Below are 288,358 nucleotides of genomic sequence, written 5' to 3' on the forward strand. Positions count from 1 at the left end.
ATTATTTACCCATTATAGAAAGTGAACTGCACCACTGACAGCTTTTGCACCTTTTTTTCCTGAGAATTATATTTTGATGTTTCTTATTGGGCATTTTTATCAAGTAACATCCCCAATGTTAAATTTTCAGAAGAAATGAAAGTGAAAGTGATTGTTGTTGTTTTTTATCTCAGGACAGCATCTTATCTTATCTTGTGATGAATCTGTGACATCACATCTCTTCTGTTTTCTCATCAGGTTTAAACTCTTCAGTCTTCTGCTGCTCACGTGCCTTTACAGTGGTCAGTATTCAGTCATTTCTGTGAATACATTTGAACCATTTTTGATTGATCATTCCCTGTCAGAAATTCACTAAATCTGCACTGGCACATCTTATAAAGCTTTACTGTCATCATCATTTGAAGTGTTAAAATGTGGCACAGTTACTATTGGTGGCTAATTAATACATTCATTTCAATGCGTTCTCATCCCAAAGCGTCATATACGACGCTTTTGCCAAAGCGTACATCCTACGCACATGGCACCCTTTAGCGTCAATATAACACGCACAGAGAATGGGTAGGTTTAGGTCTGGGGTAGGGTTAGGGTTAGACCACTAGGAGGCGCCTTCTGCCCCATATATATCTGCGTCTCATATTTACGCTAAAGGGTGCCATGTGCGTAGGATATTTACGCTTTGGCAAAAGCGTCGTATATGTAGCCTTTATATATACAGTGTATACAGTAGTCAATTTGAAGTGGATCAAAACCTTTCATTAAAGTTATGCATATATTTTTTTTTAATTCACTCAAAATGTTACTATATAAATATATATTAGTATTGATACTTTATTGAATAAATATTACTGTCTGTATTTGCAGAAACCTCCACTATTCTTGTGTCAGGAATAAAGGGAGGCAACATCACCCTGTCATGTGGATCTGAGGACAGAGAGATTGTTTCTATTGATTTAAGCAGGTTAAAAAGCATCCTTTCTTGTCAGAATGAAGAATGTAAGAGTGAAAACAGCAGAGTGTTTAAAGAAGGATCATGTGACGTCATCATCAAGGATCTGAGATTCAGTGACGCTGGGAAATACACTCTGAGAGTCTATTATCATAATGAAGGTCGGACAGAGCTGGAGCCACAAACCCTGGAGTATCAACTCTGCATTCAAGGTAAAGTCAAAACTGATTTGGTTTCCCTTTAATAATTGTGTTAGTATTGCACGCAGGCCTGTAACAAGACACACTGAATGGGACACTAATATATCCCCAATCCTAAATATAGCCTTGACTGATTGACAACATTATAATAATCATTAATGTTTCTGTTTCTCCTCAGATGAGATCTCTGTCAAGAAAGGTGCGGAGCTGAAGTTGGATGTTCTGTTGATCGATGCTGATAAAGTGGTCCACTGGGGCAGAAGAAGCACTGGGCTGAAGGAGGATTGGAGCAGAAGCCATGGAGTCAGGAGAGATCGACTGACCATCAGAGATAGAAACCTGATCATTCATAATTTTACAGCCACTGACGCTGGAACATACGAGATTCTGGACTCTGAAGGAGAAATCTTGATCATGGTGACAGTCACAGGTGAGAGGAGATCAGTGGAGGAGCAGAAATATTATATTTAAAGCATTTAAATAGGTGAAGTTACATGATTTGAACATCATATTGATGCTAAACTGAATGAGTGTCCTCTACAGAATCTAGAACAGAATCAAAGGATGAATTGAACTATAAATGATGACAAAACAACAACATAGTAAGTAAAATAAGAGGCATTGAGAGCTTTACAAAATCGTTAAACATTGAGTTTTAAAATAAATAAATAAATGTGCTCTCTTCCCAGCTTCCCCCCTTCCACCTGAAGCATATGGGATTTTCCCAGTTGAACTGTCTGTGCCCCTGTTGCTAACAGTGAAGTACACAATTTCAAAGTACCAAGAGAGTGATTCAGAAGCGTACAGCACTGTCTTCTCTCTAATCGCTGTCGTGGTAATTTGATCTCATACACCGATCAATCTGAGCAGCGCCGCATGAAGACGACAGCAGGTTTTTATAGGCTCCTGTCACTTTAAGAACTAATTTATGGATCCAATATACTGTTACAGATTTGTTTTCTCATTCACTTAGAACATAACCAATAGTGTTTACGTGAATACTCACCAAGATGAGTATTTTGAGATTTACAGGTGTGAGTTCGGTAATAAAGTGCGGTTGGCACTGCTGTAAACTCCCATTTACAACAATAATGATTTTAAAGGAGTCCTGTTATGCTCTTTTATGAAGTCTTGATTTTGTTTTCAATATGAACTAGAATGAATATGTTTTCATGCTTAATTGTTCAAAAAAAGTATTATTATTCACATAAATTATTGCAGCTCCTTCTCGATGAAGCCCCTCCTTCCGAAATATGAAATGTGTTGTGATTGGTCAGCTGGCCCAGTGTGTTGTGATTGGTCAGCTGGCCCAGTGTGTTGTGATTGGTCAGCTGGCCCAGTGTGTTGTGATTGGTCAGCTGGCCCAGTGTGTTGTGATTGGCAGCGCTTCGCACGTGTTTGGGAAATGTTACGCCCCTTTATAACCATGAGATCGATTTGGATGTAAATATTACAGATGGCGGTGATTTTAAACCAATTTAAGCCTGATTCAGACCCTGACAATGTTAAAGAACAAGAGGATTGTGCTGAACCAACACATTCTCATCCTTTGGCGTCATATAGGTGACGCCATGACATTTCGTCGAAATCTTACGCACATGGCATCCTTTAGCGTCAATATAACACGCACTGTTATGGGTAGGTTTAGGTCTGGGGTAGGGTACGGTTATGACGCCTTGGGATCTGCGTCTCATATTGACGCTAAAGGATGCCATGTGCGTAAGATTTCGACGAAATGTCCAAAGCGTCACATGTATGACGCCTTGGGATGAGAACGGGCTGGCTGAACAGATTTCACAGGACGTTTCAGAGTGATATGTTTTTTTTATTTAATTTTCTTATAGATGTGATGCTATCCACCATTTAATCATAGTTGTCGGAAAACTATGGTAATACAAACAGTAATCAATCCCAAAATCATGGATCATTTTCCTAAGGGGCGATGAACAGTCTTACATAAGCTCCAGTTAACACTACATCAATACTGTAATGCTAGTTAGCAGGCTAGCAGAGGCAAAGCTTTACATCATAGCTATCATAGCAACTAGGCCTACATCAAATTTATAATTGGAACTCTTAATAAAAAACACAACTACAAATAATAAGACATACTTACAAGTTGTGATCCATAAACAGATTGTGCCGACAAAATGAGAATGTCTTCGTCTTTCAGGAGAAGCTTTTGTGCGAATAGCCTGCATTGTACTCTCTTATGCTCAAACAGCAGCATTACACACTAACTAAAGTTGAAAAAGCGTGATAGGACCCTTTGAAAATATTATTTTGAGCAGCTAGTATACCCCCTGGGCTTCAGCCCGTGGACGTCCGTGCATTAATGCTCTCCTAGACAGAAGATGGGGCGAAAAGGAAAATAACATTTTACCCTCTGAGCCAACATATTGTTTAGCATTGTTGCCTTGTCCATCCCCATCACAATTAAAATACAATCTTGAGCTCGTTTTAAAAAGCATAAAAACTTATTTTCTTAACAATAAGCTTTTGAATATTTATAATGTTTTAATAAAATAATTTTTTTAAAGAATGATTTTGGCACAACGGCTCCGCACAGAAGAGGGCGCCATTGTGCCGCTGCATATCCTGCAAACACCATTTTTGTGTATTGAGAAAAAAACACTATACATTTTTCTAAAGAAACTAGCTACTTTATAAATCTCATAACCACTTTTGGATATATTAATATATTTTTTAATGATGTATTTTAAAATGGAATTTGGTAATATTGTAGTTTTGTTACTTTTTTTGTGTTATTTATCTTAAAAATTTAGAAGCAGCACAATGTGTGGTGGACTTTACAGTCGCATTGTTTATGATATACCAAATAAATTATTATGTTAAGGATAAGTCTTTTTTATTACCTCACACTGACTGTGAAGTTGCTGATTATAAGATATGTGTGAACATTTATGTCTTATGAGGGCAGATATTGTAATTTTTGCACTGTTTGTGACTTGAAGGAATATTGCAAATTAAGCCATATGCACTGTACAATATATTTAATATTTAAAGTATGCAGTTGTTCCATTCTATTGTCTGTATATTTAAATGTGTAACTTATATTAATAAATACATTTTCCTGCTTTAAAAGTTTTGAAAATCTTTCCTTTCATCACAGATGTTGTCAAAAGCAACCCGATAAGTTACGGTAAATCAAACCATTGGAGTAAACTGATTGCCTTAAACCATTTAAGTTTTTCAAACCATGAATGGAAGTCGTGGGATTTCATGTGTTGCGTGATATCTCTGCGCCCAAGTAGCAGTGCTTCGCCTAAGCAGCAGTGCTTCGCCTGTGCTTCCCCCTAATATAGTCCCAAGTCAATATCTGCCTAGGAAATTGCCTAGTGTTAATCTACATCGCTATTTGTACTCGTTGTGAATACGCAGGCCACAAGAAGTAATTACGTGTGTTTTTTTTTAATCACTTTTACTCAGGACATGCTAACTGGCAACAAAGGATTCCATTCATTGCGCTAAGCTAAGCTAGCGCCGACCCTGTCAAACTAAAACAATGCATGCACTGAGACAAAAATGCATTGGCACACCTATCTAGATGTAGGAAAGAATGTGAATAAGCCCTATTTCAAAAAACGGTGGAGTGTTCCTTTAATCAAACTCAAAGCAATAAAGTTACATAAAACTAAGCAAAACCTAACATTGGTACACAATAATGACAGAACAGGAGAGTATTCTTGTGATATAAACATGTAAACGGAACGTAAAACGTTTTTTTATTGTAAAACACTTGTAAAATATTGATGTAATCGTCTTTATGTATAAACGTTCATGCTCTGTCATGCTCATTTTGCGATCAGTATCATTTTTGATTTTCAGTTCTGGGTAGAGTTGTTCTAGTTGATTGTTTCTCTAGTGTGTCTAGGGTTGCCAACCGTTCCGTATAATACGGAATCGTTCCGTATTTGACACATAAAAGGCTTGTTCCGTATTGAACTGATACGGAACGCACTTTGCTCCGTATTTTTGAGAATCAATTCAGTGCAAATCCATGACAGACGCATTACGCATAGCTTCTAATATATATGTCAGACAGACTATGATGAATGAACGAAGACCCGCTGCTATAATAGCAAATTCGGGGACTTGGCGCCACCTTGACGGGCTCTGACGTGTAATGATGTAGAGTTGGCTCATTGGTCGCACGTCAGAGGCGCCCGCGCCATTGGATGTGCAGTTGCCGCAGCGCAGCCTGAGCGAGCCAGACGCTCAATGTGCAAGCTGTGCAGCTGCAAATGCATTTTACAGGCTTCAGTAAATCGAGTAAAATGTGTTTCCGAAGACATTTGTAGGCTATGATAAGAAAAACTACTAAAAAAAATTTTTTTTTACATTTTTGCACCGGAAAGAACATTCTAGAAGTCTAATTCTATTGAATAAGTTCGCACAAGGCTACAGAAAACTGTTGTGTTTCTTTTTCTTCAAATGCAGTCTAAGCCGATGAGTTTCGAATGTTATATGTTGTATTTGTTTAAGTTAAAAATAAAACGTATTATAATCTAAACAAATACATGGTTCATTTTTGGCAAAATGATCATGATAGCCTTTATATATCTGTGTGGTTAAAGGGCATATTGCAGGTTAGAGGACCCAACGAGTCAATGTATAGAAAAATAATGTAGGAACTAGATTTTCTTTAAAATATACTTATAAATACGCTACAGAAGCTTCTGGAGTCGTTTTTGTGAGAAAATTTTACTTCCGCGTCTAAAAATGGGCGTGGCGGGCGTGACGTAATGGGCGGGAGAGCGGTCGATGCAAACAACAGGAAAACAATGGATCGCAATGACATTTCGGACGCTGAGGAAGTACTTACTCGTATGACGGACCACAGCCATACAATTATGAGCCTGTTATGCTGCCAAGAGAGCAGGACAGGATTAATGTTAGACAGAACGGTCAGAGACACATTGAGTTGTGGTGTGATGAGAACCAGTGGAGAACAGGACAGGTGTCTTGGTGAGAGACGTGCTTATAGATATACACGTTCGCTAACGATATACACTGTGCTCACAATATTGTACAGATTATTACCATCGTATATCAGGCCAGCAGACATGAGTATTTTTAGGGTAGATTTATACTATTAAATGTATAAAAACTATACTTGAGTACATTTCTATTGTACTAAAAACATACCCAAGTACATTTTTAATACATATTTTTCACCTGGGTTATAACATAAATAGAAAATTAAAGATTTGAATATTTAAACAACCTGAGTAATTTTGTTTTTCAATTACAAGTTGCCTCTATTTAGGGCATGACTACCTATATCACACTATTTCATGCCATTGGTACAGTATTAGACGATCAATATTCTTGCTTCGGCATCCCATGTTGAACTCATCATATCGCCGGGATGATAATCCTCCGATCTGAAGTGAAAGCTACACACGACCGCGGTTCTCGAAGCCGATGCGGAAGAGAAATCCCGTCTCTTCACCTGCACAAACCGCACCAGGCACGAAAGATATACAGATACACCGTCCCTTTTCTTGTTATGGAAACCTGTGGACTCGATGTCCTGACAGGCCGGAGTTTTTGCAACCTCCACAAACACAATAATTTACCATGACGATGATTGATTGAAATACAAAAACTACCGAAAGCACACTGACTCACGGCCGCTCTCACTGAACACCAGCCTGCTCTGCACTGAGGCGAGGCTGAGGCTCCCTGACGTGACGTAAAATGACGCGATTTTGAAAAAAAAAGCCGTTTTTACGAGCAGTCCAAGAAACGCTCACTTTATCTACTAAATTAGTGCCCTTATGTCGTTTTAAAACATTTTAAATCCTGCATTAACTTTTCATATGGTATTTTCATACAAGGTTATATATTAATTTAGAATTTTTTTTTTTACCTGCAATATGCTCTTTAAGTCTTGTATATTGATTAAGCCTTCCTTGTCTATTCTATAAATATATAGGCCTAATAAGTTACATTATAATATGATATAAAATGTATGAATTTCAGGGGGCATGTCACTACCACATACCACAATTTTGTTTGACAATACTTTAAACGTCAACAAGAAGTGACGTCACCCGACATCGCTTAGAGAACCTTTAAAACGTGGCACACTGCACTGTTTGTAGATCCTGCAGGCTAAAAAAAATACACTGGGAAATCAGGAGGTTTTTCATACATCTTTACACACTGTGGTTTGACGCAGTGGGTTCAACACTTAGATACTATTATACTTAAAGAGACTTTTGTTCAGTGTTTTGCTGTGGAAAGACTGTGTGGTTTAGTGTCTCTGCATTGTTGTGGTCTAATGATAAAATGAATTCGTCGACATGTTGTAAACTATGAGCACAGAGTAAAGGAAATGGCTTCTTTTTTCTTTTCTTTTTTTGCTGGGTTTTGATCAGTCACGTGACCCGTGCACCTCTGAAGAGTGTGTGACGAGATACTATCAGATACCATTTTTCATTCACTTCTCTTTCATTGTCATCGCTCGCTAAACTTGCAAGTGTATGACATTTTGGCGTCTGATAAAAAAAGACTCAAGCAAAACCTTTATCATGTAAGTTTTCATGTTTTACTATTTAAATCCAGCCTGTGTTTTTGTGTCATATAGGCTATATGTGTTTCTGTTTGAGGAAAACTAAATCTGCTAGTGACGGGAAAATGATCGTCGACGATGAACATTAGGCCTACCGAGATTATGATGATGACCATGATTGTGATTATCGTATTAGTGAGGTTATTATAGATTATCACTGAATTTGTAAAGCCCGTTGTTTATGTTCAAAGTGAATGTTTAGTAATATCTTCCCGCTCAGGAAAGCGTTTTATCCCTGTATGAATGTGTGTTGGCGGGGGTGGTTACAAATCAACTGTGGCGGGAAACTCTGTCATATCACTAACCAATTTAGTGGGTTACTTTATTATCTTTACTCACATTGCTCAGGAAGTTCGTGTAAGTCAAATCTGTGCAGATTTAGAGCACTCAACTCGTGAGTCATAATGATATAGTAAATACAGCGCAGTGTTACGACGATGTGACGTAGTTAATCTGATCATTTTATTTTTTCTTTTCTTTATTTGGCTAGTAGAATTTCTGAATGGCCGGATAACCTGTAAGCCAAATTGTGAAAAACATATTTTTTAAAATCCTGTGTGTCTGTATCTGTGACATAAATCAGCTCTTCTGTTTTCTCATCAGGTTCAGATGGTTGAATCTGCTGCTGCTGTTTTGCTTTATCAAATATGGCGGTCAGTATCATATTTGTTTATAAATTATAACAATGTTTGTACTTCAGTTCCAGGTAGAGTTGTTGTAGTCGATTGTTTCTCTGTTGTGTCAATTGGTGATGGAAATTCATACCACATCCAGACTTAATCCAGTTCATTCTAGTTCATTCCAGTTCATTCGTCTGTTTGCTTGCAAAGGCCAATAAGCAATACTGCTAATAGCTGAACTAGCTAACTGTGAAAAAAGTGAGATGATCGTTTAATTGTTTATTGTAAATGTAAATGATTATATAGAGGAAATGCCTTTAATCAACAACCTTAATCTTTCCTGGGATTTCTGATGCTAAATATTGAAGAAACTCAACCATCATCAGTTCACAGCTGTTGAATCCACTTGGATGTTTACATTTACATTTACATTTATGCATTTGGCAGACACTTTTATCCAAAGCGACTTACATTGCATTTCAAATGACACATTTACATTGTTATCAGTTCAGGATGTGTGAACAAGAGACCAAAATAACTCTACTAAAATATTTCATGATGACCTTTATTAACCTTTAGAATAGACAAAAACTTATGTATTGTTCAGTATTGAATTAATTTATGTTGTCTGTATTTGCAGAAACCACCATAGGAAATATCCTTATACATGTGACGGGACAAAAAGGAGAAAACGTCACCCTGCAATGTGATATTGAGGCCAGAGACATTATTCGTGTTATTTTAACCAGTCTGTCAAAAAACATCCCTGTCTGTGAGGAGAAAAACTGTAGTGGACGAGTATTTAAAAAAGGATCATGTGACATCGTCATCAAGGATTTGAGACTGAGTGATGCTGGGAAATATATTCTGAAAGTCCATTACAATAATGATCAAAGAGAGCAGGAGCGACAAATCAGGGAATACCATCTTCAAATTCATGGTAAAGTCAAAACTGATCAAACCATCAGCTTTCCTTCAGTGATTGTGTTGGTATTCCATGAATTCCTGTAATCATCAGAGACACTGAATGTGACACGTACCGCTTATTCAGATTAGCCGTCTCCAATTTGGGGTTTTCCAATGTCTTGCATTGGAATATTGGAATGTAATACCATAGATTACATTTGTTCCACTTAATCCTAAATATGTGTTTATGGCCTTGCCTGATTGGCACCATCATAACAATGATTGAGGATAAAGTGTCTTTCTGTGTGTCCTCAGATGATATCTCTGTGAAGAAAGGAGAGGATCTGAAGTTAGATGTTCTGTTGTCCAACGCTGATAAAGTGGAGAGAAACTCTAGTGAAGGCTGGACAGAGCTGTGGAGGAGAGGTCACGGGGTCAGCAGTGATCGACTGAATGATAATAGTGGAAATCTGACCATTAATAATTTTACAGACACTGACACTGGAACATACAGAGTTCTGGACTCTGAGGGAGAAATCTTGATCACAGTCATAGTCACAGGTGAGAGGAGATCAGTGGAGGAGCAGAAATATTTTAGCTTATTTTACCACTGAGGTTTATTCATCACGATTTGAACAGTAAATGCTAAACGGTATGACTAACTTTTCAATCTCCTCTACAGAATCTAGAACAGGCTCAGACTCACCAGGAGAACGCAAGGATGACACTGAACATAGTAAGTAGAACAACAGGCATTGAGAGCTTTAGAAAATATTTAAGCAGTGAGTTTAAAAAAAGCATTTTTAAAGGATTAAGCATTTTTAAAACTTCTGTTCTCTTCCCACCTTCCTCCTTCCAGCTGCAGTGTATTGGTTCTGGAGTGTTGGACTGCCTGTGTTTTTGCTGGTTCTTGTGGGTGTGATTGTCTCTGTTTTCATCAAGAAACACCAGCATCGGAATGATCTTTACTCGCAGCCGTCACATCAGAGTACAGAGGAATCAGAGGGCCTGTAATAATCTCTCCTGAGGGCCCCTGTGGAGCTCGATTAAACTGTAAACGTGGCCCAGAACATCCAGCGACTTGTAACTTAAGAGCCAACAGAATTACACAATTACAGAATTGGTTGATTCTTTCGGGATCTTCGGAGGACTGAGGAGATTGGAGCTTTAAATTTAATATCTAAATTTCTATAATTAATTTTAAAAAAGTGCAGGAGCGTGTGCTTGCGATTGATTCTGCGAGAGTGAGGGCGGGGCCTTGATTTCGCGGCTTTACTTCCGGCTCACGACTGTGCAGGTCTGATCCCGAGATCGCTTCTGCGCAGACTCAAGGTCCAAGATGTTAGCGCCATATCGGGACACTGGCGGCTTCACTTCTGACCAATGGAAGAGAGCGAATGTGCGTCGTCCATCTTTTTTTACAGTCTATGCTGTCAACATACTGAATATCTGCAATACATACAGTAATGCGATACATACAGTAATATTATAATTGTTGGTTTAATGATGTGGAATCTGACATTGAGTCATTCCTTTAGCAAAAACAGGCCTTGATAGTGCACACTTTCACTTAGTGTTGCAGAGTAGTAGAATACAGTCAGAATAACCCCGAAATTCAAGATATGAGTCAAAAATGCCTCTGTATGAGTTTAAATCTTATATTTATATCATATAATATAGTTAATGATAATATAGTTATCAGCACAATTGCAAGTGTGATGTTGATTTTATACAACATGTCAACAAACAAGTCTGTTTTTGCTCTGTTTCGCAAATGAAAATAGTTCCAAATAAATCCATGCACAGTAACGTTTCATTGATGAATGAATATTTTGAACGATTTAACAGTATTAAATATTCAGTGTTTATATAATTTATTATATATATTATATAACTGTGAAGGTCAAGAAAATATTTAGTATGCTTGCTTTGTACAAATGTCTTTAAATATGTGTCAACACAAGGACGAGTGTGTCTGTGTTCCTGCCAAGCTGTTTTTTCCAATATTAATCATCTTTAGAGAGTTTTTGTCCTTGCCGCTGTTGCTTTCAACTGACCACTAGGGGATTTTAAGATTTCAAACTATGCTTTTTGAAAAAAATAACCAGGGCCTTTTTACATGTGTCTTTTGATAATATTTTGACAGTAATATTTTGTTGGTTTTTAATGACATATTATTTTTATATGAAATGGAATTTTGAAGATATTCATACTCAGGAAAACGTCTCAGTTACGTATTAAACCCGCGTTCCCTTAAGGTGCGAACGGAGACGTGAGTCGGACTTACCGTACTGATTGGGATAACGCTTAGGGAGCCTGTCATCTTCGAGTATTGATAAAACGAGCCAATGCACATTTGCGTGAGTATAAACATGGAAGGGGATGCACGCAACATTTGTTTTTTTGCTGTGGAGTCGAGTGGAGCCCAGGGTCAGTGGTGGTCCAGCAATAGTGGCGACGGGACTCACGTCTCCATTCCCTCCTTCAGGAAACGAGGGTTACATACGTAACCGAGACGTTCCCTTTCAGTTCGGTCACGTTTGATGTGAGTCGGACGTACCGTATTGATTGGGATCCCAAGTAACACGCCACCTAGTGCTGCCACCTTCCAGTGCCTGGTGAAAGCCTCCAGGCCAGGGAAGTCCACTGCTGTTCCACATGTCCCACTCAGACAGACTCGAATAACACTGGGAAAGCGTGCCCTTTCAGTGGAAAGGGAGAGGCTGCAGAAGCCACATCCTGCCCGTAGGGAGGTATCATGTGGAAGGTACACATATGGACTGGCCGTTTCCGGGCAATACAATATATGGAGTGTCACTGGGGTGGCTTTGGCCTAGCAGGGGGGAGACAACACCGGTCAGAGACGGCAGAGCGGGCTCAGCCAAGGGAAAGACATGGGCTAGCAGTACCGTGGAAGAATAGACATATGGGATCGCCGTAGGGATCACAACATATGGGACCCAGCCTAGCACAGGTTCCACCAATGCATACGAGTGTTAGCCCTGGTGTTGGACGCTCCGCCACGTCCGAGTGCCGAGGGGTGTGGAGAAACTTAACAGGATTCGGGTAACGGGGAACTCAACTGGGGCAAGAATGGAGCTTGTCGTGTCACGATTGAGCAGGCCAGGAATATAAGTGGCACGAAGCGACCTCAGATGCTTCTGACTCCATAGGAGGACATGCGACATGCGAGGTGAGTGTGGACCACCTTGATGGTTGATGTACGCAACGGTCGTAGTGTTGTCCGTACGGACCAGCACATGCTTGCCGAGCAGCTGCGTTTTGAGGCGGCTCAGAGCAAGGTGTACTGCTTGCAACTCGAGGCAGTTGATGTGCCAGTGCAGTTGGGGGCCCATCCAGATCCCCGCTACTGCATGCCTGTTGTACGTGCCCCCCCCCCCCCCCACCTGGTGTTTGAGGCATCTGTGGAGACCACAGCATACCTGAACACCTGTTCTAGAACTGTGGGTGAAGTTCTCCACCGCGTCACCGAAGAGCCCAACCTGGGAAATGGGGGAGTCCAGGAACCGAGACTTGTCGGTTTCCCTCATATCGGCAAGGTTGAGCCAGAGATGGCGCTCCTGAACCACTAAGGTGGACATCGCCAGACTGACCGCGCGAGCCGCAACCTTTGTGCCCCCGAGGGCGAGGTCAGTTGCGGTGCGTAGCTCACTCATGAACTCATGGTCTGGACTACCCTCGTGCATGTCCATGAGTGCCTTGGCATAGTGGACCTGCAGCAATGCCATGGCATGCATGGAGGAAGCGGCTTGCCCACAGGCTTTGTATGTCTTGCCCTTGAGAACAGACGAGAACTTACAGGCCTTTGAGGGGAGACGCGGATCACCCTTCCAGGTAGCGGTCGCTGGACACAACTGCATCACGACAGACCGCTCCGCTGTAGGGATAGCCACTTACCCCTTAGCCATTCAAGGGTAGTGAGGGGGGAGGAGGTACTAAGCCTGTTTCGGTTTCGGGCAGAAAAAGGTGCCGTCCACGACCTCGCAACCTCCTCATGCACTTCGGGAAAGAAGGGCACTGGGGCGGCGCGCTGAGGACCAGCACGACATGCCCCAAGATACCAAACATCTAGTCTCAGCCTCAGACGTCACGCCCACGGAACGTTGGCTAAACGTCTGATGCATATGGTACACTTAACTGGAAACACTTCAGGAATGTCGAAGTCGTCATCTGATTGGTTGAATTGTATCGGATTTCCGGGGGGCGCGAGTGTCGCGTTTATTTTCGGTCTGCCGGGAAACAAAGCGCAGACGTGTGATTGCGGAAGAAAAACTGTTGTGTTTACATGAGTGACAATGAGCATTTATCAAGATCAGCTAAACGTAGGATTCTCAAAAGTATGCGAGGTTCACGGCGTAGACTCTTTAAGAGATGTCCAGGAGTTTTGTTTGAGGCACTTAGTGGAGACAAAAAGAGATATTTTAGCCTGTTTGCCGACGGGATTTGGGAAGAGTATTATTTTCCAAGCCTGGCCGACCCTTTGTCAGCATTTATAAGGATTCCCAGCAGATCCAACTTTACTAGTTGTGTGTCCCCTCCTATCTATTACATAGCTGTCAACCCTCCCGTTTTTTCCGGGTTTCTCACGTATTTTAGCTCTTTTCCCGCTGTCTTCCCGTTTTATTATTTTCCCGTAAAATATCCCGTATATATTTTCGTACATGCTCGGGCAGATTCGGCTTGAAGTCGTTCATCGTCGGATGCGGCGCCGCGCGCGCTGTTACAAAAAACGCCAAGCGAAATGGGGTCTTGCCGGTCTTGCGCACCCAACGCCCATCCAACTCGTGCGGACGCGTCAAGTATAAACAATTATACTCCGTGTCAGCGCGCGCTTTGATCGGTAAAGGAGCACAGACCTCTCCCTAATCATCTCCAGCAGCCCCCGAAGCACCACGTACCGTTTCCCTCGTAAGCTGATATTAGTATTTAAACATTCTCTGATAAAAAATGTTTAAAAAATGACACACTTTCTCTCATACACACACACACTGTCTCTTTCTCTCTCACTCATTTGTAGTTATAAACTCTTTAGACTTTTAATGATTAGTGCTTTATTTTTAAAGTTTGTGGTGGGTAAGAATCTTGTAAAAAAAAAATCCCTTATTTTGGGGATGGATTCCTGGAAATCTCCCTTATATTCAATGTTCAATGTTGACAGCTAGGATCTATTATGGAAGATCAAGTGAAGTACCTAACTGTGAAGGTAGGTAGGCCTATCAGCCGCGTTTGCGGGCAAACATGAAACAACAGACGCTGACATCGCAGCTGGCCGATTCATAATTGTGTTCGGTTTTCTTCTCCTTCTTTGATTTTCTATGCTGACTGACTTGTTGCACGCCGGTCTGTTGTTGTGGGGAAATTTCCACGCCCCGAAACGTGACGCTAAACGAAACGAACTGTAATTGGTTGTTTGACATGTCGGTCAAACGGCCTTATGGGCGGGCCTTGGCCAAAGAAAGCTGCTATGAGTTCCAGACCTTCAGCCGTCAGTCTGAAGGTCTGGCTACGCGAGACTACCAAACATCCAACCGAGACGGTTCGGGACACTAAGGAGGGATCCACTTGAGCCCGACCGTCTCAGCGAGCCGTTTCACCATAGCTCACATTTCTGGAACCGGCTCGGGCAACGCTTCTCTCCCAGACGGAGGTAGCCGAGTTGTCATCTCCAAGTCCAGCTTACCCTCTGATGCAGCGATCAACATCCCTGTCCTAAGGTGGAGCCCAGAACGAAACGACTGGTCGGTCCACTACAGAGGGAGGACGTTCGGTTGGAAGCTCCAGCGGCTGCGGCGTGACAGAGGAGTGAGGGGCTCACGGGGACTGGTTACCGGGTGGGGAAGCCCTTACTGTGATCCTCAGATCACCCATCCCACACGGCGCAGTAGCTCTCTTCTTGGGTTGGCCAGAAGTTAGTTTTCATTCGCTTGTTTGCTTAATATTGCTTTGCTCAGGGTATAAGAGGGAAATTAACTGTTGATATGGTCACTTGATAAAGTATATTGTTCCCTTCTACTGTCTGTGTATTTAAATTGTGTATTTTTTAATTGTGTAACTTAATAAATAACTGCCTGCTTTAAACGTTTTGAGCATCTTTCCTTTCATCACTGTTGTTTCTCACCTTTTCAGAATTGCAGCTTAAGAATTGCTTCCTGTCTTTACCTTAGAAAAAAATGACTTCCTCCTTCCCTACTTCAGAAAACACATAATGCAGTGATGACATGTGAACCGAGAAGAGACATAATTTGTGTTTGTACATTTTTGTAAAGAACATTTTATGTAAAATGATAAAAAATATTAATTAATCTCCCAGAATAGAGCTTAACTTGTATGAAACCTGTAATATTTATGATCATGAACTAACACCTTTATAGCCAAGTTTTGCTCACCAAGTGTCTTTGCAAGCTTAAGTAAACTGCATTGAGAAATCATGAGAATTTTAATGGTCATGAAACACTATAAAACATTTTTAAGATGTTAACAGATGTTGTACATCAATAAAAACAACAATATCATTCATTATGTTTATTATTATGGGAAAAGTGGTTATTTCGTCTATTTTGGAGCCAATTCATTCTTCCGGTTTAAAAAGCAAAGTGGAACCAATGTATCGGAGAGTGTGTTCATTCGGAGTTGCGATTGGCTGCTTGATGTGAGGATGCAACACTATATTGACTATTATTCAATGCTTTATATGTCTCTGACGTAAGTGGAAACACTGTGATTTAAGTGTCTCTGCATTGATCTAAAACCCATCGTTTTATCAACACCTTTACGAACAACAGGCACAATGGAGAAAGTCATTTTCTTCTGTGTATTTTCTTGTTGGATTATGCAAATCACATCCAGTGGTAAATATATTCTATTTCAAGCATTCATGAAATTAACATATCAACCTCAAATACAATAGATATAAACATAGTCTAAAAGGATGTGTTTATCAATGTCTCTCCAGATTTGTCAGTTGGAGGATCTTCTGTTCTGAGAGTTCGGATGGGAGAAAACATCACTCTGAACTGCAGCATGAGGAACAGATATGAAGTCGCCTGGTATCTTCTCAGATCTGAAGAACTCGTTCTGCTGATTTCTGCAGAGAAGGACAAAACCGGGAGAAAACTCCTGAACAACTACAATCCAAACAGCAATCGTGTGAAAATGACAGCAGACAGTTGGGTCACCAGAGTCTCTTTAACTATTACTGGAGTAACAGCATCAGATTCAGGACTTTATTTCTGTGGGATAAAGTCTGACGCTCCAGAGATGCACTTCGACAAACCCATCAGACTGGAGATTGAAGGTACCAGATTTCAGTTTTTCTCCTCATATCTTCAAAAACTAGACAATGTAGGAGGGAGTGGGTAAGATGAGCCACTCAAGACGAGATCTGAACATGATTTTTGTTTTAGTGGTTTGTGATTGAGAGCAGCACATGAGTAGCACATGCGTAGTACATGAGTAGATATATAAACTTAGCACTAGACATTGCTTAACTAACCAACATTTTTCGGTTGAGGCAATTTGAGGAGTGGTCTTAAAAAATGGTCATAAAAAAACTACTTAAAATTACAGAAGCAGGTTTTTGTGTGTGTGTGTCACAATGTCAGTGTGTTTTTATTTCTGTTCTTGTATGTGTTTGGTTTATCTGTTAATTAGTCTTTTTGATTGAATGTTAGTTTAGTTCCAGTGTGTCTTGTTAATTTGCTCTTCAGTTCTGTCTGTTTAAACCCTATTTAAACCCTGCCTCCTCCATTGCTGCAACTAATTGTAACCGTGTTCATATTTATTTATAAACCGATCATATATTCACAGGTCTTTTTTTTACAGAAGAGGCGAACGCAGAATTTGAAATCACAGGTAATGTGTTTCTTGTTTATGTAATTGATTTGTCTATTTGTTGTAACTGCTCTTCTGTGGAGATCCAGCACTAAATATTGTATGAATGTGAGTAACTCTTCCGTCTCTGTAGACGAGGTGACGGTGACGGAGCGTGTGTTGATGTTCGCTGGTGTTGGACTGGCTGTGTTTGTGTTTTTTCTGGCTACAGTCGTCGCAGGAGGAATCATTTACCATCGTGGACAGCAGAAAGGATGGAAAGCAGCGAAACAAGAAGCTCAAGAAGAAGTGTCTGAGACACAAATCAGCTAAATGACACAATCATGTGCTTTATTTGACAATCTGAGCTTTGCACTGCCAGTAAAATAAGCTTTGCTGTAGGGAAACACAAATGGAAACAGACAACTTTGGCTCATATGCTTTTCCTGTTTGTCAGATTTCACTTCAAGAAAACTGAAGCTGAGATGTTGTGGTAAAGGTCGCCTTTATTCAGCACCAGTGAAACTTGAACAGGCTTTAATGGTTGTGGGGATTATTCAGGTGTATATGTGGATCAGTTAAATTTCAAAGTTTTTTCTTTAATGCAGTGTTTGTTAATTCAATATCAATGAACCATATGCATGCTAGAGTTTTTGTAGCGAGCGAGCCAATGTCTTTATTCAAAAAGAACAGCAAACAGTTTTTTCTTAATTCAAACATATGCTTTAATATCATCAGACCAGCAGGACTTTGGATAAAAATGTATGTTTTGTCTGGCTATATCTTTAGACTTCATATATTTTTCTTGGAGCATTGATGTAAGCTGTTTTCAAAAGAAAATATAAATGTTAATCTCTTCTGTGGCACATAAAGCTTGATTTAATAAAAATGGCAACAGATTAATTCAATGATAAATGTGTTGTTGAGAGATCTGATCAAATAAAGAGCAGTAAAACTGAAATTTTATAAGTGCATTTTCTGCCAATGCCAAACCTCTTCATCCCAACAGAAATGTTAGATTTGTTTTCACACTTTCAGAGAAAAGTTTTCACATCATTGTTGTGTAATGCACAATAATGATTTCCTGTCTGACTGCATTAAGATGATGCAACTAAAACCCACAAAATATGAGGTAGAGTAATAACAATATGACTTGCTAACACTAGAAGGGCAAATTAACAAACTACACTTTTATAGACTGTAAAAAGGGTATTCACACACACACACACACACACACACACACACACACACACACACACACACACACACACACACACACACACAAAGGCTAATAGAATGAAAACATTGACTTAAAATAAATAAATAAATGAATCTAATCCATACTGCTGTGATATTCATTTAAATTATTTGACTTTTTCATTGGTATGTGTAGTTGTGCAGCTGTGCTATTAATATGTTTGATTGTAGAATGTTTGCTTAAAAACTTCAGTACACTTCAAAACACCAGTCATCTCTGCTGTTCCACTCCGTGCCTCTGTTCAATAAAACCCTGTTTTTGAATTATTCACCTGTCTGCTTTTCTCAATACCGTGACAGATACATAGTTGAAACGTTTGCCAACTGTGAAATATTTATGCGTATTATATGCTTTATAAGTCTTGGTTGTGGCAAATAAAGTTTAAGTAGGCTACTTGGAGTTCCCACAGTTATTACATTTACATTACATTTATTAATTTAGCAGGCCCTTTAATCCAACGTGACTTACAAATTAGGAAAACAACAGACGCAGTTAAACCAACAATTGGACAACAATATAAGTCAGTGAAGTACAATCAATGTGGCTTGTTTTTTTTTAATAAATAGAAAAAAGGATAGATTGGAAATAGAATAGAAAGCATTAGTTAGGGAGCCAATATTTGTATCTCTGTAACAACCTCAAAATGATTTGTATCTTTTTTAGGATAAGACCGGAAGTGGGCTGTTGTTTTTTGTCTGCTCTATTACATATTACATCCAAATCATGCTCTTCCTGGTTTCCCAGTTCTAAGGTATGCCTATTTGTATTCGTATTTATTTATTTAAGCACTATCTAAACAACAAGACAGGAAATTCTCTAAATGAAATAAGTACATTTTTCTCAAAATGTAAAAAGTTAATTCAACCCAAGAAATTTTGTGATGTGACCTCAAAAAGTTATTATATTAAGCAGAACTCAATCTAAATAAGTTACTAGAAATAATGTTATTTTTAACTCTAATGGATTAAATTACAAAATCGTAGGCTCACTTTTGGCCAATGCTGGTCATGTGTGTGATGCGTGTGACGTACAACACAGAAGCGCTGCGCTGTTACACTACGTGAACTGACTCGTGGCCCACAGAGAAGGAAATGAATAGTTGAATGGTTGTTATTTTTTTTTATTTTTTTTGTCAAAAAGTATTCTCGTCGCTTGATAAACTTAAGATTGAGCCACTGTAGTCACTTGGACTATTTTAACGCTGTCTTTAATAACTTTTCTGGGCCGGCAAGTTTTAATTGTTTGGAATAAAAAGAAAATTGAAGATATTTAATTGTTGATATAAACTATTATAAAAAAATAAGTGAATCAAACTCTTATTAAACATGTTTATAATGTGTAATTCACCATCACAAGGAAAGTAAAGAAGAAACAAAATTAACTTTCAATTAAAATGTGAACAGTTTTAATCATCACTACTCAGTCAAGCGTCTCCAGTTTATAATGTGGATCCTTCTTCGGATCAGAGAGCAGCTTCACATCTGAGTCTCTTAGTTTATTTCCAGTAAGACTCAGTTCTCTCAGGTGCGAGGGGTTTGATCTCAGAGCTGAAGTCAGAGCAGCACAACCTTCATCTGTAACACCACAATAACTCAACCTGTAGGAAACAATGACACTCTTCAGTCTCTCAGTTCAGGAAACACTGATACAAATGATTTTCAGCTATTCTCCAAATGTGTGCTTGGAGAAAAAGGGAGAAGAATGTGAAGAAAAGATCATCTTGCTGACTGTTAAACATGCGGTGGATCTGTGATGCTTCGGGGTTTGTGTCGCTGCCAGTGAAGCATGAAATATTGTAAAGGGAGAGAAGAACGGATTCTACTAAACACACACAAACCCTGGAAGCTGAAATCCCACAGTCAGTGAAGAAACTGAATCTGAAGAGAGTTGAATCTGAGTTGGGGAATTCATACGCCAAACATTGATCTGCCATCAACCTTCTCAAGTATTAAGACTTCACTTATTTGACCAAAAACACAGTAATAATGTGAAATATGATTACAATTTAAAATAACGGTTTTGTATTTTATTATATTTTAAAATATAACTCATTCCTGTGATATCAAAGCTGAATTTTCAGCATTGGTCTTCAGTGTCACATGATCCTTCAGAAATCATTGTAATATGCTGATTTGCTGCTCAAGATTTCTTATTATCAATGTTGAAAACATTTGTGTTGCTTCATATGTTTTTCGGTATTTTTTAATGAATAGAAAGTTCCAAAGATCAGCATTTATTTAAAAATCTAAATCTTTTGTAATATTATAAATGTCTTTCCTGTCAGTTTTAATCAATTTAAAGCATCCTTCCTGAATAGAAGTATTAATTGTTCTAAAAAGACATATTTCTGACCTCAAACCTTTGAATGGTAGTTTTAAAAAGGATCATACACACAATAAAACTGATGCATTATAACAAAAGATTGTAATATTGTAATACAAAATATTCCGGCCTGATTTAGAACATTTTATGAGAATGAAAAGTGGACAAATTTTCATCATAATATATGACATAATTTTACTTCATATCACTACGCATCATTATCTTACCATAATTAAGGTATTTATAGCATTTTAAATATTTAATTTCCTCCTCTGTTATGAAAACAGGAGGAATATAAGAAATATTTTTAGATGTTTTATTATCACGTTTCATCAGATTCTCATAACAGGGATTTGGACTGGGTATATTGTGTAAATGTTTTATTGCTTTCTGCTTGATACTCTGTGAGCAAGACACCTGACGTTCAGAACGATTCTGCTGTGTCAGATTCTGCTGTTGCTGAAACTGAATGTGAGGCTGAATTGAACATGAGAAAGTGACCGTTCCTCCTAGACTCTCGAATGCAGAAACAGTGAAGGGTACAGATGAACATTTATCTTACCTTTGCGATCCTCATCGAAGAGATAATGTGCTGTTGATTAAACGTTTTTTTGTCTCTTTTCTCTGACACACTCTCTAAAACAAATGTTTTGATCCATGATATTGGAGTTATTGGTTCAGCTCCCATCAAACAGTATCCCTATCAGGCCGATCCGAGGAAGAGGAGGGAATGGAGGAGGAGGAAGATTACCTGTTGTGAAAGGGTCTGGCGGTGTCTAGCTCGAGTGTGTGGAGCTCGCCCTGTCTTCTGCTGCCAAACACACACGACACATTTAGGTTTAGCACAGACTATCAGAAACTCAACATTGTCACTAAACCTGACTCTTGTCCTCTGGTCAGGATGGAGGATTGCAGATTGCGTGGGTTTAGCGTCATATGTTACTAAACTGGACTTGCTGAAAGGTTATTGGCAAGTGTCTCTTACGGCTCGTGGCTCTGATCTCTGCATTTGTGATGCCGGGTGACTTTCTGCAATATACGCTCATGGCTTTCAGGATGAGAAACGCTCCAGACACTTTCCAGCGGCTCATGCAGAGGCTCTTATCCGGCGGGACAAACAGAGAGGCATATTTAGATGGTGTGATGGTTTATTCAAATTCATGGAGGAATCACATTAACACCTTACGTGAAGTGTTTACAAGACTTGTAAAAGCCCCATTAATGGTGAACCTGGTCATGGGTGCATTTGGCAAGGCAGTAGTTACGTACCTGGGTAAACAAGAGGGCCATGGTCAGGTACGTCCTGTTAACGCTAAAGTGGAAGCAATTATTGACTTTCCCATTCTTAAAACGAATGACTTAATGACTGGGTACTATAGAGCTTTTTGCAGGAATGTTTCCTCTATAGTTTCCCCTTTAACTGATGTGGAGTACGAAGTTGAACTGAACTCTGAGTGTGAACACGCTTTTGCTGCTGCTAAAGATCTTCTTTGTAATGCGCCTGTTCTCTCTCGCCTGACTTGTTCAAGCTTGACGTGGACGCAAGTGCATTAGGCTGTGGAGCGGTGTTAATACAGGACAGTAAACTTGGCATGTTACTTCTCTAAGAAGTTTTCAAAAGCCCAAAGACAGTATATCACTATTGAAAAGGAAGCTCTAGCATTACTTCTTGCTTTACAACATTTAGAAGTATATGTAAGAGGCAGATCTGAACCTGTCACAGAGTTTACTGATCATAATCCCCTTGGGGTTTTAATGCATATGTGTAATTCGGCAGATTTGATTTGAATCAGTTGAACGTCACAACTGAAAGATTAACTCTTTCCCTGCCAGCGTTTTTGACCATTTTCACTAAATTTTCATGGCCCCCAAAATATTTTATTGTATGAATATCTTAATATGCAGAAGAACAGAGCCTCTGCTTTAATATATATATATATATATATATATAGTATTCAAGCTTAATGCATTGTTTTTCTATTAACACCTGAATTTGGGTAAGTTTCATAAAAAAGCAACGACTGCATCCAGATCAGATTCAAACACAGATGGAGTGGATCGAGTCCATCAAGACCTCAAAGCTTTACAGTCCTGTAGCTCGTCCTGGGTCGACATTTCATTCAGTAACATTAGACAGTTTTGATTTATATGTTGTTTAATGTTTGAAGGTTGCGTTATTTTACATGTGCGTCAGCAATGCCTTTAAAGGCCCATTTTAGGTTTCAGAAGGGTGTTCTCGAGCGCCCCCTTTTGCAGTCGATATATTCGCCCTCAATGCGCAGATCTGAACCTGTCACAGAGTTTACTGATCATAATCCCCTTGGGGTTTTAATGCATATGTGTAATTCGGCAGATTTGATTTGAATCAGTTGAACGTCACAACTGAAAGATTAACTCTTTCCCTGCCAGCGTTTTTGACCATTTTCTACCCGACAAAAACGACAAAGTGGCCTTACCTCACGAAAGTGGAAGGAAGACTGCAAGTGTTTAGGGTGCCATTTGGGACAGGGCGAATCACTCGTTTCTGCTTCTTCTCCTGCGTTATGATCAGGAGATTTAGATTTTTAACAGGTGTTACGATGCATATGATGAATACTCTTTCAGAGGATGTGTAATAGCGCCCCCTACCATATAACAATGTAATTGAGGAACAGTGTGTTAGCAATGCTCATTGTAGGTCGTATATTTTATCAACAGTTAGTTTGTAATTTAAAAATTTAAGTGGCAATGCATCATTCCTTTAAATAAAAAAGAAATAAAATGCAATAGTGTCACGGGCTGGTTGAAGCAGGGAAGGATGCGGGATCTTACGTAATTGCAGCACTGTTTATAATTGCAGCAGTATTCGAGTTTAAACAAACCCGAATACTCACAAACTGGGTCAAAGAAACATGAACAGAACAACCAAACATATCGTAATGACGACAGACAAGGAACAGACTGAAACACAGGGCTTAAATACACAGAACAGATAAGGGAAACGAGACACAGCTGGGACAAATTAACTCATAACGACTAGTTAACAAGACAACAGGTGACAGGGGTTAAATCAATGAAACACATGGGCAAACTGGGTGTCACGGGCAAACATAACAAACACAAACACAAACACTAAACGTGACAAATAGATGATTCACTTGTGAATGTAATCAAGGGCATTTTTTAATATGTTTGGAGGGCTGAATCACTCAAATTAAGTCATTAAATTAATATTATAAATGGAGATGTAAAAAAATATATTAATTTAGTCTATTTAGCTATACATTCGCTCGGGAGAAACCAGTGATGTCATCGTCCAGCTCAGTTCAGTTCAAATATAATGGTGTCAATGCAGGCAGATCAATGATATTGTTGAATATGTGTCTCCAACTAAGCAAGCCAAAGGCGACAGTGGCAGGAACTCAAACTCCATCAGTGACAGAATGGAGAAGAAAACCTTGGCAGAAACCAGACTCAGTCGCTCAGTTCTCCTATGACCAACAAACGAACAGTGTATGTGTCAGGGTCTTGCTCTGGCAGCTTTGTCTGTGTTGTCTTTGTTTCATGTCTCTATGTTTGTGTTGTGCTTAAACGCATGGTTTTGTTTGTGTTGGCCATGTGCTCTGTTCCTGCCTCTTTGTTTCCCTGTACCACACCCTCTTGTCTAGTTGAGTCCTCGTTTGTCTGAGTGTTGTCACCTGTTCCTTGTCCGAGTGTTGTCACCTGTTCCTCATGTTCTCTGCTCCCTTGTTTGAGTCCTCGTTTACCTGAGTGTGGTCATCTGTTCCTTGTCTGAGTGTTCTCACCTGTTCCTCTTGTTCTTAGCTCCCTTTATATGTGTGCTCTTTCCCTCATGTGTTGCCAGTTCGTTAGATGTTGTTCTTCTGTATAGATGTTGTGCTACATTGTTTGTTTGACAGTCTAGTAATTTCTAGTCAGAGCTAACTTAAGTCTCACCTCGTCTAGTCTCGTCGTTTCTTGTGCTTGCTGTGTCTTTTGTCTTCCCTAGTTTGTTCTCCAAGCAGAGCTTCCCTGGCCGCTTATACCATCAGGCAAGCAGCAAGGGTTGGATTACGTGCTCTCTCAGCCTGCCTGTCTTTGTGCCTCATCCCTGCCCACTGTTTGGACTATTCACCTCCTCACCCACCACCATCTCTCGTCTTGTCAACTGTCTTTCAATAAAACCTGTTAACACATTTCTGCACTTGAGTCCTCCCTCGTAGAAACGTAACAGTATGATTATGATTCAGGCATTACAGGTCAGAAGTCAGATTGGATCTGAATGTTCAGAATATTTATCCAGTTTCATCTGGTTGAAGGTTTCCTGCTTTGACTTTTGATGAAGGATTGGATCATTCTGTAAAGTTAAACAAACACATGTGTGTGTGATGATCACTGTGGGTTTGTGTGTCTGTAGTGGCTCTTTATTCACCATCAGCTGATCCAGAGAAGGTCAGACTAACATCTAAAAACTGTAAGTAAAACACAGACAGTCAAATGTGTGCGACATTATTGCATTATCCAGTTTAGAACTAAAAGAAACTACTTAGATGATTAAGTGAGAGATTATAATATAATACTGTGATACATGATTGTTAAAGCCAATTTCAATTAAAATATGAACAGTTTTAATCATTACTACTCACAGAAGCGTCTCCAGTTTATAATGTGGATCCTTCCTCAGATCAGAGAGCAGCTTCACATCTGAGTCTCTTAGTTTATTTCCAGTCAGACTCAGTTCTCTCAGGTGTGAGGGGTTTGATCTCAGAGCTGAAGTCAGAGCAGCACAACCTTCATCTGTAACACCACAATAACTCAACCTGTAGGAAACAATGACACTCTTCAGTCTCTCAGTTCAGGATCTACAGCTCAGATTAGCAGGAACTTCACAATCAGACACTTAATCCACGACACCATTAACAGGTCCAGTCTAAGGTTCAGACCCGCTTCTACAAACTGCTTGAGCAGGTTAGTTTCCATTTGATAAAAATGGCAAGAATATTAATTTTTTAGGCAAGTACCCAAAAATCATCAACATATCTTAACATGAACACAGTTGTCACATCTTTACATCATTCAGTCATGTTTATACTATCATTAATATTGTAAAATGGTGTCAGACACATTGGAAATAATCTAATGAAAATAAAATGTAGAAATTTCACAGTAGTATGGCAATCATTATTTACCAGTAAAATAGAGGACTATGTTGGGACATTTTATACAATCTCACCGCAGTGTTTCCAGTTTGCAGTGAGGATCCTGCAGTAGATCAGAAAGCTGCTTGACTCCAGAATCTCCTACTTTATTCTTTGACAGATCCAGTTCTCTCAGGTGTGAGGGGTTTGATCTCAGAGCTGAAGCCAAATCAGCACAACCTTCATCTGTAACACCACAATCCCACAACCTGTAGAGAACAATGACACTCTTCAGTCTCTCAGTTCAGGATCTACAGCTCAGATAAGCAGGAACTTCACAATCAGACACTTAATCCAAGCCACCATTTATAGGTCCAGTCTAAGGTTCAGACCCGCTTCTACAAACTGCTTGAGCGGGTTAGTTTCCATTTGATAAAAGTTGTAAGAATATTAAAAAACAAATAATTTAAGTGTCTTTGTGTCTTTGTTACATATGTTACATGAACTTACCATAGTAATACCAGTAAATAATGCATAATTACATGCAACTAACCATCAATTAGACTGTAACAATGACACCCTAAAATAAAGTGTAACCGAATATTAATTTTTTTAATGCAAGTACCCAAAAATCATCAACATATATCTATATGAACACGGTTGTAACATCTTTACATCATCCAGTCATGTTTACTATACTATCATTAATATTGTAAAATGATGTCTGACACATTGGAAAGAATCTAATGAAAATAAAAGCAACATTTACATTAGTAATTTCACAGTAGATTTTTTGTATGGCAATCTGTTACAGAAGCAGACTCAAGAGAAGGAGATTGCCGTTAATAGGGAGTTTGAGACAACTGAGCGGATGAACTGAAAGCAGGTAAGTGGTCAGTGCAATGATACTTTGGAGAGTGGGATACTGGCAGTGAATAGTATGTTTCTTCTGACAGGTGTGATGCTTGGTAGATGATGCAGTGAAGGCTGGAACTCTGAACAACACTAGACTTGGAGACACGGAGGAGAATGGAGACGAGACTGGAGAAGGATCGCTGGAGATATCAGGTAGTAGTCGCTAAGGCAGGGTAAGTAGTCCTCTTCATACAAACGAGACCGGACAATGAACTGTGGTTTAGTGTGTGTCTAAATAGTGGCAGTGATGAGGGTGATGATGAGGTGCAGGTGTGTGTTATTAGAACTCAGGTGAGGGAGTGTGTTTTGATTGGCGGGTATGAGAGCCTGGCAGATCTGTAACACAATCATTATTTACCATATGAGACATTTTATACAAACTTACCACAGTATATCCAGTTTACAGTGAGGATCCTGCAGTAGATCAGAAAGCTGCTTGACTCCTAAATCTCCTACTTTATTCCTTGACAGACTCAGTTCTCTCAGGTGCGAGGGGTTTGATCTCAGAGCTGAAGTCAGAGCAGCATCACCTTCATCTGTAACACCACAATCCCACAACCTGTAGAGAACAATGACACTCTTCACTCCCTCAGTTCAGGATCAGATAAACAGGAACTTCACAATCAGACACTTAATCCACGGCACCAGAAGCAGGTCCATTGTAAGGTTCAGACCTGCTTCTACAATCTTCTTGAGCGGTTTATTATCCATTTGATAAAAATTGCAAGAATATTCGATAACACTTTATTTAACAGTGTCCTTGTTACATATGTTACATGAGCTTTCCATAGTAATAACAGTGAATTATGCACAATTACATGCAACTAACCCTTTAACCAAATCCTAATCCTACCCTAACCCTATAGTAAGTATGTGTAGTTGCTTAATATTACTCAGTACTTAAATATATAATTACACTGTAACAATGAAACCTTAAAATAAACTGTACCCGAATATTATTTTTGATGCAAGTACCCAAAAATCATCAACATATATGTATATAACCACGGTTGTCACATCTTTACATCATCCAGACATGTTTATACTACCATTAATATTGTAAAATTAAGTCAGACACATTGGAAATAATCTAATGAAAATAAGAGCAACACTCTCATAAGTAATTTCACAGTATATATTTTGGATGACAATCATTATTTACCATATGAGATATTTTATACAAACTTACCTGAGTATCTCCAGTTTACAGTGAGGATCCTGCAGTAGATCAGAAAGCTGCTCGACTCCAAAATCGCCTACTTTATTCAATGACAGATCCAGTTCTCTCAGGTGTGAGGGGTTTGATCTCAGAGCTGAAGTCAGAGCAGCACAACCTTCATCTGTAACACCACAGTCGCTCAACCTGTAGAGAACAATGACACTCTTCAGTCTCCGTTAGTTCAGGAAACACTGATACAAATGAGTTTCAGCTATTGCAGTATTGATTTGATTAGAAATCACATGCTAAAATCATTGTGATATAGCTCAGAGTTCGTGTGTGGGTGATGGAAGGAGACTCGGGGTCGGCAAGTAGTGGAGCTCGTGCACTTTATTAATGATGCTCTTTCACCGCGCTTCCTTGCGCTCTCAGCATTAACTCAAAACCAAATATTCAATTTCACATGTAAGGCAATACTCTTCCCGCTGACTACAGCTTCTCAGGTTACCGACGAGGCAGCACTCTTTCCACTGTTCAGAGCTTCACAAACTTTTCGTCACGATCGGCAGTGTGCACGAGCTTCCAGTCTCTCTCTTCAACTGTTATCAGCACAGCCCGGTTATATGCGGTCTCCTCATGCCAATTACTGAAATCACAAACAGGTGTTTGTCATTTGAACTTGACCCACTTACTCACCGCTCGGCTCCGCCCTCGCTCTCCCGCTACAGACTTCGCTGAACCACGCCCCCCTCGCCACAATCATAAATATGATAATGTTTTATCAGTGTAATGATTGTTGTCAGAGTGACTTACTGAACTGATCTGGATTCTTTAACCACAGGCAGCAGCTTCTGAAGAACTTCATCTGCTGTATTTTGTGCTCCAATAAACTGTTTCAGATCAAAAACATCCATCGTCTGCTCTGATGTCAGCAACACATAAACCAGAGCTGACCACTGTGAAGAGGAGAGTTTGGTTTCTCCTATTTCTCCAGATTTCACATAATCTTGGATCTCCTGCATCAGAGAATCATCACCCAGTTCATTCAGACAGTGGAACAGATTGATGGATCTCTCTGGAGAGCGATTCTCCATGATCTTCTGTTTGATGTACTGAACTGTTTCCTCTTTGTTGTAGGAGCAGCTTCCAGTCTGTGTCAGTAGTTCTCGTAAGAGAGTCTGATTGGACTCCAATGAGAGACCCAGAAGGAAACGCAGGAAAAGGTCCAGATGTCCATTCTTACTCTGTAAAGCCTCATCCACAGCCCTCTGATGCAGCTCAGATAATGAATGATATTTCTTCTGTTTTAAGATTTTAGAAAAAAAACTTTGTTTGGTTTTGTCAAACACATTTCTGTTCTTACATGTAAAGTAAATGTGTGCATATAGAGCTGCTAGATGTTCCTGGATGCTCAGATGAACAAAGCAGAATACTTTCCCCTGATACAAGCCAAACTCCTCTCTGAAGATCTGAGTGCACAATCCTGAGTACACTGATGCTTCTCTCACATTGATGCCACACTCTCTCAGTTCTTCTTCATAGAAGATCAGATTGCCTTTCACAAGCTGCTGGACAGCCAGTTTCCCCAGTTTGAGAATCAAGTCTTTATCTTTCACTCTCTTCTTATAGTCCTTCTCATGTTTGATGTTGGTCTGAATGATCAGGAAGTGTGTGTACATCTGAGTGAGAGTCTTGGGAATCTCTCTTCTCTCTGCTTCATTCAACATCTTCTCTAGAACAATGGCGGAGATCCAGGAGAACACTGGGATGTGGCACATGATGTGGAGGCTCCTCGAGGACTTCAGGTGTGTGATGATTGCATAGGCCAGACTCTGATCACTGATTCTCTTCCGGAAGTATTCCTCCTTCTGTGGCTCATTGAAGCCTCGTACCTCAGTCACTCGATGGACACACTCAGCGGGGACGAGATCCGCTGCTGCTGGTCTGGAGGTGATCCAGATGAGAGACGAGGGAAGCAGATTCCCCTCAATAAGGTTCATCAGCAGCTCGTCCACTGAGGCTGATTCAGATATATTACACAGTTTCACTTTGCTCTTAAAGTTCAGAGACAGACGACACTCATCCAGACCATCAAAGATGAACAACACTTTATATTCATCACTGGATATTTCCATTTCTTTAGTTTCAGGGAAAAAGACATGAAGAAGATCTGAAAGACAAAGTGTTTTGTCCTTCTTCAAGTTGAGCTCTCTGAAAGGAAGTGGAAATATGAGCTGGATGTCCTGATTCTCTTTCCCTTCAGCCCAGTCCACAATGAACTTCTGCACAGAGACTGTTTTTCCAATGCCAGCGACTCCCTTTGTCATCACAGTTCTGATGGTTTTGTCTTGTCCATGTAAAGGTCTAAAAATGTCATTGCATTTGATCGGTGTGTCCTCTGTTTCTGCTCTCCTGGATTTTGTCTCAATCTGTCTCACCTCATGCTCATTATTGATCTCTCCACTTTCACTCTCTGTGATGTAGAGCTCTGTGTAGATCTCATTCAGGAGTGTTGGGTTTCCCTGCTTTGCTGTTCCTTCATACAGACACTGAAACTTCTTCAGCAGATCTGATTTAAATGTGCTTTGGATCAGTTGAGAATCATGACTGAAAGAATAAATTATTAGATTACAACAAATTAGTAAAAGTGATAGTAAAATATATTTATGTCTAGACAGAAATGTTGTACCTCAGATTAGATGACATGTGTCTTCCCTTAAATGTTCCTCTGGTGTCCACAGACTGTTCACTAATTATGGACAAACATGGAGAGAACAGAGACAATACAACAGAGTTGAGAAAACAGAGACAATAATACATATAGTATTCATATAGAGCCAGATAGAGGGGTTCCAATGAGTGCCTCAACGCACCTGTTAACACTTTAACATAACACTGTATTTTAGCACAAGTATATTTTGGTGCTGAATATCAGTATAAAAAATTAATATTTTTTTAAATGTTATTAGAAAGACGATGATCAAAAACATTTAAGTTGAGTGTTTAGGTTGTAAGGGGGAATTAATAAAATGGTCAGAAATTGCCCTGTCTGTATTTAATGTTTTAATAATTTAAGTGAAGTGTTCGTATGTTATCTGTGTAAAGACACAAGAAAACGTTCTGACACCGATAATGTCATGGTGTGGGTTTGTCTTGTCATGTTTAGTGGTTCCCTGTTTGTCTATTAGTCTTCACAGGTGTTTCTCATTGACCACGCCCCCTTGTTATCCGTTTAGATCGTTTGCCCCCTGTATTTAAGCCCTGTGTTTCAGTCCAGTCTTTGTGAGTTCTTGTCATTGTTATGTTGATGTAGGTTGTTCTGTTCCCGAGTCTTGTTCCCTTGCCTGAGTCTTTGTATAGTTTGAGTGTATTTAAATAAACGTGCTGCATTTGGATCCAGCTTCCTCCTTGCTTCAACCTCACCTTGTAACAGAAGAACTCACTACAATGGATCCAGCAGCAGTCAGCAACCAGGCGCTAAGAAGTTTTCTTGCCTCAATGTTTCAAGATGGCCAGCCGATCGAGAGGTATGTGATGGACTTTTTGAACTGCTGCCATCTGGGATCTTTTGAAGACACTGAGCTCATGGACCTGTTCTGGAGCGGGCTGGATGCGGATATCGCCAGGCTGATGCCGGATGACTATACTGGCAGGACCCTAGAGGGAAATATTGACCTGGCACTTTACTTAGGTGGTTCGGCATTTACTGTGGGCTTGGCTGATGAAGCACCCTGCCAGCTCACAGTACCCCCTGAGTCGGTTTACATCTCGCCCTTCCAGCTAGAGCCTGTCCAGCCAGAGCCCTCGCCGTTGGTCTCATCCAATCCAGAGCCTTCGTCGTTGGTTCCGTCCAGCCCAGCCGAGCCTTGACCACTGGTTCCGTCCAGCCTAGCCGAGCCTGAGTTTCTCTACGTCACTCCCATTATCAAGCCAACCACCAGATCGGTCTATGGCCTTACAAGACCGATATCCACCATGGCTGATCCTCCGTTAATGTCTGCACGTGCTGCCAGGAAGACCGTCACGTCCAGCACAGAGCCTTCACCGCTGGTTCCGGTGGTCCCGAGTCCGGTGGTCACGGAGGTTGTTCCCGCGCAGGCCACTGTCAGCCCTGAGAGCATCTCAGAGCTGCCCACCATCAGTCCTGCCACGGCCCAGAGGGCTGTCTTCCTCCTTTATGCAGTGGCGGTACTGCATGGGTGGAGGAGTCACGTCACGCCTGCCGAGCCAGAGCTTCACGTCACGCCTGCCAAGCCAGAGCTTCACGTCAGCCACGTCCAGCCAGAGACTGTTCACGTCCCGTCTGCCCAGCCAGAGATTGTTCCTGTTCCTGAGCCGGTGTCTGTTCCTGTTCCTGAGCCACGGTCTGTTCCTGTTCCCGAGCCGGCGCCTGCTCCAGCCTATGACCCCGTAGCTACCCCCAAGAAAATTTTGGGGGGGGAGGCAGTAGGTCACCGTCGTGGCTGCCCGAGGGGTCGTCACTGTCGTGGCCGCCCGAGGGGGGGGGGCTATGTCACGTGTGGGTTTGTCTTGTCATGTTTAGTGGTTCCCTGTTTGTCTATTAGTCTTCACAGGTGTTTCTCATTGACCACGCCCCCTTGTTATCCTGTTTAGATCGTTTGCCCCTGTATTTAAGCCCTGTGTTTCAGTCCAGTCTTTGTGAGTTTTGTCGTTGTTACGTCGATGTAGGTTGTTCTGTTCCCGAGTCTTGTTCCCTTGCCTGAGTCTTTGTATAGTTTGAGTGTATTTAAATTAACGTGCTGCATTTGGATCCTGCTTCCTCCTTGCTTCAACCTCACCTTGTAACAGATAACAGCGGCAACAAACACTCAGCATGAGTTAAAAAACACCACATTCCAGCACCAGAATTAAATTAACACAAACTAATTAAATGAATACTCTTGTTAGTCAACTGGACATGTTTCGTTTGTATTAGGTACATCCATGCTGCGAGATATTTAAAAAAGTGGTGGGGACAATATTGAATAGTTAGTTTAACAATGGGACTCTGAAGAAACTGTCATGTGTATTTTTCCAAAGTCTGCATGTCTGTAACTCAAGAAGTTTTAAAGATATCCTTTTAGATTTCAGTTCTTAGCAAAATTTTCTTTTGATATCTTAATTTTTGAGGGCATATGTGGTTTAATTCAATAAATGTATCTTGTTTTCCTCTATTAAAATAAATGAATAGAACAAACCTGTCTGAGAGCCAATAAAATAGTTTTTTTTCCAAAGTTTGCATGCATGTAACTCGAGAAAATATATCCATCCATGAAATGATGTACCTCAGATCAGTTGATGTGTGTTTTCCCTCAAATTTCACTGGCTCTATCATAGACACGTCACTCTTCATGGACACACAGCTGGGCTCCGGTGAGATTGATCTGTCATCCTTAAACTGACTTAAATAGAATAGAGATAATAGAAACAAGAATAAATTTGGCTGATCTATGAAAATAACTCCCACATGAGAAGGTTGTCTATTAAGACAGTATGTTGAAGAGAGATGAGACTGTCCAAGGATAATGTTATATATCATCTAGCTGTCTACTGTATCTGTGAGTCTTGGGACAGTGTTTAAAGACCCTGAGTGGCTCCAACTACTGTATATCCCGCACCAGAATATGATAGAGACAACAGATCACTATACCAACCCTGGCAAACACACACAACACCCTGTTATGTGCAGAAAATGAGTCTTCTATAACATTAAGATCATATGAAGATTGAAGTACCTGCATCCTGGAGAAACATCTCCATGTCTGAATGTGTGTGTGTCGTCCATGATCATTCAGTCTTCATGGAGCTGCTCGAGTAAGAGATCAGAAACACTCATTCAAACACACTCAAATACAATACATTTCATTTGACATTTTCTTCAATGTGTTTATGGAGACAAAACAAATCAGATTTCTGATTTCTAATCAATAATTATCAACATTTAATGTGATTTTCAATCATGTTAATGAATGTTCAGAACTGGTATCATCTGAATCAGCAGATTCTCTTCTTCAGTCAGTTCTGTAACGTTTGCACCAGTATTTCATCTGTGTGTTTACAACAGAAATATCTCGGCTGAACAGACTGGGAAGTTTGTAACACTAGAGTTTAATGTTAAATGTATCCCAACTCGTATGTTTTAAAAGCAACAATGTTCAAATTAAAATCCATATGATTAAATACATTAATATGAAATGGAGTGAGTTTCTTAAAAGTATATATTTCAGTTGATTTGATTAACAAAATAAAGACATGTCCAAATTTTCAATTGATGTCCCTGATTTTCATTAACTATTATTTTGACCCACAGCGTCTGATGTTACTCTCACCTGTGAGTGAAGTTCTTCATGTTTATGTTTTTAAATACTTCAAGAAAGTATTTCCTGGTTTCTGAATTTAATGAGGAAGTACAGGTAAAGCATCTCACCTTACTAATGTTCACTCACCTGGATTAAACTGTTGGGTTACTGGTTCCCGACATGTTCATGGTTTCTCATCAACTGTTTCCCCACAACGTCAATTCCTGTAGAGGCAACTGGAAGTATAACTATTAAACACTTTAACGCTCAGTTTTTCTGAGGTAAAGAATCTTATTATGTCCCGGTGTAAAATGGCACACGGTAAAACTCTGAAAATACTTTGACTTCTGGAGGCAAAAGTTGCCAGACCAGTTTGAAGAGGAGAGAGAGAAAGAGAGAGAGAGAGAGAGAGAGAGAGAGAGAGAGAGAGAGAGAGAGAGAGAGAGAGAGAGAGAGAGAGAGAGAGAGAGAGAGAGAGAGAGAGAGAGAGAGAGAGAGAGAGCTAGTTTAGATCAGTAATCATTTGAGGACTTGATGAGATTTTTTATCTCATGAATATTAATTATGCACAAATAAGACATTTGGATCCAGAGATTATAGTATTTACTAATTTCAAGTAAAATGTTAATAATATGATGTTTATTATTAATATTGTAATGATAATATTACATTAATAAATATACAGAAATAATTTAATTTTAGTAGCAGACTGAGTTTTTTTTTTTTTTTTTACTATAGTTCTTTGTGTCCATTATTTTGTTTGCCACTATAGTATCCATATATACAGATGCACAAAGGAAGAACAAATTTACAGCACTTGGAAGACTGATGGAAAAAACTTTTAACTGTTTATTTTTCAGTTTTTAAACTTCGAATTTAAAGCTGCAGTCCGCAGTTTTTCCTCTTTGTCGCCATCTCTGTTCGAAATCTGCAATTGCAGTCATTCGCGGAATTATCAACTTTACGTGAGTTGAACCTCGACACGGCACAGCGCGGATGAACACAGTGTTTGAGGAGAGTGTGTGTCTGTCAGTCGCCGCCGGTGTGGATACTGGCATTCAGAATCACAGATTATTCTTTTTGGAAGTATGACCAACATAAGAATTTTCACTGGAAAATGTCTGAACAAGTAACATCCACTTTTGTTCTGGTTCTGACATTGCAGTAAATCGCGCTGATTGAATCTAACAATCGCTTATCATATCACATAAAACCGTGCAAATTATACTTTGTTCTCAAATTGTTAATGTTCAACATCTGCATTGCGTGACTACATTTAATGCCCTTCCGATATTTATCCTTCTTTTCGCATGGGCCGGTTGCAAGTCTCTTTTTTTCTGTAGCCACTCCGAAGTCTTTTGCATTTTACATCAGGTAAACCTCCAGTTGTCACTGGTGATTGTCGTTTGAACCTTTCTGGATCCGCCATCAAATTGATAAGTTTAATTATATCAAGTGCTGTGAGAAAAGGCTATAAATCTCCACCTCCAGCATCCCCACATGCAACATAGCCTACTAGCCGAGACTCTTCTTTATGTGTAAGGATGTGTGTGTACAGATGTGTGTGTGCAGATGTGTGTGTACAGATGTGACGTAATGATGCAAAGACAGGCTTGAATATCCTGCGGAATCCACCAGTACCACTGGAATTAAAAACATTATTACGAGCTTACCGCTTTGAATCGAGCTAAGGCAAGCAGAGAGTTTTGAACACTGGCTGGTTATGTATTTGCTCAAAAATGTATTTTGGGCAATATTTAACCCAAAAAAGCTACCGACTGCAGCTTTGATGTTCTTCTGAGGTCCTAAAGCTTTGCGTTTTGTCCACGTATAAACGCAAGGAGCGGACAGGACAGAGAAACGCCAGGGCTGGGTCTGCCTCCTCCGAAGGCAGCGCTTGCAGGTTCACCACCTGGTCCCTGAAGGGAGTGGTGGAAACCTTGGGCACATATCCAGGCCGGGGTCTCAGGATCTCTAAAGAGCTTGAGAGTTGGCCAGCACGAATTCTAGGCACAGTTCGTCGACCGAGAATGCTTGTAGATCCCCTACCCTCTTGATGGACGCCAGAGCAGAGCAGTCAGAATAAGCCGGCGGGACGGGCTGGGGAGCGCTAGGTATGAAACCATACCAATCAGGTCATAGGAACCAGAGTCGTACCCGTAGTGGGGAAGCGAGCTGGAACGCATTGACCCGACTCGGGAGACTCGCTGGAGGGGGTCTGAGTGTGCGGTGTGACCACTGACCTGGATCCACGGATGGACAGAGGGTGCGAGCATGGCTTTCAAATCTGAATCTGATTCAGCATGAGCACACACCATTACAATGGGAAGCTCAGCATCATCTTCATTTCCAAAGCATTGAATGGCATGCATGCACTTTTATGATGGATGGATGCGCTTTGATGGACTTCCAAAAAAATACACCCATTCACTCCCATTATAAAGCTTGGAAGAGCCAGGACAGTTTTTTAATATAACTCCAATTGAATTCGTCTGAAAGAAGAAAGTCATATACACCTAGGATGACTTGAGGGTGAGTAAATCATGGGCTAATTTTAATTTTTGGGTGAACTATCCCTTTAAGAGTTCTTAACATTTCCTGTAACACCATTTAATTTAGTTCCTTGGTCTGTTCTTCTAATAGTTCTCTTTTACCTCTTCTGGCTATGAATCTCCTTATATAATTTATACAGGAATGTGTATCAAGAGAGCTTGCTACTTCAAGATGCACAGCACGTGACACAAGGCAAGTAAAGATTACTCCATATCTCTTTACATGTGCACATCGTGTTTTGACTTCACCAGTGTAGACCGTGTTGACAGTTGCCATGGTTACGGCTATGACGTGATCTCGTCAGGGGGCGGGGGAATGAAAGTTGAACGTTACCAGAGTCTGTGTTGTGTATAAGCTGTGTGTGCTAAGCTACAATAAAGGCTCGTGTTCTCAACACGGAGATTGTTATTTAACACGCGCACATCTACAACCAGGGCCGAAGTAATCAATTCCTGTGTTTGTAAAGGGAGGCAGATAGGGGGTTATACGGTCATGAAGTAAATCTTTTGTTGACCTGCTTTCCCTCCGACACATCTAAGAAAGGTACAGTGGTGAATTAAACTTCTTGCCAGATTGTTTGCGCTGGGTAACCGGTTGTGTTTGTGTAATTTGGTGGCCATTATTCTGGTGAACATGTTTTAAAATTAGTCTGGCGATATGAGAATGTTTAGGCAGAATGGTCGGGTTTTTTAGTTCTATTGGCATTGGTGCAAGAACTTTGCATATATATTATTTGTAGTGAATCCTAGCATATGTAACGTCCTTTTAGTGTCGGTGATAGTCGGTTTGTTATAACCCCTTATTTGTGGTTTGACTTGTGTCACCTTAATGCGGTCAGTCAGGAAATCATTACTCTACATTGCACACCAGTGATGTGAAACCTTTTTTTCTGAAAGTGTGAGAACAGATCTGACTTCACTGAATTTATACAGTTATTATGGTAATGATGAGGGTTTCTGCCAGAAAATGCACATATAATCACATAATTTCTTAATTTTACTGCTGTTTATTTGATCAGAACTCTTAAAAAAACATTTATCGCTGAAGACATCAGTTGACATTTTTAATAAATCAAGCTTTATGTGCCACAGAAGAGATTTACATTTATATTTTCTCTTGAAAACAGCTTATATAATGCTCCTCTGGGAAAATATATAATGTGTAAAGATATAGCCAGACACAATGTTCATTTATATCACGAGTCCTGCTGGTCTGATGATATTAAAGCTTTTATTTGCATTAAGAAGCTGTTTGCTGTTCTTTTTGAATAAGGGCATTGGCTCATTCACTGTAAACATGTAAAAACTGCAGTTGCTCTAACACTAGCATGCATATTGTTAATTGATATTGAATTAATAAACATTGCATTAAAGATGGTGGCAGTAGTTTGATATTTGACTGCATATTGACTAAACTGCATAAACCTGAATGATCACCACTACCATTAAAGACTGTTTAAGTTTCAGTGGTGCTGAATTAATTTGTGTTTCCCGACAGCAATGCTTAATTTACTGGCAGTGCAAAGCTCAGACTGTAAAACAAAGCAGAAATGTGTCATTTAGCTGATTTTTGATTCATCAGAGTGCACGTTTTGCTGCTTTCCATCCTTTCTGCTGTCCACGATGCATGGTAAATGATTCCTCCTGAAACAAATGTAGCCAGAAAAAACACAAACACAGCCAGTCCAACACCAGCGAACATCAACACACGCTCCGTCACGGTCACTCCATCTACAGAGACAGAAGAGTTACTCACATTTATATACAACCAGACAGTATTGCTGTAACTCCAGCAGAGCAGTTAAAACATGAACAATCAAACCAACATGTTACCTGGGACGTCATCTTCTTCTTTTGGCTCTTCTGTTACAAATATACCGGTAAATATATGATCAGTTTATCATACAAAAATAGAAAACATTAAAACAATAAATACAAAAAACAAATAAACAGTTTTAGTTGTTAGCTGTATATGTGAGCGTGCATTAAGATGAGATTCTGTCATTTTTATCCATCATGCGATAGAAATTATGCATTAAAATTAAAAGGAGCCCTAGAAACATGACTTTTAAACAACAACAAAAAAGAGACTCAATTAACCGTAAGATTTGTGTTAGTTATGAGCACAAAAAAAAAATCAGGTTTATTTTATTCCACAATCATCACTTTGGAAACACAGTTAAATTCATATCTCTTAAAACAAAACCTATGTTCAGATCATCTTGAGTGACGCATCTTACCCCCAACACTGATAAGTTTGTTAAGATAATGGAAAAAAATGAAATCTGGTACCTTCAATCTCCAGTCTGATGGGTTTGTCGAAGTGCATCTCTGGAGCGTCAGACTTTATTCCACAGAAATAAAGGCCTGAATCTGATTCTGTTACTCCAGTAATAGTTAAAGAGACTCTGGTGATCGAACTGTCTGCAGTAATGTTCATACGATTGCTGTTTGGATTGTAGTTGTTCAGGAGTTTTCTCCCGGTTTTGTCCATCTCTGCAGAAATCAGCAGACCGAGTTCTTCAGATCTGAGACGATACCAGGCGACTTCATATCTGTTCCTCATGCTGCAGTTCAGAGTGATGTTTTCTCCCGTCCGAACTCTCAGAACAGAAGATCCTCCAACTGACAAATCTGGAGAGACATTGATAAACACACTTTCCTTTTTAACTGTTGATGATAATAGCTACTGTATTTGAGGATGATATGTTAATTTCATGAATGTTTGAGATAGAATATATTTACCACTGGATGTGATTTGCATAATCCCATAAGAAAATACACAGAAGAAGAAAATGACTTTCTCCATTGTGTCTGTTGTCCTTCACGGTGTCGATCAAACTAAGGTTTCAGCTCAATGCAGAGTCACTGAAACCACAAAGTGTGTCCACTTCCTTCCAGAGAAATATAAAGCATTTAATAATAGTCGCTTAACATTGAGTTTCATCTGTTGCGAACCCCGCCTTGAGGTCAACTCAACAGATGAGAATGACCTTTTTCAATAAAACAGTGAGAGACAAGAGTTTGCTGTCAAGTGGTCCTCTGCGTTGTTTGTATTTAACATAGTATTCAACACCATGAAGAAAAAGCAGTATTGAAACAGCACTATGAATATATATACATTTAAATAAATAATCAAATACTGTAGTATATATAAATAAAAATATCCTAATCATGCTCTCAATTGCTTCCGACTCTTACACTCAGGTACATATAACATGTTTTACCTTAAAGAAAGATGAGTTATCTCTACCAACATTTAGTTTCTGTCTGACCGGAGAGAGATTTACCTGCCGTTCACCTCAAAAGCTTGGATGAACCTGAAGGGAAATTTTTACTCTAAAGGTTATAGTGACTGGGAGGGAACACTTAGTTTTGTCTTGGTCACGACATATTAACTTGTGGGAAATATTATTATAGGCCTACATTTCTGATAATGCCAGGTATGGTTGGTCATGTTGTTTATGTTTTTTAACTCATGGCTAGATTACGTTCCCTCAACATGTGAAGTCATGGCCATGAGAAAAATATGTCGTTCTCTCAACATGGGATCACGACTTTACATCACGTGGCCTCTCTCATGATTCTGCCCTTGTGTCCTTGATTTTTCTCTAGTCTTGAGGCAGGATCATGACAGACCCATGTTTTGTGTGCAAGCACATGGCCTTTTGTTTGGGCCATGTGCTTGTGTTGTCTCGTCACTTCACCCCGTCCCCTTGTTCTCCTCGTTAGTCATTATTGCTTCAGTTTCTCCCTATTTAATCCCCTTGTGTTTGCTGTCCTGTGCCGGTTCATTTTCATACCTTGTTTAACCTTGTGAGTATCCTGTCAAGAGTTTTATCTTGTGAAGGTTCTGAATCTATATTTGCTGTTTGTTTATCGTCTAGTTATCGGTCTAGTAATAGTCTAGTTTAGTCACTCTTTGTCCTGTCCATGTTTTGCCCCCTTGTGGGTTTTGTTTCCCCTGGTTGTTGTCCAATAATAAACTGTGTCAAGCATCCTGTCTGCGCTTGGGTTCATCCTCAAAATCATAACAGAATGAACCGGCCAATACAGAACCCAGCAGACAGTGTGTCTTTTCCCGTTATACTACAGCCGACTGACCAGGAACTATGGTGGCAGTCGGCTATCGCCGACAGTTTGAATGGCAAGCTTCCTTTCCCTCCCCAGGGTGAGTTGACCCTGAGGAGATACGCCCAGGTCGTGGACTAGAGGAGGTTTTTCTTGCCGGAGATCCTGGTCAATCGCTACCTCATCGCGGGTCTCAGGGGGACATTGGCTCTCCTCTAGCTGAACGGGAGAGATTGGTCCGCCGCCCGTTCCGCAATATGGTGGACTGTTTGTCTCGGAAGTAGCTGCAGGGTCCCACCCTGTCTTCACCTCCTGCCACACTACCACTGATTCCAGAGGGTCGTATGTTAGCCGTCGCGACGCTTGGGGACCAGGCATGTTCCACCACGACTCCTGAGACACCATCCGTATCCATCAGTCTTCGCGGAAAATGTGGAAGGCGCTTGTCGTGGGAGTCGGAGTCATCCTCCACGGAATCCTCCTTGCCTGCGGTGGGCTCCCCAGTTCCAGCAACGGCCCCCGCAGCGCCCCCCTTACCGGTCACAAGTCTGGCTACGGTCTCTGCTCCGTGACCCAGGAAGAAGAAGAGGAAAAAGGGAGCCTCTTGTCCTCTGTCTTTGTCTCCCCCTGAGTCCGCGAGGGCTCTCCAACCCACCGCTGTAACCGAGAGCGCTGTTCCTGAGCCTGCTGCAGAAAGCGCAGTTCCGGACTTTGCTGCAGGAGACGCTGTTCCTGAACCTGCTGCAGAAAGCGCAGTTCCCCAGTCTGCGTTGGAGAGATTTGTTCCAGAGGCTGCTGCAGAGAAGGCTGTTTCTAAACCTGCAACAAAGAGAGCTGTATCTGAGTCTGCAGTCGTGAGAGCTGAGGAGAGAGCCGCGGCCGATTCTGCTGCTAAAGCAGTATTACAGTCTGTTTCAGCTCGTCAGGAAATGCCTGTCGTCATTGCTGCCAAGACCCTGTCGGATTATTTATCACGTCTTGTCAAGATCCTAGAAGTCCCTGTCAGACTTGTCTTATCCCCAGACCCCGTGCCTAGAGCTGCAGAGAGCGCTGATCTCAAGCCAGCTGCAGAGAGCTCGATTCCCGAGTCAGCTACTTTCAACGCCACTACAGAATCAGAAACGAGGAGTGTCGATTCTGCTTGGGGAAGCGTTGATTCCGGGTCTGCTTCTACACCCCCTGTCTTGTGCCCTGTTCCTTTACCTGCTGTTTCCCTGGTCAGGATTCCTGTTTCGCTGCCTTCTGTATCCTCTGTGTCGGTATCTGTTGCTGCACCCACTTCTGCAGTACCCCTGTGTGTTTCCCCGGTCACCCCTAAGCCCCGGACTGTTTCCCCCAAGACCCCTCCCCGTGTGTCCCCGTCCAAGCCTGCCTGGATTCCTTGTCCCCAGCCCTCATCCCGTGGACCTAAGCCCCCCAGCACTCCAATCCACCCTGGACCACCCCCCATGAACTCTGTGTTTCCTCCGACCCCTCTTCCATGTTTATTATTTTTGATGTGTCATCCCAACCCTGTTATCGTTTTTTTCATGTATGCCTTTGTTGTTGTTCGTCATGTTTTGTTGGTTTGTGTCTATGTCTCAGTCTGTCATGTCCCGTGTTTGATGTCCCCTTGAGGAGCGTCTGGAAGCCGCTCCTTAAGGTGGGGGTTCTGTCATGATTCTGCCCTTGTGTCCTTGATTTTTCTCTAGTCTTGAGGCAGGATCATGACAGACCCATGTTTTGTGTGCAAGCACATGGCCTTTTGTTTGGGCCATGTGCTTGTGTTGTCTCGTCACTTCACCCCGTCCCCTTGTTCTCCTCGTTAGTCATTATTGCTTCCTCTGTGTCACCTGCTGTCATTATCAGTTTCTCCCTATTTAATCCCCTTGTGTTTGCTGTCCTGTGCCGGTTCATTTTCATACCTTGTTTAACCTTGTGAGTATCCTGTCAAGAGTATTGTCTTGTGAAGGTTCTGATTCTATATTTGCTGTTTGTTTATCGTCTGGTAATAGTTTAGTCACTCTTTGTCCTGTCCATGTTTTGCCCCCTCGTGGATTTTGTTTTCCCTGGTTGTTGTCCAATAATAAACTGTGTCAAGCATCCTGTCAGCGCTTGGGTTCATCCTCAAAATCATAACAGCCATGACATAAGGATGACATTACCTCAAAAAAAAATGATTTAGTTGCAACAACTTATTACATTCCCACGAGTTAATATGACGTTCTCACGAATTAATATCTCACAGCCAATGAGAAAACTAAGTGAACCAAACATGTCCCCTCCCGGTTAATGAAACTGCTTCTAACCACAGGTCGAGATCTGTCGTTCCAAACACACAACTTTGCAATACTGTTTGCAAATGTTCGTTGGAACGATGGTTTCGGGAAACACGACTCGTTGAACTGATGATAACAACGGAACTTCCGACCATAGTTGGCTAACAATGCTTCTGGGAAACACAGCCCAGAGAGAGGTCAGTTGCACAGGTTGCACATTTGTAAGTGCTTATCAATATCTAAATGGTACATATTAGAACCTTGTAACAGCCTGCAGTTACATTTGTCTTATTAGCTCTCTGTACCGTGTCATATTTGGTTCTACCACTGGGGGGTACTCTAGTCAAGAGGGTTCCTAGTAGCATAAAAATGGTTGAAGAAGTAGAGTAGGGAAGGAAGGATGTGTTATGTTTATGGAGAAGCTTCCCTACCAGTGTGGTCGTGTTTTTCCCTGATTTGAGGAACCTGTGGTTCTTATGCTCAAATGTAAGTGTTCAGTTTGTACTTTGTTTGTATGTGTAATGTGTTTTCAAATGAGATGTAAATGTGTTAGGGTGGCACTTCGTTTGTTTGATGCAGAGAGTTCATCGTGCAGGCATGAGGCAGCAACTCAACTATAACTAAACCCTCGATCAATATGGAATTAATTGTCTGCGTTTTATCAACAACACCTTTGTCATCTGCTGTTTGTGCCTTGAGCTATAGTTTGTTCCTAATATCAATCGCCGCTTGGACACTTGGATTCAGACCGTTGTGAACTCATCCGCTCTGCACTTAAGTACTGTTTCTTATTACTTGTGGGATTCTGGAGACTGAACTCTTGGCTACCAAAGACATTATTTGGAAGAGCTGAATTATTCTGATGTATTGCCTTGGAAATGAATGCCTCATGTATTGTGTATGGTTACTGACTGTATGGTGATTAGTGTTGGGTACCGAAACTCGGTGCCAATAGGGAACCGGTTCCGACGTAAACGGTAGTAACCAGACCGAATAAGAACGAAAATTTCGGTGCCTGATTTCGGTGCCTAATTTCATTAGGCACACACGCGCGCACACACACACACACACACACACAAGGTCTCTCGCTCGCTCTCTCTCCGCCGTGCGTGTGCTACATGGTGCTACACAGTTTGGAGCACAGTTTCTTCTGTCTCGCATGCGCGCTCTTTCTCACAAGGTTTGGCTGCATTTCACGTGTAAAATTACGTGTCAGAACGCCCTCTGGGTGTGCCGATCTGCCGATAGTCTGAATCCCATATAGAATCAAGCCAATTCATTGGCTGATGGCGCGGGCGCCGCATCGACGCACTTACGTCGTCATACTATGTTGGCGCGCGCGCGCCATCTGCTCCTCAGATTTCTCTGCCGAAAAAGGAAGCTGGTCGGCAGCGCGAGGAGCTTGGCAGCGTCCCGTTCCCTATTGAGGGATATGTTACACCAGTAACCAGAGATGTTCTCTTTCATAGGTTCACTCAGCGCTGCGTAGCTAAGAAGCAGTGAATTTGTAGGCTGCTGTATCACGTGCCGTTTGAACTGACGCACAGCGATCTGTCACATTTCAAAGAGCCAAAAACGTTATTTATTGTGTGAATCTCGTAAAAATATTGACAGAATCTGACAGCTGTGGATTTGTTCCATATCAGAAGTAACCTTCTCTGTCTTGTCTGTCAGTGTCCTCTTTGTCCGCGATTTTTCTGTGTGAAAAGGGTCATTTGCGTGAGTCTCACGGTCAATGCGTGAGAGTTGGCAGCTCTGCCTGTTAGTAATCTCTATTAATCTCCAGTATTATTACATTGTTTGATACAATATTGTTTCATTTGATATTATGTAAATATGAATTTTTATTTTATATTGGTTTTATTATTACCATATGTTACTTGTATTTATATTGTTTAAAGATTTAAGTTAATATTGTGTCCAGTTTGGCCCTGTAAATTAAAGGGTATTATTTTTTGATAAAGTGTGTGCGGTTTCATTTTCTTAAGTACCGATTTAAGAACCGTTTAAGCACCGGAACCGTTTAAAAAATACCGAGTAGGTACTGGAATCGGATAAAACCCAAACGATACCCAACCCTAATGGTGATTTATGGTATAATACACATGGCTCATTGAAATGCGAAGTCTCTGGTCCCTCATTTTATTATGTAGCCTCCAAAGCTTTCTTGAAAGTAGATGTTACAACCTTTTTAAAGGGTACCGTCCCAGTGACGGCTTCTGTACCTTTTTTCTGAAAGTGTGGGCCGGACACATCCATACACTCTAATATAAATGATGGGTTGTTTCAACTGAAATTTAGAATGTAAGGGATGAGAAGAATCCTCTATAATAACCAATCTATAATTTACCCTTTTTTTTTCCCTTTTTTCCTTAATTTGGCAATCGGTTTTATTATTTCAGACAAAGTTAAAGATTATGTGGATGAGACTTATATATATATAATATACAATAAAATGACTCTCTGACGAGTGACGACATGGGGGGTGGGGGGAATGAAGATCTGAAAGAGGAAACACAACATGTGTTAGAAAGAAATGTTTTACATTTCTGCGAAAGTCTTCGTGTCACTAGTAAACAAAACTGAGGTGTTTCCGGGACCAAACCGTTGTTTCAACCCATGTTTGGGTCAAATTTGGACCAACTGTATTTTTTAGAGTGATGTGTGGAGTCCTGCATGGAGTCGGGCCACTCCTCTGTATTTCCAGCTGCCAATGTCATTGGCACAAATCCTTTCTTTAAGCCTTAAAAGGAGACCAAACCGCTCGTACCAAACGAAGGCACTGGTTTTCGCAGGTATACACACACACACACACTACTTTATTTGCCCTTCTAGAGTCAGCATGTGTGACGGATCTCGTCGCTCTCGTGACTGGATCTGGTCTCTCTCTCTTGTATTCTGCGTTGTGATTTGACCAATTCGTTCACACGTTCTTCTTGCACTCAGATGAACAGGAGTCAGTGGGCTCAATTCCTCAATAAATGCAAGGACACATCATTTTTGTTGATTTGTATTTACTGAAAAGTGAAATAAAACATCCTCTCAGTGGTGTTTTGCTGCAGACATTACATATCAACAGCACGCGTTCACCGTAGCAACTGCTGTGTTACGCTACAACAGTATATAACCAATAATAGAACACACGACACATGACCACATTTCGTATGAAACATGATGCAATAATAAAAGCAAAAGCAATAATAAACACAAAAATATACACAAAAACATTCCTGAAAAGTGAAATAAAACATCCTCTCAGTGGTGTTTTGCTGCAGACATTACATATCTAAATAAAATATAAGATAAAATTAGCAACCTCGTGGTCTTGCTAACGAGAGCACTATCAGACGGAAGTTTACAAAAGGCCATAACTAATCAAATATATGTTACTACTCGAATTAGATGGTTTAAACATTGGCTAAACCAAATCACAAACACAAAATATTTAAAATCGCTAGTCATTTTGCGTCATAATCACACAAATATTGCCAAAATGAGACAGAGCATGACCATACGCACCAACAGCACGCGTTCCCCGTAGCAACTGCTGTGTTACGCTATATACCGTCAAACCACGCATTTTTGTCTGCAGCTCCCAAACAAACCACATGAGGGCACTACTTTAACATGAAATGAATAACTGCTGTTGAATTCAGGAGGATTCACAATAAAACTAAATACAATTGTAACTCTGTTACATTCACCCCCACTGAATTCTACTGAATTAAGGCAGCGGTAGTACAAAAATAAAACACCCTTCAATACATTCACATTGGCGTACACACACAAAGATACCTACTGGTATGCCAAACTCTAGGTTATCTGAAAAGATGAAGTGGAAAGAGAGGAGGGCAAAACTCTCAGACCAAGATCTGGCTCGTATACATCTCACAAAACTCTATGTCAAGGTATATAGTAAGCAAATGTAACACACTTATCAAAGTATGTCATGAATAGAAAATAAACATAAAAAAAAAAAATGTTGTACCTTGTGTCTTCTCATTTGTACATCTTAAACCATATTTGTTTAAGACTCACAGATTCGACCTCTGAATCCAAACACCCAGTAACACTTGAACCATCAAACGGTTCGTTTTGTGCACTCACTGACACATTACTCAAAGATACAACTGATCTCAGCAGTAAACATTTATCAGGCAACCCAGAAACCCAGTCAGACGTTCTGGCACAACTGTCAACTGTAGAAAATGAGACATTAGCATCAAGAGAGAAACCATCATCAGGTCTAACAGACTCCGAATCCTCGTGCGTCTTTGCCAACCCACCATCTCTGACACTCTGCCCCGATTTCAAACTGTCAACACCCATTCTTGTCACAGACTCTGAAACATTGTTTTCATCACATGAATCAGGCACAGATGAAGATGAAACTGTGTCGGATACTGCACACTCCGCTTTGTCTAATGGCAAAAAGTTCACAGGTAGCAAAAGGTTGTGATGCACAACCTTTTCCTGACGAGAGCTTGTATCTCTTATCTTGAAAATCTGAGTGTCTACATTTCTATCCACCACGACAAAGACGGCGGACATCCATCTGTCAGCTAGTTTTCACTTGCCTCTCCCAGCCTTGTTCGTTAGAAGAACACGATCACCAACATCAATGCTCTGACCTTTGACTCTCCTGTTGTAGAGCACTGCATGTCTACTCTGTTCCTTCAAAGCATGTGCCTGAGCTAATGACAAAGCTCCCTCCAAATCTTTCAAAAGAGAAGCTACATACTTGTCGTAGCAAGTCACAGTGTGATCCTCCAATACAGAGCGGAAAATTATGTCTACCGGAAGGCGAGGAACTCTACCGAACATGAGATAAAATGGAGCATAGCCCGTCGTCTCATGAACAGTACAGTTGTACAAGAAAGTCAAAGATTGCAGTTGTCTTGGCCAATTACGCTTTACATCAGGAGCCAATGCACGGATCATGCTCCCCAGGGTCCTATTAAATCGCTCCACACTACCATTCCCCATAGGTTGGTAGGGAGTCATATGCGATTTTTGTACCCCAGACACCCGAAGAAGCTCACAAATCACTTGGCCCTCGAAACTTGCCCCCTGATCACTGTGTATGCGTTTAGGAAACCCAAACACACAAAAGTATTTGTCCCACAAGACACGTGCCACTTGTCTAGCAGACTGATCTTTGCATTGAAACGCTTGCGCCAACCTGGTAAAGTGATCGGTGATCACTAAGACATCAACTGACTTGTTGTTTTGATCTTCAGCAGACCAAAAATCAATGCATACCAACTGCAATGGTCTATTTGTCACAATATTCTCTAGGGGTGCCCGACCCTCAGGCTCAGCGGTTTTACTGACAACACACCTCTTGACAGCATCGCACATACTCCCTAACATCTCTGTCAATTCTCAGCCAAAAGAAACGACGTCTCGCCAGTCCCAAACTTCTGGACTGCCCCTGATGACCCGCATGATCGTGAATTCCCCTCAACACCTCCAACTGAAGTGACTTAGGGACAACATACTGGAAACGTTTACCCTTAGACAAACGGTCACGGGAGATCCGGTAGAGAATCCCATTTCTCACAACAAATTTCTCCCAATGCTTAATGTATCTAAGGACCCTAGCAGATTCCTTTGCTCTTTCACGCCTGCTAGGTCTGTGAAGTCTTTCCACATAATGAATTACCCTTGACAGCACACTATCAGAGAACTGCTTCTCACGGAGGTCACGTTCGGAATATGTAGGCTGCATCTCCAAGTCGGAAACCATCTGAGGAAGATGATTCAAAACAGACAAAGCACGAAGTCTTGCACCGCCTTCCCATGCCAATTGTGAGTCAAGCACGGCCATTACATCCTCCTTATCCAAGGAAGTTTGTGCAACAATCACCGAATTACTGTGCAAAGGACCACTGCTAGAAACGCCCTGCTTTCCCTCAGACCCATAAGACCACCGAAAAGCATCCTGAACTGATCCGACAGAAACCTCCTGCACTTCAGATAAAAGTCTGCCATATTTCTTACATAACAGTCTAGAGCCAATGCTAGTTTTCACGAATGGAATCCTACTCAAAGCGTCAGCGACAACATTCTGCGCACCTGGCACATACTTGATGTCAAAATTGTACGCTGCAAGTTTGGCCACCCATCGCTGCTCACAACAATCAAGCTTAGGTTTGGACAAAATATGGGTGAGCGGGTTGTTATCGGTCCATACCGTGAATATGTGACCTTTCAGCCAATGGCTGAACTTTTCACAAACTGCCAATTTTAACGCTAAAAACTCCAAGCGATGTGCCGGGTAATTTCGTTGAGACGAAGAAAGCGACTTACTGGCAAACGCTATAGGTCTAGCTCTAGTGTCACCTGCCTGAACCTGAGACAGCACAGCTCCAATGCCGTCTAAAGAAGCATCGGTCGAAAGGACAAAAGGGCGGCTGAAGTCCGGATGGGCTAGGACAACTGCTTCTACCATGGCTGTCTTAAGATTCTCAAATGCCAGCTGCGTCTCAGGTGTCCAATCAGCTACAGTCAATTTCCTTAATGCACAATTCCTTTTATTTGCACGACCCCTTTTGGCTCTTTTTATCTGACCTTTCAATAAATCGAAAAGAGGTTTGGCTACGGTTGAGTAGTTGGGTACAAAATGCTGATAATAGTTAACCATCCCAAGGAAGGATCTTACGCGCTTCTGAGATGGTGTAACACCATCAGCCTCCATCAGATCCAAGCTGGTCATTTTGGATATACTCTCAACCTTACTTGGATCTGTGGATACACCAGACTCATCAATCACATGTCCAAGAAATTGCACAGATTTCCTAAGGAAATTACATTTCTTGGGGGCCAGTTTCAGATTGTGCGTTCTCAACCGACCGAATACCATCTCAAGACGTCTCAATGCTGCCGTTTCGTCGGGTCCAAAAACAATCTGTATCAGTATCTGTCAGAATCAATCCATCATGCTTGAGTATTGTTGGGATAGTTTTAGGTTTATGGTCCATTTGTTTTCATTCAATGGTTTTCTGTTGCTCGGTATTGCTTTGCTCAGGGTATAAGAGGGACATTAAATGGTGATATGGTCACTTGATAAAGTATATTGTTCCCGTCTGTATATTTAAATGTGTAACTTAATAAATAACTGCCTGCTTAAAAAGCTTTGAGCGTCTTTCCTTTCATCACTGATGTTTCTCACCTTTTCAGAATTGCTGCGAAAGCTTCCTGTCTTACATTACCTCAGAAAAATAGACTTCCTCCTTCAGTCCTTCAGAAAACACATGCACAGTAATGCAGTGATGACATGTGAACCGAGAAGAGACATCATTTGTATTTGTACATTTTTGTAAATAACTTTTTATGTAATATTTCATGTAAAATAATTAATTCATCTCCCAGAATAGAGCTTAACTTGTATGAAACCTGTAATATTTATTACACACATTACATTTTAATTAGACAATACTGTAATTAAAAGGAATAATTTAGTAGTGTGAGTGGCTGAATTGGAAGCATTGGTACAGATGTGTAATTGAATTATTTCCAAATCTGTCGCTGCTTGTTCAACTGTCCATCCACAGCTTTTCCTCTTTCCTCCAGCCGGTCTTACAGTGTTTTCTGTGTTGATCCTGATCCTGATTCTGCTCTTGTACATGAACTCAATATCTCAGCGATCGCTGTGTTCTTCTCAATGCTAGTGCATTTCTCCCAGAGGAAGAGCTTCCAGAGTCTGGAATATAAAGCTGGAGTCTGATGGCTCGTTATTTCCCTCTACTGGTTATTATTTTAATGCAGATTGAGCTTTATTTCCCTCTACCGGTTATTATTTTAATGCAGATTGGGCTTTATTTCCCTCTACTGGTTATTAATACAGATTGAGCTTTATTTCCCTCTACTGGTTATTATTTTAATGCAGATTGAGCTTTATTTCCCTCTACTGGTTATTATTTTAATGCAGATTGAGCTTTATTTCCCTTTACTGGTTATTATTTTAATGCAGATTGAGCTTTATTTCCCTCTACTGGTTATTATTTTAATGCAGATTGAGCTTTATTTCCCTCTACTGGTTATTAATGCAGATTGAGCTTTATTTCCCTCTACTGGTTATTAATGCAGATTGAGCTTTATTTCCCTCTACTGGTTATTATTTTAATGCAGATTGAGCTTTATTTCCCTCTACTGGTTATTATTTTAATACAGATTGGGCTTTATTTCCCTCTACTGGTTATTATTTTAATGCAGATTGAGCTTTATTTCCCTCTACTGGTTATTATTTTAATGCAGATTGAGCTTTATTTCCCTCTACTGGTTATTATTTTAATGCAGATTGAGCTTTTGGAACATGTTGGTCTGGATTGCTTACACACTTGGCTGATAAAACAGTTTCTGAATCCAGAAGCACAGACTGTGTTCAACTCTCACACTTTTACAGTATCTCTCTATGTCAGGAATAGTAGAGTAACATCATGCTAGTGTGCGCTTCTGAATTCACCAAGTGTGCAGAACTGAGCTGGACGATATAGCGGATATATTTATTAATTAACTGAATTAATAACTTTTTTTAAAACAGAAATGAATCATCACTGAACTTACTTAAGCTGGACTGTGACTTTATTTTCTTCTAGAAACAAACTTTGTTGCATTATTTTCCTGTTATCTCTGTAAAGCTGCTTTAAAACTGTATTGTAAAAGCGCTATATAAATAAAGGTATCTTGACTTGGATTTATGAGCCCAAACACAGTCCAATACAGTAAATTAATGAGGACTTATAATAAGACATGAAACGTTGTTCTTCTTCTGGCTGTTTAGTTCCACATTCGGCTCTGCATGATTTTTAGCAAGAAAGTGGTTTAATTTTGTTTTTCACAATACATACTTGCAGATTTACAAAGAACAGTGCAGATGACCTATTAAACAGACAAAACAACATATAAATATATATTTACATAGAAAACTGTACCAAATATACATATGTACAAGCACACACACTTTTTGTGTTGCAGTTTGACACAGATACACACTCACAATCATCAGTTCTCAAATCATTCTCAGTCATCAGTTGACGAATTAAATAGAAAAAATAATTCATAGATCATGTATTACATATTTAAGGCTGCTTTACATAAATACTAAATGCAGATACAGTATCAAACAGATTCCTGAGGTAGCACTGCAGCACAAATGTTCATATGTACTGACAATTACATATATATTGCAGAAATATGTTGACGGATTCCTCTGATGGAAATGGTTTTGTTTTAAAGGAGAAAAAAGCATATATTGCTGGACTCGGACATTTGACAAGAACATTAGAACAAACTAGAACATTTGACAAGACCAATGACCAACACAAGTCTGGACAATATATATATATAAAACTGCAGTGGTGGTTCTAGAACATTTCAACTGGGGGGGCCAAGCTGGGGCCAGTTGTACTGTTAGAGGGGCCAGTTACATTTAGACCTTATTGTTGTCATATCATTTTCTGCACTGCAGGCATAAACAGGCAAAATACCATGTTTATAATCATCCAACAATGTATTTGCATTTCCATTATATTTTTACATTTGCATTACAAATTCAGTATCAGTCACAGTAACTGTATTTGCATTTCCATTATATTTTTTACATTTGCATTACATATTCAGTATCAGTCACATTAACTGTATTCCACGATTTTTGTGGGGGGTTTTTTGCAAAAAGATCAGCAAATTATCCTCTAACCTGGCCTTTTTAGGGGGCTTTCCTCTCAGGGTGAATGAGAGGATGCATAATTGCTTTTTACCTGACATCTTTGACAGATGCAATGATTAATGCATCCATGGCCAGGATATAATTATAAAATATGACACGATTTTAAAAGTGACCTATAACATCGACTATGCAATACTCTTTAATTTAGTGCTAATAAAATTATTAAGCCTATTTGGAGAGAGAGTTTATAATGTGACAATATGTCAGTCATCGTGTGATAACGAAAATATGACTAGGCCTAAACTACTTGTTCTGAGGAAGTGTTGTCTTTGAACAGGCTGTAAAACTGTTGGCCAAGTTACAGACACTCAATGATGAAAAACTGATGCTAATTATCTGGGAAACATTCTCTAATAGCAGTCAAGTTGTCATTGTTTGTGTCCAACAAGTTGTGAATTTGTTGTAACATTAGCAGAATCACGTGAACAATTCCAGGATATGCTTTTTTTTTCATTGGTTGTTGCATTAAATCTTACCCAGATACAATAGTGCTATTTTCTGATTGGCTATTGTGTAGCACCTTTTTTTTTTTTTTGATTGGCTGATAAGTGGCAGGGTCGACTCAGAACTCCAGGGGAGACGTGCTTGATTCCCGCCGGTTCCATAGTGAGAGCAGCGCAGCCAGAGAAATTGCGGCATATTAAATATATTATAAATAGTTTTTCCGCATGAGAAATACAATGTGTGGCGGGAGTGCGTGACAAAAGACCGAAATGAGTGACTGAAAAATTATTTCACACTCCACATTTAGGGGGGGCCACAAGGGGGTCCAAGATCCACAGATCCTCAATTCTGATCCCTGAACTCAGTGCTTTCCCGCTTCAAGTAATCTCTGTGCCGACGTCTGTATCTCACGACAGTAATCAGAAGCACCAGAACCATCAGAACCACAGTCAGTCCAACCAGCAAAATCCAGTAATCTACAGGTGAAGGGAAAAGTGGGAAGAGAGTTTTTATTTTATTTTGAATTCACTGTTTAAGATTTAAGATCTTCTGTAATTCTCTCATGTTTTACTCACTTCGATGTTCAGTGTCGTCAGTTTTGTCTTTATCTGTGTCGATCAGATTTCCCTTCGAGTCTAGAATAGATTCTGTCCAGAATATCGAAAGGTTATTCATGCAGTTTAGTATTAATTTGCTGATTAAATATATTGAATAGTTATAATACTAATAATTATTTATAAGCTCAAATTATTTCTATTATTTATTTAATATATCCACTGATCTTCTCTCACCTGTGACTGTGACCGTGATCAAGATTTCATTATTAGAGTCCAGAGCTCTGTATGTTCCAGTGTCAGTGTCTGTAAACTCATTAATGGTCAGATTTCCGTCTCGATCAGTCAGTCGATCACTGCTGACCCCGTGACCTCTCCTCCACACCTCTGTCCAGCCTTCATTAGAGTTTCTCTCCACTTTATCAGCATTGATCAACAGAACATCCAACTTCAGATCCTCTCCTTTCTTCACAGAGATCTCATCTGAGGACACACACAGACATTCATCCTCAATCATAACTATAAAAGTGTAATTTAATCAAGACCATAAGTATATATATTTAATATATGGGGACCAGATGTAAACATTTTTTTATTTAGATAAAATCAGCAATTGGAAAAACCCAATCGACTCTGAATATTAAGTTTGTCCATTCAGTGTTTCTGCTGTTTCTAGTCCTGCACACAATACCAACACTATTACAGGAAATAAAGAAAACCAATGACGATGTTTGATCAGTTTTGACTTTACCGTGAATATGAAGATTATACTCCAGGATCTGTCGCTTCACTTCTGTCTGATCATTATTGTAATAAACATGTAAAAAGTATTTCCCAGCATCACTGAATCTCAGATCCTTGATGATGACGTCACATGATCCTTCTTTACACACTCGACCGCTGCAGTTTCTCTTCTCACACACAGAGATGTGTTTCGCCAGACTGTATAAACTAATATCCACAATCTCTCTGTCCTCAGATCCACAGGATAGAGTGACGATTCCTCCCTTTATTCCTGACACAGCTTTAGTGGAGGATCCTGCACACACACACAGCAATATTCACTCAATACACACTAGCAATACTGAGAAATAAATGTTCTGGCTATTTTCTGTAATCAATATGATCTTAAATATTCTAGGAGAGTTATTTTAGTCAAGTCAAGTCACCTTTATTTATATAGCACTTTTTACAATACAGATTGTTTCAAAGCAGCTTTACAGAGATAACGGGAAATAATGTTGTAGTAATATTGTTAAATATAAAATGAAACGTCCCCAACTGAGCAAGCTAGAAGCCAATGGTGACAAAGGCAAACTGGATTAACAAATAAATGAATAAATAAATAAATGAAGGCAACAAGTAGCCAAAAATATTAGAAGTGGCACATTACAAATATTTCAAATGTTGATGACAGTATAAACCTAGAGATGAGTCAGTGCAGTTTTACTGAACAATGTTTATTAATAAATCAACCAGAAGATGCAATGTGTTATTTATGTACAACCCGAATTCCGGAAAAGTTGGGACGTTTTTTAAATTTGAATAAAATGAAAACTATACGACTTTCAAATCACATGAGCCAATATTTTATTCACAATAGAACATAGATGACATAACAAATGTTTAAACTGAAAAAAATTACACTTTTATCCAATAAATGAGCCCATTTCAAATTTGATGCCTGCTACAGGTCTCAAAATAGTTGGGACGGGGGCACGTTTACCATGGTGTAACATCTCTTCTTTTCAAAACAGTTTGAAGACGTCTGGGCATCGAGTTTATGAGCGTCTGGAGTTTTGGTGTTGGAATTTGGTCCCATTCTTGCCTTATATAGGTTTCCAGCTGCTGAAGTGTTCGTGGTCGTCTTTGACGTATTCTTCGTTTAATGATGCGCCAAATGTTCTCTATAGGTGAAAGATCTGGACTGCAGGCAGGCCAATTCAACACCCGGACTCTTCTACGATGTAGCCATGCTGTTGTAATAGCTGCAGTATGTGGTTTTGCATTGTCCTGCTGAAATACACAAGGCCTTCCCTGAAATAGACGTCGTCTGGAGGGGAGCATATGTTGCTCTAAAACCTTTACATAGCTTTCAGCATTCATAGTGCCTTCCAAAACATGCAAGCTGCCCATACCGTATGCATGTATGCACCCCCATACCATCAGAGATGCTGGCTTTCGAACTGAACGCTGATAACACGATGGAAGGTCTCCCTCTTCTTTTGCCCAGAGGACACGGCGTCCGTGATTTCCAACAAGAATGTCAAATTTGGACTCGTCGGACCATAGAATACTTGTCCACTTTGAAATAGTCCATTTTAAATGAGCCTTGGCCCACAGGACACGACGGCGCTTCTGGACCATGTTCACATATGGCTTCCTTTTTGCATGATAGAGCTTTAGTTGGCATCTGCAGATGGCACGGCAGATTGTGTTTACCGACAGTGGTTTCTGGAAGTATTCCTGGGCACATTTAGTAATGTCATTCATACAATCATGCCGATGAGTGATGCAGTGTCGTCTGAGGGCCTGAAGATCACGGGCATCCAATGAAGGTCTTCGGCCTTGTCCCTTACGCACAGAGATTTCTCCAGTTTCTCTGAATCTTTTGATGACGTTGTGCTCTGTAGATGATGAGATTTGCAAAGCCTTTGCAATTTGACGTTGAGGAACAATGTTTTTAAAGGGGTCATATAATGGTACATTCACTTTTACAAGTTGATTGTACTGAAATGTGTGTTGGCAGTGCCTGTACACAACCATCATATAATGATAAAAATCCATCCAGTGGTTTTGTTTTAATCTCCTTATATGTTTTCCCCTGCCTCAAATCGAGCCGTTCGAGCCTGTGACGTCACACGGTCGGAAGCCCCTCCCACGATTGTTGAATGACAGCCGCGTTTCAACACAGACCCGCCCTCGCTCATGAGAGCTGTCAATCATAGTCTGCGCGGCGCGGTCATTGTTAATATGCCGGAGCACTGTCTATGAGCAGAATGGCGTCTAAGCGATTGTGGTGTTCTGTTCTTGGGTGCAATAACGAACACAGTCATTTTAATGTTCCTAAATCTGAACCGCTGAAGACGCAGTGGCCGAGTTTGTTTTCGAAGGGAATATTCCCCACGAGCAACGTCAATGCTCTCATGTTTGCGCGAATCATTTCACACACCAGACTGCTTTATAAACGAGGGTCAGTATAAAGCTGGTTTTGCTAAGAAGCTGCTCATGAAAAAAGGATCGGTACCAGATATTCGTGTTCCTGCTGAACCCCTAGAACAACTGAAGTGAGTGAAACGTTTTATTAAACTTTATATTAATATATTAATCTTTGCAAATCGCTAGCTGCACGCTTCACAATGAATGCGTCTAAGGTTTACACTCAGGGTACATTACGGCATGTTTTCTATGTATGACGTTCTCAATATAATTCATAATCCCACGTTTATACTGAACAACGCGTTATGGTTATTGTGTTATTGAGTTACGGTGTACGCACAGAACAGAGAGGCGGAGTCAGCAAAGCTCATTATCGTTTAAAGTCATATACACTGAAACGGCGTGCTGAAAACAGAGCTGTTTTTGACCAGGTAAAATAACTGTTTTCTTACAATACTAATGAGAATTTTTAATTAAAGTATATTACAAACTTTTAATTTAGACCCTAAAGAATCATATTAGCTTGTACAAAAATGGCAATATATGACCCCTTAAAAGTGTTCCACAATCTTTTTACGCACTCTTTCACAGATTGGAGAGCCTCTGCCCGTCTTTACTTCTGAGAGACTCTACCTCTCTAAGACATCCCTTTTATAGCTAATTATGTTACAGACCTGATATCAATGAACTTAATTTGCTAGATGTTCTCCCACCTGAATCCTTTCTAATTTTTTTTTGCTTTTTCAACCATTTGTTGCCCCCGTCCCAACTATTTGAGACCTGTAGCAGGCATCAAATTTGAAATGAGCTCATTTAGTGGATAAAAGTGTAAATTTTCTCAGTTTAAACATTTGTTATGTTATCTATGTTCTATTGTGAATAAAATATTGGCTCATGTGATTTGAAAGTCTTATAGTTTTCATTTTATTCAAATTTAAAAAACGTCCCAACTTTTCCGGAATTCGGGTTGTAATATCATATGGAAAATGTCCACCAATAATCCACAAATACCCACCAAATGACGTTTTCTGAGTGGCACAACAGAAAAAAACATTTGATTAGTATACCTATAGCTTGAAGGAAAAAAAAATGATACTGACCGCTATAACTGATAAAGCACAGCAGAAGAAGAAGAGGAAGAAGAAGAATCATCCTGATGAGAAAAAAGAAGGTGTGTTATGTGACACAGAGACACTACATTACACACTCACTTTCAGTTTATTGAAAGATATTCATCCACATGTGGATCTTACATGATAAAAAAATACTTTTTATCCTTGTTTCTCCCATCATAGAAAGCACAATGGACATGTTTGTATGTGTGTGTGTGTGTGTGTGTGTGAGAGAGAGAAAGTGAGAAAGTGTGACTGCAAAAAAAAGTGCATAATAATACATTTAAAAAGTTACTTTAAGGTAAACAGTTGTAGTTTAGACATAAGCAGCGCGGCGCTGAAACTAGTTACTTTGAAATAATCCATTAAACGTGCTGATGATGTGAACAATTCTCAGTTGCACATGCTCTCGCGCATGTCTGAAACACTTTATAATATTATGTTTGCTCCGCCTTAGGAAACCTAAATCAACAGTGTAAATCACCAACAACAGCCCCGACACATTTCCCGTTTTACAACTTTAACAGTCTTGTTATCGTTAGTTAGTTAGTTAGTTAGTTAGTTAGTTAGTTAGTTAGTTAGTTAGTTAGTTAGTTAGTTAGTTAGTTAGTTAGTTAGTTAGTTAGTTAGTTAGTTAGTTAGTTAGTTAGTTAGTTAGTTAGTTAGTTAGTTGTTCCTGCTGTAAGGAAATCTTCATCTGTTAGTCACGTGACATCACCTCCCTAAAATTATTCCCTGAGGCTCTTCGGTCATTTCTGCCTGGAACATTTTCTGTTTTGAATTTCTAAAAATCACAGCTTCATCGGAATGGTACGAAACTTGGGGACTTTTATAGCATTTGGAATGTGAATGGGAATGATTCGAGCAGGCTCAGCAGTCGTAAAAAAAAAGTGTCACACTTTTGCTCTTCGGTCAAAAATGACAGGCCATATAGGAAATAACTGGGAAATCGACAAAAACACAAATTCTCTACAAATCAGCCACAATGCCAAAAATCAAAAATGCTCAGCAATGAAGGGGTGAAACTTTAAAGCATCAATAGTGAAAAACAGACCCACCCATTCACACACACACACACACACACACACACACACACACACACACACACACACACACACACACACACACACACACACATTTTATATACTTTATTTGATTCCACATTACAAGTTAATTTCATTTGGAATCAATTTTTTTGAATAATCCAACAGATTAAAACAAATCAGCAAATTGTTATGAATTACTAAGGGTTAAGAGTTATAAGGGTACAGGAAACATCATCTTTTCCAAATAAACATGCTTCCTATAGTTGCTGAGATTGAGCAGTACTTTGCCAACTCTTTGGCCCTTGTTTTAGAAATCCCCCCAATGCAAAGTCCACGGACCGCCAGCCTGTGTACATGACCTAGGCTACCAAACACTAGCACTATAAGTCGGCATCTGTACCCAAGGTTCTCAATGGTCGATATCAATGACTGATATTTTAGAATCTTAGAGCAGTAAGACTCCTCCATAAACAAATCAAATGCACATGACACCTCAAATTGTGTAACTTTTTTTGCCATTCTGAGAGATGTTACAAATATCGGGCGTATTAGCCATTCCTAAGAAAGTGTTTGCAGGAGAGTTGAATAGGGCTGGGTATTGATCCAGATGTTCAAATTCGATTCGATTCGCAAGGTCTCAATTCGATTCGATTTCGATTCTCGATTCGATTTTCGATTCTCGATTCGATTCTCGATTCGACTATAATAAATATAGATGTAATACAAATCCTATATTTATAAAAAAAGAACAGTGGACATAAGTTTACAAGTGGTTAATTAATACAAAGAAATTAAGAGCCACAAACCTGTATATAAAACCCTTTTTATTTACACTATACACTAAATGCATGCAATGAATAGACAGGATTTTGATGCAAGATGCCAAATTGATGCTGAAAATTGGACAAGTCAGAACAGTCGCATGCCTTTGATCAAACACGATAGGTTATTTTATGTTTAAGATAGATAGATAAATAAATATCAGTTATCATTTTTTAGACAATTTCTTTTTACATTGATCTCACCTAAATGTTTGTTTTTACAAAACAATTTTTTGGGTCATTTTTTGTTAAGAGTTTATGCAACACATATGATTCAATATTTGAATTAAATTGAAAAAAGTAGCACAAATAAATACAATAGAATAAAGACACAAATAAAGAGACATAAAAAGAAAAGTTTTTTGGGTAGGTTAGAAATACTACAGAAACTGTATAAAGTAATCCAATGTAAAACAACACTGGATAGTCTTTTAGTCCTGACTGAATTAAATACATAGGCTGTTAATTCTGATTCCTTACAATTAATGCTATATTTTGTTGTTTTGACAACAAAATGAATGACAGACACATATGGCTGCGTTCACTTTAAGAATAGTGCACGGATCCATTACTGTTTCATTATACTGTCTGTCACACGCGTTTTATGCTTAAGACATAACCGACTGTCTTTACGAGGTTACTCACCAAGGCCAGAGTTTTGACATAATTTTGCGTGTTTTTTACTGATAAAGCGATATAATCCACGAAAAAGAACTTGTGTTACTGGCGAGCTGTTTGTGAGGCGGATTTAGGCTTTACATCTCTGTGAGCGCGCGAGCACTGAATAGTTTAAAAATGCTTGAATGTTTAAACTGGTAAAACTTAAAAAGACGTGAAAATGATAAACGTTAGTTACGATGCAATGCTGGCCCGATTGTGCAAGTGAATCATGTCCCGACTCCTAAACACGAGTGTGTATCGACGCCTGCAGCGCTTGACGCTTGCCTTGTGCAGAGAGACACAAGACGCAGCACTGCGAGCCCTAAATATGGAAAAAATCGATTCGTGGCCATTGAGAATCGATTTTGAATCGACCACCTTTTTAAAAACGATTAATCGAAAAATCGATTTTTTCCCCCAGCCCTAGAGTTGAACCATTCGGACTGTACAGTAGTGTGTTTAATAATATGCTCCTCAGTCACGCAGGGAATCTGAGCAGCAATGAGGTCCACGAGTCTGTCGTGTCTGGCAATATACAGTCCTTTCAGTGCTGAGCAACTGTTCATGATGTGGGCTACTGACTCCAGGTGTTGAGGAGGGGTATGCAGCATGCAGAGAGGTGAGTGGGTGGAGGGGAACCACAGCGATAGGTTGTATTTTGTAGGAAGAACCTGCAGACGTGCTTTCACACAGAAGATGAGGATCTCCTCACTGATGGTGGCATTGCTGTAGATGGAGTGTGATACGGAGTGGTCCGCGCAGGGCAGTTTTGCCAACTTTCCCTGGAGTTTCAGACTGGTCCAGTACTCCATATTTTGGGCTCTGTGAATAAACAAAAGAGTCAGCCTTGATGTTCTAGGCTGGAGGAGGTGAACAGTGTTGTTATGGTGCAGCCTGGCTTCCACGATGACAGATAGGTCCTCTACGACTGCATCAGAGACCTCTACAGGTCGACCGTGAGAGCTCCACTTCAGTTCAGTACCTGTCTTCCAGCATAGGTCATTTAGGTCTGGCCAGTCTGATGACACACCGAATCCCTGTGCCTGTCCATCTAGCTTTCCATTGGTCTTTCTTTTAAAGCCCAGGAAGCTATCTTCCCCACCGCATGCGTGTAGCACCTTCCGTCTTTTAAAATCCAGCAATAAGGATGCTCTGGCCATTTGCCTGATGTTGACGTCATCACAGTTCAGCATGTTGGTGAGGTGAGCCTGTCTTGTGGCGGTGTACTCCCACATGCAGTGAGGAACTCCAAGCCCCCCGTCCTGTCTTTTCTGAAAAATGAAACATCTTGTGGAATGTGTGTTAAGACAAAGCCATTTCCTAACCACGCTTACGGTTTTGTTGTCCATTTCATGCAATACCTTTTGCGGAACATGGACATTTGCAAAAAGATTTTGAATTTTAGAAAACGCTACGTCTCTTATTGCTTGCACTTTTAAAGTAACAGGAACTGGTGATGCATCAATGAGATCCAGTCTGGTCATAAACTGATGTGCCATGTCAGTCACTTGCAGACTCCATTCTTCGGCGATGTTAAACTTGTGACCCAGATAGTTGTAGGTCTCATGTCTAGTATACACTCTGAGTGGCTGGTCTAAGATGGTAAAATCGGGGGGTTGGTCGGCCTTAGATCTGTACCAACGGTTGCCACCGCTCGTCCTCTCATAGAAGACTGCACATTTACTGTGCTTCACTTGTAGGCCAGACCATATCAGGAATCTGTCAGTGCATGACAGCATGTTTTTGATCACGCCTTCATCTCGGGATGCGACGACCACATCATCTGCATAGCCCTGAACTGGGTTGGGTGACAGGACGTGGGGTGGGGCATGTGCACAGAGCCATTTTAGCCATAGATTTATTGCAATGATAAAGTTTACGGCACTCCATGGACAACCAGTTTTGATTCCTACCTCCAGTGGTTTTAGTCTGTTGAGGTCTTTTCCACAGATCATTTGTAGGTAGGAATCACGATATATATCTTTTATTATGTCCACATAGATCTTAGGGAGCTGTATCTCTTCCAATTCTCCAATCATGACCCTATGAGGCAATGTGCCAAAGGCATCTCTGAAGTCAAGAAACGCAATGTATAGCTTAGCAGATTCGTGCTTAAAATCGTCAATGGCAGTTTTTAAGCAAAAAACATGCTCATTCATGCCCTGTCGCTCAATGTAAGCTTTTTGTTTGTTAGACAAAATTCCAGTATCAACCAGCCAAGGTAATATTCTTGAAAGCAGGCACTTCATAAAGACTTTGTATACAGATGGCAAAAGAGAAATGTCCCTCCATGTTGAGGGATCTTCTGGTACATTGTCTTTCTTCGGTATTCTGTGAATGAGTGCTCCCTTCCATGAACTAGGGACTTTACCATTAATCATACAGGTGTTAAAAATGCTTTTCAATATGTAGCAAGATGTTTGCTGTGTGACTTTAAGATTCTCATAAGTAACACCATCTGAGCCACTGGCTTTGTTATTGGGCAGATTTACAATTACTTTCTCAATCTCTTCTATTGTAAACGCCGATGTAGGTGGCGACAACTCAGTCATTATATTTTCTAAGTCATCATTCCAAGGCGGTAATTCAAGCGTGTTAGTAATTGGACCAGACTGGCATTTTTGCTGATAATATTTATACACTTGCTCAGTGTTACCAGGATCTGACGATGGCATGGGAAACATGCAGCCATTTAGGATAATGTCAATCGCCTTTGATCTACGGTGCTGCCATAGATAGGTTAGTTTGTTTTATAATATATAATCGCTGGTTGTATCACCTCCCGCAGGTACCGCAGTTGTTTTTCAATCCAGTCTGCCGGGTTTGCAACAGGGCCCGATTTAGATTGCGCATTATCATCCAGTGGCAAAGTCCTTAAAATCCGCACTACATACTTGAGTAACGGTAGTCCAAGTTGTCCTCCATCTGTGCGGTTTGTGGAAAATATTCCGGTTTTGAAGAAAGCCCCGTTGAGAATTGTAAACAACTTTGACCACTTCCTGAAATCTCCGGTGAGTACAAAGTTTTGTTTTTCTTCTAATCGCTTAGTATCCAGGCCTTTCCTAAATTGTCTTTCATGATACTGGAAATGTATCCATTCATTTTTTGTCAGCAATCGTTCATAATCCGTGAACTCTGTAGATGGAATATGGCAGGCTGACGATAGATGTTCTGGGGTAACGTTAGAGTCCAGAACTTGCCGGCGGTGTTTGTAAATTTTACCGCTTTGTATCGCCTGCTTAAAGGCTACTTTGATAGATGTTATCAGACACATAACAAGGAGTGCTGTACGTAGAATCATGTCAGAAAATTCTCTACATTTACAACGGCAGTTACGACGGGTGCTGTTGCGTGCTGTTGCTGTCGGTCCCCACACACACACACACACACAAATTAACTGGTAGGGATATTACCATACAGCATAATTGAGTCAGAAGACTGAAGTAAGAGTTTGATATGAGATCAGATCCAGATGGATTAAGCTGTGATAAAGCATTCCTGTTTATTTTTGTAAATTTTTTTTGATTGAATTTTAATGTTAAATGCTTTCTCTGTATTCAGGTTTGACAGCAGTAATAATGCAAAAACGTGTACATTAGGGCTGGGCGATATGGCGATATTATCGTATATTGACGTCCACTATGTCTCGCAAATATCGTGATATCGATAACAGTCAGTGTTACCAGACAATAATGTGTTGCCAAATACATTATAAATAGATTAGTACTAGTAACCATACACTTACCTTTTTGGTGTTTTTGATGCATAGCTACAGCAGCCTATGTGTTAAAGCAAAACATTGAAGGTAATATAACATGGATAAGACGTGGTTGTGTCTGTTTTCATTATACATACGCAGAGAGAAGCACATTACAAATAATTAATGAGACATAGCTTGGCTAAAAGTTTTAAACAGCATCAGCCATTAAAATATTTTAAATAGAATATTATGAATACAAATATTAATCAAACATGGAAACCTGGAAAAAATTTAAAATACTAACGCTAAAAATAAAATGAGAGTGAAACCTTTGGAAATTTTTTTTTTTATTCAGGACACAATGCGAACAATATTCAATCATTTAGACAAATTGCTTTTATCAGTAGCATATTAAAAAAGTTTTATTTTAAAATCAAGCTATGGGTAGTGTTGTAAACTTTTTCTTCTTAAGTGTAGGAAACTCAGAAGCGAAGACCAGGAGACGTTGGGATATCATTTAAGCAGGATTCTTTATTGAGAAGTCGCTGTTGCATCGCTGTAGTCTAACCATCCAAGTCTAACTCAAATAGTATACATTGTAGTTAAATATACATTCCAAGGGGGAGGGATTTACATAAAGGGGGCGTGTAAATGAGTCAGCTCGTTTGTAGAGATTTCCTGACCTCATCAGCATAGCAGTGTCATGTATAGATGGTAATCCAACAGCCTGATTGTATCACCCATACCTTCACATTATCATAGAGACAAAGGCACAGCTGCTATCTTGAGCTTAATGGCCAGGAAGTGCATAAAGACAAAAGCTAATGTCAGACACCTGAATTGCTTGACTTAATCTTCTTTGAATCTCATCATCTATGCCTCAAAATGGAAAACAGTGTGCAGAACTTTCTCAGTTAAAATACTATTGTATTGGAACCTAAATTAAATATTTTAAAGGCACAATATGTAGGCTTTTTTCTCCACAAGAGGGCGCAGTTTCCAACAATAACACAGGCGTAGGTTGATGACGCAGTGATGAGCTGAATGATGGGACTTGCTGTCAAGCTGATGGATCTAATAATGTTTATGGATGAGTGCAAACATTCATGTTTTTTAACATTACAGTGGTATGAAGCAGGTCGCGATTGCTAAAGAGACAGATATCACACGCGAGTCCCACGGATATAAAGGAATAAGGACATTTAATTCTACCGAACTACCCTCAAGAGCTGGATTACTCACACAGGTCAGTTTATTAGACGAATTAAACTTGTGAGGTAACGCAGCGCTGCTTCACTTGCTCTAACGTTACACTATCACACTAAATGACATTTAAATTTGTGTTAAAAGTTATAATGTTATACTACGTGTTAGTTCCTTTGCTATACGAAACTAGCAGTAAGCTAGATCAACATTAGAATAACATACTGACCATATTCTAACATTTCATCATGTTGAGTTAACGTTATATAACATTGATTTATGTACATTTGCTCTCCTGTCTAATAAAGCTGTCAAGTCGTGACTCGTGAAGCTCTGTCGAGTCCAAGTTTGCCGCGGACGCTAGCTCTCGGCATCTCAAAAACGCCACGCTGATATTGATCCTCATTTTAGTTCTCCTTGTTTGTCCCAAAGTCTGCTTGCCATGGTCTATGTTTGAAAGAAACAAGAACTGCGTGCTGCTAAATGTTACGCACTACGCAGTTGTCCACGTCTGTCGCCATGGTTACGTCATGACCACGGCAGTACGAGCGGGAACCGAGGATAATGCGGATATTGCGTCATTGACAGGCGACATTTTTATTCCGGGACGGCCACTTATTTAAAATTGGAATTTCTCTGAAATAAAAAATCTTTGGAGACTTTTGGGATATTGTATACACAACTGCAGGAAATATATCACACTGTGCAAGTGATTTTTGGATATTTTATTACAAAATTCTTACATATTAGTGATGCGCGGGTCCAACATGACATCATGACTTTGCGTAAACATACACGCCACTTTCAAGTCAAGTGGCGTGTTATCTATATGCATTTTGAGCTATCCGCGTGTATGTCCACGCCGAAACGAACCGTCATCTTTTGCGTGTATGTCTACGCCGTTAAACGTCCGAGTGATTCCGCGTGTATGTGTACGCCGTTAAATGTCCGAGCGAAACGAAGCAAAATTCATATCTACATCTGTGAAGCAATATTTTTTTTCCTAGGATGGTAGGGGAAGACTCATAAATAGTATTAACCCCAGTGACGGGTAGGTTTAGGGACGGGGTTGGGGTAGGTCATATATTTATATATATACAGTAATGTAACGTTAAGTCAAAGGCGTTGATAAACACGCTGAAAAGCGATTATGCGTGTTGATAGCACGCCAAAAATGGAAATACGAATTGGCGTGTCATACATACGCCATTTCATGAGATCAGTCTGGCGGGTCGGCTTTTTTTCCAACTCGCGGGTCCCACTTTTATGAAATTATCTGGCCCGCCCCAGCCCGCCCCGCACCCGCGACCGTTAAATAGACTTACTACTAGGCATTGTAATGTAAATGACAACATTCATCGCCCTGTAAACTGGCAACAAGAGACGATTATGAATATGAATCATAAATCAGGTCATATTAAGAAGATACTAATAAACATTTTCAACATTTACAAAGCAGTGTTTGTATTCATCTAATAGGCTAAACCATTTTTTATTTTTTAGACCCCCCACAAATCTGTCTTGACATGCTGGAAGTGCCCGTTTTGTGGCGCTACTGTTTGTATATTTTTCACACGAGTTGCACGTCTTCAGGTAGCCGATCTAGCTACTGTTGTCTCCTGCTGCAACTATTTCTGAGAACAGCTCCCAAACATTAGATTTAGCACCCTAACTTTATTTTTCTTTTCAATTTAATCAGGTAAATTCCCGACCTCAATTTCTCCCGTACCTCGTCTTCCATCTTCACTTTTATTTCTCCGTTGTTGTTGTTGTCGTGGCTGGCGGCGGGAGCTGCGGAGCTGCTTGGCGCGCCGCTTTCGTGACGTGTCACGTGACGCCAAAGGTTTATGGACCTCACGCGAGTTAAGTTGCCACGGCATTCGTATTGTAACCTTATCAAATAACCTAATAAAATACGAAAATAGATATTCCCACATATTTAATAGGCTGGAAATTGCAAGCAACATACATGGATTCAAAATAACAATAATAATGACCCGCCCCGCAAATAAAGTGACAATTTCTTTACCCGCCCCAACCCGACCCACGGGGTCCGCGGGTTACGAGTCGGCCGGCGCATCACTATTACATATTGTACCTTTAATACATTTGTAATACAACATTAGACAAAAATCACCTTAAAATCACCTGTGACATGTCTTAACAGTTGCATATGCAAATCATAAATGCATTTTAAAAATCATCAAATAGGATTTAATTTTTTTTTTATAAAAACATTAGGCTAGTTCTTAAAAATAAAATATAATCCAAACACCATGTTATTTAATTGAACCTATGCATTTATAAAACATTAACTAATGCAACAATCTAACGCAGGTTTCTAGACAGGAAACCGAGCATATTCACCTTCTCCGGGGTTAAAGCATTACGGAATGGGGTGATAATTTGACCTGCTGCACTAAAAACCCTTTCTGAAGGACTGCTTGTTGCAGGCGCACACAAAAATGTTCGCGTTACGAGACATGAGCGGGAATCGGCTTTCGTTATTTTTCCACCACGCAAGTGGGTCCTCTTCTCCGTCAATTACATCCTCCAAAAGATAGGCCGCAAGCTCAGATGCTGCCCGACCCACATTTGGTCTTTCCAAGGAAATCACTCAGTGTGTTTTTTTTCTTCTTCAAAGGCACCTCTTGAGCGCTGGTGTTTGCATGTTGTTCTTCCATGTTCTCATGATTTACCGGGCTTGAGTGACGATGGCATTCTGTAATGGCATCAAGCACTTCTGTCTTGGTTTGCTCCAATTCGTTCAAATTAAATCCACCTCTGTAGCGCGGATCAAGGAGAGTGCTGATTCTGAGAAGTTTTTAGCTTGCGTGGTTGTTATATTTGGCGTCTAATTCCTCCAAGATGCCAGTCTTAATTTTTTTACCCAATTGTGTGTCATCGTCATTTTCCGTTAAGACACGACGTGTGTGTTGTAGCACTGGGGTGACAGACGAAACAGTAACATAAGTTTCTCCTGACAAAACGTCGGTTAAGTCTGCTACAGGCTTCAGTCCTTTGTTCACAGACTCCAGAACTGAAATATCTTGCCACGTTAAGTTTGGTAGTGAACGTCGGCTTTTGTCATCCGCAAAGACCCGTCGTATTGCTGGAGTCTGCTCCAGAATCCTTTCTGTCATCTTCAGCTTCGAGCCCCAGCGCGTTGGACAGTCCTACAATTAGTTAATTTTTATATCAATCTTTTAATTTAACATTTGTTTTTCTTTTAAGAAAGATTACTATTTTTTAAAATAGCTGCGTTTGTGTTCTAATCTACTCTCTAATCAATTCTAATCTGTAGCCTATAGCTTAACATTAAACGGTTGTCATTTTATATAAAAGGTATACCACAGGCCTGTATTTTAAATACTATTATAATAAAGGTGGTGTTAGATTAAAATTATTATAATATAAAAAATGAAAGAAAAAATATATTAAAGTGATGGCAAAAATCATGGGTAGGCTATTTAAAACAGCATAATAAATATATTCTACAATATTCTACAAGTGTGCAACTCTCATTGGATGAATTCACATACTGATTTGTGGATGAGCAAAATTTCTCTGTGACTTCACATGTGTTGATGCAGGTGTGTAAATGCCTTTTGCACCATATTCACTGCAGCAACTGTAGCAAAAATGTGAGCGTAGGAGTTTCTTAATTTGTGATTTGTAGAATAGGATTTGTGCACCTGCAATGAAGACTTTGAGGTGTAACTGTTGTGTTGTGTTTGTGGGAGAGAAAAAAAGTCTACAAGTTTGCAACTCTTAAAGGAATGTAGTTGCAGCATCACTACCTTCACCTGCCACTCGGAGGGCGCGCAACACAGTCGAAAATCAGAAAGAGTAAGTAGATATTTACCCACTATTTTACAGATGTTAGTTCAATTTTGTTTATATAGGCTACTTAGTGATAATATATTTATTTATATTTGGAGGTTGGTTGATAATGTTACATATGTTTTATTTATCAGCATGCTAATGCCTATCAGTTATGCATGTGCTGGAATAGTAGGCCTACTCTGTAAATTATGATAATAAGTTTTCAACTTTTTTTGAAAGGAATGTAGCTTGCTCACTCTCACCATCAACTGGAACTCGCACTAGGAGGGCACGCAACAACACAGATGGAAATCAGAAAGAGTAAGTACATATACCCACTATTTTACAGATGTTAGTTCAATTTTGTTTATATAGGCCTACTTAGTGACGATACAATATGCATATGTGCCTGTGTGGCTTTGCAAAAATTGTGTTGTTGTTATGCATGCTAATATTACAATTAGTGATTGGTAATGTTAATATAAAAGCTTATTTTTTGTTATTTTATCAACATGCTGATTGTCCATCAGTTATGCATGCTGGCATAGTACTTTGTTAAACCTTTATTAATATTATTATTATTATAGGAATGTGGTAGCATCACTCTCACCTTCACCTGCAACTCACACTGGGAGGAGGGCACGCAACCGGTGTCGTTCAGTTTTGAGAACAATTGAAAATGACAAGTAAGTAAGTAATGACAGGCATTAGACACAGAACAGAATGAACAGACACTGCGAGGATAGCGATCTGCCTTTACTTTTGTTATTTTACTCACATTTGATTTGCTTAGAGCCCGCATCAATGGGGCATAAGCATTTACTGTGAGATACCTGTCTTTAGTTTTGTTTATTTTACTCACATTTGATTTGCTTAGAGCCCGCATCAATGGGGCATAAGCATTTACTGTGAGATACCTGTCTTTAGTTTTGTTTATTTTACTCACATTTGATTTGCTTAGAGCCCGCATCAATGGGGCATAAGCATTTACTGTGAGATACCTGTCTTTAGTTTTGTTTATTTTACTCACATTTGATTTGCTTAGAGCCTGCATCAATGGGGTATATGCATTTACTGTGAGATACCTGCCTTTAGTTTTGTTTATTTATCCCTCACAATTGCTTTGTTTATAGCCGACTGATTATTTATTTATTTTACTCACATTTGATTTGCTTAGAGCAAATTTAGAACATTTAGTTTCTCCACCTAGAGGAATTACAATAAAACAGACTGAAAACCTTTGAATCTCCTCTCATTCTTTGTTCAGGCTGCCTCACTTGATGGGCCATTAGCCATTGGGAGAGTGTCTGTCACACCCCTGGTCTGAAGCTCATTAATATTGATAGGCCATTACCACTCCCACGCATAAACCTCTTCTGACCAAAAAACTGTCATACAAAGTATAAATGAATGTTATTGTGTTATGTGAACGATCAGGCAGAATGATTTTCACATCATTTTGAAGCCAGAACTCGAAGCGACAACATCCATTAGTCAAAAGTCTTGTGGACACATATTTAGTATGTGTTTTGTGGTTTTATTTCAGCAACTTTCATTTTTATTTTTTTCAATAACCACGCATAAACATTATTCTCTTAAAAAAACAAATATGTACATACATGTTGCTCACATATTATGGTAGCCCCGTTTGTGATATATAGAGTGAATTTACACCTTTGCCATTAACATGTTTATAAATAACTGAAAAAAGCACAAATGTCAGTGCATGTCAAAACATCCAAAGGGCCCCAAAAACACTCTGGTCCCCAGAGGGTTAAAACATTTCTCTCTGTGACTTCAAATTTACTGATACACATGTGTGACTATTCTCTACAACTACACATTTCACTGTCACAGGCGTTCAGTTGTTTTACACCAAAAATACCTTCATACTGGACTCGCTCACTAATCTTGGACTCAGCCAGTGTGTCTGAGTGCAAGAGAGGGTTGAGAAAAGTTGGCAATAAATTCACAGATTCGAACTTCCTTACTTACAATAACTCGTGAGCTAAACGTTGTTATTACAAAAATAACATCTCTTTTAATTTTCCTCAAAACCATCTTTCCTTCGCAGTGGACAAAATACATTGATCTATACTATGGCAAGCCGTTTTAGCTTAAATTGTCCCAGTGATACTCATTGCATTTTTACTAGTAAGAATTCAGTTAGAGAGCTACAATTTAATTCTTACTAGTAGCAATTACAATTAGAGAGCTCTCTAATCCAATTATTACTAGTAATAATGCAATTGCAGAGCTCTTTAATTCAATTACAGAGCTCTGCAATTATACATATCTTTAATTAGGTTTTTTTACTAGTAAGAATTTAATCAGAGAGCTTAGGGCTGGGCGGTATGACGGTATATATCGTTACCGCGGTAGAAAATGTCAACCGTAACAGATTTTTTTATGCCGTGTATACTGCGACATGCAAATAAGTGGGCGTGGTTAACTCGCGTGCAACGTGCGTGAGACTGAGAAACAGCGAATTGTAAAAAGAAACACGGAGAAAGCAGATCAAGAGGATCCACAAAGGAATTACATTTTCTAAAGGGTTGTTGTTGTTGTTAACGTGATATTTTCGGGGGAAAGGCGCAGCAGTCACTAGAGCAGTGCAGCACCCAGGCGACAGATTAGAGGAGTGCACGCTCGCAACGGGGAAAGCTGGACAACAACAGTTCATATATCAATATCGTAACGTATAGAAATAACCTTAAATAATGTATAGTTATCTGCATATTTCCGTCTCTTAGTTTTTAAACACGCAAACAGCTTGCCGCCGGTGGTAATGAACAACCTGCTTGTTAAAGTGAATGTATAATCCTGTAGCCTATCTAAGGCAAAATGACTAAATATGCATAGCGAGTTATATATTTCTAACTCCAAACAATTGGCCACCGAACCAGCTGATAAAATCTTCCTTTGATTCGATACGTGATTACAACTTGACACTCAAATTAACCGATCGCATTTACAATGCAGAAGACGCGCGCGTGCACACGCACTGAGAGAGTGCGGTGTTCACCGGGCTATGGTCAAATAATGACGCAGTTACAAGGTGTGTATAATTTAAACTAGGCTACTTTGTCAACACTAACAGTAGCTGCTGTTCGGTTTTCAAACGCTGCTCTTCTTCTAGTCACTTCTGAACTTCTCTTGATTAAAGCGCAGGGTGACGGGTTGCCAGATATCAGAAAAAGAGCAAAACAAGCCCCTTAAAAACGCAGTGTAGCCTAAGCAGACATGGCACAAATGTACCGGGGAACACATTTAAACATAACTAGTATTACTATCCTACAAAATTAAAAGGAAATAACTAATTTATCATGAATAGAATAGTTCAATATAAAATATTCAGATATTATAAACTGATTGATGAAGTAAAGCATAACATGAGATTGAAAAATTATTCAGAAACACTTTATTTAAAGTTTAATTGCACCTATGAGTTGTATTTAATATCAATCAGTTGGGGGAAGTTTATCTAAAAGTTGATGAGTGTGTTTTGTTTATATTTAGCTATCTAAATAGTTTACCAAAGAAATAATTGACCAAATAAGAGAAACAGAAAACAATGTGAAGTACTTTTCATTTCTAAAGTATTTGGGTTTATTTATTATACAAAGCCCTTTTTGTCGATTTTTCGAGAATAACTACATATATAAATAACTATATCGTGAAATATATCGTTACCGTGAAATAAAATTAGTCATACCGTGAAATAGAATTTTGGTCATACCGCCCACCCCTAAGAGAGCTCCATAATTAAAAATGAATGGAAGTCAATGGAGACTTTTCGATAAAATTCATTTGTAGAGCCCTCTAATTGAATTCTTACTAGTAAAAATGCAATTACAACGAGTATCACTGGGTACAATTTAAGCTAACCCGGGTTGCCATAGAATGGAAGTCAATGGAGACTAAGGATGAGTCGCGATCTTCGAATAGTCGAACTGCGTTCGAAATTCGATCATAAATTGCTTTTTCGAATATCGTTATATTTTTGCGTAATTCCAATGTGTAGCTATATTTGACATAATTGACGGCGTGCCTACTGTCACAGATGCGCGATCTAGGATACCAGCGAGAGAGGGGTGAGTAAAGGGTTGAGTACATAGTGTACTAAACAAACAACAGAAGAAGAGCATTGTCGCGACTCGTGACCGTTAACTCTGCGCCCAACAGAGGTGGGTAGTAACAAAGTACATTTACTTCGTTACATTTACTTGAGTTTTTTTTTTTTTTGAGAAATTGTACTTTTAAGAGTAGATTTAAATGTGGGTACTTTTACTTTAACTCGAGTACCGGTACATTTCTAATGAAAAAGAGTACTTTTACGTTGGGCGACATTCCTCTCGTTTCTTTATTTTAATGCAATAGCCTACATGTTGTTAAATGCGTAGTTTATTCCAAGCGCACTGTACCTTTTTTTATGAGCGATGCTCAATTTACAAATGAATCACTCTTTTGAGTCGATTCTGTTCAAAGACTTAAAGGTGCTCTAAGCGATGTCACGCGTTTTTTAGGCCAAAACATTTTTTGTCACATACAGCAAACATCTCCTCACTATCCACTGGCTGCCTGTCCCCTGAACACACTGTAAAGAAACGCGATCTCTGTAGACAACCCAGGCTTCACAAACAGCAACAAAAGCAAACTGCGGCGACCCGCTCCCCGAAACATAACAAACTGTTCCAGCCAATGACCGACAAGAAGGGTTTGGGGGCGGGGTTTGGGGGGTTAGTGTGCGGATGAGGAGGAGGGAGGGTCTAGCTAGCCTCCGTTTTGTTTGACAATAGTTCGAACGTCAACAAGAAGTGATGTCACCCAGGATCGCTTAGAGAACCTTTAATCAAACAAGTTGGCAGATCTGTCTAAATCGGTTCGCGAATCAGTCTGAATGATCTGTTCAGTTTCCTCACACACTGAGTCGTCTGAAGCGCTTTCAATTCACACTCAACTCGGAGTCGTAACAGGAAGATTTAATAACATCAAGAGCGTTGGATGAAGTGGCCGTGGACCTACAGTACAGTCTAGTGAAAGCATCTGCAAATGCATCATATTTTTGCCAGCGATGAAGATCTAAAGTTAGTTGAACATCTTCGTATGCTGTCTGTGAATTAATGATTCCACAGGACGATACATTCGATTTCATTTCATTCAGGTAATACATTTTACAACCAAACAGATTATTACGCCACAATAGCACTACTACAAGTATGATGACATTATCCGTTTTTTGGACATATACATTTATTTATAGGCTACATTAAAAAAGCTAACATTGTCCACAGTTTAATGAACATCCGCCATCCCGCGGTAACGTGTGTGTATTGCGCAGTGGAATATCACACGAATAGTTTACATTGATTGAAACTAATTTGTTTAAAAAGTAGGCTATTGCAGTAACAAGGCAGGTTTGCATAAAATCATTATGACATATGACATTATTTATTGATCTAACGAGCATCTGGTTTGGCGATGCAAAAAACGGACTGTCGTGCTTATTGTTTTTTTCTTCTTCCAATTAGCCTACTATGTTAAAAAAACGACGAAAACATGTTACTTGTTCAATAAATAAACAGTTTGTTTAATGACAAATCGCTAAAGATGAAATTGGCCTCCCTTTCTGTCATTGTGAGTGTGCGGGTATTTTTTTTTTTTTTTTTTTTTTTTTACGATAATCGACTTTTGCACCTCGATTGTCGAATGGCATTTTTGCCATAAATTCACATCCCTAATGAAGACATTTGACTAGTAGGCTAAAAAATTTATTTGTAGAGCTCTCTAATTGTAATTGCAACTAGTAAGAATTGAATTGTAGAGCTCAAAATGCAATTACGAAGAGTAGCTGGGAACAATTTAAGCTAAAACGGCTTGCCATATAGTGCAGGCTGAGAGATGGAGCTCTGCCTTTCAGACAGGAAGTGGAATGAAAACAATTTACCCACAGAAGAGTCTACAAGTCTAAGTGCAAAACCCAAACTACTACTACAAAAAACAGTCAATTACTTCAAATGTCACACACAAATTTAGTTAACACATCACTGCTGTCCTGATGGTTATACAAAAAAAAATATATATATATATATATATATATATATATATATATATATATATATTTGTATAACCATCAGGACAGCAGTGATGTGTTAACAAAATTTGGTCTATAAGTATACATATATATATATATATATATTATACATACATTTTCAAACTGAGTGTTGTAGTATAACCATGAGGACAGCAGTGATGTGTGAACTGAATTTGGCAATAACAGTTTCGATTTGTGGAAGCGATGTCGAGCATTCGCGATAGACTGAACTGTTTCTCAGACACTGTTTATCCGAGTTTCCCAAAAACAAACAAAATCATTGGAATAAGAACACAAAAACACACAAGCTTTATATTTAAAAATATGAAAACTTACGTGGTAATAGTTCTGCGTGGGTCTTATGTTCAGGCTTCCTCAAAATCATCACACAGTTCAGAGTTTCCAGAGTTTCACCCAGTGAGTCGACTTTACTGAAGTCACGTGCTCTCTCTCTCTCTCTCAATATCATTGGCTGTATTTTTTTTTAAAGGAGCCGTATATCAAGCGCCTTAACATTTATGTATGGCAAACCGTTTTAACATAAACATAAAACCTACTAGTATCTGTTTTCATGCTACTACTTATTTTTTTATTTACTAACAGTAGCTATTCCATGAGGTTCTATTCATTAGATTGGTCTTATTTTTTAGATGATAGCCTACTTTATTTTGTTTGGGCATTAGATTTATTCGATGGTAGGCTATCGTAATGCGTTATGACTTTCTCAGTTTGTGTAAACCTACTTAGGGTTCAGAGTATTTATTTTTTTCCCACTTTAATTTCCCAATTACGTGGTTTTGTTTAATTTATAGTGTAGCCTATACTTTTTTCTAGATTTAGCCTACCCTGAAAGATTGGAAGTAAAATGTGACAACTTGCCCCATAGGTGGAGTTCATTGTAACATGACCATATGACAGATTCAAATGTTATCTGATCTAATAAAAAAATATTTTTGTGTGTCTCACTATATAATTGAAAGGAATAATAATAGTTAATATTTCTTATTGGCCTATTTATCTGAGCCATGGAACAAAACAAGCTCTGAACATTGATAAAAGAACACACGCTTATATTTAATCTTATTAGATGATAAGTTAATGGCATTTGATATTTTACTTTGCATTTGCTGTGTGTTTGTAAAAGGTGTTTTTCTGCATGTTTGCTCTAAGTTATTTTCTGCTGTAAGCTTTTTTTTCAATGCAGGATGTGGTTGGCTGATGGGCCACATTCAGAATCATGACAGAAGTGTATGAGCAATGTGTCTTTGAGACCGCAGCATGTTGTTGTGTGTGTCAATCTCAAGAGGCAAGCACAGGACACTTTTGCGAGCAAAAGAAGACTTTCAGTGGAGCTCACGTCACTGTCTCGAGTGCAGGCAAGACAGAAGAGTTTGAGGGCGATTTCACTGTTTTATATGATTTGGCTGTAACCACATACATGGATATAATAAAATGAGGCATGGAAAAGAAACTGTCGACAGTCTCAGTGAGTTTAATTCATACATTGTTAAAAAAAATGATACTGTTGGCAAAATTTTACATCCATGAGCAAAAATATTTAAATTCATCCCCAATATTTAAGTTGTTTAAATTAGAATTTGGATTGCTTCATATCTTCTCTGAAATTGTTAAAAAATAAATAAAAAGTCATTAACATGTTTAAAATATTTTGATATTATTTTTGGATCCCCTGCTACAAAATAATGTTTTTTCCTTGTTTTGTAAAATTGTATGCTGGTTACTTGTTCTATCTGCAATAAAAAAAAAAATAATAATAATAATTTTCTTGTCCTTATATATAGTCAACATGATGCAGGGGAAACTGTAAAATGAACTGCAGCAGTGCTAAACTTGCATCATAAAATTACAACACTCGGACCATAAATGTATGAATTAACTTATCATCTAATAAGATTAAATATTAGCGTGTGTTCTTTTATCAATGTTCAGAGCTTGTTTTGTTCCATGGCAAATTAATGTATTCAAGATCTTTTGTTTTCATAATACACAATCAAAGTCAAAGTCAAAGTCAAAGTCAGCTTTATTGTCAATTTCTTCACATGTCAACAAGACATACAAGTTATAGTTACACAATAATATCATTTAAAGTAAAATAGTATTTCATTTTTACTAAATTAAAGATAAATTCTGCCAATTCCTTCCAGAAGTTTTGTATAATCTTGCATTCAAAAAACAAATGCGTCAACACTTCTTTCCCACTTTTACAAAAAGAACATAAATCATCGATATCGGAGTATCTTGCAATTAATGATTTAACAGGGTAAATAGTATATATGCAAAAATTTTAAATGTATTTCTTTGGTTGTATTATTAATGCAATATTTAAAGGGGATTAACCAAGCAGTCTTCCAATTAATATAATCAATAATAGAGTTCCAAAATAATTTTCCTCTAGGTGCTATTTTATTTTGTATTTGAAATATTGTACAAATATGTTTATTATTGCATTTTTTATCAATCAATTCAATGCCATTTAATATCAATTTTGGATTTATCATTAATGTGGGGTTAAATTGAATATGACTTTTGATAAGATGAATCAGAGTAGAGGAAATAGCTTTAATGACAGAATTAAATTCCTTAAAATGCACAGGAAAACTATGGATTCGTATAAATTGTTCGTATGATAAAAGATTTCCGTAATTATCAAACATATTCATAAGATATCCCGGTTAAACCAATTCCTTAAAAATAAGGATTTATTGGCAACCAAAATATTGGCATTATTCCAAATAAAGGAAGTGTGAGGAGAAAAATTGTGTGAGTAGCAAATTTTCCAGGCTAAAAGAACTTGCTGGTGGAATTTGGACAATTTGAGAGGGAGTTTAGAAATATTAAAGTCACAAGTTAACAGAAATACTAGAGCACCTATTTGGTTAAAGATACTATGTGGGATATGGTTCCAGAGGGAGTTACCATTGATCAAACCTCTTTTAAGCCAATTGACTTTAAAAGCTCTATTAACATCTTCAAAGAAAAGTACCTCCAGTTCCCCTTCCGCTTTCTTATCAGTGTCACAGATGGAACATGAGTCAGACAGGTGGTAAGTGAAATAGTGTTTATTTACAGGTTGCAGATCCAGACAGAGATATGGTGAGTATACAAGCAGACGATATTCAGGATGGAACTTAGCTGAAGGATAACCAGAGTCTTTGTTTACAGATGCGGATGGAGAGTCACTGGGAACAGGCTGATGACCGGAGACTGGAGACTGAACTTCCGTGTGAAGGTGGGTGGATGGATGGATGGATGGATGGATGGATGGTGTGATGGCAGTGTGACGCTGAAGCTTCGATACGTGCTTCGAAACCCTGAACTACAAACCTTGAGAACCACTGCTTCAAAGCTTGCTTTGGTGCGAAAAAAAATCATGTGACAAACAGTTTTGAGCGCCTTTTAGTCTTTATAACCACTCTAAACAATGTACAATTTGTAGAGTTGTCGTAGTAGGTGTGTTACTGCTGTCGAGTTGTTGGTGTTGCGTTTGTATTGGATCATTATGGAACCAGCCAGGAAGAGAGGTCGTTCTGACATGTGGGAACAGTTCAAATTGATCGCTCCTGATAAGGTGTGTGTTCTGGCTGTTTAACATGTAAAGTAGGAAAAGTAAAGTTTATACAACAGTGACTGTCAGTACAGTAGCCTTCTATAGCTATGGTCTAAATTAAGGTAGCATAACAGTAAAATGATGTACATGATTAGTGTAGCCAGTAGCTATCAATAGACTCAAATTGCATTTTTATTTGCAAATTGCTTTCTTTACAGGTCCGGTGCTTGGTGTGTTCAACCGAGCTGAAGTATCACGGGAATACTTCCTCCATGATTAGGCACTTCACTGCCAAGCATGGAGCTGCTAAAAACCATGGGAACACAAATCAAGGTAGGCTATATGTATTATATTATTATTACCTAGACACACTTACACAATCTGATATGACTGCCTTGACTCATAGGTCTGCTTCATTTAAATGCAGTTTCACATAAATCCTCAATTTCTTTTATTAAAGTATTTTTAATTTCTTTATGTCTTCATTTATTTGTCTTAGTGGACTGGAAGCGAGAGCTAGATGAGGCTCTCGTGAATATGGTGGTGAAGGACTCGCAGCCCTTTTCCATCGTGGATGACTGTGGCTTCAAGGAGTTTGTGGCATTGCTTGATCCCACATACACTCTTCCATCCAGAAAGGCTCTTAAGAACATGGTGGTTCAGAAATATGAGGAGGAGAAAGCCAAGGCCAAGGCCATCATGCAGAGGGTGGAGGCTGTGAGCCTGACTGCTGATATGTGGACCTCCATTAATATGGATGCATATCTAGCAGTGACGTGCCATTATGTGGATGATTCTGTGAAGCTGGCCACAGTCCTTTTGGGAGTGCTGCCTTTCCCTGAACTTCATACAGCTGTTAACATCTCTGCTGCTATGAGGTCACTCATGGAGGAATGGGGTATTGAAGGCAAAGTGACCTCAATTGTGACAGATGCAGGAGCTAATATGGTTGCGTCTGTCAGAAGTTTAAATCTCAGACACGCACTTTGCTTTGCTCATTCCCTAAATTTAGTGGTGAAGAAGAGTCTTGATGCAACTCCTGGCCTAGAAAACCTACGCACAAGGGCACGAAAAGTAGTGACATTCTTTAAAACTAGCACAACGGCAAATGAAAAGCTCAAAGAAGTACAGGAGCAGATGAATCATCCAGTGAAGAAGCTTATTCAGGAGGTGGACACACGCTGGAACAGCACCTTCCTCATGCTACAACGCCTTTATGAAGAAAGACAGTCAGTGGGGGCAGCTCTTGCAACGCTGAAAACAGATGTAAGACCATTGTCTTCAGAGGACTATGAAACAGCTGCTGCATGCCTGCAATTGCTTGCCCCCTTTTACCAGGCAACAGTAGAACTGTCTGAGGAGAAGAGAGTGTCAGGGTCAAAGGTTATCCCAATGACAAAAATGTTAATGCAGTACCTGTATGAAACAATTGGAAAAACAAGCCACAACACAGCTAAATTACTGGGACAGAACTTGGTGACAGCGATGCAAAACAAGTTTGAGACTATGGAGAACCAAACAGCATTGACCCTTTCGACACTGTTGGATCCTAGATTCAAAACCATAGGATTCTACAATCAAGTACAGGCACAGGCATCAGTAAGACGACTAACAGCACAATGCTCACAACTGATAAGATACACACCATCACATTATTCACCTACAGAAGAACAGCCTCCACATCAGCTCAACCAGCACCTGCAAATGTTGAAAATCCATCATACACAGGTAAAGTTATAAATAGTTAATTGATGAAATTAAAACCTTTCAGTACTGATAATTATCATCATATTTGTCTTTCAGGTGTTAACCTTTGGAAACTCTGGACAGAGATGCTTCTGAAGCAAGGAGGGCAAGGAATGCCACAGCAGATGCTACAGTGGAGGTGCAGAGGTATATGACTGATCCACCAGTAGCAAGATCAGAAGACCCACTGGTGTACTGGCGAAACCATCAAAATGTGTACCCTCATCTGTTTAATCTTGCAAAAAAAAATTTATGTTCGCCAGCATCATCTGTTCCTTGTGAGCGAGTGTTTTCGAAGTCTGGAGAGGTTGTGAGCAAAAAAAGAAACCGACTCAGTCCAAAAACTGTTGAAAAAATAATGTACCTCAATAAAAATCTTTGAGTGTTCCCCATCCCAAAAATCACCCCCTGCCATAGTTACACAAGCACACCCAACCTATGCCATATTTTCCCAGCACTCTCTCCTAAATAACACAAAACATATATTTATAAATTTTTATTTGTAAATAGAACATTATGCTCAGCATTCGCGTGTGCATCAAAGAGTTTTCAAAGGAAATATAGTTAAAAATCCAAGGGTGATCTTAGCAAAGATGCTTCAGAACTAAAGTAGTTTCTCCAATACTGCTCACTGATTAATTTGACTGCAGCCTTGCTTTTCGCCAGGAGAGGTCGCTGCAACTGAAGCTTCGAGTAATGAACCCATTTTCGAACCAATTGGCTCAAGTGGTTCAGTGCTTCACAAAAGCTTCATTTGGCCATCACTAGATGGATGGATGGATGGAACAGATTGTTGGATGGAACGGACAGACGGATGGATGGATGGATGGATGGATGGATGGATGGATGGATGGATGGATGGAACAGATTGTTGGATGGAACGGACGGATGGATGGATGGATGGATGGATGGATGGATGGATGGATGGAACGAACTCAGGTAGGTGGCAGGTAAGTTGCGTGATAATCTGTAGAGGCGAGTCCAAACAATGAGTGTGTGAAGACGAGTTAATTATATAGGGAGGTGAACTGATGAGGTGCAGGTGATGGTGATTAAAACTCAGGGGACTGTGAACGAGTGGGAGGAGTGAGTGAAGCTGGTGGAATCCTGACAATTGGTATAAGAACCCTTTTCTTAAGGCCCCGTTTACACGAGAATGATTCCGGGTGAAAACGTAAAAATATTTTTTCGGATGTGCCTTTCGTTTACACGGCAACGGCGTTTTGTGGGCTTAAAAACGCAAAAAAGTGAAACCACCCTCCAGAGTGGAAATCTTAAAAACGCTCCACCGTTGCGTTCCCGTCTAAACGGTAAAAACGCAAATCTGCTCAAGGTGGCTCTCGTCGCGTACGCGTTTACGTCACAGGCATGCGCCAGTACAGGAAAATAACAACCAACATGTCAGATTATTTCCATACGTCGGACCTTCAATTTGACCTAGCAGCTCTGAAAAACATACAAGAGTCTTTTCAACAGTTGTACAAAATATTCTAAGATATGGTGTTGTTGTGTGGCAGTGCTTCACATTGCCACCTAGCTGCCTGGAGTGCATACTACATCGAATTTCACACACTTTTGCGTCACCATATGCACGCGGATTTCCCAACCATAACGCTCGTCTAAACGCAGAATAAAAAGTGATAACGCAACGCCACTTTTGCGTTTTTTCTTCAGATCGTTTCCGTGTAAACATAGCCTAAGTCTTTGAAATTTGTTTTTCCAAACAAAAGAGTAAAACAAATTATTGATATCTTTACAATAAGAGTCTTTAACATACAAATATAAGGAGGGATAGACAAAACGAGATAACCCTTCTGCTTTAGATAATAGGACAGAAAATTAATTATTTGTCAAATTCGAATGACGTTTATGACGTTAAAGGGACAATGTGTACTTTTTTAAGTATTTTATTATCTAAAATCAATATTTTTTATTCATAAATATGTCCTCAATGGTGTACAAATACCTCTGTTAATTATCTGACTTATCCTCGTAAATGAATAATTTATTATCTTTACATACATGGGACAGGTAGGTCCACGGAGGCTTCCATGTAGTTCCGCCATCTTGAAAAACTATAATAGCAGAGAGGGACAAAAAGTACTGGGCCAACACGTTTCCACAACGCGTTTACATTCAGAGCCAGCGTCACGTGACTGAACACAGCAGAACCGGAGGAGCAGAGCAGTGAGAGGCGCTTCACGGCCCCGGCCCCGGCCCCGGTTTCACAGTCAGTAATTCATCCTGTAACATTCGTTTGTTCGTTGTGTCAAGTTGCAGTTTGTTTGAAATTACAAACCTGTTCACCCGAAGGAACACTCGACGAAGTGCTATTAGAAGCCATCCTGTCATAGATTTTTGGTACATAACGGCTACCGTAGATACAACACGCATTTGAAAAGGCAAGGCGCTGGAGAGCACAATTCGTTTGAATGCAAAATACAATTTGATGGGAGAAATTCCTACACATTGTCCCTTTAGTTTATGACAGTATGAGTGAGTTAAATTGGTTGATTGATCGATCGTTAATCTAGTAGATGTTTTAATCCACTGAACACTGTGGTAATATAAAACACTCTCCCAACAGCATACTGTTTCTTTTGAGCCTAATACGCTCTATGCACGATCACTTCCGTGTTTTGTCTCAGCCCGCCCAGTTGCATCCGGTGCTGCGTCAGAAGCCGGTTTTGCATTAGGTGGAGTTAATGGCAAATTACACTCGCTGTTTACAAGAACTTCCAGCGGTTAACATGAATGATGTTAACAATACTGTGAGGCAGTTAGCTGTCACACTGTCACAGCTCTGTCTTCCTTGTCTGGGTTTCCTCGTGGTTTAGTGACAGAGCTGTGACACTCCCGGGTTGTTGTGTGTTTGTGTCTTGTCTAGTCTGTTGTGAGCACATGGCTGTTATGTTGTTCCTTGTGCCATGTGCTCTTCTGTCTATTGTCAGCCCCTCCCATCTCGTTATCTGTTTAGTGATTAACGTTCTTCATCTGGGTTGTCTCGTTAGTCTCCTGTGTTTGGTTCCTATATAATCTCCTTTGTGTTTGCAGTCCAGTGCTGGTTCGTTGTACATGTTACGTGTCTTCGTGTTCCTCCCGTGATGTCGAAGCCTTGTAGTTTGTACCTACCCTGTTTGTTTTGTTATTAAAACACTCTGCATCTGAATCCACGTCTCTTGTCTACCATTCCGTGACAGAACGAACCAGCCAAACATGTGGATTCAGCGGAGTGAACTTTGTCCTGCGGAGAGGGAGAACGGGATCTCCCTATTTAAATACTTTGCCATGTGCGCGCAGAGGAATGAGGAGATCAGGACAGCGGGTGATCAGTTGGGAAGAGGTGAGACCAGGACTGTGACTGGCAGTCATGTTAAGACCCCTGCTGACTCTCAGCGATTTGAGGGAACTCGGTTGGTCAGGTTTTCGGGAACCCGCGGAGGTCGTAGGGGAGGAGGTGATAGACGGACTTCATCAGTGGTCCCTGTTCCGGTGGTCCCGAGTCCGGTGGTCCGGAGAAGGAGGAGATACGTTCCGTCTTCTCAGCCAGAGACCGCTCAGGTCCCGTCTGCCCAGCCAGAGAGTGTTCACGTCCCGTCTGCCCAATCAGATACTGTTCAGGTCAGGTCTGTCCAGTCAGAGAGTGTTCACGTCACGGCTGCCCAGTCAGATACTGTTCAGGTCACGTCTGCCCAGTCAGAGAGTGTTCACGTCTCGTCTTCCCAGTCAGAGATTGTTCAGGTCACGTCTGCCCAGCTAGAGAGCGTTCACGTCCCGTCTGTCCAGTCAGAGACTGTTCATGTCATGTCTGCTCAGCCTGAGACTGTTCACGCCACGTCTGCCTGGTCAGAGACGGATCAGGAGATGCCCATTCACGTGGCCGCGAGGGAACTGATGGACTATTTGGAGCGTCTGGCTCGGATCCTGGACATGCCTGTGGTTGCAGTTTCAGAGCCGGAGCCAGTGTCTGCTGTTCCAGAGCCGGAGCCAGTGTCTGCAGTTCCAGAGCCGGAGCCAGTGACTGCAGTTCCAGAGCCGGAGCCAGTGTCTGCAGTTCCAGAGCCGGAGCCAGTGTCTGCTGTTCCAGAGCCGGAGCCAGTGACTGCAGTTCCAGAGCCGGAGCCAGTGTCTGCAGTTCCAGAGCCGGAGCCAGTGTCTGCTGTTCCAGAGCCGGAGCCAGTGTCTGCAGTTCCAGAGCCGGAGCCAGTGTCTGCAGTTCCAGAGCCGGAGCCAGTGTCTGCAGTTCCAGAGCCGGAGCCAGTGTCTGCAGTTCCAGAGCCGGAGCCAGTGTCTGCAGTTCCAGAGCCGGAGCCAGTGTCTGCAGTTCCAGAGCCGGAGCCAGTGTCTGCAGTTCCAGAGCCGGAGCCGGAGCCAGTGCCTGCCCCAGAGCCGGAGCCGGAGCCAGTGCCTGCCCCAGAGCCGGAGCCGGAGCCAGTGCCTGCCCCAGAGCCGGAGCCGGAGCCAGTGCCTGCCCCAGAGCCGGAGCCGGAGCCAGTGCCTGCCCCAGAGCCGGAGCCGGAGCCAGTGCCTGCCCCAGAGCCGGAGCCGGAGCCAGTGCCTGCCCCAGAGCCGGAGCCGGAGCCAGTGCCTGCCCCAGAGCCGGAGCCGGAGCCAGTGCCTGCCGTTCGGGAGCCGGAGCCAGTGCCTGCCGTTCGGGAGCCGGAGCCAGTGCCTGCCGTTCGGGAGCCGGAGCCAGTGCCTGCTGTTCGGGAGCCGGAGCCAGTGCCTGCTGTTCGGGAGCCGGAGCCAGTGCCGTCTGTTCCAGAGCCTCTGCTATGGCCGCCCGAGGTGACTTCACCGCCCTGGCCGCCCGAGGGGTCTTCACCGCCCTGGCCGCCCGAGGGGTCTTCACCGCCCTGGCCGCCCGAGGGGTCTTCACCGCCCTGGCCGCCCGAGGGGTCGTCTCCGCCCTGGCCGCCCGAGGGGTCGTCTTCGCCGCCCTGGCCGCCCGAAGGGTCTTCGCCGCCCTGGCCGCCCGAAGGGTCTTCGCCGCCCTGGCCGCCCGAAGGGTCGTCGTCTGCTTCGCCCTGGCCGTCCGATGGACTGTCTTTTCCGCCCTGGCCGCCCGATAGACTGTCTGCTTTGCCCCGGCCACCTACTAATTTGTCGACCCCTGTTCCTGTTTCCCTTCATGGACCCGGCCCCCCATCCCTCCCCCTGATCCTCCTTGTCACTTCACTCCCGGATTTTTGTCTTGTTTGTTTCTTGTGGGGCATGGAGCGTCTGGTAGCCGCTCCATGGAGAGGGGGTAGTGTCACAGCTCTGTCTTCCTTGTCTGGGTTTCCTCGTGGTTTAGTGACAGAGCTGTGACACTCCCGGGTTGTTGTGTGTTTGTGTCTTGTCTAGTCTGTTGTGAGCACATGGCTGTTATGTTGTTCCTTGTGCCATGTGCTCTTCTGTCTATTGTCAGCCCCTCCCATCTCGTTATCTGTTTAGTGATTAACGTTCTTCACCTGGGTTGTCTCGTTAGTCTCCTGTGTTTGGTTCCTATATAATCTCCTTTGTGTTTGCAGTCCAGTGCTGGTTCGTTGTACATGTTACGTGTCTTCGTGTTCCTCCCGTGATGTCGAAGCCTTGTAGTTTGTACCTACCCTGTTTGTTTTGTTATTAAATCACTCTGCATCTGAATCCACGTCTCTTGTCTACCATTCCGTGACACACACATAAGAGTAAGAAAGAGAAGGGCTTTAAATTATATATTTCAACCTACATCGACAACTTTGAGGGTGAGTATTCTTTCATATCGTGTGAAATCCGACTAGCGAATCAGTTTCTAAAATCGTTGTCCCCGTTTCTGAGAAAATTAATTTTATGAAAGTTTTGCCGCGGAGATCCTACCGGAAATACGTCAGCAGCGTTCGTGCATAGAGCATATTCCTTGTCAAATTAAAATGATATAGTTGTATATATCACTTGTGATGGTATTTTGTATAGATATGGCCAAACGTGCAGTCTACCAATAACATTAGAGCGACGGCATTACGAACGCCCACAAGCAACTTCACAGTACAGAGATTAGCGACTTGTAGCGACAAAATCGGCGGTGTGAATGGGGCTAAAGTCGCTGGCGGTGTGAACGGGGCTAAAGTCGCTGGCGGTGTGAACCGGGCTAAAGTCGCTGGCGGTGTGAACCGGGCTAAAGTCGCTGGCGGTGTGAACCGGGCTAAAGTCGCTGGCGGTGTGAACCGGGCTAAAGTCGCTGGCGGTGTGAACGGGGCTAAAGTCGCTGGCGGTGTGAACGGGGCTAAAGTCGCTGGCGGTGTGAACGGGGCTAAAGTCGCTGGCGGTTTGAACGGGGCTAAAGTCGCTGGCGGTGTGAACGGGGCTAAAGTCGCTGGTGGGGTGAACGGGGCTAAAATCGCTGGCGGTGTGAACGGGGCTAAAGTCGCTGGCGGTGTGAACGGGGCTAAAGTCGCTGGCGGTGTGAACGGGGCTAAAGTCGCTGGCGGTGTGAACGGGGCTAAAGTCGCTGGCGGTGTGAACGGGGCTAAAGTCGCTGGCGGTGTGAACGGGGCTAAAGTCGCTGGCGGTGTGAACGGGGCTAAAGTCGCTGGCGGTGTGAACCGGGCTAAAGTCGCTGGCGGTGTGAACGGGGCTAAAATCGCTGGCGGTGCGAACGGGGCTAGTGAACTGGGCTAAAGTCGCTGGCGGTGTGAACCGGGCTAAAGTCGCTGGTGGTGTGAACCGGGCTAAAGTTGCTGGCGGTGTGAACGGGGCTAAAATCACTGGCAGTGTGAATGGGGCTTTATTTTGTATTGATACATAACTTCACTGTATTAATTTATAATGTAACATTATAGCGTCACATTTGTGTCAATAATCGTCAAGCACAGTGAAGTGGGGGGGCCAAATGAAATTCTGCTTAGGGCCCACAAAAGGCTCGGGCTGGCACTGCATGGGTTAGGCACGTAACATCACCTTCACAAAATATATAGCAGAGCCATATGATGTCCAGCTCCACCTCTGTGGACTAATATACCGCCTCTAATGGTGGAGTTTATCTGAGAGTGTGCGGTTATGAGTAAAGGATGTGATTAGATTCTGATCTCTGGGCCAATACACAATGTGTCTTTGCTGTAACAATTATGGTCACCTGCAGTTCAAGTGTGTTGTCAAAATAGTTTAAGATAATTTTTTTTTTTTTTTTTTTTCTTAAAACACTTAACTGTTACATTGTAGGAAACAACAGGTTTTAGAAGTTATTTACCCTGCTACCAACCAATCGGAGTAATCATGCTAAAACATTGTAACAGTTATATTAATAACCGCAATATAAAAACATAATCATAATAATCATTGTCATAATTGTATCCACTGGGCAAATTCAGCATAGACTTTGACTCTCTTTAACAACACTAGCAGGTTTAGTTTCTCACAAACACACAAAACTGTTGTAGAACACAAATACACAAGATGAGTTATATTTAAAAATATGAAAATTTACATGGTAAAAGTTCTGCATGGGTCTATGTTCAGGCTACCACAGACGCCAGGGGAGCGCGAGAGCTTTGGAAAGGACAGCGACATGTGTGAGGCAAATGACAAAAAAGGGAAACCAATCAAGCTCTGAGTTTCACTTCCCTCACAAGTTACAACACATGTAGAAGACACAACTCTATCTGGTATTATGGAAAGCCAAGTTAACATTTAATCCTTAAAACATACTATGTATTTTCATGCTACTAGTAAGATTTCTTATTTATTTTTTTGTAGATATTAGTTTATATTAATTATACTAGTGCTCAGTCTTTAAAAGTATCTTTATAAAGGTACTACAGCTTATTAATTAATTAATTAGATTTTATTATTTAGAAAATAAGTAATTTAGCTATATATTTGGACACAATTATTTCCTCTGTGTGTGACTTTGGATTTCCTCTGTGTGTGTAACTTTTGGAAGCTTGAAAAAAGACCTTGAATGTTGATGCAGCAGAAAATTCTATTCTGAGAAGTCACATGGTACTTTACCCAAAACTATCTATAGGGTGTGTTACCTTCTTTGGAAAAAGAAGTATGGTATATAAATCTGAACCAATAAAAATCTGGAGTGGCTTTCTGCAGAAGGCGCTCGACTTTGTTTTTGAAAAATAAAGTCTATTATTTCTGGCATCAAAGATCTCTGAGAAGTGATTTTCCAAAAAGATTGACATGACAACAGTATTAGTTAGTTCTTATTTTATTTTATTTTTTATATATATTTACACTGGTGCTCATTCCAATAGTGACTAGTATTTAATTATACTTAACCTTTTTTTTACTAGTAACTTTTTAGACTAAGATATATTGAGCTTAATAGGTACTAGCACTTTTACATTTACATTTCTGCTCAATATGCTAATACTCAAATGGCATCCTCTTACATTTTTTTAAATTTTTTTATTCAACAATTGCACAGTTTACAGGAACGTTCATCTCCATTATAAAAATAATACATTGTGCAGTTTCCAACATTGCGGGTGTTTTTGGCATCCTCTTACATGTCATTCCCTAATGAAACATGTTGAGTCCAGGCAGAGAGTTATGGGAAATGTAGTTTCATTAGGGAATGATAATAGTCGGGTTGGAGTGCCCTCTGCTGGTAATGATGGCCACTCTCACTGGTCATCGAGACCGGGTCAAACCACACGTTATCAACACACATAATCCACTGAGGCAGCAACGAGAAATCCAAGACTCATGCTGAGATAATCACAGAAACAAAGAGACTGCTCGGGAATGCAGACACGGTAACATGCAAACAAATACAAACAAGACTTTATACTCAATACAGGGCAAAATCCATTTAAATAAACAGGGAAAAGATATGATTAACAAGACAAACTAATATTGAGCATTGTGTGTGGAGACAGTGAGAGACGAGGCTCTGCTGGAACACAAGGGCACCGCAGCCGACAGATGCAACATTACGTCATTTGGACTGTCATAATTATACATTTTTGAGTCATAATTTCGACTTTTCAAATCATAATTCCAACTTTGTATCGCATATTTATTACTTTTGAAGTCATAATATTTATACATGATTCGTGATTATAATTATGGTTAAAAAAAACAGCAATAGTACTTGCCAAAAATTCACCATGCAAAAATACGATGACAATGTTTTGAGTGTTACTGGATTGCATAATGACGGCTGTATGTTTTACAGCTTACCACCAAATATTTCATTAAAGTGATATTATGCAAATACACCAATCTAGAACTGTACAAGACACCAACATAATACAGGTGGTAAATTAGAGAGTGAGATGGTAAATCTCTGTAAGTGCTGAGTACCACATGTTCAGAGCGACTGAAGCTTGTTTTAAACCAGATCCTGGATCATTTCAGATCACAACAGTTAGCAGCAGATTTCAGCTCATGCTGCTTTATGAATCTGTCGCTGTGTGATACAGCTTCATTTTTATTTTTTAAGTAAATGCAACAGAAGTAAACTCTTGAAACATCCTCTATTTCACCATATTAGAATATATATATAAACACAAAAATGCATATATATATATATATATATATATATATATAAAATGCATCCAACAAAAGTACTTACAAATGTTGTTTAATTTGTATAGTTAAATACAAATACATACAGTTGTCAAAAAACCTCAACACAATGAAATCAATTTAAGGCTGGAATACACTGACCTTTGACCCGATTTACAGTCTGAACGAGTGGACGGTACACTTAAAAAAAAAAATCAACTGCAAAATGTTCTTCTAACAAATGTAAAGTAGCTTGAACAAAGTCAGTTTATTATGTTGCGTGAACTAAATAAGAATACTCTAAACATGTTGCTAACACATGTTTTGTTGACCTAAAAAAAAGTTAAGTTGACCTTAAGTTGACCTTACTTAAGTCTAAATGTTGTCCCAACTTTCCAATGGAGTTATGTGAACAAACAATTTTAAGTTTAACAATTTTGTGCCATTTCCCAGCATGCATTGCGGCATGCAAGAAAATTAATATTGCTTTGCATTTACATGGACATGGAGATGAAAGCACTAGGATTGTAGCTGTTTGCAACTAAATGCTTAACAATCTGTAGTTGCCATGAATTTTTAAGTTCAAAAGATTACCTGTAACTCATTAGATGGACAAAAGTATTTAAGTTGACTTTAATTGGAGCAGATTAGTTGAGTTAACTTCCAAAGTTGAATGTGATAGTTTACTTATTTGTTTTTAAGTTAGGTAAATAAATCAAATTTGACACAATGTAGTAGTTGCTGAAAGTCCGAGCCAGACTGCAGGCTTGAGCTGAGAGATCTCACAGAAAATTTCATAGATTGGCACAGACAGATTTTTTTTAGCTTAATCAGGCAATAATTTTCCAGTTGGAAAATAACTAAATTGTTTTATATTTTGAGCCAATTTTAGAACATATTGTTTTCATTTGTCGTATGTAATGTGAGTGACATGTTTCTGCATGTGTGTGTTGTGCTCTGAACAATGTACAAAGTCTAGTAGTGTGTGATGTCCAATTTTTTTATCCTTTACAAAGGCAGAAAGTGTTTGATTCATAGTGTTTTACAATATGTGAAGATGAACAACGCGCATACACTTTGATTCTCTCATCAACACAGATGCAGCAGTTTTCATTTTTGCAAATCATACATTATTACAAGGAAAAATATTAACACACGAGGGAAATCATTGTTGTGTCCATGAAGATGTGGAAAAAAATAGGCATAAATCTAGCTTACACATTTTCCCAAATTATTATACGCCTGTTTAACCGAAGCTAATTTGGGTGGGTTTCTCCATCCCCACACAATGTCACTTCTCTGTCTTTTACGACCCTGACGAGAACGTCGCTCTCCTCGGCTGTGAACCGCTCCTGGCGCGCGCCTGGCAAATCCGCCATTATAATAACAATCCGCCATGGAAGAAGCGCGCCTGCTCTTTAAGGGAATGTGAGATGACGCTCTGATTGGTTTATTTCACGTTACGCCCAAACCACACCTATGAATAATGAAGCTACTTCAGACCAACCCTTTTTAGATTTGCGTCGTGCTCAAGAGTCATTTATCCCGCCGGTATAGTAGCAACAGCGCCCGGGATACGCCCGCAAAGTTACTTGCGATACTTGCGTTTCAGATCATTAAAATAGGGCCCACAGTGTTGAAGTAGGCATTGATCTTCTTCTGCGGAGGCGGTGTTTGATCCCCTTTGACGTCATAGATCCACACTTTGAAAAACCTGTCGTTCGCTGCATGGCCCTGGTGTCAATAAAAGCTTTTATTAGACTAACAAGGAAGTTTTCAGTTCTGAAACTTATAGAATATTCTTATAGTATGATGACCTCTTATATGTCAAAAGCTCAAGGAACATTTGATTTCTCAGTTCATCACCCCTTTAATGAAGCCATTTTTTTTTTTTATCATATTGCGCACAATATTAATAATGAATGTGTAGCTACATATTGTGAATGCATTTAATAAACTTGGTTAGCTTTCCTGGTAGCCCATATAAATAAACTTGTCTAAGAAAATGACTCATAAAACATAAATATCAGTTGAGACTATGTTTACTTTACACTGACACAGACGAAAATAAAAATACTAGAAGTCAAAGCTCATCTTTAGGAGGGGACGAAATAGGGCAAGATAAGGAGACTGAGAGAAAAGGAAAGAGTGATGGAGATAAGGAGAGAGCATTGGCAAATAACATACTGCCCACTGACATGGTTTAAAAGCTATTTCTTATCAATATTTTTGCCTTCAAAAGTCTTAAATTGCACATATAGGTCGAGAACTCCAAGTGTTCTCTGGGCAGCATGCCCCCGAACGCCCCTTACTCCTCACATTTGTGTCTGTGTGTCGGTAAGGTGGGCTGGTTTGGTTACAGTGCCAGGGCTGTATTGTTGTCCCAGTCTGTCCGTGTCCCATGTGTGTGTTTGTTTCTGGGTGCGGTCGTTTGTTTCCTGTTGACAGAGTCACGATCGCTATCTCACATGTTTGGGAATTCTGTGTTTGTGGATGATTCATGTTCTCACTTAGGAAGTTTAATTTTGTATTTTTGTTTGGAAAGTAAACCGGAGATTGTGATTAATAAACCACATTTATTTGTTGTTACAACCGCATCTCAGTGCGTGCTTTATGGACATATTTTATGTGCATCGGGAGAGACTACCTCAAATGGGTAAAAAATATAAAAAATAAAAATAAATTAAGATCAGCCTTCACAACAATTGAATTTGAATAGCAGTCTATGGTGACATTTAACTTAGCACACAATTACAGATATCAGGAATTATAGTTTTTACCTGTTGAAATACAATGGGCTCCTTGCACATAGCAACCTGACGTCATATCCGCAACGGGTAAATACGGCCCGCTCTCTTCCTGTTTGGCGAAATATGGCGGTGGCGTAAACAGCGGAAAATGAGCCTTAAACAGAGGCAACAAAGAAAATATCATGAACATTGTTGTGTTCCCACATGCACGTCATCATCTAAATTCAACGGCGTTTTAAGTTACCACGGATTTCCCAGCGATGTTGAACTCAGAAAGCGGTGGCTGGTGAATATTCGTCGTGATGAGTTCATTGTCACAGGACACAGCAAAGTCTGTAGTTTGCACTTCACACCGGAGGAGATCAATCAGCTGAAAACACCGGAGGGGAAAAGGCAACTAAAGAAAGGAGCTGTCCCGGTATTGTTCCAGTGGAATGATTACTCCATCCATCCCATCACCAAGACTGAGCGTTTGGGACAGAGTAAGCTAACTTCAGCCTGAGCTGGCATCAGCAGAAGATGGGCAACATATGGACTGCACTCCTGCTGCTGATCATGACTATTCATTTGTCCCAGAACCCGCTTTCATGGACTCGGCAATCGACGAAAACACGAAATTAAAAGAAGAAAATGACTCATTAAAGAAAGAGATACAGGAGCTGAAAATTAGCTGTAAATTTGGATTACAAAGATTCGCCCACTCTGACGACGACATTCGATTCTATACACGGTAAGATGCGAACAAGATACCCCTGGACCATACGTGACCATATTGTAACGTTGTGTACTCTTTCTGTTCCGTTCCCATAGATTTCCCAGTTTTCCCAGTTAAATATAAATATAAATCTCTTCTGTGGCACAAGCTTTATGTGCCACAGAAGAGATTTATATTTATATTTTCGCTTGAAAACAGCTTATAAGCTTTATAAATACGTACATAGTAATGCTCCTCAATTGAATATATAACATCTAAAGATTTAGTCATACACAATGTTCATCTTTAACACGGGTCACCTCAATCATTTAAGACTGTTAAAGTTTCTCTGGTGCAAAAAAGGACAACATTTACCACAACATCTCGGTTTCTCTGAAATAAAAGCATCAGACCAACAGGAAAAGCATCTGAGACACAGTTGTTTATTTTAATTAGTGGTAAACTTACAGCAATGCAAAGCGCTGGGTAATATTGAGTTAGATTGTAAAATAAAGCACACAAATTTAAAAAAATGTGTCATTTAGCTGGTTTGTGGCTCATCATAGATAGACAATTTGCTGGTTTCCATCCGTCCACGATGGTAAATTATTCCTAATGCGCAGTGTTCGGAAGGATACTTTCAAAACATATTTCGTTACAGAATACATGCCCAAAAATGTAATTTGTAACGTATTCCGTTACATTAATTGACATTACTTGACATTACTCAATATTCTGAATACTTGGATTATTTCCAGATTGAATTGCCTTTTATAATTGTAAGAATGCGGCCATCAAATCCTGCTATTCTGGTGGGTGCAGTGATGCGGTGGTGACGCGTTCATGTAACATGTAAGGGTGGCGCTGCCAATAAAGCACCTAAAAGCTGTCACAAAGAACCGGCAAAAGTAATGATTATGAATAGGCCTATGTAAAATATAGCAAGGAGATATTTTAATTGTTTATTAATAAACAAGTGTTTTCTTTGTCAGTGTCGCTGCAAAGATGAAGTTGAGATGCTGACTCACGATCTTCGCAGTAGTGAACGCGCCAGAGAGAAATGCACATTTCACAAATGCAAATTTTGCAAGGGTTCTATGACATTAGTATATTTTCTACTAATGTATATTATAGTATATTTTACCCCCACCGGGGTATTTATTGGGCCGGTGGTCTTCGAAATTTCCCGGTAGATTTTTTGGTCCCACTTTGGGGCGGCGCTGAAAAGGCCAGAATAATACAAAATCTCTAGAAACTCACGCGGCCAAATAGCCTCAGGGCCGTACCCACCATTGAAGTCTCCGAGGTCCGGACCTCGGTCCTCGAGTGTATAATGAACTTTGAGAAATAATTGCCTACTCTAATTTGGTGCTGCAATGATTCGCATATTGCGACGATAACCGACCTCATAATCTGAGCTGCTTCAGAAGTACTCAACACTGCTCGTCGGCAAAATGTTTGAGATGACCGATCAAAGCAAGCGGGATTTGGCCCCAAAATATTTTGCCACCTAAAAGTTAAAGATTGTTTTGTGTCACGCATGTTTATTTCCCTCATATTAAATATAAAACGCATGTGTAGACAGATATTTTTCTAATGTCTGGACTCCTTTATTAAGGGAGTGTGGATATATAAACAGACGTTTCAATATATTGGTATGAAATGCATTTTCTGAGAATTTATATTTTAAGTTTTGACTAAATGTCACGTCCATAACGCTGGAATTGCCCAATTTTAAAGAATTTATTTTCAACTAGTTTTGTGGTGTAGGTCTACGTATTTTATAATGTTAACTTCAAATAATACTAATACCGGTAGTAATTTGAAGATGTGGTAGCATTGAATCTGGACGGGAAGGATAACTCTGGGAGTTGGAAGGGGTGTGTGGCGATTCTGCCTTCTCACACCCTCAGTATATAAGTCTGCAATAGTGCACTGTTCTGTACAACCTTGTAATTCATTGTATTTTTCAAAAATATAATTTTCTATTCAGTGCAATAGCCGTACACAGGGTTTTATAAATACAAAGGTCCCAAAAGTGATCTGGGTTCGGGGGCATATTATTTTTCCACTGTCATTGGCAAAGAACATGTATCTGTGTTAAATAGGAATCCATTGTAATAAAGTTATTCTCATTCTGGGCACAATATGCAATAGGCTATTGCTCTTCCTGCTCTCCTCTCTCATCTCCATCTCCTTCTCTCATTCTTCTTCTCTCAGTCTCTTTATCTTTAGGTTACCTTTGATTGATACAGTCTTTGCAAACTGATTATTTATGTCGGTCGTTTAAAACTTCTATGGTAAAACAGCTGTTTAGTTTAGCCACTTGCATCTTATCTCGTGAAGCGCCGCGTTGGGATTCGCGCGCGGCCGCGGCTCGCGCTTCTGTGAACATAAATCCCGCTCGCTTTGATCGGTCATCTCAAACATTTTGCCATTGCCGACGAGCAGTGTTGAGTACTTCTGAAGCAGCTCAGATTATGAGGTCGGTTATCGTCGCAATATGCGAATCATTGCAGCACCAAATTAGAGTATTAGGCAATTATTTCTCAAAGTTCATTATACACTCGAGGACCGAGGTCCGGACCTCGGAGACTTCAATGGTGGGTACGGCCCTGAGGCTATTTGGCCGCTTGAGTTTCTAGAGATTTTGTATTATTCTGGCCTTTTCAGCGCCGCCTTTGCGCCTATTATCCATGTTTTGTATCTCTTATTTTTTGTTCGCACATCTCTAACAACTAACTTTTTTTGTGGGGCTGCGAGAAAATAACAATAAAAAATAGTGGGGCTGCGCTGTGACTGGAGCATTCAACCCAGTGCCATGACAACACCGGCCCTCCTGGCCAATAAAACAGACCGGCCCACCGGGAATTCTCCCGGTGCTCCCGATTAGGCAATCCGGGCCTGCCGTCACTCCATCTACAGAGACAGAAGAGTTACTCACAATCATACAACCAGACATTATTTACCCATAACCAAATTTAGTAGCGGGTTTCCATTAATTAAACAATCAAGATAACAACCAATGTGTTTCCTGGGATTTCAACTTCTGCATTTCAACCAATGCATTTCTCTCAACTACAAATAGCCAGATCCATATCTCTTAAAGCAAAAAATATGTTTAGATCTCGTCTTGAGTGGCTCATCTTACCCCCTATACTGATAAGTTTGTGAAGATATGATGAGAAAAACTGAAATCTGGTACCTTCAATCTCCAGTCTGATGGGTTTGTCGAAGTGCATCTCTGGAGCGTCAGACTTTATCCCATAGAAATAAAGGCCTGAATCTGATTCTGTTACTCCAGTAATAGTTAAAGAGACTCTGGTGACCCAACTGTCTGCTGTAATGTTCATACGATTGCTGTTTGGATTGTAGTTGTTCAGGAGTTTTCTCCCGGTTTTGTCCTTCTCTGCAGAAATCAGCAGAACGAGCTCTTCAGATCTGAGACGATACCAGGCGACTTCATATCTGTTCCTCATGCTGCAGTTCAGAGTGATGTTTTCTCCCGTCCGAACTCTCAGAACAGAAGATCCTCCTACTGACAAATCTGGAGAGACATTAATAAACACACATCCTTTTAGACTATGTTAATATCTATTGTATTTGAGGTTGATATGTTAAATTTCATGAATGTTTGAGATATAATATATTTACCACTGGATGTGATTTGTATAATCCAAAAAGAAAATACACAGAAGAAAATGACTTTCTCCATTGGTTTCAAAGGTGTTGAACAAACTAAAGGTTTCAGATCAATGCTGAGTCACTTAAACTGAAAGAGTTTCCACTTCTTTTCCAGAGCAAACTAAAGCTTTGAATAATTATCTCTATATCAGATCAAGTGTTACATCCTCACAGGGGCGGAGACGGGATGCCAACTTCAGAGAAGAAAAATGTGGGACAATTGTTGTTCTTTACAGGAAAATAAGGGACACTCAAAATATTTGTACTGTATCACACAGTATGTCATTTCAGGTTTGTATGCATTTACAATTTTCTCAGACATAAACACATTTGTTTTGCTTAACCTATTTATGTACAATTTAATTCTAAGACAAATTAGAATTAAGAATTAATTCTAAGAATTAATTCTAATTAACAGGTTAAGATCACACAAAAAAGTCACATTACACACAAACCATAGTTGAAAATAATAGCATTTATCTGAAATAGAAAGCTTTTGTAACATTATACAATACATTTTAAAGAAATTAAAGAAAGTAATAGCCTACTTTTTTTCAGAAAGGACGCATTAAAGTAATCAAACGTGACAGTAGACATGTATAATAATGTTACAAAAGCTTTTTTTATTTCGGATAAATCTACTTTGAATCTTCTATTCATCAAGGAATCCTGACTTTTTAAAAAGAAAACATTAATAATAATCAGAAATGTTTCTTGGGCAGCAAATCACATCAGCATATTATCCCCTCCGGAATATTTCATGTTTTCTTGCATGATGTGTCAAAATAATGAGTCTCAAGATCCAAATGCAAGTAAGCAGTTTATTGACGACAGACCAGGGATGTAGTGGAGGCTAAACGCACGTAAACGCCGTTTACGCACCTCCCAATATTCGGAAATAGCGTTTACCCACCTCCAAAGTGCGTTTATCCACCTCTAAATAGCTATAAATTAAGCTTATGTCGTTTTAGTTTCATATTGTTAATTATTAGTTTCTTAGGTTGTTAAACCTAACAACCTAAGGTTGTTAAACCTAAGACGAACTCTTTCATATTGCGCTGCATTTCTGTCAGTGTTGTTGACTATAGACGAATCCGACGAGCGTTCTGTGTAGGCTGCCATCTTGTGGCGACGCCATTACTGAGCTGTTACCAGTATGTAAACAAACCTCCGTGATAACGCACCCTCGATGACAGCTACAACCAGGCAGAATGACTTGTTTGGTTGATGATGTTAGACAGTGGCCTCCAGTCACAGATGAAGGTACAAACGATCTTACAGATTATTTATGAAAATAGCTTGGCAAGCTAGCTAGGCTAACGTTAGCTAACGAGGAAACTATAAAAAGATCTGTGCATTTGGCAACAATAAATAAATAAATGACATCTAATAAACGAATTCATGTTTTTCATTTGTGTCCATTATTTATCTCATTTTCACACTGCAAAAGGCAAGGGTAAGGTACAGCTAGAAAGTATACATAATATCGACCAATTAGTGTTTTTAAACCATGGAAAGAGGTCAATATAACAGCAGGAGAACAATTATGTCACATAACGTTACATTTAGCTCAAGAAAGCCATTTAATGACCATAGCATGTTAATTGAATAGAAAAAATAGCTAGAGAGGAGATTTTGCTGAGCACTATATTACATATTTTTTATATTTTTTACTTATGTCATTAAATAATTGTTATTATAACAAAAACTGCATTATATTTAATTTAATTTGTTATTTTAAACCTTTAATAATACCAGCAGATTGGGCCCTCTATGTTTACAGCATTAGGTGAGATTATTTTTTTAAATAAAATTTAAAATAAACATGTATCCAAATTAGTCAATATTGAATCAAAATCTGAATCAAATCACAAGAATGGAATTGAAATCTTGAAATCTTTGTCAAGCAATAATAAAAACTGTATCCTACCAGTCATTGTACAATGTAAACATTGCAACATGTTGTCACTAAACTTCTTAAAATTCTATTTAGTTACCAAATGTTTTGACAATCCCCCCACAAAACTTCTGTCACAGTCAAGCAAATCAAACATTAACAACAGACATAACAGTAATGTTACTAACGTTACTGCCCCAATGCGCCCCTTCTGTTGTTTTAAAGGTATTCAGGAGTATTTTCTCCTTCGCCTGGCATCCGATGATCAACAAAATGCCAACTACAGGTCACTGATAGAGGGTCAAAATTATCTGAGCTCCGGATGGGTTGGTCAAATAATGCACACTCTACCAGATGATAAACACATAGTTCTAAAAGGACCTGTCCGATTTTCACAGACCATTAACAACACTCATACTGTACAAATAACTCTGCAGAGGAAGAATGGGAAAGTTGTAGATGTGCACTGTGATTGCATGGCTAACAGAGGGAAGTGTTGCAGTCATACGGCAGGGCTACTTTACAAGCTAAAAGATGCTGTGTCTCGAGGCTTCACAGGTACAGCCTGCACGGACCAACTGTGTGCCTGGAACCAATCAACTTGGAGGAATGTGGTACCAGACACGATTGAGAACATTCAAGGGCCAGACCATGAGGGTACAAGTATGAAAGCTATCTCCATGGCATTTGAGACTGATGCAGAGGTCATACAACACTTCTCATCCCCTGAGTTGGCCGGCTTAGCCATGATACCTGGGAGCATTTTGCATCAGGTGCTGACTGCACACCCACAGAAAAAAGCAACCAATGGGCTACCCAGAGAGCATGAACAGTGTGCTGAACATAAATGTAACCTATGCAATGTAGTGTTTGAAAAATATGTAAAATGTGGGAAAGATGAGAGAGAGAAAATTGAAACAAAATCAAAGGGCCAGGATTGTCAATTTTGGCTGGACCAAAGAAAAGTTAGGATTACCAGCAGTGAGGCATCAGACGTGCCCAAAAAAACAGACCCAAGCAACTGGGTTGAAAGAAAATTAAATGCTGTGTTTGCTGGATGCACAGCTACGAGATATGGTCAATCAGCTGAGCCTTTAGCTAGAAAATGGTTTGAAGGGATCACAGGGCAGACAGTTGAGACCACAGGTCTTATTGTACACGAGAAGGAAAACTGGCTTGGTGCCAGTCTAGATGGAGTAGTTGACAAATCTGTTGACTGTAAGGGGCTCAACACATCTTCTTTTGGGGGGGGGCTCGACCAGATGGCAGAAGTCCCTGTGGAAGGACAGGAAAACAACAAAAATTTGCTCACATTATTATGTAACATATATACACTGTATTATTGGAAATGGTTAGACACAGAGAGGTAATAAGAAAATAATTTTAATTAGGATCTATTCTGCAAAACATTATCACAGAATAAAAGAAAAACAAGGATACAATGTCAGGAAGCAATAGTTCTTACCAGCATAGCTGGATAACCCCATAGTATTCCCACCCTCTTCCCTGCAAGATACAGTACAGCTACAATACCCCCATCTCACAAATGTCCCTTGCCCTCGGATATGAATATGGTAAAGAAATCAACTTACAGCATGAGTTTCATATCCCATGTGCAATACTGGGTATGGGTGCTCTTTAGTTGGTCTGCCATCAGGGAAGTGTATCCCACAGACCTTGAATAGTAAATAACATAGATAGATAACGTTAGATAGATCGATTCTCTCTCTCTCTCACACACACACACACACACACTCTGACTTCTCTGTCTCACACACTCACTCTGACTTCTCTCTTTCACACACACTCACACACACACACACACACACACTCACTCTGACTTCTCTCTCTCTCACACACACACACACAGCTGCTATATGCCATACACCTTAAACATAAACATGAGTCGACAAATAAAAATAATAAGCAGGCAAGCCTAGTTGGACAGTAACACATATTGAATACAACAGTACACAACAATAGGCTACTATCTAACAGTACTGTCCATATTTTAGACAAATAACAGTGTTTCGTGTCACTGACAAGACAGACTAGCTTTCCAACAACATCTGAGCCAAGTTAAAGTTAGCAGCTAACAGACAGCTACCTAGCAAGCTGACGTTGACCAGCTAGGTAAGTTAACATTAGGTGGGTTAACGTTACCCACATTAACATTGTCACAATTTGAAAGGAAAATGGGATTCAATACAAGCCAAAACTTACCCTGCTGTTGTTATTAGGAACCCATCCCTGCCTGTTTATATTTTTCGCCCACTTCTGGCGAATGTCCGCGTCTTGTACTCGCCCAGGAAATCTGTGTAAACCGTATGGCACCAGACAGGGGCAGTCGACCCGGGGTATTTTATGTAGCTCACAATGTTTTATCTTCCAAATTGAAATTTTACTGCCGCCATTGAAACAATCTAAAACGGAACATGTTTTCCCACTCGACATTATAAAAGTTCAAAGTTGTAACGTTACGTTAGTGACAGTCGTAAATCGCGGGCAAGTTGCAACTAAACCAATAGGAGGCAATGGCGCAACGCTACCCAGCAACAGCTCAGTAATGGCGCCCGCTTACTTCCGGTAGTTTCGCCGGATTCGTCTATAGAGGGAATGCATTAACGTCACTTCCCCGCCGGAACACGCCCCCCTCAGCGGGACTGAGTGGCAGAAGAGCTGCTGCGTGACTGGAGTTAATAGGGGAAACTGCGTTAACGCGAGTAAAACAAACTATTATCAGTTTAAACTAAAAGTTGGACTCGATATAGTGTTCCTTACAACTTATCAAAGATCCAGTGATCCATGGATATTGACAAGCAGCCAGGAATCGTGTTTCCTGACATTTATATGTGCCTGATTTCGACGCTGGGGAAATAAATGAAGACAATTTGCCTGTAAACGTTTTATATAAATACAATATAGATAGGTCTAAATCAGAGTGATCACTTACATTAATGTTATACTGTATATCATCATATCGTCCAGCCCTAAAACTTGTATAGTTTTTTGTCAGTGTTTATTTAAAAACATCCAATTATGCAGAATATAGTCTGTTCTGTAGCTTTTTGCAGTCTGTAAAAATATACAGTACCTCAGATTTCTGGTCAAATCTAGTTGTACAGTCAATCGCAAAGCTCTTTCCCGTTTTAGATGTGTTTTGTGTGATTTTCACGGCGTTCACGCTGAAAACAAATGCTGCCGCTCAGTCTTTTTGCCACTTGTGGGCGTGACCGCATTCACTCCGGCCGACGGGACGTCATGCGCATACCCTCTATTACTGACGGTTGCGCTGTTGACGCTCGTGCCTCTCGAGGAGACATAGACCTACACAAATGAGCGCAGCACACACACTCAGTTAACAACATACTGCCTATAAAAAATCTTAATGTGGAGTTTTTATATTTTTAACATATGTTAAGCAACCTCAATTATTTTTCCTGAATCAGCCGTTTGAACAAATCGTTTGAATCATGAATGAATCAATGACTCACTCATTAAGACGGTCGCCTGCCGCCACCTACTGGCGGTTTCGTGTTATGTTTAAAAGTAGATAATTCTTTCACAACGTTTCTTATTTGTAAATTTAAATCAATTTCATAACATTATTTTATGCAATTGTAATTTTTCAGTGTAAATGATTTAATTTGATCAGCCCTATAGTGTCTTATTATTCGAAATAATTGAATTTATTGATCAAATTTAGGAATTTAAAATGAAAGATGAAGCATACATTTAATAATATTGGGGAGGGGATGCCCTTTAAAGGTGCAAATATTACAATATGCCGATTTAAATATCAAAGCTAATTGAACACTGATGAGAATATTGTTTCAGAAAAAAAAAAAAAAAAAAAAAAAAAAAAACTGACGAGAAACTTTTTTACTCGGACAAGTGAATGACAGATTTACTTGTCCTAAGGTCAGGACAAGCGTATGAAAAGGCTTAATGTCGAGCCCTGCCTAATAGCAATGTCATCATCAGGACATCAGGATACACATACGCAGTGGCCCACCTTACCGGGTGACCACGTCGTGGTCCACCAGAATTTATAGTTTACCCACCTCTTTTTTTACCACTACACCTCTGCGACAGACAGAACAGGTGTATACGTAAAAAGCCACGTTTGCAGGCGGGCGACCTGAAAGCCACAATCCCGAGCTGGAGACAAGTGACAGGGATAAACACCGCGAGGACTCTGACCGAAGGAAGGTGAAAGAACTCCAGACGATCTCCCAAAAGTCTGGATGCACAGAAGACCTGGGCTGCGTTCGGAATCGCATACTCAATGAGTAGGTACTTAATTTCAATGATTAGTCACTTAACGAGCGCTAAAAGAGTAGGTACTTTATAACCAAATCTCGTTGAGTATGAATGCGATCCGGACATCATCCGCCATGTTGACGTTATCATGTCATGTGACCTACGACGCGTTATCACAAGCGCAACTTAAAATATGAAGGACACGTTTAATTCATCTATCTGTAAATATCTTGATATTGATGAAACTTGCTCATTTTGTGGTAGTATTGTTGAAGAAACAGCTGCCCATTTATTTTGTGAATACATTTAGGGTTGATTTAAGTTGTTATATTTTAAACCCTACTAATATGACCCCTTATTCTTAGAACTATATATTATTCTATTAAGAAACCCCAATATCGTCATCTCTTGAATATGTTGTTCATTTATTTATTTTATATCCAAACATTTTCATCCACAAGCGTTTTCCTCTTTTTCTTGTTGAGTTTAACTCTCGTTTCATCCCTCAGGCCTATAAATAACAAAAAATGCATTTTTTTAAATGTATTATAATTAATTATTTAAGAAAATATATATTAATATATTTAACCTTGTATTTTTTTTCCTGTGTATAAAATCTCATATTATGTATGCAAACCCATGATATATATATATATATATATATATATATATATATATATATATATATATATAAACCTCATTACATCAGTAACTCGACAGCCCTATAGAACGGTTTTCCTAATGTCTGCACTAAGGAGATGTTGGGCAGCTGTGTGAAGATTCACCTTTGGAGAAAACTGTTGATTTTATACTCGTATCATTAATATTAAAAATTAATATTACCCCAGAATTAATTGAATTGCTATCCTACCCCAAAACATACAATAATAACAACAATAAATGCTGACCAATAATTAATTATATTACTTTTTACTGAAAATGATATAATTCAATAAAACAAACAAAATGTAATGTATGTCATATGACATAACTATGCATGAATACACTCTAGATGTGTATATAGTGAACATATCTCCATTTTCATTCAAACAATTAAATAACTAATTAAATAATTATTTTTTATTTACTGACAACAATGAGAAAAATTAATAAATTAGTAAAAGAATGAATGAAAGTCATCACACAATAAACAAATGCATATACAAGTCAACACATGAAACAAAGCTTTATTCAAACTACAATCCTGTATGTAGGCTACAGGCGCTGAACCACATCCTACTGCCATCTCAACACAGCGGCTCCCATTCTGCGGCTTTATTTTGATGAATCTGCTGACCGCCAGAGGTGAGCCGTGCCTTCGTGCCGGAGGTTGTTGCGTGATGTGTTGTGCTTCACAATCTGAGGCAATAAGGACAGGTGGAGTGATGGAGGGACTCATAAGGGCAGATGGAGTGATGGAGGGTCTCATAAGGGCAGGTGGAGTGATGGAGGGACTCATAAGGGCAGGTGGAGTGATGGAGGGACTCATAAGGGCAGGTGGAGTGATGGAGGGACTCATAAGGGCAGGAGGAGTGATGGAGGGACTCATAAGGGCAGGTGGAGTGATGGAGGGACTCATAAGGGCAGGTGGAGTGATGGAGGGACTCATAAGGGCAGGTGGAGTGATGGAGGGACTCAAAAGGACAGGTGGAGTGATGGAGGGACTCATAAGGGCAGATGGAGTGATGGAGGGACTCATAAGGGCAGATGGAGTGATGGAGGGACTCATAAGGACAGGTGGAGTGATGGAGGGACTCATAAGGGCAGATGGAGTGATGGAGGGACTCATAAGGGCAGATGGAGTGATGGAGGGACTCATAAGGGCAGGAGGAGTGATGGAGGGACTCATAAGGGCAGATGGAGTGATGGAGGGACTCATAAGGGCAGGTGGAGTGATGGAGGGACTCATAAGGACAGGTGGAGTGATGGAGGGACTCATAAGGGCAGATGGAGTGATGGAGGGACTCATAAGGGCAGGTGGAGTGATGGAGGGACTCATAAGGACAGGTGGAGTGATGGAGGGAGTCATAAGGGCAGATGGAGTGATGGAGGGACTCATAAGGGCAGGTGGAGTGATGGAGGGACTCATAAGGGCAGACGGAGTGATGGCAGGTGGAGTGATGGGGGGAATCATAAGGGCAGGTGGAGTGATGGAGGGACTCATAAGGGCAGGAGGAGTGATGGAGGGTTTCATAAGGGCAGGAGGAGTGATGGAGGGACTCATGAGGGCAGGAGGAGTGATGGAGGGACTCAAAGGCAGATGGAGTGATGGCAGGTGGAGTGATGGGGGGACTCATAAGGGCAGGTGGAGTGATGGAGGGACTCATAAGGGCAGGAGGAGTGATGGAGGGACTCATAAGGGCAGGAGGAGTGATGGAGGGACTCATAAGGGCAGGTGGAGTGATGGAGGGACTCATAAGGGCAGGTGGAGCGATGGAGGGTCTCATAAGGGCAGGTGGAGCGATGGAGGGACTCATAAGGGCAGGAGGAGCGATGGAGGGACTCATAAGGGCAGGTGGAGCGATGGATGGACTCATAAGGGCAGGAGGAGCGATGGAGGGACTCATAAGGGCAGGTGGAGCGATGGAGGGACTCATAAGGGCAGGTGGAGCGATGGAGGGACTCATAAGGGCAGGTGGAGCGATGGAGGGACTCATAAGGGCAGGTGGAGCGATGGAGGGACTCATAAGGGCAGGTGGAGCGATGGAGGGACTCATAAGGGCAGGTGGAGCGATGGAGGGACTCATAAGGGCAGGTGGAGCGATGGAGGGACTCATAAGGGCAGGTGGAGCGATGGAGGGACTCATAAGGGCAGGTGGAGCGATGGAGGGACTCATAAGGGCAGGTGGAGCGATGGAGGGACTCATAAGGGCAGGTGGAGCGATGGAGGGACTCATAAGGCCAGGTGGAGCGATGGAGGGACTCATAAGGGCAGGTGGAGCGATGGAGGGACTTATAAGGGCAGGTGGAGCGATGGAGGGACTCATAAGGGCAGGTGGAGTGAAGGAGGGGCTCATAAGGGCAGGTGGAGTGATGGAGGGGCTCATAAGGGCAGATGGAGTGATGGAGGGACTCATAAGGGCAGGTGGAGTGATGGAGGGGCTCATAAGGGCAGGTGGAGTGATGGAGGGACTCATAAGGGCAGGTGGAGAGATGGAGGGTCTCATTAGGGCAGGTGGAGCGATGGAGGGACTCATAAGGGCAGGAGGAGCGATAGAGGGACTCATAAGGGCAGATGGAGAGATGGAGGGACTCATAAGGGCAGATGGAGAGATGGAGGGTCTCATTAGGGCAGGTGGAGCGATGGAGGGACTCATAAGGGCAGGAGGAGCGATAGAGGGACTCATAAGGGCAGATGGAGTGATGGAGGGACTCATAAGGGCAGGTGGAGTGATGGAGGGACTCATAAGGGCAGGTGGAGTGATGGAGGGTCTCATAAGGGCAGGAGGAGCGATAGAGGGTCTCATAAGGGCAGATGGAGTGATGGAGGGACTCATAAGGGCAGGTGGAGTGATGGAGGGACTCATAAGGGCAGGTGGAGTGATGGAGGGACTCATAAGGGCAGGTGGAGCGATAGAGGGACTCATAAGGGCAGGTGGAGAGATGGAGGGACTCATAAGGGCAGGTGGAGTGATGGAGGGACTCATAAGGGCAGGTGGAGTGATGGAGGGACTCATAAGGGCAGGAGGAGCGATAGAGGGACTCATAAGGGCAGGTGGAGAAATGGAGGGACTCATAAGGGCAGATGGAGAGATGGAGGGTCTCATTAGGGCAGGTGGAGCGATGGAGGGACTCATAAGGGCAGGAGGAGCGATAGAGGGACTCATAAGGGCAGATGGAGTGATGGAGGGACTCATAAGGGCAGGTGGAGTGATGGAGGGACTCATAAGGGCAGGTGGAGTGATGGAGGGACTCATAAGGGCAGGTGGAGAGATGGAGGGTCTCATAAGGGCAGGTGGAGTGATGGAGGGACTCATAAGGGCAGGTGGAGTGATGGAGGGTCTCATAAGGGCAGGAGGAGCGATAGAGGGTCTCATAAGGGCAGGAGGAGCGATAGAGGGTCTCATAAGGGCAGATGGAGCGATGGAGGGTCTCATAAGGGCAGGAGGAGTGATGGAGGGTCTCATAAGGGCAGATGGAGCGATAGAGGGTCTCATAAGGGCAGGAGGAGCGATAGAGGGACTCATAAGGGCAGGTGGAGCGATAGAGGGTCTCATAAGGGCAGGTGGAGCGATGGAGGGACTCATAAGGGCAGATGGAGAGATGGAGGGTCTCATAAGGGCAGGTGGAGTGATGGAGGGACTCATAAGGGCAGGAGGAGTGATGGAGGGACTCATAAGGACAGATGGAGTGATGGAGGGACTCATAAGGGCAGGAGGAGTGATGGAGGGACTCATAAGGGCAGGTGGAGTGATGGAGGGACTCATAAGGGCAGGAGGAGTGATGGAGGGACTCATAAGGACAGATGGAGTGATGGAGGGACTCATAAGGGCAGGAGGAGTGATGGAGGGACTCATAAGGACAGATGGAGTGATGGAGGGACTCATAAGGGCAGGAGGAGTGATGGAGGGACTCATAAGGGCAGGAGGAGTGATGGAGGGACTCATAAGGGCAGGTGGAGTGATGGAGGGACTCATAAGGGCAGGAGGAGTGATGGAGGGACTCATAAGGGCAGATGGAGAGATGGAGGGACTCATAAGGGCTGGTGGAGTGATGGAGGGACTCATAAGGGCAGGTGGAGTGATGGAGGGACTCATAAGGGCAGGTGGAGTGATGGAGGGACTCATAAGGGCAGGTGGAGTGATGGAAGGTCTCATAAGGGCAGGAGGAGTGATGGAGGGACTCATAAGGGCAGGTGGAGTGATGGAGGGACTCATAAGGGCAGGAGGAGTGATGGAGGGACTCATAAGGGCAGGTGGAGTGATGGAGGGAGTCATAAGGGCAGGTGGAGTGATGGAGGGTCTCATAAGGGCAGGAGGAGTGATGGAGGGTCTCATAAGGGCAGGAGGAGTGATGGAGGGAGTCATAAGGGCAGATGGAGTGATGGAGGGTCTCATAAGGGCAGGAGGAGTGATGGAGGGTCTCATAAGGGCAGGAGGAGTGATGGAGGGTCTCATAAGGGCAGGAGGAGTGATGGAGGGTCTCATAAGGACAGATGGAGAGATGGAGGGTCTCATAAGGGCAGGAGGAGTGATGGAGGGTCTCATAAGGGCAGATGGAGAGATGGAGGGTCTCATAAGGGCAGGAGGAGTGATGGAGGGTCTCATAAGGGCAGGAGGAGTGATGGAGGGTCTCATAAGGGCAGGAGGAGTGATGGAGGGTCTCATAAGGACAGATGGAGAGATGGAGGGTCTCATAAGGGCAGGAGGAGTGATGGAGGGACTCATAAGGACAGATGGAGAGATGGAGGGTCTCATCCATGGCACCATTTCCAGGATTCAGCTCTGGGCTCCTCAGTGCTCACACCAGTCTGCTGACATTTCAGATCCTACAAAAATGCACAAACATAACACAAAAGCAGTCATTTTAACAGCACAATGTCATTTGATTTCAGTATTATTTAGAAGACAAAAACGCTTTTTACAAATGCCGCTATCATCTTTCCTTGCAGGTCCTACTCCGCCACAAAAGCTGTGCAGCAAATCCACAGAAATCAAAAATCAGAAAAGTGCTGTAATAGCATTGTTTGAAATTACAATAATTAAAATAAACTAATAAATAGTTGTTGTTCTTCATTTCTGTAGTATACTCACTCAAAGCCTTTAATGGCAGCATCCAGCTTCATGAGCCACTTTCCACCGGACACACACACACACACACACACACACACACACACACACACACACACACACACACACACACACACACACATCTATTCATCTGTCCCTGTTACATCCCGACAAGATTCACATAACCTCTGTGATTTTTGAGCTCAACCCTACTACATGTTGAGGTTGTTTTAACTTTTTATCCAACATAAATGTTCCTCAATTTTTTAACAGTACTAATGGACAAATAAAATAGATAACTAATGTTTAGTTATAGATTTGTTCTACATAATAGCACACATACATCACTCAGATGTCTATTATATGTTGTGATGTGCACTTCTTCAATACTCCTTGAAGATTTTCCTGTCCGATGTAAATAGACATTTAAAATAAGCATCTTTAAGATGTATGGTTTATGTAAATCCACTTTAGAGACGTAACTTACTGGGGGGGGTTGGGGGGTTGGTTTGTTTTCTCGTTTAAACACATTCAAATCATGAACAAGCTTTAAAATGACCCATTGGTCGGTGTACTTTTGCATCCATTTCATTAACCCGTAATTGAAAAATGAACGGTTGAATATTTAAAATATAGCCTATATTCGCGTATTTTTAGATTTTTGTTTATGACTTTTTGCCCCTTTATTAAACATTTAAAATATTCACAAATTAAATGGACAAAATTGTTTTCTAAGGCCAAACACTATATTTCTAAGGCTATAGATGATTTATAGGCTATTATAAATGTTTCTGAAAAAGTAACGAGGCATTTTAATTGTTTATTAATAAACTAGTATTTTATAAATATTGATATTTTTTATCAAACAAGGATCTTTAATCCAATAATCCACAACGGCACACACAGGAGATCACAGGGAGCAACACAACCACGTAAATCAAAAACCCACAAAGAACAATGAATAGACACTAAATTACACAGGTAATCAAAGTAACTATGAACTGAATCAGTAACTACGGAAACTAATTAGGGCATAAGAACACAGGCAGACCAGAACAAAAAACATAGTGGAATGAAACCAAAAGAGAACACGTTACATTAACATTTAAATTAAATGAATGCACCAGATACTGGAAGCTCATATACTGGAATGATTGTCTCATGGTTAATTCTCATATATAAATATACTGATAGGGATTTCTGTGGTTCTGGTCGGCTGTATATAATTTAATACATATTCAATGAGCATAAAGATACAATAGAGCTTGATTTGCAATATTCCTTCACTGCAGCTGCAAACAGTACAAAAACAACAATTGCTGACCTCACAAGAGGTCATACTTGCACATATTTGATGATCAAAACCTTCAGTCAAAACAGTTACACTCAAGTGATAAGGACGGATATTTTTCTATTTGACACAGTAAATAATGAACAATTAGAGCGAAACCAACAACCATTGTGCTGCTCTTAGATATGTAAGCTAAATGACAAATACAAAACTACAAATGATCAAATTCCATATTTAATTAATTAGTTAATTAAAATAATATATATAACACAATATATACAATGTAATCCAAATATTGTATCCAAAATCCAAATATTACTTCATCAAAACATTTATAAAGGAGCAAGTGTTTTTAATGGTATAGTGTTTTCTCAATACATATTTTTAATACAGCTTTACAAAGCTTCACATTTACAATCATGCTGATATTCAGGAAGAACATATCCCATATTTTGAATGCAGGGTCATTCTGACTGTAGTCTACATCCCGCAGTGAACGTGTGCACTATCAAGCCTTGATTTTGTAAAGTGAGTGTCATACTCAGGGTTCGAATTATGATTTCATCTTTGTGGGGGTCTCTTTAAAGAAAGAAAAAAAAGTAACCCATGAGCCGGCGTGGTGTATGTGATAAATAAATAGCTAAATACTGCACTTCATTATTTTGAGTTCAACGTACGTTTCTTAATACAGGTGTAGAGAATATTTGGGAGTTCGTTACCTCTAGGGGGGTCTGGGGCCATGCCGCCCCAGGAAGAAAATTTTGTACATTTTAAAGATAAATTCATTAATCTGGTGCACTTTGAGTCACCCGAATCCGCTGTTAAAAATAATCCAACCGCCCAAACATATGATATTCTTTGATTTAGATCTGCATCTGATCATCATTACAATTTTTCAAATTCTCAATGTTAAGCATGATAATATGGTAAAATATCACACTGAAGTAGGCTGATTTAAAATTAACATTTATTTAAATTAAAAGTTATTCTTTGGCCAAAATTACATTTCCTTAATATCCTTAACAGAGGCTTTACTCCCTTCAAAGTTAAATTGTCAATGTTTCATTACATCACTGTTGGCAAACACTCTTATCAGAATAATTTTTTTACCTTTAAAATAGGGCATTTTTCCCTCTAATTTTATGTAGCCTATGCTCCATCTTTCTTTTAAAATATTCCTTAATTTGATCAATACATTAAATCAGAATAATAAGACAGTAGGCTGTTACCAATCAAATTAAATAATTTACATTGAAAAATTACAACTGTAGTAAATGCCCTGACATGTTTTCCTTGATTGATTTTCTCTAAAGAGAATTACGTTGTTGAAAACGAAAGTAAAAGAGTGACGCTCATTGCGTTTTACCATGATAAGAGTTCCGTGTCTTTATTAAAATCAACACATTATAATGATTTATCTTTCATCCATCCTCGATTAATTTGAATGTAGGCAAAACATTTTTTTTTTATTATTTGTCTCGCCCAACCCGCGCAGAACTATCGGCAAACTATACGGGTTGAGAATGGCCACAGGCCGAGTTTTGTTGAGAGCCGGAGGCGGCTGCCTCGTAATTCCATGCAGGAAAACCCTGAAAGGAGTTTGCTAAAATATTGGTGGGGGCCTACCTAGCGTCCCCCCAAATAATTTTTTTGCTAGTAGCTACTTTTGTGTATTCAAATGTCTGAAACCTAAAATAAACATTATGTGGTTGAAAACACTGAATAGTTGTGATATATTGTGTATATTGAGCGCATCTGTCTCTGGCTCAGCGCCAGCCAACGCGCGAAAGCACTTTTGAATTTAGCAGTTGATCACGTGATGCACTGACTGTTCTAATCACACCGCTGTGAACGTACGTGCGAAAGGGTTAACAAATATGCCTCGATTATTGAAGGAAAACGTGCTTTATTTGTAATTTAAAATGATGGTGCTGATGATTTTTAGAGACCCCCACAGGTGTAGGATTTTACTGCTTTCATGGGAGCTCATACTCTCTCTATGGGAGCTCAGCTCCCACTGGCTCCCACGTAATTCGAACCATGGTCATACTCAATAATTTCAGCTTGCACATCATTAAAACAACAATAACTATTATCTTAGATTATACTATATCACAGACCTCTAGCTGCAAACGTATGTTGACTGAATCCTCTGCAGATCTGTTGACTACAGATTGCAAGTTTCCTTGTCGTCACTAGATGTTCGGGACTACTGTGCGATGTGTTGCATTGGGACATCCTAGTTACCATGATTATTGGAGCTGATATATCTTTGAGACAGCTAATATCATCCCAGCCAGAGCCAGCAGAGCTGCACACACTGACAGTCCAATAGTCAAAGGCTCAACAGCTGGAGGGAGGAAGAGAACACAGTTTAAAAAAAATATTTTTTCTTTTTTAAACTTTTGTAAAGCTCTCAATGCCTACAGTTTTACTTACTATTTTGTTCAGTATCATTCGTTTTGTGATCAACATCTGTCATCTCTGAGTCTGATCCCGTACCAGATTCTGTAGATGATTTGAATTAGTCACACAGTTTAGCATTTGCTGTTTAAATCGTGATGAATAAACCTCAGATGTAAAATCAGCTCAATTATTTCTGCTCCTCCACTGATCTTCTCTCACCTGTGACTGTGACTGTGATCAGGGTTTCATTATTAGAGTCCAGAGCTCTGTATGTTCCAGTGTCAGTGTCTGTAAAATTACTAATGGTCAGATTCCTATCTCTCACAGTCACTCGATCATTCAGCTCCTTATCCCCTGTCCTCCACACATTCCTCCACTCTCCACTGGAGTTTGACTCCACTCGCTCAGCGTTGGTCAACAGAGAATCAAAATGTAGCTCCTCGCCTGTTTTCACAGAGATCTCATCTGAGGAGAAACAGAAAGACATTAATTATTATAATAATGGTGTCAATCAATTAAGACACATTAAGGATTAAGATGGGAAAGAAGCTTAAATCATTTTTTTTTTTCACATTCCTTGTTTAATCAGTTTGGACCTTACCATGAACATGAAGATGGTATTTCAGCTCTTTTGGAGATTTTTTTGTAAGGACCACCCATTGGTCCAAAGACGGAATCCAACGGCCTGGGCGAAGGGATAATGCGTGTATGTCTTTTCAGCGCTCCAGTGAAGTTCACTTAATTTATTAGAATTTAGTTTCAATATTACTTTAGCTCTACGTGTAATCTGACTCCAATTTTGACTTATAATCAAATGTAGATTGTGTTTTAATTTAGAAAATAATCCTAAATATTGATTATGATTTAATTTAGATCTTTGAGTATTCTGAAAATTCCATACTATCAATTATTCATTCATTAAGGGACCCAATGCCGCATAGAGTCATACGCTCCGGGTTTACGTGGATCTCACGGACACAGTCTCGCCAGTCTGATCTTGGTCAGAGGGTGCAGGGTTTGCTAATACCTCTTAAGTCGGTTGCCTACTGCTCACTCATACAAAAAGTGTAGTTTATTTAGCCACTTCCATACAACTTGCCAAGTCAGTGATAGACAGAAATCAAAAGGTCTTCAGATGACGTGCCTACTGCTCCGTTCATATGCGCCTTTAGTTTGACCTATCCTGGACACAGAGCTGCGGTAGCACCAGCCTCCTCATAATCTACTAAAATAATGATTTCAGAATACTTCAGAATAAATCAAGACGTAACATTTATTTGTCAGGTAAAAATGTATCATGCCAATTACACAAGCAATTAACAGCCAATTCAGAAATAATAAATACATGACATAAATTACTCAAAGATGATTCTAAAAGTAAGCAATGCATTCCTGATAGAGACACACAGTAGTGTGTGAGTGCTTTCCACCGGGAAAACACTGACACAGCACTGTTATGGGGGTTTTCCTGGTTACAGGTTCCCCCCGACTGCTCTGTTACCTAGCCTTAAATACCCAGACCCGAACAAAAGGGTTGTACCAATATTTTTCAGAGTTTGTTTTAGGTCAATTCCTGTACCCCAGGCGGTAGCACCTGGTCTCGGGGGGAGAGGGAAGATATCTTGAAAAGACATCACCCATGGAGGAGAACAGGATTCTCCTAAGTTCTAAATCTTTCTCCTATTATCAATGACTGCAATGAAATTAAGACCATTTTACCAATCGCACTGAGACACTCAAAATGATACCAAACATGAAAAGGAAAAACATTAGATTCACAAGATACATCATATGTGATATATAGACATTTTCAGTGAACTTTTAGTGACTTCAGGTCAGGGGGAAAGGAAGGGAGGAGGGAGAGGGGGATGCAGAGATAAGGAAGAAGAAACGTTTGGACAGGACAATGTCCTGTGCTCTTTCTTTGCGATCTTCTGTCCAGGGTGCGTTTTATTGCTTTATTATCTCAGTTTTTGTCTTAGCAGGAAAATCAAGTCTTACAGTACCCGGTGGGGTCTTCTGCTGTTGTAGCCCATCCGCCTCAAGGTTGTGTGTGTTGTGGCTTCACAAATGCTTTGCTGCATACCTCGGTTGTAACGAGTGGTTATTTCAGTCAAAGTTGCTCTTCTATCAGCTTGAATCAGTCGGCCCATTCTCCTCTGACCTCTAGCATCAACAAGGCATTTTCGCCCACAGGACTGCCGCATACTGGATGTTTTTCCCTTTTCACACCATTCTTTGTAAACCCTAGAAATGGTTGTGCGTGAAAATCCCAGTAACTGAGCAGATTGTGAAATACTCAGACCGGCCCGTCTGGCACCAACAATCATGCCACGCTCAAAATTGCTTAAATCACCTTTCTTTCCCATTCTGACATTCAGTTTGGAGTTCAGGAGATTGTCTTGACCAGGACCACACCCCTAAATGCATTGAAGCAACTGCCATGTGATTGGTTGATTAGATAATTGCATTAATGAGAAATTGAACAGGTGTTCCTAATCCTTTAGGTGAGTGTATATCTATATCTATATCTATAGAGGGAATGCATTAACGTCACTTCCCCGCCGGAACACGCCCCCCTCAGCGGGACTGAGTGGCAGAAGAGCTGCTGCGTGACTGGAGTTAATAGGGGAAACTGCGTTAACGCGAGTAAAACAAACTATTATCAGTTTAAACTAAAAGTTGGACTCGATATAGTGTTCCTTACAACTTATCAAAGATCCAGTGTTCCATGGATATTGACATGCAGCCAGGAATCGTGTTTCCTGACATTTATATGTGCCTGATTTCGACGCCGGGGAAATAAATGAAGACAATTTGCCTGTAAACGTTTTATATAAATACAATATAGATAGGTCTAAATCCGAGTGATCACTTACATTAATGTTATACTGTATATCATCATATCGTCCAGCCCTAAAACTTGTATAGTTTTTTGTCAATGTTTATTTAAAAACATCCAATTATGCAGAATATAGTCTGTTCTGTAGCTTTTTGCAGTCTGTAAAAATATACAGTACCTCAGATTTCTGGTCAAATCTAGTTGTACAGTCAATCGCAAAGCTCTTTCCCGTTTTAGATGTGTTTTGTGTGATTTTCACGGCATTCACGCTGAAAACAAATGCTGCCGCTCAGTCTTTTTGCCACTTGTGGGCGTGACCGCATTCACTCCGGCCGACGGTGACGTCATGCGCATACCCTCTATATAGTTCTCATAGTTCTCCTATCAGAGCAGTTGTACTTCCGGTAAGTCCATTTCTTTCTGTTCTTCTGTAACGTGCCTTCCTTGCTAAAGCTGAGGGTATTTCAATAATGACTGACAACTCTCTCTCTTTATACATGGATAAATCTGTATATTCAGACATTGACTGAATGCTATTTGACCTTCTGGAAGCAGTCAAAAAGTCTGTGGTAATAAATTAATTTGAATGTGATATATACATTTTTTTTTCAAATTGAATACTAAAAAAGGGGTAAAAGATGTAATGGCATTTTTCTGTGATAAAAAATTGATAACATTCAAAAAGTAAAAAAAATGTTGTGCAGTTACTGGTTAGATACAATATGGTTTGAAAACATTAAGTTTGAACTGTTATATAAGCTTAAATTCCACCAGGTCCAAATAGAACCAGGAATACAATAAGTGTATACAGTTTTTTAATACATTATGAGAATTAAATTTAAACCCGAAGCTTTAGAGAAAAGTGTAATGTGTTTGATGGCAGTCGGTATCTGTGATACTTATATACAGTATGTGTACATATATATATATATATATATATATATATATATATATATAACTAAAAACTGGCACAGGCACATGAACATAACAAAAAGAAAACTAAAAGTGTAAAACAAGACAAAGGCATGACACAATGCCTTTCATTGCTCTGGAAAGGAAGTGGAAACACTTTGCATGATCTAATTATACATTTTCAAAGTTGACTATAAACACAGAAGAGGAGAACTGACATTTCAGCTGTTTTGTGATTTCACTGCTCTAATGGCTGATCACATTGTTTTTGAGCTGTCATGGAAACAGATATTCTGTCAAAACAAGTCGGGTTAAAGATACAATTCACAAAATTATGTCAGCTAAATACCATGCAATATTATGCTAATCTTCAGCTAAATCAGCTTTGAAAGAATAAAGAGTGAAGACAATAATATCAAATAATTTACACTTTGTTAGTGGGAGGAGCCAAATTACCAGTTTCAGGAAACTCACCTGTGTGCCATTCTTTTAGTTTTGTTTTTACTGAAATGAAAATATGCTTTGGTTGACAACGTGTTGATGCCCAGAACACTGCCGAAGAATCTTCACCATGTAAGTTTTCATATATATATATATATATATATATATATATACATATCCAGCCAATGTGTTTTTGTGTTATTTTGCCAATAGTTTTGTTTCTGTTTCTGGGAAACTTAACCTGCAAGTGATATTAAGGAAATAAATCAGCATTATAATGCAGAATGTATCCATTACTGTAATATGAAAAAATGACAATTATTATGATTGTAGCAACTGTTCGACGAGGTACTGGACTCTTCGCCATCTTTTAGCTGCATAGACATCCTCCTTCTCAAATTTTCCAGGCGGTGGAAGGGCAATCTTGGACTTCATCAGTATGAGATGGTTTGGAGTTAATGGCTCGAGCGAGGTAGGATCATTTACCCCGTTTACGGTTAATGGACGGCTGCTCACAATGGCCATTGCTTCATAAAACAGAGTTCGAAGGGAAGAGTCGTCGAGTCTGCCTGAGTATTGACAGAGTGTGACATTTAGGACATTACGGACAGTCCGAATCTGGCGCTCCCAGACGCCGCCAGCGTGACTTGCTGAGGGAGCATTGAAGATGAACTCACATTGCCTTTCTGCAAGGAAGCTCTCGATAGTTTTGGTGTCACATTGCTTCAGTGCTTCTTTGAATTCATTTTTAGCTCCCACAAAATTAGTTCCATGATCGCAATGGAGTTGACGAACTGCTCCTCTGAGACTGATGAAGCATCTTAAGGCATTGATAAATGCATCTGTGGATAAGTCCTCAAGCATCTCAATGTGAACAGATCGAGAGGCAAGGCAAGTGAAGATTAAGCCATAGCGCAATCGATGCCACAGTATGTGAAGGGAGCAGAGACATCTACCCGCTCCTTAGGAAGCTCTGCCATGCGTTGTTCTTCTACAGGCCGTCTCAGTCTTCTGCATTTCACACATCTGTGTATCAGCTTAGCAACTGACTTACTTCCACAGATGACCCAAAACCCATTGGCTCGAAGTTCTGTTAGAGTTCGATTCCGTCCTTGGTGACAGATCCTCTCGTGGCAGTGAGTCAAGATCAGCTTGGTAATATGTCCTCCTTTGGGTAGAATAAAAGGGTGTTTGACTTCAAGGCTTAAGGATGACTGACCTAGTCTCCCACCGACACGAAATGCTCCGCCTTCTAAGACGGGATCCAAGCGAAACAGAGGGCTGGAATTTTGAAGACCCTTTCCCTTTTGAAGTATCTTCATCTCTTGGGAGAATGCTTCTTGTACAAGCCTCATTACTGATTCGGCAGCTCTCTCGCGCTCTTCCACACTTACAGGTTTGCCAGGACGGGTTTGCTTTGAATTCAGCCTCTTGATTCTTGCAATGACTTTCAGGAGTTTTGACCAGGAGGAGAATCGATTTAGACGGCTAAGAAAGTCAGCCTTGGAAGATTCTACTTTAGTTGTAAACGCCTGCATTGACCTGACCTCAGGATCACCAACAAGCAACTCAGGAGTGAGCTGAGACTCTGGATGTATTTCTTGTTCCCACAGGAATTTGGGTCCTGGTAGCCAGTTTGTTGTGGAGATGTCTACTGCATTGAGACCCCTTGACGCATGGTCAGCAGGGTTTTCTGTTGTGTCTATGTAAGCCAGGACAACTTGCGAGTCAGTCCAGAAAAATTCTGCATTGATTGGCATTTCAAGCTCATTTCTCAGCATGACACTTGATCTTGCAGCGACCACTGCTGCTGAAAGTTCCAATCTTGGAATGCTCTTGAGTTTTGTAGGCGCAACTCTAGCTTTTGCCATCACAAGGCTGCAGTGAACTTCACCAAATTCATTCTTGCTCTTCAGATAGGAACACGAGCCATATCCTATATTGCTGGCATCCGAGAAGTGGTGTAATTCCCTCATGACAGTTTTGCAGAAACCTCGCGGTTGGTAGCATCTTGGTATTGAGACTTCAATTAAGCCTTTGTAGGTCGCTCTTCCATCTCTCCCACCGTGGACTTAAGTCTTCGGGAAGTGGGTCATCCCACCCAATGCCTCGACGGCACAGCTTCTGGAGGATGCACTTTCCGGTTAAGATAAACGGAGCCACGAATCCGACTGGATCGTACAAAGAAGCAATGACAGATAAGATGCCGCGACGGGTGGGGGGCCTGGTCTGTGGATTTACATTGAAGCTGAAGGTGTCATGTTCAAGGGACCACTGGATACCAAGAGCACGTTCTGCTGGAGCTGCATTTAGGTCCAGATCGAGGGGTTCAGATGTGACTGCTCTCTCAGTTGGGTCCACAGAGTCCAGAACTGACCTTTCGTTTGAATTTAACTTATGTAGACACAAACCTCCTCTCTTGCACAGCTCTCTTGCTTCAGCGATCAACTTCTTCGCTTCTACGGAGGGGACGCTGATAAGCCCATCATCGACGTAGAAGTTCTTTTCAATGAAGGCTGATGCTGATGGATACTCTTCCCTGTGTTGGCGTGCCAGGTACTTCAGGCCAAAGTTGGCACATCCGGGTGATGAAGCGGCGCCAAATAGGTGCACAGCCATTTGATACTCTTGAGGCTCTGCTTCGAGGTCTCCATCCTCCCACCAGAGAAACCGTAAGTAGTTCCGTAGTTTGGGAGAAACGTAAACCTGGTGGAACATTTTCGCATGTCGCATATGATGGCTATAGCCTCTTTCCTGAAACGACCAGAGCACTCCAAGGAGAGAGTTGATCAGGTCAGGACCTGTTAGCAGTGTATCATTTAGTGAGACACCACGGAACTTCGCTGAACAATCAAAGACGACCCTTAGCTTGTCTGGCTTCTTGGGGTGGAACACCCCATGGTGTGGTATGTACCACGTAGTCTTCTGTCCTGTTGCAGGAGAGGCTGGCTCTGCGTCACCTTTCTTTATCATATCTTTCATGAAGACCTTGTACTGTTCTTTATATCGCTCGTTATTTTTCAATCTTTTCTTTAGATGCTGCAGTCGAACTGTTGCAAGCTTCTTATTGTCTGGTAGCAGAGGAGGCTCTGTGCTCTTGAAAGGGAGGGGCATTTCATAGTGTCCATCTTTCCTTTGAGTTATGTTGTTACTCAGTAGCTGAATGAAGTGAACGTCGTCTTGTGACACATACTTGTCTTTATCTGCATGCTTCCCTTCATTGAAGTGTGTGATGAGGCACACATGTGCCAAACTTAAAAAAAAACACACTAAACCGTTTTGTAAGATCTTTATTCTATGTTTGTTTTATTCTAGTGGCAGTCACATGAAAGGTGCACATTCCATGGTGACTGTTATCAAAGTGGAACATACAAGCTGAAGTTGAACAAACAATGTTTTAATACTAATATGCATATCCCTTTGTCTTACCGGTTCCTGGAAATGACTAGTAGGAGGGGCCGCGAACAGGAAACCAACTATATGTCATCCTGAAGGGGAGGAGTTGCTCTATTAAGAGTATTTAGACTTAGAACTCATGAATGTTTGGAGTGTGAAGGTTTACTAAATGATAAGGTAACTGGTTATAGATAGACATTATCAATGTAAAATTGGTAAGCTTGTTAATCTTCTGTGAAATCTGAAATGTATAGTTAATAACTGATGAAGAGTTATGATTGGTCAGTTTGAAAATGAAGGTGGAGATTAAAACTATAAAAGAACAGATGAAGTGTTTGGAAGGGAAAAAAAGGGCTGTTTGGTTGGATTACTAGCCAACTGTGTAACTTATTTTTTTCCACGAGTTTGTTTTGATTCTTTTTGGGGTTGTTTTTTGTTGTTGTTTTTGTTTTGTGATGAGTTGTACTCTGAACAAATTATTTTTGTTGGTTTGTTTTCCTGCTGAATTTCTGAGATAAAACTTGGACTTACAAAGGACATTTTTGCTTTGGACTGTGTTGCACTTTTTGGAATTTGTGGCACCCTGATTTAAATGAGAATTTTTCCATGGACATTCCTTGAGTTTTTCCATTTTTTGCTACTTGTTTAGCCAACACACTGACCATCCTCACAACAAAGTGTGATTCCAAGACCTTCAGCAGGTCAGTGGTTGATGGCGCTGGTATTTCCTTCACTGTCACTCGATGGACGAACCTCTGGTTTCCCTGGCGATCCAGATGTGGATTGGATGAGCCTATGATGCTCCAGCCGAGTTCCGTTCTCTGAGCAAATGGATCGTTTTCGCCTCCTATGACGACTTCCGGGGGGGCTAACGCCAAAGGGCAATCACTTCCAATTAACAGTCCTACCTCACAGTCCTTCAACAGCGGGAGTTTGTTTGCTAAATGCTTTAGATGAGGCCACAGCAGCGCTGTTTCGGAAGTTGGGATGTAGGACTTGTCGACCGGAATGAAGCCACGAGTGTAGGCTTGGCGTAGCTGAATCTGTTTTTCAGACTGTAGTCCTCGAACTTGTAGACCGTACACACTTTTACTTGCGATGGGTGTGTCAACAGCTGTCATGGTGCTCAGTTTGAGCTGTACTGGTTTGGTCTCCACGTTCAGTTCTTCTAGTAGGTCTTCCAAGACGAATGTCGAATCACTCTGCGTATCAAGAAGAGCATACGTTATAACTTCTTTCTGTGGTTCATTTGCAGATGACATGAACACAGGGACGATGCTTGATGTGGCAAAGATGCGCTGCGTCACTGCATGGGACATCACCTTGATCTCCTCCTGACTAGTGCCTTTATCTGTGGAAGTGTACTGTTTCTCCTTTGCTTCCACAGATCGGTTCTCTCTCTCTTCATGTAGACAGGTGGGGTGACGTCTGCTGCATATGCCACAAGAGTGTCGCGTTTTGCAATCCTTACTGTTATGTCCCTTTTTCAAACATCCGTAGCACAAATTGTTTTCCCGTATGAAAGTCTTCTTATCTTCCAGAGATTTTGCTGCAAAGGTAGGGCACTTTACGACGCCGTGCATCTCATCTTTGCAGATAGGACAAGGTGGCCTTGACTTGGTGCTGAACACTTTCTCAACCTTTCCCGTGGGATAGCTCCCTTTAATGTTTGTGTGAAGTGCTCTAGCTCTCTTGGGCTGCCTGTCATCTGTGGCCTTGATCAGAAGTGGAGAGGCGACAGGGTTACAGGCTATCCGAGCCTCCTTCTGGATGAACCTTGTGAAACAGGAAAAGCTCGGGTAATCACCGGATTCATCCAGCCTTTCCGAGACGACTCTGCTCCATCTTCGTGTAATCCAGTCTGGTAATTTCTTCAGCAATTTGTGGTTCTCTTCACAGTCGTCCAAGATGGATAATCCTTTCACATGAGGCATCGCTTCAACGCATCCTTGCAGGAAGTCAGCAAACTCTCAAAGTGTAGCAGGATCACTGGGACCAACCTTGGGCCATTTCATGAGCTTGTCTCTAAAAGCCTTCTGCACAATGAAGTGGTTTCCGTACCTTTCTTCCAGGACCCTTAAGGCCCCCTGATATGCTTCTTCTGATTTTATAAAGAAGAATCCTTCTACAGCCTTTCGTGCTTCTCCACTCAGATGGTTTTTTAATTTTTTCATGAGCTGGGAGAGGCTGGTGGTCTATGAGGGCCATGAAGGACATCTTCCAGTCTACATACTTTAGGGCTTCGCCAGAGAACTTTGGTGGCTCAGGAGTAGGGGTGGGACGATACAGGTACCTCACGATTCAATTCTGTGGCGATATGTGGTCCACGATATGATAATATCACGATTCGCGATATCTACGATATTCAATATATTGGAAGAAATTTCATCAACGATATATCACGATATATGTGACTGAAAAGAAAGATTAACAATGCACGTGTACATATTGAGAATTAATATACCGTAAAACTTCCCGGGTTTTTATTTTCCCAAATCGTCGAACTGCACCGGCTTGTATTCGAGACAGGCGTCTATATGAGACAGGCCTTTATAATTTAGTGTTGAGATGTTGTTCATTGAGTTTAGGCGAGTCTCTAATCTCTAAAAATCTCCAAATGCTCCACGTGAAACTGCGGTCTTCCGACATTTTACTATCGTGTCAATTGATTTTGATTAATATGCGCGAGGGAGAGAGAGCAAGACAGCGCTCGTGTTGTTTGAAGACGTGAGAGTGCGCGCGCGCGGCCGTTGCGCTCTCTCTGCTCGTAAAACCCGAAGTGTCTCCACACTTTAGAGTGGAAACTAGCGGGTGGGTCTTTGATTCGTTTTATATTGTTTTCCGCCATTCTTCTCGCTTCTCTCTGTTGTTGTTAGTTAACTTGTGTTCTTCACCGGCCGCTGTTTGCGCCACTTTACCCCTATTTACTCGAACAGCGCCCCCCGCAAACAGAATGGTAGATATTGGGTAGTGACAGTGACACTGACAACGGGTAAATTAATCATTTTGTGTTGTAATAAAATATCGATATTGGGCGTTAGTGTATCGATTATTTATTGCGACAGAGATCACAACAATCTATTGCAATATCGATTTTTTTTCCCACCCCTACTCAGGAGCAGGCAGGCGATTCATACTGAGTGAGTTAATGAGTGCTCGGGTAAGGTCATCTTTCTCAGGAGATGCTAGCACATTAGCGTGTGCTTGAGGAGGCTGGTATGCGATGGCCTTTGGATTAAGCTGGCTTTTGAATCCAACTGTGAGATCTGTCTCTTTTGGCCAGTCTCTGGAGTCATGTTCAAGGCTCTTGTATGCGTTTACTCTAGCCTCTGCTATTCTTACTTCTGACTCTGCTTGAATTTGCTGTAGTCTCTTTTTCTCCTGACGCATGTTTGTCTCTATTCTTTTAAGAGCTACTTGCTTTTCTTCTTCCAACCTTTTAAGAACCAGCTGCTTCTCTTCTTCTAACTTGCTAAGAACTTCTTCTTGAGCTTGTATTTGGTATACTGCTTTAACCTTCTCTTGTTGAGCTGCGAGTTTTGCTCCCGCATCTACATGTTTGCTTGAGCCCTGTGAGTGGATTGAATTTTCTGCGGGAGAGAGTACAGTATCTGTTTTTGTGTGTCCGAAGACGGATCCATACTCATCCTTCTTAAGTGCCATCCTCACTCGTAGTTTCTCAAGTTCTGGATTGAAGACCTCATCTACAGTTTGTAGCCGCATCTCTATTATTTCGCTGATCTCTACAGTGAGTGCTATACAAGCATCCATTTTCGGTACAATGTCCGGGGTGGCATTGTGGTTGCGTTGAATGGGCTCATAACATTCACTTACTGCACTGTGTCGAATTTGGATTTCTTCTCTCATTTTATTTAGTTCATCTTGAGAACAGAATGATTTTAGTGTGGTCCTAACCTTTCCTGCCACCTCTTTCCAGGAGCCATAAGCTCTCATGAATTCTTTTTTGTGTTTAATGGCTTCCTGTTTGTGCATCTCTAATCCCTTTTCTGTAAATGTTCTCTCACGTGAACTAGACCTGACTGGCTGTGGGTTATCTGTTTTCATGGGTAGGTCATGTGTGCTAGCTACTTCTTCTTCATTAAGTGACATCTTGTTATAGTTTAATTACTGAAATATAGCTTAATAACTCAACCAATAATTAATATCAAATATGCACTGGACGATTATCATCAACAAAATATGAAGGCTAACACACGAACAGCTTAGCAATGAATGCTATTATACAGATTTACCCATGAATGAATTAAACTTTTAACAGGTTCAATTAGTTCAATAGTTCTCCTTTTTTTTTATATATATATATATATTTTTTTCTTTTATTAAATTACCCTTCTGTATCTTTAAATTCACCTTTCACATGTTTGGTTAAATCAAAGCATCAAACATTTACAGTATATGGTCTATAAAGGTGACTTCAGTCCATTAAATAAACATCACTGTTCCCAGTCAAAGAGTCCCTGTGATTTTATGCAGCAATCAGCAAACGAAATAGACCGATCTTGCCTGGGTGCCGGTTGACGTGACGGCGTTTGAACAGAAGGTGGCAGTCTTGTCCACAGAATGGCGGGTGGCAGTCCTTCTAACGTCGAGTTGAGTTTCACTCCACATCAAGCGACGAGTTTTCACTGTAGCAACCCTTCAACTTGGAATAAACAGGCTTGGGAGTGTTTCCATACGGGTGTACTTTTATTCAGATGACTGTTATTTTCTTTTTAAGTTTTCACGGTGTTGATGCTATGCACAAAGGCAGTTTAGCTAGATGCAAAATGATCCTTTGACAAATGCACAAATGCTAGAAAGCTAGCATCAGATTGATACCAGCATAGCAGGCAACAGCCATCACAAAATGAATCTCATTTCCCTTCGTGAATTACTTTTACTGCCAAACAAATAAGTACAGATGAATAACACTTAACATTTTAGTTTAAGGTTACAGTAATATTTTCCGACCTCAGACATGCATTGTCTCATATCGTGCCTTCCTGCGTTTACCCCCTTCATGAGTGAGCGGATGAACACAGAGAAAAAATAGTCCCCCCTGCATGTCAAAATAAAAGTCACATAAAATAAAAATATAAAAAACTGGATAATCATAATAAAACACTGCTAGTGGTCAACTACAATGATGATGGCTTTAGTGGGGTTATTAATATAATTGTAAGATTGTTACAGAATTTCTAAAACCTGTTGTTTGTGTATTGGTACTTTTGTTTTGAATGATCGTTTTGAGTATTACACAAAAATAATTTACACTCTCAGGACAAAGGGTACAAAAACTGTCGGTGCAGTGGTTTCATTTCTACCTTATTAACTTTTTAAAGTGTACAGCACCAGTGACAGCTTTTGTACCTTATTTTTTGAGAATTATAGTTTGATATTTCTTATTGGGCATTTTAATCATGTAAGATTCACAAGTTAAATATTCAGAAAAAATGAAAGAGAAAGTTATTTCTTTTAATCTCAGGAAAGCATCTCATCTTATCTTGTGACATCACAGCTCTTCTGTTTTCTCATCAGGTTTAAACTCTTGAATCTTCTGTTGCTGATGTGCCTTTACAATAACAGCGGTCAGTATACAGTCATTTCTGTTAATAAATTGCAACCATGTTTGATTTTTTAATTGTCAGGTAGAGTTATTCTAGTTCTCTGCTGAGTTAATTTATTTGTTCAGGAATTCACTACAACTCCACTGACACATCTGATACTATTGTACTATTGTCATCAACATTTGAAATGTTAAAATGTGGAACAGCTAATATTTTTGGCTCATTAATTCTTTCATTATTATATTTTTTTTAGTGCTGGGCAACGCTTAAAAAATTTAATCGCGATTAATCGCATGATTTCTTGCGATTAATCGCGATTAATCGCATTGTTACGCGCAATATTGAATAATGAATTCTAAAGTAGTGTATTGCGCACTTTTGATTTAAATGTACTGCTACAAAAGTGCAATAACATGTGGTTTGCAAAAACTTTAAACAAATAAGGTGCTTTTATACCAGCAGTATTTCCTTTACACAGTATCAATAAAATATTTCTTGTAAATCTCAACTTAAAGCTGCCGTCGGCAACATTTTTTTGATCATATTCAGTGAAATCGACACTATAATCTGACAGAACAACATAAATAAAGTGGTTTTAGAAAAAACCCCGAGCTTCTAACTCCACCTGGAGCTTGTTATTTGTTTTGCAAAAATCCACAGCTCCCGGTTCATCATGTCCAATCAGCGCAGGGGGGTGTGAGATCTGACTGTCAATCACAGATCGGGCACACGCCACCCCTTGCGCACGTTACAATCACATGCACACGCCTGAAGTTCGCGGAAGTTCGCGCAGTAACGAAGAGTGATGGCGGAAAATCAAGTAAGCTCATTTAGAGTATAAATGACGTCAGCAATTGCAATCTATCGGTACATTAGCCAGGACAGCATACCTCCAAATACTCCATGGTGTTGATGGATGCTGATGAGACGGGCGCGTTCCAGGGCTCTCAAGTTTTGAAGACAGGTAAGAGTGACACCCAGCCGACGGGGGGTTGGATACATTTTTGTCATTGGTTGTTGCGTTAAATCTTACCCAGATACAATAGTGCTATTTTCTGATTGGCTATTGTGTAGCTCGACGAACAACACCAGAGGAGACGCGCTTGATTCATGCCGGTTCCACAGTGAGAGCGGCGCGGCCAGAGTTTTGGGCGCTGCGGCATATTAAATATATTACAAATAGTTTTTCAGCGTGAGAAATACAATGTGTGGCGGGAGAGCGTGACAAAAGACCGAAATGAGTGACTGTCACACTCAATTCGTGACACTTGAGAGCCCTGGCGTTCACTGAAAATCTGGTGAACAGGCACTGACGAGCATGAACTCTGTGGGAGGGTATCCGTTGATAGTGGGGGAGGGGCATGAGAGTTGTAAACATTCAAAATTTTCCTAAATCCACTCAATCTGCCAGACTTGCCGACTGGAGCTTTAAACATTAACGTAATCAAATCAAATATTTAAACAAAGCTATTTGCCACTGCCAGGGCATTACCTTTTATCTAGCTTGTTAAAAAGAGTCCAGTTTTCTTTTCTTTTTTTTTCTGAACAGGTATCTTGTATCAGGGAGCAGCAGAAACAGTCTAGTCAAAGGGTCATGATCACTACTACAGATATAAGTCGACCAACGTTACTTCTCTGATAGCAGCTTAGGTTTGGTCATGGCATGCCATGGTTTACGTAAGATTACATTAAACAGAGGTAAAGCCCAATTTATACTTCTGCTCGAACTCACGCCGTAGCTGTGTAGCGCGCGTACCCTGACGTGCATCTCTCCAAAAATGTAACGTCAATTCTACGCGTACTGCAAGCGCTGTGATTGCTAGAACCGCTCCCCGGGTTTCACACTCTCCCTCTGCATGTGTAATTGCGCGTCAACGCGGACAACGACGCAGATTTATAAATGAAAACCAACGCGTAGTCTATAGCGTAGAGGCTCCGGCTTAGGTCCGACGCAGAAGTATAAATCAGCCTAGAGTGAGGTGAAGTGGTCGAGCACAGGTGCAGCGACAAGCGGGTGCGTTCCTGTGAAACTGTTGCGGTCATGCTCGCCTCACGCACGCGCCCGCGCGTTGCCGAAGTTGAATTGTCTAACTTTTTGTACACGACGCGCAGCACAAATCATTGGAAGAGAGACTGATCCTTGGCTCGCTGTTTGTGACTTTCCAGAATCTAAATAGTTATCAGGACATCAACAGGAGGGAATTCACATGGCAGAGCATCCCCGCTAAACTAAACGCAGGTCTATCAGGTAAAGTTATGTATCATTTTAATTTAAGTTAAAAAGGCTACAGCTGCGTAGCGCACAGAAGCCGTTGCATGGTTACTATCCATAGAGCGCCTGTCATTCACTCGCGGAGCGCTGTCTCCCTTTCTGTTCACCTGAGAGAACCTGCCAAAGCCTCTCCACTGCTTGTTTGGGTGGGTTATTTGCTGGCTGACCAACATCCCACCCCTCCTGTGATCATGGTTTGACTGTAGGCCTATGTGTATTCAGAGCCAGTGAGCAACGGACTTTCAAAATAATAATAATAAAAAAAACTGCGTTAAGGCGCGATAAAAAAATTGTCGGCATTAATTAATAAATGCGTTAACGCGATAATAACGCGTTAACTTGCCCAGCACTAATTTTTTTATATAATAATTATTATTATTTTAACCAGTTGACTAAAATAACTCTACTAGAATATTTTATGATACAGAGAACAGAGAGAAATTACAAATTTATTTTTCAGTATTGATGCTTTGTATTAAATGAATATTATAATATTCTATATTTGCAGGAACCAACACTATATCTGTGAAAGGAGAAAAGGGAGGCAACGTCACCCTGCAGTGTGAATTTGAGGCCAAAGACATTTTTTCTATTGATTTAAGCAGGTTAAAAAGCATCCTTTCTTGTCAGAATGAAAAATGTGAGAGTAAGAGTGAAAATGGCCGAGTATTTAAAACAGGATCATGTGACGTCGTCATCAAGGATCTGGGACTAAGTGACGCTGGGAAATACATTCTGAATGTCAATTACACTAATGCTCAGGCACAAGTGAAGCGTCAAATCAAGACTTACCGACTTCGTTTTCAGGGTAAAATCAAAACTGATCCACCAGCATGTGCTTTTCGGGATTTCCTTTAATAATTGTGCTGGAATTGCATGAGGGCCTAGGACACTAAATGTGACACTAATATTCAGATTAATCGTCTCCAATATTAGCTTTTCAGTGGCTTATTTTCAAAATGATTGCATTTGGTTCTCCAATCCTAAATATATGCTTATAGCCATGACTGATTAACACCACTGTAAGAATGATGTCTTACTGTTTCTCCTTAGATTATATTTCTGTGAAGAAAGGTGAGGAGCTGAAGTTGGATGTTCTGTTGACCAATGCTGATAAAGTGGTCCACTGGGCCAAAAGAAGCACAGGGCAAAAGGAGGATTGGAGCAGAAGCCACGGGGTCAGGAGTGATCGACTGACCATCAGAGATGGAAACCTGATCATTAATAATTTTACAGCCACTGACGCTGGAACATACGAGGTTCTGGACTCTGAAGGAGAAATCTTGATCATGGTGACAGTCACAGGTGAGAGAAGATCAGTGGAGACAGGTAAGAGTGACACCCAGCCGACGGGGGGTTGGATACATTTTTGTCATTGGTTGTTGCGTTAAATCTTACCCAGATACAATAGTGCTATTTTCTGATTGGCTATTGTGTAGCTCAACGAACAACACCAGAGGAGACGCGCTTGATTCATGCCGGTTCCACAGTGAGAGCGGCGCGGCCAGAGTTTTGGGCGCTGCGGCATATTAAATATATTACAAATAGTTTTTCAGCGTGAGAAATACAATGTGTGGCGGGAGAGCGTGACAAAAGACCGAAATGAGTGACTGTCACACTCAATTCGTGACACTTGAGAGCCCTGGCGTTCACTGAAAATCTGGTGAACAGGCACTGACGAGCATGAACTCTGTGGGAGGGTATCCGTTGATAGTGGGGGAGGGGCATGAGAGTTGTAAACATTCAAAATTTTCCTAAATCCACTCAATCTGCCAGACTTGCCGACTGGAGCTTTAAACATTAACGTAATCAAATCAAATATTTAAACAAAGCTATTTGCCACTGCCAGGGCATTACCTTTTATCTAGCTTGTTAAAAAGAGTCCAGTTTTCTTTTCTTTTTTTTTCTGAACAGGTATCTTGTATCAGGGAGCAGCAGAAACAGTCTAGTCAAAGGGTCATCATGATCACTACTACAGATATAAGTCGACCAACGTTACTTCTCTGATAGCAGCTTAGGTTTGGTCATGGCATGCCATGGTTTACGTAAGATTACATTAAACAGAGGTAAAGCCCAATTTATACTTCTGCTCGAACTCACGCCGTAGCTGTGTAGCGCGCGTACCCTGACGTGCATCTCTCCAAAAATGTAACGTCAATTCTACGCGTACTGCAAGCGCTGTGATTGCTAGAACCGCTCCCCGGGTTTCACACTCTCCCTCTGCATGTGTAATTGCGCGTCAACGCGGACAACGACGCAGATTTATAAATGAAAACCAACGCGTAGTCTATAGCGTAGAGGCTCCGGCTTAGGTCCGACGCAGAAGTATAAATCAGCCTAGAGTGAGGTGAAGTGGTCGAGCACAGGTGCAGCGACAAGCGGGTGCGTTCCTGTGAAACTGTTGCGGTCATGCTCGCCTCACGCACGCGCCCGCGCGTTGCCGAAGTTGAATTGTCTAACTTTTTGTACACGACGCGCAGCACAAATCATTGGAAGAGAGACTGATCCTCGGCTCGCTGTTTGTGACTTTCCAGAATCTAAATAGTTATCAGGACATCAACAGGAGGGAATTCACATGGCAGAGCATCCCCGCTAAACTAAACGCAGGCCTATCAGGTAAAGTTATGTATAATTTTAATTTAAGTTAAAAAGGCTACAGCTGCGTAGCGCACAGAAGCCGTTGCATGGTTACTATCCATAGAGCGCCTGTCATTCACTCGCGGAGCGCTGTCTCCCTTTCTGTTCACCTGAGAGAACCTGCCAAAGCCTCTCCACTGCTGGTTTGGGTGGGTTATTTGCTGGCTGACCAACATCCCACCCCTCCTGTGATCATGGTTTGACTGTAGGCCTATGTGTATTCAGAGCCAGTGAGCAACGGACTTTCAAAATAATAATAATAAAAAAAACTGCGTTAAGGCGCGATAAAAAAATTGTCGGCATTAATTAATAAATGCGTTAACGCGATAATAACGCGTTAACTTGCCCAGCACTAATTTTTTTATATAATAATTATTATTATTTTAACCAGTTGACTAAAATAACTCTACTAGAATATTTTATGATACAGAGAACAGAGAGAAATTACAAATTTATTTTTCAGTATTGATGCTTTGTATTAAATGAATATTATAATATTCTATATTTGCAGGAACCAACACTATATCTGTGAAAGGAGAAAAGGGAGGCAACGTCACCCTGCAGTGTGAATTTGAGGCCAAAGACATTTTTTCTATTGATTTAAGCAGGTTAAAAAGCATCCTTTCTTGTCAGAATGAAAAATGTGAGAGTAAGAGTGAAAATGGCCGAGTATTTAAAACAGGATCATGTGACGTCGTCATCAAGGATCTGGGACTAAGTGACGCTGGGAAATACATTCTGAATGTCAATTACACTAATGCTCAGGCACAAGTGAAGCGTCAAATCAAGACTTACCGACTTCATTTTCAGGGTAAAATCAAAACTGATCCATCAGCATGTGCTTTTCGGGATTTCCTTTAATAATTGTGCTGGAATTGCATGAGGGCCTAGGACACTAAATGTGACACTAATATTCAGATTACTCGTCTCCAATATTAGCTTTTCAGTGGCTTATTTTCAAAATGATTGCATTTGGTTCTCCAATCCTAAATATATGCTTATAGCCATGACTGATTAACACCACTGTAAGAATGATGTCTTACTGTTTCTCCTTAGATTATATTTCTGTGAAGAAAGGTGAGGAGCTGAAGTTGGATGTTCTGTTGACCAATGCTGATAAAGTGGTCCACTGGGCCAAAAGAAGCACAGGGCAAAAGGAGGATTGGAGCAGAAGCCACGGGGTCAGGAGTGATCGACTGACCATCAGAGATGGAAACCTGATCATTAATAATTTTACAGCCACTGACGCTGGAACATACGAGGTTCTGGACTCTGAAGGAGAAATCTTGATCATGGTGACAGTCACAGGTGAGAGAAGATCAGTGGACATATTACATCATCATTTGAACATTAGATTGAAGCTAAACTGAACGACTAACCTTTCAATTTCATCTACAGAATCAAAGGACAAAAGGAACTACATAAATGATTACACACAACAGCATAGTAAGTAAAGAAAAAGCAAATTCTTTAAACACTGAGTTGAAAAATTAAATTAAATGAATTAATAAATTAATTAATGTGCTCTCTTCCAAGCTGCCCTGCTTCCATCTGAAGCGTATTGGATTGTCCCAGTTGATCTGCCGTGGATTTTGGGGATTTTGGGGATTCTGGTGATTCTGGTTGCTTTTAAAAGAAAAAAGATACACAGATGTCAAGGGGCAAATCTGTACATTTACTGAGGGTATGAAAGAGGGTATGAAACAGTTTTGGTGCTCCCCAGTAAAATAATAATAATAATTAAAGCAATTATAATATATTAATAATAATAATAATAAATTAATTAGTATTTTTTTCGTTGTTTTGACCCATGTAACATTTTATTCTAATAAATAAGCCACCAAAAATTTTATTTCACCATTCTCAATTCCAATTTTGATACCACAGCAAAAACAGCTATACCCTAAATAAGTTCAAACATTATTAAAGACAAGTAAACAGTCAGTAATAAAATAATATTACAAGCAATAGCACAAATACATACAGTAGAACAAAGATAAAACAAAGACAAAAAAAAATGGGGGGGTTTGGGCGTGCACCTGAGACCCGCAGAAACGGATTAATTGACAGCTGCTGTCAGACTCGGAGAGTGACTGGAGTGACGCAAGTGGCTTTGCAACAGAGCTGTCATTTGAAGTCGAGGACTTTTCTCCCCCACCTTCATCTGAAGTGGAGGAGGGTGAATTGTTTGTGGACACAGGGCCAGAGCCATATCAAATCTCAAACTGCGGTCTTCACTCCCGCATCGCGATCGGCATTCAACGATGCTAGCGAAGCAGCCCCTCAAGGGAAAATGAGGCCAGAGTGGTTAAACATTAGCATAAATTAGGCTAATGCTCATAGCAAATGCAAACGGAACTATCAAAAATGTAAAACCCATGCATTTAGGTTAATTTTGGTATGATGTAGTGTTAATAATTAAGCGAAAAACAGATATTTCAAGTCTCCCTCTACAATTACAAATGATTCTGTCTCAACAGGTGCACCTGTGGGCACTGGAGCTCACTGTCCCTGGTAGAGAATGTCTGTTGTAGGAAGATACCCAAGGTATAGCTATGAAATATGACAAGACCAGAGTGTTAAGTCCAGTTAATTCATTAATTCATCCTGATCGTTTACAATACTCGCAATTCCAATTCCTTACTCGCTCGCTACGGTGGTTTTGACGAAACAAGATGGTTTTTATACTGCCAAAGGGCGTGGTAGCTCGTACCAAGGGCATGGTGAGCTGGAACCTGCTTACGTCACCAACAACCGCTTACGTCACGAACCACAGCAAACATCCAATAGGAAAATTCAACTGCAGTAGCCACCGTTCAACCTGAAGAGGGCAGCACTCAGACGTTTTTACACCATATATTGTAGAATTAAAACACTTTATACCCAAATGTCAAAAAAGTTACTCGAATCAATGAACAGGCCTCTGTGCTCGCGCTGGCCAGTGGAAAAGCGGCTAATGGGTGAAGAAGAAGACTGTACTTTCGTGAGATGGACGTATGCGCATAGGCTACTCTATTTGTTCTGTGTATTCTTTCTAAACAGTTAGGCTATGTTTATGTGGTATTTTTCTTGTTTTCATCACGCAATCATGTTTTTGATGCGGTGGTGACGCGTTCACGTAACATGATGTAAGGAAAGCAACTAAAAGCTGTCACAAAGAACCGGCAAAAGCAATGATTATGAATATGTCAAATATAGCAAGGAGACATTTTAATTGTTTATTAATAAAGATGAAGTTGACGTTGCTGACTTGCGATCTTCGCAGTAGGCTAGTGAATGCGCTAGAGAGAAATGCACATTTCATAGGCTACAGATAAGCAGAGAGCAGTCCGTTTTCTTTCGTTTTGAATTGTTCTGTTCACAAGTAGACATTTCAATATAGATATATTTTTCAGGTCTGTGAAGTAGCCTAGGCTACCTTAGTTTCGGTTAATATATGAGACGCGCTCCAGTTCACGCGCAGGCGACTCCGTGTCGTGATTAGCCTATCTATTGTCTGCTATATTTACTTCTTATTTATTAAATCCAGGCAAATGGTTGATGAAACATTGATTAAAATTAAGATACAATTAGTACAAATCGAAATTCACTTTAAAGAAAGGCTTTGTGTCTTCTGTTTGAGGTAAGTTTTAAAGGGGTCATATAATGCCATTTTTGTACAAGCTAATATGATTCTTTAGGGTTTAAATTAAAAGTTTGTAATATACTTTAATTAAAAATTATCATTAGTATTGTAAGAAAACACTTATTTTACCTGGTCAAAAACAGCTCTGTTTTCAGCACGCCGTTTCAGTGCATATGCCTTTAAATGATCATGAGCTTTGCTGACTCCGCCCCTCTGTTCTGCGCATACACCGTTTGTAACACAATAACACAATAACCATAACGCGTTGTTCATTATAAACGTGGGATTATGAATTATATTGAGACCGTCATACATAGAAAACATGCTGTAATGTACCCTGAGTGTAAACCGACGCATTCATCGTGAAGCGTGCAGCTAGCGATTTGCAAAGATTAATATAAATATTAATATAAAGATTAAAAAAACGTTACACTCACTTTAGTTCTTCTGAAGGTTCAGCAGGAACACGAATAGGTTCCGATCCTTTATTCAGGTGCAGCTTCTTAGCAAAACCAGCTTTATACTGATCCTCGTTTATAAAGCAGTCTGGTGTGTGAAATGATTCAGCAAACATGAAAGCATTGACGTTGCTCGTGGGGAATATTCCCTTCGAAAACAAAACTCAGCCACTGCGTCTTCAGCGGTTCAGATTTAGGAACATTAAAATGACTGTGTTCGTTATTACACCCAAGAACAGAACACCACAATCGCTTAGACGCCATTCTGCTCATAGACAGTGCTCCAGCATATCAACAATGACCGCGCCGGTCCGCGCAGACTAGGATTGGCAGGACGAGCGAGGGCGGGTCTGTGTTGAATCGCTGCTGTCAATCAACAATCGCGGGAGGGGCTTCCGACCGTGTGACGTCACACGCTCGAACGGCTCGATTTGAATTATATATACAGTTTGTGACTGTATTGAAGGAATGTTCCAAATCACGCACTATTTAAATCAAGCACTATGTCATATTACAATGTGATGTGTATTTGTATAAGAGGGGAAATTAATTTAATATTTTACCGTGTAGGCCTACAGTTGTTACATTCTATTGTCTGTATATTTAATATGTAACTTAATAAATAACTTTTCCTGCTTCAAAGGTATTGAGGATTTTTCCCTTTATCACAGATGGTCATGAAAACTAATGTAGACCAGATCCAGTATAAATACACTGAAATCAATAACTGTCTTTCACACTCTTCCATTTATACAGTACAAGCTCACTGTTACTGTGAATACTTTCCTCATTGTCTTTAATAATAGTTGGTGGATTTATTTGAAACAATAATTCTTAGTTCATTAATTATGATTGATAATCTTTTAGTTACCAGTCCACATCTTTATCTAAGTAACTTAAACTAAATGCTGGCACAGTCAACAAATGGCATAAGTTGCAGTCTAAATATAGAGTAAACAACAATATATAGTGCAAATCACAAAGGAACCTCCATCCAGACGTTGCATATTTTTCTTTTACATTTACTGAAGCAGATACACAGCAGAAGTTAACAGCAGTGTGCAAGTGTATTTGTGTTATTCTCATCCTTACCTGAGGATGTTAATACTCTGGTAGTTCTTGGAGACTTTAACTACTAACTGTTTACCGTGGCTACTCACAAATCAGAAAACCAATTTGACCTTATTTACTCCACTGACCATACGCTGGTCACTCCACTGCACACCTCAGATCTCTTCCTCCTCACTCTTAATGGTTGTGGTGATTATTCAGGTTTGTGTGATTCAGTAAATGTTCAGTTAAATGTCATAGTGCTGTCTTTAATGCAATGTTTGTTAATTCAATATCAATGAACAATATGCATGCTAGTGTTAGAGCAACTGCAGTTTTTACATGTATACAGTGAATGAGCTAATGTCTTCATTCAAAAAGAACAGCAAACAGCTTCTTCTTAATGCAAACAAAAGCTTAAATATGAAGGTAAAAGAGTAGCAAAACTCGAGAGCAAGATGTGAATTTGAGAACTTGTACAATAAATATTCGTACTTGTATGTGAACATTTACACTCACAGCTCCGATGTGAAAACCTGTAAAATAAAAATCTGAACTTGAACGCTGAGATTTGCACTGAGTACGCTGAGATCGCGTACAATAGGCGCCAACCAATAAAATGGCTCCTTCGAACACCCCCGCTCCCGCCCCCCTTCCACTCTCACCACTACTGAGTTACAAGTGCACAAATCAGTTTTGCACCTCATATATCGTGAAAAGAGTAGCAAAAGTCAAGGCGCGAAATTTGAACTTGCAGTGACAGATTTGAGAAGTTGCAAATGCCAATTTGAGGTTGTATTACGAATTTGAATGTTAGAAGAAGTGCAAATATATTTTACATGTTTGTGATTGTCATTGTATCTTTGTGAATGGCATTTTACACATTTGTGACTACTTGTCTGCAGCTTCAGATTCAGAATACAGGTTTGTGACTATAGTCTGCGAGTGCAAATCTCAGCGTTCAACTTCAGATTTTTATTTTATAGGTTTTCACAACGGAGCTGTGAGTGTAAATGTTCACATACAAGTACGAATATTTATTGTACAAGTTCTCAAATTCACATCTACGTGCTCTCGACTATTGCTACTCTTTTACCTTCATACTTAAATATCAACTCGTGATAAAAATGGACATTGTGTCTGCCTATACCTTTACACATTATATATTTTTCCAGAGGAGCATTAATATGTACAAATAAGCTGTTTTAAAGCTTAAACAAATGTAAATCTCTTCTGTGGCACATAAAGCTTGATGTAATAAAAATGTCAACTGATGACTTCAATGATAAATGTGTTGTTGAGAGATCTGATCAAATAAACAGCAGAAAAACTGAAATTGTATATGTGCATTTTCTGCCAGTGTGAAACCTCTTCATCCCAACAGAGATGTTAGATCTGTTTTCACACTTTCAGAGAAAAGGTTTCACATTATTGTCATGCAATGCAAAATAATGATTTCCTGTCTGACTGCATTCAAATAATGCAACTAAAACCACAAAATATGAGGTGAGAGTAATAACAATCTGACTTGCTAACACTGGAATCTTGAAGGGAAAATTAGCCTTCCTTTGTGTGTGTGTGCGTGTGTGTGTGTGTGTGTGTGTGTGAATAAAACCCGCTCCGGCCCTGACGGAAACAGGACAGATGGGTGTTTATCTCGTTACATAGTTTCCTTACAAATGAGGAAAACAACAGAAGCAGTTAAACCAACAATACTGTAGTTGCCTCTTCTTGGTTTCCCAGTTCTAAAGTATTTGTGTTCATTTATTTAAGCACTATTTAAACAACAGTCATGTAAGATAGGTGTAACGGTCATCAGCTGGAGTGCCCTTGAGAGCCACCAGAGGGCACTCCACTTCAGACTATTGTCATTCCCTCACAAACTACATCTCCTATAGCTCACTGCCCGGACTCTTCATCCATTATCACATTCATCTGTGTCTCATTATCTTGTTTAGCTCACCCCATAATATAAGCCTGGTTTTCACATTCATTATGTGAAGTCTTGTTTAGTGTGTAAGGACTGGGCTAAAAGGGTGAATCTGAATAACTAAATACATCCTGCTAAAGACCCAAAAAGACTGAATGCAACACACACACACACACTCTCTCTCTCAGGAATGGCCAGAGTCATAAAATGCTCGAAACATTCCATGCCCTCCCCCATCTCTGCAAGAGAGATAACAGAACTCTAACACACACACACACACGAACCAACACACACACAGGATGGACCTTTACATTACACTCATAAAACGAGCCATTACCAATTGTATACGATATATTCCTGTATGTCTGTGTGTTTCCCAGTCCATGGTGGTCTAGATGTGATCTCCTAGCGTATCAGTGAAACTCTTGAGAGTTTATAGTTGTGTATTGAGATGTATCTTCGTATTCCAATTATGTGTAAATGTTGTGTTTGGTACCGTTTTAATTATCTCGTTCCAACTGATTTGGTCAGATACAGAAGATTACAGTAAAATGTATGTTTTCTATGTTTTACCATCTTGTGGAATGATTCTGACAAATTCTGACTGGTCATAAAAGAGGCGGACACGGCCATAGTTTAACTTTGACAAGACAAAGAGAATTTGGCCGCCAAAAGTTTCGTTGAACGTCATTGGCCAGTTCGCACCTCAGAGGTGTGGACTCCAGTTCCTCTAAAGAGGACTGAACCTCCCTCTGGGCTCTCTTCCTCCCTTGTCCTCGTGTCATAATGTGACGTCTCGCCTCCGGGCGAGCTCTTCGCCTTTCTTTTATTTGTTTCTAGTTTAGTTTGTGTTTTTCAGTTGTAGATAAGTCTCTGTGTTTAATTCCAATCGACGATTGAAAAGAAAACCCCGTGACATATCTCTTCAGCAAATCCATCTACAAGGGACCTTTAAACGAGCGCGCGCTCGCTTTGAAGGAGAAACACGCGCACGTGACCGCGTGACGCGCCGGACCGAGCGAAGCACGCGCTTCTTCGCCAGCCATGCAAGGATGTAACGTTAACTCCGCGTGATTTCCCCGTAGAGATCTTTATTTCCCTTTGGAAATGTTACACTAAAGACTTTAAACCTCCGTTCAACACGCGCGCCAAGCAGCCCACGTGACGCTTCCTCACACACAAAGGACTCAGCTCACGCGGCCAGACAGGGCCGTACAGGAATGCCTCGACATACAGAGAGACCATAACATAACTTTTGCAAGTATAATCTCTTTATAGAGCTTCTAAGTTGTTTTAAAGGAGTCATAATGTGCAATTTTCACTTTTCCATGAGAATCAATGTATGTTATGATTGACTAACGATTATACATTTGCCGGGATGCCGATATTCAAAAGTGAAGCGTTTGTTTACCCCAGGGTTCTTAAACTAGCCAACGTGCAAGCGCACTCAAATACGAGATTTCAATTTCTCCCCCGACATGACGTCAAGACGGGGCCGGATATACCATATATGGACACCGCAGAGGAGGCCCGCCCTGCCCCTCTCCCCATCATATTCAGTCAAGAAAGATGCAGAAACGTAGTGCACACGTGAGTTGCTCTGTGGTTGACTGTCATAATCCACATTCTAATGTTTTTTCTTTACCCAAAACTGACCAAACTACAAGGGACAAGAGGATGAAATTTATTTTTAATGACGCTGTTCCAACAACCATCTCAACTTGCTCAAGGTTAGGTGTCTGCGCTAAACATTTCACAAAAGAATCTTTTACAAATTTGGGGCAATATCAGGCGAAGTTGGCATCGAAGCTACGTTTGGAAAAAGGTGCCATTCCAACAATCAGGGACTTGCCTGAATTTGAAACGGTAAGACTGTGTTTTTATTACTATATTTTGTGTAACAAACAGCAGCTAACTACTAATGCGGTTAATGTATGTGATAAGGATAGATACATTTAAAAAACAGTCAAGAATTAATAAACATAAAGAAAAACATAACGTTACATGTCTGCAGATGAAAATGATTAAATATCTAAAAAACCACAACGTCAAAAAAGGCAAAAACAACACATTATAGCAAATGTTAATCTCTATAACCACTGTAAGCTGAAAATAAAGTAGACTACATCTCCGTTAATGTAATCTACATTAAATTAAAGCTAAACTTATGTGGGAGAAAATAGCAAAAAAACGTTTTAGCTCGTTACTGATGTTAATGTATGTCTCAGTCAAAAAAATTGTCTTTACCATTCAGAGACATGTTGATGTAGACGTCCTTCAATTGACTGTTGTTCCTCTTCCGTTTCCAGCTCTGGTTCAGAGTCTGGCTCAAACATATACGGTTGAATCCCGTAGGTCGCGGCCAGGTCGGGTTCATTAACAACTTGCGACATGATCTCTTTTTGGAATGATATGCTGAAGTTACCTGTGGTGTCAAGCCCCCTCCTTCCTACCACCAATCAACGCGCCCCTCATTTGCATTATTAAAATGACCGTCCACGACAGCCAAAACCTCGCATCAGATCTCGCGAGACAATAATGCATTCAGAAATAAGGGTCAAACGAGCTCTGTGTTTATTTTTTTCCAATTTTTCTTTTTTAGAAGGGCATGAAATGACTATAATAGAGCGTGGGTATCAAAGTTAATACTACATTATGACTCCTTTAAGATGATGTTTCATATGACCAGGCCCTGGTCATTTCTAGGCTTGATTACTGCAATGCTCTTCTGGCTGGACTTCCATCATGTGCAACTAAACCTCTACAAATGATCCAGAATGCTGCAGCTCGTCTGGTCTTCAACGAGCCCAAAAGGGCCCACGTCACTCCTCTGTTCATCTCCCTGCACTGGCTACCACTCGCTGCTCGCATCAAGTTCAAGGCTTTGACGCTTGCTTACAGATTGACCACAGGTTCAGCTCCCTCCTACTTCCACTCACTACTACAAGTCTACATCCCTACCAGAAGCCTACGATCGGTCTATGAGCGACGGCTCGTGGTACCATCACAGCGGGGCACAAAATCACTCTCCAGAACATTCTCATTCACGGTTCCATGCTGGTGGAATGATCTCCCCACCCTCATCCGGAATGCAGAATCCCTGACAACATTCAAAAGACAACTGAAAACTCATCTCTTCCGGGAGCACTTAACATAAATAAATAAAAAAAAAAAAAAAAAAAAAAAAAAAAATCCTTTCCTCTAAATCCTCGCTTGCCTGGCTTATGCTACTCCGAGCTATGTCTGAACTTTGTATTTTGAGCACTTCTTGCGTTGCTTTTGCCTCTTCACGATGACTCGCTTGGTTTAGTCCTCAGTTGTAAGTCGCTTTGGATAAAAGCGTCTGCTAAATGACTAAATGTAAATGTAAATGTAAATGTTTCGTGTTGTAATCGGAGAGGTGAATGTCTTCCTGCCAATGAAATTCTCCCAATTTTCTCTGTTCTCTCTCTCCCCATCCCCTTTCCTCTCTCTCTCTTACTCGCTCACGCGTGTAAGTTATCCATTGTCCAAACTTTACGCATTTCTCGTTCATTGATGTCTTATTGTATTGTTCATTGATGTCTATGTGTTTGTAAATACCTATATCCCGTGTAACCGTATTAAATACATAAGTAGTCATGCCTCTATTAAATTAATTATATATTCATTTTGATTGATATGCTGTCTCTTTGCTCAATTTCAAGTCCCTTAAGTGCAAAAGGTCTTATGCTACATGCTTACTAAAATTAAAAATACCTTAAAGAGTATGTGTTGTGTTTATAGGGCGGGAAACCCAATTCTTCTGGCCAGAGAATTGCGTTTCCTGAAATCCTATAAAGTAAGATGATATTGTGGTGGATCCCACAAATATTATCCTGACAATTGAGCTAATTCATTTTACCTGTTTGTGAAACATGGTCCGTGTAATTAACTGCAATCAACTTGTGGTTAATTTCAGGGATTCACATACACGCATGCAGGTAGAATGACAGATCCTCCCTTATCGGGAGATTTATTAACATGTAAGACTGATCTAATCCAAACATGTATGAATAATTATTAATTACCAATTATTAATTATGATATGCAAATTCCCCACGGATTAGATCCGCCCTGAATCCTTACAAATTGGTGGAGAAAATGCTAAGCACACTTTAAACTTGTTTCTGAGCAAAGAATCAGTTTTCAATCTATGTCTATATTGTGATTTAATATTGTACGTGCGCCTCGAGTGAGCGAACGCAATGCGAACTCACCGCTGCAAAATAATGTCTGACATTCCGTTTGCCATTGTTAATAACTAAAAGTAAACTGCAGTTCATAGTATTAAATTTGTCCCACAAAAGACGAAGAAACCTCTTTTGAACGAAGACATTTTTAATGTTAAACTCCCCTGTCCGAACGATGTTCTTCTGTCAGGGTGAAGACAAGATTTAGTGAATCGATGCTCTTTCACTATTCTTAAAAAGGCCTGATATTATAATCGTTAGATTAACGATAAACTCCTGGTTAAACACTGACGTAGCTACTCAATTGTAAAAACCTAAAGCATATTTAATCATAGGTGCTATTTGATATATGTTATGGGAGTCGAAAAACAGATGAATAATTCCTGTTTTCTCTCGCACAACGCAGCGACGAATCCTGCTAGATGTGCTTGTAAAACATAGCACCGAAAAAAAAAAAATCCAACACTGAAAACATTTTTCATCATAAATGCTATTTGATAAATGTTATTTGGATCCGAAAAACAGATGCCTAATTCCTGTTGTCCACAATTTACGTGTAGTGCAGCGAAGAAATCCTGCCACACACTTGTGTGAAATATAGCATCGAAAAATCCAAAACCTAAAAACATTTTAAATCATAAAAGGCTATTTGATAAATGTATTTGGATCCGAACGACAGACGTGTAATTCCTGTTGTCCCTACGTGTGTGTGTAGAGAAAAAAATCCTGCCACGCCGTTGTGTGAAATATAGCATCGAAAAATCCAAAACCTAAAAACATTTTAAATCATAAAATGCTATTTGATAAATGTATTTGTATCCGAACGACAGACGTGTAATTCCTGTTGTCCCTATGTGTGTGTGTAGAGAAAAAAAAAAAATCCTGCCACGCCGTTGTGTGAAATATAGCATCGAAAAATCCAAAACCTAAAACATTTTAAATCATAAAAGGCTATTTGATAAATGTATTTGGACCCGAACGACAGACGTGTAATTCCTGTTGTCCCTATGTGTGTGTGTAGGAAAAATCCTGCCACGCCGTTTTGTGAAATATAGAACCGGAAAGAAATCCGTCGAGATTTAAATTCCGCACTATTTCTGATTGATGCAGCAATTAAGGCGTGTAATTCTTTGCACTTCCTCTGAGACAGTCACATGTGAAAGCAGGCGGGTTGCAATGCTACTGCCAAACGCTAGGGCGCGCCCTTGAGTTTCCCAGTATCAGACTGCCTCCACGTCCTGACTTTACCCTCCATGAGCGAGATGTCGCCATCGTGTGGACAATGGTAACAAGGTCATTTCCTAAATAATTTTCTCTCAGCACCATTTCAGATTGTTCCAGTGAATTCCTGAAATTGTGTTTCTAACTTTCAATGCATGTGCAAGTTCCAGTTTTAATAACATGATTTCACTACTGACTGTGTACATTTATTTTGAATTTAGTTCAAACCACGTTTGAATTTAAAATTCAAAAGTAGGTATTAGCAGTTTCGGATGACTACTTAGGAGGAGGGACTACTAGAAGTTACTTAACATCTATGCATATGCTTGATTTGAATTGTAGTTAAACCAGTTTGAATGCAATTTAAATCAAGGTCTCTGTCAGCCAGATTGACCACTAGGAGGAAGTGGCCCAAACCCTTAGTGGCCCAAACACGCCACTGCAGCTTGCTTCCTCCTGTGCTCTTCCTGCTGCACTTAATCTCTTCTCTGAATGGAGGCTAGGTTGTTCTGATAATTAACATCGTCATAATTTCCTTTTTGTTTGTACCATAATTTTAGTAAAGCCGTTGCCTTCGATTTTGTTTCTACAAAAATAGACACTCAATTTGATTGAGATAAAGAGAGCTTTAATTCACGTTGAGGTTCACTTGTCCTTCATCCTGTTTTGTGTTTGTAGGTAGAAATTTCTCTCGTGCTGTTGTGATTTGACAGTCATCTCTGCTTGGGGTCCAGCAAGCGGGTTCGTCTGACCTGCGTCACCAGCGCTAACTGAGCGCGAGTCTCGGACTTTCCCGTATCTCTCCGTTGGTGCGGCCCGCAACACATTACCAATTTGGCACTGCCGGTTGCGTGAGAGGGCGCACATCGGTACAGATATACGGAAGGGCCCGGGACACTGCTGTCAAGTGTTTGGGGATGACAGGAAGACCAACCACAATGCTGACTCCAACCCGAATGACCTCATTTCACCCCAGGCAAACTAGAAAAAGGTATTAAACCCATCCACTTAGTATTGGCCACAGAATCTATGAATTCCCCCCGGTCATTGAAGCGTTTGGCTCCCTTCTCCTCACCGAGCCACAAACCGCAGGCTTAGGCCTCCTCTTCCCTTGTAACACTTCCTGTGTACTATTGACGCCATTTCATTACAGACCTTTCCATCTTTGATGGTTGCATGTTACTTCAAACTTTGCTATCTTGCCACTGCTCTTTTCTGTTGTGCTCTGTTCCTTTCAGTTCACCTAGAAGACAGAACCTATCTGAGACAACAAGGAACGCTGAATAATAGTTTGACAAACCAAGCCGTTAGCATCAACAGGTGACCCCTAAGCTACCGCCCTGTTAAATTTTATTCAGGCCCATACTGACCTACCTAAATTGTCCCACCGAATGATTTAACTGTCTGCATCAGTTAACCAAAATTTTCATACACGGCATAGCCCGTATTATAGCTCGTTAAACGTAGAACGAAATTGCATTGGTCTCTCTGCGTGTGTTGTGTTCCTCTCGCCCACAGTGAAGCCAGTATGTTCCGGTCCTACAGTCCCACAACCCGCTGGGACAACCTCGACACATGGCCGACGGCCATGACGGCTAACTTCCTGCCCGAGGACGCTAGTGACTCAGAGCCTCGAGCCAAGAGCATCGCAGACGTGGACAAGCTGACGGCGCACAAACCAAGCCAAAGCTCCCACGACAAAGACCGGTCAGACACGTCAACCTCACTTGCCAGCTCATCACACAAGAACGTCTCCACGAAAGGAGCCGCATCGCCCTGGAGCACAAAGTTGCAACGCTAAGGATGCAAGCCGAGGATGACAACGACCCCTAGCTACAAGAAGGAAGTGGAAAGACTTCAAACTGCCCTGTCTGATCTTCGTCGACACACAGACCGAAGAGAGCAGTCAGAGAAAAGAACCAGAGAGGAAATCAACGAGAAACTCCGACAAAGTGACGCCCCTTGCAAAGAGCAGATACTGAACTTAAAGAGACTCGTAAGCCACAGCCTGCGAAAGAAACTCGCAAGAGGCCTGTGCCACAACCCACAAGCTCGTTCAGCAGAGACTGAACTAAAAGAAAGAGACACTAAAGCCAAGGCCTTTAAACACTTACACACGGGCCGAGCTGACATCCATGAACCTGCTCAACAGAGACACGATCTCAAAGACAAACTTGACATTTGTCCACACCGAGTTGAAACACTCTTATAGACTGCAGCATGACCGGAAAAGGGGAAACACACACCACAAGTTTCCCCTGACTGGTCTGCACCCTTTTTAGCCAAGAACCCAGAGCTGTAAAGAGGGGTTGAAAGCCCACTGTTCAAAACATCACCAGCAGCTGCGGCAGGCCTTCATTAAAGAATTCTCTGATCCAGAATCCGAAAAGACTTTGAAAAAAAAAAACACAATCTACTCTGTCTCTGAACACTACTCAGAGCTGCCTCTCGAGGGCGCCCCACCAAACCATCGCCCTGTTTACAGAGAGACAAGACCATTCCAGCCTGGAGCGGTACCCCTCTCAACATGCCACTGGTAAGCACAAGTCTGAGCACACATCAGACAAACACAGTGCCGCCACGTCTCAGACAGCCGAGACACTGGAGTCGCTGAAAAGCTTCTTCACAAAAGACTTTCCAAAAATTCAAGAGGTACGAGCCTTACATCCTACGGCTGAGCGTCATACCTACAGCAGCACACAGCCACCACAGCTGACAGCTGCACAGCCTGAGCGAGACAGCACAGTTTCCCACAGCTGGGTCCGAAACCCCAAAAGACCTGATCAAAAGGGGGGGTGGGCCCGGAAACTCTGCCTACCCATCACTCTAGACAATGAGGTGAGCCTTGAAACCCTGGTAGACACCGGCTCAAACCTCACTCTAATGTCAGCTCAACTCTTTGAAAAAACTCAGTGCTAAAGCTAAGAGCGAAGATCGAACTCTTATACCCCAACTATGTGAGCTGAATGTGCAGTCGTACAGCCAGAACGACCTCCGGCTCGAACAGAGAGCTCCCACTTACCTGACAATTGGTCTGTTGAGGCCTACCCACCCGGTGCACATCTCACAAATGGACATGTACCCCCTTTCCGATGGGCAAAGACCTGCTAGAATGCTCTGAGCTTTGATTAGACTTCAAACACCTGACCGTCTGGGCCCAAGTTCAAGAACCCCGCCCCTCCAGTCACACAGGTCACCAAAGCCAGACTCCAAGGTCACAGAGTTCCCAGGAACTCCAGCAGCCATCCAGGAATACACAGCCTCAGCACCAAGTCAAGGTTCAAGTTCGCGACCCTGCACCTTCCAGCTCGCCAAATACCACGCAATGCCCACTCAACGATGCGTGACCTAATGCAGAAGGCCTCCTCACAAAGACTTCCTAAAACCCCACTGACTTTGAACTGCACAAACACAGTGCAAGACTCTTCTAAAAGGGTCCCTGATCAGCATAAGGACATAGAACTTTTATGAATAGACGAAAATGTGTGCTCAAAGAGACACAAGACTCTGCAATAGGAAAAATTAGACCTTTATTGATTTAAAGAAAATCTCGAATAGACGTGTGAGCCTCACCTGCCAAAAGACTATGCACGACTCTTTTAAAAACAAACATTTGCGACATGCTGGTTGAAATGACACTGCTAAACATTAGTTTCCATGACAATGAAGGGTTACGAGAAACACTAACTCCAAATTGAGCATACGTCCCCTGTAACGCCAGAGTGTAGGAAAACTACCCCAGTTTTAAATTACTGTTAACCTACAGGCGTGCTTTTGGTCGTTGCGATCCAACCAGAACACAACGTGCGATACGCATTTTGATCGCTGGCTTGTCCACATGCAGATAAAACGATAGCTGGAATTGACATCTCTACTTTAAGTAAAAAGCCTTAGATTTCCAACTAACAGTAGCATGTTCAGCAGTAAAGCGTAAGTCTGTTTGACAAAGAAACCTCATCTCAGCAGCTTGTAGACTGTACCGATATCTATTCTGCTTTGCTTAAAAGAAATCCAAATTGTAGTATGACTAAACCTGTGTCTAACAAAGAAAGCTCAGGACAGAGTTATATCTAGGTAGACCTGGGTGACGCTCCCCTGTCTACATCTGTAAAGGCCTTACAAATTATTGTTAGATTGATGTAATTCACCTAAATTTTAGCTGCATCTACAAGCCGAGAGCTACCTAGCGATCAAAACTGTTTACTCGCTGAAAAGTCAGCATTCGTGCACGAGAGGGACGTAACTATATATGCTTAGACAAGCTTTGACTTACAGCAAATCTATTACCTTACTCTGTAAACAAATAGAATAAGTTGCGTAAGATAAAGAGAAGAGTTCCATGAGTAAAATTAGCTAATGCCAAAACACATCTGCATTTTACTTAATGTAACACCGAGTCCTAGAAAGACTTAAAATATAGGTGCATCCTGTTAACCCGTTTAAACATGCATAATTCATGAAAAATGTACATACATTCGTTAGGGACTGTTGAATTGTCTGACATGCTATGGTTCCCATGACACCGACTTGTCACAGGAAGTGCTAACTTGTGATGTCACTTTGTAAACAAACCAGCCTAGGTGGCTACGTTAACCTAGCATCCCTCCAGCTTACGCTAAGCTAAACTAACCTAGCATCCAGCTAGCTCACGCTACGCTAACCTAACATAGCATCCAGCTAGCTCAAGCTAAACTAACCTAACCTGGCGTCCATCCAGCTTATGCTAAGCTAAATAATAACTTCTACAGTTAGCAGTTAGCATCATTTACTTGAACCCTTAATCACCGCTTGTGTTCACACAATGTAACGTATTCTAAAATACTTTCCTTAACATCGGTTAGGGTTTCTAATTATTCACTTTCCGTGTTTGCAATTCCTCTTAGCTAAAGTTTACCTTCCCTAGTTCAGGCATAGTCCTTCCTAACTGTCGGAGGATAACTTCGCAGATGACCTGTTAATTAAACTTAAGTTTAACTACATGTAAACTGTGTAGCTAGAGAAGAATTCATATAGCAATAGGGATTTTCATCGGCAGGTGACTAACCCTTTGATGGGACACACACGATGTGGTCTGGAACACGCGACCGCCGTAACCCTCTATGAAGTGTTGACCCAGGTAAATCCAAAGTTTAGTCACTAAGGCCACTGATTGTTCTCGCCTTAAGATCATTCCCGTAGTTTTGATCACTTTTATTTCTTTTCGCTTTTAATTTTAATTTTTTTTTTGCTCTTCGTTAATTCTTTAATTTCTTTGACTTTGATAATAATAGCACTCAGCTATTCCCTTGGCTATTCGATCATCTATATGATTTACTTTTATTTCCTCTCTTATTCAAATGTGGTTCCAGTCCCCATAGGGCCCAGAAAGGAAACAGAGACACCTTTACTTGTGATTGTGTTTATTTTCAACAAGCGCACTCATTTTTGTGACCCTGAAACACAAGTATTTCAGCACTTTACTAGGGCACAACTATAGTCCAGAGAATTGATAATAAGCATTATTCAAATAGGACAGCTGTTTTTTTGTTTTTTTGTTTTTTTTCTTCCCCCTATCATTCACTTTGTCAAGCCGTAGTGAACCATGACTATGCCCTTTTCAGGACATACTCTCGAAACCACATAAAGTCTTGCCCTCCTAACATCCACAGCTAAAATAGGGATACAAGACACACTTCACTAGCTAGCCACACGTAAAACACCTAGCTTTATGCAACATACCTAGTGAACCCGTTAAACCGTGGTTCTGAACTTTTAGGGTCATGCATTAGTCTCTCCCCACAAGTGTGACAAAAGTCACAGAGCCCCTGCTTCACCTGACCTTAACCTTTCAGCTTACCAAAGACTGACAAAACAATGGACACTATGAGAAACCTCCACTCATTACCCCTCCAACCACCCACGGACGCCGTCTGCACAAACCGACAACCGGTGCTCCAGACAACCTGCGTCAACAAGCACATGCTGCGTGCACTAAACAACATTCAGCGTTCTGCACCTGATGCCATCACCGCGCCACAGCTTGTGATGCCACAGTGCAAAAGGGGGGTAATGCCAATGTATGCCGCTGCACGCCGCAGCACCAGAGACACTTGCAAGACACCGAAGCAAGTTGCATACCGGCGAAATTTTTCCTCCCTTTCTCTCTCCCTTTCACTTTTACCAGGATGCTGCTGTGCCTCCAGCCAACCAGAGGGCAACCGCACTCGGACATCTCTCTCCCTTTCACTTTTACCAGGATGCTGCTGTGCCTCCAGCCAACCAGAGGGCAACCGCACTCGGACATCTCACCAGGTCTGGCACCAGGACTCCTTTTCTGCCGGACCCGCACTCAGAAAGTGAATGTGCCACCTGATCCTTACAACGCCTACAGAACACACTACCCCAGCGTAACAACACAATACAGCTGGGTAGGTGCCGATGGACAAAGGACTCCCGCACTCACGCTGAGACCGTGGTTGAACACATGCTCAAGCAACTTGAGAAAATGACTGTCACGAGCACTAACAACAGAGTGCATCCCTGCAGACCATCGACAAGACACTGAAGGGAACTGTGGTAACTTTCAACACTCACAGCGTTGAACCCCATGCACTCCAACACTCACTCCATGAAACAGCTGTTTACTGTCTTCCAGAATGACTTTGCTCAAACTCAGCTGGTAACAGCCCTGATGACAAACCTGCTGCAGGGGGTGAACTCCTCCATCGACAGCCTCGCCAGGGGTAGAATTCCACCGCACCTGATACCCTTAAGCCTCGTGAAAACCGTGCTGGCGTCCGCCATCACCACGCCAACTGACTCTTTACAAATACACCTTTCCTACTCTCTGGGTAGTGCCATCCCTCTCTGCGTCGACTACAAGCAGAGAAGTTGGGGGGTTTTCTCTTGAACTTGCCCATCATAGAGTCAAGCCGAATCTACCGGCTCAAGAACATTGTCAAGGTCAGATTTTGAAAAGTAACATTCACATCAAGATCCACACGCCGGACGGGGTTGACTGCAACGACGGCAACACAAAGCCATCCTAAGCTCCGAACCCGTACGTGTGCACATTGACCAAAGAAATTCACTATCTCTGCCCTAACAAGCCTCTCCTCAGAGACAACACTGACGGAATCTGCGGGCTGCAGATCAGCGACACCCGCTGCCCTGCCGAAGCCAAGCTACGCACTCAAGGCATCAAGACCCAAGCAGAGAGTGTAAGTGACAGGCGGCTCGCTAACACTCCTGTGCGCACAGCTGCACTCACTTACGACCAGAATGACACTGACACCTGTGTCACCTCGCTCCACTAGAGCCTGTGAATCCAAGCACCGGAAAGTGCCATCCTTCACCTTGACGACCTGGCATGGTACCATCTTCCATGCAAAGAGTACAAATTAAAACTGGAAATCCCATCCTTCTCCAGGTACCACACTTTCACCCTAACTCCAGAACGGGAGTTGTGGTTTGCGAAAGGGGGGTGATCCCAGCTAATTGACATTGCTCCTATCGACACAGCTCTCCAAGCTTTGTCTCGACTACCCATTCTGACTACCTCACCTGTTGTCCAAGCCTGGACCGCAGCCGACACTGCACGGTGTACCTCTATGGTAGTCAGACACACCCTGACACTGGGCTTGACCTTCATCCTATACAGGAGACTCAACGAGATACAAACATCTTCAGCCAAGCTCACGAAAGGTTTCGGACGAAACCCGCAAAAAGGGGGTGCCAAGTCAGAGACCAGGCCAGAGGCAGCTTCGAACCTCATAGAGCTGAATCCTCAGCCCTAATAACCACCTGCTGCATGAGTCATGATTCACCTGCCATCCGTCCATTGTGATGATTGTTGTCCGATTAAGTCCACACAGGGACTTCATCAGACAAAAAGGGGGACTGTAAGGACTGGGCTAAAAGGGTGAATCTGAATAACTAAATACATCCTGCTAAAGACCCAAAAAGACTGAATGCAACACACACACACACACTCTCTCTCTCAGGAATGGCCAGAGTCATAAAATGCTCGAAACATTCCATGCCCTCCCCCATCTCTGCAAGAGAGATAACAGAACTCTAACACACACACACACGAACCAACACACACACAGGATGGACCTTTACATTACACTCATAAAACGAGCCATTACCAATTGTATACGATATATTCCTGTATGTCTGTGTGTTTCCCAGTCCATGGTGGTCTAGATGTGATCTCCTAGCGTATCAGTGAAACTCTTGAGAGTTTATAGTTGTGTATTGAGATGTATCTTCGTGTTCCAATTATGTGTAAATGTTGTGTTTGGTACCGTTTTAATTATCTCGTTCCAACTGATTTGGTCAGATACAGAAGATTACAGTAAAATGTATGTTTTCTGTGTTTTTACCATCTTGTGGAATGATTCTGACAAATTCTGACTGGTCATAAAAGAGGCGGACACGGCCATAGTTTAACTTTGACAAGACAAAGAGAATTTGGCAGCCAAAAGTTTCGTTGAACGTCATTGGCCAGTTCGCACCTCAGAGGTGTGGACTCCAGTTCCTCTAAAGAGGACTGAACCTCCCTCTAGACTCGCTTCCTCCCTTGTCCTCGTGTCATAATGTAACGTCTCGCCTCCGGGCGAGCTCTTCGCCTTTCTTTTATTTGTTTCTAGTTTAGTTTGTGTTTTTCAGTTGTAGATAAGTCTCTGTGTTTAATTCCAATCGACGATGGAAAAGAAAACCCCGTGACATATCTCTTCAGCAAATCCATCTACAAGGGACCTTTAAACGAGCGCGCGCTCGCTTTGAAGGAGAAACACGCGCACGTGACCGCGTGACGCGCCGGACCGAGCGAAGCACGCGCTTCTTCGCCAGCCATGCAAGGATGTAACGTTAACTCCGCGTGATTTCCCCGTAGAGATCTTTATTTCCCTTTGGAAATGTTACACTAAAGACTTTAACCTGTTAACCTTCACCAGTGCGTGGGCGCTCTGAAGCGTTTTTTTTTTAAATAGTTCAAAGTTACTATCATATTTAATGTTATTAAAGGTATTGTAGGTAGGAATTTTTTTTAAAACTTTTTGCCAAATTTGTTTAAACTTTCTATATATATCAATGCATAATTAAAATATAAGTACTCTGGAAAAGAGAGTATAAAAATCGAGTGTCTGTAGTCCTCTCAGGGCTGTAATAAACACTACTTATCTCCATTCACTTCCACCCCCTCCATTCTGAGCTCCTTCCAAAACCATGCCCCCAAAACACATGAACGCGCGCTGCCGACAGCTCACAGCTGGAGGACGCGCTTACCAGCGCCCAGCGGAGAGGAGCAGTGCATGTAGTGACATCATGTCAGACTCACATGTAATAAAATACCTAACTTTATCATTATGAATATAAACAACTAACATGGCTGTTAGTACTCACTATCAAGCAAGCATATCGATACTGGTAAAGTTTAAAATATATTGAGTTTGATTCGTTAACGAGCTAGTAACATAAAGCAAAGCTAAAAACAGGTTGCATTGATACACGTTTTCCCATTACAATCAGTTACACTGTGATGAAGGTGAATTTCGTGTAAGATTCATAACATATACGCCGTGTTTTGCATGTAATTGTGTCTCTTACTAGTCTCTTGCCCTCCTTGAGTCAAACGAGTGCGCGCATGTGGGCAGCACATGTAGCAGCGGGGGTGTTGCCATGGTTGCGAGAGAGTGACAGTCGCCTAAGCCAATCCATTGTTTCGTCCCGGAAGGAAATAATGAGCTGTGTTTAGTGCAGATTAAACGGTCTAGAGTCACTCGATTTTTATACTCTTTTTATCAGAGTACTTACATTTTAATTATGCATTGATATATATAGAAGGTTTAAACAAATTTGGGAAAAAGTTTTTTAGACCAAAAACGACCTACCCTACCTTTAACTTGACAAACTATACATCATTAAAACGATATAAGACTCAAGTTTCAGTATTTGACCACTATTGTATTCTGAGAAACTTATAGTGACAGTTATGTCTTAATTTGTGTCAGGAGTTATGAAATTAAAAAACGAGTCGTTACCTTTAATATGAATTATGAGCGTCAGCTGCTCTCATTCAGAAAAAAACTCCCGTGCGATCGTCATGACAGTGCTTGACAAAACAACGTCCATCAGGGCTTTTAGCTCAAACATGTGCAGATTTGGAGAAATATTGATAGATTCTCATAAGTTTACATCAGATTTCTATAGACAGGAATAATATTTATTGAATTTATACCCAAATGCGTCGATGTAATCATTTTGAGCGCTGGATACTCTGATGTACTGTGTTATCAATTCATACTGAAGTCTGAGGGCGCTGTTTGCACAGTAAAGTCCATATATGGATCACATGAAGAAGAGCCATAATCATGTGACATTCAGGAAGTCCTGACACAACAAAGCTATCAGAGATCGCTGTAAAGTGCAGATAAAGATGTTTTGAAGACAATAAACATGATTGCAATGATATTTGATTTACCTGTGTTCTTCGAGTCATGTCAGGTATTTTCATAATAATAGATTATATGTATAATGTAATGCTAATCGAGATAGACTTTCAAATTGTGCAGAATACAATAAAATAATATATTTTCTATCTGATTTTTTTATCTGAAGCCAAATCAGATTACAGAAAGTTATTAAAAACACTCGACTTGCGCTGTAAAGTAAGTTTGGAGCACAAACATAGTTTTATTCTCATAAATTGTCGTGTATTGATGGTGTGCTAAGCTAACATGCTAGCTAGTACTGAGCACCTGCTACCTAACTTCGGTGTAATTTTTATGATTTTTTTTCTAAATAAGAATGCTTACTAAAATGTTTCGTTTTTCAAAAAGGGCATTTGATACAGTTTCACTGTGAAGTGAGAACTTTTATAAAAGAAATGAGGGATTGAAACAGTGTGAATTGCTAGTCGTTAGTGATTATAATGCAGACAAAAGAAAAGCATATTTAGAGCAATAAACAGGCTGGAGAGGTGTGAATATGTGCAGGGGAGACTGACACTGAATGGGGCTCGTTTTTGCATCACAAAACAATAGAGACAATAGACTGAATAGATGCTTATAAGATGACAATAAACACCAGTCTAATCAAAATAAAGTCATATGACATGATCTTGAAAAACATTGAACTAAATACAGAGTTTTAGACTTATCATCTTCAGATTTTAAATATAACATGGCCAGACATGTGGCTTTAGCTGCAGTGCATTTCTAGATTGCTACAATGCCAACTTCAATTTTATTTTCATGAAGATGTTTCATAAAAATAAATGTATAATAATTTTACAAAACTTTGAAGCTTATTTATAACTATTTTTTTTCATTATGACAATAATTAATTCTACATTTACAATAAACTTCCAGGTGTCAGCTTTCAAATGAGATCTTACTTGTGCTTTTAGTACAAAGGGTTCATGAACTGTATCTGTTTCAGTTTGGGAATGCCATATCTGGGGATTTTTCAAAAATGGGGTTGCAGCTTAACAGGTTAAACCTCCGTTCAACACGCGCGCCAAGCAGCCCACGTGACGCTTCCTCACACACAAAGGACTCAGCTCACGCGGCCAGACAGGGCCGTACAGGAATGCCTCGACATACAGAGAGACCATAACATAACTTTTGCAAGTATAATCTCTTTATAGAGCTTCTAAGAAGTTTTAAGATGATGTTTCGTGTTGTAATCGGAGAGGTGAATGTCTTCCTGCCAATGAAATTCTCCCAATTTTCTCTGTTCTCTCTCTCCCCATCCCCTTTCCTCTCTCTCTCTTACTCGCTCACGCGTGTAAGTTATCCATTGTCCAAACTTTACGCATTTCTCGTTCATTGATGTCTTATTGTATTGTTCATTGATGTCTATGTGTTTGTAAATACCTATATCCCGTGTAACCGTAGTAAATACATAAGTAGTCATGCCTCTATTAAATTAATTATATATTCATTTTGATTGATGTGCTGTCTCTTTGCTCAATTTCAAGTCCCTTAAGTGCAAAAGGTCTTATGCTACATGCTTACTAAAATTAAAAATACCTTAAAGAGAATGTGTTGTGTTTATAGGGCGGGAAACCCAATTCTTCTGGCCAGAGAATTGCGTTTCCTGAAATCCTATAAAGTAAGATGATATTGTGGTAATTGAGACAATTCATTTTACCTGTTTGTGAAACATGGTCCGTGTAATTAACTGCAATCAACTTGTGGTTAATTTCAGGGATTCACATGCACGCATGCAGGTAGAATGACAGATCCTCCCTTATCGGGAGATTTATTAACATGTAAGACTGATCTAATCCAAACATGTATGAATAATTATTAATTACCAATTATTAATTATGATATGCAAATTCCCCACGGATTAGATCCGCCCTGAATCCTTACAAGTGTCACACTACAATTCCAGGCATTTTCCCTGGTTTCATGTCTCTTGGTTTTGGATTTCTTGCCTGTTCCATGGATTACTCTTTTGCCTGTGTTCCCTGCCTTGCTGTGTTTGTTTGGACAGCCTGCCTGTGCTTGACCCTATGCCTGTACATTGCATTAAGTGTTTGGATTACCCTTTTCAATAAATACTGCATTGGATCCTCAACCTTCATGTCTCGGAGCAGCTCGAGACGACAGGAAGCTTGTAAAACCTAACAGTGAAATTCAATAAATGAAATAAATTCATTTTACTTAAAAAATTTTTTTTTAAATTTAACCTGACAAATTTTGTTTCTCTCAAAAAGTCAAAAAGTTTCTATTCAAAAGTGAACTATTTCAAACTTCTCCATTCATATTTAGGGCACCTTTTGAATGTTTTCTGTTTCATTCTCGTATCTCTTTGTCTGAAGATTAACCAGCTCAGTAACGCTAATGTGTGTAACATTAGCTAGCAAACAATCGAGGAGCCAACGCGCCATTATAAAAAAAAGTTATCAACGGCAGGTGTTAAATATGCTGTGTTTTACACCCCAGTTTGTCTGTGGGAAATTAGAAAATATTTTTTGTGCTTTCTCACAGTCGGGCACAGTCTGATAAACGTGACTTTTATGTTTAGACTTTTACTAATTTTACATAGACCCACAGATAGTTGAATAAACTAATAAGGATTTCCTGTGTGGATAATACTTTATTTTAATGAAATTATAATGTAAACAATTTCACAAGAAGTAATCGAGAAGTTAATTTGCTTGCTTGTCTTTGTCTTTGTCGTCTTTGTTTCCGTAGCGAGCTTGAGCTTGTGGCTTGTGTTCGCAAAAAAGTTAACAAATGGTCTGTCCAATAACTTATGATGAACATAAGGCGAACTTCAATGTTTGCAGAGAAGCATTCTGACTTAAAGCAGTATTAATAATGCCGGCAGATCAATAATATTGTTGAATATTAAGTGTCTTCAACTGAGCAAGCCAGAGGAGACAGTGGCAGAAACTCAAACCCCATCAGTGACAGAATGGAGAAGAAAACCTTGGCAGAAACCGTCGCTCAGATTACACAGATTACACAGATTACGTGATTACACTGTAAAAAAAAGAAAAGAATCATGAGTCTTGTAATTTTCATTAAAAGAATTAAAGTGATAATTAAAAATATTATGTACATTTTATTAAGAATATTGTGGTTCAATTTATTGAAAATATTGAGAACATTTCCCTAATAACACCAAGAAATACATTTTCCTAATTTCTTAAAGGAAACACACAATTTTGAGGCTTGAATTAAGGAACTGATAAACCTGATAAAATGAAAGAAAAAGGGCTACCTATTTATTTTAAGATAATTAGAGATCATTCTGTAAAGTTACACAAACACATGTGTGTGTGATGATCACTGTGGGATTGTGTCTGTTGATTCTGTTGAATGTGATTGTGTCTGTAGTGGCTCTGTATTCTTCATCAGCTGATCCAGAGAAGGTCAGACTAACATCTAAAACCTGTAAGTAAAACACAGACAGTCAAATGTGTGCGACATATTGCATTATCCACTTTAGAACAACTAAAATAAACTACTTAAATTATTAAGTGAGAGATTATAATACTATGATTGTTAAAGCTGTTTTTAAACATTCAGATTTAGATTTTGCTTCTAAGTCACCATGAATGATGACCAGTGGTTAAATTGGGCCCCTGGTCGTTTGTGTCCTGATGTGCCTGTTTGCAGTTGCCTACTGGAAATTATGTCACAGACAATTTGATGAAAGTGATGCTTTTGAAAACATATTTCTGACAATAAATGAAAGATTTTTGAAATGGCATGTCTATTTTGTCTCGGCGGAGCTGAGATGAGAACAATCGGAACACGGCCGCATTTTTGTTCAGCTGCTTAATCTCGTTGTCAGTCGACCGTGATCGCGCACCGCTCGCGCATGCATGCGAATACAGTAGGTGACATGGATAAATGTACGCAGCAATAATGAATCTTCTTGGGAGATACGTAGTTGCGCCGGATGTGGAAGCGCGCAAAAGTTCCAGAAATGTACAAAAAGTGCCTTGAATGACAAGGTAAGGAAAATAAGACTAAATCAAAATTAAATAACCAAGACTAGGTTGACCATGTGATTTTTTTTTTTTTAGCATTTTACTTCAGACACCGGATTATCAGCAAACTGCCAAGAGAACTGCTAGCTGGCTACTCAAAATAAACTAGCAATCTATTCAGTCAGCATATTTTTACTTGATCTGTCTGAATTACAGAAATATAAGACTTGCTAGACCTACTTTTAGCTACCAAGCAACCTTTCCACAAGGATAGATTGATTTTATTTTTGTGACTTGCATACCTTGATGTGAAATGACGCAGAGTAGGCTGTGTGTGTGTGTGTGTGTGTGTGTGTGTGTGTGGTAGTAGTAAAGAGAAAGAATGGGAGAAGGACGTTTGTGTGAAGTGGACCTGGTCACCACAGACCCAAATCTTCTCAGCTGTTGCTACTGTCATATGCTGCACTGTCTCTCCATGTGTGGCACATTATGTTTGGCACATTGTATGGGTCACTATATCATAACAAGGTAATACAATGTGTAATGATTGATTAACAGTAATGTAAATGCTAAATGTCCTAATACCTGTTGATACTACAATGCAACAATGCAAAGTAGTTTGTTACAAAAATACTGCAAACCTTGCAGTATTTCACATATCATGTAATACTCAATTTCTCCATTTCTTTGCACAAAACTCTCCAGAAAGTGCCATTTTAATGTTTTTTTTTTTATTCCCAGGGGGCATACCCCCGGACCCCCCTAGGGAGAGCACCCCCACATAATAAATCCCAATTTAACCCCTGATGATGACCCTTATCTATAATCCTGTATGACTGTCCTCTTTCTGTGTCACTGGGGCAGTTTTATGTATGATAAAGAAACTAGTGATTTTGTATTGCAATTGCCATTCTCTCAAAATACATTATTTAGGGATAAAAAGCCATTGACAAAAGCAAAATTGAATTGTTTAAAATAAAAAGAAACTTGAAGATATTTAATTGTTGCTATAAACTATTATAAAAAAATAAATGCACCAAACTCTTATTAAAACATGTTTATAGTGTGTAATTCACCATAACAAGGAAAGTAAACTAAGAAGAAACTAAATTAACTTTCAATTAAAATATGAACAGCTTTAATCATTACTACTCACAGAAGCATCTCCAGTTTATAATGTGGATCCTTCCTCAGATCAGAGAGCAGCTTCACATCTGAGTCTCTTAGATTATTTCCAGTCAGACCCAGTTCTCTCAGGTGTGAGGGGTTTGATCTCAGAGCTGAAGCCAGAGCAGCACAACCTTCATCTGTAATATCACAATCACACAACCTGTAGAGAAACAATGACACTCTTTAGTCTCTCAGTTCAGGATCTACAGCTCAGATAAGCAGGAACTTCACAATCAGACACTTAATCCACGGCACCATTAACAGGTCCAGTCTAAGGTTCAGACCCGCTTCTACAAACTGCTTGAGCGAGTTAGTTTCCATATACTAAAAATGACAAGAATAATCGATAACACTTTATTTAATAGTGTCCTTGTTACATATGTTACATGTACCTACAGATGTGGCCATTAAAGGAGAACTCCGGCGCAAAATGAACCTTTAGTCTAATAAAACATTGGTAACTAGTCAACCGTTCTCTGAGATTTGTTTTCATGATAATCAAATGTAAAGAGTTTTATCTCTAAAAACTGTTTAGCGTATAACGCTAGTAATGGGGGCATATAATAAGTAAAAAGAAATCGCTAGTTTATACCACTAACAAGGCTCAAAATAGCCCCACACTAACACAGTAACATAATGAGGGTCCCTACATGCAAACCGAAGCATTGAGAACTTTGTAAGTGTACAGACCGTTTAATAAGAAGATAAAGATGAAGACAGTCCACTTCGAGTATACAGACAGGAGCCATCTTTGGAAAACAGTCTCGACTAATCAAACAACGAACGACGTGCTAAGTGAGCTGAACTGTATGAATGGCGTTCGTGGTTTGATTAGTCGAGACGGTTCCAAATCGTAGATTAAGATCTTCTAATGCTAATCTTCTGACACATTATAGAGTTACCCATAAACGATCTGGTGGTGCTTCTTTTAGCCATTATGCTCCAAAAATTTGGAATATTCTACCAAATGAAGTGAAAGAGGCTGCTAGTATTCAAACTTTTAAAAGGCTGCTTAAAGGGACACTTCACCCATTTGCATTAAGCTTTCCATTGTTAGAAACCCAGTCATTCTATTGAATGGTCGTGCAACACTCTCATTTTCCCCTGAGACGAGAGAAATCCACTATTTACCTTTTTCACTTCCTCCTACAATGACGCAAACATCGTCATTTTACGTCATTGTAGGAGGAAGTGTAAGAGGAGGGGATTTCTGTAAAGACTACAGCACTAGTTCCCACCCTTTCAAACCCGCCCATAGGGGGTTGGACCTAATGCGCTAACAGAGCTATCACAGATCAGTGGGTGGGACTTCACTTGCAGATACAGAAAGCAATATCAGCCATCTTGTTTATAAGCTAAGCTAATAGTAACAAGCGCTGTGGAGATAGGAAGTTATGACAATGACGGAAGAAACTAAACATGATATGGAAGAAGAGGATTTTGAAATTCTGCTGCTCGAATCCGCTGTTCGTGGCTATCTTTACGAGCCGCAGCAGTATAGTGAAGAGCAGCTGAGGCTGATGGAGGAACAGGAGGCGGACGAGGAGCCCGGGCTGGCTCGAGCTGGGCAGACTGCTGGTGCCTGTGCTCTCGCTGTGCGCTACAGACACAGATAGAGTCCGTCTGCTGCAGAGAGTTTCAACGATGGCAGTTTCTCCTGGACGAAATCTCTGAATCAGACGAGCACACGGACGTTTGTGTTGTGATGTGAACCATCCTAGTGTCGCACCGCATATGTTCTGACTGAACATCCAGGTATCATGCAATAATTCACCATATAGAAAGAAATACAAACGAGGAGTAATTCGCTAATGAGTTTGCCAATGTAACGGGTTCGTTGTTGTGGGAAGGAGGCGGGAACTGGCGAACATTTAAACATTTTAATAGTAAAATAAACAAATACAAAACAAAAGTATAAGCCAGCTGGCCACACACAGAAAAAAATAAAACATAACATAAAATCAGGCCTGTTCCTTTTATGCGTCCGCTCCTCCGTGAGAGATATGAGACCGCTGTCTCACAGGTGTCATTCATTATCACTCGCGCCACCGGCCTCGCGCCGTCCTCTCACGTCCCTCGCCCTCGTCCTGCTCGCCACTGCCAACTAACTAGACATTTTGTGTGAAATGAATTTCAAACTCTTTTGGCAGCTAACGTTAGCCTTGTAGACGGAAGAGTGATTTCTTTTCTCTGATGTTTGCGCTGTTCTGGATTAGTGGGAGTGGCTTGCGGAGCTGTGCAATGTGGTGCATTGTGGGAGTTGTTGTCTTACATACAAATGCGCCCAAAAGTTATTTTCTGTCTTTTCTCGGTCAAGAGGGCACCAAATTCAAAATTTCTTTTACATTTCGACTACATATATGACCCACTTTCAATAAAGATTAATGTTGAAATGGGTGAAGTGACCCTTTAAGACATATCTTTTTAAAGCTGCTTATCAGCATAATAATATTATGTGAATGTTGTGTATGTCTCTTATTTTATCTGTTATTCATTTAATTATTTTATATTGACATTGTGTGAATTTGTTTTTATGCCTGTAAAGCACTTTGCGTTGCATTCCATGTATGAAAAGTGCTATACAAATAAATGTTTATTTATTATTATTATTATTATTATAGCGTACACGGAAGCCAGTAATATGCAACGGATGTGTTAACCTCTCAGGTGCATATTGACAGCAAGAGACAGAGCTCATAAACCTGTGAGAACCACATTTGAGTATATTGTTTATGTACACCTCAAATAGAAATAAAATATTGATTCAGTTATTAATGGTTTTGTATGGCTTGTCATGGCTGTTTGAACATTACGTGTAAAACAATGTTACAATAACTTTTTTTGTGAAACTATATGTACAAATATCCTGTCCCATTTTAGCAACCTTAATTACCACATTTTGGAATTATTCTTATTTAATATTATTATTAACGCATTTCTTTGACATTTAAATTGCTTATAAAATGTGTTTTGCAAGGACATAATGACGAACATGTGACTCATGTAAGTCTAACATAAAACTATATTGCATTTTAATTGTCTTTGCCACAGACATGACCTGTTCAGACATGTTATGCTTTTTATCCTAAATCACTCACTAATTTATTCACCGGTTCACTCCAAGCAGAATCATTGTCTATTTTAACGTTTCTGTTTCTGCGTTCCTTCTTTTATTAACACTCCGAAACCATTTTTGATTAGACAAAATACCGATTAATAACGTTATTTTGTTTTACTTTTTTTAATGTAGTGTAGTTTATAATAATATTAATAATATTTAGGATATAATAATAATAATAATAATAATAATAGCCTCTCTTTTCTTTTTTTTAACATCATGCCAGCTTCTATAAGCTTCAAGGAGAGAAATAGGGTCATTTGTTTAAAATAAAACATCACAGATTATATTACAGACTATTCAAATTGAGCAGTGTAGCGTTTTATATGTTTGGTTGACTATTTTATTTAAATAATGAACAGGCCGTGATATCAAGTAGCAATTCAAGTATATTTTGTGTGTGTGCGGAAGAGACATTTTCCTTCCAAGAGAGTAAACTCTTCCGTAATTATGGTCATACAGATAAAAGCAAGATATAATTGATTAATTTGCAAAAGATATTCAGATTTTGTAAAATAACGATAACAAACGGAATGTCTCTGTGTCCTTTATAGATCTTTGCAGCGCCCCACAATGAACTGAAACCCAGCATTATTTCTTTCGTTTTTTAATCTTTAATAAATAAATTTTTATAAATTTCAGCCTTTTATAGAAGAATCATTCTAATATTAATTTCCCTAGAAAAACATAAAATAAATAGAAATAAAAAGGTTTAAGTTTAATTCAATGAACAAAAACTACAAAATGGTCATGTCAAAGCTTTTATTTTTTTAAAGTGTTAATACATGTAGCCTAGGCCTACACTACTGATTTTTTTTGTCTAATATATTTATGTATTTGTTACAAATACTGAAGCCTAAGTATTCAATCTTTTTAATGATATACTATAGTTTGTCATGGTAATAACATTAAATCTAACAGTAGCCTAACTTTGGACTAATTAAACACAGGCATTCAGTGCATTGGTGTCCTCATGAGGTTAAAGGGATAGTTCACTTTGAAATTATTTTTTGATATGTTTTAGCTTACCTCCAGTGCATCCAAGATGTAGGTGTCTTTGTTTCCACAGTATCTTCAATTTTGATAATTTTAGGTAAAACCGTTGTTGTCTGTCAGTCATACAATGGAGGTGAAGGGGGTCCTCCTCAAAGAGCAGTCAAAATTAAACATTATTTAATGACTCGTAAATGTAAGTACACATTGATGCCCTAAGACACGAAACGAGTGGTTTTTGTGAGAAAACGAACAGTATTTATATTGTTTTTACCTCTTGTAACCACAGCCATGTCCAAGTTATCTGAGGGCGCGGACGCTTCCGTGTGTGACGTGTACGCAGACTGGTGCATAGATATATATATACCCTAGATGTCGCCTTGGCTAAGGTTTCGTTCCAATGAACTACCGTCGCCAAGGCGACATCTAGTTTATCTATGCACCAGTCTGCGTACACGTCACACACGGAAGCGTCCGCGCCCTCAGATAACTTGGACATGGCTGTGGTTACAAGAGGTAAAAACAATATAAATACTGTTCGTTTTCTCACAAAAACCACTCGTTTCGTGTCTTAGGGCATCAATGTGTACTTACATTTACGAGTCATTAAATAATGTTTAATTTTGACTGCTCTTTGAGGAGGACCCCCTTCACCTCCATTGTATGACTGACAGACAACAACGGTTTTACCTAAAATTATCAAAATTGAAGATACTGTGGAAACAAAGACACCTACATCTTGGATGCACTGGAGGTAAGCTAAAACATATCAAAAATTAATTTCAAAGTGAACTATCCCTTTAACAGAACAAGGGGATAGATTTTGTTTGATGTGTGTGAACGTCAACCTTTTCTCACCTTTATTCACAAGGCATTCAGTCTATTTTAAGTTTAACCGGTTTGCCATTTTTCCCAACCCAGAATTTGGGAGGTTGTTACTGTTTAGGCTGTAACCTTTTTACGTGTTACCTTGTGTATTTATTGTTATATTATTCATCAACATATAGGAATAGGCCTACAACGAACACAATGAACAAAGTGTTTAAGATAACGCGGAAGTTTTCCTTGATTGATTTAGTTAGTTAAACTCAGTAAGGTTAACAAACTTATTCAAAAAAGTTATAATCACTTAATTTTATTAGTAAGATCAGCAGTTACATTTTACAGTGAGGACTCTCATAAGCAATATATTATTGCTAATATTTATGGTACTAATTGCAAATCTACAAATCTGATTTACTTCATGAATTAGAAAAACTAATTGCAGACCTATCAACTAAATACACAAATGCAAAATGTATTCTTGGGGGTGATTTTAATGTAGTCCCAGATTGTAAACAAGTCTTTATTATTAAATGAGGAATTTAAGTGAGAAGTCTTAAAAATGCAAGCCATCCTCCAAGAGTTTGGTGCCCTGTGTGATAAAACAGATTTAACAGAGAAAGAAGCTCAAAATCTCATAAAATTGCAAGGGAATTGAAATCAACATTATGAGGAAAAGGCCAAATCTGCTTTCATCCGTTCCAGAAGAAAGTGGCTTGAGCATGGTGAAAAAAACATAAGATATTTTTATTCTTTGCAAAAAAGAAATTTTGAAAGATTATTGATTAATAGATTACGCAAAAATAATACTGTCACAGATGATTTATCTACAATTTAAAAACATATAGCAGAATTTTATAAAACTTTGTATTCTAGCTCTGAAATACAGTACTCCTTAATTATCCTTAATAATCCTGCAATATTAGCCTAAAACGCCTAAAAAAGGCCTACCCAAATTAAATTGCATGCTGTTCATGAACCATTTGGAGTATATGCATGCTTTTGGTCTCTTTTGAAAGGTGACACTCAGACTCCTAAACAGTCAGAAGCACTTACAGAATCACTTGTAAGTCTTACTGGTATTGAGTAATATAATTTTGAACACTGAAAAAGGACCCAAAAAAAAATCTGCCTACATTTTTTTCTTGTAAACAGATGCCTGCAACTACAGCTGGGAGCTATTAGCTGGAAAACACAATGGGATCACAGCATGAAGCCTTACCAAACCCAGTTTAAAATTTGATATCAATACCTTGTAAAATTAGTGTTTTACACATGTTTATCTAAGTTTATGTCTAGGCGCTTCCCAAAAATGGCCACTTGGAGACTCCAAATGACCATAGACAGACACATAAAATGCTGCTATTCTTGAATGCTTTACTCTACAGTCATAATTTGGGGCTCTAATGAAAGGTTACACTTAGAGCTATTATATTCCTTATCCAGATTCACTGTCAATAATTGCTGACATAGTAACTGAAGCATAAACACATTATAGTGTTTTTTTTTTCAATTCTTGTAACCAAACTTTCTACAAATAAAGATACAAAACAAGTGCTATGGTACTAAAACATATATATTACAAAATAAATAAAAAATAAACATATACATATATATATATATATATATATATATATATATATATATATATACACAAACACACACACACACACACACACACACACACGTATGTTATAACAATCCCAGCTTCTTTGCACTGGTCAAGCTATATTTCAAAAGGGGGTAACTTTGTGTAGCAATGCTCAATTGGTCTCAGATGGAAAAGATCTAAAATAAACTCTTCCACAAACAAGTGCAGTGTTTCTTTCTTCATATAGTCAAAGCTTTACTCATTCATTATCCCACAAACCAAAAGTGTCACAAAACATACACCCGTATACAGAGATCAATTCATTATTTTCAGCCATGCACAAGTATATTTATATGGTGTATCGAAATGTCCAACACAGTCCTCTGAGGTTCACAAAGTCCAATAGCTCAGAAAATGAAAGATGACAGTCTTATCTGTAATTTGAACATAGGTGCAAAGGTGGATAGTGATGACGTAGGAGGTTGTCCAATGCTTAGTTGTTTGGTGAGTCGTTATACTACTGAAGCATTTTTCTGATTCGTTTGATGAGAAGACTAAGCATGGTGTTTGGTCAGACCCACTTAGCAGTATCCACAGCTAACGAGCAGCTACATCCCAAACATCAAACACATCAATTACACTAAATAGATTCCCCATCAGTTCACCCAAACATTTCGCACAAACAATTAAACTTACGTTTGAGCAGGAAACAAACAGTTTCTCAAACAGGATTGGAAAATAGTTAGCAAACAACCATGAGGCAGCATCAAACAGACCTTAGCACTTACTCTACGGTTTCCTGTTTTATCCCATACAATGTGCCCTCTTTCATCCCCCTAGTGGCTAGGAAGAAAATCACACCCACAATTGGAATGAAAGAAACCCTGTGACAGGCGGTGACTGTTACATATTCGTCCCCTCATGCTAGCACTGTTCCTATATTGCCAAAATAAGGTTTCAAATTCTGTACATGGAAAGAATCTACCTGCTCTGGCTGTTCAATGAATGATATTGAGTAGTTAACTGGGCCAAGACATTTAACCACTTTAGCAGGACCGCTTAGCCATAAAACCGTCATCAGCACGCGGCAGAGGATGTGTACGAACCCATACTAAGTCTCCCACTTGAAAGTGAGCTTGTCTACTACGAAGATTATAGTACTTGCGTTGTTTGCTCTGGGTCCTCTCAACATTCCTTTGCACAGTCCGAATCAGTTCTTCTGACTTCTCCAGGATAGGGTAGGCTGGACTGTTTGGGTCAGGGGGTCTTAGAATAGCTCTCTCCAGAGGTCCCTTCAATTTGCGACCAAGCATGACTTCGGCTTGGGTGAAGCCAGTACTTTCTTGCCACGCCGTATTGATAGCAAATCGGAATTCGGCTAACCACCTGTCCCAATGGCGATGATGGTCTTGCACATATGAGGCAATCATAGTTTTGAGTGTTCGATTTACTCGTTCAGTCAAATTGGTCTGAGGGTGCGCAGTAGTGGTGAGTTTCTGGATGACATTCCATTGTTTGCAGATTAAACTGATGAGCTGTGAAGTGAATTGAGTTCCTCGGTCAGACACTAAGTACCTGGGAGTGCCCCATCTGGTGAAAATTTCTTCCACCAGAATACGTGAAATTTGCAGAGCTTTAGCCACTCGCAATGGAAACAATTCCACCCATTTTGAGCAGTAGTCCACTACTACGAGGAGATGTTCGTTCTGCTTCTGACTTCTAGGGAACAGCCCCATGAGGTCAATACCCAGCATATGCCCAGGTTCCACTTCCGGGGTCGACTGCATATGGCCAGCTAATTTCGAAACGGTCGGTTTGTACTTTTGACATACCTGGCATTCCTTGCAATGCTTCCATACATCAGACCGTATCGTTGGCCAGTAGCATACATCCACTAGTCTCAGCAACGTCTTGAGTCTGCCGAGATGTCCACTTAATGGATTGTCGTGAGCATATTTCAGAAATTCAGCTCTCAAAGTAGTAGGAATGACAAGTTTAAGTTTTTCTCCTTCTGGTCCTTGAGATAGGCTTCTGAAAAGAAAACCATTCTTCGTAACATAGTGTATACGATTAGGGTCCGTAACAGAGGTTGATTGTACTTCAGCCATAAGCTCTTGAATTTCTGCATCCTCTTGTTGGGCTTTGTCAATATCTGGCCATTCTATGGGAAAAGTTGCGAAGGCATTTGAAGAATCCTTAGGTTTTGACGGAGTGAGTAGATGGAGTGATGAAGATTCAGTGAAACTACGGGAAAGGGTGTCTGCAACAATATTACATTGTCCTTTTCTGTACTTGACAGTGAATTCAAACTCTTGCAGACGAATGCCCCAGCGTATCAATCGAGATGAAGGTTTTGGATGGTTGAAGACCCAGGTAAGAGCAGCATGATCAGTGATCACTTCAAATGGTCGTCCCTCTAGGTAAGGCCTCCATTTTTCTACTGCCCATACCACAGCACAACATTCCTTCTCCGAAACGGAGTATGACTTTTCAGCTCCTCTTAAAAGACGTGAAGCATAGGCCACTACATGTTCCACTCCCTCAATGTCCTGGGTCAGGACAGCTCCGACTCCCAAATCGCTCGCATCGGTCTGGACTTTGAATGGTTTACTCAAGTCAGGGGCGATGAGGATTGGTGCGCTAATCAACTCACCCTTAATCAACTCAAAGGAATTCTGACATTCTTCTGTCCACATCCAAGTAGCTCCTTTCTTTTTCAGTGCATGCAATGGTGCAACCTTCTCTGAGAAATTAGGAACAAATCTGTGGTACCAGCCTGCCATACCCAGAAATCGTTGCACTTCCTTCAGAGACTTTGGTATAGGAAAATGGCTAACAGCATTGACCTTGTCTTGATCGGTTTTTATTCCTTCAACGGAAATCACATGTCCAAGAAATTTCAATGACTTCTGCATCAGGTTGCACTTTTGAAGATTCAAAGTTAACCCCCTGGGGCCGGCTATCGCGCCAGCGCGATTGTCTCGCTTTTTTTCTTATCAGTGCAAAAGAGACTCAAAATACTCGGTTGATTTTGATCTTACATATAAGTGTGATACATCATTAGATCCTGTTAAGTTTCTATTTTTTTTTGTGGATACTCACAATAAAAACAAAGTGCTGTGCTTTTCACCAAATAAAGAAAAACAAACACGATGCGAGTTCTGCGTTCTCTCTGTCAGTGAAGTCCATTCTGAAACGTGTCCTAAGATTAACTGTAACTCCGCGATTACTTGTCACACAGGCACGAGATATTTTTCTTTATGAAGCTTGAATTATCTTCTTTTAAATGGAGTAATTTATATAAAAAACAAATATTCTCAGTTTATGCAATCTCTATGAAAAGAGAGTGCTGTCAGTATTTTTTTCCCCAGCTCATTACACTTCATTACGCGTTAATGTGACACGCCCACGGAGGACGCGCGCTATTCAAACGCAAATGTCGAGGCAAGCCATGACAATGCCCACATCAGCCGTTCCACCGGCGGTAAAATGTGTGGTGTATTTGCTGCCTTTTACCGCTAAGAGGCGCTACAATCATAGACTCTGAAAAGTGTTCGTTTATTCCGGTTTATTCTCTAATGCGTAATCTGCTGCCGCACCGCAGCTGATTCAGAGCGATTGAAAGCTGGTAGCAGATGAATTCAACAAGTGAAACGTAGTTAAAATAATTCATAATCACAATACTGAAATTAGGCTACTGAAATGTAATTGAATAAATAATGAAAACATTTCAACATAAAACATTGCAATAAAAACATTTAGGCTACATCAATAAGGCTTTACAACTTTAACAGCTTAGGCCTACAGACGGTAGCTCAGTGATCAACGCAATAACACGAGCTTTGAGGAGCTTCAATCGACCCGAGATCGAATCTCAATGTAGCATAGGCCTACATGTTGTTAACCGATGTTGTCCTACAGCGTTTATATTTTACCACCTTGATGCTTAAATAGGTAACTGTTTATAACTGTTTACTTATTTAAAGTCAAGAGTTTTGTTTAATTATCATTACAACATAAATTTGCTACATTCCTGTAGAACCGCAGCCGCTGCACAAACGACAAAAACTGATGAAGGAAGATTGTATCAGAAAATTGCATCAGAAAATGAAAATGAAGAAGCTCGTCTTTAGTCTGCTAAATTATTGTGTAATGTAAAAGAACACTAAAATTACTTAAGTTTGAAACCAAGTTCGAACATTTCAAGGTTTAAATAAAGTGTCGGGACAGTTTTTTTTTATTTAAAACATTGCATCGGGTTTAGAGTTTATTTCTTTTGCGATGCAAAATAAGAAACACTAGGCTAATCTTATTCTTGCGACATTTTAAATTTGTATTGCCAAAGAAATTACAGCTAAATTAAACAATTAAAACAGTACAAAACGAAAATTGTCCAAAGAAACATAATTAAATTAAAAACATGCGTTTCTCTTTGCCTCTCTCGCGCTGGATCTCTTTTAAACAAGTTTATTTAGTCTCCCTCGCTGCGCGCACCGGGTCTCTCTCGAAAATAAACATTTCAGGGTAAAAACACATCATAGGCTACAGCTGATAATATATGTCGCTGCGTGTCAGCCATACAAATCACGAAAAAATTATTTAGCCTTTAATTGTTGCTTCAAAGACACAGCATGCCTTGTTGAATTCACCTTACAATAACTTCAATTGAAATTTTGTGTGAAAAAAACTTTAAATAGGCTACAATAAATAAACTACAATATTTATAATTTAATAAGATATGGGGCCTACATTTGGACACAGATTTATCCTTACAATAATTTTGCCTGCTCATCAGGCTGGCTATCCGACACTCTCCATATGAAAGAGGAACATTAACACCTTTGTCCAGCAACTGTCCCTCCAACCCCCCCACAGGCTATCGGAGTCTGAGGCTGACTTAACACAAAGAGAAGTCGCAATTCACACTTAAATCGCTATTCTAGACAGTGTTGATAATGAAGGAATTAAATGATTTAAGTTACATGTAGCCTAGTGATATTTCTGTCATAAAAGTTTATTACTAAATATTTCATTATTTCAATAATTGATGAAATAAAACTGGTTTGGGCCAGCTTTTTCCAAGCAAAACTAAATATAATCTGAAAAAACGCATGTTAATGTGTTGTCATGAACAAAATGTTCAACTCAATATTAAAGTCTACATGCAGGGATCTTTGGATCCTTACAACCAGGCATGCAATTTGTGAATTAAGTTTTTATTTTATTTTGTATTATTCAAATAAATATCGAAACACGGTGCTTCGTGGTAATGCTGCTAAATTAAATAACATTTATAGAATAATTATGAACCTAAATGAAACAATATCGCAACATTTCGACAAATAGCCTACATTATTTGATCTGTTTTTACATTTTAATTCAGGGCGATTTAGCCTACATTTAATTAGAGCGAGATTTTCACCCTTGTCTTGTCATTTTCTCATTGGGAAGCGCTTACATTACATGTTTGAGTAGATCCTCTGTACCTCTCGTTTTCATATGGATTAGCCTACATAATCAGATAACATTTATTAGCCTAAATATTTAGACATTTAAAGGCTTTAGACATAGCCGATTTCTTATCGTGACTGAGCTGAAGTGGCTTTTGGTTCATTTTTGTGACGCGCAGTTCCCGGAGACAGAGACGACAGATAAACTTTTGTCGTTCTAATAATATGAATACAAGTTTACAGTTTTGAACGATGTAAGCTACTCTACTCTTATCTGTATGACCAAAAAATTACGGAGTCGCCTATTAAGTTATTTTAGCTGTAATAATGAGAAAAATAAATTAATCTAAATGAACGCGCCGCCGCGTTTGTCGAACACTAACTCACCATGCCAGAATAAAACCCGACTTTAGAAAAATGCATAGGGCCACTCGGCGTGGTGTGCCAAAACACTTAATTATAAACTTCAATATTTCATTCAAAATAATCTCAACACGCTTTGTGAAATTTTGAAAAGCCGTGCATGCATTAGGGCCACTGGAACTAATGAACAACTGAAACGCTGGTTTTGATTTTATTGTTTGTCGTTTAAACGTGCCTGAGATATGCAACAGGGCCTGTTGCATATCTCTATTATATATTTGATATTGGTGAAGTAGCCTATAGCATTGATTAGCTGTGGAGGGAGGGGTGTGGGGATTAAAATAATTCAGCAGAAGCAGGGATGTTTAGACCAGAAGGAAATCCCAATCCCCCCTGGCAAATCACACTTTACTTAAAACCATGTTTTTAAAAACTCTAGGTTGTAGGGAACAGACCTCTCTGCCATGCGCGCGCATGGTTTGGAGCACAATATCTGTCTCGCATGCACGCTCGCTCTAGATAGATTACGGGATATTTCAACTAATTTGCGGTATAACTAGTCGATCACGAGTGGCTCAACAGGTAGATCTATAGATAAACTATATCTTTTAGGAATTTGACCGACCGGGTTGACACTTCAGCGTGAGAAATCGGGGGTGTGGCGTGAGAGCGTAAGATTTGGGTCAATTGCGTGAGTACTCTCACGCTCAATGCGTGAGAGTTGGCAGCCCTGAAAAAAAATATATATATAGTATATATATATAGGCTATATATAATTTATTTTTTACAGAACTGCTTTTGAAATTACGATTGGTAGCCTATTATTATACAGATGCAAAGTCGTTCTGTTGGATACTATTTTGTTAATAAGTGTAAAATGGAAATGCATGATAATTGTATTTTATAAATAAAGGCAAAAAAAACTGTATGGTGTAACAGAGTTTTAGAGCTAGACAAATCTAAATAAATATAAAACTTACAGCAGACCATGTTTGTGCGGGATTTGAAACCGTGTCATCTTGATGATGAACCGTAAGTTCTACCGCTCGGCTATGAATTTTCTCATTGAGAAATACCCAAACGTCTGTTTCTGACATGAGCGAGAAAACGTTTTGTCTTTAGCCTGTGAGTGTAGGCCTACTTTAGCCTTTTACAGTTTTAAAAGATTATATCTTATCTGTATGACCAACAATTACGGAGTAGGCTATAAATGTTTGTTGTAGGCTTATTTGGAAATTACCATAACTTGTAGTATTTCATCCTTAGGCTACAGACATTAGCCCCACTTACGTTTTGCTAAATGTCCCTTTGCGCCACCTGGCGGTCATTTCGCGAACGACTTTGAAATGCGACTGGTTTATTTTTACCGCGGTGGATGACTAAAAATGTGCTTTTGGCTTTAATTTATATTTTGATTGTTTGTATATATATATATATGTGTGTGTGTGTGTGTGTGCGTATAAATATTTATTTATTTATATATATATTGTCCTTGCATTCTTTCTTGTGTGACACCCCTGAATGAAAGGCTCATTAGTATGCAGTCTGCTCAGGTGAGAACTGCCTAATTATTCATGAGGGGGTTGGGCCGTTCCGCCCATCCGCATATTGCCTTTGCAAACAAAAAAATGTTTTTCACAATTTAAAACAATCTATTGTTTTATGTGAATAATTAGGCAGAATGATTTTCAGATCAATTTGAAGCAAAAACTCTAGGCGACAACATCCACTAGTCAAAAGTCTTGTGGACAGATATTTAGTATGTTATTTGTGGCCTTATATTAGAAACTTTAGTTTTTGTTTTTTTCAATAACCACACATAAACAATATTCTCTCAAAAACACAAACATGTACATACATGTTGCTCACATATTATGGTAGCCCTGTGTGTGCTATATAGAGTGTAATTACACCTTTGCCATTAATATGTTTATAAGCAACTGAAAAAAGCATAAATGTCAGAGCATGCCAAAACATCTCAAGGACCCCGAAAACACCTCATACCCCAGAGGGTTAAACCTGCCTTGTGCAAGCACTGCAACACTTCTCTCGGATGGATAAGATGCTCTTGCTCAGATTGCGAGTACACTACAATATCATCAATGTACACAAAACAGTTTTTTCCTTTCTGCTCCTTCAATAATAACTCCATAAGGCGTTGGAACGAGGATGCCGAGTTTTTAAGGCCAAAAGGTAATCGTAAAAATTCATATAGTCCTGATTGTGTCACAAACGCAGTTTTATGAATGCTTTCAAGGTCCATCTCCACTTGCCAATATCCACTTTTAAGATCGAGGGTACTGAAGCATGCCGCTCCGTGCACTGACTCAAGGATGTCATGGATCTGAGGCATAGGATACCCATCTAGATACGTCTTGGCGTTGAGCCCTCTGAAATCAATACAAAATCTTTGTCCACCATCTTTCTTTGGGACTAATACTACAGGAGCAGCCCAAGGAGAAAATGAAGGACGGATGATCTTCTTATCCACCATCGACTTAATCTCCTGATCAATGAAGGCTTGTTTTTCTTGTGACACACGGTAAGCTCTCTTACGAACAGGTACCTCGTTGGTAGTGATGATGCGATGTTTAACTACCTTGGTGTGTCCTATTTCACTTGTGCAGACAGTCGGCCATTCTTGGAGTATATTATGAAGTTGTGACTGGTATAGGGAATTTGTATCAGCGTTGGTGACCAGCTGTTGAATATAGTGCCTGGTTTCTGTCGTTTCTTCTGGAATAGGTAATGCAATTAACAGTGACAGCAATGTATCGGTAGCAGGAGGAGTCAAGAATGAAAATGTTTCTTCTTGATAATCATTGGTAGCAGGTAAAGTATACATAGCATTACCAATATCCAAGTTAATTTTGGATATTTGGATGTTTGTTTTTTTTGTTTTGTTTTCTTGTTTTGTTTTTGTTTTTGCTAACATCAGGCGTAAATCTTCTTATGAGTACTGAGAGTATTGAACTTAGGGGTAGGCACACATAAGCTTCCTTGCTTCAGCCTACCCCTTTTGAGCTTCCATTATTGTGTATTCTTAAGACTTCTGTAACGAACATGATTGTGAACGGCTCAAATAAATAAATAAATAAAAATTCTAGTGGCTACCAGGAAATCCAAACCTAGCACCATGGGTATTGTGAGATCCTCATCTTTCATTACAAACAGTTCCACTTCATACCTTCTTCCTTGTAGTTCACATTCACAACTCCATACTCCCATTGCAGGCAATACTTGACCATTGGCTTGACTGAAAGTTTGCCCACGGCTTGATTTTAACTGTTCTTGATGTCCCAGCTGTCTCCAACATGACTCCTGTATCAGAGTTAGGGAGCTTCCAGTATCCACCAGAGCTTGAAAGTATCTTCCTCTGACCAACAGGGGTAACGTCAGAGTCTTTAAGTGAGATTCTCTTTTCAAAGGTTGTAGAATGCGGGTTGAAGAAGGATTTGATTTGGGCAGAGAATCTCGTTCAAATGGGGATTTTCTCTTCTGGGTTTCGGCATTAACCTGGCTCCAATACCGTTTCCCTTCTTCAAAATCTCTCTCAATTTGTGTTCCAGTTCGCACCAACTCACTCACTTCCTTCACAGTTCCTCTCAATAAACTGGCAAGTCTGGGGTTACAATTTCTCAAAATGGCCTGAACAATCTCTCTCTCCATCATCTCTTTCTTCCATCTTAGACAAAGGGCTCGGTAGTGATAAGCAAAATCACGAATGGATTCTCCTGAACCTTGTTTCCTTTCTAAAAGACGTTTTGTGGCCTCTGCTTCATAATCATCTGTAAGGAAAGCATGCAAAAATTCTTGCTTAAATTGTTCCCAGGTAATCACATGTCTTTTCTCCGCCAACCACCAGTCCTTAGCCGTACCCTTTAGTACTGAAGTAAGGGAGGCTAGAATTTCGGAATCACTGAGGGGTCTAATGGCAAAATACTCCTCACAGCGTTCTACGAAAGAGACAGGATCATCAGAATCAAATTGTGGAAATTCAGCCTTTACAGGTGGACGATAGAATACATCATTTAAATTGTCTGGTAAGTTGGGAATTTGGAGAGGTCTTCCATGGTAATCTGATCTAGTCGAGGGATGAGAAACTGGAGTAGACATCACATGAGCATAACTTTTAAGTTTGACCTCAATTTGAGCATCTCTTCTCTTCAGACAATCGACTATTGACTTTCCCAAATCTTGAATGCTTAACTCTCCCACATTCCCTTTCAATTTTGTAATTCAATTTTTCCTCCAAGTACTTACACTGGTTGCTAAACTTAGCTTGTGAGCAACATAGACTTAACTTTTGCTGGCAAGTTTTTATATCACCCTCTAGACTTGTAACTCGCTCAGTCAGTCCATGATTAAACTGGTCGGTTAGATATAAATCATGAAGTACATCATCTGGAGGAGGAGGAAGATGAATGTCAGGTTGATCACCGCATTCATTATCATTGTCTGAATCAAGATACAGTTCACTAAAAGTGTTTATAAGATCTTTTAGGGGAGGTGGGTCTCTTCTATTCACAAATGGACCAGCTGTGAAATCGACAGGGGGTTCATACTCATCCTCTGCACCATGAGATGCTATCAACATTTCTATTACCCAATGCAAGCCTCAAACCATACACCAACCTTACATAAACCTTTCACATTAATATACAACACAATAGTCCCCGTACGGGCCACCAATCTATAACAATCCCAGCTTCTTTGCACTGGTCAAGCTATATTTCAAAAGGGGGTAACTTTGTGTGCAATGCTCAAGTGGTCTCAGATGGAAAAGATCTCATCAAACGAATCAGAAAAATGCTTCAGTAGTATAAGCATGGTGTTTGGTCAGACCCACTTAGCAGTATCCACAGCTAACGAGCAATAGCTACATCCCAAACAAATCCTCTACAAGAAAAACATCAAACACATCAATTACACTAAATAGATTCCCCATCAGTTCACCCAAACATTTCGCACAAACAATTAAACTTACGTTTGAGCAGGAAACAAACAGGATTGGAAAATAGTTAGCAAACAACCATGAGGCAGCATCAAACAGACCTTAGCACTTACTCTACGGTTTCCTGTTTTATCCCATACAATGTGCCCTCTTTCATCCCCCTAGTGGCTAGGAAGAAAATCGCACCCACAATTGGAATGAAAGAAACCCTGTGACAGGCGGTGACTGTTACAATGTATATGTATTTCAAACTATTTACAAATTAGATTTTTCAGAATCCAAGAAAATAATAAAGATAAAAAAAATAAAAAGATTTTAAAAAATGTCTTATACCACTTTTGGGTCTTGTGGATGACTTTGTAGTAACTTATTAGGGCATTAGATAGGTCCACTCCACCCATGCACCTGTTTGGACATAAAAACAACATTTTCATATGATGGTCTGTGATATAAAAAAACAAAGAAATAAGTAATTTACAAAACATTGACATTGTTTCTGTATTCACAAGCATATAAACATAAACATAAACAAACATTCCTGCACGAGCGCACATGACAGAAGTTAGCAGGTAGCCTAACTGTTAACGTTACACGTCAAACCAAACATACACTTGACATAACACCAAACACATGGCATAAGCTGACAAGTACACCTCAAAACAAACACATACCTTACTATACACAGTCTTGTATAATATAATAAACTTACTTGTCGAGAGTGACGTCTCCACTCTTCACCATCCAAACACGTATCCTCTGCTACCGAGTCAATGGATGAAAGAGCGCTCTCTTCATCAGAAATGTCATCTTCCAACTCATCACTGTCACGGCGAGTACACTGTTCAATAACTTCTTCAAGTAAGAAGTGAATTTTTTATAGTTCTCTTTGCCATTTTACACGTTACCTTCTTTCACTCGTAAACTCTTTCTTTGCGCATGGGCGCATGAATCACTATGGTACTATGCGCACGAACTTCACGCATGACCAGATGAATCGTCCCACTAAAGCTGCATATCAATCTTTACAGAAATTCATTGGCTATCAGAAAATACAGTCATTTACTCTATTACAACTGAATTGATTTACTGTCAATCATAGAGAGGGAGGTACCATTCTTCATCATTGGCGCACCAGAGCGCACCCAGAGCCGTTCTGGGCGCTCCTTGGCTATTGATACCGGGTGACACCTCTATCATGAATCGATTGGCTCAAATGACCTGTCCATCAAAAGTTCAGGGCTCAGCGGCCATTTTGACATCACTTTTTTTTTAATGTTTACTTTTCAAATGAAGCTAGACCAGGGATTCCCAAAGTGTGGTACGCACACCCCCAGGGGTACGCAAGCTGCCACCAGGGGGTGCGCGAGAGGAAAAATGTAATGGCGGTCTGTTTTTTTAAGGAACACGCCGACTTTTTGGGACTTTAGCTTATTCACCATATCCCCCAGAGTTAGATAAGTCCATACATACCTTTTTCATCTCCGTGCATGCTATAAGTCTGTTTGACGCACCCACCGCTAGCCTAGCTTAGCACAAAGACGGGAAGTAAATGGCTCCAGCTAGCATACTAATCCCAATAAGTGACAAAATAACGCAAACATTTTTCTATTTACATATCGTGATTTGTATAGTCACAGAGTGTACAAATAACAAGGTCATATGAGACACAGCCATCTTTTAACCCTATAAATATTGGGAACTATATTCTCAGAAGGCAAAGCACTGCTACTTGGGCGGAGTGATACCGCAGCACCCGAGACCCGCCGTGGTGAGGAGCAGAGAGTTCGTTCAGAGTTGGAGTAATAGAGTCAGCAATTACTAGTAAAAGCATAGTTAGTAAAAGCATAGTTTACAATCATGGGTGTTCGCTGTATTGTAAAGAGCTGCGACAATAAACAGGGGAAACCAGGTAATACCATGAAGTTTCATAGAATTCCAACCAAAATGCTGACCTGATGAATCAATGGCTAAGTTAGTTGCTGTGGATATAACGTTAGATCCAAACACACCTGAAGAGATCATCAAGGACCATCATGTTTGCTCAGTACATTTCACTGAGGACGACTATTTTGAAAAAATGGAATTTGCCACACGGACCATGAAACGTGTGCTGAAGGATACGGCCATCCCATCGATAGCACAGACAGGACAAAGTGGATCACCTGCGGCTGCGGTAACTTTGTGTAATTAGATTTTTCAATGTCCATATTACCATTTCAAATATTTGGGTCTAATACAATTTTATTTATATTTTATTGTGGTTTTATCACAATCACAACATTACTGTAATGCCTACCCAGCAGATGGAGCTCTCACCAGAGTACTGACTGTGATCCACACCCTCTGCTCCCTCTACACTCATTTCCTGTTTGCCTTCCTTTTAACCAGAGACCATGCTTGCACACATTTGCGAAGTATAGCCAGTTTACCTGCCTTACCAATCGTCTTGACCATTCTCCATTGCCTGTCTACCTGAGTATGATCTTGCCTAATTCTCTGTTTCTCGATCCTTGGATTATCCCTTTGTTTTGGTTGCCTGTTCGGACTGATGTTTCTGCTTGGACCCCTTGCCTGCCTACTCACTTATGCCTTTTGGATTTCCCCACTGAATGTTGACCTATCTGACTGCTACCTTGGTTTTGACCCGGTGCCTGCCTTCTCATATTTGTGTATGGTGACTATCTTTAATAAACTTCCGCACATGGATTCTCACTCTGCTTCTGCATCCTTATTACAATTATATGCAGTTAATTTATCAGACACTGATAATTATGTTAATTCTATTTTAAAAATGTAACGTACTTAAATAATCTATAATCATATTTAACATTCGGACAAAAACTAATAATTCCAAAGTGTTTACGAGCAATTTGTTCTGTCTTGTAGATACAGTATGTTCTTCCATGTGCGATCTGGTGGATATTCTGGGAAGCACAACAGATTTATTTAAATTCTAAAAAATGTGCTGACAGGCTTGATTGGCTTTCCACGGGAAAAACGCACATTCTTAATGTCCACATCTGTACCATAGTAATAACAGTAAATTATGCATAATTACATGCAACTAACCCTCAACCAAATCCTAATCCTACCCTAACCCTATAGTACCATAAAACTTATAGCCCGGGCTTTTATTTTCCCAAATCGTCGAACTGCACCGGCTTGAGACAGGCCTTTATAATTTACTGTTGAGATGTTTTCATTGAGTGTAGGCCTAGGGTCTCTAATCTCTAAAAATCTCCAAATGCTCCACTTGAAACTGCGGTCTTCTGACCTTTTACTTTCGTGTCAATTGATTTTGATTAATATGCGCGAGGGAGAGAGAGCAAGACAGCGCTCGTGTTTTTTGAAGATGTGAGAGTGCGCGCGCGCGGCCGGGGCTCTCTCTCTGCGCCCTGTCAAGCGCAGCAGTCATTCTATTCTACATAACTCACCGATCAAAAAAGGCTATGGCGGCCGCCAAAAAGCGGACGATCTGACGGGTTTTAGAAGATTAAATAACCCCCGAAACTAAAAAACTGACCCGGCCTCTATTTGAGACCGGCCTTTATTTACCCAAACCTGCAGCCACACCAGGCGTGTAAAAGAGACAGGCGTCTATTTGGGACTCGGCTATTATTTGAAGTTTTATGGTAAGTAAATGTAGTTGCTTAATATTACTCAGTACGTAAATATAGTATTACACTGTAACTATGACACCTTAAAATAAAGTGTAACCAAATATTCATTTTTTATGCAAGTACCCAAAAATCATCAACATATCTGTATATGAACATGGTTGTCACATCTTTACATCATCCAGTCATGTTTATACTATCATTAATATTGTAAAATGAAAATAAAAGCAACATTCCCATTAGTAATTTCACAGTAGATGTTTTGTATGACAATCATTATTTACCATATGAGACATTTTATACAAACTTACCAGAGTATCTCCAGTTTACAGCGAGGATCCTGCAGTAGATCAGAAAGCTGCTTGACTCCAGAATCTCCTACTTTATTCCATGACAGATCCAGTTTTCTCAGGTGTGAGGGGTTTGATCTCAGAGCTGAAGTCAGAGAAGCAAAACCTTCATCTGTAACACCGCACTCCCACAACCTGTAGAGAACAATGACACTCTTCAGTCTCTCAGTTCAGGAAACACTGATATAAATGATATGATATACATTAATTTCTCCTTTTACAGTATTGCTAATATGAAAGCACGTGCTAAAATCATAAATGTGATCATGTTTTATCAGTGTAATGATTGTTGTCAGTGTGACTTACTGAACTGATCTGGATTCTTTAACCACAGGCAGTAGAATCTGAAGAACTTCATCTGCTGTATTTTGTGCTCCAATAAACTGTTTCAGATCAAAAACATCCATCGTCTGCTCTGATGTCAGCAAAACATAAACCAGAGCTGACCACTGTGAAGAGGAGAGTTTGGTTTCTCCTATTTCTCCAGATTTCACATAATCTTGGATCTCCTGCATCAGAGAATCATCACCCAGTTCATTCAGACAGTGGAACAGATTGATGGATCTCTCTGGAGAGCGATTCTCCCCGATCTTCTGTTTGATGTACTGAACTGTTTCCTCTTTGTTGTAGGAGCAGCTTCCAGTCTGTGTCAGTAGTTCTCGTAAGAGAGTCTGATTGGACTCCAATGAGAGACCCAGAAGGAAACGCAGGAAAAGATCCAGATGTCCATTCTTACTCTGTAAAGCCTCGTCCACAGCTCTCTGATGCAGCTCAGATAATGAATGATATTTCTTCCGGTTAAAAAATGTAGAGACCGAATTTTGTTTAGAAATTTGGCCAAACACATTTCTGTTCTCATTTGTAAAGTAAATGTGTGCATATAGAGCTGCTAGATGTTCCTGGATGCTCAGATGAACAAAGCAGAAGACTTTCCCCTGATACAAGCCCAACTCCTCTCTGAAGATCTGAGTGCACAATCCTGAGTACACTGATGCTTCTCTCACATTAATGCCACACTCGCTCAGGTCTTCTTCATAGAAGATCAGGTTGCCTTTCACAAGCTGCTGGAAAGCCAGTTTCCCCAGTTTGAGAATCATGTCTTCATCTTTCACTCTCTTCTTATAGTCCTTCTCATGTTTGATGTTGGTCTGAATGATCAGGAAGTGTGTGTACATCTGAGTGAGAGTCTTGGGATTCTCTCCACTCTTTACTTGACTCAACATCTCCTCTAGAACAGTGGCTGAGATCGAGCAGAACACTGGGATGTGGCACATGATGTGGAGGCTCCTCGAGGACTTCAGGTGTGTGATGATTGTATTGGCCAGACTCTGATCACTGATTCTCTTCCGGAAGTATTCCTCCTTCTGTGGCTCATTGAAGCCTCGTACCTCAGTCACTCGATGGACACACTCAGAGGGGACGAGATCCGCTGCTGCTGGTCTGGAGGTGATCCAGATGAGAGACGAGGGAAGCAGATTCCCCTCAATGAGGTTCATCAGCAGCTCGTCCACTGAGGCTGATTCAGATATATTACACAGTTTCACTTTTCTCTTAAAGTTCAGAGACAGACGACACTCATCCAGACCATCAAAGATGAACAACACTTTATATTCATCACTGGATATTTCCATTTCTTTAGTTTCAGGGAAAAAGACATGAAGAAGATCTGAAAGACTGAGTGTTTTGTCCTTCATCAAGTTGAGCTCTCTGAAAGCGAGTGGAAATATGAGCTGGACGTCCTGATTCTCTTTCCCTTCAGCCCAGTCCACAATGAACTTCTGCACAGAGACTGTTTTCCCAATGCCAGCGACTCCCTTTGTCAGCACAGTTCTGATGGGTTTGTCTTGTCCAGGTAAAGGTTTAAAGATGTCATTGCATTTGATCGGTGTGTCCTCTGTTGCTGCTCTCCTGGATTTTGTCTCAATCTGTCTCACCTCATGCTCATTATTGATCTCTCCACTTTCACTCTCTGTGATGAAGAGCTCTGTGTAGATCTCATTCAGGAGTGTTGGGTTTCCCTGCTTTGCTGTTCCTTCATACAGACACTGAAACTTCTTCAGCAGATCTGATTTAAATGTGCTTTGGACCAGTTGAGAATCACAATAAATGGTTAGATTACATTATAAATTAAAGAGGTGGTTGAATATGATTTCACTTTTCTAACTTTAGTTAGTGTGTAATGTTGCTGTTTGAGCATAAACAACATCTGCAAAGTTACAATGCTCAAATTTTGCTTTAAGTAAAAGTGATGGTAAAATATCTTTATGACTGAAATGTTGTACCTCGGATTAGATGACATGTGTCTTCCCCTAAATGTTCCTCGATTGTCCATAGACTGTTCACTAATTATGGGCAAACATGGACAGAACAGAGACAATATAATTGAGTAGAGAAAACCGAGACCAGAATTCATATAGAGTGATTCTATGTCACCTCAACCAGTTATTTTTCTAGTGAAAGAAAATCATAAATTAAGAAGAAAGTAAATATTCATCCATCCATGCCATTTAATATTTTTGCTGAGTAATTTATTATTTTGTAGAGGGAGGTCGAAACAACACATACTGTAGAAAGGTAGATCAACAATTAGTAAAATTTTACTTCAATCCTTGTTGCATTATACGCCAATGGTGACCGGTCGAAAATGGGACTCAGAAGCACCTTTCAAATTTTTTTTTTTCTCAAAGTTTGCATGCCTTATAAAAAACATATGAAAGATATCTCAATATCCTTTTAGATTTGGGTTCCTAACAGACTTTTCTTTTGATATCTTTAAAAACATATATATTTTAAAGACATCTCAATGCAACGTGCAGATTGTTGAATCTAACTAAATTTAATTTCTCAGTGATCAAAACCCAAATGTGGGTCACTTTGCATAGAGCTAATACTAGAATTTGAAGAGGAATGTCTGAAGAACTAGTTATGTTGAAATGTAAAAAGTGACAAATTTACCTTTATTCATCCATATAAATACAATAATTAAAAACTCTCATTTTGACTCCCCTCTAAAAAATCAACATGGCATCATGACTTTGCGTAAACATACACGCCACTTTCAAATCATGTGGCGTGTTGTCTATACGGATTTTGAGCTATCCGCGTGTATGTCCACGCCGAAACGAACCGTCATCTTTTGCGTGTATGTCTACGCCGTTAAATGTCCGAGTGATTCCGCGTGTATGTGCACGCCGTTAAATGTCCGAGCGAAATGAAGCAAAATGTAGATCTACATCTGGGGTGCGATATTTTTTTCCTAGGATGGTAGGGGAAGACTCATAAATGGTATTAACCCCAGTGACGGGTAGGTTTAGGGACGTGGTTGGGGTAGGTCATATATTTATATATACAGTAATGTAACGTTGAAGGTGCTCTATGGAATTTTTAGCGGCCTCTAGTGGTGATGTTTCAGATTGCAACAAGAGCGCTCGTGCTCGTGTGCGTGTGCGATCTCAAGAGCGAGCATTCACTACCGGCCACACGGAGACTTTCAACACACAAAAAGCATCACACAACATGCTGGAAACTCATGTAAACTCCCACTGCAACGTTACAATAAAAGGCTACTTTTATCAGCTTGACGTTGAACTAATGCTGCATGCTCGTACCATGATAACGTTACATTGACTGCATTTAGCCGACATGTGGTGTTATCTAGCATAGCCAACGGCATTTCACTAACTATTCGTGTATCTTTCACAATCAGCAATGATTGTCAACATAGGTGAATGTATAATATGATAACGAAAACGGTTAGTGAACTAGACTGAACAATGTCAGTGTAACAGTAAGACAGTAGGAAGTAACATTACTGTACTAAACGTGTCTGGCAAGGGCGTAGGTTTAGGGGGGGACGCTAGGTACTAGTCCCAATCAATATTTTGAGATGACAAATTTGTCCCCACCAATATTTAGCAAGCTCCTTTGAACAGCTATTTTGATATTTGCGCTGCATTTGGATCTTTGCGCTGCTATTTGGATCGATTCCAACGGCCAGGACGACGACAGTACAAGATACGCCGTAATTTGATTGGCGGCGGGGTATCTGACAGGCAGGCTACACGCGCGGGCCGGGACTACTTTTTGTGCTTGCACTCACTGGCAGCGAGCGGGTGGTGTGTGCGTGTGTGTGTGTGTGTGCGCGTGACGACGCCGACGGTAAGTTACCAGGGCTGTCTCTCTGCCTGCCATATACAAAGGCCAGAGTAAAACATTTTAATATTCCGTTTTTTGCCCCTTTTTGTACTTTGTAGATCAGCTGTGTCACCCAAGAAGAAGAAAGGGGACATACGAAGCTTTTTCATAAAGCAGAGTGTAAGTAGGCAAAAATAACTAGCCACACAAATAACTAGCAGTAGTAGTGACTGACCAGGCTTTCAAATGCAGATTCTACTGTGGAAAATAGTATTAACTGGTGATCCTGGTTACCCAGGATATTGTTACAGTTAAACCTAGCTTCTGCAATCTTTCAAGGTTAGGACCATTAATTAGGGGTGTGCAGCACGGATAGACTCATAGAAGTCGCGCTATCATGATAGAATGCTACGTTAGCAAGTCACTGAATGTTAATTAGCCTACCTTAACTTAGAATCTTGCAGTCATAAACAGTGGATCATCTGAGACATTTTTGTGGGGATGTCCCCACCAAAGCTGAGACAAAACCTACGCCCATGGTGTCTGGAAATGTGTATTATAAACAATATGATAGTAGTCGGATGAGTGACGTTAGACAGTAGATCTAGTAGTACATAAAACAAGTATACATCCTAAAGCACCTTTTCTTATCCTGGAACAGTCTTTTGTATTCATTCCATGTCTCATGTAGTTAACCTTGCTATTTCATTTGAGTTTACTAATAATTCAAAAGCTCTGCCGATGTTGATCCGTGTTTTCGTCCTGAGTCGATCCGAATCACGTTTGGCCTGACGAGCTTCAGCAGATAAAACTTTGTTTTGTTTTTTATATTTATGTGGAGTTTGTGCTGGAGTGTGTGTTGTGCTGGAGGCAGGTCGTGTTTGGTGTTATCAGACTCCATGTCGTCAGCTGAAGTGCTGTCGGTCGCATAGACTGTATATAAGGAGAGAGGCTCGGGAGCGCGCATGCATGTCACATCCGATGGATTTTGCGGTAAATCCGACCCGGAGACTTCACATATAAATATGAATATTGGCCTTCAGAGGTAATAGCAAAACCCGAAAAGTGGATCATTGTAATGTGTGATTACAACCCCTTCACACACAGGCAATAAAAAAAGGATTCATTTTAGAAGAAAAGCTACATAGAACACCTTTAAGTCAACGGCGTTGATAAACACGCTGTGTTGATAGCACGCCAAAAATGGAAATACGAATTGCCGTGTCATACAAACGCCATTTCATGAGATCAGTCTGAAAAAATAGTGGATGCATCAGTAAATAATTGTTCATGGCATATAATAAAGTTTTTTGATGCTCATCACCATGTTTATAATTTTCCTGAAAAAAAAAAGAAAAAAAAGTATCCAGAAACTTCTGAAATTTGGTTGATTTGACAGAGAATGATTAGTTGATTTTAAATGTAAATAAACATCTCATAGAGATCTATCTATCAATCCATCTATGAAATGATGTACCTCAGATCAGTTGATGTGTGTTTTCCATCAAATTTCACTGGCTCTCTCATAGATGCATCACTCTTCATGGACACACAGCTGGGCTCCGGTGAGATTGATCTGTCACCCTGAAACTGACTTAAATAGAATATAGATAATAGAGACAATAATCAATTTGGTTGATTTATGAAAATAAATCCCACATGAGAAGGTTGTCTATTAAGACAGTGTGTTGAAGAGTGATGAGACTGTCCAAGGATAATGTTATATATCATCTGGCGGTCTACTGTAGTGTATCTGTGTGTCTTTGGACAGTGTTTAAAGACCCTGAGTGGCTCCAACTACTGTATATCCCGGCACCAGAATATGATAGAGACAACATGTCACGGTTCATGAATTTGCTGACTCTTTCTTGCCTTGTATTGTTGTGTGCATGTGGGCGTGGTCGCTGATAACTACTGCTGATCAGTAGCGCCAGCTGCATCTGATCAGCGGTGCTGCACTTTTCGTCTTGTGTTTGTCAAATCGTTGTGGATGTTTCCAGGTGTGTTTCTTGTCTCCTGCCTGTCTTCAAGTTCCCCCTTGTTGCACTTTGGACTCTGTGTACCAGTTCCGTTCACTCTGCCTTCTTCCATGGAGGAATTATCTTCTAGTTCCTGAGTCTGTTCGGATATCGTGTTGGACATCCTTCATCCCTTTTCCACCACGGGAGACCGGGTTGTTCATTGGCGTTCCTGCGCTGCCAAGAGCAATTCCCGGACACTTGCACAACCTGACCACTCATTACATTTCAACTGATTAATAAACTGATGTCATTAATAAACAGCTTTTTACTTGCTATTGAATCCACTGTTTTACTTCACGTAACACAACAGATCACTATACCAACCCTGGCAAACACCCACAACACCCTGTTATGTGCAGAAAATTAGTCTTCTATAACATTCTATAAGATCATATGAAGATTGAAGTACCTGCATCCTGGAGAAACATCTCCATGTCTGAATGTGTGTGTGTCGTCCATGATTCATTCAGTCTTCATGGAGCTGCTCGGGTAAGAGATCAGAAACACTCATTCACACACACTCAAATACAATACATTTCATTTCATTTGACATTTTCTTCAGTATGTTTATGGAGACAAAACGAGTCAGATTTCTGATTTCTAATCAATAATTATCAACATTTAATGTGATTTTCAATCATGTTAATGAATGTTCAGAACTGGTATCATCTGAATCAGCAGATTCTCTTCTTCAGTCAGATCTGTAACGTTTCCACCAGTATTTCATCTGTGTGTTTAAAACAGAAATATCTCGGCTGAACAGACTGGGAAGTTTGTAACACTACACTGTAAAAAAAATCTGTAGAAATTACAGTATTACTGGCAGCTGCTTGCCAGTAACTTACTGTAGTTTTAAATTGATGTTATTTACTGGCAACAGTTTGTTCAAAGTTAAATGAACATTAAACATTAACAAGTCTTTATCTTTACAGAATAAAACTAAAATAACAGCCTCATGCAAATCATTCAGGGAACCAAAATCTGAAGGAAAAAAAACAGAAAAAGGTTGATGAAGATTTCTGGTTCCCAGAATGCTTTGCATTAGATTGTTATTTTATAATTTTATTCTGTAAAGACAAAGACTTGTTCATGTTTAATGTTCATTTAACTTTGAACAAACTGTTGCCAGTAAATATCCATCAATTTAAATCTACAGTAAGTTACTGGCAAACAGCTGCATAACTACAGCAATTTTTTTACAGTGTAGAGTTTAATGTTCTTCCACTGAAGCCTCAAATATTGTACAAATGGGACAGTTTACTGTAAGCCAACATTTATAATTGCACTCTTTGTAATTGAAATTCATTCACATGGAAAATAAACATGTATACAAGTTTGAGACACACAGCACACAAAAGAGTTAAAAACAAACGCTACAGATGTTAAAGAGAAAAGTGTTGAAACACTGTGGTTTCTAGAAATTTTAGCTTTTAGTAATGTTCCCATTTTTGTACTGAAAATTAGACCTACATGCAAGTTTAAAAGCGTATTTTAACATATAGGGTCGGTTTCCCGGACAGGGTTTAAAGTAGGCCTGGAGTAAGCCTTAATCTAGAATATTTAATCGTGTCTTAATGACTTTCTGAAACACAGATTAAGTACAGAATAGTTACACCTGGACTATGGAGTCGGTCCTGAACTAAAATTAACCAGATTATTTCAAACCAACTGTGTTAATCTGCATTAGCATTACAGAGGTTGCCTATAAAACATGGAATGAACCAAGAAAATCTTAAAATATGAATGTGTGTGTGTATACATAACCAACCATGTACACCTGGTGTTCATTAACAATGAATGGTTTTCAATTAAAATTAATGATTTAAATAATCCTATGATTAATGCTTCTTGTTTATTTACATAACAAACTAAATGTAACCTTTCTTTACACATGTGGTGTTCAGTGTTGGCAACATTAAAGAAATACTGTTCAACCAGCATACTAGTGGATCATTTATTATTAACACAAGTACAGTAGATATCTTGGTAGCAGGTCCTTAGTCCAAGCAAAGGCTCAACACTTCACCAAATGGTAACCCCCCAAACATACTGTAGATTTATCAATAACTGACACACTGCAGACTAGACTTAACCGAACGTGTTCCTTGTTTTATTTTTCACTTCCATTGCCTTACACTCGTGCAACCCCGCACTCTGGTCCACCCTGACCACACCCACCTTCCCATGTAACACCACCCTTAAAGGGCTATAGCATTTATCAACTATGATATAATGATATAACATATCAACACTACATCCCTTCCCTTAAGCTAACACTCACCAACTGAACATGTGAATAAGCAGTATAACATGTAACACTGTAATAAATGTGACAGGCATATTTAACCAGTTACATAGTCCTGATAACGTGGGTTAGGATGGCTAACTCTCCCTGAACGAGTCACTACAGGTTGGGCAGTTTCAGCGACAACACCAGTGGCAGGTGCTTCGCTCTGAGATGGTAACACTGTAGCTGACAGGAGGTTTGTAAGAGGTGACACTGGTGGAAGTGGCCTGTAATCATCTTCTGAACACTCAGTGGGCGGAGGCTCTTGAACACCGAGGAGCAGACGTCGATTTCTTACGAATTGTTTGCCCTGAGAGGTCACCACATAGCTGTTAGGTTGAGTAGCATGGCCCTGTACAACTGCCAGTTTGTCGAAACCGCGAGCCGTCTGCATCCTTACTGTCTGACCCTGTTGTAGGGGTGGAAGGGTATGGGCATTGCGGTCATAGTATGCTTTGCTTTCCTTTCTCCTCCTGGTAAGAGCTGCCTGGACTTTGCTGCATACAGAGGGCATCAGTCTGTCTTTCAGCTCAGGAAGAAAAGTTCTCGTCCGTCTAGAGAGGAGCAGTTGGGCAGGTGATGGCAGGTCTGCGCGTGAAAGGTTACGCAGGTGGAGTAAAGCAGCCTGAATGTCACTGTGCTCTCTATGGCATTTCTCTAGCCGATGCTTGGTGGATCGCACTGCACGTTCTGCAAGCCCGTTGGATTGTGGGTAATATGGGCTACTCCGAATGTGCTCAAAGTCCCATGCACGTGCAAAACCAGAAAATTCGCTACATACATCTGTCATGAGCGTCTGTCATGAGCGTCTGAGGAATGCCATGGACTGCAAAGTGTCTCTTAAGTTTCGCAATTACAGTGACACTTCTCATGTCGGGTAGATGGTCAAGCTCAAACCAACCAGAGAATGAGTCCACTAGAACCAAATGCATTTTTCCATGCCATTCAAATATGTCTGCCGCAGTGAACATCCAGGGAAGATCAGGAACATTGTGTAGTTGCATCGGTTCATGTGATTGATGGGGTCTAAGGGCGTTGCAAGGAGCACAACGAGAGATTGCTCTCTCGATATCATCATACATCGTGGGCCAGTACATTGTTTCTTTTGCCCTGCGTTTTGTGGCCGCCAGACCCGGATGGCCTTGATGTAGCTGAGTCACGTAGTAACTTTGTAGCGATGGTGGTATCAGGAGTCTCTGTCCTCGAAAAATCAGTCCATCTTCAACAACAAATTCCTCTCTCATGGAAAAGAATGGGCGGAGATCATGTGAGAGCTCTTTGAAGGAGTTTGGCCAGCCATGCATTATCAAGTTAACAAGTCTTTGGCACGTGGGATCAGATTTTACAACAGTTCGGAGTTCCTCTGTCCGCTGTGATGAGAGAAGTTGGTGTCATTACCTCTAGCAGGTCATCCGAAAGGGGAGGGTCAGTGGAGGGGAGATGAGCACGTGATAGGGCATCAGCGACAAAGAGTTCCTTGCCCCGTTTGTAGATCACGTTGAGACTGTAACGTTGGAGCTTGAGCATCATACTTTGAAGACGTGCTGAGGCGGTGTGTAGCGGCTTTTTTAAGATTGTGATGAGAGGCTGGTGATCTGTTTCCACAGTGACGGGTCGGCCATAGATGAAGTCATGAAACTTCTTAGTTGCAAATACTAATGCTAACATTTCTTTCTCGATTTGGGCATACCGAGATTCAGTTGGTGTTAGGGCGCGTGAAACAAATGCAACAGGAGCGCCCTGCTGAAGACACACAGCGCCCAGTCCATGTTGGGATGCATCAGCTGAAAGGATGACAGGTTTGGTGACATCAAAGTATTGCAGAACTGGGGGACTGGATACAGCGTCCTTCAGGTTTTGGAAAGCGGCATCCTGCAGCTCATGCCACGACCATTCCACGTCCTGCTTCAACAGTTCACGTAGAGGGCCTGTAACGTCACTATAGTGTGGAATGAATTTCGATAAGTAGTTGGTCATACCAAGAAACCGTTGTAAGGCCTGTTTGTCCTCAGGTTTTGGCATTTGGCGGATAGCTGTGGTCTTGTCGGGGTCGGGTTTGACGCCATGAGCAGTCAGGAGATGGCCTATATAAGAAACTGAGGTGACACGAAATTTGCACTTATCAGGGTTTAATTTCATGTTACAGCCGCGGATTTTGTGGAGTACCTGTTTCAGTCGCTCATCATGTTCCTGTAGTGTGCAGCCCCAGACTAGTATGTCATCTACCACAATTTGACATGGTTGTGCATCAAAGAGCTGCTCCATGGATCGCTGGAACACTTCACTGCCAGTGGAAATTCCGTAAGGCATGCGCAGGAATCTGTACCTGCCAAAAGGCGTCATGAATGTGGTCAGCTTCGAAGATGCCTCGTCTAAGGGGATTTGCCAAAATCCACATTTTGCGTCGAGGATACTGAAAACCTTGGCACCCGGCATGTCAGCGATGACCTGCTCAATGGTTTTCAGTGGATAGTGGGGCCTTAGGAGTGCCTTGTTGAGATGCACTGGATCTATGCAGATTCTTACAGAGCCATCTTTCTTTTTGGCAGCGACCATTGCAGACACCCATTCAGTGGCTTCGGTTTCAAGGGTGATTACACCCAATGTAGTCATTCTCTCAAGCTCTGCCATGACTTTCCCCTTCATTGCTATGGGCACTTTCTTAGGTGCACAGACAGAGGGCGCTATTGACATGTCTAATCGCATGTGATAAACAACAGGCAGTTTGCCAAGCACTGTGGTGTCGAACAGATCACTGAACTCTTGTACCTCTGGTTCTTGGTTTTGTACTGCATGCACATGTGGTCCTAACTGTATCAGACCCATAGCTATACAGTCTTGCAATCCTAGTAGTGGTCTCACATTGCGATTGACAACATGGAATTTCAGTCGGCCTTGTTCACAATCTAGTATCGTTGTGCCCTCAGTATTGATGGTTTGCCCGCCATTAGCAATGAGATTAACTTTTTCAGTAGTATTTATGTGAGCTGAGGGTGCAATGAGATGTAACTGGTGGGCAGATATAACGTTGCATTTGGCACCTGTGTCCATCTTCAGTTTTATTTTGCTAAGCCCGTGTGTCAGTTGCACTGTTGTGAATATTTCACCTTTCTGCGAAACATCATCCACTATCTCACAATAGAAAGTGTCCTCAGGGGCATCCAGATTTGTGACTAATTCATTCACCCGATTAGGCTCATAGTTTCTAATTCGCTTAGGATGGTAATCACGAGTTTGTGACTGTGGTGCCGTTTTGTATGATGGAGTTGATCTACAGCATTTTGCTGAATGGTTCCATTTTCCACAGTTGTTGCACTGTTTATTAAAAGCAGAGCACTTAAGTTTATCAGGGACGTGATATCTGTTGCAATTGATGCAGCGATCTTGTATTGCACATACTTCAGTCTCGTGTTTCAGTTCTTTTGTGCTCTTTTCAGATTGCTCATATAACAGGCATATATTAACTGCAGAGTCCAACGTCAGATTTTTTTCGCGGAGCAACTGTTTCCGCACGCCGTCACTTTCAATCCCGCAAACTATGCGGTCACGGATTAGCTCGTCATTTAAAGTTCCAAAGTCGCATTTTTTTGCGAGTAGCTTTAAGGTGGAAACATACGACTGAATGGACTGACCGGGTTTTTGATTAGTCGTGTTGAAACTGTCCATTATAATGTTCTTTGTAGGCAAACAGAGTTCTGCAAACTTTTTCAGTAATACGTCGGGATCTTCTCTGTTCTCTCCCTCTGCAAACGTGAAAGCCTCGGATTTCTCCACCGCGTCGGGGCCCGCTAAATTCAGCAGAGTGTACGCCTGCACCTTTTTCGATTTGTCTGATAGACCAGCATTGCAATATATGCGCCATTCTTTTTCGAATTTGCTCCAGTTGTCAGCAATGTGCTCGTCGTAGATTAGCGGATCAATACGGCGGAGACCTTGTGCCATGTTCGACCTCTTCTGACACCATGTAGATTTATCAATAACTGACACACTGCAGACTAGACTTAACCGAACGTGTTCCTTGTTTTATTTTTCACTTCCATTGCATTACTAGAGTTGTGACGTTCGCGAACGAACCGATTCTTTTGAACGGCTCATAAACATGAACGATGGGAGCCGAGTCGCGGCTGGAGGGGAGCCGTTCTTTCTGTCGTTCTTTTTTCATGCGTGTTTCACACAGATGCACACAAATTAGCTCCTCAGTTATAGGGGAAGGGGCGCACCCAGCGCAGGGGTGCTACTGCCTAACAGCATGATGATAGTTGTGCACGCGCGCGCATCCTTTACGTGAGTACTCCAGTGGGAAAAAACCCTACGTGCTGTCATTGGGTAGGAGCAGAGCCAATGACTTATGCCGTCACATGGTTACTCCAGTTAAAAACAAAAAACAAAAAAAACACTAAAGTAACACTAAGTTCCTTTGTAAATAAATACAAAGGAACTGCTTTGTATTTATTTACATTGCATTTTGTGTTCATGTTATTGTATCTACAGTATATATTTACAACTTTAAATAGTTTTTGTTTTTTATCAAAATGTTCTTGTGGTATTGTATGAATAACATAAGTCAACATAGCTTTACACATACACATACTTTGTACTAAAGGTAAATCCAAAATAGTGATATCACTTTCTAAGCAGAGGGATGTTGTGCAACCCTATGGAATATAGTCCACACATGACAAATGAGGTAATAATCAATATTTCAGAATAATTCAAACTCAGATATTGGTGTGTGATATCTGAGTTTTAATTAATTGACTACAAATCTCACCTCATCATTCCTCCCAGTGATTATTTCCAGGATAAACTGAGATGCCCCCAAGCTGGCTTCTTAAAACTGACTAAATATTTAAAAAGAGCCAAAAGAGCCGTTCTTTTGAACGGCTCTTTGAAAGGAACGGATCGCAAAGATCCGGATCTCCTCAAAGAGCCATAAATCCCATCTCTATGCATTACACTCGTGCAACCCCGCACTCTGGTCCACCCTGACCACACCCACCTTCCCATGTAACACCACCCTTAAAGGGCTATAGCATTTATCAACTATGATATAATGATATAACATATCAACACTACACATACTAACATAACAGAAACTTTTATACCAACATAATAGAACATTAACATGTCTCTCCATTCTCTTATCTTGCTAAAAAAAATGCCCAAAATGTCAATTATTTTCAAAATTTACTCTCCCAATTCAGTCCTGTGCAAATCATGATGAGAAGTGAAAGTCCTTTGGGTTAGTAGATTGAAACATATTTCAAAATGAAAACATCAAGTGAAGTCAAAGAGTGACCACTTCAAGTCAGTTTAGAACCAATGCATTTGAACTAGAAACCCAATACAATGGTGTGAAAAACAAACAAAAACATAATGAAATGTTTAATTAAATATATATCCAAGTATAGGCTGCATTTGTCTTCTTTGAAACACAATGTTAATCTGAAGTTAAACCTGCCTCCTGCTTTAAGCCTCAATTTAGTCCTGGAGTATAGTCTTCCTCCAGGAAATCATTTTATTAAACTTTGGAATAAACTAAATCTATTTAAAGCCATGACAGAGAAAGCAGATTTCTGTTAGTTTAAAGGGACATTTTAGTCTAGGACAAAGCTTAATCTCTGTCCAGGAAACCGACCCATAAGGTCTAGGCTATATGTCCAAAGACAAGTAAGAGAATAATTGATAGGTAAAAAAAAAAAAAGCATATTAAGCACTTTGTGTAATTTTCTTTAATATTTCATGGTTACTTACGTTTTGGAGTAAGTCATTTTCATGCGCCACACTTGAACACTTAACTTTAGCCTAAGGTTATTAAACACCTTTCGAGTTCCCTTTCGAGGGAACTTAACACTGCGTCGAGAATCGACTCTTTGGGGACGCTCCCTTAGCGTGCGCCTCTGAAGTATGAATGAAACTATTCCAATCCTGATTGGTGTTGCGTCATGACGTAACATGTGACGGCATAACCGGATGCATAAAAGCTACGCCGGAACAAACACAAACTAGCTTTCGCTCTTCAGCAAGCGCTCTGTGTTGAAACTGTGTGTCTTATTTGGTGTTGTTTGTCACATATATTGTATATTATGGCCAGCGAACAATTCAAAGCTTGTGTGCCTCCCTGCCCTCGTTTTATCACGGGTGGGGACACACATGCTTTGTGTGTGAGTTGTTTGGGAGCGCAGCATGCACGGGCAGCTCTCGAGGGAGCTGCTTGTGTAGACTGTGAAGCACTTCCCATTAGAGTGCTGCGCTCCCGGCTGGCGTGCTTTGATGAGCACGGTCAGGCTCGCGTTCCCCATGGTTCTGGTCCCGCGTCCGTTGAGGCGGCGCGGCGATTGAGATCGTGGGGTTCGCAGCGGGATCTTGTGGATGAGATTGAGACTGCTGAGGCACCTTCTCACTCTTCATCCGAGGATCTCGTAGCCTCTGAGAGTGGTGCAGGAGCCCGCATCGCGGCTTCTCCTGCCCATGATCAGGTCCCGATGCTTGAGCTCTCTGCTTCCGAGGAAGTAGATGTGCTCAGCATCGATGCGGATGACCGTGATCTAGGCGCGCCAGTTCACGGCCAAGGTTATGAGGAGCTGGTGGAGGTTGTGACTCGTGCTGTGGCCAGACTTAACATCAGCTGGCCACATGATGAGCAGGGAACGCAAGTGAGAAGCAAGCTTGATGAGCGTTTCCTGCAGCACAGATCGCAACCTCAGCGCCGGGGTTTGCCGTTTTTCCCCGATCTCCACAAAGAGATTTCGAGATCGTGGGATAAACCGCACTCATCCCGTGTCTCCAATCCCAGTATGGTGGATTACAGCAATGTTATGGGGGCACGGGATATGGGTTATGGGAAGATGCCTAAGGTGGAAGAGGCTTTAGCGGGTTATCTTTCTCCTGAGTCGGCATCTTCCCTAAAAACCCCGGCGTTGCCTAGTAAGCCCTGCAGAGATACATCTGCATTAATAGGCAGGGCTTACATGGCGGCAGGTCGGGCTGGTTCATGTCTGCACTCTATGGCACTCTTGCAGGCATACCAGGCCGACCTCCTGAAAGATTTGGATGAGGGGGAGGGGCCAACTCCTGAAGATATTGCGGAGTTAAGGAGAGCCACAGATCTGTCTCTTCGGGCCACAAAAGAGACGGCCCGCGCTATTGGCCGCTCTATGGCAGCTATGGTGGCCACGGAGAGACATCTGTGGCTGAATTTATCTGGCATGAAAGAGAAGGATAGATCCTTTCTGCTGGATGCGCCGCTTTCGCCTTCTGGCCTGTTCGGCGACGCCGTTACATCGGTCGTCGACAGGTTTCAGGAGGCGAAGAAACAATCTGCGGCGTTCCAGCAGTACCTCCCCCGTAAGGCGAAATCCAAATCGAGTAGGGTGGGGCCAAAAGATCAGCCCCAGCCATCAGCCGGCTCCTCACACCGAGCAGAGCAGAGAGAGAGCGTTTCCTCTAGAGCCCCTCCTCCTGGAGCTTGGCAACAGAGGAAACACTCTCAAAAGTCGAAGTCCTCCAGCCAGAAGGGCGACCTGAGGGACGTCATTCAGGCTAGGAGGGCTTCGGGGAAGAGGTCCTAACCGAAGTGGTAGGACCTCTGAGGGCTGTCCCCTCCGCTGTAGGGCAACCGAGGTTGTTCTCGCAGCGGAGCCCTCTAGGAAACGATGTATGTTGCCCGCCGTCCACGACGCTTCGGGCCGCATCTCTTTCCAGCGAAAATATTTTAATAAAGAAAAAGCATCAATTATGGTCACAAAAGCCGTATCGACTACACCCTGCCGGTATTCCGCTTCAGGGAGTCGAGAAAGATGCTCGAAAAACACCAGAGGCCAGTCTCGAGAGGCTGGTACCCCTAGTAGATTTTGTAGAGGCATGGTATCATCTTCCCAACATATCTGCATGGGTCCTGCATATAATAAAATCAGGGTACAGACTGCAGTTCGCGCGCTGCCCCCCCAGGTTTTCAGGGGTAGTGCAGACTGCGGTGGTTCCAGAGCAGGCTCAGGTGATGGAACAGGAGGTACAGACTCTGCTGCTAAAGGAAGCCATAGAACGTGTTCTTCCTTTGGACAGGGAGTCCGGGTTTTACAGCCGGTACTTTATAGTTCCAAAGAAGGATGGGGGGTTAAGGCCAATTTTAGATCTCAGGGTTTTGAACCGGTCTCTGAGGAGGTTCAGGTTCAAAATGCTAACCATTCCTGCAATCGTGAGTCAGATCAGGTCCGAGGACTGGTTTGTCACGATAGATCTAAAAGACGCTTATTTTCACATCTCCATCCTTCCATGTCACAGGAGATACCTGAGGTTCGCTTTCGGGGGCGAAGCTTACCAATATCGGGTTCTTCCGTTCGGCCTAGCTCTCTCTCCCCGCACATTTACCAAATGTATGGATGTAGCCCTTGCTCCACTGAGACTTCAAGGCATTCGTATATTGAATTATCTCGACGACTGGCTCATTCTGGCTCAGTCTCGGGAGATGGCAGTTCGGCATCGAGATGTCGTCCTTGGCCACATTCAGAAATTGGGGTTGAGACTCAATACAAAGAAAAGTGTGCTAGAACCATCCCAGTGCACGATGTTTTTGGGAGTCGTGTGGAACTCGATTACGATGCAGGCACGAATGTCTCCCGCACGTATCGAGTCAATTCTGGGGATGGTATCCAGGTTGAAGCTAGGCCAAGCCATCACTGTAAAGCAATTTCAAAGAATGCTGGGCCTCATGGCAGCGGCATCCAACATCATTCCTTTGGGCCTTCTACATATGAGGCCCCTTCAGTGGTGGTTAAAAACCAAGGGGTTTTCTCCCAAGGGAAATCCGTTTCGTATGATCAGAGTAACGCGCAGATGCCTTCGTTCTCTACAAATATGGAAGAAACCTTGGTTTCTGTCCCAAGGGCCAGTGTTGGGAGTGTCTTGTCGCCGGAAAACCGTTTCGACAGACGCCTCCCTCACTGGCTGGGGCGCGGTCATGGACGGCCGCTTTGCCAGGGGTCTGTGGCAGGACCATCATCATTCTTGGCATATAAATTGCCTGGAGATGATGGCTGTGTTCAGGGCTCTGAGGAGCTTCCTCCCAGACATCAAAGGTCACCATGTATTAGTACGATCAGACAATACGTCAGTGGTAGCCTATCTGAACCGACAAGGGGGACTCAGATCGCGCCCTCTGTGCAGACTGGCGCATCAGATTATTCTTTGGTCCCAGGGGAAAATACTGTCTATCAGAGTAATGTATATTCCGGGGGTTCAGAATCAGGGAGCAGACATCCTGTCGAGGCAGGGGCTGAGGCCCGGGGAATGGAGACTTCACCCAGAGGTGGTGAAGTTAATATGGGAGAGGTTTGGACCGATGGAAGTGGACCTGTTTGCGTCTCGAGAGACGTCCCACTGTCCACTTTGGTTCTCCCTCTCACATCCAGCCCCACTGGGGTTGGATGCCATGGTACAGGCCTGGCCGAGGCTTCGCCTGTACGCTTTTCCCCCGATCGCTCTGCTTCCGGGAGTCCTGGAGAGGGTCCGTCAGGAGGGCATCAGTTTACTTCTGGTTGCCCCAAGGTGGCCGACCCGAGTATGGTTTTCAGACATAATATCACTCCTGATAGCTCCGCCATGGCAGATTCCTCTGAGGAGGGATCTGTTGTCTCAAGCGGAGGGCACAGTCTTCCACCCTCACCCAGAGCTGTGGAAGCTGTGGGTCTGGCCTCTGAGGGGGTTCAGTACCTAGATGCTGGTCTATCAGCCGGAGTGGTTGAAACCATACTTAGTTCTAGGGCTCCATCTACTAGGAGATTATATGGCCTCAAGTGGAATGTTTTTTCCGCTTGGTGTAGAGAACAGGAGTTAGATCCAGTTAACTGCCCAGTGGCTTCAGTTCTGGAGTTTCTTCAAAATCGTTTCTCTGCGGGTCTCTCCCCTTCCACACTTAAGGTGTACGTGGCTGCCATTGCGGCTTTCCATGCACCTTTGAGTGAGGGGCCTCTGGGGAGGCACCAGTTGGTCATTCGGTTTCTCCGTGGTACTCGGAGGATGAGACCGACAACCAGGTCCAGGGTTCCTACCTGGGACCTGGCAATAGTTCTTGAAGGGTTATCCCTGGCCCCCTTCGAACCTTTGCAGTCGGCTTCGCCTAAGGACTTGACGCTAAAAGTGGTATTTCTCTTGGCTATTACCTCACTTAAGAGGGTGGGAGATCTCCAAGCCCTGGCAGTGACACCAGCTTGCTTGGAGTTTGCCCCTGGCAGAGTAAAAGCTTTTTTGCACCCGAGTCCGGGCTATGTGCCTAAAGTTCCATCTAGTACGGCTCGGTCTACAGTCCTTCAGGCATTCCATCCTCCACCTCATGTGTCGGCAGAAGAAGAGAAGCTTCATTTGCTCTGCCCCGTCAGAGCTTTGAGCGTGTACCTTGAGAGGTCCTCTTCTTGGAGAAGGTCGGACCAATTATTAGTGTGTTTTGGGTCACCTAAGAAGGGGCTCCCAGCATCCAAGCAGACTATTAGTAATTGGATTGTTCAAGCTATTACTGAGGCTTACAAGGTGCGCAACTTGCCTTCACCTTTAGCCGTGAGGGCTCATTCAACTAGAGGCATGGCTTCCTCTAGGGCCCTTCTTTCGGGAGTACCCCTACAGGAGATCTGTGAGGCAGCCGGTTGGGCTACTCCACATACTTTTATTAGGTTCTACAGTCTCCACCTTCCTAGTACGCCTGGTGCACACGTGCTTAGTCCTCGCTGAGTGCCTAGACAGTTTCACTCCGGGACAGGCCTATTCGGTGCGTGGCCTAGTGGGCACTCGTTCCCCAAAGAGTCGATTCTCGACGCAGTGTTAAGTTCCCTCGAAAGGGAACGTCTCGGGTTATGACTATAACCCTTGTTCCCTGAGAAGGGAACGAGACACTGCGTCGTTCTGCCACGCCCCTTAAGGCCTGAGAGCGGCTTGCTTCATCGCTAGGCTAGTTTGTGTTTGTTCCGGCGTAGCTTTTATGCATCCGGTTATGCCGTCACATGTTACGTCATGACGCAACACCAATCAGGATTGGAATAGTTTCATTCATACTTCAGAGGCGCACGCTAAGGGAGCGTCCCCAAAGAGTCGATTCTCGACGCAGTGTCTCGTTCCCTTCTCAGGGAACAAGGGTTATAGTCATAACCCGAGACGTTTTCCATCAACAGCACGTTAAATCATTCATAAACATACATATGCAAACATCACTTGATAGTTGGATAATCCGTTGTTCTTAAAGATTCTTAAACCCTGGTGGCGCTTGTAAATAAAACACACTTGAAAGTAGTCCTATAACGTTACCTTTACTTTCATTTTCGGAACACAATATGTTCGATCAAATTTACTAAACCGACGGTAGGTATTTTGTAAAAATCGTAAAAGGAAAAAGAAGCGCTGTATGTAGATATGAAGAGTCGAAACGCATTTGTTTTTTTTTTTGTTTCACTATAACGGAAAGACCAGGCAGGCATGCGCTGTGCACGAGAGAACTCACTGGTAACCACAGCAACCGTTTTTTTTTTTACACTTTTACCTGTTTACAATAAATTAACAGCACTTGCCAAAACCATCTCAAATTCAAATGTCTCTTTTAATGTAGGTTTCAAACATCAAAAGGGTAAAGAAAATTAACTCTCGTCTTTCATGTTCTTCCTTTTGCTAATATTCTGTCATTCATCTTCCTCTGTCTTTTCTGCAAACCAAGACTCTTCCTTTGGTTAAAAACTGTTTAAAAAATGTCCTGTTCAGGAAAATGCATCAATCTTGTGGTTCTGATGATGAATCCAGTGTGTTTGTGGAGATTTACATTTACATTTATTCATTTAGCAGACGCTTTTATCCAAAGCGACTTACAAATGAGAACAATAGAAGCAGTTAAACTAACAGTAGGACAACAATATGTAAGTGCTATAACCCCTCTCAGTTTAATTTAACGCAGTCCCCCCCCTTTTTTTTTCTTTTTTTTTTTTTTTTTAAGAAATAAAAATAGACTAGAATAGAAGAGAAAGTGTTAGTATTACTGGATCAAGTGCTGCCGAAAAAAATGCGTCTTCAGCCGTTTCTTGAAAGTGGCTACGGTCTCAGAAGACTCTGGATTGAGTTAGGCAGATCATTCCACCAACAGGGAACAGTCATGGTAAAGGTCAGAGAAAGAGATTTTGTGCCTCTCTGAGATGGTACCAGACGACATTCGCTTGCAGAGCGCAGGTTTCTTGATGGCACATAAGTATGAAGTAATGAGTTTAGGTAAAGGGAGCAGTGCCAGTGGTTGTTCTGTAGGCAATCATCAGTGACATGAAGCAGTAATACTGTAGTCCAGCATCTGATCTCTAAAGAGCTTCATGGGTAAAGATGGCGCTAGATTACTGTTAAATAGCCTTCAGGTCTGAGATCAGAACTGTGCAAAATAGGCCTACATGCATGCTTTTGTTTAGATTTGGCACAGCAGGTTTCATCTCCATATCGGTCTCAGATGGTGATGGATTCATCATCTAGTGTCAAAGCTGCTCAGATCCTGGAGAAAATATTAGCGGAGCCTTTTCTGCTCTTCTTTACTGAGAAGATCGGCAGATGAAAATACACACATTTATGTAGAAGTCTTCTTTAATCGCTGCATATAGTTTTCATACTAGCTCAAGAAAATTGTTTATCTAACATATCTAATATTTATCACAGGGGATTGTAAGTAATGTGAGAATATGTGTGTAAAGTGTGTAATATCTGCTCTTCTCTCATGTGAAACTGTGAGGTGTTCTGAACACGACATAGAGAGAGTGCAGTCGAGCGATAGTGTCCCCCTGAACATATCGAACCCCGGGACAAAACATCATCTACAGAAAGAGAAAACATCCCAACATCACTATCAGCATCAGAGAAGCTCAGAGCGGCAGTATCAGCTGATGTCCTGATGGCGTTGCAAGCCGACACTAAGAACGGGTCCTTCACGCTACTGGCCACTGGGAGTGAGTACATGGAAAGATACCGGCTCGACACGAAGGCTATAGAATCTAGCGAACGTGTTTGGTGTCGCCCAGCCGCAGCTCTACAGATATCTGTCAGCGAGGCGCCTTGAGCCAACACCCAGGGGGAAGCAACACTTCTAGTGGAGTGCGCTCACAACCCGAACTGGAAGTCATGTCTTGGGACTGGTACACCAAGATAATAGCATCCACTATCCGGTGGGCTAACCTCTGCTTGGAGACAGCCTCTCCTTCTGCTGGTCTCTGTAACAGACGAAGAGCTCGTCTGAGGTCCTAAAGCTTTGCGTTTTGTCCACGTATAAACGCAAGGAGCGGACAGGACAGAGAAACGCCAGGGCTGGGTCTGCCTCCTCCGAAGGCAGCGCTTGCAGGTTCACCACCTGGTCCCTGAAGGGAGTGGTGGAAACCTTGGGCACATATCCAGGCCGGGGTCTCAGGATCTCTAAAGAGCTTGAGAGTTGGCCAGCACGAATTCTAGGCACAGTTCGTCGACCGAGAATGCTTGTAGATCCCCTACCCTCTTGATGGACGCCAGAGCAGAGCAGTCAGAATAAGCCGGCGGGACGGGCTGGGGAGCGCTAGGTATGAAACCATACCAATCAGGTCATAGGAACCAGAGTCGTACCCGCAGTGGGGAAGCGAGCTGGAACGCATCGACCCGACTCGGGAGACTCGCTGGGGGGCTCTGAGTGTGCGGTGTGACCACTGACCTGGATCCACGGATGGACAGAGGGTGCGAGCATGGCTTTCAAATCTGAATCTGATTCAGCATGAGCACACACCACTACAATGGGAAGCTCACCATCATCTTCATTTCCAAAGCATTGAATGGCATACATGCACTTTTATGATGGATGGATGCGCTTTGATGGACTTCCAAAAAAATACACCCATTCACTCCCATTATAAAGCTTGGAAGAGCCAGGACATTTTTTTAATATAACTCCAATTGAATTCGTCTGAAAGAAGAAAGTCATATACACCTAGGATGACTTGAGGATGAGTAAATCATCATATCTCTTTACATGTGCACATCGTGTTTTGACTTCACCAGGGCCGAAGTAATCAATTCCTGTGTTTGTAAAGGGGGGCAGATAAGGGGTTATACAGTCATGAAGTAAATCTTTTGTTGACCTGCTTTCCCTCCGACACATTTAAGAAAGGTACAGTGGTGAATTAAACTTCTTGCCAGATTGTTTGCGCTGGGTAACCGGTTGTGTTTGTGTAATTTGGTGGCCATTATTCTGGTGAACATGTTTTAAAATTAGTCTGGCGATATGAGAATGTCTAGGCAGAATGGTCGGGTTTTTTAGTTCTATTGGCATTGGTGCACGAACTTTGCATATATATTATTTGTAGTGAATCCTAGCATAAATAACGTCCTTTTAGTGTCGGTGATAGTCGGTTTGTTATAACCCCTTAATTTGTGGTTTTACTTGTGCCATCTTAATGCAGTCAGTCAGGAAATCATTACTCTGCATTGCACACCACTGATGTGAAACCTTTTTCTTTTCTGAAAGTGTGAGAACAGATCTGACATCACTGAATTTATACAGTTATTATGGTAATGATGAGAGTTTCTGCCATAGGTGTCATTTACACTGGGGACGCTGGGGACATGTCCCCACCACTTTTTGAAATGGCTGATTTCGTCCCCACCACTTTTTGAAAGCATTTGGTTAAAATGTTTTGAAAAATCAAGCGAACCAAGAAATGTTAAAGGTTTATTTGCACAAAATAAAACATGCAATGCAGTTTAGATACAGAAATAAACCATGCACATTGTCCAAAAAAATAAACTATTACTGATTCTAAAATTACCCAAAAACATGCATGCATGTTGGTTTCATCATCAGAAGTTTCGCAGTCAGACATGTTGTCAGCGAGTCGCGCTATCAACAGCTGATCGGAACGTGCGCACTGTTGACAGCAGCGCGGATTGATAGAAATGGATAGAAAATAGTGCCGATTAAAACTGAGGTATTAATTTTGACCGGCGTGTTTTTTTGTGTGGTAAACTAATCAAGATTTGAAATGCAAATAATTTTTTCACGTAAAAACGCACAGTTTTGTGGCCCCGGAAAATAACCGGGAGTACTTTATCTTTATTGACAACAGAGTGGGTCAGTGTGTATGCACTATAGTGCTGGTAAGGATTGCATACAACTTCATGTCTTAAATGGGCGAACTAACCCTTTAATGTCGAGCCCTGTACAGTATGGTGCTTCGGTTGAGCTGGTGTTGCAGGGACTGTTACATGTGCAGTCGACATTGTTGAGGGTTTTATGCGGAGTATTTTCGTGTTGTTGACTGGCTTACGCAATGCCCATTTTTGATGCGCCATTATTCAATATTTTTCCCGTCCTGCTGTAATGTTTTTTTCATCCGATCTTTTGTCCCCACCACTTTTCAACACAAACTGACGCCCCTGGTTTCTGCGAGAAAATGCACATATAATCACATAATTTCTTAATTTTACTGCTGTTTATTTGATCTTAAAAAAACATTTATCGCTGAAGACATCAGTTGACATTTTTAATAAATCAAGCTTTATGTGCCACAGAAGAGATTTACATTTATATTTTCTCTTGAAAACAGCTTATATAATGCTCCTCTGGAAAAATATATCATGTGTAAAGGTATAGCCAGACACAATGTTCATTTATATCACGAGTCCTGCTGGTCTGATGATATTAAAGCTTTTGTTTGCATTAAGAAGAAGCTGTTTGCTGTTCTTTTTGAATAAGGACATTGGCTCATTCACTGTATACATGTAAAAACTGCAGTTGCTCTAACACTAGCATGCATATTGTTAATTGATATTGAATTAATAAACATTGCATTAAAGACGGTGGCAGTAGTTTGATATTTGACTGCATATTGACTAAACTGCATAAACCTGAATGATCACCACTGCCATTAAAGACTGTTTAAGTTTCAGTGGTGCTGAATAAAAGACATGATGATGTCTGAGACAGTTATCTATTTTAATTTGTGTTTCCAGACAGCAATGCTTAATTTACTGGCAGTGCAAAGCTCACTCAGATTGTAAAACAAAGCAGAAATGTGTCATTTAGCTGATTTTTGATTCATCAGAGCTCCATGTTTCGCTGCTCTCCATCCTTTCTGCTGTCCACGATGGTAAATGATTCCTCCTGAAACAAATGTAGCCAGAAAAAACACAAACACAGCCAGTCCAACACCAGCGAACATCAACACACGCTCAGTCACCGTCACTCCATCTACAGAGACAGAATACAACTCACATTTATATACAACCAGACAGTATTACTGTAACTCCAGCAGAGCAGTTAAAACATGAACAATCAAACCCACATGTTACCTGGGACGTCATCTTCTTCTTTTGGCTCTTCTGTGACAAATATACCGGTAAATATATGATCAGTTTATCATACAAAAACAGAAAACATTAAAACAATAACTACAATAAACAAATAAACAGTTTTAGTTGTTAGCTGTATATGTGAGCGTCCATTAAGATGAGATTCTGTCATTTTTATCCTTCATGCGATAGAAATTATGCATAATAATTAAAAGTAGTCCTAAAACAAGACTTTATAACAACAACAAAAAAGAGACTCAATTAACCGTAAGATTTGGGTTAGTTATGAGCACTAAAAAAAAAAATCAGGTTTATTTTATTCCACAATCATCACTTGGGAAACACAGTTAAATTCATATCTCTTAAAACAAAACCTATGTTCAGATCATCTTGAGTGATGCATCTTACCCCCAACACTGATAAGTTTGTTAAGATAATGGAAAAAACTGAAATCTGGTACCTTCAATCTCCAGTCTGATGGGTTTGTCGAAGTGCATCTCTGGAGCATCAGACTTTATTCCACAGAAATAAAGTCCTGAATCTGACTCTGTTACTCCAGTAATAGTTAAAGAGACTCTGGTGATCGAACTGTCTGCAGTAATGTTCATACGATTGCTGTTTGGATTGTAGTTGTTCAGGAGTTTTCTCCCGGTTTTGTCCGTCTCTGCAGAAATCAGCAGAACGAGTTCTTCAGATCTGAGACGATACCAGGCGACTTCATATCTGTTCCTCATGCTGCAGTTCAGAGTGATGTTTTCTCCCATCCGAACTCTCAGAACAGAAGATCCTCCAACTGACAAATCTGGAGAGACATTGATAAACACACTTTCCTTTTTAACTGTTGATGATAATAGCTACTGTATTTGAGGATGATATGTTAATTTCATGAATGTTTGAGATAGAATATATTTACCACTGGATGTGATTTGCATAATCCCATAAGAAAATACACAGAAGAAAATGACTTTCTCCATTGTGTCTGTTGTCCTTCACGGTGTCTATCAAACTAAGGTTTCAGCTCAATGCAGAGGCACTGAAACCACAAAGTGTGTCCACTTCCTTCCAGAGAAATATAAAGCATTTAATAATAGTCGCTTACATTGAGTTTCATCTGTTGCGAACCCCACCTTGAGGTCAACTCAACAGATGACAATGACCTTTTTCAATAAAACAGTGAGAGACAAGAGTTTGCTGTCAAGTGGTCCTCTGCGTTGTTTTTATTTAACATAGTTTTCAACACCATGAAGAAAAAGCAGTATTGAAACAGCACTCTCAACTATGAATAAATATAAATCTACATTTAAATAAATAATCAAATACTGTACTATATATAAATAAAAATATATTATAGGCCTATATACATTTCTGATAATGCCAGGTATGGTTGGTCATTTTGGTTATGCTTTTAACTCGTGGCTAGATTATGTTCCCTCAACATGTGAAGTCATGGCCATGAGAAAAATATGTCGTTCTCTCAACATAGGATCACGGCTTTACATCACGTGGCCTCTGTCGTGATTCTGCCCTCGTGTCCTTGATTTTCTCTAGCCTTGAGGCAGGATCATGACAGACCCATGTTTTGTGTGCAAGCACATGGCCTTTTGTTTGGGCCATGTGCTTGTGTTGTCTCATCACTTCACCCCGTCCCCTTGTTCTCCTCGTTAGTCATTATTGCTTCATCTGTGTCACCTGCTGTCATTATCAGTTTCTCCCTATTTAATCCCCTTGTGTTTGCTGTCCTGTGCCGGGTCATTTTCATACCTTGTTTAACCTTGTGAGTATCCTGTCAAGAGTATTATCTTGTGAAGGTTCTGATTCTATATTTGCTGTTTGTTTATCGTCTAGTTATCGGTCTAGTAATAGTCTAGTTTAGTCACTCTTTGTCCTGTCCATGTTTTGCCCCCTCGTGGGTTTTGTTTCCCCTGGTTGTTGTCAAATAATAAACTGTGTCAAGCATCCTGTCTGCGCTTGGGTTTGTCCTCAAAATCATAACAGAATGAACAGGCCAATACAGAACCCAGCAGACAGTGTGTCTTTTCCCGCTATACTACAGCCGACTGACCAGGAACTATGGTGGCAGTCGGCTGTCGCCGACAGTTTGAATGGCAAGCTTCCTTTCCCTCCCCAGGGTGAGTTGACCCTGAGGAGATACGCCCAGGTCGTGGACTAGAGGAGGTTTTTCTTGACGGAGATCCTGGTCAATTGCTACCTCATCGCGGGTCTCAATGTCCCCCCTCCTCTAGCTGAACGGGAGAGATTGGTCCGCCGCCCGTTCCGCAATATGGTGGACTGTTTGTCTCGGAAGGAGCTGCAGGGTCCCACCATGTCTTCACCTCCTGCCACACTACCAGTGATTCCAGAGGGTCGTATGTTAGCCGTCGCAACGCTTGGGGACCAGGCTTGTTCCACCACGAATCCTGAGACACCATCTGTATCCATCAGTCTTCGCGGAAAACGTGGAAGGCGCTTGTCGTGGGAGTCGGAGTCATCCTCCACGGAATCCTCCTTGCCTGCGGTGGGCTCCCCAGTTCCAGCAACGGCCCCTGCTGCGCCCCCCTTACCGGTCACAAGTCTGGCTACGGTCTCTGCTCCGCGACCCAGGAAGAAGAAGAGGAAAAAGGGAGCCTCTTGTCCTCCGTCTATGTCTCCCCCTGAGTCCGCGATGGCTCTCCAACCCACCGCTGTAACCGAGAGCGCTGTTCCTGAGCCTGCTGCTGTAAGCGCAGTTCCAGACTTTGCTGCAGGAGACGCTGTTCCTGAACCTGCTGCAGAAAGTGCAGTTCCCCAGTCTGCGTTGGAGAGATTTGTTCCAGAGGCTGCTGCAGAGAAGGCTGTTTCTGAACCTGCAACAAAGAGAGCTGTATCTGAGTCTGCAGTCGTGAGAGCTGAGGAGAGAGCCGCGGCCGATTCTGCTGCTAAAGCAGTATTACAGTCTGTTTCAGCTCGTCAGGAAATGCCTGTCGTCATTGCTGCCAAGACCCTGTCGGATTATTTATCACGTCTTGTCAAGATCCTAGAAGTCCCTGTCAGACTTGTCTTATCCCCGGACCCCGTGCCTAGAGCTGCAGAGAGCGCTGATCCCAAGCCAGATGCAGAGAGCGCTGATCTCAAGCCAGATGCAGAGAGCGCTGATCTCAAGCCAGATGCAGAGAGCGCTGATCCCAAGCCAGATGCAGAGAGCGCTGATCCCAAGCCAGATGCAGAGAGCGCTGATCCCAAGCCAGATGCAGAGAGCGCTGATCCCAAGCCAGATGCCGAGAGCACTGATCTCAAGCCAGCTGCAGAGAGCTCTGTTCCTGAGTCAGCTACTTTCAACGCCACTACAGAATCAGAAACGAGGAGTGTCGATTCTGCTTGGGGAAGCGTTGATTCCGGGTCTGCTTCTGAGAGCTCAGTTCCTGTTCCCGCTCCCCAGCCGCCTGCTACACCCCCTGTCTTGTGCCCTGTTCCTTTACCTGCTGTTCCCCTGGTCAGGATTCCTGTTTCGCCGCCTTCTGTATCCTCTGTGTCGGTATCTGTTGCTGCACCCACTTCTGCAGTACCCCTGTGTGTTTCCCCGGTCACCCCTAAGCCCCGGACTGTTTCCCCCAAGACCCCTCCCCGTGTGTCCCCGTCCAAGCCTTCCCGGATTCCTTGTCCCCAGCCCTCATCCCGTGGACCTAAGCCCCCAAGCACTCCAATCCACCCTGGACCACCCCCCATGAACTGTGTTTCCTCCGACCCCTCTTCCATGTTTATTATTTTTGATGTGTCATCCCAACCCTGTTATCGTTTTTTTCATGTATGCCTTTGTTGTTGTTCGTCATGTTTTGTTGGTTTGTGTCTATGTCTCAGTCTGTCATGTCCCGTGTTTGATGTCCCCTTGAGGAGCGTCTGGAAGCCGCTCCTTAAAGTGGGGGTTCTGTCATGATTCTGCCCTCGTGTCCTTGATTTTTCTCTAGCCTTGAGGCAGGATCATGACAGACCCATGTTTTGTGTGCAAGCACATGGCCTTTTGTTTGGGCCATGTGCTTGTGTTGTCTCGTCACTTCACCCCGTCCCCTTGTTCTCCTCGTTAGTCATTATTGCTTCCTCTGTGTCACCTGCTGTCATTATCAGTTTCTCCCTATTTAATCCCCTTGTGTTTGCTGTCCTGTGCCGGTTCATTTTCATACCTTGTTTAACCTTGTGAGTATCCTGTCAAGAGTATTGTCTTGTGAAGGTTCTGATTCTATATTTGCTGTTTGTTTATCGTCTAGTTATCGGTCTAGTAATAGTCTAGTTTAGTCACTCTTTGTCCTGTCCATGTTTTGCCCCCTCGTGGGTTTTGTTTTCCCTGGTTGTTGTCCAATAATAAACTGTGTCAAGCATCCTGCGCTTGGGTTCATCCTCAAAATCATAACAGCCACGACATAAGGATGACATTACCTCAAAAAAAATGATTTAGTTGCAACAACTTATCACATTCCCACGAGTTAATATGATGTTCTCACGAATTAATATCTCACAGCCACGAGAAAACTAAGTGAACCAAACATGTCCCCTCCTGGTTAATGAAACTGCTTCTAACCACAGGTCGAGATCTGTCATTCCAAACACACAACTTTGCAATACTGTTTGCGAATGTTCGTTGGAACGATGGTTTCGGGAAACACGACTCGTTGAACTGATGATAACGACGGAACTTCCGACCATAGTTGGCTAACAATGCTTCTGGGAAACACAGCCCAGAGAGAGGTCAGTTGCACAGGTTGCACATTTGTAAGTGCTTATCAATATCTAAATGGTACATATTAGAACCTTTTTAAAGGGTACCGTCCCAGTGACGGCTTTTGTACCTTTTTTCTGAAAGTGTGGGCCGGACACATCCATACACTCTAAAAAATGATGGGTTGTTTCAACAGAAATTTAGAATGTAAGGGATGAGAAGAATCCTCTATAATAACCAACCTATAATTTACCCTTTTTTTTCTTTTCTTTTTTTTTAACTTAATTTGGCAATCGGTTTTATTATTTCAGGCAAAGTCAAAGATTATGTGGATGAGACTTATATATATATAATAAAATGACTCTCTGACGAGTGACGACACGGGGGGGAATGAAGATCTGAAAGAGGAAACACAACATGTGTTTGAAAGAAATGTTTTACCTTTCTGCGAAAGTCTTCGTGTCACTAGTAAACAGAACTGAGGTGTTTCCGGGACCAAACCGTTGTTTCAACCCATGTTTGGGTCAAATTTGGACAAACCATATTTTTAGAGTGATGTGTGGAGTCCTGCATGGAGTCGGGCCATTCCTCTGCATTTCCAGCTGCCAATGTCATTGGCACAAATCCTTTCTTTAAGCCTTAAAAGGAGACCAAACCGCTCGTACCAAACGAAGGCGCTGGTTTTCGCGGGTATACACACACACACACACTACTTTATTTGCCCTTCTAAAGTCAGCATGACATTTGTCATCACCCCTACCTCATATTTTGTGGTTTTAGTTGCAACAAGATAATGCAGTCAGTCAGGAAATCATTACTCTGCATTGCATGACAATGATGTGAAACCTTCTCTCTGAAAGTGAGAGAACAGATCTAACATCTCTGAATTTACAGTTATGTGAAGAGGTTTAGCTTTGCTAATGATGATGTTTTCTGCCAGAAAATGCACATATAATCACATCATTTCTTGGTTTTACTGCTGTTTATTTGTTCAGATCTCCCAACAACACATTTTTCATTGAATTCATCTGACATTTTTATTAAATCAAGCTTTATGTGCCACAGAAGAGATTTACATTTATATTTTCACTATGAAAACAGCTTATATGTACATATTAATGCTACTCTAGAAAAATATATAATGTGTAAAATAGCCAGACACAATGTTGATTTTTATCACGAGTCCTGCTGGTCTAATGGTTTTAAAGCTTTTGTTTGCATTAAGAAGAAACTGTTTGCTTTGAAAAACACTACATTAAAGACAGCACTTTAAAATCTAACTGAACATTTACTGAATCACACAAACCTGAATAATCCCCACAACCATTAAAGCCGGTTCAAGTTTCACTGGTGCTGAATCAAGGCGACCTTTACCACAACATCTCAGCTTCAGTTTTCTTGAAGTGAAATCTGACAAACAGGAAAAGCATCTGAGCCAAAGTTGTCTGTTGCCATTTGTGTTTCCCTACAGCAAAGCTTATTTTACTGGCAGTGCAAAGCTCAGATTGTCAAATAAAGCACATGATTGTGTCATTTAGCTGATTTGTGGCTCATCATAGATGCACGTTTTGCTGCTTTCCATCCTTTCTGCTGTCCGCGATGGTAAATGATTCCTCCTGCGACGACTGTAGCCAGAAAAAACACAAACACAGCCAGTCCAACACCAGCGAACATCAACACACGCTCCGTCACCGTCACCTCGTCTACAGAGACGGAAGAGTTAATCACATTGATACAACATTTAGTGCCGGATCTCCACAGAAGAGCAGTTACAACAAATAGAAAAAATAATTGAACAAGCAAAACATTACCTGTGATTTCAACTTCTGCATTCGTCTCTTCTATTACAAAAAGACCTGTGAATATATTATATGTTTATCCATAAATATATGAACACACACACAAAAACCTGCTTCTGTAACTTTAGTTTTTATGACCATTTTTTTAATTGCCTCAATTAACTGTAAAATTTGGGTTAGTTAAGCAATGTCTAATGCTAAGTTTATATCTTCTCATGTACTGCATGCTGTCAGTCACAACACAAACCACTAAATCATGTTCAGATCTCGTCTTGAGTGGCTCATCTTACCCACTCCCTCCTACATTGTCTAGTTTGTGATGATATGATGGGGAAAACTGAAATCTGGTACCTTCAATCTCCAGTCTGATGGGTTTGTCGAAGTGCATCTCTGGAGCGTCAGACTTTATCCCACAGAAATAAAGTCCTGAATCTGATTCTGTTACTCCAGTAATAGTTAAAGAGACTCTGGTGACCCAACTGTCTGCTGTAATTTTCACACGATTGCTGTTTGGATTGTAGTTGTTCAGGAGTTTTCTCCCGTTTTTGTCCTTCTCTGCAGAAATCAGCAGAACGAGTTCTTCAGATCTGAGAAGATACCAGGCGACTTCATATCTGTTCCTCATGCTGCAGTTCAGAGTGATGTTTTCTCCCGTCCGAACTCTCAGAACAGAAGATCCTCCAACTGACAAATCTGGAGAGACATTGATAAACACTCATCCTTTTAGAGTATGTTTATATCTATTGAATTTGAGGATATGTTAATTTTATGAATGCTTAAAATAGAATATATTTACCACTGGATGTGATTTGGTTAATCCAACAAGAAAATACACAGAAGAAAATGACTTTCTCCATTGTGTCTGTTGTTCGTAAAGGTGTTGATAAAACGATAGGTTTCAGATCAATGCAGAGACACTTAAACCACAGTGTTTCCACTTCCGTCAGAGAAATATGAAGCATTGAATAATAGTCTCTATCAGTTCAAGTGTTGCAACTTTCGTATTTGTACTTTTCCCCTAATAATAATCATAATGAATGCTATTGTTGTTTTTATCGCAACCTGTACACATCTTATAACATCTCAAAAATGTGTTATATCTGGTTTACTTTAGCTTGCAAAGAAACTTGGTGAGGAAATCTTGGCTATAAGTGTGTGTAGATCTGTGAGTCCATGATCATAAATATTACAGGTTTCATACAAGTTAAGCTCTATTCTGGGAGATGAATGAATTATTTTACATGAAATATTACATAAAAAGTTATTTACAAAAATGTACAAATACAAATGATGTTGGTTCTCGGTTCACATGTCATCACTGCATTACTGTGCATGTGTTTTCTGAAGGACTGAAGGAGGAAGTCTATTTTTCTGAGGTAATGTAAGACAGGAAGCTTACGCAGCAATTCTGAAAAGGTGAAAAACATCAGTGATGAAAGGAAAGACGCTCAAAGCTTTTTAAGCAGGCAGTTATTTATTAACATTTAAATATACAGACGGGAACAACTTTATCAAGTATGACCATATCAACAGTTCATTTCCCTCTTATACCCTGAGCAAAGCAATCCTGAGCAACAGAAAATAACTGAATGAAAACTAATGGACAATAAACCTAAAACTATCCCAACAATACTCCAGCATGATGGATTGATTCTGACAGATACTGTAGACATTAGCATACTGAAATGAGGAAGACATGTTCAATTCACATAGTTTTAAAGGGATTACCGTATACTGGAGAGCTGTATCACCATATTCACTCAGATCTACAATAATCTACAGATCTACAATGCTTGATCTGCAATATCCCTTCAAAGCAGAATAGTACAAAAACCACAATATCTGTCCTCATAAGACATGACTGCTCACATTTTGGAGATTTTAGATGATAAAAAACGTCACACGTTCACAGTGAGGTCATGAAAAAGCCATTACAATAGGAGTGTAAAGGTCATCAAACACTGTGCTTCTCTTGGCTTCTGAGCACCACATACAGCTCTGCATAATGTTTAGAGCAGCTAGAGTTTATTTTTAAACCTGAGAATTTGTTTTTTCCTGAATATGAATATATTCGCAATTCCATTTCATATAAAAATAGGTCATTAAAAACCAACAAAATATTACAGTCAAAATATTATCAAAAGTGGTTTACAACACGTTAAAAAAAAAGGACGTAGTTAATTTTTTCAAAAAACATCTTAACATCCCCTATAGTGGTAGTTAAAGGCAACAGCGGCAAGGGAAAAAAAACTCTAGAGATGATTAATATTGGAAAAAAAGCTTGGCAGGAACTAAACTTTGGACACACTCTTCCTCATCTTTACACTTATTTAGAGACAATTATTCAAAGAAAACATAAGTATTTTCTTCAAGATATTCACTGTTAGGCACATATCTCAATATTTTCTGGGATTTTGTTGATAACGATAATATGAGGATATTTTGTCGTAGAGTTTTTGTGCTGGTCTGTCTTGACTGGATTAGGCCTGACTGACTCACAAAGCTTTTATTCTTCATATATCAAGCTGATATTTTCTCCCTTAAATTGATTTCCAGGGGTGTTTCTTTTCTTTACATGGACATTTTTCTAACCTAGATGCATGCATCATCTTTTATGACAAATTCTTTCATTTAATCAATAATTTCAGTTAGAATAATAAGACACAATCGGATGAAATCAGTATCAACAAAACCCATCTTTGGCACAGAAGCTGCATCTGAATTGGCATTTAGATGTATTTACATTGTGTGTTTAATGCTGTTAAATCATTCAAAATATTAATTCATCAATGAAACGTCACTGTGCTTCGGCCACAACGGTTCTGCTGTGGAATTAGTTGGAACTTTCATTTGTGAAATAGAGCAAAAAACAGATGTGCTTAAAGGGGCAGTCGAATGCAAAATTCATTTTGCATTTAAATGTGTCTTTGCAGTGTGTGGACACAATACAATGAAAAAAATCCATTCACTCCTTTTTTTTATCCTCAAAAAGCCTTAACACTCTCAATAATCAAGCCGTTTGGATTTTCTGAGCACTGTGATGTCATAATGCTCATGCGCCGCCCATATGGTGTTGTTTTACACAACCATTGAGGAATTTTAACCAAAGTATGTTACAAACAAACTTTACATGAAGACCCTAAAGAATCACACCAACTTGTGGAAAATAGGCATCCGATGCCACCTGTAACTACTATATAATATGATATAAATATAAGACTCATACAGGGGTATTTTGATCTCATATCTTGAATTCCAGGGTCATTCTGACTGTATTTTACTAGTCTGCATCACACAGTGAAAGTGTGCACTGATGATATGATGATATGTATCTCACACCTGCGGTATGGTGTATGTTGACAGAATCCTCGGTAAAACTGTTGACTCTGAAGGTGAATTATAAATCGCTGGATGTTCAATCCTGCGCCGCACGGGCCCTCAGGAGAGATTATTAAAGGCCTGGTTCCTCTGCATTCTGATCCGGCGGCTGCGAGTAAAGATCATTCAGACACTGGGGTTTCTTGATGACAAAAAAGACAATCACACCCAGCAGAACCAGCAGAATCAGAGGCAGTCCAACACGCAAGAACCAATACACTGCAGCTGGAAGGAGAAAGGTGGGAAGAGAACTTTTAAAATGCTTAATGCTTTTAAAATGCTTTTTTAATCTCACTGCTTAAAGATTTTCTAAAGCTCTCAACGCCTCCTGATTTACTTACGAGGTTCAGTGCCATCCTTGCGTTCTCCTGGTGATCCTGAGTCTGTTCTAGATTCTGTAGAGGAGATTGAAAGGTTAAGACCCCGATATACTTCAAGCGAAATCGAAGAACGAACTGATGTGACGTTATTTCGAACAAAATCAGGCCGAGTTCGAAACAGCTTGAAAGTGAACTTTCCGGAAAATTTCACTTCGGCTGGTAAACACCATTGGAGCGTGGTGATTACGTTATAGGTACAGTCAAACCAAAATGAATTCAGACTCCTTTATCATTTCTCACATTATCACATTTATTCGCTATAGCTTAGAAAATGATAATAAAATATGATAACTCAGGGTTAAACTGTGTCAGAACAAATTCATCTTGATAATGTCAGATAACTTTGAGAAAAACATGATCAGCCCAAAGTGTCTGAATAATTTTTGGTCCCAAATGTTTATAAATGTCACTGGTAGTCACTGTATGAAGAATATTTGGGTATATTATGTCACAGTTTACTTTATTTTGCTCTCCTCACTTACATAAATGAACTATAGTGTCCTGCACACTAAAAATGCCTGAATCATTTTTTGGTTTGACTGTAGGTGTGTGCGGAGGCTCCGCCTTCTTTCACGTGAAAATCTTTTCTGGTTCATTTGGCCTGTTCAGTGAGACGATTTCACACTGCGACTGAAATCATGAACACACTGGAGAGCTGCTTTATAGTAAAAAATGAAGTTGTACTTTTAATGAAATGAGACAGACACAGTTTGCATGTTTAATATGGTAACGCTGCTTGAATTTAAGCAATCTATTCTTGTGTGATATATAAATAAATGTGGCACGACATTACTGTAGTGCCGTAGAGCTCGTGCAAACATAACCACTGATCAGATGCTTTACTTATGCTTTAGTTCACCCAAAATTGAAAAGTTTGTCAGTAATTACTCTCCCTCATGTTGTTCCAACCCTGTAAGACTTTCGTTCATCTTCAGAACACACATTTTTTTATTAAATCTGAGAGCTGTCTCACTCCTTCATAGGCTTCTATGGGATCAATTCTTGCTTGCAGCTTCATTATTCATAGGTGTGGTTTGGGCGTAACGTGAAATAAACCAATCAGAGCGTCATCTCACATTCCCTTTAAGAGCAGGCGCGCTTGTTCTAAAGCGGATTCCTATTATAACGGTGGATTGGCCAGGCGCGCGCCAGGAGCGGTTCACAGCCGAGGAGAGCAACGTTCTCGTCAGGGCCGTAAAACACAGAGAAGTGACATTGGGGATGTAGAAACCCACCCAAATTAACTTCTGTTAAACAGGCGTATGATAATTTGGGTAAATGTGTAAGCTACATGTATGCTTTTATAATAAATTGCCTATCTATCTATCTATCTATCTATCTATCTATCTATCTATCTATCTATCTATCTATCTATCTATCTATCTATCTATCTATCTATCTATCGTAATAATGTATGATTTGCAAAAATGAAAACTGCTGCTTAGATGAGAGAATCAACGTGTATGCGCGTTGTGCACACGCTACATTGATTATGGCCAAGCATGCGCCGTTAAAATAGCATAATGAACAACGCGCAACTGACTTTAGACTATTTTTTTCTGGTCAGTGGCGCAATTGTTTTATAGAACAGCAAAATAGCATGAGGGAAAGTTTGCGCCGGAACACGCCTCCTCTTTGCGCTGAACCGCCCCGGGGAGCGCAAGTGTATTTCTTAGTTAACCGACGTGCGTCTGTGGAGGGAAAAGTCCGCTTTGCGTGGGTGCAAAATAGGAATGATACATGCGTCAGTGTACAAAGTCATTTGCGCCGAGTGCAAGATAGGGCCCATAGTGTCAGCCATCTTTTTCTGGAAGCTAAGCTAGCAGGCTCTTGTTCTGTGGAGAAAGCTGAGTAGTAGGGGTTACCATCTTTTTCCCGGACATGTCCGGCCGTCGAGATCGTACAAAATGTCCGGGATTCAGCTTTTGCTTTCTGCAGTCGCCATTCATTGTTTACATGCACACCTTTTGTTTTAATCTAACTGAATTCATTCCGATTGGTGAATCTGAATGTAGTGTTTACATGAATGCTAAACAAGTGATCGGTTGATGTGCATTTTAACATTGCTAAGAAAATTCCCGCTCCTCCGTGAGAGATACGAGACCGGTGCGTCTCACAGGTGTTGCTCATCAGTAATCACGCCACCGGCCTCGTCCTGCTCACCACAGTAAACATGATGAATGGCGACTGTAGAACGCAAAAGTCGAATCCCGGACATTTTGGGCGATCTCGAAATCCCCGGCAGACTCATCACGGAGACTCACTAGTAGCCTAGACTTGTTGTTTAACTACTGCGCTTGTTACCGGTAGGCGTGGCCTCCTAGGGCAGCGAAGCAAGTGCATTCTGGGAGTTGTTGTCTTTCATCCACATAAGCCAAAAATACATTTTCTGGCTTTTCTCAGTCTAGAAAGCTCCAAATTCAAAAATAATTTCACATTTCTTCTACATAAATGACCCATTTTAAATACACATTCATCTTTCCAGAGGTGAAGTATCCCTTTAAGTTTATCAAGCGACGAGAATACTTTTTCTGTGCAAAGAAAACAAAAATAACTATTAATCTTCTTTGTGGGCCTCGAGTGAGTTGACGTAGTGTAACAGCGCAGCGCTTCTGTGTTGTACGTCAGAACGAAGGCTCACTATTGGCCAGCATCACACACACATGACCAGCGTCGGCCAATAGTGAGCCTACGTTCTGACGTACAACACAGAAGCGCTGCGCTGTTACATTACGTCACCTTACTATGGAGGAGTGATCCAGCTCTCAGATTTAATAAAAAATATCTTAATTTGTGTTCTGAAGATGAACGAAGGTCTTACGGGTCTGGAACAACATGAGGGAGAGTAATTACTGACAGAATATTCATTTTTGGGTGAACTATCCCTTTAAAGATACTTGCTGTTTTCTCAGTTTCGTTGTGTGTTTATTTTGTTATTGAAAGGAAAGCGTGCAGCACATATTTATATATTCATATAAACGCTGCTCTCAGCAGATGTTCGATAGCAGTTTATCGCTCCTCGCGCATTTCAAACTTCGTTTGACCCCTAATTGAATAATGAAAAAGAACTTCTTCATGAGTATATCAGGACCTTTAGTCATATAATTTACCATTTGCTGTTCAAATCATGATGAATAAACGTCAGCTGTAAAATAAGGTCAAATATCTCTGCTCTTCTCTCACCTGTGACTGTGACTGTGATCAAGGTTTCTCCTTCTGAATCCAGAACTCTGTATGTTCCAGTGTCATTGGCTGTTAACTCATTAATGGTCAGATTTCCATCACGATCATTCAGTCGATCACTGCTGACCCCGTGACCTCTCCTCCACACCTCTGTCCAGCCGGAGCGAGAGTTTCTCTCCACTTTATCAGCGTTGATCAACAGAACATCCAACTTTACTTTCTCGCCTTTCTTCACAGAAATATCATCTGAGGACAAACAGAAAGACACTTTATCCTCAATCATTGTTATAATGGTGTCAATCAGGCAAGGCCATAAACACATATTTATGATTAAGGGGAACAAATGTAATCTACGGTATTCCAATATTCCAATGCAAGACATTGGAAAACCCCATATTGGAGACGACTAATCTGAATAAGCGGTGCGTGTCACATTCAGTGTCTCTGATGATTACAGGAATTCATGGAATACCAACACAATCACTGAAGGAAAGTTGATGGTTTGATCAGTTTTGACTTTACCATGAATTTGAAGATGGTATTCCCTGATCTGTGGCTCTGGAGTGTTATTGTAATGGACTCTCAGAATGTATTTCCCAGCGTCACTGAAGATCAGATCCTTGATGACGACGTCACATCCTTCTTTAAATAGTCGTCCACTACAGTTTTTCTTCTCACAGACAGGGATGTTTTTTGACTGACTGTTTAAAATAACATCAATAATGTCTCTGGCGTCAATATTACATGACAGAGTGGCGTTTTTTCCTTTTTGTCCCGTCACATGTATAAGGATATTTCCTGCAATGGTGGTTTCTGCAAATACAGACAATATAAATTATTAATCTCACTTCCTTCAGAGTTAGCTTGTTCAGCTATTTAGACTATTATTTCTTATTGGCCTTTGCAAGCAAACAGACGATTGAACTGGAATGAAATGGATTAAGTCTGGATGTGGTATGATAATGTAATATGCTGGGGGATTTCCACCATCAACCAAAGTCTCTTGGCTGAATGATACGACAGAGAAACAATCGACTACAACAACTCTACCCGGAACTAAAGATCAAAAAAAAATTTAATTTATAAACAAATATGATACTGACCTCTATATTTGATAAAGCAAAACAGCAGAAGCAGATTCAACCATCTAAACCTGATGAGAAAACAGAAGAGCTGCTTTATGTCACATATTCAGGCTAATAAATCACAAAGACATTTATACAGGGATAAAACGCTTTCCTGAGCGGTAAAATATTACTAAACATTCACTTTCATTTTTTCTGAATATTTAACATGCACATCTTACATGATAAAAATGACTAACCTAATAACATCAAACTATAATATGAATCTTTACTTTAATGATTCCTGTGTAATACTGAAAATAATCAGTCAAACTCAATACACAAGCAACACGCTTTAGAAATGCAGTGATGATCTAATTATATTAATAACCCCACTAGGCTAATAACAACCATAATCATAATCACAATGATGGATATGTTCGTCGTAAACCTGCTGACTCATTTCCGCATCAATAAATAGCGCGATTAGACAACTAAGTTAGCTTAGGCTATTAACAAAAAGACATTTTATAACATGAAATTTATATTTTATATTTTAAAACATGAAAACTTACATGATCTGTTTGAGTCTTTTGATCAGGCGTCAAAACGTCATAAATTATTGCAAGATTAGCGAGCGGTGACAAGGAGAGAAAAATGAATGAAAACAAATCTGATAGTATCGCTCACACGCGAGCTGTTTCTTGGGTCGCGTGTCTTACAGTGTGTGAAAACCGTGAAAACACATACCAGCAGAAAAGGCATTCCTTCATTTAGTGACGTCGCGGATTACACTGGGATCCCTTGGGAGGAACATGCCCAAATAAGACAAAGAACAGTTTCGGTTTCAGTTTAGCCTTAAATTAATTCGTGTTGGCTTGACGTTATATTAAGCTTATACTAGGCCTACTTATATTTTTCTGAATAGCCTACTGTTAAATTTAAAACATTTGTTGTGGAGTGAGGGGAACAAAAATAGCCTAGGCTATAGCTATGTTTTTTGTCAACATTTCACTTTATTCAGCCTTTTTCTGGATGTAATGCTAAAATTAGACTTATCTCTCAAAAACGCAAATTTATATGGCATATGTGCTGCAAACATTTTTAAATATCCTGAAAAGTTTGCTTGAAAAGTTGCAGTGTCTGTTTTTCATCATGTCAGCTATCCAAATGTTTCAAAAATAGTTATTTCTACATATCCACAGAGCTTCTCTCACCTGTGATTGTGATCAAGATTTCTGCATCATAGTCATATTGACTTCTAAACTATTGTTATCTTTATGTTTTACAGGTATTACAGAGTTGGGTGTCATCAGCATAACAGAGGTACCGTACGACACACCAAATCTACTCATAATTGATCCCAAGGGTAGCATGTATAATGAGAATAGTAGGGATGCCAAAATTGATCCCTGCCGAGAATAAAGGAGCGCAGCGAACAGATAAACTTCTATTAGGCCTAGATTAGTGTGACTGGAACCATTTGAGAACCGTACCTGTGATGCCAATCAAACTCTTCAGTCGAGATTTATATCATGTGATCTACAAAGTGAGAAGTCAAGCTCAAGTCTAATAGCACTAAAGCCATGGTGTCTTCATCGCCTGTAGTCATTAACCCTCTGGGGTCCTTCATTTCAGAGTCACACTCAGGACCTTCGGGTCCAAATGGGCCGGAAGGGTGGGATTAATATTTATAAAAAAAAAATCATCATTTTTTTTTTTTACTTGTTTTTTATAATATTTTTTCTTTTCTTTTTTGGTGTTTTGAGATAATTTCAAATATAAAACTGATTTATAATTAATATTAATGCAATAATTATGACCCATTTTTTCCCCCATTGAATATAATAGAAAATGTTTTATTTTTTTTTTTATTTTTTTTTAAAGCTGTATTTCATTTTAGAGTCAAGCCTAGGCCTCATGAAAGCAATTTTTGAAATGAGATGGATGCCATCTGGTGGACAAACTGAGCATTTTAAAAATTCAAAACCCATATGTAATCTAAATTTATTAGTGTGTATGTGTATAAAAGTGTGTTTGTGTGTGTGTGTGTGTGTGTGTGTGTGTGTGGATGTGTCTGTTTTGCACTCTTGATGTTTTATAGATTCACCCCTTCACTGCTGTGTGCTTTTTTTCTGGATCGTGGCTGATTTGTAGATTGTACACACAAAAAAACTCTGTATTTTCACATTTTTGCCAATTTCCCATTCATTTCCTATGCGGGTCCATTTGGACCCGAAGGTCCTGAGTGTGACTATTTTTTTTACAACCACTTAGACTATTCAAATCCTGTCCCCAATTTTTTTGGGTGTTCATATACCAAGTACCAACAAAGTCACCAAATTTCGGACCATTCCGATAAAGCTATGATTTTTAAATAAAAAAATATTTTAATGCTTCGGGTCCATTTGGGCCGAAGGACCCCAGAGGGTTAAAATATAATTATATTTTAACTTTTTAAAGAGCAGACTCCGTGCTGTGAAGGGTTCAGCCAGACTGAAAAATGTCAGAGACAGATTGAGTGTGCAAGCAATTCAGCAACTGTAAAAAGACAGATTTTTAGATAGAAGTGGCAGGTTGGGAGGACCCAAATACAGTTTATAATCAGTAGTCTATAATAAGTAGTATAATCCAAACTCATAGTCCATACCAGAGGGTCTGTCTCGATTACCAGTGAGAGCGCCCATCATTACCAGCAGAGGGCACTCCACTCCAGACTATTGTCATTCCCTAATGAAACTACATTTTGAACCCATCAGAGAGTTATGGGAAATGTAGTTTCATTAGGGAATGATAATAGTCGGGTTGGAGTGCCCTCTGCTGGTAATGATGGGCACTCTCACTGGTAATCGAGACCGGGTCAAACAACACGTTATCAACACACATAATCCACTGAGGCAGACAGCAACGAGAAATCCAAGACTCAGGCAGAGATAATCACAGAAACATAGAGACTGCTCGGGAATGCAGACACAGTAACATGCAAACAAATACAAACAAGACTTCATACTCAATACAGGGCAAAATCCATTTAAATAAACAGGGAAAAGATATGATTAACAAGACAAACTAATATTGAGCATTGTGTGTGGAGACAGTGAGGGACGAGGCTCTGCTGGAACATAAGGGCACCGCAGCTGACAGATGTGACATTACGTCATTTGGACTGTCATAATTATTTTTGAGTCATAATTTCGACTTTTCAAATCATAATTCCAACTTTGTATCGCATACTTTTGAAGTCATCATATTTATACATGATTTGTGATTATTATGGTTAAAAAAACAGCAATAGTAGTTGCCAAAAATTCACCATGCAAAAATACGATGACAATGTTACTGGATTGCATAATGACGCCTGTATGTTTTACAGCTTACCACCATATATTTCATTAAAGTGATATTATGCAAATACACCAATCTAGAACTGTACAAGACACCAACATAATACAGGTGGTAAATTAGAGAGTGAGATGGTAAATCTCTGTAAGTGCTGAGTACCACATGTTCAGAACGACTGAATTATTTTAAACCAGATCCTGGATCATTTCAGATCACAGTTAGCTGCACATTTCAGCTCATGCTGCTTTAATCTGTTGCGGAAAGTTATGAAACTTCCTTTTTATTTTTTAAGTAAATGCAACAGGAGTAAACTCTCGAAACATCCTCTGTTTCACCATATTAGAATATATAAAAAACACAAAAATGCATATATATACAAAAAAATGCATACCAACAAAAGTATTACTTACAAATGTTGTTTAATTTGTATAGTTATATACAAATACATACAGTTGTCAAAAAATCTCTACAATGATTATCATTTTAAGGCTGGAATACACTGACATTTGACCCGATTCACAGTCTGAACGAGTGGACGGTAAAAAATCTAACTTGCAAAATTCTTCTAACAAATGTAAAGTAGCTTGAACAAAGTCAGTTTATTATGTTGTGTGAACTAAATAAGAATACTCTAAACATGTTGCTAACAAAAGTTTTGTTGACATCACTGAACTTTAACCTTAAGTTGACCTTAATTAAGTCTAAATGTTGTCCCAACTTTCCAATGGAGTTATGTGAACAAACAATTTTAAGTTTAACAATTTTGTGGCATTTCCCAGCATGCATTTTGGCATGAAAAATCTTTATTTTTGCTTTGCATTTACTGGCTTAATTAGTAATTAAAGCTGCCGCTGCTGTTGTTATGACTGTGGTAATGTTCATTTAGTTTGCTTTAAAAATCAGACATGGAGATGAAAGAATTGATGCTGATTGCTAAATGCTAAATAATCTGTAGTTGCCATGACAATAACTTTTTAGTTCATAAGACTACCTGTTATTTATTAGATGAACAGAAGTATTTAAGTTGACAGCAGATTAGTTGAGTTAACTTAAAAAGTTGAATGTGATAGTTTGCCTTATTTGTTTTTAAGTTAGGTAAAAAAAAAAAAAAGACACAATGTAAAAGTCCGAGCCAGACTGCAGATTTGAGCCGAGAGATCTCACAGAAAATCTCATAGTGTATGATTGGCACGGAACAAGTTTGTTGTTCTTGGAATAATGTACAAAGTCTAGTGTGTGATGTCCAATTTTTTAACCATTTCCAAAAGGCAGAAAGTGTATGATTCATATAAAATATGTGAAGACGTTGTGTAGTGATTCCAACCTTCCTCAATCAATCACATATATTTCTAGAGCTTTTGACAGATTGTTTCAAAGCAGTCAGATCAATAAATCTGTAGAATATTAAGCAGCTTCACAGTGATAAACAGGAAAATAAAGATTAAATAGAAATGTAATTAAAAATATAACTTAAATAAGAAAGAATTGTTATATATATATATATATATATATATATATATATATATATATATATATATATATATATATATATATAACAATTCTTTCTTATTTAAGTTATATTTTTAATATATATATATATTAAATAATTAATATTATTTAAACAAATATTTTCTACAATCTTTATAAATGCTTTCCTTTTCTTTTTTTTCTTCTCTTTTTTTTTTTACTATAAATACTTTCCTAACTCTTTAGAAACAATAGTTAATATTCAACAAAAACTAGTTCAAGAAATAGGATTGGTCACCCTTCAGTTACTATAGTCCAGATCTTTAACTAGGCCACTTGAAACTAATCAAATCTTGGAGTATATAGTATATATAGGAGAAATATGTAGACAGAACCCTCTGAAGATATGTTTAGTGCTCAAGGAAAATTACAAGTAACCTCATCAGAACCTTCCAGCAATCCTCAACACAATTTGAAGAACCATAATCACTATATATGCAATAAATATTGTAATCACAAAAATCCCATTCACTTTCTCTGGCCAACTCAAAGGTTCTCGATCAGGATGGGCGGAAGCTGAGAAGAGAGGATAGATTTTACATTTTAAACTCTTTTTTTTTTTTTTTTAAACAGCCTCTTATTTTACTGTTCTTCTGTTACCTGTGTGTTCTCCTGTGGAGCCAGATTCTGTAGATATGAAAAGATTAGTCATACAGTTTAACTACGGTTTGAAAGAGAAAAACCCAAGCTCATGATGTATTAAACATAATATTTCTGCTCCTCCACTGATCTTCTCTCACCTGTGACTGTGACTGTGATCAAGGCTTCATTATTAGAGTCCAGAGCTCTGTATGTTCCAGTGTCAGTGACTGTAAAGTCATGAATGATCAGAGTCTGGTCACTGACGGTCAGTCGTTCACTGCTGACCCCGTGACCTCTGACCCCGTGACCTCTCCTCCACACCTCTGTCCAGCCGGAGCGAGAGTTTCTCTCCACTTTATCAGCGTTGATCAACACAACATCCAACTTCAGATCCTCTCCTTTCTTCACTGAGATCTCATCTGAGGACACACACACATTCAGCATTATAATAATGGTGTCAATCAATCAATGCCATAAGCACAATTTAGTACCAAGAGGACAAAATGTAATCATTTTAAAAATAAGCCACTGAAAAGCATATCAATCTGGATATTTGATGGGATGAGTGACATTTACTATCTTTGCTGGTTTGCAATGTTATTTATGAGGAAATCCAGAAAGCACAAGCTGATGGTTTGATCAGTTTTGACTTTACCATGAATATGAAGTTGGTATTCCAGGGTTTCTCGCTCCACTTCTGTCTGATCATCATTGTAGACTCTCAGAAAGTATTTCCCAGCGTCACTGAATCTCAGATCCTTGATGATGATGTCACATGATCCTTCTTTAAACACTCTGCTGTTTTCACTCTCGCATTCTTCTCTCTCACAGACAAGGATGTTTTTTGACCGAGTGCTTAAAGCTATAGCAGAAATCTCTCTGGCCTCAGATTCACATGTCAGTGTGACGTCGCCTCCTTTCCCCCCCGTCACAGGTACAGGAGTGGTTCCTGCAAATATAGACAGAATAAAATTAATTCTACCTAGAATTCCTATAACATTAAAAATAAAGAATTGTTAAAATTTACAAGCAAAAATGATACTGACCACAATGACTGATAAAGCAAAACAGCGACAACAGAAGTTTCAAAAACCTGTTGAGAAACCAGAAGAGCTGGTTTAGCCCATGTGACACAGACACACATCACAGACACACTCATACAGCGATAAAACACTTTCATGAGCGGTAAAATAATACTAAACATTCATTTTCAATTAGTCTAAATATTTAACATAGATCTTACATGATAAAAATGTCCAAAATGAAACATCAAACTTTAATTTGAATCGTGACAGTCTCACTAATAATAATCACACTAATAAAAGCCATCATAATCATAATCATCATAATCAAAATTATGGACCCATTGACCCAGCTTAAAACTTACATGGTAAAAATGCGGCATGAGTCTAGTTTTCAGGCATCAAAACTTTGTGAACATGTTTAGCGAATCGAGTCAAAGCGAAACCAAAAGCATCACACAGCTGAGCTCCAGCTTCCAGACACAAGCAAAGGTGTGCACCTCCTTCTCAGGAAGAGTGTTATCATTATTCATGAGGAGTCGTCTATTGGTCACTAGTTTCCTTTACTGATTATTCTTTCAAAGCAGGTTAAGCAGTCGGGCTCGGAAGATTTACATAATAAGTTGCTAGTGTGACTGCTCTTTTGTAAAAAGAGCAGTCAATCTTAAAGGAGCACTTCACCCATTTCAACATTAATCTTTATTGAAAGTGTGGGTCATATCGAAATGTAAAAGAAATTTTGAATTTGGTGCCCTCTTGACCAAGAAAAGACAGAAAATAACTTTAGGACGCATTTGTATGTAAGACAAACTCCCACAATGCAGTTATATATATATAACATTATGGGAATAAAAAATCTATAACAAAAACAATCAAAATTCTGCATCTTATATCAAAACTCAATCATGCATCTAATACATCAAGTATCCTTTTCAACAGCTCGCATAAACCAGTTCATCAGTTTCAAGTTTTATTTTAATGACACATTTGTATAATAAAAACTAAGCTTTTGAGTTAAGAATATTTGATTTATTTTAAAGCTCTTCATTAAACAAGCCCTACAATTTAATAAAATAACACATATTATACAGAAATTTCATATTTAATGGTATTATATGATTTGTTAAATGCATTTAATAGATTTCACTTTCAATAAAACATTTGTAATTGGTTGGTAAAGGTGTTTATGCATGTTTTGATAGTTTTCGCTGCATTTACAGTTTCTGGAACAGTTTTGTTCAGTTTCCCCCGTCACTAATCAAAAGTATCCCACAAAGATGAGCGTTTCAAGAAAAAGAAAAATATTATTTGGGCATTATTTATAGTATGATTGGTCATTATTTTCTTCTACTGGTTATTCTTTCAAAGCAGATTAAGCTGTCAAACTATGTACATAATACAGCATGATGTTCAGTGGCTGACATGATAAATTATTTATTTAATAATTCGCAAATGAATTCAACAATTAACTTTAATACTGTGACTTTTATTTTGACACCTTAAAATAAAGTGTAACCAAGATATATTATGGTACACCCGCTTACCACAGACCTTATTTTACTCATTGAAAAACATCTTTACAAAAACCTTTCTTATTCTTTATTTGTTTTATTCTTTATTTTTATTTATTACTTAAATACAAAATAACAATAACAGTAAAAATCAGTGAATACATAATGATAATAAATACTGGAGGGAAACATTTTGACATCATAAAGCAGATTATTAACACGTAACGACACATTTAATGATCAGAAACTTCACATTCACCGTGTTCTGAGTCTGAGCTTCACAGAGCCTGAGGAGTTTGTGAATGCAGCAAACGTAAACCATTCAAACTTTGTAGAATCATAATATTACAAATAATTATGAACATAGTAAAAAATATTACTTTAAAGTTTGTGCAAAAATAAATATCAACTAAACAATACTAACAGAAATGTGTCTAACAAAAGTGGTTTGTTTCTTTTTTTCCACAATACATACTCTTTCAAAGCATATTTATGAGGAATAATGCAACTTTCATCATTCACCATTTCATGCACAGGAATGAACACATGACATATTATTTAAACACATATTTAAAAAGAAAAAAAATGACATAACTACACTTTCTGTCTTTCACAATATGACACATACATGCTTGTTCACTGTTAATACTGTGAATACTTTAAGAATTTTTTTTAACAATAATTGATAGAAACAATTCCTCGTTTATGAATTAGAATTGGTCACCTTTCAGTTTCCAGCTGATCTTTATAGGTCACTTTAACCAGTAAACAAACAGAATATCGTGTAGGAATGCAGTCCAAATGTGGTAAATGAAATACATATTGCAGAAATGTTGACAGAATCCAGTGCAGATCTGTTGGTTCTGAAGGCAGTGACATTACTAGATGTTCTGGACTACTGTACCATATACTTTGGTCATGATCAACATGAGGAATTATGTGTTTTCCTGATCAAACATTTGTGTTTCTTGATGGCAGTAAATATAATCAGAGCCGGCAGAACGCCAGAAGCACCGGCAGTCCCACAGACAAAGTCCAGAACCTTATATCTGGAAGGAGGAAGAGAACACAGTTTTTAAAATGTTTTTCTCTTTATTAAACTCACTGGTTAAAGATTGTGTAAATCTCTCAATGTCTCCTGTTTTACTTACTATGTTCAGTGTCATTAGCTTTGGGATCATCTGTCTTCGTTCTCAAGTGTGTACCAGATTCTGTAGAGAATATCAAAGGTTACTCACACAGTTTAACATTTGCTGTTCAAATCATGATGAATAATCCTTATCTGTCCAAATGTTTTAAATAATAATATTTCTGCTCCTCCACTGATCTTCTCTCACCTGTGACTGTGACTGTGATCAAGGCTTCATTATTAGAGTCCAGAGCTCTGTATGTTCCAGTGTCAGTGACTGTAAACTCATTAATAGTCAGATTTCCATCATGATCAGTCAGTCGATCACTGCTGACCCCGTGACCTCTCCTCCACACCTCTGTCCAGCCTTCATTACAGTTTTTCTCCACTTTATAAGCGTTAGAGAACAGAACATCCAACTTCAGATCCTCTCCTTTCTTCACAGAGATCTCATCTGAGGACACACAGAGACATTCATCATTATTATAATGTGTCAATGAATCAAGACATAAGAAATATTAAAGCTACACTGTGGTTTTTTTAAGTTGATTCTTAGCAAAAAACACTTTGTTCTTTTAAAATTATATGTGCTCATTAATGTGTAATTACTTCTACCAACTAGTATTCTCGTAAGCGTAGAATCTGCCATTCAGAATACAGAATACATAGGAGCGAGTCGCTCAAGTGCCGGCGGCCATGTTGCGCATCCATCTTGAAAAAACATTAACCAAAGAGGGACATACCTGGAAATTCAAGCTTCGCCTTTCGCGTTTTTACACACAGTCGCAGCGTGACGAATGCGAGGGGAGATTACTCACGACTGCCGGCAGATTTGAAATAATACGGCCACCGTAGGAGTTAAAACGCCCTCGGGATGGGAGGAACTATAGTAATATTCAGCTGGTAGTCATATACAATTTCACCGCTAGATGGGAGAAAATCCCACACAGTGCTAGCCTGGCTAACGTGAGACGTGGTCTGGGAACCACATGTTCATTTTCTCGTATTTGAGGCGTGGTTTATGAACGCCCAAAGCCGTTTATTGGGTGCTACGAATGTCTATCAAATGCGCCTGTACGTAGCTCATAGCCAATCGTTTCCATTATACCAGATGACGTATGTAGAGCGAAAGAAGTTCGACGAGGAAGAAGACGATGGGTCAGAGATTTATGTGTACACGATGGCGTTCAGCGACTATTGCCGTTTGTGCAAGACAAACATGAGGTAACTTCGCGTCTGCTGCCATGTTGGATCCATAGGGATAAACAAACTGCTCCGGTGTGTCGCATAGACGTCATCATCGTGTTGCTGCTCCCTCCCCGTCCTGTGATTGGTTCCCTCGCTGAGGCGAAAATCTGGTCCATGGTATCCAGACTGCCTACAGCGTGAATAAAACCGCGCCGCGCTAAGGCATGGGGAAACCCAGGAACACAGTGTAGCTTTAAGGATTAAAGGGAACAAATGTAAACATTTAAAAATCAGCCATGGGAAACCCCATATTGGAGACGACTGATCTTATATTATGCGGGACGTGTCCCATTCAGTGTCTCTGACGGTTACAGACCCTGCAAGACCAACACTATCACTGAAGGACATCCAGAAAACACAGTTTTGACTTTACCGTGAATATGAAGATGATATTCCCTGATCTGTTGCGTCACTCCTGTCTGATCATTGGTGTAATAGACTCTTAAAATATATTTCCCAGCGTCACTGTAGATCAGATCCTTGATGACGACGTCACATGATCCTTTTTTAAATAATCTGCTATTTTCACTCTTACATTTTTCATTCTCACAAACAAGGATTTTTTTTGAGAGTCTGCTTAAAACAATATCTGAAATGTCTCTGTCCTCAAATTCACACGACAGGGTGGCGTTTTCTCCTTTCTTCCCCGTCACAGATCGAGCGGTGTTTCCTACAGGATTGGTTTCTGCAAACACACAGAAAAATACTCATTCAGTACAAACAAAGAATCAATACCTGCTGTACATGACTAAAACAGCAAAATAAAAAAAATAAAAACTGGTCAAAAAGTCCAAAATGGCAAAAATACATTTAATGTATTTTAAACACCGTATGTGTCTAAATCCCAGCTGATTATTCTCACTTTATTCACAGGTATACCTGATCTACTTTAGGACAGTATTGTGTCTTATTGGCCTTTCAGAGCTTCATTTATGAACAGGGGAAGATCAGAAAATCATTACAAAGAAATTTGGCTGCTAAAATACAGCACTTATAGTGAATTCCTGAACGTGTTTATGAATAGATGAACTGATGATGTCATGTCAGTAGATGATGCTGGGTAATTTCCATTATTAACACACGAATGTCAAGCAAGGTCACTTGCACAATCGACTAAATCAACTCTACAGGCAAATGAAAATTAAACATTGTTACAGTTTAACAACAATAATGATACTGACCGCAATATTTGATCAAGCAAAACAGCAGCAGTAGAAGTTTTGAAACCCTGATGATAAAAACAGAAGAGGTGGTTTATGTCACAGATACAGACACACACACACACACAGGGATAAAACGCTTTCCTGATGGTAAAATATTACTAAACAATGACTTTCATTTTCTGTGAATAAAAACATGATTAAAATGTCAAATAAACATCAAGCTATAACCTGAATCTTTGGTTTTTATAAATGATCCTGCGCAATTCTGAAAATGATCATTCAAACTCAAAACACAAACAACATGTTTTAGAAATTCACTAGCAATCTAATAATTATCTCTATAAATTAAAAAAAAACATCATAATAGCAATTATTGATTCAGCATGCCGATTTATTTTCGCGTCACTAAGGATTAAACAAACAGAAACACAACTATTGGTAATAACAAGCTGGATATGTAAAAACTTACATGGTTCAGCAGGATCTGAATCTTCAGGCGTCGACAGGTTGCACGCATCTCTTGTTCAGTGAGATATGAAACAAAAACAAAGTAGCCTATTCCATTCTCGGAGTGTCTCATCGGGAGAATCCCCTGGAAATTCCCGATCAGTTTGATCATCAGTTTGACATGGACGCGGAAATTCATGGTTTATTTTCAATGAGAGAGACAAAACGCCGGTGATTTAACACACACACACAGACGTCCGCAAATTAAATTAATTATTGAATTAATACCACTTGCGATATATTCTGTCCTTATGGATCTAATGCAGAACAAATCGACTGCCTCTTTTCTGTTCACACACTTATAAAGCTGATACACGTATCTGAGCACTCGGGGTTGTAGATATGATGCGTGACTTTTCATTTTTATGTTCTGAGGAGCGGCCGGAGCACAAGGCTGTGTTCAGTGTTTTCTTTCCAGTCACGTGATTGCTTCAAGTCCATGTCCATTTACAAACATTTTTTTTTTGTCCATGTAAGTCTATAACCTATATTACATTATCATATATTCTAACATATAAACTATATAAAAAAATACTAAACACATTCAGCATTGTCAGAATTTTATTTGGAGTTTATGGCTGCTGTAGCCTACATTTCACCTGCCACAAGATGGCGCTGTTGTAGACACTCTAAAGGCCTGTTCACACCGGGATGAATTTGGCGCGCGATATTCGCCGACGTTTAACGCCTTGTGACTAAACAAAGGGCGCCAATGTGAGTGTGCACACCGACATGAAAAACACCACGCGTAAAAGCGTCATTTTTTTAAAAACGCCTCTGGTTCGTTTTTTTAGTTTGACACGCTGCGTCAAAAACTATCCGACCAATGAGATTGGCGGTTTTGCTCACGTGTCTGGAGCTTCTGAAGTTACAGTAAAACACAACTTGGGGGCGCTCAAACACAAAAAGGTCTTGCCGAGCACCAGGGGCGCCGATAAGGGGGGGAAAGTTAGGATGATTTTAAGGGCCCACACACTTTTAGGGGCCCCAGAGATTGATTTTATGAATTGAACGGGTGCAGTAGTATCTATTTTTTCATGGGGCCCAAAATCCCTGGACGCACCCCTGCCGAGCACACATACGTAACGGTGAAGAAGATATACGCCAAGTAGCGTCCAAGGGGGTAATCCATCAGCCGGAAGTTGAAGCTGCCTCCGGGGGCCGCCATTGTAACTGGCTATCACCTGCTGCTAGCATCCCATTGACTCCCATTCATTTTGGCGTCACTTTGACAGCGAATAACTTTACATCTGAGGCGTCCAAAGACTCCATTTGTCCATTATTTATTTCTAAAGAAACACGACAATGTATAAAAGGCTCCATTACTTTGTATCTTCCGTTATGGCCCCGTAGAAGCCATTCTTGTAAAAATAGGCTAACGATTGCGTCATAACCACGGGACGCTCTGTCGCACAGTAGAGAAATTACCGTATAGACAGAAGTAGAAGCTCGTAGGCAATCGTTTACTGTCTATGAGGCAATCGGGTGGACATGGAGGCATAAAGTCAAGGGAGAAGCCCATAGATAGAGAGTTCATAAAAGCAATGGGACAATATATTTCAACAACAGATTTGTTTCATATTTCAATTCAGATTTGTCCCGGCACAGCTACTAGAAGGTCAGAACGGTTGCTCACGTGACAACTACGTCGTCAAGCTCAGTTTGAGCCTGCGCAGAACGCTTGGCTATCAGGAAGTGAGTGCCCATGTTGGGCTTCAACTCTCTCCGTTGAAATAAACGGGGTCGCTGTGTCTATTTCTTTTACTGTCTATGGTAGCGTCTACACTGCCGGGAAGAAATAAGACGAGGAAGATGCAAGGCAAGATGAATGGATGTAGAGCTGCTGGTCTCGTTGCTGTCGGAACATAAAGAACTATATGACAAACGCGACAGCGACTATAAAAACCTTGATAAAAGAGAACTGTTATGGAGTGGTATTGCAGAGCAAATGGGCGCCATCTAATGTCAGGGAATGAATTTGCATGTTCACTCGGCTCATCGTCAGCCAAAATCGCAAGGGTGTGAACACAAAAAACGCGTTGAAAAACGCTGACGAATAACGCGCGCCGATATTCGTCCCGGTGTGTACGAGTCTTTATGCTTCAAATCATTTCCACAATCAATCAGAGAAAATCTTAAGAAAAGCTTAAAATTTAAAAGGCTTCATTTATCCATCCCTAGTGTAAATTGAGCAAAACCGAAACTGAACGTATGAATCAGGCTTTTATGGCTCATATATAATAAATGATACATCAATGATAATTGAGAGAGAGTGAGACAAACAAATATGTTACAGAGTTTAAATAATGCTGTTAAATTCACGCATAAATTTCACTCGCATTTTCGTGCGTGATATTGCGGGGCGGAGCTTAGCGACGTCATCATCAACAGCAGAGTCTCACATCTCTCTCGCTGCTGGTAAGTCGCATCAATTATTTCTGAGTCTTAACAATTTAGTTTAAATTGTTTTCAAGTACAAGGTTGGACTTTTATACACACAACTTTACTTAATTTGTATGTCAGTTGTTCCTAGTTCTGTCAGTCGAGTCAAATATGTGTTATTTGATAAAAATGGAGAGCGTGTAATCACACACACACACACACACACCTACCTGCTTGTGAACTCCGAACCTCTGTTCATTTCATTTAAGACTTCTGTACAACGTTGATGAACTGTACTTTTACCAGCTTTTGTTAGTGATTGTCCCAGGTTGATTTATTCGGTTTGTCATGTTCTGTGTAAAAAAAATAAAAAAGATTAGCATTAGCATGTGCTGTATGCTCGCATGTGCTGAACTGTGTAACACGCCATTTTAGGTCTGTGTTCTTCTCTTTCTGTATTTCATCATTTATACAAAAGTATGTAAAATAATGGTTACTTAAGTTCACAGTTTCTCTTTATTAGTGTGAATTGATGTTAAATGAGAACGGAGACCGTGTTTTATATATATATTTTTAATGTAGGCCTATGCTTGCTTTATTTTGAGTTTTATTCCACTATATGTTCACGATCACCTTGTAAAAATGTATATTTAGCAGAAACTCAGATCTCTCGCTGCTGACTTCTGAGCAACGTTGATGAACTGTACAATATCCATCCACACACAGAGTCACAAATGTTCCCCAAAAGCCATATGTCGTATTTGACATTCACATGAACATGAACAAATGTAAAAAATCATTTAAAAGTTTTTAACATTAAAAATGGTGTATGAATATGAATAATCAAGTGAACCCAAGTTGCTTCAGTCCAGCAAATGCTTATCTTACACATTTACTTTGTTAAAATCATTAAAGATTTCAGAGCCTCAAAAAACGACTTTACTTGATTAAAAAAAGTATGAACTATCAATCAGAGGACAGAAGGCATGAAGTAGATTGTGTACAACAGGTTTTTTAGCAAAGTTTTGGTCGTATTGATAATTTATAGCTGAGCTACATTATAGGAGCGATGGGTACTGGGAGATACAAACTTTTACAGGCAGATTATGACAAATATAAAAATAAAATTTCAACATAAACTTAAGCTAACACTTAACCACTATTTATATAACAACTATTTAAACATGTAAGTCCCCTCCAAATATTGTAAATATGTGAAATATATCAACTTTTATCCTAAATTATTTTAATCAAACTTGTTTTCTTTAGATATTCTGATAAAGCTGTGGTCACTTTTGAATTATTGTTCAGTAATATTCCTTTATTTCTACAGCCTTAACCTCTTCTATGAGCTGAGAAGTTTCTTTATTAAAACACATTTGAGAAGAACTTGTTCGACTGTTTTTCTGGTAATAAATCCACATTTACTGCACAATTATATTTCCTACTTTATTTATTTCATAAAAATGTGTTCCCTTTCCTTCCTTTGTCCTCAAATCTTTCTATCTATTCTTAATTATCTTTTTAATGAACCCCCAATTCTCTATAAAATGTTGTTACGCCACTGTTTAAAAACCTTAATATAGGCCTAGTATTGATGATCGTGTGTGTGTGTTACGTGTATCAGCTTTATAAGTGTGTGTAAAGGAAAGAGACAGTCGATTTGTACTGCATTAGATCCTTAAAGACACAATAGATCGCAAGTGTGGTATCAAATCAATTATTTATTTAATTTGTGTGCGTGTTGGTGTGTGTGTGTGTGTGGGTGGGAGAGAAAGCTGGAAATAGTCATGTGGCTCACCTTACTGCTTGTGCAATATTTATCAGTCCTTCCAGAAAAACAAGTTTTTTTGTGATTGTTGCCGGCAAAAATCCTTGATTATGCGGCCCATTTTCTTTAAAAAAGCGATGGAATATGCGGGATATTTATGCAATTTTATGCGATGAAATTGCAGGAACTTGCAAAAACCGCTGTTTGACGAAAAAGAGAGAAAAAAGTGATTCTCCAACACCCTGTTCTCACTAGGTTACTGCCTTACTGTAGAGAGTCATTTCTTACTTCCTATGATAAGCAAGCATATACATCACAGAAAGAGCTGGAATATTTCAGTTCTCATCTTGTTTTATTTCAGACCTTAATAAACACATCAAACTTACAAAACATTGAGTCAAATAAGTTCTGTAGCTTTACAAAAGGAATATGCTACAACTTCTGTAAAAATGAATAAATAAAATATATTTTAAAAAATAAAGTGTGCTCCTGTTTTACAGCTTTTCGATGATGTTCACGTCGCGTAATCATGTCACTTCATAACGTTCCCATGGCAACAGGGAAACGGCTGCTCTCGTGTGAAGCAAACGCAACAATTTTCAACTTTCTGCTGAGATATATGTGACTTTTGCAACGAAAATGCGGGGATTATGAAATCATGCAAGACCCGCGTATTTTGCGCGGAAATCGGCAATTTATACGGCAAAAGTGCGGCGTATTTGAAAAAATGCCCCCGCATAAATATGCAGACTTTGGCTGATTATGCATTGAATCATGCGATCGCATAATCCCGTTTTTCTGGAGGGACTAATTTATATACCCTACTACAATATAACAATATTTCTAAGTGCAACGGAGAGCTGTGCATGTGTACGTGGCGGGATTTCGGCAGGGATAGAAAATAGCTGTGGCATCGTGAGAGGTAGCGTTTCACCAAAGTGTGGGTTGCCTCACAAATCGAGTCCAGGCAGAGATCAAGTCACTGGTTTCTTTTTAATAATCAACTCAAAACTTTTTAACCAAAACACTCTTCCAGCTTCTCTTTATGCTCTCTAACAAAAACCAGCCAGTCTCTCTGTTCTCAGCTCATTCACAGCTTCTCTCCTTCACTCGCAACCGCTGAGGAACCTGGTAACTGTAGTCCGGGACCAGGTGGCCATCTTGGTTTGTAGTCCCCATGCTGGCACATACCTTGCCTTTATGATACACTCTCACGATGCCACATAGCCTATTATTTTCTGGATGTTTGTTGATATAAAAATCTTGATCACATTATAATTGGACCTCAGAGAACATTATAACAGAATTTTGTTTAAAAGTGGTTCATGACTCCTTTAAGGGAGCATCTTTATTCTCTTCTCCTTTTTTCAGTTATTTAAAACATGTTTACTAAGTCTTACTAATGTTTTGATTCTATTAGCCTTAGTTAATTTGCTTAGTTTATTTGTTTATTTGCCCTTTTGAGTCAGCAAGTCAGACTGGTCCCTAACCGCATAATTTGTGGTTTTCTTTGTATCATCATAATGCAGTCAGTCAGGAAACCATTATTGATCTTTGCACGACATTGATGTGAAACTTTCTTTCTTCTCTAGATTGCGATGGCAGATCTGACATGACTGAATACATACAGTTGTGTTTGAACAGGTTTAGCTTTGGTAATGATCAGGTTTTCTGCCAGAAAATGCACACAAAAACTGTTATTTCGCTGTTTATTTGATCAGATCTCTCAGTAATACATTTATTATCGAAGACATCTGTTGACATTTTTATTTAATCATGAATTGTGCCATAAAATTGTTTATATTTTCTCTTGAAAACTGCTTTAAAGCTCATAGATAAATATATAATGTCTAAAGATATACAACCTAATAATATTCAATATGTTTGCTGTTCTTTTTGAGCTCACTCTTTACATGTAAGAACTGCAGTTATGTAAATCATAACACTTGAACTCTAAACTATGAATATTGTTTATATGCTGAACTAATAAGCATTCCATTAAAGGCAGCGGCAGAAGAAGTTATTTGATATTTAACTGAATATTATTGACAAGCGCAAATAAACCACTCAAACTTGAATGATAACCACACCATTAATTAGACTGGTTTGCTGTTTATAAACTTGCTAGATTGACCACATCATCTCAGTTTCTCTGAAATGGAAGTGAAATCAGGCCAACAGGAAAAGACGTCTGAGCCACAGTTTGCTATTTTAATTTGTGGCAACTATAGCAGTGCTGATATAACTGGCAATGCGAAGCTCCAGGACAGGCCTATATTGAGTTAGATTGTAAAATAAAGTAGAAATAGATCATTTAGCTGATGTTTGGTTCATCAGAGCTCAATGTTTCGCTGCTTTCAAGCCTTTCTGCCAACCGCGATGGTAAATGATTCCTCCTGCGATGACTGTAGTCAGAAAAAACACAAACGCAGCCAGTCCAACACCAGCGAACATCAACACACGCTCCGTCGGGGTCTCTCCATCTACAGACACAGAAGAGTTACTCCCATTCATACAAACAGTATTAACTGATAACGAATTAGTGCTGGATCTCCAGTTGTCACTATGAAAAATGAACACCCAAGAATACAATCAACATGTTACCTGTGATGTCAACGTCTTCTGGCCCTTCTGTTACAACAACAACGTCTTTTGGCTCTTCTGTTACAAAAAGACCTGTAAATATGATCATTTTAACAAACAAACACACACACAAAAAAAACTGTTTTAGTTGTTAGTTGTATGGTAGAGTGGATTAAGAAGAGCTTCTCTCCCACTATTCTGTCACTAAATCAGTGTCGGCCCACATCTGTACGTGTGGGATCCTTATGTACCAGACCTGGGCCGACACTATGATGCTGTCTAGGGTAATTTTTTTACTTTAAGTTGTCCTTTGTGCAATATAAATGTTGCATAATGACATATCAGGGCCTTTAGCATTTTTCAAGTCAAGAAAAAAAAAAACATAATTCAGTGTGTTCAAACTTTTGATTAGCAGTGTGTTTGTGATTGAAAAAATTTCTTTGATATCCAATTTATACTGTATATATGTCACCGGGGTGACCAAGTTAGGCGGAACCTTAATCACGGTCGGGTGCAGAGGGGAAGGATTTCCGGTGTGGGACCCGGAAGACACCAACCCGGAAGCACCGGGGAGAGACGGAGAATTATTAGTGAAAGATTCGAAACAGGTGCAGGAGAGCGCGAACATGATGGCGATTGGGACACGTTGTCATTCGGGAAGGATAAAAGAGTATCTCATCTTCAACTCAGGGTCGAGAAGAAAGGGAAAGGAAAGCTGCGGGAGTTCGTGCGAATCTGGAGATGTGGAGAGGAGAATCGTAGTGGATGAGAGATAAGTGCTGTTGATGTTTGGCTTGTGATATGAGGAACCTTTTGGAGGATGTGATGAGACTTCAGGATGTGTAAAACTGTCTTTTTGGAGAAGGTTTGAAAGCCCCACGCTTCATCGGGAGAAGTCAAGGAGGTTGTAGTGATGCACAGTGGACCAGATCCCCTGTCTACGCCCTAATCTGAGAGTGACGAGACTTTGCAGTGTTGTAAATTAATATATTCACGTGTGTGGATTTGTGTGGGTTATAGTGGAACACGAGTGGAAGTGTAATGCAGAGACATTGGGGAGGCGGTCCTGACTGTGGAAACATCGTCCGCATCTTGTTGAATTGAGGCCAATGAATGAAGCCATCTAGTGGTGAATTTCCCATCTTCTCTTTATTGTCTACGTGAGTTTGTGAAGTATTCGTTCACTATTGAATCTTCATCTTCTCTCTGTCTGTCTGAGCCCTGTGGAGAAAGGCGGCGACACTATTGAATCCTCATCTTCTCTCTGTCTGTCTGAGCCCTCTGGAGAAAGTCGGCGACACTGTTGAATCCTCATCCTCTCTCTGTCTGTCTGAGCCCTGTGGAGAACGCCAGCGACACTATCGAATCCTCATCTTCTCTCTGTCCACCTGAGCCCTCTGGAGAAAGTCGGCGACACTGTTGAATTCTCATCTTCTCTCTGTCTGTCTGAGCCCTGTGGAGAAAACCAGTGACACTGTCGAATCCTCATCTTCTCTCTGTCTACCTGAGCCCTGGGGAGAAAACCAGCGACACTGTTGAATCCTCATCCTCTCTCCGCCCACCTGAGCCCTGTGAAGAACGCCAGCCACACTATTGAATCTTCATCTTCTCTCTGTCCACCTGAGCCCTGTGGAGAAAGTCGGCGACACTGTTGAATTCTCATCTTCTCTCTGTTAGTCTGAGCCCTGTGAAGCAAGCCAGTGACATTGTTGAATCCTTACCACCTCTTGGCCTGCCGGGGTCCGTTTTAACATATTTTATTCAATAAAGATTTTGTGCTTTAACTTCTAAATTGCTGGTTGCCTCTGTGTCCTCTGTGGTGTTGGCTCCTCGCGGTGGTACGTGAGTTGGGGGTTGAACCGGCCGGTCATCTGGCGTTCACCCTCGACCGGTGACATATACATACTGAAAAAAAATCTAAATCTTAATTAACCATACATTTTATGGAAAAAAACTGAAATCTGTAACCTTCAATCTCCAGTCTGATGGGTTTGTCGAAGTGCATCTTTGGAGAGTCAGACTTTATTCCACAGAAATAAAGTCCTGAATCTGATTGTGTTACTCCAGTAATAGTTAAAGAGACTCTGGTGACCCAACTGTCTGCTGTTATTTTCATACGAGTTCGATTCTGAATGTATTTGATCAGGAGTTTTCTTCCGGTTTTGTCTGTCTTCGCAGAAATCAGTATATTGAGTTGTTCAGATTCAGAATTGCGGTGAAACCAGGAGATTTCATATCGGTCTATCATGCTGCATTTTTATTACCATTTTTTATTGCCTCAATTAACTGTAAAATTTGGGTTAGTTAAGCAATGTCTAGTGCTAAATTTATCTTCTCATGTACTGCATGCTGTCAATCACAAACCACTAAAACAAAAATCATGTTCAGATCTCGTCTTGAGTGGCTCTTCTTACCCACCCCCTCCTACATTGACTAGTTTGTGAAGATATGAGGAGAAAAACTAAAATCTGGTACCTTCAATCTCCAGTCTGATGGGTTTGTCGAAGTGCATCTCTGGAGCGTCAGACTTTATCCCACAGAAATAAAGTCCTGAATCTGATTCTGTTACTCCAGTAATAGTTAAAGAGACTCTGGTGACCCAACTGTCTGCTGTAATGTTCATACGATTGCTGTTTGGATTGTAGTTGTTCAGGAGTTTTCTCCCGGTTTTGTCCTTCTCTGCAGAAATCAGCAGAACGAGTTCTTCAGATCTGAGAAGATACCAGGCGACTTCATATCTGTTCCTCATGCTGCAGTTCAGAGTGATGTTTTCTCCCATCCAAACTCTCAGAACAGAAGATCCTCCAACTGACAAATCTGGAGAGACATTTAAAAATCACATAATTTTAGACTGTAAATATCTATTGTATTTGAGGTTGATATTGTAATTTCATGAATGTTTTACAAAATAATATATTTACCACTGGATGTGATTTGCATAATCCAACAAGAAAATACACAGAAGAAGAAAATTACTTTTTCCATTGTGTCTGTTGTTCGTTAACTGGGTCGATCAAACTAAGTTCAGCTCAATGCAGAGTCAGAGTCACTGAAACCACAGTTTCCACTTCCTTTACACTCTAAAAAATGCTGGGTTGTTTTAACCCAACTTTGGGTCAAATATGGACAAACCCAGCCGTTAGGTTACATTTTTTTAATTACATTGTTAACCCAACGTTTGGGTTTGTCCATATTTGACATTTTTAGAGTGTACAGAGAAATAAAAAGCAATGAACACTCATCTCAAATCAGTTTAAGTGTTTCATCCTCACTTTTTATTTATTGCATTAAACCTCTATATAATGTAAATCCCCATAACCTGATGTAGTTTATAATGAATGTGGTCTATTAGCTTAGATACATGGCCAACAAAACAGGAAGCTTACGCTGTAAGTTTGAAAAAGTCTGTCACTTTAGCTTTCAACACCATCAGTGATAAAGGAAAGATTCTCAACATTTCAAGCAGGTATAACTTTATTAAGATGTCTTTAAATAGCCCTGTAGAAAATCCTGCTGTGATCTGATTGGCTGATTGAGTCCTGATAAGATCACCTGTTGCCACTAACTAATCATCCTTCAGTCTCAGCTTGTTTGTATGTAAGGCTGCGTTTACACTTACTCAAGCAGATCGGATCATTAGCCAATCAGGACATGGTGCGTTTATATTTGTTCACATTAAGCAGCCTCTGTATCTGGATAACCGATCGGATTTCTGTTTCCCGCATAATATTTAAATCAGGTCTGTGGAACGACACCAGATTAATAGTAAAGATGATACAAATTAAACAACATCCCAATTGCTTTCACTCACTCACTTTACTTTCATATGCAATCTCCATTAATTAGATCAAAATATATTTTTTGAAAGAAGCAATACTTCCAGAGTTGATCTTACAAAAATAACTGGGTTGATCATGTTAAACAAGTCACATCATCGATCATCTGGGTTTAAGGTTGCGTGCAATTACTATATTGACAGAAATGGGAGATTGATAAACATGCTAAAACAATAAAAACATTCAACATTTAAAACATTAAAAAAGTCCGATTATTCCTCTGGCAAGTGCAGCTCTTCAGATCTCATGACTGAATGTGAGTGTAGCACACGCGATCGCCTCGTTCAGATAATGTTGCAAAATTAAAATGACACATAAAAAAACTGTTTTAAAGATTGACGTTTATTGTTCAAATAAGTTTAATTTCGTGTCTAAACTGCGTCTGGCCATTACTTTCTGACAGTCACGCGGGGAGACTGGGCGGAGATTTAAATTACGTTCACCTGTGAATGCAGACACGATGGCTGGATTGCGTTTACATTACTCTGAGATCCGATCACAATGCGTCTTCGACTACCTCCGAACCGGGACACGCTGATCGGATAACATTCCGATCAGATGTGCGTTTACACTTGTCTTTTCAATGTGTATGTGGACAACATCCAGATACAGGTCGCATGTTAATGCCAAGTGTAATCGCAGCCTAAGAAGCCGTCTCCCCATTCATGCATGGTCTGTGTGGAATTGTTGCGTTGTTGACCATGAACCAACAATTACCACCTAAGAAATGTCTACTCCTACATGTCAAGTACAATAAAATGGGAAAGCAAATTGATGACTGAATGAGTTTTAATGGACCCACCGTTCCAGTAGCAACAGCTAAATCAGCCTAAAAATCCTGCTAGTTTTTACAAGCCCCCTTATGGGTACAAATTGAGACTAACCTGGCTGTCGGCACCTCCTTAACGGCACTGCTGTTCTCCAAATTGGACAAGCCTAAAGAATTGAATAAATTAAGCTTTGTTTTGAAAAATTCAGTAAAAATTTTAAATCAGGTGAGGAAAGTTTTGGCCCTGCTGGAGACCTCTGTTCATTTGCCAATTTGTTACCAGTCCTTTTTACCCCCATGGTCTGATAGAACTTACCATGTCTGGAGGGAGAAGGGTTTGGGTTCCATCAAAGATCTTTATGTTGAGGGGCGGTTTGCATCTTTTAATCAGTTAAGAGAGGAGTTTGATTTGCCTCATGCACATTTTTTTCGTTAATTACAAATCAGACATTACATGAAGTCCAAAATTTGTAATTTTGAACCTCTCCCTGTCATACTCCTTATATGAACGACAGGAAGCAAGATGCAAGTAACAGTATTTAATGAATGGTCAAAAAGCAGTGCAAGCAGAAGTGAAAGTGACGCAGGGACTCAGATGGTCAGGATCCGTGAGAAGTGCGGTGATGAGACGACGGTGAAGACAGTTGACACTCCTTGACGAAGAACAGGAACACAATGCAGGAACTGGACACCGTACACCAACACAGACGACATCAAACAACGATCTGACAAGGATGATAGAATAGCGGTAAGTATAAATAGCGTGGTGAGAGTGATTACAGCTGGTGAAGTGATGATGATCAGCTGGAGCGGATCAGGTGATGTCATACACTCACGCCCACTACACAAGTGCATTCATACAACAACATAAACACGAGACTAGAAGGAACAGAGAATGCGTCTACCGTGACACTCCCAGAGAAACATGTCTTTTTCGATATTTTTTTTAATCCTCCTGACTAGGCATCTTATTTCTAAATTCGTTTGTTTATTTGGAAGTTGCCTCTCAGCCCCTACTGTAAGGTTTAAAGAGGCCTGGGAGAAAAACCTAGGAGTTGAGCTCTTCGATGACACGTGGGACAGGTGCTTGGCTACGATACATGCCTGTTCAGTCAACAGCAGACACCCACTGATCCAATTTAAAGTTATTTACCGCTTACATTACACTAAAGCTAAATTGCATAAAATTTACCCCTCTGTTTCACCAATGTGTGACCAGGGCCGGATTAACATAAGGGCTAGGTGGGGCTGAAGCCCCAGGGCCCGCGGGATTAGGGGGCCCGTGATTGGCTGGAGGAAATGAGATTGTCAAATCATAGGTGGTTGATTTCTGTATAATAAAATAACAAGAAGTTATTGGAAAATGTGCCTGACTGATAAAATTCACCGCCCAATCAAATTAACTCTACAATTTGCGCCATGACGTTGTTGGGAAACGCCTCTTTTCGTTATGCTTTCATGTTGATAGAACATGGGTATAAATCGCTCGCTGTCGCTAGAGTGCAAAAATGATGAAAAAAAGTGATAGTGGTGCACAAAAAAGGACAAACAAACTCGAAAGACAGAAAAGGATTGCAAAAATTCCTAAACTAACTAAATACTTTGGTTCACTTTCATCCATGCCCGTGGAAGACCCGGAGTGCAGCCCACAGTTAGCTTCACCCTCCTGCGTCGTCACCGATCTGCGTGTTTTATAGGCCTACGTCGAAGAAGGTAAACAAGCAGCTGAAGTAAGTTAATGAGTTAAGCACTATTTGGATGGTAATTGTTTTTTCGTGGAGTCGTAAGGTATTTTCAATATTTATAGGGGCTAGTCGGTGATTTTATTGCATTCTGAATCCAGAATGTCAGTGTTTTTTCTCCCACCACTCACCCGTGTAAAAATCCCTGGCCAAATTACTGTTTTTTTGACGAACATCAAGGTCCAATATCCAAGGTCTACATGGGCATTTTTGCCCCGATGAGTTTTTGTCTTATTGCAATATTACATAATAGAGGGGTTTCACGACGCGTCATCAATCCGGAAGTCGGCCATTTTGGAGGCACAGAACGTAAATAATGCCACTGAACTGAATGGACTCGCAAATTTGGCTGATTATTGCTGCTGAAAAATGGTCGAGTTTTTGTCTGTACCAATCGGTCACATCGGGAAAAAACATGTCGAGTGCTATAGACTGTCAAAAGTTAAAGAGAAGAGTGCAAAAAACTGATGAAAGAAGGCGTTTGTGGTTGAGAGAGGTAGCTAGTACATCATCAGACAGGTGTAAATGAAGCGTTGACTATGGCTAAAATGTCGACGTAGTTAACTATGGCTACATTCACACTGTCAGTCCAAATCCGATTATCTTTGTATCAAATTGGAATCTGATCTAAAATGATGTCCGCACTGTGTATCGCAACTGTTCAGATCCGACGTGTGTGTCCATGCATGTTATTTGGTAATATGGCAATGACTTTGCGTTGATGGAGGGGTTGCATTTGCAATATAATGTTAGATGTTGTCTTTTTTAAATGTTACAACATGGAAATGTGTATAGCCGCCGCGCTGGACTACTACGGCAGAACTGTAGGAGGCTGGTATGTAACGTTACTGCTTTTTTCCCACGCTCGTCTGCGCCGGTTTCAGAAATAATACTTTTTTGCTTGTCCGGCACTTTGCAACAACACAGCATTGTTTCGGCAGTGACTTTCAGCATGTTTCCTATAAATGACGTTTGCATTTTAAGACATACCACGCGAAATCCGATCGTTCAGACTGAGGCTGATGTCCTGATATGTGATTTGAATAGGATTTCAAACCACATATGGATGTAACTTGAAACGAATTTCATGTGCTTTTTTGGACTGACAATCTGAACGTATCTTATTTCGGGATAATAAATAGATGGAAGAATTGCAGTAATCTTACGTGCTAGAGAAGCTAACTCGTTCGGATCTTTAGCAGCTGCCACATAATGTGACCACATAAAACATATTAACTTTAGTTTGTCAAAATGTTGCGCTCTCTCCTGCTTCCCAAGTCCTTCTCTATATGATTTCGCACCTACCACGTGTTTTTTCCGTGGTTTATTAGTGTAACAATGTGTTCAGTAGTACATGAACAGTGCAATCCATGCTGTTGTTTACATCCGAGTGCCTCCATAATGGCCGCGCATCCGGGTTACCGCCCAGAACGTGACGTTGGTGAAACCCCTCTATATGAAATAAATATATCACAAGTAAAAGCGCAGTTTTCCCCAAATATCAGCACAATTGCTAATGTGATATATGTAACAATAAATGAGTTGACCAATAAGTTAACATTGAGAGTTACGTTTTGGTTTATCGTCACTTCGCCAATGACAATTCCAAAATGAAACCACAGCGGAAACGATCTCTGAAACTGATAGTGGTGATTCGTTACTGAATAATCCGTGTTTTGAACGAATGGGTTCATTTAATGATTAAACAACAAATCGGTTGAATGAATGACTCGCTTATTAAGACAGTGACTGGATTTTAATGGATTTTAATGATATCATGAAGGATTTCTGCTCTGCTAAAGCTAGAAAAAAGACTATATAACTGTAAGACCCTATGTAAAAGGAAAGTTCACCCAAAAAATAAAATTTTGTCATCATTTACTCACCCTCATGTTGTTCAAACTGAAAGAATTTCTTTCTTATGCTGAACACAAAAGAAGATATTTTATATAGTGTTAGTAACCAGACAGTTTACGTCATTGACTTAAGTTTTCCTACTATGGAAGTCAATGGGTGCCGTCAACTGTCTGGTTACCAACATTCTTTAAAATGTCTTCTTTTGTGTTCAGCAGAAGAAATAAATTCATACAGGTTTTGAACAACATGAGGGTGATGTTGTTGAACTATCCCTTTAAATTTTTCATGGTTAAGTACTATTGAGGAAGTAATGCTGAAGTATGAGTAATGTTTTTGCTGATTTTGGCAACCTTTATGTTTTTGAGTTCATATCTGGAGTAAATGCACTTATGGAAGGGGAGGGGGTAAAAATGTTTTATCAATAAAATGTTTCCAAAATGAACCAAGAAATTATGTGGAGTAATTTTTATCATGATATTCCATATAAAAACTTTCCTGACGTAAGATGTTTATATTATGTTATAACACGTTTATGCATAACAATGATTCTGTTCATACACCATTTATTTCATAGCACTATGATTGTTATTTGTTTATACAAAATAAGATTTACTGCAATGCTTTTTTTCCTCTTAATTGATCAGAACAAAAGTGGATGTTACTTACTTGTTCAGACGTTATTTTCCGTTGAAAATTCTAATATTGGTCATACTTCCAAAAAAAGTATGTGTGATTTTGAATGTCCGTATCCACACCGGCGCAGTTATTAACAGCCGCACACTCACCTCAAAACATTGGATTCATCCGTGCTGTTGCATGCCGATGTACAGCCCACGTAAAGTTGATAATTCCGCAAATAACTGCAATTGCAGTTATCGAACAGAGATGGCGACAAAGAGGAAAAGCTACGGACTGCAGCTTTAATAACAATGAAAAATTAAAGCTGCAAGCAGCATTTAGCGGTGTTCAAGCAATTAAAGCAGTTAAGGCAGTTAAGCTCAAAAGCATCAAAAGACATTACGTTTTATGTAGCAAGCATTTAACCATTGACATCATAGATGGAATAAGATGGACCAAGTTTTAGCATGATTTACCATGATATACCAAATTTAGTGTGATTTTCATGATCTACCATGTTCCAGTATGATTTACCATGAATCTAGCATGATTTGCCATAGTTTACCATGATATACCAAGTTCTAGTATGATTCACCATGATTTACCCTTACTAGCATGGTTTACCACAATTGAACACATTCTAGTATGATTTAATATGATTCTAGCATGATTTACTATGTTATAGGATGATTTACCATGATATACCACATTCTAGAATGATTTATGATGGATTTGAAAATTATGATATGAACATTATATGATCGTAGATGGAAAAGACCATTTACAGCTAATACAGGCAATTTAGGAAATACATGGTTTTGAAGCTTTTTAACACCTATGGTTCGATCTTCACCAAACTTTGCATGCTTCTTCACCATGTTATGACACATATGCTCATAAATTTTTGTGAAGTTCTGACTTTTCCTTTAGGATTTTTAGGCTTTTGATTGTATTTTGCCCCGCCCCTTTTCTAAATGACCCTGTTACAGCCACCCAAATGCAAAATTTCAACTTTTTTTTCGATAATTATTGATCTAGAGAGTCCAGAGAATAGGCCTAGACAGGTTTGGTTCCGATCGGGTGAAAAACCAGGGACTAGTTCGCAAAAGTAGGTTTTGGACAAAATTGGCCATAAAATTTTGTTTTGGGGGCCCAAATCGAAATCCGAGATATACATCTTGTCCGTCTTGAGCCAAGGAACACGGTGGAGTAAATTGATTCTTGGGACCAACGGTCTAAGAGTTATGAGCAATTTAGTACTTTTGGTTGCTGTCGCGCCACCTATGGGCCAAACGGGGTCATACTCTGATAGGTTCTCCACAAAAGTGTGGCCTACCATCTGGCCGAGTTTCAAGTCTCTAGGCCTTACGGTTTGGGCTGCACGATGCGTTTAGGGGATTTTTTTTTTTTTCAAATAGCATTTACAATAGGTTTTCAGCACTTCGTGCTTGAACACCTAAATATTTATTGCGGTAGAAGACTGTGGCGTGGCAATCAGATGAAAGGGGGCCCTTGGTGTTGCTATAGCCCCAGGGCCCAAAGTCCTCTTAATCCGGGCCTGTGTGTGACAGGTGTAAGGTGGCAGAGGATACAGTTTTTCATGCTTTCTGGTTTTGCCCTTTATTTTCTGGATTTTGGTCAAGCATTTTTGACTGGTTCTCCAAGGCTTACAATAAGCCTCTTTCACCGGATGCTGAACTTGCCATCTTCGGCTTTTCACAGCGCACCTCTCGCCTTTCAGGCGCATTGCAACAGTCCTTAATGCTAGGTATGGTCGTGGCTAAGAAACTTGTGCTTAAGAACTGGAAGTCACCCTCGCCCCTTCCTTCCGGATGTGGATTATGGACATGATCTCTGTCATACAGATGGAAAGACTTCGACTTTTGAGGACTGATTCTATTGAAAAAATTTCCGCTGTTTGGGGTTCGTTTCTCGGGCACTTGGACAAGTCAACAACTCAGTCGGACCCCAGTGATTTCTCTAAGGTTTAGGCTGCATATTCCCTCTGTGCACCTACTGTTATGCAGCTTTTTACTAATGTACTTTAGTATATTGAACCAACCTTTCTTTTTTTTTTTCTCTTGTGTGTGTGTAGTCCGAGCCAGTGTTGTTTGTTTTGTGTTTTAACTTGAAAAAATCCTTTAAAATAAAGTATACAAAAAAAAATATGTTTTTCAATATACAGACAGCAGAATAGAATGACATATAGAAAATATTATCAAAATGTTCCCTCTTATACCCCAAGAAAACGATGTTAAACAAACAACTGAAAGAAAACCAGAAGACCATAAACCTAAAATTGGCTCAATAAGCATATTGATGAATACTTTCAGCAGATACTGGAATTATCATACTGTTGTAGTGTTACAAATTTATTAAAATGTTTAATTTAGATTTTCAATACTATAGTATATAGAAGTTTATTAGTGTGAATTTTGTAACTAAGGTAAATGTCACCTGCCTGTTCCTGATCTTTGTATTGCAAGTTAAATTGATATCATCACCTTTTGTTTGTGAGTTCCCGTCTCAGTACGAGAAGGCCTGCCCGTTCTGTTCTCGTGTCTCATCGTTTGAAGAGTCATGCTGAGCAGGTTCCAAAACCAGTATACCTCATTTCAGAGTGTCTCCCCCCTCAATGTAAATCCTTCCCCCTAAAATGTGTATAAAATTGCCATGTAAAGTTCCCTTAGTCAGACTTGACGATGACTGCAGCTTCCCACAGCTTGTGTTCTCAATAAAGAATCTTGCTGAAGATACAACCAAGTCTCCTGGTCTTCGCTTCTGAGTTTCCCACACTTTAGAAGAAAAAAAGTTAACAACAACTTCATCAAAAGTGGTTAAGACATTTATAAAGGACCAAGTGTTTTAAATGGTATAGTGTTTTCTCAATACAGCTTTACAAAGAATAGTATCTAGAATAGCATTTTAGAATAGAAGAATAGGTTGGTGCATCACCTTACTATAAGACACTTTATGTTGGCTATTCCTTTGTCACAAATATACATTCATATAAATACATTTTATTCTGCCAGTCATTCACATTTAGACACATTTTGTTGATAACAATTATAAAAAAAAACAGTATTTTGCTGAGTGTGTTTTTGTGCTGGTTTCAGCCTGTCTGACTCCCAAAGCCTTTCATATTCTTCATATTATATTATGTTCAGTGTTTAGTGTGTTCACAGTGATGGAAATGAACTTTTTCATTAAGTGCGATATTTTCCACGTTGCATTTACTTCTAGAGGCATTTATACTTTTATATGGGAAATTTTCTATATGTGTGCAACATCTTTTCAAAATCAAGTCAAATTCTTACATGTGAGTCATTAATTCGTTGAAGGGGTATTTTGAGCTAAAACTTCACATACTCTCTGGGGACATCACAGATTTATTTGACATCTTGTGAAAAGGGCATTATACCACCCCTTTAACTTTTTGTTTACTGAACTATTATTTAAATCAGATTCACATTTACAATCATGCTGCTATTCGGGAAGAACATGTGATGTTGCTTAAATACATATGATGAAAACTCATAGAGGAGCATTTTTTCCCCATATAGTGAAACTGTATTCAGTCTCACAGTGAACGTGTGCACTATCAAGCCTTTTTTTTTTTGCAAAGTCAGTGTCATACTCAATTTCAGCTTTCACATCATTAAAACAACAATTACTATATTATCTTAGATTATATATATCACACACCCCTAACTGCAAAAGTATGTTGACAGATTTGTTGCTCTGAAGGCAGATTACAAGTAACCAGTGTCGTCACTGGATGTTCGGGACTACAATTTCTTGCATTGGGACAGCCTGGTAGTTTCTGTGTTGACGTTGGTATGTCTGGAAGAGAGCAAATATAATCCGACCCAGAGCCGCCCTAGCCAGCAGAACCAGCAGAACCAGCAGAACCAGACCTCCACACACAGACAGCACAGTAATCCAAGGATCTACAGCAGAAAGGAGGAAGGAGGGAAGAGAACACAGTTTTTTAAAAATGTTTTTTTCTTTTTTAAACACACTGTTTAAAGGAACACGTCGACTTTTTGGGACTTTAGCTTATTCACCACCGTATCCGGCAGAGTTAGATAAGTCCTTACATACCTTTTTGATCTCCGTGCGTGCCGTTACCTGGTCTCCCCTGTTTATTGTCGCAGCTCTTTACAATACAGCGAACACCCATGATTGTAAACTATGCTTTTACTAGTAATTGCTGACTCTATTACTCCAACTCTGAATGAACTCTCTGCTCCTCACCACGGCGCGTCTCAGGTGCTGCGGTTATCACTCCGCCCAAGTAGCAGTGCTTCGCCTTCAGAGAATATAGTTCCCAATATTTATACGGTTAAAAGATGGCTGTGTCTCATATGACCTTGTTATTTGTACACTCTGTGACTATACAAATCACAACATGTAAATAGGAAAATGTTTGGGTTATTTTGTCACTTATTGGGATTAGTATGCTAGCTGGAGCCATTTACATCCAGTCTTTGTGCTAAGCTAAGCTAGCGGTGGGTGCGTCAGACAGAGTTACGGCACGCACGGAGATGAAAAAGGTGTGTATGGACTTATCTAACTCTGGGGGATACAGTTAATAAGCCCCAAAAAGTCGTTGTGTTCCTTTAAAGATTTTATAAAGCTCTCAAAGTCCCCTGTTTTACTTACTATTTTGTTCAGCATTATTAGGTTTTTGCTCATCTTTCCTCATTGATTCTGTACCAGATTCTGTTGAGAATATCAAAGGTTACTCACACAGTTTAGCATTTGCTGTTCAAATCTTGATGAATAAACCTCAGATGTAAAATCAGCTCAAATATCTCCTCCACTGATCTTCTCTCACCTGTGACTGTGACTGTGATCAGGGTTTCATTAATAGAGTCCAGAGCTCTGTATGTTCCAGTGTCACTGGCTGTAAAATTACTAATGGTCAGATTCCTGTCTCTCACAGTCACTCGATCATTCAGCTTCTTATCGCCTATCGTCCACACATTCCTCCACTCTCCACTGGAGTTTGACACCACTCGCTCAGCGTTGATCAACAGAGAATCAAAATTGAGCTCGTCGCCTAATTTCACAGAGATCTCATCTGAGGAGAAACAGAAAGACTTTCATCATTATTATAATGGTGTCAATCAGTCAAGACACATATTAAAGTCCCTGTAAAGTCAAAATTAAGTATGTGTTTTGAGTTTGTCACACCACAGAAAAATTTGTTATTAGTCACCCAGCCAAATTTGAATGATAAAAAAAGCCAGCAAGTACATAAAATAAGCTATCAAAATTTTGAAAAAATGAGCAGTAATCTCTGCTCTCAAACGCTGGGGGCGTGTCCACTGGCTGCGCTGAAACCACGCCCACTCGCGGGAAAGCTGCCGTCGACTCGCCTCACTCAACTCTACAGCCGGAATGGATGCTCGCACGGTGGGCACGCACTGCCGATGATGGCACCAGTTGTCGGCGCGATGGGAGGATGAAGGCTGAGGCGGGAGTCGGTTCGGCCCCATTCACCAGTAACAGCGGATTATCAGTGAATCCCAGACAGTTATCTCCGACGAAAGTTTATAAAACTATCCCGTGTAAAATGATCACTTACAGAGGCGGGTTTTGGCGGTGATCCTCAGCTCTCCATCAAGGTGGCTCTTCACAAAATGAATCCACCTCTTCTTGATGTAGTAATCGTTTTTCGGAAATTTAAATAAGGACACCGATCTGTTTTGTACGTGATCCGGTGATCGCATCCAGGTAGTACGCATTTCCGTGACGAAGGCATAGCTAGCTAGCAATCTGTAGGCTGTGTTACTAATAGTACTGACAGTAACTCGCGATTGAGCGGCAAACTGATGTGAATGTGCTCTATAATATTGTTAGGAGCGGCCAGCCTCAGTGGCTCCAGTGCGTCATCAAGTAGGGGCGTGTCCAGGAGCTCAGGGGCTCCAGTGCGTCATCGAGCCCCGTTTTAGCCCCGCCCAGAAAATCCGGAAAATAGCAATGGTGAAAAACTGTTTAACGGTCTAACTCCACAATTCAGTACTTCACAGTTCACAGTCTTTGTAATATGTTTTAGCAATACATTTCTAACATTTATAATGTGTTTAGAATTTTTTTTTGAAATTGCCTTTACAGGGACTTTAAGGATTAAGAGGGAAAAGAAGATTAAATCATTAAAAAAAGTTGGCGCAGCTCTTTACAATACAGCGAACACCCATGATTGTAAACTACGCTTTTACTAGTAATTGCTGACTCTATTACTCCAACTCTGAACGAACTCTCTGCTCCTCACCACGGCGCGTCTCAGGCGCTGCAGTTATCACTCCGCCCAAATAGCAGTGCTTCGCCTTCTGAGAATATAGTTCCCAATATTTATACGGTTAAAAGATGGCTGTGTCTCATATGACCTTGTTATTTGTACTGTGACTATACAAATCACAACATGTAAATAGGAAAATGTTTGCGTTATTTTGTCACTTATTGGGATTAGTATGCTAGCTGGAGCCATTTACATCCAGTCTTTGTGCTAAGCTAAGCTAGCGGTGGGTGCGTCAGACAGAGTTACGGCACGCACGGAGATGAAAAAGGTGTGTATGGACTTATCTAACTCTGGGGGATACAGTTAATAAGCCCCAAAAAGTCGGTGTGTTCCTTTAAAGATTTTATAAAGCTCTCAAAGTCCCCTGTTTTACTTACTATTTTGTTCAGCATTATTAGGTTTTTGCTCATCTTTCCTCATTGATTCTGTACCAGATTCTGTTGAGAATATCAAAGGTTACTCACACAGTTTAGCATTTGCTGTTCAAATCTTGATGAATAAACCTCAGATGTAAAATCAGCTCAAATATCTCCTCCACTGATCTTCTCTCACCTGTGACTGTGACTGTGATCAGGGTTTCATTATTAGAGTCCAGAGCTCTGTATGTTCCAGTGTCACTGGCTGTAAAATTACTAATGGTCAGATTCCTGTCACTCACACTCACTCGATCATTCAGCTTCTTATCGCCTATCGTCCACACATTCCTCCACTCTCCACTGGAGTTTGACTCCACTCGCTCAGCGTTGATCAACAGAGAATCAAAATTGAGCTCGTCGCCTGTTTTCACAGAGATCTCATCTGAGGAGAAACAGAAAGACTTTCATCATTATTATAATGGTGTCAATCAGTCAAGACACATATTAAGGATTAAGAGGGAAAAGAAGATTAAATCATTAAAAAAAAGTTTTGACTTTATTTACCATGAACATAAAGATGGAACTCCAGCACTTTTTGAGCTTTTATGTAATAAAATCTCAATAAGTGTGTCCCAGGGTCACTGAAGTTTAGATCCTTCAGGATGATGTCACATGCTCCTGTTTTACATACTCGGACACTATCATGCTTATATTCCTCATTCAGACACGCAGGGATGTCAGAAAAGTGTGTTGATTTTCCCCGACTGACAAAACGAATATCAGAAATATCTTTGGCCTGATGTCCACATCGCAGGGTGACGTTTCCTCCCTTCATTCCTTCCACAAGGGGCATTCCTACAGGGGGGGTTTCTGCAAATAAATCATCAATATGAAAATTAAATATGACATTTCTGTCTTTTCTCAGTAATCAGTGTTTTCATATAACAGAAATTAATAGAAATTAAAATAATGTTGCTTAAAGGGTTAGTTCACCCAAAAATGAAAATGATGTCATTAATGACTCTCCCTCGTGTCGCTCCAAGCCCGTCAGACCTCCGTTCATCTTCAGAACACAGTTTAAGATATTTTAGATTTAGTCCGAGAGCTTTCTGTCCCTCCATTGTAAATGTATGTACGGTATACTGTCCTTGTCCAGAAAGGAAATAAAGACATCATCAAAGTAGTCCATGTGACATCAGTGGGTTAGTTAGAGTGTTTGGTAACACTTTAGAATACGGTTCCTTCGTTAATGAATAACTACACAGGAACAAATGAGTAACACAATATTAACAATCTAGTAACTACTATTAACTAACAAGAAATTCTGATTAACAAATTAATAAGTAACAGCGCACAGATGAAAGTGGTAGTTCACTATTAACTAATCAATAACTACTTTTTTTTAATGCTTCCCAGAGAACTACTGTAAGAATCATGGTAACTAACTAGTAATGACTCAAGTGTTACTACATACTTCTAAAGGAATGACTAATTATTTGGATCCGTATTCTAAAGTGAAGATCATGGTAACTAACTAGTAAGTACTCAAGTGTTACTACATACTTCTAAAGGAATTACTAATTCTTTTAAGCTTTTGAGGTTTTTGGTGAAGTTTTAGATAGTAATTCCCATAGAAGTATGTAGTAACACTTGAGTAATTACTAGTTAGTTACCATGATCTTCACTTTAGAATACGGATCCAAATAATTAGTAATTCCTTTAGAACTATGTAGTAACACTTGAGTAATTACTAGTTAGTTACCATGATCTTCACTTTAGAATACAGATCCAAATAATTAGTCATTCCTTTAGAAGTATGTAGTAACACTTGAGTCATTACTAGTTAGTTATCATGATTAGTACATGAAAAGCCAATCCTAAAGTGTAGAATCTTCTAATACTTCACAAGATATTTGCACACACGTATGAGGTAGGAGACATTAATAAAATCTTCTTTTTTTGCGAGGTATAGGTTAAATAATAAAATCACTGTATATGATATTTGAATGGCCGATATGTTCTCAATATCGATAATCGATAATGTTACTCAATATGTTCCAGCCGTCACCGTGACTCTGGCCAATTTTCTGGCATTCCTCTGGACTGGCATTGAATCACTACAGGACAACTAAGGTCCCGACAACTGCATTTAAAAAGCCATTTCTTTAAAATTATTCAGTTGATAAATAGTTCTCTAGGAGAGAGTATAGGCTAATTATTTCCCAAATCATAAGTCTGCTATGCTATTACATATTGATAAACCTTGTGTATTTGTTTACAGCAGTTATTAATGTTAATGTAGTGCTAGTCATTTGTCCTGAATAGTTATTGATTAGTTTTGCATGAACTATTAATCTTCTTCAGTAGTTCTCTGGGAAGCATAAAAAAATAGTAGTTATCAATTAGTTAATAGTGAACTACCACTTTCATCTGTGCGCTGTTACTTACTAATTCGTTAATCAGAATTCCTTGTTAGTTAATAGTAGTTACTAGATTGTTAATATTGTGTTACTCATTTGTTCCTGTGTAGTTATTCGTTAACGAAGGAACCGTATTCTAAAGTGTTACCGAGTGTTTTGAAGCATCGAAAATACATTTTGCTCCAAAAATAACAAAAACTAGGACTTTATTCAGCATTGTATTGTCTTCCGGTTCTGTTGTGGATCCGCGTTCAGTGCCGCCGCTGACGTATAAGACGCTGCTAAAATATCTTAAACTGTGTTCTGAAGATGAACGGAGGTCTTACGGGCTTGGAGCGACATGAGGGAGAGTCATTAATGACATCATTTTCAACACTAACACTTTAGTTAAGTCTAAACACTTTAAGTCAAGTATATTTCTTTTAGTTTCACCACACCACATATCCACATCCAATTAACAACATTAATCTTTATTATACTACAGGGCTGTTGAATGCTTGATTCTGATTGGTTGAGAACGTTCTAAGGTGTGCAATTATTTTCAGGGAAACGCACGGCTAAAGTAGTTCCAGGCAGGTTTGACCGCATTACAGTTCCAGATCACTGCGCGTAGTTAACTGTCATAATGGAAAATAGGATACAATTCATAACAAGAAAAAACATGCGCCCCATGCACTTGATCTGCAGTTTTAGATGTCTAACTTCACAATCAACGGACACATACAGTTTAATTTTAATAAATAAAGTATCTAGTCCTATCTATAATAGGCTAAATAGAAAATTAAACTGAATAGGCTATATAAATAAATTGATAGTCCTGCTGCACGTATTTTCGTAATTATTCCAGATAATATAACAAATAAATAATTATTGATAGGCATACTTGTTAAAAGGGCTTTGTGTGTTTCATTTATTAGGTTATCTACTGTCAATTATAGAAAACAAGAATGAACGAATTAATTAAAACGAATTTAATTAATAAATAATTAATAATATTGACGCACATTCTTTTCTGTCTCATTATTTCAACATCTCTCTCTCTCTCTCTTCCTCTCTCTAATAACGGCATTAATAACTGCATAAAGCCGGGACACACTTAGGCCTAAGGCCAGTTATGAATGTAATTTGATACTTATGACTGATCATGCCCAAACGCGTGTTCAGCGCGTTCAGTCTGTGTTCACAGTTGGTGTTTAAGACCTGCTACAGTCATGGAAACAGTCAGTCTTCGAATGTTTCAGCGAGTTGTAAGTGTGTCCCCATCATTAGTGTAAGTGTGTCCCCATCATTACCCCATATATGATCCACTTTCAAGTAAGGAATAATTGACGACAGGCCATTGAATTATTAACGGCCACTCCGCTTCGCGTCGTGACCGCATTACCACCTCGGGTGTGCATTATTTTTCTAATAATTCAATGGCCTGTCGTCAATTATTCCTTACTTGAAAGTGGATCATATATGTGTTCGAAATGTAAAATATTTTTTGAATTTGGTGCCCTCTTGACCGAGAAAGGACAGAAAATAGCTTTGAGGGGGCATTTGTATGTAAGACAACAACTCCCACAATGCACCACGTTGCACAGCTCCGCAAGCCACTCCCACTAATCCAGAACAGCGCAAACATCAGAGAAATCACTCTTTCGTCTACAAGGCTAACGTTAGCTGACACCAGAGTTAGAAATTCATTTCACACAAAATGTCTAGTTAGTTGGCTGTGGCGAGCAGGACGAGGGCGAGGGACGTGAGAGGACGGCGCGAGTGATAATGAGACACACCGGTCCCGCCTCTCTCACGGAGGAGCGGAGGCATAAAACAAGGAGTGACGACGGCAGATCGAGAAAGAAAAAGGCCTGATTTTATGTTGTGTTTTGTTTCTGTTGTGTGAAGACAGCAGTCGTCCGTGAGGGGCTGCTGGCTTATACTTTTGTTTTGTATTTGTTCATTTATTAAAATGTTTAAATGTTCGCCGGTTCCCGCCTCAGCCTCAGCTGCTCTTTATTGCGGCTCGTAAAGATAGCCACAAACATCGGATTCGAGCAGCAGAATTTCAAAATCCTCTTCTTCCATTTCATGTTTAGTTTCTTCCGTCATTGTCGTAACTTCCTATCTCCACAGCGCTTGTTAGCTTAGCTTCCAAACAAGATGGCTGATATTGCTGTCTGTATCTGCAGGTGAAGTCCCACCCACTGATCTGTGATAGGTCTGTAGCGTGAGTGGGTCCCACAGCCTGAATAATAATGAGCTAGTGTTTGTAGTCTCTACACTTTTCAATGAAATGTGACCTCCTGCTTATTATGACGCAAAATGACGATTTTTACGTCATAATAAGCCGCAAGTAAAACACTTAAATCCTTATTTCTCCCATCTCAGGGGAAAATAAGGGAATAAACCATGACCATTTAAAAATATGACTGGGTTTCTAAAGATACAAAGCTTAATGCAAATGGGTGAAGTGTCCCTTTAAGGTTGTTGGTTGGACCTATGGTCTATTGCTGATGGAAATTAAATTATGATCGATGTAAAAACCATTGTAATTTCGCATCTAAATCACAGTTTGGTTATTCTCGCTTTCTTCTGTTCATCTTATGAAAGAAGTTTTGTGTCTAATTGGCCTTTCAGAGCTAACACACAAGCCTCATTCATGACAATAAGTGCAGTTGAGGTGAAATCCTGCAAATCCTGCCCTAACAATGTTTATTACAGTTTTTCTCGATTGCTTAAACACATTTCTTGAAATTATGCCTCGTATTCTCAAAACAGTAAACACAAATCCATAACGTCTCACCCAATTCCCCAAACATCCTATTTTCAGGTCAAAATGAAGCTCTACACTCAAAACCATTCACTCTTGCTGAAAAAACAAACTTTGCCCTCAGACAGGACACACAAGCCCTCAAAAATACACACACTACAACATAGTCTTACACACTGGTGCTATAAATTCAAAACAACATTTCCAAAACTGGTAAGTCATGTTGCTTGTGGTCCCCCGCCCTCCCTCCCCCCCCCCCCCCCCCCCCCCCCCCATCTTTTTTTTTTTTCTCTCTCCTACTCTTACGTAAGATGTGTGTGAGCATCATATGACAGTAAAAGAGCATACACAAACCTTATTCAAATATTGTATTGTCAAATATATTCAATTGTATTGGAATGGTAAAGAGTGTTGGTACATGCCTCCACTCAAGGATACAATATGACGAACAAGTCTAAGAATGTTCCACATATGGGTGAAATACCATCATTGGCCTAGAAAGATAACATTCTGTGAGTCAAGACTATAAAGGAGAAAGGATGCTTCACTGTCACACTCTGCAGCCGCTCTGTGTGACTGTTCGACTGCTGGCCTTTTCTTGCAAGAACATAAACCTCATCAAAGACAATTGGAAATGTTTGTCTCTTATTCAGTGATATAAATCTGTTTGCCACGACACCTCCCTGAAGGCTCTGATGATGGAGGCGACGGTGAAGCGACTCAAATTTGGCTGTACTCGTTGCCCAGCCTCCCTCATAGTCATACCATGGACAAGTACATGGCCAACTAAAGTGGCTTGAATTTCATCCGAGACTGCTTGTCTTCTTGCCCTTGCCCTTCCTCCTCCTCCTCCTTCTTCTCCTCCTCCTCCTCTTCCTCCTCCTCCTCCTATTCCTCCTCCTCCTCCTCCTCCTCCTCCTCCTCCTCCTCCTCCTCCTAATCTCCCTCCTCCTCCTCCTCCTCCTCCTCATCCTCCTCCTAATCTCCCTCCTCCTCCTCCTCTTCTCCCTCCTCCTCCTCCTCCTCCTCTTCCTCCTCCTTTTCCTCCTCCTCTTCCTCCTCCTCCTCCTCCTCCTCATCCTCCTCCTAATCTCCCTCCTCCTCCTCCTCTTCTCCCTCCTCCTCCTCCTCCTCCTCTTCCTCCTCCTTTTCCTCCTCCTCTTCCTCCTCCTCTTCCTCTCCCTCCTCGACATATTGCTTAATTTCTCTGTGGATCCATTGTTCCAAATCTTTTATAAAAGATTGTATAAGCTTTTATCTATCTATTGAAGGATCTGACTGATGTGTGTTCAATATTGACTCTTAGTGTTTCCACCTGGGTAATTGTGTGCTAACTGAGCTGAAGCTGTGCTGACTTGAGTGAACAATATTGAATGCTAGTGCTTTCTAAATGACCACGTGGTGTAGGCAATGAGAAATGAAGGGATTTGTGTGTAGAGTTTTGCTGTGACAGTTCAACAAATCTGACTAATGTGTCAAAACAGGGGAATAGTGTTCATAGTTCAGTGAAATGCTTTTTGATAAATGGCATTATGGTTTTGAAATTTTAGTTCAAAAGCCTGGTTATAGTGTTTAAGCAATCGAGAAAAACTGTAATAAAGGAACTGCATAAATATGTGTTTAAATCAGTGCCATCATGATGTGTGATGATGTAATATTCATCATCAGTCCACAAATGACAAAAGAGAGTCACTCACTCACAACACAAAAACAATCTACTAAAATAACTCAACATAGAAAATGATGATTTATAAATAAAACTGATACTGACCGCCATGACTGATGAAGAGAAACATCAGCAGCAGACTCAACCTGTCGAGAGAACAGAAGGGCAGTTGTGTGTGACTTCACAAAGAAATATATTTAAAGATTCATAAACATCAACTATAATCTGAATCTTAAATTCAACGTTTTCTAAATGATTCCAGTGTATTAAAGTAATTATCCTGTGAAGCCGTGGTTTGCAGTGAGTTTATAACAGCTAGAAATAAACCACGGCTTTACAGGCTAAATGCTTTTATAAAGCGCTTAGTCCATAACAAATATTTACTGTATTATTTACTCGCAGTGTTGCAGATATATACTGATGTGAGGAGATCACAGGTCAGGTGTAGCCTATGTTTGTAGAGTAATTTACAATGGCGTTGAACGCGGCTGAACAAAGTAACGTATATTCTGTTTCTAAATGCTTCATTGGGATTTTTTTGTTCTACTTTTGACTTCATAAGTTGCGTGTAACGTAGTGCAGTAGAAATAGCGATGGGGCTGCATCCAGACGCAGTGTGGCTTTATTAACAAACTACAAACTTAAACAGGAACAAGATACAAGGACTCAGAAATAACCAACGTTAACATCTAACTTACATTCAACAACTCACAAAGACAGGGCAGAAACACAGGGCTTAAATAATCATGGACAAACCAGCTAACGGAGAACTAAAAGACAGGACAGGGAACCACTGAGCATGAAAAGACAAGACAAGACACAAAACCCACATCATGACACTGCGTAAGTAGACTGTATGTTCGTCTGGCCATAAGCTAAAATTTTACATGTTAAATATTAATATTTTTCATATTTTGGCTTCGCTTCAGAAGGCCTTTATTAACCCCCCGGAGCCTGGAGCACTTTTATGATGGATAGATGCACTTTTATGATGGACAGATGCACTTTTATGATGGACAGATGCACTTTTATGATGGACAGATACATTTTTATGATGGACAGATGCACTCTTATGATGGACAGATGCACTTTTATGATGGACAGATACATTTTTATGATAGACAGATGCACTTTTATGATGGACAGATACATTTTTATGATGGACAGATGCACTTTTATGATGGACAGATGCACTTTTATGATGGACAGATACATTTTTATGATGGACAGATGCACTTTTATGATGGACAGATGCACTTTTATGATGGACAGATACATTTTTATGATAGACAGATGCACTTTTATGATGGACAGATACATTTTTATGATGGACAGATGCACTTTTATGATGGACAGATGCACTTTTATGATGGACAGATACATTTTTATGATGGACAGATGCACTTTTATGATGGACAGATGCACTTTTATGATGGGATAGATGCACTTTTATGATGGACAGATACACTTTTATGATGGACAGATACACTTTTATGATGGACAGATGCACTTTTATGATGGATAGATGCACTTTTATGATGGACAGATGCACTTTTATGATGGACAGATGCACTTTTATGATGGACAGATGCACTTTTATGATGGACAGATGAACTTTTATGATGGACAGATGCACTTTTATGATGGACAGATGCACTTTTATGATGGATAGATGCACTTTTATGATGGATAGATGCACTTTTATGATGGACAGATGCACTTTTATGATGGACGGATGCACTTTTATGATGGACAGATGCACCGAATTAATCAGAAATTAATTAGCAAGTTACTTGCTAGGGATGATGTTAGGAAGTGATATTCAGCTTGCTACATTTTTAATGATTACAGTAGTTAAAACAGCTAAACTTCAACATTTTAGCTGTAAAATGCAACATGCAGTAGCTAATATTAAGAAATATGTTGTGCTTTTACTTTTAAAAATGTTGGTAACGTTACAGTTAATGCTTACAAACTTTGAAGATTTTTAATACAGAAGTTACATGTGTAATGGTGTAGGGCCTAGCCTATTTTCATTTAGATGAGGTATTATCATTTGTGCAGTAGCTAAGATTAATTACTGCATAAATTAATTAAGATTATTAAGTAATAAATTCATTTTAAGACAGCATGGAATAGATTGTATAATATGCTGTTAGCTATAATTTGGGTGGTAGTATCATGAGCCACAATTGAAGTCATGTGACAGGCGGCAGGCGTTATTGTTGTCGAGTTTCCGCGCGCCGATTTCTTTGGGCCGGGCCTAGTCAAAGTCCAGGGCCGTTTTTTAGTCCCAGTCCGTCCCTGGGTCATTCTGATTTGTGAAAACCTTTACAGGTCAGTTTGGGTCAGTTGAATGAAAAAAATTTAATGAAAAAATGTATTTAACAACTACAACAATCAGCACGAAGTGTTCAAAAGGATACAAACACAAAAAAGCCCAAATTGTTTCTATTGTCAACAGGACATCATGAGTTTGCGTAAACATACACGCCACTTTCAAGTCTAGTGGCGTGTTATCTATACGCATTTTGAGCTATCCGCGTGTATGTCCACGCCGAAACGAACCGTCATCTTTTGCGTGTATGTGTACGCCGTTAAATGTCAGAGCGAAACGAAGCAAAATCTATATCTACATCTGTGGAGCGATATTTTTTTCCCTAGGATGGTTGGGGAAGACTCATAAATGGTATTAACCCCAGTGACGGGTAGGTTTAGGGACGGGGTTGGGGTAGGTCATATATTTATATACAGTAATGTACGTTAAGTCAAAGGCGTTGATAAACACGCTGAAAAGTGATTATGCGTGTTGATAGCACGCCAAAAATGGAAATATGAATTGGCGTGTCATACATACGCCATTTCATGAGATCAGTCTGCTATTGTGGTCCTTAAGATAGAAGATGAGTAACAGGACATGGACTAACAACATTGAGGACAATAATAAAAGGGGGCATAAAAAGATACCAACAAATAAAACAAATAAAAACACAATAAAAAGAATGAAACAAGGGCTAAATTCCCAGATAAACAAGCAGACAATACAATAGTCCTACTACTTCAAAGATTTTTTTGTTTTGTTTTTTGTTTTGTTTTAATAAGTTTAATAACCAATTGTTTTTATAGAAGATTTAAAATGATAATAGGAAGAGCTCAACAGTTTAAGGTTTAAAGGTAAACCATTCCACAAGACAGCTGCAGATAGAAAAGAGTACTTTCGCACACAGCTCTTCAAGCGGCAGGGCCTGTAATCTGTGTAACTCCCCCTGGTACAGTAGTTGTGCATATCACAAATTTTTGAAAAGTAATCGCATAAGTATTTGGGTGCCAGATTTATTTCTTATCTTATAATTTGAGTTGAGAAACCCTCTCCTCCACTCCGAGCCACCCAAGACTGGAGAAATAGTCAGGAAGAAGATGAGTTCTAGGATGTAATTTAAGGATCACTCTGATTAGTTTATTTTTACAAATCTGTAACTTGTCTTTAAGGCCTTTAGTAAAGCCTGTGTACCAAGATGTACAGGCATAGTCAAGATGACATTGAACAAGCGCATCGGCCAGGATTTTCAAGGTTTTACTATCTAAGAGGCTAGATATTCTTGCCAGAAACTTAGTCATTTGGCTTACCTTTGAGAGAATTTTTCGGGCCATAAGCTCCCCTGATAGTTTGTTATCTAGTATACAGCCCAAGTAAGTAACTGCTTCCTTGGCTGTAATTTCAACATTACCTACGTCTACCCTAAACCCCATAGCCTTTTTTAGTTCTCTCTGGACCCAAAAATAATTGACTCTGTTTTGCCAAGGTGGAGAGACAACTTGTTGTCTGTTAGCCAAACACTGAGGTTAAGGAGTTCTGAACTAAGCAGCCTTTCCACCTCTGATTTGTCTTTATGAGAGAATAGCTGAGTCATCTGCAAATAAAAACAAATTACAGTCTATAGCTGACGACATATCATTGACATATAATAATAAAAAAAGAGGGGACCCAAAATACTCCCCTGGGGAACTCCACAAGTTAATTTAAGTGGTGAGGACAAGGTCCCTTCTACATCTACCACCTGTTCTCTGCCCACCAGGTATGACCCTAAACATTGAAGAGATGCAGGAGAAAATACTAGGGCTTTTAGTTTGTTCAAAAGAACATAATTCGGGTTGGAATGATACATGTATCAAAGGCCTTTTGAAGTTAACCTTTCCCTGAGTGGTTAACTTGGTCATTCAAACTTAAGTTTTCACAACTCAGAATGACCAAGTTTACTGACCCAAACTGACCTGTGAAGGTTTTCACAAATCAGGCTCAATCTAAAACAAGTGTTTTTGTAATCCAGCAGTGTGTGTGTTTATTATAAATTGTTATTATACATTGTTAAACATGATTAACGCCTATTTTCCACATTCCTGTCTACTGGACTTAGTGAACGGTTTACAGACAAGAGCTTTGCTGTGAAAAAATTCACAAATCTAGCATGTCAAGATGACACTGGGTTCAGACTCCTAAGTGACCGACTTTTGGAGCTATACCAAATTAAAAATTAAAATTCAGAAAAAAAAGAAAGAAAAAGATTTCGGACCGGAGTAACACCATTACACGAATTCACAAATTATGAACAACGACATGAGATATTATTTGCATGTCCACGACACCGCACTGCGGGACCACAGCGAAACGAAATCTGAAGATCAAACCGCAAACTATCTTTACTCCGGTGCGGTACCGACCCTCAGGTCCACAGGGACGAAAACAGAGAAAGCAACAAAATAAAAAGAAAGCCCAGTATAAAGGTAAGTCTTCTCATCTCAGCCATTAAGGTGTCAAACGAAATAAATGTACAAGTTAGTGTTGTGCACAGGCATTTAGGCCTACTGGCCATCGGGACTACCAGGAGATTCCCGGTGACCGCTTTCGGTGCTTTTTGGGCCGATACTTTGATTTATTTTTTGTCTTAACGGTCCATAAAACTCGTACATCGGCAGCCCATTCGTTTTGTTTTGCTTAATTGGCGGCGCTGATTTGCTATAGCTTACTTACAAGTATAGAAATTTGTACAAAACTATGAGAGTTTCCTCTATTTTTCACTGCATTTGTTTTACAATATAGCCTATTATTTAGTAGTGTAGACAGACTGTAACTAAAAGAGGTCTGATTTTTTCTTTGTTCAATTTGCACACTGAATTGCACCAGATTGATGAATTTAACATTTAAATTTGATTTAAACATGAATTAAACATTAAAATGCACAACATTTTCTTTCTTTTCTTTCTTTCCTTGTAGTTCCTAATAGATTATTAATAATGGTAGTGGTGGTAGTAATTGTAATTTATCTAGTGCATGGTCAGATAAAATGTATTGCACAATGCAACTGTAAAAACGCCAATTAAAATGTTGGAAGAGCAAAAATATTTAAGTTGAACCAATATTCATGCTTGGGATTAGTTAAGAAGACATATTATATTAAGTCTGCAAAAATATATTTGAAAAAAAAATTAAATGAAGGGATATTTTCAAATCCAGTCAACTTTAGGATGGCTAATGTTGACTGGACTAATAAACACAAATCTAGCCAATATTCGCTAAAAGTATAAGGCCAGCTATGCTATACAATATTTATTATAATATGAACATTTATAAATATTTAATAAACATATAATATCAAAACAACACTTATCAAATTGTTTTGAGGTTTCGTTTCTGCACTATGAGAGCGGATGGATCCTATACAACACACTAATATATAAAACCTTTATTTTTTCTTTTAAATCTTGAATTTAGGCCGTCTATTTTTGGTAATAAACACAAAATAAAAGCGCATCGCTTCATTTATAGAGAATGGAAGGATCTGGATTATGGCTCACTTGATTTTGCGGAAGGATACAGCATTTGACTTCGCGGGTTTTACAAGGCAGTGGCTCGGCCGGCTGCGGACCGGTACTGCGGGACAGCGGGAGACATTTTGTAAGTGGCTCTGAATAAATGATCGATTTTAAACCTAATAACGACAAAAATGTACAACATGTGATGGGTTTGTGTTGTTACGTCCTGAGACGGATTTAGAAATGTTTTTATAAGTTAACTTATGTCCGAGAGAAAGTAAGTGTAGCCTAATGTTATGTCAAGTTACATTAGGATGCGAGTTATTGAAATCTATGAAACGTGTAACGTTAATGTTAAACACATTAATACGCTATTTTAGGGTAACTTAAGCGTGATGAATAAGGTTAAGATTGTGAAAACTTTTGCAATTGTCCCGTGGAGAGACCGACATAAATCTCGTCCCAAGGCGTAATATACTGACTCTTTTGCCAAAGCGTCTATATCCAACGCACATGGCACCCTTTAGCGTCATATGAGACGCAGATATATGGCGCCTCCTAGTGGTCTAACCCTAACACTACCCCAGACCTAAACCTACCCAAAACCCGAAGCGTGTTATATTGACGCTAAAGGGTGCCATGTGCGTTGGATATAGACGCTTTGGCAAAATAGTCAATATATTACGCTTTGGGATGAGAATGCGTTGGAATATCTAACGGTCCAGCTACGATAAAATGGCGCTCATTTTGAAACAGCGTTTTGACCTCTTGAGGATGACATTTCATAAGGCCGTTATCAGTGTCTCAATAGGCTGCCCTAGGTCGTGAATCAGCTGGTACTATTATTTTGTGTACTCAAATTCGTGCACTGGTAAGTGATTTATATTAGTGATCACATAATCTTGGATTAGAGTTCTTACATTTTTGAAACTCTTTATATTGTATAGCCAAAGTATATTTCAATTATAAATGTAACATTAGCTGTTGAAAATTCGTTGAAAATTAAGTTCAAGTAGTTTTGATGAACATTTGTTTTTATTATCTCTTATAACAATTTATCTTTTTCCCTCCCATTTATTCATCTATCCTATCTAGTCATTGATGCTGGAGGCCTGGATTCAGTGGTGGAGGAAGAGGTTCTACTAAACGTTTCAGATGTACCAACTGCCTTTGGACTGCTTTTTGGACTGCTTTACACTCTATAGTTTGATTACCCCAAACAGTGGAAGTACCGTTTTGAAGCAGTGCAAAAGGTATTTCTGGGTCTCGACAGTGAGAAGTGTTCCGCTCAAATACAGTCTTGTTGAGAGGTCAGAGGTGGTGCAGGGATAACATCAAAACCCAAAAGACTAATTCGCCACTGATTCCCTCAAAATATTCCTATGCTTTTAAAAAAAATATATATATTAATAGATTTTTTCAATTTGTTAGTGAAATAAGGTTTGTGGTAAACAAGTTGATGATACTTTATTCTAAGATATTTTATTCTACAATGATAAGACATAAAAACGTTTGGGGTGTATGTGTGTGTGTAGTTTACATTGTAGAAAAGAAAATCCATTCAAGTATTGTCAAATTGTGTTTACCACAGAGCTTATTTCACCAATAAACGAGGAACCAGTGTCGAATTAGACTTTGGGGTTTTGACTTCATCCCTGCACCACTCTGAGTGTTATGATGCCAAATATTCGGTTGTTGTTTTTCAATACTTTTTATACTTATGAAATATCTTGGACACCATTTTGTTACCAGTTGTTGTTGTTGTATTCTTTTTAGTGGTATAAAATCACTTAATCACGATTAATCCCATCTAACATAAAAGTTTGTGTATAATGTGTGTACTGTGTGTATATATATATGTATCTTTTTTATATATGATATATACATGTATATGTGTGTGTGTGTGTATACACACTATATTGCCAAAAGTTTTGGGACGTCTGTCTTTACAAGCACATGAACTTTAATGACCCTATTATTAATCCGTAGGGTTTAATATGGAGTTGACCCAACCTTTGCCACTATAACAGCTTCAACTTTTCTGGGAAGGCTTTCCACAAGGTGTAGGAGTGTGTTTATAGGAATTTTGATCATTCTTTTAGAAGTGCATTTGTGAGGTCAGGCACTGATGCTAGACAAAAAAGTCCAAAATAGAACATAAAAGGCCAGGGCTTGACATTAACTTTTTGAGGCACTTGTCCTTCGGACAAGTAAATTTATGTTTCACTTGTCCTTGCACAAAAGTCACTTGCCCGGGTAAAGATTTATAATTTCATTTATTTTTTTGTGTTTTGCTAATGCAGAATTCAAACAAACCATTGAAAGCACCCAAACACTATCAATATTAATACAATTCAGTTGAAACTGTAGAAAGGAACGTGTCCCAAGAATACAGTTCCCCTTCAACAAGAAATAAGGATCTCCAGACTCCATAATACAAAGTAATACTTTGCACGCAGTGTATGATGCTGATTTCATGGGACAGCAGTGTGTCATGTCTAAAGGCACTTGTCCCTTTGACCAACGAAGATGAGCTGTAATATATTATGAAAAAAATATAGGTAACAATTTAGGTGTTATTAAAAATGTCATTTGTTACATAAAACATTTACACAATTTCTGTTATGTACTGTTTTGCAGCTTCGTCCCAAGATCCTTTGGTAACATACAGACCGTGCGGTTACTTGAAAGAGGAATTATTTACTGTGTCATCTCAGTTACAGTTCGTACATTATCAGGGCTTGAAAATACTGTGACTTGCTAAAGTAGGCAAATGGCTAGTAGAACATAACCTTTCATAACAATTTCAGTAAATCAAACTGCAAGACCCAGTGAAATGTTATTTACAGCTAGCTTGCATTGCTAACGACATTGGCTAACTCAAATTTGGTAGGGTATCCTCAGTATTTTGCAAGCTAGTTAGACTTACATACTATATCTAAAATAATTTTGTAGACATAACAATGGATTTTGCCACTTTCTACCCAGCAGAGGCTGATTTACCAAGGGATATTTTAAAACGTGTTAGCTACTTTACATCTTCATTAGCTAATATTTAACTATGTACATTGTACAACCAATACAAATGCTGTTAAAGGATTAGTTCACCTCAAAATTGAAATTTTATGATAATTTACTCACCCCAATGCCATCCAAGATGTTCATGTCTTTCTTTCTTCAGTGGAAAAGAAATTAAGTTTTTTGAGGAAAACATTTCAGGATTTTTCTCCACACAATGGACTTCAAGCGCTACCAACACGTTGAAGTCCAAATCGATGCAGTTTAAAAGGGCTTTGAAGTGCTTCAAAGGGCTGTGCACGTTCCCAGCTGAGGAATTGGGTCTTTATCTAGCGAAACGATCGTTAATTTTATAAAAAAATAAAATATTTATACTTTTTGTAACCACAATTGTTGGTCTTGTGCTGGTCTGCGACGTTGGAAACGTCACGAAATATATATATTTATTTTTAATAATTATAAAATAAAACAAAGATGTCGGACGATTTTGAAGTTGGAGGAGAAAATTAGATGGAATTTTAATTTTGAGGTGAACTAATGCTTTAACGCTTGCTTACAGTAGCTACACAGCTGCCGACGCTAAGTTAGCTAGCTAACGTCACTTACTTGTCAGCCAGGTTGGGTTGCGCCCGACAGACGCCACAGAACATTACTCCGTCTTCATAAATAACCCAGTCGAATTCATCTTTCCATTTGGTTTAAAAAATTCGTTCCCGTTTTAATTCGTATGTTGTTGGTTTAAGGTGACTTCTTGTTTTTGGAGCTTTTCCTGGCGCTTGGCCGGGCTGCGGAGCCTGAAGAAACATAACTCTCCACCACTGCTGCCAGCAGGTTTTCCAGCCCAAAACCTCGTCAAAAACCGCGAGAATTGGCCAAACCCGGTAATGATATTTTTCCCGCAGTGCTGAATGAGAAGAGCCATACTCTCGAACCATATACAGAGAGGTAATTTAGGCTATAGGTGATTTATAAACAGTCTGTTTATAACCTGAAAAAATAACGAGGCATTTTAATGTTTTCTAAATCAGTGTTTGCTGGAAATCTCCGATGTAAAGCGGATGCGCCTTTAGAGAGAAATTCATATGGATTGCATAATCAGACGGTAACGTTAGGCTATTTTCTTTCGATTCGAATTGGTTCTTTAAAAGTGGACATTTCAAGCTTTAGCCTAACGTTACATAGACTATATTTTGTTTCAGTTCAGTTTCAGTTCACGGAGACCATGAAAGCGCGCCTGATTGTTTTATTTTATTTTGCAAAAGCACGTTTTCTTGTTATTGTGAGTTTACACAAATAAAAGTAGTTGCAAATTATGTATTATTATTTTCAGTATGACCAGAAATGATAGAGTATTTAAGTTGTTTCCACTGTTGATAGGAAAACGCAAGTGTTCGCGCCCGCGCCTCTGTTCCATGCAGTGCGCACTCCACACTCCACACAAACCCTTAGATATGCGTCAAAATCTTGTGTTTATTAAAAAATTTGTTAGTTTTAAATCGATTAAATTAAATCTGTAAAATAGACTTAATGAGTGGCACATAATGTGAAGTAACATGGCATTTTATTTTGTTTGAAATTTAACTTCGGTCGGACAACTAATTTTCCCTTCTACTTGTCCTAAAAAAAATCCACTTGTCCCGGACAAGCGGACAAGCCTTAATGTCGAGCCCTGAAAGGAAACGAGACCAGAGATTATAAAAAACACGAGTTAATGTCGGGATAGCTTTTTCCAGGTGGATCGAGCTAATGCAGGAGAAAGAGTTCAGAAGAGGTTCTGCTTTCTTCTCGACAGGTAAGGCAAAGTTACAGTCTTAATTACAAGCTTTTTTTCATTGTTTGGTTGTGTACTTTATTTTATAGACAGTAGAACATTTATAGTTAAAAGTTAAACGGGCTCTTTGATGAATAGCAGCTATTGAGTAAAGTAGAGAAGGCGCTAAAAACAAGGTTAGTAAGTTTACTTTTTGTAACCTAGAAATTTTATAATGTATTTTAATAGAGCATATAAGAAGACATCCAGTTATAGGTTTTTGGTACACAACGGCTACCGTAGATGCAACACGCATTTGAAAAAGCGAGGCGCTGAAGAGCACAATTCGTTTGAATGCAAAAAACTATTTCACCGCTAGATGGGAGAAATTCCTACACAATGTCCCTTTAAACACTGTCACCATAAACATGAACAAGCAAGTCTCTGACTGAAGTGCTGTAGATGATCTCAGACTCCTGCTGTTTCTGTGTCCATGGCTCATCGCGACGATCATGGGTGTGGCCAATCAGAGATTAATTGCCAAAAAAAAAAAATCTCGTTATTTTTTTTTAAATATAGCCAAAATAGCTCCTTGTCGCGAAAGTGACAAACTCCTATTGTCAACACTGCGCGACACACAGGTTGCAGTTACGCGTCATGACCACCAGATATACATTTTACTTTGATGTCTCATGATTTCGTCATGATTTCTATACTTTGCTGAATAAAATCAGGAAATTATTTCATGTACCGGTAGCTCATTTCTTGTAATAAACAGTGAAATCATATATAATGCAGTCAGTCCATCAGTAAACATGATTGTTCATTGCACGAGTTGATGTGAAACCATTTTTTGTTGTTCTAAAAGCATGAAGGACATCATTGAACAGTTGTGAGGTTTACCATTGGTAATGATCAGGTTTCCTGCCAGAAAATACACAAACATGTATTTTTATTATTTCTTAGTTTTAATGCTGTTTATTTTATCAGAACTTTCAACAATACATAAACTTTAAAGACATTTTAGTGAATCAAGGTTTATGTGCCATTATGATTGTGACCACCCGTCCCGCTTTGTGTTGTAGGCTACCTACCGCACAGCATTTTCACCCCTTGTCCCACACGTCGCATATTGAGGAAATGTCCTGCATTTTCATCAGTCTATTGGTTTTTAATAGCTTGTTTTCATATGACGTAAATGCAAATGGAGGGCAGGAAGTGATTTGCTGTATTTAGAAAGCACTATAACAAACTCAAAATGCCTATGTTTTGCGTCGTTTATGGTTACTTAAAAAAATCAAACCACGAGGAGTTTTTATCATGTACCAAAAATTGTTGTTCATAAGGGGGGAAAATGCAAGAAATTGACCGAAAAACTCTGGAAAAACGGCTTGCAAACCTACGTCTGCGGTCGGGAGGAGCCGAATGGGAAAATGCCCGTGTGTGCAGTGATCACTTCGTCAATGGTGAGTTATAATACAACTTAAGTGGCTATGTTTGTGTAATGTATAAGTTAACGTGTAACGTTTCCGAACTTTGTAAAGTCAAAGTATGTCTGTAAGACGAGGTCGTTGGTGATATCTACCGCCTCGATGGCAGGAAAATCTTTAAATTCAGTTGAAAAATCGCTCCTCTTCATAACATAAGGATCACGTCCAACATATGTTTGATTTTTTGTTTATATCTTTCTCTTGTAATAGCTTGTAAAGTAATACAGTACGGACTTTCCTCCATCTCGTCCATTGCGCTCTTCACTTCCTGCCCTCCATCTGAATTTCCCGCGTCATCATAATCACGTGACTGAAACCCAGCTATTATCATATTAAAGGGGTCATATAATGGTACATGCACTTTTACAAGTTGATTGTACTGAAATGTGTGTTGGCAGTGCCTGTACACCACCATCATATAATGATAAAAATCCATCCAGTGTTTTTGTTTTAATCTCCTTATATGTTTTCCCCTGCCTCAAATCGAGCCGTTCGAGCGTGTGACGTCACTAGATCGGACGCCCCTCCCACAACTGTTGATTGACAGCAGCGTTTCAACACAGACCCGCCCTGAGCGAGCTGTCATCATAGTACGTCATTGTTGATACGCTGGAGTAGAATGGCGTCTAAGCGATTGTGGTGTTCTGTTCTTGGGTGTAAAGGCCCTTTCACACCGGACGCGTAACGAAAAAGCGAAACGGAAAAGCGAATAGTTCGCGTGCGAATAGTTTGCGTCAAAACCATTCACATCAGCCGCGACGCGAATTTGCGACGTTCAGAGCTTCCACATTCCAAAACTTTCGCGCCGACAGCTGAGAAAACACGGACACTTCATCATCATCCAGGGAAGACGAGCTTTTCGTTTTCCTTAAAAGACAGAAAAGAAGGTTTTGTGTGCACCCAATCTTAAAGAACAGAGAGTCTGAAGGGGAGTATGCTAATCTTGTAAAGTAGCTAAAACTTTGCCACAAAGAACCGGCCAATGTAAGGATTATGCATTAAAGGGGTCATATAATGGTACATGCACTTTTACAAGTTGATTGTACTGAAATGTGTGTTGGCAGTGCCTGTACACAACCATCATATAATGATAAAAATCCATCCAGTGTTTTTGTTTTAATCTCCTTATATGTTTTCCCCTGCCTCAAATCGAGCCGTTCGAGCCTGTGACGTCACACGGTCGAACGCCCCTCCCACGATTGTTGATTGACAGCAGCATTTCAACACAGACCCGCCCTCGCTCATGAGAGCTGTCAATCATAGTCTGTGCGGACCGGCGCGGTCATTGTTGATATGCTGGAGCACTGTCTATGAGCAGAATGGCGTCTAAGCGATTGTGGTGTTCTGTTCTTGGGTGTAATAACGAACACAGTCATTTTAATGTTCCTGAATCCGAACTGCTGAAGACGCAGTGGCTGAGTTTGTTTTCGAAGGGAATATTCCCCACGAGCAACGGCAATGCTCTCATGTTTGCGCGAATCATTTCTCACCAGACTGCTTTATAAACGAGGAACAGTATAAAGCTGGTTTTTGACCAGGTAAAATAAGTGTTTTCTTACAATACTAATGAGAATTTTTAATTAAAGTATATTACAAACTTTTAATTTAGACCCTAAAGAATCATATTAGCTTGTACAAAAATGGCATTATATGACCCTTTTAATAGCTTAAATAAGGATTAATTGTATTTAATTCATACAAATAAATATGTGTGCTTAAAAGAATAAAGAATGATGTATGCAAGTAGTTATAAAGAATGCATATATCATTCATTGAAAAGAAGACTGTGATTTACTTTAGGAAAAGTGTTTTTATTAAATTGTAAGATATTTTTTAAGTTACAGTAGCTAAATCTGTATCTGTTTTGCATGTTCAAACCACTGATCTCCGGCTAGGTCTCCGCTGGCAGATACACACTACCGTTCAAAAGTTTGGGGTCAGTGAGAATTTTTTTTTTTTTTTTTTTTGAGGAAAGAAATCAATACTTTTATTTATCAAGGAATAATTAATTTGATCGAAAGTGACAGTAAAGACATTTATAATGTTACAAAAGTCTTTTGAACTTCCTATTCATCAAAGAATTCAAAAAAAAAAAAAAAAACTGTACAACTGACAGACCAACAACTGTTTCAACATTGATAATAATAATAAATGTTTCTTGAGCATCAAATCCTCATATTATACTGATTTGTGAAGGATCATTTGACACTGAAGACACTGACACTGGTGATGCTGAAAATTCAGCTTTGATCACAGGAATAAATTACACTTTACTATATATTCACACAGAAAACAGCTGATTTACACTGGAATAATATTTAATACTATAACTGATTTTTGTTGTATTTTTAATCAAATAAGCGCAGCCATGGTTAGCAGAAGAGAATTCTTTTAAAAGTATCTAAAATCGTCCCGACCCCAAACTTTTGAACGGTAGTGTATATATATAATCCTCTCCTACACTGTAAAAAATAAATAGTAAAAAAAGGGTCAAATGACTGGCAGCAAAGGCTGCCAAACAAATACCGTAAAAATAAAGTAAAATATCCTAATTTAAATTAAGTGCAAAAACATTTTACAGATATTTTTCTTAAATGTTTTACAGAAAAACACTGTTATTTTACAGTTATTATCTGGATTATTACGATCAAACACCCTAACTGTAAAAACAATCCCATAAAAAACAGTCAATGACTGTCAGCAATGGCTGCCATACAAAAATCATAAAATGAATGTAAAATAGCCTAATTTAAATAAGCGCAAAAGTAGAAATCTTCATTAAGCTTTTTAACAGAAACAGTTATTTCACATATTTTCAGATTTTTTTATTAAGAAACATGTAGGTGATGCATGATTTACTGTGACTATACGTCACTGCGTCAGCAACAACACAGTTACTGTCAGTTAAATAAAGCAACATGCAGCATTTCATCAGTGTTATTCTGCTCATCCTGAACTGAAGCACAGGCTCTACTCTTCAACACAATGGTGACACACAAAACACACCATACAGAAACAATTTACATCCCAACAGAACATTAAACACTAACAGATCTCTCAAGATCTCTGCATCCTCACTTATTACAATCCAGACTTTATTTATTGCATACTAACAATCTTACTGAGAATTAACAGATGTTTAGAAGTTGTTTTTTTATGGAAAATAATAAAGTTTGATGACACCATGATGAAGATCAGTGTTTGCTTTAGTCGGGCTCTTGACCCTTTGGTTTTAACATTACTTTTTCTCTGGCTGCTTTAACTGTGTGTCTCTGATACATATTGGTTATGGTAGGAATCCAAGAGAAACTCAGATCAGAAGATCTGGTCACTTATTAGTGACAATAGTCACCATGTAGTTGAATGCTTTATTGATGCTACCTGAAGAGTGTAATATCTGATTAATTTGTTAAATATTAGTTGTTAATTTTGCAAACCAATACTGTTATAGAAGATCATGCAGTGCCGTGATACTAAGATTTGATTAAGTCATACAGAAAATATTTTGACAGGATCATACAGACTCACACATTCATCAAGAATCAGCGTATGAATCACTACAATGGTGATCAACTACTATAAAGTCACATAAAGGCTTTGTTGATTGCCACCATTGTTGAGATTCATATGTTGATTCTTGATGTCATACTCATAAAAAAATAAACCAGCTCAAACATTTTCTTTATAAGAGATATTTTTCATAAATTTCAGATTGGAATAATCTTGTTTCAACATATCAAGGTTCATGGGGAAAAGTATGACAATCATAGACTTTATATAAAACTTAAGCACGTCTATTTATAATGTAATCTCAAAAGATACACTCAAGTATTTTACTGTCATATCAGTGAATCAGGTCACCATATGATGGCTATAACATCATCAATAAATGACCAACATCAGCTGATATTTTCTCTTGCTTTAATTGCTATAAATAATGTATATTTAATACACAGTTAAAGCAGCCAGAGAAAAACTAATGGTATAAATTAAAGGTCAAGACCCCAACTAAAGCAAACACTGATCTCAATCATGGTGACATCAAATTTCTGTTAAAGTTTTTTGCACTTTATTTAAATTAACACATTTTACTTTAATTTAATGGTTTTTGTTTGGCAGCCTTTGCTGCCAATCATTTGATCCTTTTTTTACGATTTTTTTTACAATGAAGGTATTTGATCATTATAATGAAGGAAATACCTGTGAAATAACAGTGTTTTTTCAGTTTATTTAAATTTGAATATTTTTCTTTAATTTTATGGTTTTTGTTTTGCAGCCATAGCTGCCAGTCATTTGACCATTTTTTATGATTTTTTTACAATGAAGGTATTTGATCATAATAATGCAGGAAATACCTGTAAATAACAGTGTTTTTCAGTTTATTTAATTGATGATGTTTCACTTAAATGTTACAGTTTTTTTGGGCTGCCAGTCATGTAATCATTTAACTGTTTTGTTACCGTTTAATTACAGATTATATTTGTAATTTTACAAACATTTTTATTTAATTTAAGAAAATAGAAAAATATTGTATGAAAAATACAATCAATTTTCTGTAAAAAAAAATGTGAATGACTGAAATTTGTCATTAATGTCACAATACCTAAAATATCAGCTGCATTTTTATTTTACAGATATTATTAGTAATTTTACAGTGTTTTGAGTACAATTTAAAATGAAAGAAAATGATCGTCAAAAAATCACAGTTATTTTCTGTGATATTAGGATTTTTTTTTACAGTGTAGGAGTACTCTGGAAATATATTAAATATTACAGAGAAATCAGTGACGCAGGAACACAGTTGCTCATTCTCCATTGACTCAGATTATGCTTATTTTCAACTTCAATTTAACTTTGTATCTGCAATCATGAGTTGTTTTCTGTTATTTTTGTCTGCTTCACATTTAAGCACAGGTTATATCCACATGTGGATAACATGAAGCAATATATTCTTGAAAGGTCTGTTTTCACATAAATGTACTCACATATTTTACAAACATTAGCTTATCAAAATTTGTATGGAACCAAAAACAAACATTTTCCATTTAAATCACATTTTTGTTCTATCATCAATCATATCTGCACTTTTCTCTTTAACATCTGTCATTTTTGTCCTCTTATCAAAAGAGTATTTTAATAATTTAATAAATAAGTGTTCACTTTATACGTCATTCTATATAGATCAGTGGTTCAAACTTAAAAATCATTCATATTAATAGGTTAATAGATGTTTTCTCCGGGAGTAAATGAGTTTGGACATTTTAGAGAAATTCTAAATGAATGCATTACAATTTAACTACACCCATTATATTTTAGTCGACTAAATCTACTGCAGATTTAGTCGACTAAAATATTATTCTATTTCGTCGACTAAAACTACACTAAAACTAAAACAATTCAGATGACTAAAATATGACAAAAATTTTAGTCAAAAGACTATGACTAAACCTAAATCAAAATTTGCTGTCAAAATTACCTCTGGTTCTCAGAAGAGGAGAAAAATAAAATGCAAGTACTAAAAGACAAATTTAAAAATTACTGTGAGCCTCGAAAAAACCTACCGTACATCAGACATGTGTGTTTCACGAGATCGCAAGGGCCGGCTGAAACAATCGACCTGTACATCACGGATCTGAAAAGCAAAGCAAAAGACTGTGAGTTTGGTGATCTCCACCATTCATTTATTCGTGATAGGATTGTATGTGGCATAAGAGAAGATCAACTCAAAGGCAGAGAAACGGATCTCACATTGGAAAAGGCCATAGACATTTGCAGGGCCAGCGAGATCACGTCGAGTCAGATGAAAGCTCTCAATGATGAAGTAAATGTAGACAAAGTTGAATCCATAAAGCCAATGAAAAGAGACACCAAATCAGAGCAGACGTCAGTGATGAGAAAGGATGTGGCAACAAGCACGAGTACAGAAAATGCCCAGCCTACGGAAAACATGCAAGTCTGGTGAGAAGAAAAATCATTTGCCAAGATGTGTAATTCCAAAAACCTGCAGAGTCAGAGTAAAAGAATGCACGTGATTGAACAAGATGGTAACATGTTTATTGGTACAGTAACAGTGGAAAAAGAAAGAAATGTAATGTCCATCAACTCAAGTAATGAGGATGAACAATGGATCGAGACAATCCAGATAAACAAGAATGATGTAAAAGTGACACTGGATACCGGAGCTGAATGTAATGCCACTTCAGAAAGAGAGTACAAGTTGCTAAACACAGCAGGGAGACTGCAGAGGTCAAGCTGCAAACGTGTTACATATTCTGGACACAAGATGCGCGCCATTGGGCAAGAAAGCACTAAATTGTGTGTACAAAGGACAGAAATACAAAATCCTGTTTGAAATAATGAAGCATGATGCACCTGTCATTCTAGGACGATCTGCATGTCAAAAAATGACAATATGAAATTGAAAAGAGCAGAGACATTCTCAAGGATTTTGACAATCTATTTGAAGGACTAGGCTGTTTACCAGGAGAACACCACATACAAATTGATCCAAATGCCAGACCAGTTGTGCATGCATAGGCGTAGATTACGCGGGGGGCGGGGGGGACGTGTCCCCCCCACTTTTTATACAATGTAAATTCGTCCCCCGCACTTTTTCATAGGGCAAGTGTGTCTACGACAAGCTGAGGTTTTCGCGGGTGTGTATACCCTACCCTACATCGAGATTTAAAATCCAAAGAGTCAAGGATAGTCTATCTACATACGTGACTTTCACGTTTCCATGGTAATCAGTCACTCGTGCATTAGCCTACGACACGCCCATGCGCGCACCCGCGCCGAATCCATCAGTTTCATAGAGTTCAAAATGGCAAAAAACTCTTCACTCCTTTTTCACAAAAAAGTCAAGCACTGTAAGTAAGTTGTCATGTAGTATCCGAATTGTGTTGCACAATGATGAATAACTCCGCCTATTCCTCTTGTTGAATAATTAACAGGTTTTGTTGTAAATTCACTACCCAAACAAACATCCAATATTTTCAATCTATTTTACTCGTAATGCATTTTATTTTCACAGATATGTTATCAAAGCCCTTCAAATTAGAATACACATGCTAAATGTTAATGCTGAATTTGTATTTTCATACATTAACAGCCACGATCTGCTTGAATCAGGCAGCGTGGTAACGTGTACATGATGTTTATCATAATTTGGTAACACTTTACAATTAGATTAAAAAGTTTGTGGACAAACTTTAAGTTCCCTTGAAAAAGCCTAACTAGAAAGTTTGAAGTAGTTTTAAAAGCTTGAAGTTTGAAGGTTTTCAATTGGTAAGTTTTAGTTTAGTAAGACAGGCTTTGTTTAGGCTAGTAAGAAAATGTAATTTTGCCAAAAAAAGAACTTTAATTTTAAGTAAATGTAATTTTTAAATCAGCTTCAGTGGGATATTTAACCATATTATCATGCTTAACACTGATAATTTGAATAATTGTAATGCGATGATCAGATATCTAAATCAGAGAATATCATATGTTTGGGCAGTTGGATTATTTATTTTTAACAGTGGATTCGGGTGACTCAAAGTGCACCAGATTAATGAATTTATCTTTAAAATGTACAACATTTTCTCACATTTTCTTTTCTCATCATGCCCCCGGACCCCCTAGAGGTACCGAGATCCGGCTACAAAAATACTGTGCCACAGCAGACTATATGATGGTCTACGAAAAATACACATTTTATTATCTTATTAAAATACATGATCACGATTTTACCACCTCCGCCTCATTTTAAGCCAGGAAAAACCCTGCATGTGCAATATAAAGAACTGGACAACTTTCTGTTTTATTGCTTTAAATATAAATAGCATATAAAGCTAATTAAGGAAAAACCTCAACAAAAGTCTGAAGGAAAAAAAACTGGTATTACACTTGATATTCTGTCCCCCTCACTTTTGAAATGGTGGCTACGCCCCTGCCTGTAGCTCTGCGAGAGAAAGTGGTTGAAGAACTACAAAGAATGGAGCAGATGGGGGTCATCGCAAAGCAAACTGAGCCAACTGAATGGGTCGACAGCATGGTAACTGTAGTTACATTGAAGTAAATGCGCATTTGTATGGATCCTAAAGATCTTAATCTGGCAATAAAAACAGAGCATTATCCAATGCTGACAGCAGAAGATGTGGTCTCAAGAATGCCGAATACCAAGTACTTTTCTGTGCTAGACGCGAATCAAGGGTTTTGGCAGATAAAGCTGGATCATGAAAGTTCAAAGCTTTGCACAATGAATTGGGCGATACCGTTTTCTTAGGTTACCTTTCGGTATATCATCAGCGTCAGAAGTCTTTCAGAGATCCATTGCACAAATGACAGAAGGACTGGAAGGTGTGGTAAATATCATCGATGACTTGCTGGTGTGGGGAGATGCCATTCAAGAGCATGAGGTAAGGTAAAGCTGCTGGAATGTGCAAGAAAAAAACTATTGAAAGCTAAACAGGAACCAGTGCAAGATAAGAATGATGGAGATCAAATACATAGGTCACATACTGAGTGCTCAAGGAGTCAAGCCAGACGAAGAAAAATTAAGGGCAGCGACTGAAATTCCACCGCCATGAAAGCAAGCAAGAACCGCAAAGAAAACTTGGAGAGGTGCGATATCTGGCAAAGTTCATTCCCAGTATGTCTGACTGACATAAGTGCACCTTTGAGGAAATTGCTGGAGAAAGACACAGAGTGGCACTGGGAGAATGCTGAAATATTTGGAAAAACTGAAATATTTGGTTTGATGTGAGCAAACCCAGTTCAGAAGGAACAGAAGCTGTGATTCTGCAAGAAGGAAGGCCAGGGGCTTATGGCTCGAGAGCTCTGAACGACTGTCAGCGTAGATACGCACACATTGAAAAGGAGTTGTTGGCCATAGTTTATGGTTGTGAGAAATTTCACCAGTACGGAAAGGAAATCATGATTGAAAGTGATCACAAGCCATTAGAAAGTATATTTAAGAAGCCGCTGCATCAGGCTCCTATGAGATTACAAAGAATCATAGGCGTAATTGACGGGTGGGACGGGTGGGACATGTCCCCACCACTTTTAGCCAGGGGCGATGATGTCCCCACCACTTTTAGCCAGGGGCGATATTGTCCCCACCACTTTTAGCCAGGGGCGATATTGTCCCCACCACTTTTAGCCAGGGGCGATGATGTCCCCACCACTTTTAGCCAGGGGCGATATTGTCCCCACCACTTTTAGCCAGGTGCGATGATGTCCCCACCACTTTTAGCCAGGGGCGATATTGTCCCCACCACTTTTAGCCAGGGGCGATATTGTCCCCACCACTTTTAGCCAGGGGCGATGATGTCCCCACCACTTTTAGCCAGGGGCGATGATGTCCCCACCACTTTTAGCCAGGGGCGATGATGTCCCCACCACTTTTAGCCAGGGGCGATGATGTCCCCACCACTTTTAGCCAGGGGCGATGATGTCCCCACCACTTTTAGCCAGGGGCGATGATGTCCCCACCACTTTTAGCCAGGGGCGATATTGTCCCCACCACTTTTAGCCAGGGGCGATATTGTCCCCACCACTTTTAGCCAGGGGCGATGATGTCCCCACCACTTTTAGCCAGGGGCGATATTGTCCCCACCACTTTTAGCCAGGGGCGATGATGTCCCCACCACTTTTAGCCAGGGGCGATGATGTCCCCACCACTTTTAGCCAGGGGCGATGATGTCCCCACCACTTTTAGCCAGGGGCGATATTGTCCCCACCACTTTTAGCCAGGGGCGATATTGTCCCCACCACTTTTAGCCAGGGGCGATATTGTCCCCACCACTTTTAGCCAGGGGCGATGATGTCCCCACCACTTTTAGCCAGGGGCGATGATGTCCCCACCACTTTTAGCCAGGGGCGATGATGTCCCCACCACTTTTAGCCAGGGGCGATGATGTCCCCACCACTTTTAGCCAGGGGCGATGATGTCCCCACCACTTTTAGCCAGGGGCGATATTGTCCCCACCACTTTTAGCCAGGGGCGATATTGTCCCCACCACTTTTAGCCAGGGGCGATGATGTCCCCACCACTTTTAGCCAGGGGCGATATTGTCCCCACCACTTTTAGCCAGGGGCGATGATGTCCCCACCACTTTTAGCCAGGGGCGATGATGTCCCCACCACTTTTAGCCAGGGGCGATATTGTCCCCACCACTTTTAGCCAGGGGCGATGATGTCCCCACCACTTTTAGCCAGGGGCGATGATGTCCCCACCACTTTTAGCCAGGGGCGATGATGTCCCCACCACTTTTAGCCAGGGGCGATGATGTCCCCACCACTTTTAGCCAGGGGCGATGATGTCCCCACCACTTTTAGCCAGGGGCGATATTGTCCCCACCACTTTTAGCCAGGGGCGATGATGTCCCCACCACTTTTAGCCAGGGGCGATGATGTCCCCACCACTTTTAGCCAGGGGCGATGATGTCCCCACCACTTTTAGCCAGGGGCGATGATGTCCCCACCACTTTTAGCCAGGGGCGATATTGTCCCCACCACTTTTAGCCAGGGGCGATGATGTCCCCACCACTTTTAGCCAGGGGCGATGATGTCCCCACCACTTTTAGCCAGGGGCGATGATGTCCCCACCACTTTTAGCCAGGGGCGATATTGTCCCCACCACTTTTAGCCAGGGGCGATATTGTCCCCACCACTTTTAGCCAGGGGCGATATTGTCCCCACCACTTTTAGCCAGGGGCGATGATGTCCCCACCACTTTTAGCCAGGGGCGATGATGTCCCCACCACTTTTAGCCAGGGGCGATGATGTCCCCACCACTTTTAGCCAGGGGCGATGATGTCCCCACCACTTTTAGCCAGGGGCGATGATGTCCCCACCACTTTTAGCCAGGGGCGATATTGTCCCCACCACTTTTAGCCAGGGGCGATGATGTCCCCATCACTTTTAGCCAGGGGCGATATTGTCCCCACCACTTTTAGCCAGGGGCGATATTGTCCCCACCACTTTTAGCCAGGGGCGATGATGTCCCCACCACTTTTAGCCAGGGGCGATATTGTCCCCACCACTTTTGAAACATCTCGGGGCACGGATGTAAATAATACAAATAAATAAAACATCTCTAGTTAACTAGCAGAGCATTCATTTCGTTCTTTTGTTAAACAAGAGGTGATCTAGTGCTGAAATGTGTTGTTTTTGAAGCCAAGTGATCAAAGTGCTCGTTGAATGCGATCAGTGGCGCGGATACAGTGTTCTCTTGTGGCCAGGCGCTGTCGCACACAGTCTTCACAAGGACACGCGCTTTAATCCGTTGCGGATACTCTATATTCGTTCCGGTGAAATCACAAAGTAAAATGCACACAAACGTGTCCCTAATAGAGGGAATGCATTAACGCCACTTCCCCGCCGGAACACGCCCCCCTCAGCCGGACTGAGTTAATAGGGGAAACTGCAAAAACGCGAGTAAAACAAACTATTATCAGTTTAAACTAAAAGTTGGACTCGATATAGTGTTCCTTACAACTTACCAAAGATCCAGTGATCCATGGATATTGACATGCAGCCAGGAATTGTGTTTCCTGAAATTTATTTGTGCCTGATTTCGAAGCTGGGAAATACATAAAGCAAATTTGCCTGTAAACGTTTTATATAAATACAAGGTAGGTCTAAATCCATGTGATCACTTATATCAATGTTGTATATAACATCATATTGTCCAGCCTTAAAACATATAGGCCTTTTTTTGTGTCAGTGTTTATGTGTTTAAAACGTCCAATTATGTAGAATATACGATGGTAAATATTTAATTGATGAGTTGTCAATACAATATAAAACAATGCCATATAAATGGAATGATGTTACCCCTAAATTCAGCATAATGACACAAAATGATAACTACAAATCCAGCTTTTGCTGCCCAGTTGTTTCTATGAATTGGAGCGATCCATTCCATTTGTTTCTCTGTTCTGTAGCTTTCAACAGTCTGTAAAAATATACCTCAGATTTCTTGTCAAATTAATTTGTACAGTCAATCGCAAAGCTCTGTCCTGTTTTAGATGTGCTTTGTGTTTTTCGCAGCATTCACGCTGAAACCAAATGCTGCCGCTCTGTCTTTCTGCCACTCAGTGGGCGTGACCACAGTCACTCCAGCCGACGGTGACGTCAGGGGCATACCCTCTATTAGAGAGCCTGAGTCCCGCCCCTCCGCTTCCGGCTCATGGGACCTTATTTCGGGAAAAAATATGTATGGTAGTCAATGGCGAGAGACAACTTATCTTTTTATTCCGTCTGAACTGTACCCTGAATTACACATATGATGTTTGTCAATTTAAAAGACAATTCTAAAAGTCAAGAAAGTCGCAGTTTGTCATAAAACAGAAGAGTAACATTTAGTTTTATGTGGAAATCGCTCAATGAACTACATCTCCCGGGAAGCGAAACAATGAGCGAGATCCGCTGCTCGTGTGTGTGCAGTCTGGTACAAAACACTCAGGCATGACGGCGTAACGTTACGATTATAACGTAAGACTATAGAAACAATGACAGACGTTAGCTTCAGTAAAGTTAGCTTCAGTAAAGTTAGCTTCAGTAAAGTTAGCTTCAGTAAAGTTAGCTTCAGTAACGTTAGCTTCAGTAAAGTTAGCTTCAGTAAAGTTAGCATCAGTAAAGTCAGCTTCATTAAAGTTAGCTTCAGTAAAGTTAGCTTCAGTAAAGTTAGCTTCAGTAAAGTTAGCTTCAGTAAGGTTAGCTTCAGTAAAGTTAGCTTCAGTAAGGTTAGCTTCAGTAAAGTTAGCTTCAGTAAAGTTAGCTTCAGTAAAGTTAGCTTCAGTAAAGTTAGCATCAGTAAAGTTAGCTTCAGTAAAGTTAGCTTCAGTAAAGTTAGCTTCAGTAAAGTTAGCATCAGTAAAGTTAGCTTCAGTAAAGTTAGCTTCAGTAACGTTAGCTTCAGTAAAGTTAGCTTCAGTAAAGTTAGCATCAGTAAAGTTAGCTTCATTAAAGTTAGCTTCATTAAAGTTAGCTTCAGTAAAGTTAGCTTCAGTAAAGTTAGCTTCAGTAAAGTTAGCTTCAGTAAGGTTAGCTTCAGTAAAGTTAGCTTCAGTAAGGTTAGCTTCAGTAAAGTTAGCTTCAGTAAAGTTAGCATCAGTAAAGTTAGCTTCAGTAAAGTTAGCTTCAGTAAAGTTAGCTTCAGTAACGTTAGCTTCAGTAAAGTTAGCTTCAGTAAAGTTAGCATCAGTAAAGTTAGCTTCATTAAAGTTAGCTTCAGTAAGGTTAGCTTCAGTAAAGTTAGCTTCAGTAAAGTTAGCTTCAGTAAAGTTAGCTTCAGTAAAGTCAGCTTCAGTAAAGTTAGCTTCAGTAAAGTTAGCTTCAGTAACGTTAGCTTCAGTAAAGTTAGCTTCAGTAAAGTTAGCATCAGTAAAGTTAGCTTCATTAAAGTTAGCTTCAGTAAGGTTAGCTTCAGTAAAGTTAGCTTCAGTAAAGTCAGCTTCAGTAAAGTTAGCTTCAGTAAAGTCAGCTTCAGTAAAGTTAGCTTTAGTAAAGTTAGCTCCAGTAAAGTTAGCTTCAGTAAAGTCAGCTTCAGTAAAGTTAGCTTCAGTAAAGTTAGCTTCAGTAAAGTTAGCATCAGTAAAGTAGCTTCAGTAAAGTTAGCTTCAGTAAAGTTAGCGCAGCTTCAGGAAAGTTAGCTTCAGTAAAGTTAGCTTCATTCATTGAGAGAAAATGTGGGCCTTTAGGGTTTGTAGTCTTTGTAATTACGTATTTTCACAGTCTTATACCTCAACAGTTTTACATCAAACTGCGACTTTCTTGACTTTAAAATGTATCTTTTAAATTGACAAACATCATATGTGTAATTCAGGGCACAATTCAAACGACATCAAAATATTTGTTGTCTCTCGCCATTGACTACCGTACAATATTTCTCCAAAATAAGGTCCCATGGTGGACTTAGGCTCTCTATTGATATACAACCACTGATAAAAATAATCGGTTTTAATGAAAAAAAAAAAAAAACTATACGAGTGCGGATTAGAACCCAGAACCTCTGACACGCTTGGCAAAAGTTCTGCCACTGGACCATTAAAGTGCATGATTCTCACCACTAACACGTATTAGATCTCATTAAACGACAAATTAAACACAATGTACTATTTTAATCGATTGCTGGACATCGGTATGTTATTGTACATGGGTACATCTGATTTATGATTTAACAGTGTATTAGCCAACCCTCCCCCCGTTCCACCCACTTTTTAGAGCAAAGTTACGCCACTGCAAAGAGTGCTTTTACGGCTACAGAGATACAATCTGAAGGTGATGTACAAACCTGGTAAGGAACTATACATAGCAGATGCTCTAAGTCGTGCATATTTACACAAACAGAAGGAAAATCTGCTGGAAGAGGATCTAGCAGTGAACTGGATTACGTCACAACTGCCTATCTCAGAAGAGAAACTGGATGCTTTCAGCAGAGGATGCAGAGATGCAAATGTTCAAAAAGGCATTGCTGAATGGATGGGCGAAAGAACGATCTATGATGCCAAGATCAATACAGAAATACTGGACATATCGAGAGGAAATTAGTTATGAAGATGGTCTGTTATTGAAAGCAAATAAGCTCATTGTTCCAAATCAGCAAATGATCTACAAAATACATGAGTCACACCTGCATGGGAATTGTCAAATGTAAGGCAAGAGGCAGAGACATTTTGTACTGGCCAGGTGTGTCGACACAAATTGAGGATGCAGGATCCAGATGTGCGACCTGCAATGAAAACAGGAACAACAATCAAAAACAGCCATTGTTCCAACATGGCGACCTTGGGAAAAAATAGGTACAGACATTTTTTACCATAGTGGTTCAGCATTTCTGTTATGCGTGGACTACTTTTCAAAGTACATTGAGGTAAAACTACTCAGGGACACGACAAGCTGTGGAGTCATCAGGGAAATGAAGTCCATCTTTGCAAGACATGGAATTGCAGATATAGTAGTATCTGACAATGGACCTCACTATGCAAGTGCTGAATTTTCAAGTTTTGCAGAGGAATGGGAATTCAAGCATGTGACTTCAAGTCCTGGTTATGCACAGTGCCGAGAGAGCAGTGCAAACAGTAAAAAATCTCTTAAAGAAAGCGCAGAATAGTCAATGTGATCCGTGCATAGCACTACTGGAGTACCGTAACACGCCAATGGAAGGGATAGGATTATGTTTAAAAGGTTGTGTTTGTTATGTTTATGTTTAGGTTGTGTTTTTGCAGCAGTTCTGTGCATCTGTATAAAGGAATCTACTTAATAAGGGGGATGTAACATATTCGATATGTTATGTATGAGGTTATGAGGATATCTAGTGGTCATCTGATATAATGACATCCAGTTTTGTTAGTTTCCAGTCATGTTTGTTTTGTTACTGGAGTTTAATAAAGTTATGTGATGACACAGGGTCTGATGTTCGTCTGTCGGTCTAAAGAACAGAACACATACAAAAATAGATCAAAGTGACATTACGTTAACCAACCATTCAGAAACGTCCTGTTCGATCCTTAATTGATCCTCGTATGCATCTGGAGAGACATTGATACGCATCCTTTTAAACTATATTGATACTAGCTATACTATTTGAGATTGATATGATAATTTCATGAAAGTTTGAAATAG

General features: G+C 40.1%; 2 protein-coding genes and 2 long non-coding RNA genes across 10 annotated transcripts; all 4 read right to left on the bottom strand.

Moving 5' to 3' along the window:
* Positions 1 to 25,068: 25,068 nt before the first annotated feature.
* Positions 25,069 to 194,610, bottom strand: LOC130092371 (NACHT, LRR and PYD domains-containing protein 12-like). 7 transcript variants are annotated; one of them, XM_056260215.1, is made up of 11 exons: positions 194,534 to 194,610; positions 186,902 to 186,973; positions 185,949 to 186,065; positions 182,620 to 182,679; positions 180,644 to 182,416; positions 180,299 to 180,472; positions 27,905 to 28,078; positions 27,101 to 27,274; positions 25,896 to 26,069; positions 25,309 to 25,482; positions 25,069 to 25,127 (listed from the first exon to the last, which is right to left on the bottom strand). In XM_056260215.1, the coding sequence occupies exons 2-11, from the start codon at positions 186,949 to 186,951 to the stop codon at positions 25,121 to 25,123; spliced, it is 2,877 nt and encodes a 958-aa protein (XP_056116190.1). In that variant the 5' UTR covers positions 186,952 to 186,973; positions 194,534 to 194,610; the 3' UTR covers positions 25,069 to 25,120. The 7 variants fall into 7 exon arrangements, with proteins under 7 accessions (XP_056116190.1, XP_056116189.1, XP_056116191.1 ...); XM_056260214.1 differs by having other exon boundaries at positions 25,069 to 25,134; XM_056260216.1 differs by lacking the exons at positions 180,299 to 180,472; positions 180,644 to 182,416 and adding an exon at positions 28,688 to 30,481 and having other exon boundaries at positions 25,069 to 25,134.
* LOC130092387 (uncharacterized) lies at positions 100,432 to 101,677 on the bottom strand. The gene is made up of 3 exons (XR_008807911.1): positions 101,445 to 101,677; positions 100,814 to 100,897; positions 100,432 to 100,496 (listed from the first exon to the last, which is right to left on the bottom strand). It is a non-coding gene; the product is annotated as an uncharacterized LOC130092387 (long non-coding RNA).
* Positions 194,611 to 214,909: 20,299 nt separating the features above from the next.
* Positions 214,910 to 222,311, bottom strand: LOC130092565 (uncharacterized). Its single transcript, XM_056260468.1, has 6 exons — positions 222,256 to 222,311; positions 219,624 to 219,673; positions 219,043 to 219,333; positions 218,521 to 218,766; positions 215,299 to 215,352; positions 214,910 to 215,182 (listed from the first exon to the last, which is right to left on the bottom strand). The coding sequence occupies exons 1-6, from the start codon at positions 222,309 to 222,311 to the stop codon at positions 215,031 to 215,033; spliced, it is 849 nt and encodes a 282-aa protein (XP_056116443.1). The 3' UTR covers positions 214,910 to 215,030.
* A 3,019-nt stretch (positions 222,312 to 225,330) lies between these two features.
* On the bottom strand, positions 225,331 to 226,317 carry LOC130092389 (uncharacterized). Its single transcript, XR_008807913.1, has 3 exons — positions 226,082 to 226,317; positions 225,691 to 225,984; positions 225,331 to 225,454 (listed from the first exon to the last, which is right to left on the bottom strand). It is a non-coding gene; the product is annotated as an uncharacterized LOC130092389 (long non-coding RNA).
* Between the last annotated feature and the right edge of the window lie 62,041 nt (positions 226,318 to 288,358).

This window comes from Rhinichthys klamathensis, unplaced genomic scaffold, assembly GCF_029890125.1.
Source record: "Rhinichthys klamathensis goyatoka isolate OS25496 unplaced genomic scaffold, OSU_Roscu_1.1 h1tg000176l_1, whole genome shotgun sequence".
Lineage (NCBI taxonomy): Eukaryota > Metazoa > Chordata > Actinopteri > Cypriniformes > Leuciscidae > Rhinichthys > Rhinichthys klamathensis.

Coding starts and splice junctions, on each gene's coding strand:
- LOC130092565 (XM_056260468.1), bottom strand. CDS start 222,311: ATGACAATAGTCTGGAGTGGAGTGCCCTCTGCTGGTAATGATGGGCGC. Junction 218,767..219,042: donor ATACCATCTTCAAATTCATG/GTAAAGTCAAAA, acceptor GTTTGTCCTCAG/ATGATATTTCTGTGAAGAAA. Junction 215,353..218,520: donor GATCACAGTCACAGTCACAG/GTGAGAGAAGAG, acceptor TCTCCTCTACAG/AATCTAGAACAGACTCAGGA.
- LOC130092371 (XM_056260215.1), bottom strand. CDS start 186,951: ATGGACGACACACACACATTCAGACATGGAGATGTTTCTCCAGGATGC. Junction 186,066..186,901: donor GATGTTTCTCCAGGATGCAG/GTACTTCAATCT, acceptor ATTCTATTTAAG/TCAGTTTCAGGGTGACAGAT. Junction 27,275..27,904: donor TGTAAACTGGAGATACTCAG/GTAAGTTTGTAT, acceptor TGTTCTCTACAG/GTTGTGGGATTGTGGTGTTA.